Genomic DNA, 288358 nt, shown 5'->3' on the forward strand with positions numbered 1-288358 from the left:
GGGGTCTATATGGCTGAAAATACCCAAAAGTGGCACCATTATAAAAACTGCACCCCTCATGGTACTCAAAACCACATTCAAGAAGTTTATTAACCCTTCAAGTGCTTCACAGCAGCAGAAGCAACATGGAAGGAAAAAATGAACATTTAACTTTTTAGTCACAAAAATTATCTTTTAGCAACAATTTTTTATTTTCCCAATGGTAAAAGGAGAAACTGAACCACGAAAGTTGTTGTGTAATTTGTCCTGAGTACGCTGATACCTCATATGTGGGGGTAAACCACTGTTTGGGCGCACGGCAGGGCTTGGAAGGGAAGGAGCGCCATTTGACTTTTTGAATGAAAAATTGGCTCCACTCTTTAGCAGACACCATGTCACGTTTGGAGAGCCCCCGTGTGCCTAAAAATTGGAGCTCCCCCACAAGTGACCCCATCTTGGAAACTAGATGCCCCAAGAAACTTATCTAGATGCATAGTGAGCACTTTGATCCCCCAGGTGCTTCACAAATTGATCCGTAAAAATGAAAAAGTCCTTTTTTTTTCACAAAAAAATTCTTTTAGCCTCAATTTTTTCATTTTCACATGGGCAACAGGATAAAATGGATCCTAAAATTTGTTGGGCAATTTCTCCTGAGTACACCGATACCTCACATGTGGGGGTAAACCACTGTTTGGGCACATGGTAAGGCTCGGAAGGGAAGGAGCACCATTTGAGTTTTTGAATGAAAAATTATCTCCATCGTTAGCGGACACCATGTCGCGCTTGGAGAGCCCCTGTGTGCCTAAACATTGGCGCTCCCCCACAAATGACGCCATTTTGGAAACTAGACCCCCCAAGGAACTTATCTAGATGCCTAGTGAGCAATTTAAACCCTCAGGTGCTTCACAAATTGATCTGTAAAAATGAAAAAGTACTTTTTTTCACAAAAAAATTATTTTCGCCTCCATTTTTTCATTTTTACATGGGCAATAGGACAAAATGGATCATAAAATTTGTTGGGCAATTTCTCCCGAGTACGCCGATACCTCATATGTGGGGGTAAACCACTGTTTGGGCACACGGCAGGGCTCGGAAGGGAAGGCGCGCCATTTGACTTTTTGAATGGAAAATTAGCTCCAATTGTTAGCGGACACCATGTCGCGTTTGGAGAGCCCCTGTGTGCCTAAACATTGGAGCACCCCCACAAGTGACCCCATTTTGGAAACTAGACCCCCCAAGGAACTTATCTAGATGCATATTGAGCACTTTAAACCCCCAGGTGCTTCACAGAAGTTTATAACGCAGAGCCATGAAAATAAAAAATAATTTTTCTTCCCTCAAAAATGATTTTTAGCCTGGAATTTCCTATTTTGCCAAGGGTAATAGGAGAAATTGGACCCCAAATGTTGTTGTCCAGTTTGTCCTGAGTACGCTGATACCCCATATATGGGGGTAAACCACTGTTTGGGCGCACGGCAGGGCTCGGAAGGGAAGGCATGCCATTTGGCTTTTTAAATGGAAAATTAGCTCCAATCATTAGCGGACACCATGTCACGTTTGGAGAGCCCCTGTGTGCCTAAACATTGGAGATCCCCCAGAAATGACCCCATTTTGGAAACTAGACCCCCAAAGGAACTAATCTAGATGTGTGGTGAGGACTTTGAACCCCCAAGTGCTTCACAGAAGTTTATAACGCAGAGCCATGAAAATAAAATAAAAAAATTATTTTCTCAAAATTGATCTTTTAGCCTGCAATTTTTTATTTTCCCAAGGGTAACAGGAGAAATTTGACCCCAAAAGTTGTTGTCCAGTTTCTCCTGAGTACGCTGATACCCCATATGTGGGGGTAAACCACTGTTTGGGCACATGCTGGGGCTCAGAAGTGAAGTAGTGACGTTTTGAAATGCAGACTTTGATGGAATGCTCTGTGGGCGTCACGTTGCGTTTGCAGAGCCCCTGATGTGGCTAAACAGTAGAAACCCCCCATAAGTGACCCCATTTTGGAAACTAGACCCCAAAAGGAACTTATCTAGATGTGTGGTGAGCACTTTGAACCCCCAAGTGCTTCACAGAACTTTATAATGCAGAGCCGTGAAAATAATAAATACGTTTTCTTTCCTCAAAAATAATTATTTAGCCCAGAATTTTTTAATTTTCCCAAGGGTAACAGGAGAAATTTGACCCCAATATTTGTTGTCCAGTTTCTCCTGAGTACGGTGATACCCCATATGTGGGGGGTAACTACTGTTTGGGCACATGCCGGGGCTCGGAATTGAAGTAGTGACGTTTTGAAATGCAGACTTTGATGGAATGCTCTGCGGGCGTCACGTTGCGTTTGCAGAGCCCCTGATGTGGCTAAACAGTAGAAACCCCCCACAAGTGACCCCACTTTGGAAACTAGACCCCGAAAGGAACTTATCTAGATGTGTGGTGAGCACTTTGAACCCCCAAGTGCTTCACAGAAGTTTATAATGCAGAGCCGTGAAAATAATAAATACGTTTTCTTTCCTCAAAAATAATTATTTAGACCAGAATTTTTTAATTTTCCCAAGGGTAACAGGAGAAATTTGACCCCAATATTTGTTGTCCAGTTTCTCCTGAGTACGGTGATACCCCATATGTGGGGGTAAACTACTGTTTGGGCACATGCCGGGGCTCGGAATTGAAGTAGTGACGTTTTGAAATGCAGACTTTGATGGAATGCTCTGTGGGCGTCACGTTGCGTTTGCAGAGCCCCTGGTGTGCCTAAACAGTAGAAACCCCCCACAAGTGACCCCATTTTAGAAACTAGACCCCCCAAGGAACTTATCTAGATATGTGGTGAGCACTTTGAACCCCCAAGTGCTTCACAGACGTTTACAACGCAGAGCCGTGAAAATAAAAAATCATTTTTCTTTCCTTAAAAATGATGTTTTAGCAAGCATTTTTTTATTTTCACAAGGGTAACAGGAGAAATTGGACCCCAATAATTGTTGAGCAGTTTATCCTGAGTATGCTGGTACCCCATATGTGGGGGTAAACCTCTGTTTGGGCACACGTCGGGGCTCGGAATTGAGGGAGCACCATTTGACTTTTTGAATACGAGATTGGCTGGAATCAATGGTGGCGCCATGTTGCGTTTGGAGACCCCTGATGTGCCTAAACAGTGGAAACCCCTCAATTCTACCTCCAACACTAACCCCCCCACACCCCTAACCCTAATCCCAACTGTAGCCATAACCCTAATCACAACCCTAACCACAACCCTAATTCCAACCCTAACCCTAAGGCTATGTGCCCACGTTGCGGATTCGTGTGAGATTTTTCAGCATCATTTTTGAAAAATCCGCGTGTAAAAGGCACTGCGTTTTACCTGCGGATTTTCCGCGGATTTCCAGTGTTTTTTGTGTGGATTTCACCTGCGGATTCCTACTGAGGAATAGGTGTAAAACGCTGCGGAATCCGCACAAAGAATTGACATGCTGCGGAAAATACAACGCAGCGTTTCCGCGCGGTATTTTCCGCACCATGGGCACATCGGATTTGGTTTTCCATAGGTTTACATGGTACTGTAAACCTGATGGAACACTGCTGCGAATCCGCAGCGGCCAATCTGCTGCGGATCCGCAGCCAAATCCGCACCGTGTGCACATAGCCTAATTCTAAAGGTATGTGCACATACTGCGGAAAACGCTGCGGATCCGCAGCAGTTTCCCATGAGTTTACAGTTCAATGTAAACCTATGGGAAACAAAAATTGCTGTACAAATGCTGCAGAAAAACTGCACGGAAACGCAGCGGTTTACATTCCGCAGCATGTCACTTCTTTGTGCAGATTCCGCAGCGGTTTTACAACTGCTCAAATAGAAAATCACAGTTGTAAAACCGCAGTGAAATGCGCAGAAAAAACGCGGTAAATCCGCCATAAATCCGCAGCGGTTTAGCACTGAGGATTTATCAAATCCGCTGCGGAAAAATCCGCAGAGGACCAGAATACGTGTGCACATACAGAAACCCTAACCCTAGCCCTACCCCTACCCCTAGCCCTAACCCTAGCCCTAACCCTAGCCCTAACCCTAACCCTAGCCCTACCCCTAGCCCTAACCCTAACCCTAACCCTACCCCTAACCCTATTCTAACATTAGTGGAAAAAAAAAATTCTTTATTTTTTTATTGTCCCTACCTATGGGGGTGACAAAGGGGGGGGGGGGGTCATTTATTATTTTTTTTATTTTGATCACTGAGATATAATCTATCTCAGTGATCAAAATGCACTTTGGAACAAATCTGCCGGCCGGCAGATTCGGCGGGCGCAATGCGCATGCGCCCGCCATTTTGGAAGATGGCGGCACCCAGGGAGAAGACGGACGGACCCCAGCAGGATCGGTAAGTATGATGGGGTGGGGGGGAACACGGGGGGGGATCGGAGCATGGGGGGGTGGACCGGAGCACGGGAGGGGTGGAACGGAGCTCGGGGGGGGTGGAACGGAGCACGGGGTGGTGGAACGGAGCACGGAGGGGTGGAACGGAGCACGGGGCGGTAGATCGGAGTGCAGGGGGGGTGATTGGAGCATGGGGGGTGATTGGAGCACGGGGGGGGCGGACAAGAGCACGGGGGGAGCGGAGCACAGGACGGAGGGGAGCCGGAGCAGTGTACCGGACAGATCGGAGGGCTGGGGGGGCGATCGGTGGGGTGGGGTGGGGGCACATTAGTGTTTCCAGCCATGGCCGATGATATTGCAGCATCGGCCATGGCTGGATTGTAATATTTCACCAGTTATAATAGGTGATATATTACAAATCGCTCTGATTGGCAGTTTCACTTTCAACAGCCAATCAGAGCGATCGTAGCCACGAGGGGGTGAAGCCACCCCCCTGGGCTAAACTACCACTCCCCCTGTCCCTGCAGATCGGGTGAAATGGGAGTTAACCCTTTCACCCAATCTGCAGGGACGCGATCTTTCCATGACGCCACATAGGCGTCACAGGTCGGATTGGCACCGACTTTCATGACGCCTACGTGGCGTCAAAGGTCGGGAAGGGGTTAAAATGAGAGATGGGTGGACACCTTGATGTTTGGGTCTGGCTGGTTCGGCCAAACAGTTACCAAGTACCAGGTACCAGAACAGAACCTGCATCCCATTCACTTGAATGGGGGGCCTGAACATCCACCTGCACCTGTCGCTGATTGTTCGCGGCCGGTCACGTAGTATATAGCACAGCCGTGTAGTATATAGCACAGTCACATAGTATATAACAGCCCACATAGTATATTGCACAGCCACGTAGTATATAGCACAGCCACGTAGTATATAGCACAGCCCACATAGCATATAACACAGCCACGCAGTATATAACAGCCCACGCATGCAGTATATAACTCAGGCCACATAGTGTATAACACAGCCCACGTAGTGTATAAGACAGCCCACATAGTGTATAACATAGCCCACGTAGTGTATAACATAGCCCACATAGTGTATAGCACAGCCACGTAGTATATTGCACAGCCCACATAGTATATTGCCCAGCCCATGTAGTATATTGCCCAGCCTTCATAGTATATTGCACAGCCACATAGTATATTGCACAGCCCATGTAGTATATTGCACAGCCCATGTAATATATTGCCCAGCCCACATAGTATATTGCCCAGCCCACGTAGTATATTGCACAGCCCACGTAGTATATTGCCCAGCCCACGTAGTATATTGCCCAGCCCACGTAGCATATTGCACAGCCCACGTAGTATATTGCTCAGCCCACGTAGTATATTGCACAGACCACGTAGTATATTGCACAGCCCACGTAGTATATTGCACAGCCCATGTAATATATTGCCCAGCCCATGTAGTATATTGCACAGCCCACATAATATATTGCCCAGCCCACGTAGTATATTGCACAGCCACGTAGCATATTGCACAGCCCGCATAGTATATTGCCCAGCCCGCGTAGTATATTGCACAGCCCACGTAGTACATTGCACATGCGGGCCAGTCCATAGCTTCAATGTCTTCATCTTGCATGAACTGCTGACACACTCCAGCCACATGAGGTCTGGCATTGTCCTGCATTAGGAGGAACCCAGGGCCAACCATACCAGCATATGGTCTCACAAGGGGTCTGAGGATCTCATCTTGGTATCTAATGACAGTCAGGCTACCTCTGGCGAGCACATGGAGGGCTGTGCTGCCCTCCAAAGAAATGCCACCTCACACCATTACTGACCCACTGCCAAACTGACAATGCTGAAGGATGTTGCAGGAAGCAGATCGCTCTCCATGGTGTCTCCAGACTCTGTCACGTCTGTCACATGTGCTCAGTGTGAAACTGCTTTCATCTGTGAACAGCACAGGGCGCCAGTGGCGAATTTGCCAATCCTGGTGTTCTGTGGCAAATGCCAAGCATCCTTCATAGTGTTGGGCTGTGAGCACAACCGCCATCTGTGGACGTTGGGCACTCAGACCATCCTCATGGAGTCGGTTTCTAACGGTTTGTGCAGACACATGCACATTTGTGGCCTGCTGTTGATCATTTTGCAGGACTCTGGCAGTGCTCCTCCTGTTCCTCCTTGCAAAAAGGCTGAGGTAGCGGTCCTGCTCCTGGGTTATTGCCCTCCTACGGACCCCTCCATGTCTCCTGGTGTACTGGCCTATCTCCTGGTAGCACCTCCAGCCTCTGGACACTACACTGAAAGACACAGCAAACCTTCTTGCCACAGCTCGCATTGATGTGCCATCCTGGATGAGTTGCACTACCTGAGCCACTTGTGTGGGTTGTAGAGTCCGTCTCATGCTACCATGAGTGTGAAAGCACAACCAACATTCAAAAGTGACCAAAACATCAGCCAGAAAGCATTGGTACTGAGATGTGGTCTGTGGTCCCCACCTGCTGAACCACCACTTTATTGAATGTGTCTTGATAATTGCCATATGCAAATTGCCTCTTCTGAGAAAAAAAGGACTTAAACTCTATAGCGCCACCTGTTGGAAGTAGCGATCATACAAGTCACAATCAACCCTTTAAACGAGTCGTGCAATATGACTTAGCATAAAAGCCAAATCAAAATCTCAATTCGCAGACACGGTGTTTCGGGCTGTTGGCCCTCGTCAGTGCGAAGCATGAGAACTAATTTGGCTAGGTGAGAGGCTCTGGACTGGGGTCTAAGGGGTATCGTTTCTCCTTATGGAGAGTGACATACCATTTCTGGCTTGTCAAGGTAAGGAGGCTTATTCGCCGTGCAATGCTCCTCTGGGATAATTGATAATTTGCAAAAATTTCCATCTGTTGTCTATTCCATTTGCAGAACAGCATGTGAAATTGATTGTCAAACAGTGTTGCTGCCTAAGTGGACAGTTTGATTTCACATAAGTATGATTTGCCTGGAGTTATATTCTGTTGTTTAAGTGTTCCCTTTATTTTTTTGAGCAGTGTATAATGCACACACCATAGTCTTCCATATTAATATAATACACAGCCCATATCTTCATAAAATATAATGCACCTCCCATAATCCTCCAAATTCCTCCAAATAGTATAATGTACTTCCATGCATAATGCACAGTTCATAGTTATTCATGTAGCATAATGCACAGCTCATAGTCATCCATATAGTATAATGCACAGCCCATAGTCATCCATGTAGTATAATGCACAGCCCATGGTCATACATGTAGTATAATGCACAGCTAATAGTCATACATCTAGTATAATTCACAGCCCATAGTCACACATGTATTTTATTGCACAGCCCACAGTCATCCATGAAATATAATGTGGCGCCCTGAGGGTTCAGTCGCCACAGAGGTACTGCACCTCAGCCAGAGATGTGGTACTCTGCTCATGGGTAAGGAGGGGACACTACCCAATACCCACACACTAGCACCCAACACTAGAACTCTCCGGGCCAGGGAGGGACTAGGTAGAAGGTGTGGATGGAGAGTGTGGCAGTTGTGAGGAGTTGTCATGGAACCAAGAAGGAGGAGTTAGTGATTTAGTGAGTGGGAGTTTGAGCTGGGGACTTAAGGAGTGAGGAGCTCATCCCAGCACCAGAGGACACAGAGAGAAGTTCCAGAGAGTGAAAGAGGAACAAGGGGTGCTAGGGGCATGGGTAATGAGAAATCCAAGCCAACTGTAGTTGGATGCAGTGACCTGGTCGCAGTAGGGGACTGGCCCTAGACTAGTGTAGAAACTAAGGACTCAGCTAGCAAACTGGAGGTTGTGGTAATTGTATGTGCCACAGCCACAACTATACACATTTGCCAAAATGGGAGCCACATAGGATCAAGGGTGTTATGAAGGCAATCCAGTGACACAGTGTGCCAGCAATCAGAGCACATACAGTGATCTGACAATAACCCAAAAACAATAGAACGAGCTCTGAGACGTGGAATCTCTGTAGACCGCAATACCTGAACCTATCCTAAACACAACTAAAGGCAGCTGTGGATTGCGCCTGTCACTACCTATGCAACTCGGCACAGCCTGAGGAGCTGACTAGCCTGAAGATAGAAAAACAAGCCTGACTTGCCTCAGAGAAATACCCCAAAGGAAAAGGCAGCCCCCCACATATAATGACTGTTAGCAAGATGAAAAGACAAACGTAGGGATGAAATAGATTCAGCAAAGTGAGGCCCGATATTCTAGATAGAGCGAGGATAGCAAAGAGAACTTTGCAGTCTACAAAAAACCCTAAAGCAAAAAAACACGCAAAGGGGGCAAAAAGACCCACCGTGCCGAACTAACGGCACGGCGGTGCACCCTTTGCGTCTCAGAGCTTCCAGCAAAAACGAATAGACAAGCTGGACAGAAAAAGTAGCAAAAAAAACAAAGAAGCACTTATCTAAGCAGAGCAGCAGGCCACAGGAAAGATCCAGAAGCTCAGGTCCAACACTGGAACATTGACAAGGAGCAAGGAAGACAGAATCAGGTGGAGTTAAATAACAAAGCAGCCAACGAGCTCACCAGAACACCTGAGGGAGGAAGCTCAGAAGCTGCAGTACCACTTGTGACCACAGGAGTGAATTCAGCCACAGAATTCACAACAGTACCCCCCCCTTGAGGAGGGGTCACCGAACCCTCACCAGAGCCCCCAGGCCGACCAGGATGAGCCACATGAAAGGCACGAACAAGATCTGGAGCATGGACATCAGAGGCAAAAACCCAGGAATTATCTTCCTGAGCATAACCCTTCCATTTAACCAGATACTGGAGTTTCCGTCTAGGAACACGAGAATCCAAAATTTTCTCCACAATATACTCCAATTCCCCCTCCACCAAAACCGGGGCAGGAGGCTCAACAGATGGAACCATAGGTGCCACGTATCTCCGCAACAACGACCTATGGAATACATTATGTATGGAAAAGGAGTCTGGGAGGGTCAGACGAAAAGACACAGGATTGAGAATCTCAGAAATCCTATACGGACCAATGAAACGAGGTTTAAATTTAGGAGAGGAAACCTTCATAGGAATATGACGAGAAGATAACCAAACCAGATCCCCAACACGAAGTCGGGGACCCACACGGCGTCTGCGATTAGCGAAAAGTTGAGCCTTCTCCTGGGACAAGGTCAAATTGTCCACTACCTGAGTCCAGATCTGCTGCAACCTGTCCACCACAGAATCCACACCAGGACAGTCCGAAGACCCAACCTGTCCTGAAGAGAAACGAGGATGGAACCCAGAATTGCAGAAAAATGGAGAGACCAAGGTAGCCGAGCTGGCCCGATTATTAAGGGCGAACTCAGCCAACGGCAAAAAGGACACCCAATCATCCTGGTCTGCAGAAACAAAACATCTCAGATATGTCTCCAAGGTCTGATTGGTTCGTTCGGTCTGGCCATTAGTCTGAGGATGGAAAGCCGAGGAAAAAGACAGGTCAATGCCCATCCTACCACAAAAGGCTCGCCAAAACCTCGAAACAAACTGGGAACCTCTGTCAGAAACAATATTCTCAGGAATGCCATGCAAACGAACCACATGCTGGAAGAACAAAGTCACCAAATCAGAGGAGAAAGGCAATTTAACCAAGGGCACCAGATGGACCATTTTAGAAAAGCGATCACAGACCACCCAAATGACTGACATCTTTTGAGAAACGGGAAGGTCAGAAATGAAATCCATCGAAATATGTGTCCAAGGCCTCTTTGGGACTGGCAAGGGCAAAAGCAACCCACTGGCACGTGAACAGCAGGGCTTAGCCCTAGCACAAATCCCACAGGACTGCACAAAAGTACGTACATCCCGTGACAGAGATGGCCACCAGAAGGATCTAGCCACTAACTTTCTGGTACCAAATATTCCAGGATGACCAGCCAACACCGAACAATGAAGTTCAGAGATAACTTTAGTAGTCCACCTATCAGGGACGAACAGTTTCTCCGCCGGACAACGATCAGGTTTATTCGCCTGAAATTTTTGCAACACTCGCCGCAAATCAGGGGAGATGGCAGACACAATGACTCCTTCCTTGAGGATACTCGCCGGCTCAGATGAACCCGGAGAGTCGGGCACAAAACTCCTAGACAGAGCATCCGCCTTCACATTTTTAGAGCCCGGAAGGTACAAAATCACAAAATCGAAGCAGGCAAAAAATAACGACCAACGGGCCTGTCTAGGATTCAAGCGCTTGGCAGACTCGAGATAAGTAAGGTTCTTATGATCAGTCAATACCACCACGCGATGCTTAGCTCCTTCAAGCCAATGACGCCATTCCTCGAATGCCCACTTCATGGCCAGCAACTCTCGGTTGCCCACATCATAATTACGCTCAGCAGCCAAAAACTTCCTGGAAAAGAAAGCACATGGTTTCAACACTGAGCAACCAGAACCTCTCTGTGACAAAACCGCCCCTGCTCCAATCTCAGAAGCATCAACCTCGACCTGGAACGGAAGAGAAACATCTGGTTGACACAACACAGGGGCAGAACAAAAACGATGCTTCAACTCCTGAAAAGCTTCCACAGCAGCAGAAGACCAATTAACCAAATCAGCACCCTTCTTGGTCAAATCGGTCAATAGTTTGGCAATGCTAGAAAAATTACAGATGAAGCGACGATAAAAATTAGCAAAGCCCAGGAATTTTTGCAGACTTTTCAGAGATGTCGGCTGAGTCCAATCCTGGATGGCTGGACCTTAACCGGATCCATCTCGATAGTAGAAGGGGAAAAGATGAACCCCAAAAATGAAACTTTCTGCACACCGAAGAGACACTTTGATCCCTTCACAAACAAAGAATTAGCACGCAGGACCTGGAAAACCATTCTGACCTGCTTCACATGAGAGTCCCAATCATCTGAGAAGATCAAAATGTCATCCAAGTAAACAATCAGGAATTTATCCAGATACTCACGGAAGATGTCATGCATAAAAGACTGAAACACAGATGGAGCATTGGCAAGTCCGAACGGCATCACTAGATACTCAAAATGACCCTCGGGCGTATTAAATGCAGTTTTCCATTCATCTCCTTGCCTGATTCTCACCAGATTATACGCACCACGAAGATCTATCTTAGTGAACCAACTAGCCCCCTTAATCCGAGCAAACAAGTCGGATAACAATGGCAAGGGATACTGAAATTTAACAGTGATCTTATTAAGAAGGCGGTAATCAATACATGGTCTCAGCGAACCATCCTTCTTGGCTACAAAAAAGAACCCTGCTCCCAGTGGTGATGACGATGGGCGAATATGTCCCTTCTCCAGGAATTCCTTCACATAACTGCGCATAGCGGCGTGTTCAGGCACGGATAAATTAAATAATCGACCTTTAGGGAATTTACTACCAGGAATCAAATTGATAGCACAATCACAATCCCTATGCGGAGGTAGGGCATCCGACTTGGGCTCTTCAAATACATCCTGATAATCAGACAAGAACTCTGGGACCTCAGAAGGAGTGGATGACGAAATAGACAAAAATGGAACATCACCATGTACCCCCTGACAACCCCAGCTGGATACCGACATAGAGTTCCAATCCAATACTGGATTATGGGTTTGCAGCCATGGCAACCCCAACACGACCACATCATGCAGATTATGTAGCACCAGAAAGCGAATAACTTCCTGATGTGCAGGAGCCATGCACATGGTCAGCTGGGTCCAGTACTGAGGTTTATTCTTGGCCAAAGGTGTAGCATCAATTCCTCTCAACGGAATAGGACACCGCAAAGGCTCCAAGAAAAACCCACAACGTTTAGCATAATCCAAATCCATCAGATTCAGGGCAGCGCCTGAATCCACAAACGCCATGACAGAATACGATGACAAAGAGCATATCAAGGTAATGGACAGAAGGAATTTGGATTGTACAGTACCAATGACGGCAGACCTATGGAACCGCTTAGTGCGCTTAGGACAATCAGAAATAGCATGAGTGGAATCACCACAGTAGAAACACAGACCATTCAGACGTCTGTGTTCTTGCCGTTCAACTCTGGTCATAGTCCTATCGCACTGCATAGGCTCAGGTTTAATCTTAGACAATACCGCCAAATGGTGCACAGATTTACGCTCGCGCAAGCGTCGACCGATCTGAATGGCCAAAGACATAGACTCATTCAAACCAGCAGGCATAGGAAAACCCACCATGACATCCTTAAGAGCCTCAGAGAGACCCTTTCTGAACAAAGCTGCCAGCGCAGATTCATTCCACAGAGTGAGTACTGACCACTTCCTAAATTTCTGACAATATACTTCTATATCATCCTGACCCTGGCACAAAGCCAGCAAATTTTTCTCAGCCTGATCCACTGAATTAGGCTCATCGTAAAGCAATCAGAGCGCCAGGAAAAACGCATTGACATTACTCAATGCAGGGTCTCCTGGCGCAAGAGAAAATGCCCAGTCCTGAGGGTCGCCGCGCAAAAAAGAAATAATAATCAAAACCTGTTGAATAGGATTACCAGAAGAATGAGGTTTCAAGGCCAGAAATAGCTTACAATTATTTTTGAAATTAAGAAACTTAGTTCTATCACCAAAAAACAAATCAGGAATAGGAATTCTTGGTTCTAACATAGATTTCTGATCAATAGTATCTTGAATCCTTTGTACATTTGTAACGAGATTATCCATTGAAGAGCACAGACCCTGAATATCCATGTCCACACCTGTGTCCTGAAACACCCAAATGTCTAGGGGGAAAAAAAGACTGAACACAGAGCTGAGAAAAAAAATGATGTCAGAACTTCTTTTTTTCCCTCTATTGAGAATCATTAGGGTGGCTCCTTGTACTGTTATGTAGGCAATCCAGTGACACAGTGTGCTAGCAATCAGAGCACATACAGTGATCTGACAATAACCCAAAAACAATAGAACGAGCTCTGAGACGTGGAATCTCTGTAGACTGCAATACCTGAACCTATCCTAAACACAACTAAAGGCAGCTGTGGATTGCGCCTGTCACTACCTATGCAACTCGGCACAGCCTGAGGAGCTGACTAGCCTGAAGATAGAAAAACAAGCCTGACTTGCCTCAGAGAAATACCCCAAAGGAAAAGGCAGCCCCCCACATATAATGACTGTTAGCAAGATGAAAAGACAAACGTAGGGATGAAATAGATTCAGCAAAGTGAGGCCCGATATTCTAGATAGAGCGAGGATAGCAAAGAGAACTTTGCAGTCTACAAAAAACCCTAAAGCAAAAAAACACGCAAAGGGGGCAAAAAGACCCACCGTGCCGAACTAACGGCACGGCGGTGCACCCTTTGCGTCTCAGAGCTTCCAGCAAAAACGAATAGACAAGCTGGACAGAAAAAGTAGCAAAAAAAACAAAGAAGCACTTATCTAAGCAGAGCAGCAGGCCACAGGAAAGATCCAGAAGCTCAGGTCCAACACTGGAACATTGACAAGGAGCAAGGAAGACAGAATCAGGTGGAGTTAAATAACAAAGCAGCCAACGAGCTCACCAGAACACCTGAGGGAGGAAGCTCAGAAGCTGCAGTACCACTTGTGACCACAGGAGTGAATTCAGCCACAGAATTCACAACACAAGGGGACCTGGAGGATGTTGCCTGACAGAATCCGAGGCTGCAGGCTCGGAACACTGTGTGTGAAGGCGCAGGGCAGGAGAGGCGGGAGCCAGCGCAGAGAGACGGCCAAGGAAGGAAAATAAGAAGGGGGTTCTGGTAAAGTGCACCCCAAACTACCTGAGAGCTTGCTGGACCACTGACCCGGAGGACACAGCACCCGGCTGGGGAACATCATCTGGAAAGTGTGAGTAAAGTGTGGAAACTGCACCCTGCTGTGTCCTCTGAATTATTACTGCATCACCCGCCCTGCATCACAACATTCACCATCATTGACTTTAACATTATAATTGCCCTGGAGCCCAGCTCTACCCATGGAGAGCTATAACTATTCTGCTGCATCACCATCAGCCCCAGCGGTCCCCTTAAGCAGCGTTGGCCACTCATTGTCAAACACCACGGGAGGCATCACGAACAATCCCCTTAAAAACTTTATTTCCCCTTTATTTCATCATTTTCATTGGATGCCTAGGGCTACAGACCGGGTCACTGTTGCCAAGACAACCCCCTGAAGAACCATCGAACCCTGCCTGAGTACCCCACGGCTCTAGCGGGCGCTCCATATAATGTGCAACCTATAGTCATCCTTGTAGTATAACGCACAGCTCATAGTCATACATGTAGTATAATGCACAGCCCATAGTCACTCATGTAGTATAATGCACAGCGCATAGTCAAACATGTAGTATAATGCACAGCCCATAGTCATCCATGTTGTATAATGCCCAGCCCATAGTCATCCATGTAGTATGATGCACAACACATAGTCATCCATGAAATATAATGTGCAACCCATAGTCATCCATGTAGTATAACGCACAGCTCATAGCCATACATGTAGTATAATGCACAAGCCATAGTCATTCATGTAGTATAATGCACAGCCCCTAGTCATCCATGCAGTATAATGTACAACCATAGTCATCCATGTAGTATAATGTACAACCCAGGATCCAGCTAAATTATTGCTGACATCGGCGGGCCCCTCACCCGCCGTACCCAATCGCAGCAGCGACTCTGCTAGTTACACTCCTGTTCCCAACGATGGCTATTTTTTTCTCAATATATATGGTGACCGACATGAGCATCACCCGCCCACAATAGTAATCCAAAAATATATGGCTTTGTCTCTAATTGAAATAACAAATGATATACTGATCATTAAAATGCGTACCATGTTAGCACAGGACAGATGACGCTGTTTCGGCAATACTCCGGCCTCCGGATTTAATGAATAAGTCCAATCATACCTCCTGATAACTGGCCACTCTATGTCTTTATACAATAAGAACATACATTTGCAATTTGCTGATTTTTGATGAACGCGGTTGATTGCTAATTAGTAAATGCCTTTGAGCAGAATGACCGATGGTAATTCAAATCATTAGATAGCAAATTAATAAAGTCAAAAGGACAGAAAGTTTTTTTTTAATTAATAGCAACTAATTATCTTAATTATCTGTTTCAATGGAGGAAACACCTTTAAAAGGCAGGAAGAAAATGTACTGTATTTTTTTTAATTGACCTGGTCTCCTTTGCAAAAATAATTTAATTTTGCAAGGTTAGTAGACAGCAATGAACTTGTATTAAATGGGTGGTCCGAAACTAAATCTTATTTTAGTCCTAAACGAATATTTCATATCATAATCTAATATATAAAAAGTCCATATTGCTCCCTCTCTACTCTAACTGATTTCTTTTTTTTACTACTTCCTGTGTGATTACGCTTTATTTGAGAATCCCAATACTGTCATTGCGCATTTTAAGGAGAGAATGACAGAGCGAACATCAGCACAGCCCCCTGCAAGTGATATTAGAGATGACAGGTGGTGCTCATAAAGTTCTATGGAGAGGAGATACACAGACAGATAGGTTGTCAAAAACACTTGCTTGGACTTCCAGTTCTGGCACCATTATGCAGTGATGCTGCTTATCGGTACATCTTACTACTGCAAAAATCCCTTGCACTCAGCTTCTGATAGTGAGAACTCTGCAGTGCAGCGCCACTAAAAATGGGACAGCGGTACAAGAATAAAGGCAGTGAAGATTGGGGTTGCAACAACCCGATATGGAAGAAACTTTCCCAGCAATCACAAGGAACAACTCACTGGTAACATCAGAGGATGATGGTATGGAGACAAGTCAGGATGACCATAAACATGAGCTTTGGATTGATTACAAACAGTCATAGAGGTGGCCTGGTAAATTACACCTGACATTCAGAAAGCACTGGTCTCAATGGTCAATAAACTGATGGCACAAATGCAGGCTGATATCAGTTGACATGAGTAGTGGTTAGATCTGGTGGAAAACTAAATTATAAGTGATAAAAGAAGAGATAAAGAGATGCCTGCAAGAAGTACTTAATGAGAACGAGAGGCTGGGAGAAAAAGCCGAGGACCTTGAAAATATGTCAATGAGAAATAAGTTTCGGGAGTGCCAGAGTCAGGGTTCCCCCCAAAGATCTCATCAAGTTCTGCCAGTAAAATCTTTCTGCACCCTGAGGCCTCAAAGGTTCATGTAAAATGAAGAAAGTCTACAGCACTATTTGAGTCTAGACCTTTGTGCATCAAAAAATCACCAAGAAATTTACTGACCCTGTAACACCCAGTCCGGTGCCTGTACCTTCGCGGGGTCCCCGTCGGGACTCCTGCTCTGTGCCGGCTCTACGCTGTCCTGACAGGGCCTCTGTTTCTCCTTCCTCCTCTGCTTCCTGGCATGCAGTCAGCAGGTCCTTGGGCTGTGTGCTTAGGTCGAGTGCGCTCGCTCCCGGTCTCTTAAAGAGAACACGTGCATTTTCCAAAAAGTGCTTCTGACCAATGGCATGTTAATGATCACTATTTCTAGCCCCTCCATCATAGGGAGGGTGCCGGAGCAGCAAGTATCCTAACTTCCGCTTTCTGCTAGCATGTGCTTCTGTTTCTGAAGTTCTCTGCCAGTGCTCCGCTTACACTGTTTGTCTCCACAGACTATCTGCTACCCGTTACCTAGCTTTCCTGGATGATCTCCAGTCTGCCTACTCCAATTCCATCTTGTCCCGCCATTCAGTTACCAGAACCTCTGGACAACGTCAGTACCACTGGACCCAGCTTCTACCCGTACCCCCTGGTACCCACCGGTTAGCTCTACGTTACCCGCTAACCCTGCTTGTCCGTCTGTCCCGCTGTTATGATCTGGTGGCCTAGGAGCAGCATGAGACGGACTCTGGAGAAGGTGGTCCCTGTACTGACCGCAAACCCTGAACCTAGCAGCGCAAATAGAAGTAGCCGTGGGGGGTACCTAACACTCCATAGACCCCTCGGCACAGCCTAAGATCTAACTACCCCTAAAGACAGAAACAGGAAACCTATCTTGCCTCAGAGAAAATCCGAGACAAAGCAAAGTCTATATATTGACTGCAGGTCACATAGACGATACCACTATAAATCATATACTGTATCTAATAAAGCATAAGTGGAAAAAATAAATTTAAAAAATGCAAGACAGCATTGAGGGTGGCAGGACTTATTGTCCCTCCTTTTTAGCACTCTATCTCCATGCACAAGAAAGTCCCCTGAAGATTCTGCTTGGATGAAACGCGTCGGGACGGACTATACAGGGAGAGTGCAGGGCATGTTTGGACAGGGGTAGTTGTGGACTGCCCTTGTAAGGGCAGGAGCTTTGGGGATAATCTATCGATAGCCCCATAGGGACTGACATAGGGACTGTCGTCTCCATTACTTTTCCGGACTTTCTTCTGACCAGAAAATTATCCGGTGCTCCTGGGCCCTCATCTTGGAACCGGTGAGATTGTTCCTTTTTATATTACTTATAGCCATCAGTGGCACTGTCTATATGCGACTATTGATGGTTTTTATTGCTTGTTCATGTAACTAGCCTGACGTTGTGTGCTGTTTGACGTTATTTTACTCCAGCTCCATATGTCAATTTCTAGTTCTTATGATATCTCCAATATGCTGTGGAGGATATCATTCTGTCCTTTCTGGGGATAATCAGTCTCTGTGGTTACCATACCTATTGCCTGAGACTCTGCCCCAGAATTTGTATTCACTTGGGTGTTTGGTTTAAGTTTGTTTGTGTGTAACTTTAGTCATAATAAAAGTTACGTTTTATTTTTTCCACTTATGCTTTATTAGACTCAGAGAAAATCCCCAAAGGATAGATAGCCCCCCACAAATATTGACTGTGAGAGGAGAGGGAAATAACATACGCAGATATGAAATCAGATTTTAGCATAGGAGGCTATACTAGCTAAAAAAGAAAGAATAGAACAGAGTACTATGCGGTCAGTATAAAAACACTAGAAAATATCCACCGCAGAAAATACGGATCACCACATCTGACTAAAGACATGGGGGGTATATCTGCATCTCCAGAGAAATAGCTAGGCTGCAAAAAATCCTTCACAGGCTAAGCTGGACAAGACAAAAACATGAAAATGCACAGAACTTTAAGGTCCACAGAAGGTGGACAGCAAAAACAAAGCCAGGACTTATCTTTGCAGAAAAGCACAGCAAACTGGAGAGACCAGCAGGGAAGTGAATCCTTCCAGAACAATGGACAACTGGCACTGACTAAAGGATCCTGCAAAGCTATATACCCCAGTCAGTTTTGCAATTAGTAGATACACCTGTCCACTCCTGCAGTCCAGGCACAACTGCATTACCCTCTACAACCACCGGAGGGAGCCCAAAAGCTGAATTCACAACATCCCGCTGGGTCAGCTACCACGAGTCCAGGGTCTAACTGGAGGTAGCACCCCGTGTCCTCCATACTCCCCATTCTGACCCTGTTCGAGGGGTCTTACCACGTGTGTCTGGGGCTCATGTAGTCACGCCCCCTTCGGAGCACCCCAGACTGTGGTTCCAAGGTTCAACCCCAATACTGTGCAGGATGCTTGGCATTTGCCACAGAACATCAGGATTAGCAAATTTACCACTAGCACCCTGTGCTCTTCACAGATGAAAGCAAGTTCACACTGAGCACGTGACAGACGTGACAGAGTCTGGAGACACCGTGGAGAGTGATCTGCTTCCTGCAACATCCTTGAGCATGACCAGTTTGGCAGTGGGTCAGTAATGGTGTGGGGTGGCATTTCATTGGAGGGCAGCACAGCCCTCCATGTGCTCGCCAGAGGTAGCCTGACTGCCATTAGGTACAGAGATGAGATCCTCAGACCCCTTGTGAGATCATATACTGGTGCGGTTGGCCCTGGGTTCCTCCTAATGCAGGATAATGCCAGACCTCATGTGGCTGGAGTGTTTCAGCAGTTCCTGCAAGATGAAGGCATTGAAGCTATGGACTGGTCCGCCTGTTCCCCAGACCTGAATCCAATCAAACACATCTGAGACATCATGTCTTGCTCCATCCACCAACGTCATGTTGCATTAGACTGTCCAGGAGTTGGCAGATGCTTTAGTCCAGGTCTGGGAGGATATCCCTCAGGAGACCTTCCACCACCTCATCAGGAGCATGCCCAGGCATTTTAGGGAGGTCATACAGGCATGTGGAGGCCACACACAAAGCTGAGCATCATTTCCTTGTTTTGAGGCATTTCCACTGAAGCTGGGTCAGCCAGTAACTTCATTTTCCACTTTGATTTTGAGCATCATTCCAACTCCAGACCTTCGTGGGATATTATTTCTGATTTACATTGATAATTTTTAGGTTTTATTGTTCTCAACACATTCCACTTTGTAATGAATAAAGATTTACAACTGGAAAATTTCATTCAGTGATATCTAGGATGTGGGATTTTAGTGTTCCCTTTATTTTTTTGAGCAGTGTATATATACGGGGAAAAGCAAAAGGGTAACAATAATTTGAATTTTTGAATTTCAAGCTCCATATCTAATTATCGGCTTTTGCATTGAACTTGAGACTGCTATCATTTTAAAGACAATCATCTTGGATATTTCATACTTAAATTTGACTTGCAACTATTTAACATATGATTAGTTATGCAGATTCTTATCATGTCACTGTATTGTTACTGGTTTTACTCCTAAAGATCTAAATTTTAAATTTTCTTATTTTGTTAGTATTTTGTAAATCTACCTTTAGCTTTCAACATTGCCTGAATATTTCTGGACATGCGCTCGATCAGATTCAAACATTTGTCTACTGAAATTTGATCTCAGGTCTCTTGGTGCAAAGTTTGGTCGACTTGGTCGACTAACTTGGGTATGTATACAATTTTTTCTTCAATTCTGCCCACAAGTGTTGATTGGGTTCAGGTCTGGTTACTGTGGAAGCCAATCTACAACCTCTGCTTCATTATCATTGGACCATTTATTCAACAATCTCAATGTATGCTTCGTATTGTTGTCCTATTGGAACACTATGTCATACTTTTCATACCCATAGTATTTGAGTGTACAAAGTAGTTCATCTTGTAGGATACTCACATTGAGACCACCATAGATCCTAGTGAAGTATCCAATGCTTTTGGCTGTGAAACAACCCCATACCATCCGGCTGTCTTCACCAAACTTGACATTTCCTTCAATTTCTCATTAGCCCTTTTATCCCTTGTTACTTTCAGACCTATTTGCACATATCAGAGCCTAGTCTATTGACTTTCGTATCATCACTCCTAACCACCCATTTCAAATCTCTAAATGTCCACTTTTTGTACTGGCTTGCAAACTTGAACCAACACTTCTTATGACAATAACTAGATGGTGGTCCAATTCTAACGCATCGGGTATTCTAGAATATGTATGTAGTTTATTTATGAAGATTTTAGAATAATACAATGAATACACAGAATTCGGCTGGCCGGGCGCGACCAATTAGCAAAGCGTGGTTCAAATCCCGTGCCAATTCGCTGCCGGAGTGTGTCTGTCGCTGATTGTTCGTGGCCGGCCACGTAGTATATAGCACAGCCACGTAGCATATAGCAGCCCACATAGTATATAATACAGCCACATAGTATATAACTCGGCTCACATAGTATATAACAGCCCACGTAGTAAATAACACAGCCCACATAGTATATTGCACAGCCACGTAGTATATTGCGCAGCCATGTAGTATATTGCACAGCCATGTAGTATATTGCACAGCTATGTAGTATATTGCACAGCCCACGTAGTATATTGCACAGCCACGTAGTATATTGCACAGCCATGTAGTATATTGCACAGCCCATGTAGTATATAGCACAGCCACGTAGTATATAGCACAGCCACGTAGTATATAGCACAGCCACGTAGTATATTGCACAGTCACGTAGTATGTAGCACAGCCCACATAGTATATTGCACAGCCCACATAGTATATTGCACAGCCCACATAGTATATTGCACAGCCACGTAGTATATTGCACAGCCGCAAAGTATATTGCACAGCCATGTAATATATTGCACAGCCCACATAGTATATAGCACAGAGCCACGTAGTATATAGCACAGCCACGGAGTATATTGTACAGCCCACGCAGTATATTTCACAGCCACGTAGTATATTGCACAGCCCATGTACAGTTGTGGCCAAAAGTATTGACACCCCTGCAATTCTGTCAGATAATACTCAGTTTCTTCCTGAACATGATTGCAATCACAAATTCTTTGGTATTATTATCTTCATTTAATTTGTCTTAAATGAAAAAACACAAAAGAGAATGAAGCAAAAAGCAAAACATTGATCATTTCACACAAAACTCCAAAAATGGGCCAGACAAAAGTATTGGCACCCTCAGCCTAATACTTGGTTGCACAACCTTTAACCAAAATAACTGCGACCAACCGCTTCCGGTAACCATCAATGAGTTTCTTATAATGCTCTGCTGGAATTTTAGACCATTCTTCTTTGGCAAACTGCTCCAGGTCCCTGATATTTGAAGGGTGCCTTCACCAAACTGCCATTTTTAGATCTCTCCACAGGTGTTCTATGGGATTCAGGTCTGGACTCATTGCTGGCCACCTTAAAAGTCTCCAGTGCTTTCTCTCAAACCATTTTCTAGTGCTTTTTGAAGTGTGTTTTGGGTCATTGTCCTGCTGGAAGACCCATGACCTCTTAGGGAGACCCAGCTTTCTCACACTGGGCCCTACATTATGCTGCAAAATTTGTTGGTAGTCTTCAGACTTCATAATGCCATGCACACGGTCAAGCAGTCCAGTGCCAGAGGCAGCAAAGCAACCCCAAAACATCAGGGAACCTCCGCCATGTTTGACTGTAGGAACACACGTTCTTTTCTTTGAATGCCTCTTTTTTTCTCCTGTAAACTCTATGTTTATGCCTTTGCCCAAAAAGCTCTACTTTTGTCTCATCTGACCAGAGAACATTCTTCCAAAACGTTTTAGGCTTTTTCAGGTAAGTGTTGGCAAACTCAAGCCTAGATTTTTTATGTCTCAGGGTAAGAAGTGGCGTCTTCCTGGGTCTCCTACCATACAGTCCCTTTTCATTCAGACGCCGACGGATAGAACGGGTTGACACTGTTGTACCCTCGGACTGCAGGGCAGCTTGAACTTGTTTGGATGTTAGTCGAGGTTCTTTATCCAACAACTGCACAACCTTGCGATGAAATCTCTTGTCAATTTTTCTATACCATCCACATCTAGGGAGGTTAGCCACAGTGCCATGGGCTTTAAACTTCTTGATGACACTGCGCACGGTAGACACAAGAACATTCAGGTCTTTGGAGATGGACTTGTAGCCTTGAGGTTGCTCATGCTTCCTCACAACTTGGTTTCTCAAGTCCTCAGACAGTTCTTTGGTCTTCTTTCTTTTCTCCATGCTCAATGTGGTACACACAAGGACACAGGACAGAGGTTGAGTCAACTTTAATTCATGTCAATTGGCTGCAAGTGTGATTTAGTTATTGCCAACACCTGTTACTTGCCACAGGTAAGTTATAGGTGCTGTTAATTACACAAATTATAGACGCATCACATGATTTTTCGAACAGTGCCAATACTTTTGTCCACCCCCTTTTTATGTTTGGTGTGGAATTATATCCAATTTGGCTTTAAGACAATTTTTTGTGTGTTTTTTTTCATTTAAGACAAATTAAATGAAGATAATAATAACAAAGAATTTGTGTTTGCAATCATTTTCAGGAAGAAACTGAGTATTATCTGACAGAATTGCAGGGGTGTCAATACTTTTGGCCACAACCGTAGTATATAACAGCCCACACAGTATATAACACAGCCCACGTAGTGTATAACACAGCCACGTAGTATATTGCACAGCCACGTAGTATGTAGCACAGCCACGTAGTATATTGCACAGCCCACATATTATATTGCACAGCCCACGTAGTATATCGCACAGCCAAATAGTATATTGCACAGCCACGTAGTATATTGCACAGCCAAGTAGTATATTGCACAGCCATGTAGTATATAGCACAGCCACGTAGTATATTGCACAACCCACGCAGTATATTACACAGCCCACATAGTATATAGCACAGCGACGTAGTATATAACACAGCTCATGCAGTATATAACACAGCCACCTAGTCCCACATAATATATAGCACAGCCAAGTAGTATATAGCACAGCCACATAGTATATTACACAGCCCACATAGCATATAGCACAGCCACGTAGTATATTGCACAGCCACGTAGTATATTGCACAGTCCACATAGTATATAGCACAGCCCACGTAGTATATAGCACAGCCACCTAGTATATTACACAGCCCACGTAGTATATACCACAGCCACGTAGTATATTGCACAGCTGATGCAGTATATAACACAGCCCATGCAGTATATTTACATAGCATAGCCCACGCAGTGTATTACAGCCACGTAATATATTACACGGCCCACGTAGTATATTGCACAGCCGACGTAGTATATAGCACAGTGACGTAGTTTATAACACAGCCCATGTGGTATATAACACAGCCCACGTAGTCCCACGTAGTATATAGCACAGCCAAGTAGTATATTGCACAGCCACGAAGTATATTGCACTGCCACGTAGTATATTGCACAGCCACGTAGTATATTGCACAGTCCACATGGTATATTTCACAGTCCATGTAGTATATTGCACAGCCCACGTAGTATATTGCACAGCCGACGCAGTATACTGCAGAGCCGACGCAGTATGTAACACAGCCCACGCAGCATATAGCACAGGCCACACAGTATATTACACAGCCTCGTAGTATATTACACAGCCCACGTAGTATGTAGCACAGCCACGTATTATATTGCACAGCTGACGTACTATATAACACAGCCAATGCAGTATATAGCACAGCCCACGCAGTATATAGCAATGTGGGCACCATATCCCTGTTAAAAAAAAAGTATTAAAATAAAAATAGTTATATACTCACCCTCCGACGGCCCCCGGATCCATCCCAGGCCTTTCCCGCTCATCGCGCGACGCTCCGGTCCCAAGCAGCAATAACACATGATGATGTAGCGGTCTTGCGTGTCTGCTACGTCATCTCTGGTCATTGCCGCAATGCATTATTGTGACTAGAGCGGTGCGCGACGAGAGGGAAAGGCCTGGGCTGGATCCGGGGGCCATCGGAGGGTGAGTATATAATGATTTTTTTTTTTCATGATTTTTAACATTGGGCATAGGCAGCATTAATAGTAAAAAATAACCCCAAAAGTGTACCATGCCTAGGTTTCGGCAGCTTATGTATATACATCCGAAGAACGAAAAAAAGCTATAGCCTTAAAAATATCAACATTTAATTCCAATCATTTAAAATCAACAAAGTTTAGCAAAAAAAATGACACAAAATATAAAATTTGTGAGGACACAATGTGCAAACTATGGTCGGACCAGCCTGTGCAGTAATGGCGCCACGGGTTATACGGTAAGTAAACAAACGTATAAATATACGAAGAATCAATGTAAAATACACAGTAAGGAAAGGGAGTAAAAAGCCCTATGTGGGTGGTCAAAAAGACCTAAGGTATCAAAAACTCTGGCAGTTAGATATAAAAATGTGCATAACCTAAGTAGGAATGGATGACAAGTAAGGTGGAAGTGCTGTGTTATCCGTAGTACAGTCATGGCCAAAAGTTTTGAGAATGACACCAAAATAATATTTTCACATGATCTGCTGCCCTCTGGTTTTTATTAGTGTTTGTCTGATGTTTATATCACATACAGAAATATAATTGCAATCATATTATGAGTACCAATAGGTTATATTGACAGTTAGAATGAGTTCATGCAGCAAGTCAATATTTGCAGTGTTGACCCTTCTTCTTCAAGACCTCTGCAATTCTCCCTGGCATGCTCTCAATCAACTTCTGGACCAAATCCTGACTGATAGCAGTCCATTCTTGCATAATCAATGCTTGCATTTTGCCAGAATTTGTTGGTTTTTGTTTGTCCACCAGTCTCTTGATGATTGACCACAAGTTCTGGGATTAAGATCTGGGGAGTTTCCAGGCCATGGACCCAAAATATCTATGTTTTGTTCCATGAGCCATTTAGTTATCACCTTTGCTTTATGGCAAGGTGCTCCATCATGCTGGAAAAGGCATTGTTGGGCGCCAAACTGCTCTTGTACGGTTGGGAGAAGTTGCTCTTGGAGGACATTCTGGTACCATTCTTTATTCATGGCTGTGTTTTTAGGCAAGACTGTGAGTGAGCCGATTCCCTTGGCTGAGAAGCAACCCCACACATGAATGGTTTCAGGATGCTTTACAGTTGGCATGAGACAAGACTGGTGGTATCGCTCACCTCTTCTTCTCCGAATAAGCTGTTTTCCAGATGTCCCAAACAATCAAAAAGGGGATTCATCAGAGAAAATGACTTTGCCCCAGTCCTCAGCAGTCCACTCCCTGTACCTTTTGCAGAATATCAGTCGGTCCCTGATGTTTTTTCTGGAGAGAAGTGGCTTCTTAGCTGCCCTCCTTGAAACCAGGTCTTGCTCAAAGAGTCTCACAGTGCGTGCAGAAGCACTCACACCAGCCTGCTGCCATTCTTGAGCAAGCTTGGCACTGCTGGTAGTCCGATCCCGCAGCTGAAACAGTTTTAAGATACGGTCCTGGTGCTTGCTGGTCTTTCTTGGGCGCCCTGGAGCCTTTTTGACAACAATGGAAGCTCTCTCCTTGAAGTTCTTGATGATGCGATAGATTGTTGACTGAGGTGCAATCTTTGTAGCTGCGATACTCTTCCCTGTTAGGCCATTTTTGTGCAGTGCAATGATGGCTGCACGTGTTTCTTTAGAGATAACCATGGTTAACTGAAGAGAAACAATGATACCAAGCACCAGCCTCCTTTTAAAGTGTCCAGTGATGTCATTCTTACTTAATCATGACTGATTGATCGCCAGCCCTGTCCTCAACACCCACACCTGTGTTAATGGATCAATCACTAAAACGATGTTAGCTGCTCCTTTTAAGGCAGGACTGCAATGATGTTGAAATGTGTTTTGGGGGTTAAAGTTCATTTTCTGGGCAAATATTGACTTTGCAAGTACAGTAATTGCTGTTAAGCTGATCACTCTGACATTCAGGAGTACATGCAAATTGCCATTAGAAAAAATGATGCAGTAAACTTTGGAAAAATTAATATTCGTCTCATTCTCAAAATTTTTGTCCATGACTGTAGTAAGGTGTCTGAATGCGAGTGCAGCCTAATAAGGAAACAATGGATTAAGTTAACCCAAGTAAATTAAAGCAGCCATAAATAACCCAGTAAATATAATGCCACTGGGCATTATATTTATTGGGTTATTTATGGCTGCAAAACTCAAAAAAACACAACATGAAGAGCAGACTCACCACAACCTTGTCAAATGACAAATGCACTCGCAGGGTGCAGCAGGCCCCCTATAATAAATGCTAAAGCAGCACAGGTGCAAGCTACTGATGAGTAGTGTTGAGCATTCCGATACCGCAAGTATCGGGTATCGGCCAATATTTGCGGTATCGGAATTCCGATACCGAGATCCGATATTTTTGTGATATCGGGTATCGGTATCGAATCAATAGGGATGTGTAAAATAAAGAATTAAAATAAAAAATATTGATATGCTCACCTCTCCGGCGGCCCCTGGACTTCACGCTGCTATCCGGGAGGCTTCTTTGTTTAAAAAGCGCGCCTTTCGGACCTGTGAATGACGTCCCGGCTTCTGATTGGTCGCGTGCCGCCCATGTGACCGGCACGCGACCAATCAGAGGCCGCGACGTCATTCGCAGGTCCTCAATTCCTAGAATTAGCAGTTTTGTGAATGAGAATGACGTCGCGGCTTCTGATTGGCCGCGTGCCGGTCACATGGGCGGCACGCGACCAATCAGAAGCCGGGACGTCATTCACAGGTCCGAAAGGCGCGCTTTTTAAACAAAGAAGCCTCCCGGATAGCAGCGTGAAGTCCAGGGGCCGCCGGAGAGGTGAGCATATCAATATTTTTTATTTTAATTCTTTATTTTACACATCCCTATGGATCCCAGGGCCTGAAGGAGAGTTTCCTCTCCTTCAGACCCTGGGAACCATGAGAATACCTTCCGATACTTGATGTCCCATTGACTTGTATTGGTATCGGATATCGGTATCGGCGATATCCGATATTTTTCGGGTATCGGCCGATACTATCCGATACCGATACTTTCAAGTATCGGACGGTATCGCTCAACACTACTGATGAGAGCAACAACCCACTCGCCCAAACATTAGAGGGGTTGGCTGCCTAGTAGCAAAAATGCACACAGGTAAGGCTTGCATAAGACACTATTCACACAGATAAATGTGATGCACAGTGTCTGGACAAACTATTGATTACGCCCATAGTATTAGCAGGTGGGCCGTCCAGCACTAAATATATACATGCAACACACAGGGAACAACATAAAGGGGCCCTTGCCACACCCTGCAAAAAGATTATAAAAAGTGCAAAAAAGCTAAAAAATTAAATAACATATATAATACATTAGATGAGGTATTAGTTACAATTTTGGCCAAAATGGATAAGCTTGCAACCCAACGTCAAGGGTCCTCATCAACTTGCAAGTCCTACTCTAATATCAAAAACAGCTAACATAGAAAAACTAAAAAAACACAACATGAAGAGCAGACTCACCAAAACCTTGTCAAATGACAAATGCACTCGCAGGGTGCAGCAGGCTCCTGATAAATGCTAAAGCAGTACAGGTGCAAGCTACTGAAGAGAAAAAATAACAAAATAAAAAAAATGCGGCTAATGAAATTAGACCGCAGCCAGCTCACCGATCCTTGCAGGTGCTTGGAACTTCATCTGGGACCAAGACGAGTGGTAATTGCAGCTGAAGAAAGGAAATGTTCCAGCTCCATAAAATGTCAATGCTTTATTTTTCCATTAAAATCTTAGTACAAAATATCCTTGCATAAATCTGAATGCTGAAGTGTCACAATGAGAGCGACGCGTTTCGATTTGGTCTGATCTTAATCCATGCTTAGTTTAGTGTGAATTCTGACATTTACTATATAGTAATCCTGGACCAATCAAATTGCTGCTTTTTTTTTTTTTTTACTGATTACTTCTGCAGGTCCTGGACATAATTATGTCAATGCAATATAAATGAACTTATCTAAATAATAAAACAAACCAAACTACCAAATTAAATACAAACACAATAAGGCTGTGTGCACACGTAGGAAACGTGGCGCAGAATTTTCTGCACCAAATCTGCATCGTGTGCACATACCCCAAGAGCTAAGAAAAAACCAATAAACAATAAATAAGTTTTAAGCATAGGGATACATGATTTAGTTTTTTCTGTTGAGGCCAAAAGGGTATCTCGTTTGTAGATTATAAATCCAAAAAGCTTCTCTAGTGAGAAGCTGTCTTTTTACATCCCCTCCCCTTTGGGAAGGTTTTATCTGTTCAATACCCTGTACTGTCATCATAGAATAATCACCTGAATGACAAGTTACAAAATGCTTGGCAACAGCTGAAACATTACGGCTAGTTGTGTTATTACTGGTTAGGTCCCTGAGATGTTCCGATATTGTAATTTTAAGTTTCCTCGTTGTGCATCCTATATAAGAGATTTTACAAGAAGTGCAGTCTATTTTAGAAACAACATTATTTGTGTGACAGTTTATAAATTCATTTATTTGATATGTTTTCGTTCCCTCTGTGTTTTGGAAAGTATTATTAGTTTTCGCATTGCGGCATGTGCTGCAAGCAGCAGTGCCGCATTTGTAAAAACCCCTACATTGTAGCCATGTTTTAGATACACGTTGATAAGCAAAGGAGTTTGGGGAAAGGGAGCTACCAATAGATGGTGCTCTTCTGGCCACTATATTTAATCCGTCTTTTAGGATATCTGCAAGGCTATCGTCTTCCCGTAAAATGGGTAATCTATTTAAAACTATATTTTTGATTTCATTAAATTGGCTACTGTATTGGAAACAGACATATGGTTCATTTTTTCTGTTCTTTTTTGCCTTTTTACTATCTGCACTGGGTACGAGCAAGCTATCTCTGGATTTATTATTAACTATTTGATGCGCTCTGTCTAGAGTCCATTTAGGATATTTTTGTTTTTGTAATTTATTTCTCAAGTTATTGAATTCGTCACTTCTTTCCTTCATGTTGCTACAGTTTCTTTTCAGCCTTGTGTATTCACCTACCGGAATGGATTTAATGGTGTGTTTGGGGTGACTGCTTTTCGCATGTAGTACTGTGTTTCCACTTAAAGGTTTCAGATGTGTTTTGCTTCCTATGACTTGATTGATAGTCCCCACCAAATCCAAATCCAGAAAAGAAATTCGATTGCTGTCCCATTTATAGGTAAATTTAATACAGTATTCATTTTTATTAATGAATTCTATGAAGTTTGGTACGGCAGATACACTGCCCCCCCCCCCCAAATAGTTAGGGTGTCATCTATGTATCTGCCGTACCAGACAAGAGACTCGATAAAGGGATTGTTCACATTATAGATGTATTTACACTCCCAATCTGCCATTGTGAGATTGGCTGAAGAGGGGGAGTATTTAGCCCCCATTGGAACTCCTGTCTTTTGTTTATAGACCACGCCATCAAAAGAAAAAATGTTGTGCCTTAGAAGGAAAAAAGTGACTTGTAAAACAAAATTTGTAAGATCCTGAGTACAAGAACTGTGATATTCCAGATGGAATTGAAGCGCCTCCATTGCTAATGTGTGTGGTATACATGTATATAGTGATATAACATCACAGCTCAGCCATGAGTAGTTGTTATGCCATATTTTATTTGAGAAGGTTTTTAACACTTCTCTCGAATCTTTAATATAGCCTGGCAATTTCACCACTAGCGGCTGCAAAATGGAGTCTACCCACTCACATAAATGCTCACTCATTGAGCCTATGCCAGATACAATGGGTCTCATTGCTGGTATACCTTCACTTTTGTGTACTTTTGGCAGACCATACAATGTGGGCATTTTCGGATGCGACACATATATATAGTCTGCCTGTTTTTTATTGAGGACACCAAGCTCTAAGCCCTCGTTCACAATGATGTTGATTTCTTCATTATATTTTTTAGTAGGATTTCCTTTTAGTTTTTCATATGTGTCATTATCATTCAGTAAATCTAATATTTTGTCCCTATAATCTTCCTTATTAATGACTACTATCGTGCCCCCCTTGTCACTTATTTTGATGACAATGTTTCTCATTTCTTGTAATTCTGCAAGGGCTTTTTTTGAGTGAATGAATGAAAGATTATTTTGTTTTTTATTTTTTGTCATTTTGGTTTTGTCATCTTTTAATAATTTTAAATCTTTCTCAATCATTTCTGGGAATTTGTCCATACATTCCACCCTGGATTGAATAGGGTAGAAATAGGGATTTTTAGTACTGAATGATATAGACTGATTAACTTTAATATTATTTTTAATATCAGGTGTAGATAGACTTTGTAAGCAAGTGAGCGCAAGTTGTTCTTTAAAGTCCATGCTCTCATATTCATTTATTATGTGGTCTTCATTTTATGTGATTGTCTCTTCATTATTCGTAACAAAATGTTTTTTCACTGTTAAGTTGCGGACAAATTTATTCACATCCAATATAGTCATGAACAGGTTAAATTCAGTGTCTGGAACAAAATTTAATCCCAAGGATAAGACGACATCTAGTTGATCTTTTGATAGTTCTTGTGATGACAAATTAATAACATTATTTTCCGTTATTGCTTCCGTTTTCCCTTGTATCTGGTGGAAATTCTTGGCGTTTTTCTTATGTTTTCTTCCACCTCGTCTCTTCTGTTTTTTGATGGTCTATATGATCTTTGTCTGTTTTCCCACGTATTGCTTTCCAGGGAAATGTCCGATGTACTGGGGTTGGTGTCTGATGATTCAGCATCTGACGAAGTGAAGTTTACCTGCGGTTTGATGATCGTTTTTTTATGAGCTGAGCTGGTTTTCAGTATAGATCTGGGGAGATTTATAGATTTTATCCCACTGGCCCCAATCATATACTTTGTCTGAGGCATAGTCATTTAGATCTCTTTCAAACTTTCGTTTTTTTCGTGCCATAATCTCAGTTTCCAGTGTACCGATATTTTGTTTCATTTTTGTTAATGCTGGTTCAAACTGGGATAAGTTTTTATATTTGTCAATAGAGATGTTCAATTCTTCTATATTTTTTTGAGTTTCACTCCACTTTAGTTCGTCATATTTTATAAGCAATTTCATTAGGTTCAGGGAACAATTAGTTAACACCTGATTCCACTCTTTTTTTAAATCATCAGAATAGATCAGAGTGGATATTTTTTTAATCCTTAATCCCTGTGGGACCATGTCTTTAGCCAAGTAATTTTGCAATGTGGTATTGCTCCACCAGATTTTCATTTCTTGTATAGATAGTTTTTCCAGCTCTATCAACTGCGAGGAAAAATCAGGGTTTTCCGCTGTAAGGCCGGCCTCACACTAGCGAGTTTTATGGACGTAAGAGAGGTGCAGAAAATACGGATTGCATACGGTACAATGCTTCTCTACGCCCCTGCTCCTATCAGCCGTATTTTACTGATCCTTATTATATGGTCTTCTACGGCCGTAGAAAATCGCAGCATGCTGCGTTTGTCACCATATTGCAAAAAAATCCGCCAATGAAAGTCTACGGGGGCCAGAAAAATACGGATTACACACGGACCAGCAGTGTAACTTGCGAGAAATACGCAGCGGTGTTAGAGAGAAAAGCCGGCAATTCAGCACAGGTGTACAGTAAAATCACACTGACAGCTTACAATAGAATATGTAGAATAAATGTGTACACATAGAATAGGTATATATATACATATATATATATATATATATATGTCAATGAGACACATATATCCAACCCCTAGTTTTACCAGTGTGAGGAGTGGCCTAATAAATAAAACCTTTTGCTCCCCCTAGTGGCCGGAGTGTGAAGTGTAATGTGTGCTGGTGATACCTGATCAGAAGAACTCCTTTAGTGCCATCAGACGTACCATCACTCCCCTTAGTGGCAGAGCAACGTTACTGCAACGACCAGGTCTCTGGGAAGCTGCATATGTATATATATTATTTAATACAGCGCTAAATAGCTTTAAAGCCGGTAATTCAATTGCCGGCTTTTCCTATCTCCTTCCTAAACCTGACATGATATGAGACATGGTTTACATACAGTAAACCATGTCATATCCCCATATTTTTTTGCATATTCCACACTACTAATGTTAGTAGTGTGTATGTGCAAAATTTGGGTGCTCTAGCTATTAAATTTAAGGGTTAAATGGCGGAAAAAATTGGCGTGGGCTCCCGCACAATTTTCTCCGCCAGAGTAGTAAAGCCAGTGACTGAGGGCAGATATTAATAGCCTGGAGAGGGTCCATGGTTATTGGCCCCCCTGGCTAAAAACATCTGCCCTCAGCCACCCCAGAAAAGGCACATCTGGAAGATGCACCTATTCTGGCACTTGGCCACTCTCTTCCCACTCCCGTGTAGCGGTGGGATATGGGGTAATGAAGGGTTAATGTCACCTTGCTATTGTAAGGTGACATCATGCCAGATTAATAATGGAGAGGCGTCAATTATGACACCTATCCATTATTAATCCAATTGTATGAAATGGTTAAAAACACACACACATTATTAAAAATTATTTTAATGAAATAAACACACAGGTTGTTTTAATATTTTATTGCTCTCTCAATCCACCTGAAGACCCTCGCTCTGTAACAAAGGAAAAATAATAAACCAACAATATACATACCTTCCGATGATCTGTAACGTCCCACGATGTAAAACCATCTGAAGGGGTTAAAATATTTTACAAGCAGGAGCTCTGCTATAATGCAGCTGTGCTCGTGCCTGTAAAACCCCGGGGAATGAAGGTAATGTAGGTCAATGACCTGTAGTTACCTTCAGTCCCAGTGATGCGCCCTCTGCTGGTTGTCCTCATATGAACTCGAGCCTGGGAGCTTTCCAGGTAGCACGAGATTTGTTCAGTACTCGAAGAAACTGTTATATTTTCCCATAATGGATGCGGACAATATCTCCGATGAGACACTTCGAGCGCAAGACGGGCCTCTACAAGGTCGTGCTGATGCAGGTAATTTTTTCATTGACTGCAATACTAATGACGAACTTGAGGTGATTAGTACTAAATCTTTGGAATATAAAATACAATCGCTGGCTGAGAAAGAAATAAGAATGTTCTGGACTATTGAATCTCTTAAGTCTTACATTGATTGCAATAGAGTACCTCGAGGACTGAGAATTTTTAAAGAACCTTCTCAATTCCAAGATGATTTGGTTTTTAAAAGTGAATGGGAGGCTATCCATCTTGAATGCTTTCAGAAGTTACTGAGATTTGTGACTGCTAAAAACGAACGAGAGTATGCTGCGGTATGCGTCCAGTTGGAAAAAGCTAAATTGGAACTTTCTTCACGGCATAATGAAAATCAAATCAAATATTTTTAAAAAAATTGGACAGAAAATTGATAGTAACACAGATTGAAACAAAACAGAAGAAAAAAGAAAACTTTGTGAGGGATAATCAGGATTTTGATACTGGAAGAATTTTTACATGGAAACAAGCCACCAAAAAACAGACATTTTATTCAAAAAAACCGTAATCAAAGTTTTTTTTGGAAAGAAACGGATTAATGATGGGTGGTTTACAGATTCGGACTCTAGTGCAGCTGAGGATTGTGCAGAATCAGATGTTTCTATTCCTGGTGTATCAACAGTCCCTTTAGGCATCCCAAGACAAGACGAGGGGGCAGGTGTTCCAAATCCAGGAAAGAAGCGCAAACAGGTCTCATGGAGACATTAGGTGACTCTGGTGATACAACTGTTATAAATTTGTCACGTAAAATGTTGACTTCAGACCATGTTTCTTTACTCTCAAAAGGTTTGAATTATTGCATTCCCGCAGCATTTGATTTAACTGAGTTCAAAATTGATTTGTTTAAGAGTGTCAGAAAATTACATTTATATAAAACATTCATTGATAAAAATGCAGATCCCATACATGCGGAGACAAGAAATCTGATCTCCATTGGAACGTTGGGCTTTATGGCATATCCTCCTGATGATATTTCTCTTAACGATGATGTGCAATTACTTCTCGATATTTCCAGCTCAAATGAATGCTTGTTACAACCGCAGGACACTATTAGTTCTGGTCGTGAGATCAAGTTTTGTTCCCCCATCCACCCCAGGTAATGTCATAGATTTGTTCCAAGAGCTAGTAGTTAACCCCTTCATGACCCAGCCTATTTTGACCTTAAAGACCTTGCCATTTTTTGCAATTCTGACCAGTGTCCCTTTATGAGGTAATAACTCAGGAACGCTTCAACGGATCCTAGCGATTCTGAGATTGTTTTCTCATGACATATTGAACTTCATGATAGTGGTAAATTTAGGTCGATAATTTTTGCGTTTATGTGTGAAAAAATTGGAAATTTGGCGAAAATTTTGAAAATTTCGCAATTTTCAAATTTTGAATTTTTATTCTGATAAACCAGAGAGATATGTGACACAAAATAGTTAATAAATAACATTTCCCACATGTCTACTTTACATCAGCACAATTTTGGAAACAATTTTTTTTTTTGCTAGGAAGTTATAAGGGTTAAAAGTTGATCAGTGATTTCTCATTTTTACAACAAAATTTACAAAACCATTTTTTTTAGGGACCACCTCACATTTGATGTCAGTTTGAGGGGTCTATATGGCTGAATATACCCAAAAGTGACACCATTCTAAAAACTGCACCCCTCAAGGTGCGCAAAACCACATTCAAGAAGTTTATTTACCCTTGAGGTGTTTCACAGCAGCAGAAGCAACATAGAAGGAAAAAATGAACATTTCACTTTTTAGTCACAAAAATGATCTTTTAGCAACAATTTTTTTATTTTCCCAAGGGTAAAAGGAGAAACTGGACCACAAAACTTGTTGTCCAATTTGTCCTGAGTACGCTGATACCCCATATGTGGGGGGGAACCACTGTTTGGGCGCATGGCAAGGCTCGGAAGGGAAGGAGCGCCATTTGACTTTTTGAATGAAAAATTAGCTCCAATCTTTAGTGGACACCATGTCGCGTCTGGAGAGCCTCTGTGTGCCTAAACATTGGAGCACCCCCACAAGTGACCCCATTTTGGAAACTAGACCCCCCAAGGAACTTATCTAGATGCATAGTGAGCATTTTGTACCCCCAGGTGCTTCACAAATTGATCTGTAAAAATGAAAAAGTACTTTTTTTTAACAAAAATTTTCTTTTAGCCTCAATTTTTTTCATTTTCACATGGGCAACAGGATAACGTGGATCATAAAATGTGTTCAGCAATTTCTCCTGAGTACACTGATACCTCATATGTGGGGGTAAACCACTGTTTGGGCGCACGGCAGAGCTCAGAAGGGAAGGAGCATCATTTGACTTTTTGAATGAAAAATTAGCTCCAATCTTTAGTGGACACCATGTCGCGTCTGGAGAGCCTCTGTGTGCCTAAACATTGGAGCACCCCCACAAGTGACCCCATTTTGGAAACTAGACCCCCCAAGGAACTTATCTAGATGCATAGTGAGCATTTTGTACCCCCAAGTGCTTCACAAATTGATCCATAAAAATGAAAAAGTACTTTTTTTCACAAAATTTTTCTTTTAGCCTCAATTTTTTTCATTTTCACATGGGCAATAGGATAAAGTGGTTCCTAAAATGTGTTGAGTAATTTCTCCTGAGTACACTGATACCTCATATGTGGGGGTAAAACACTGTTTGGGCGCACGGCAGAGCTCAGAAGGGAAGGAGCGCCATTTGACTTTTTGACATACATTGTGTACATCAGGTTGGTGTGTGTGTTGTAGTGTACGTCAGGTTGGTGTGTGTGGTGTATACTGCACCACACACACCAACCTGATGTACACCACACCACACACCAACCTGACATACACTACAACACACACACCAACCTGACGTAGGGTCAGGTTGGCGAGTGTGGAGTAGTGTACATCAGGTTGGTGTGTAGTGTACGTCAGGTTGGTGTGTGTGTGTGGTGTATACTACACCACACACACCAACCTGACGTATACTTCACCACGCACTAACCTGACATACATTACAACACACACACCAAACTGACGTAGGGTTAGGTTGGCAAGTGTGGAGCAGTGTACATCAGGATGTGGTGTAGTGTACGTCAGGTTGGTGTGTGTGGTGTATACTACACCACACACACCAACCTGACGTACACCACACCACACACCAACCGGACATACACTACAACACACACACACACCAACTTGACGTAGGGTCAGGTTGGCGAGTGTGGAGTAGTGTACATCAGGTTGGTGGGTAGTGTACATGTGGTGTAGTGTATGTCTGGTTGGTGTGTGTGTGGTGTATACTACACCACACACACACCAACCTGACGTACACTACACCACACACCAACCTGACATATATTACAACACACACACCAACCTGACGTAGGGTCAGGTTGGCGAGTGTGGAGTAGTGAACATCAGGTTGGTGGGTAGTGTACATGTGGTGTAGTGTACGTCAGGTTGGTGTGTTGTGTGTATACTACACCACACACACCAGCCTGACATACACTACAACACACACACACCAACCTGACGTAGGGTCAGGTTGGCGAGTGTGGAGTAGTGCACATCAGGTTGGTGGGTAGTGTACATGTGGTGTAGTGTACGTCCGGTTGGTGTGTGTGGTGTATATTACACCACACACACCATCCTGACGTACACCACACCACACACCAACCTGACATACACTAGACCACACATACCAACCTGACGTAGGGTCAGGTTGGTGTATGTGGTGTAGTGTATATCAGGTTGGTGTGTGGTGTAGTGTACGTCAGGTTGGTGTGTGTGGTGTATTGTGTATATCAGGCTGGTGTGGGTGAGTGCTGTAGTCGAATATCAGGATGTGGCTAGTCCACGGATGTGTGATGAATTCTGAAGCATTCATCCAACCACAGTCCAGGTTTGTCAGGACTAGGGTTGAGCGAAACGGGTCGTTTATTTTCAAAAGTCGCCGACTTTTGGCAAAGTCGGGTTTCATGAAACCCGATCCGACCCCTGTGCGGGGTCGGCCATGCGGTACGCGACTTTCGCGCCAAAGTCGCGTTTCAATGACGCGAAAAGCGCCATTTCTCAGCCAATGAAGGTAAACGCAGAGTGTGGGCAGCGTAATGACATAGGTCCTGGTCCCCACCATCTTAGAGAAGGGCATTGCAGTGATTGGCTTGCTGTCTGCGGCGTCACAGGGGCTATAAAGGGGCGTTCCCGCCGACCGCCATGTTACTGCTGCTGATCTGAGCTTAGGGAGAGGTTGCTGCCGCTTCGTCAGAAGCAGGGATAGCGTTAGGCAGGGTCTATTAACCACCAAACCGCTTGTGCTGTAGCGATTTCCACTGCCCAACAACACCTTCGGTGTGCAGGGACAGTGGAAGCTACATTTTTTTTTTTTTTCCCCCTCAGCGCTGTAGCTCATTGGGCTGCCCTAGAAGGCTCCCTGATAGCTGCATTGCTGTGTGTACGCCGCTGTGCAAACCAACTGCTTTTTTCAAAGCACAAATCCTCTTGTTCCTTCCTTTCTGCACAGCTATCTTTTTTGTTTGTCCACACTTTTTATTTAATCTGTGCATCAGTCCACTCCTTATTGCTGCCTGCCATACCTGGCTGAGATTACTGCAGGGAGATAGTAATTGTTGGACACTCCCTGTTTTTTTTTTTTTTTTTTTGTGGGAGATTAAGATTGACATTTCTGCTAGAGTGCCATCCCTGTGTGTGCCATCTCTCACTCAGTGGGCCATAGAAAGCCTATTTATTTTTTTGCTTGATTTGGGTTATAAAATCTACCTGAAAAAATCACTACATCAATTAGTGGGAGAAAAATATTGGCCTCAGGGCTTGTGTGCCACTCTTGACTCCTGTGTGTGCCATCTCTCAGTCAGTGGGCCATAGAAAGCCTATTTATTTTTTTGCTTGATTTGGGTTCTAAAATCTACCTGAAAAAATCACTACATTAATCAGTGGGAGAAAAATATTGGCCTCAGGGCTTGTGTGCCACTCCTGACTCCTGTGTGCATCATCACTCACTCAGTGGGCCATAGAAAGCCCATTTTTTTTTTTTTTTTTGCTTTATTTGGGTTCTAAATTCTACCTGAAAAAATCAATCAATCAATCAGTGGGAGATTAATATTGGCCTTTGGGCTTGTGTGCCAGTCCTAAGCGTGCCATCTCTCTCTCTCAGATAGTGGGCCATAGAAAGCCTATTTATAATTTTTTTTATTAGGTTTATAAATTTTCCCTGGAACAAAAAAAAAAAAAGTGGGAGATTAATATTGACCTCTGGGCTTGTGTGCCAGTCCTGAGCGTGCCATCTCTCTCACAAATAGTGGGCCATAGAAAGCCTATTTATTTATTTTTTTTTGGTTTTATAAATTCTCCCTGAAAAAAAAAAGGGAGATTAATATTGGCCTTTGGGCTTGTGTGCCAGTCCTAAGCGTGCCATCTCTCTCTCTCAGATAGTGGGCCATAGAAAGCCTATTTATTATTTTTTTTATTGGGTTTATAAATTTTCCCTGGAACAAAAAAAAAAAGTGGGAGATTAATATTGGCCTCTGGGCTTGTGTGCCAGTCCTGAGCGTGCCATCTCTCTCACAAATAGTGGGCCATAGAAAGCCTATTTATTTATTTTTTTTTGGTTTTATAAATTCTCCCTGAAAAAAAAAAAGGGAGATTAATATTGGCCTTTGGGCTTGTGTGCCAGTCCTAAGCGTGCCATCTCTCTCTCTCAGATAGTGGGCCATAGAAAGCCTATTTATTATTTTTTTTATTGGGTTTATAAATTTTCCCTGAAAAAAAATAAAAAGTGGGAGATTAATATTGGCCTCTGGGCTTGTGTGCCAGTCCTGAGCGTGCCATCTCTCTCACAAATAGTGGGCCATAGAAAGCCTATTTATGTTTTTGGTTGATTTGGGTTCTAAATTCTACCTGAAAAAATCAATAAATCAATCAGTGGGAGATAAATATTGGCCTATGGGCTTGTGTGCCACTCCTGACTCCTGTGTGCGTCATCTCTCACTCAGTGGGCCATAGAAAGCCTTTTTTTGTTTTATTTGTTTTCTAAATTCTCCCTGAAAAAATCATTTTATTTTATTTGGTTTCTAAATTCTTCCTGAAAAAATCATTTTATTCTATTATTTTTTTTTCCTAAAGTCTCCCTGAAAAAAAAACAAAAACAAATCAGTGGGAGATTAATATTGCCCTTTCTGCTTGTGTGCCAGTCTTGACTCCTGGGTGTGCCATCTCTCTCTCTCCAATTGTGGGCCATAGAAAGCCTATTTATTTTTTTAGCTTGATTTGGGTTCCAAAATCTACCTGAAAAAATCACTACATCAATCAGTGGGAGATAAATATTGGCCTCAGGGCTTGTGTGCCACTCCTGACTCCTGTATGCGTCATCTCTCACTCAGTGGGCCATAGAGAGCCTTTTTTTGTTTTATTTGTTTTCTAAATTCTCCCTGAAAAAATCATTTTATTTTATTTGGTTTCTAAATTCTTCCTGAAAAAATCATTTTATTCTATTATTTTTTTTTCCTAAAGTCTCCCTGAAAAAAAAAACAAAAAACAAATCAGTGGGAGATTAATATTGCCCTTTCTGCTTGTGTGCCAGTCTTGACTCCTGGGTGTGCCATCTCTCTCTCTCTCCAATTGTGGGCCATAGAAAGCCTATTATTTTTTTAGCTTGATTTGGGTTCCAAAATCTACCTGAAAAAATCACTACATCAATCAGTGGGAGATAAATATTGGCCTCTGGGCTTGTGTGCCACTCCTGACTCCTGTGTGCGTCATCTCTCACTCAGTGGGCCATAGAAAGCCTTTTTTTGTTTTATTTGTTTTCTAAATTCTCCCTGAAAAAATCATTTTATTTTATTTGGTTTCTAAATTCTTCCTGAAAAAATCATTTTATTCTATTATTTTTTTTTCCTAAAGTCTCCCTGAAAAAAAAACAAAAAACAAATCAGTGGGAGATTAATATTGCCCTTTCTGCTTGTGTGCCAGTCTTGACTCCTGGGTGTGCCATCTCTCTCTCTCTCTCTCCAATTGTGGGCCATAGAAAGCCTATTATTTTTTTAGCTTGATTTGGGTTCCAAAATCTACCTGAAAAAATCACTACATCAATCAGTGGGAGATAAATATTGGCCTCTGGGCTTGTGTGCCACTCCTGACTCCTGTGTGCGTCATCTCTCACTCAGTGGGCCATAGAAAGCCTTTTTTTGTTTTATTTGTTTTCTAAATTCTCCCTGAAAAAATCATTTTATTTTATTTGGTTTCTAAATTCTTCCTGAAAAAATCATTTTATTCTATTTTTTTTTTCCTAAAGTCTCCCTGAAAAAACAAACAAAAACAAATCAGTGGGAGATTAATATTTACATTTGTGCTTCGGTGACAGTCCTGCGTGTGTGGCATCTCTCTCATTTGTTGCCACCAACAGAGTGTGTAACATTGTGCCTGATTTTCGTTGTGGTCTCACTCACCTGTAAAGGGGTAGCTAAATCATTCTGAAGTTATAGCTCACCGTGTAAGTTGTGTGACAGCAACAAATACCGTTAGTTTGTTTACGTTTTTAAAACAATGAGGAAGTCTGGTGGAAGAGGTCGTGGCCGGGGGCGTTCATTGTCAGCTGGTAATGAGGGTAGTGGTAGTGGTGGAGCATCAGCTGGTCGTGGGAAAAAAAATATTGCACCTAAGTCTGGAGCTGTGGAGCCAGGTTCGTCGTCTGGCTACACAAGGCCTCGAACGCTCCCTTTTCTGGGAGTAGGAAAACCGCTTTTAAAGCCGGAGCAGCAAGAGCAAGTTTTGGCTTATCTTGCTGACTCAGCCTCTAGCTCTTTTGCCTCCTCTCGTGAAACTGGAAAATGTCAAAGCAGCGCGTCGTTAGTGGATGTTCACGGTCAGGGACAAGGCGCTTCCTTGTCCTCTTCAGCAAAAACAACAACAGAGAAGAATGCAGCAGGCGACACAACGGATTACTCCATGGAGCTCTTTACACATACCGTCCCTGGCTTAGAAAGTGAAGCAGTTAACAGTCCATGCCCATTACAAGTTGAATCTGACATGGAGTGCACTGATGCACAGCCACAGCCAGACTACTATGCTGGTCCTTTGACTCAGACCACAACATTGCCCTCGCAGGGTAATGATCAAGAATCAGACCCTGATGAGACTATGTTGCCCCATCACGAACGCTATACCACCGACCGACACGGTGACACAGACGAAGTTGCACACGAGCTACATGAAGAGGTAATAGATGACCCAGTTCTTGACCCCGATTGGCAGCCATTGGGGGAACAGGGTGCAGGCGGCAGCAGTTCTGAAGCGGAGGAGGAGGGGCCGCAGCAGGCATCAACATCGCAACAGGTTCCATCTGCCGGGCCCGTATCTTGCCCAAAACGCGTGGCAAAGCCAAAACCTGTTGGAGGACAGCGTGGCCATCCGGTTAAAGCTCAGTCTGCAATGCCTGAAAAGGTATCCGATGCTAGAAAGAGTGCAGTCTGGCATTTTTTTAAACAACATCCAATTGATCAGCGCAAAGTCATCTGTCAAAAATGTTCAACTAACTTAAGCAGAGGACAGAATCTGAAAAGTCTCAATACAAGTTGCATGCATAGACATTTAACCACCATGCATTTGCAAGCCTGGACTAACTACCAAACATCCCTTAAGGTTGTAGCACCCTCGGCCAATGAAGCTAGTCAGCAACGCAACATCCCTTTCGGCAGTGTAGGGCCACCATTTTCCGCACTACCTGCAGTATCTGTGCAGGTTTCTTTGCCAGGCCAAAGCAGTCAGGGTCAGGGAATCACCAGTTTCGTAGTAGGAAACACTGCATCGGCCGCACCGGCGGCAACAATACCATCTCCCACCGTCTCTCAGTCTGCCATGTCCACCGGCACCCCCGCTAGTTCCACGATCTCCAGCTCTCCAGTCCAGCTCACCCTACATGAGACTATGGTTAGAAAAAGGAAGTACTTAGCCTCGCATCCGCGTACACAGGGTTTGAACGCCCACATAGCTAGACTAATCTCGTTAGAGATGATGCCCTACCGGTTAGTTGAAAGCGAAGCTTTCAAAGCCCTGATGGACTACGCTGTACCACGCTACGAGCTACCCAGTCGACACTTTTTTTCCAGAAAAGCCATCCCAGCCCTCCACCAGCATGTTAAAGAGCGCATCGTCCATGCACTCAGGCAATCTGTGAGCACAAAGGTGCACCTGACAACAGATGCATGGACCAGTAGGCATGGCCAGGGACGTTACGTGTCCATCACGGCACACTGGGTGAATGTTGTGGATGCAGGGTCCACAGGGGACAGCAAGTTTGGGACAGTTCTGCCTAGCCCACGGTCTAGGAAACATTTGGCTGTAGCCGTTCGCACCCCCTCCTCCTCCTCTTCGTCCTCCTGCAGAAGCGAGAGCTCGTCCACAGACCGCAGTCGCACAACCACTCCATCCGCAGCTGCCACTGTTGCACACCAGGTCTCCCATTATTGGGCAGCTACTGGCAAACGTCAGCAGGCTGTATTGGCTATGAAGTGTTTGGGCAACAACAGACACACCGCGGAAGTTCTGTCCGAGTTCTTGCAGAAAGAAACGCAGTCGTGGCTGGGCACTGTAGATCTTGAGGCAGGCAAGGTAGTGAGTGATAATGGAAGGAATTTCATGGCTGCCATCTCCCTTTCCCAACTGAAACACATTCCTTGCCTGGCTCACACCTTAAACCTGGTGGTGCAGTGCTTCCTGAAAAGTTATCCGGGGTTATCCGACCTGCTCCTCAAAGTGTGTGGACTTTGCTCACATATCCGCCGTTCGCCCGTACACTCCAGCCGTATGCAGACCTATCAGCGTTCTTTGAACCTTCCCCAGCATCGCCTAATCATAGACGTTGCAACAAGGTGGAACTCAACACTGCACATGCTTCAGAGACTGTGCGAACAGAGGCGGGCTGTTATGTTTTTGTGGGAGGATACACATACACGGGCAGGCAGTAGGATGGCAGACATGGAGTTGTCAGGTGTGCAGTGGTCGAAGATTCAAGACATGTGTCAAGTCCTTCAGTGTTTTGAGGAATGCACACGGCTGGTTAGTGCAGACAACGCCATAATAAGCATGAGCATCCCCCTAATGCGTCTGCTGATGCAAAGTTTGACGCACATAAAGGATCAGGCGTCTGCAGCTGAGGAAGAGGAAAGCCTTGATGACAGTCAGCCATTGTCTGGCCAGGGCAGTGTACAGGACGAGTTAGCGGGTGAAGAGGAGGAGGAGGACGAGGAGGATGATGGGGATGATTATATTTTTAATGAGGAAGCTTTTCCGGGGCCACTGGAAATTGGTGGCGCGGCAAGGCCGGGTTCTGGTTTTTGGAGGGACACAAGTGACGTGGATTTGCCTGAAACTGCCCCTCAACCAAGCACAACCGCAGATTTGAGAACTGGAACTTTGGCCCACATGGCGGATTATGCCTTACGTATCCTCAAAAGGGACACACGCATAACTAAAATGATGAATGATGACGATTACTGGTTGGCCTGCCTCCTTGATCCTCGCTATAAAGGCAAATTGCAAAATATAATGCCACATGAGAACTTGGAACTAATATTAGCAACCAAACAATCAACTCTTGTTGACCGTTTGCTTCTGGCATTCCCTGCACACAGCGCCCGTGATCGTTCTCACACGAGCTGCAGGGGCCAGCAGACCAGAGGAGTTAGAGGGGCAGAAATCAGAAGTGGCGTTGGCCAGAGGGGTTTTCTGACCAGGTTGTGGAGTGACCGCAGACAGGACAGGTACTGCAGCATCAATTCAAAGTGACAGGAGACAACATTTGTCCAGTATGGTTACAAACTATTTTTCATCCCTTATCGATGTTCTCCCTCAACCGTCATTCCCATTTGATTACTGGGCACCAAAATTAGACACCTGGCCAGAATTGGCAGAATATGCATTGCAGGAGTTTGCTTGCCCGGCAGCTAGTGTCCTATCAGAAAGAGTATTCAGTGCTGCAGGTTCAATACTAACAGAAAAAAGGACTCGTCTGGCTACCCAAAATGTAGATGATCTAACCTTCATTAAAATGAACCACAACTGGATTTCGAAATCTTTTGCCCCACCTTGCCCGGCTGACACCTAGCTTTCCTATGAAAAGGTCTTGCCTGTGGACTATTCTGAATGCCTTTTCCAATCTCGTAATTTTCTGCACCTGATTGTCCAGCATACGACATGTTTACACCTCACTAAATGGCCAAACTCCCCACACGGGGCCGTGGTATCGACACTTGGTGACAGCACCCGTGAGAGTGCAGTTTGTCTGAAGAGGTGGGTGTGCCCGCGTTTGGTCGACGGCACTGCCACTGGGTCCCTCCTAGTACAATAAAGTGTCTCTGGCGGTGGTGGTGCGCACCCAACGTCAGACACACCGTTGTAATATGAGGGGCCCTGGGCCTGTACCGCCGGCCACAAGACAGTTCCCCCCCCCAGCTCAAACAGTGCTCTACCACTTGCAAAATTATCTAACAGCTCCACCAATGTTTAGTCTATGCGCTGACATCCTTCAATGCCTGCCACTGACAATACCATTGTATTGACATTTTTGTTATGTTAGGCCTTCGAAGCCTGTCTGCGGTCACTCCTTCCACTATGCCTCCACTGACCACACCACTGCTGCCCGTGTACCCCTGGAACCAATTTAAAATTGCCTACAGCCAGCCCAATTTTTTTATTTTAGGCCTTCGATGCCTGTCTGCGGTCACTCCTTCCACTAGGCCTCCACTGACCACACCACTGCTGCCCGTGTACCCCTGGAACCAATTTAAAATTGCCTACAGCCATGTGTTATTATTTTAGGCCTTCGATGCCTGTCTGCGGTCACTCCTTCCATTAGGCCTCCACTGACCACACCACTGCTGCCCATGTACCCCTGGAACCAATTTAAAATTGCCTACAGCCATGTGTTATTATTTTAGGCCTTCGATGCCTGTCTGCGGTCACTCCTTCCACTAGGCCTCCACTGACCACACCACTGCTGCCCGTGTACCCCTGGAACCAATTTAAAATTGCCTACAGCCATGTGTTATTATTTTAGGCCTTCGATGCCTGTCTGCGGTCACTCCTTCCACTAGGCCTCCACTGACCACACCACTGCTGCCCGTGTACCCCTGGAACCAATTTAAAATTGCCTACAGCCATGTGTTATTATTTTAGGCCTTCGAAGCCTGTCTGCGGTCACTCCTTCCACTAGGCCTCCACTGACCACACCACTGCTGCCCGTGTACCCCTGGAACCAATTTAAAATTGCCTACAGCCAGCCCAATTTTTTTATTTTAGGCCTTCGATGCCTGTCTGCGGTCACTCCTTCCACTAGGCCTCCACTGACCACACCACTGCTGCCCGTGTACCCCTGGAACCAATTTAAAATTGCCTACAGCCAGCCCAATTTTTTTATTTTAGGCCTTCGATGCCTGTCTGCGGTCACTCCTTCCACTAGGCCTCCACTGACCACACCACTGCTGCCCGTGTACCCCTGGAACCAATTTAAAATTGCCGACAGCCATGTGTTATTATTTTAGGCCTTCGATGCCTGTCTGCGGTCACTCCTTCCACTAGGCCTCCACTGACCACACCACTGCTGCCCGTGTACCCCTGGAACCAATTTAAAATTGCCTACAGCCATGTGTTATTATTTTAGGCCTTCGATGCCTGTCTGCGGTCACTCCTTCCACTAGGCCTCCACTGACCACACCACTGCTGCCCGTGTACCCCTGGAACCAATTTAAAATTGCCTACAGCCATGTGTTATTATTTTAGGCCTTCGATGCCTGTCTGCGGTCACTCCTTCCACTAGGCCTCCACTGACCACACCACTGCTGCCCGTGTACCCCTGGAACCAATTTAAAATTGCCTACAGCCATGTGTTATTATTTTAGGCCTTCGAAGCCTGTCTGCGGTCACTCCTTCCACTAGGCCTCCACTGACCACACCACTGCTGCCCGTGTACCCCTGGAACCAATTTAAAATTGCCTACAGCCAGCCCAATTTTTTTATTTTAGGCCTTCGATGCCTGTCTGCGGTCACTCCTTCCACTAGGCCTCCACTGACCACACCACTGCTGCCCGTGTACCCCTGGAACCAATTTAAAATTGCCAACAGCCATGTGTTATTATTTTAGGCCTTCGATGCCTGTCTGCGGTCACTCCTTCCACTAGGCCTCCACTGACCACACCACTGCTGCCCGTGTACCCCTGGAACCAATTTAAAATTGCCTACAGCCATGTGTTATTATTTTAGGCCTTCGATGCCTGTCTGCAGTCACTCCTTCCACTAGGCCTCCACTGACCACACCACTGCTGCCCGTGTACCCCTGGAACCAATTTAAAATTGCCTACAGCCATGTGTTATTATTTTAGGCCTTCGATGCCTGTCTGCGGTCACTCCTTACAATATGCCTCCACTGACCACACCACTGCTGCCCGTGTACCCCTGGAACCAATTTAAAATTGCCAACAGCAATGTGTTATTATGTTAGGCCTTCGATGCCTGTTTGCGGTCACTCCTTCCAATAGTTCTCCACTGACCAGACCAATGCTGGCCGTGTACCCCTGGAACCCAGCTGAAAGTGCATGTAGCCTCCTTTTTTTCTTTGTTTTATATTTAGAAAGCCCAGATGAACTACGCTGTGCAACGGTTCAAGCTACCCAGTCGACATTTCTTTTGCGAGAAAAACCATCCCAGCCCTCCACCGGCATGAAAAAGTCTGCATTGTCATAGCACTCAGGCAATCAAACAGTAGAAAGGTGCACCTGACAAGAGACGCATGGACCAGTAGGCATGTCCACAAAAAGTTACGTGTCCATTACGGCGCACTGGGTTAATGTGTTGGATGCATGGTCCACAGGGGACAGCCTACAAAGTCTGTCTGCAGTCCCTAATTCCAATTTTTCTCCGCTGACCACACCACTGCTGCCCGTGTACCCCTGGAACCAATTTTACAGTGTCTACAGCCTAATTTTGTTATGTTAGGCCTACTACGCCTGTCTGCGGTCCCTCCTTCCAATACTCGTCCACTGACCATACCACTGCTGCCCGTGGACCCCTGGAACCTATTTTTAATTGCATAGAGCATCCTTTTTTTAATAGTAGGCGTACAAAGTCTGTCTGCGGTCCACTATTGAAATTGTCCTCCACTGCCCAGAGCACTGCTGCTTGTGTACCCCTGTAACTTTTTTAAGCTGCAGTGAGCCACATTTTTGGGTTAAGTCCTACTACCTGTGTCTGTCTGCGCCACTCAATTCAGCTGTGTTCCTTTGAAAAAAGCTGAGCGTCAATAGTCTTGTTTTCAGCCTCTAGGAATTTTAAAACTGCATTGGGGGTACAACTTTGGTAGGGCCTACTAACGGTGTCTGCCTCCCCAAGGTGTGCCCCAGGTTTCCTCGCCATTGCTTCGATCTTAATGCTCTCGTTTAGTAGTTGTTGGAAACTACACTGCATTAGGCCTACAAATTGGGTATGGGGTGTAGAGAGATGGTGTGTTCCACTCCAAGGTGTTCTCCAGGTTACCTTTCCTGAGCTCCGATCTTCCGGCTCTCGTTTAGTAGTTGTTGGAAACTACACTGCATTAGGCCTACAAATTGGGTATGGGGTGTAGAGAGATGGTGTGTTCCACTCCAAGGTGTTCTCCAGGTTGCCTTTCCTGAGCTTCGATCTTCATGCTCTCGTTTAGTAGTTGTTGGAAACTACACTGCATTAGGCCTACAAATTGGGTATGGGGTGTAGAGAGATGGTGTGTTCCACTCCAAGGTGTTCTCCAGGTTGCCTTTCCTGAGCTTCGATCTTCCGGCTCTCGTTAAGTAGTTCTTGGAAACTACACTGCATTAGGCCTACAAATTGGGTATGGGGTGTAGAGAGATGGTGTGTTCCACTCCAAGGTGTTCTCCAGGTTGCCTTTCCTGAGCTTCGATCTTCCGGCTCTCGTTTAGTAGTTGTTGGAAACTACGCTGCATTAGGCCTACAAATTGGGTATGGGGTGTAGAGAGATTGTGTGTTCCACTCCAAGGTGTTCTCCAGGTTACCTTTCCTGAGCTCCGATCTTCCGGCTCTCGTTTAGTAGTTGTTGGAAACTACACTGCATTAGGCCTACAAATTGGGTATGGGGTGTAGAGAGATGGTGTGTTCCACTCCAAGGTGTTCTCGAGGTTGCCTTTCCTGAGCTTCGATCTTCCGGCTCTCGTTTAGTAGTTGTTGGAAACTACGCTGCATTAGGCCTACAAATTGGGTATGGGGTGTAGAGAGATGGTGTGTTCCACTCCAAGGTGTTCTCCAGGTTACCTTTCCTGAGCTCCGATCTTCCGGCTCTCGTTTAGTAGTTGTTGGAAACTACACTGCATTAGGCCTACAAATTGGGTATGGGGTGTAGAGAGATGGTGTGTTCCACTCCAAGGTGTTCTCCAGGTTGCCTTTCCTGAGCTTCGATCTTCCGGCTCTCGTTTAGTAGTTGTTGGAAACTACGCTGCATTAGGCCTACAAATTGGGTATGGGGTGTAGAGAGATGGTGTGTTCCACTCCAAGGTGTTCTCCAGGTTACCTTTCCTGAGCTCCGATCTTCCGGCTCTTGTTTAGTAGTTGTTGGAAACTACACTGCATTAGGCCTACAAATTGGGTATGGGGTGTAGAGAGATGGTGTGTTCCACTCCAAGGTGTTCTCCAGGTTGCCTTTCCTGAGCTTCGATCTTCATGCTCTCGTTTAGTAGTTGTTGGAAACTACACTGCATTAGGCCTACAAATTGGGTATGGGGTGTAGAGAGATGGTGTGTTCCACTCCAAGGTGTTCTCCAGGTTGCCTGTCCTGAGCTTCGATCTTCCGGCTCTCGCTTAGTAGTTGTTGGAAACTACGCTGCATTGGGCCTACAAATTGGGTATGGGGTGTAGAGAGATGGTGTGTTCCACTCCAAGGTGTTCCCCAGGTTTCCTCGCCAATGCTTCGATCTTCATGCTCTCGTTTAGTAGTTGTTGGAAACTACACTGCATTAGGCCTACAAATTGGGTATGGGGTGTAGAGAGATGGTGTGTTCCACTCCAAGGTGTTCTCCAGGTTGCCTTTCCTGAGCTTCGATCTTCATGCTCTCGTTTAGTAGTTGTTGGAAACTACACTGCATTAGGCCTACAAATTGGGTATGGGGTGTAGAGAGATGGTGTGTTCCACTCGAAGGTGTTCTCCAGGTTGCCTTTCCTGAGCTTCGATCTTCCGGCTCTCGTTTAGTAGTTGTTGGAAACTACGCTGCATTAGGCCTACAAATTGGGTATGGGGTGTAGAGAGATGGTGTGTTCCACTCCAAGGTGTTCCCCAGGTTTCCTCGCCAATGCTTCGATCTTCATGCTCTCGTTTAGTAGTTGTTGGAAACTACACTGCATTAGGCCTACAAATTGGGTATGGGGTGTAGAGTGATGGTGTGTTCCACTCCAAGGTGTTCTCCAGGTTGCCTTTCCTGAGCTTCGATCTTCCGGCTCTCGTTTAGTAGTTGTTGGAAACTACGCTGCATTAGGCCTACAAATTGGGTATGGGGTGTAGAGAGATGGTGTGTTACACTCCAAGGTGTTCTCCAGGTTGCCTTTCCTGAGCTTCGATCTTCATGCTCTCGTTTAGTAGTTGTTGGAAACTACACTGCATTAGGCCTACAAATTGGGTATGGGGTGTAGAGAGATGGTGTGTTCCACTCCAAGGTGTTCTCCAGGTTGCCTTTCCTGAGCTTCGATCTTCCGGCTCTCGTTAAGTAGTTCTTGGAAACTACACTGCATTAGGCCTACAAATTGGGTATGGGGTGTAGAGAGATGGTGTGTTCCACTCCAAGGTGTTCTCCAGGTTGCCTTTCCTGAGCTTCGATCTTCCGGCTCTCGTTTAGTAGTTGTTGGAAACTACGCTGCATTAGGCCTACAAATTGGGTATGGGGTGTAGAGAGATTGTGTGTTCCACTCCAAGGTGTTCTCCAGGTTACCTTTCCTGAGCTCCGATCTTCCGGCTCTCGTTTAGTAGTTGTTGGAAACTACACTGCATTAGGCCTACAAATTGGGTATGGGGTGTAGAGAGATGGTGTGTTCCACTCCAAGGTGTTCTCGAGGTTGCCTTTCCTGAGCTTCGATCTTCCGGCTCTCGTTTAGTAGTTGTTGGAAACTACGCTGCATTAGGCCTACAAATTGGGTATGGGGTGTAGAGAGATGGTGTGTTCCACTCCAAGGTGTTCTCCAGGTTACCTTTCCTGAGCTCCGATCTTCCGGCTCTCGTTTAGTAGTTGTTGGAAACTACACTGCATTAGGCCTACAAATTGGGTATGGGGTGTAGAGAGATGGTGTGTTCCACTCCAAGGTGTTCTCCAGGTTACCTTTCCTGAGCTCCGATCTTCCGGCTCTTGTTTAGTAGTTGTTGTAAACTACACTGCATTAGGCCTACAAATTGGGTATGGGGTGTAGAGAGATGGTGTGTTCCACTCCAAGGTGTTCTCCAGGTTGCCTTTCCTGAGCTTCGATCTTCATGCTCTCGTTTAGTAGTTGTTGGAAACTACACTGCATTAGGCCTACAAATTGGGTATGGGGTGTAGAGAGATGGTGTGTTCCACTCCAAGGTGTTCTCCAGGTTGCCTTTCCTGAGCTTCGATCTTCCGGCTCTCGCTTAGTAGTTGTTGGAAACTACGCTGCATTGGGCCTACAAATTGGGTATGGGGTGTAGAGAGATGGTGTGTTCCACTCCAAGGTGTTCCCCAGGTTTCCTCGCCAATGCTTCGATCTTCATGCTCTCGTTTAGTAGTTGTTGGAAACTACACTGCATTAGGCCTACAAATTGGGTATGGGGTGTAGAGAGATGGTGTGTTCCACTCCAAGGTGTTCTCCAGGTTGCCTTTCCTGAGCTTCGATCTTCATGCTCTCGTTTAGTAGTTGTTGGAAACTACACTGCATTAGGCCTACAAATTGGGTATGGGGTGTAGAGAGATGGTGTGTTCCACTCGAAGGTGTTCTCCAGGTTGCCTTTCCTGAGCTTCGATCTTCCGGCTCTCGTTTAGTAGTTGTTGGAAACTACGCTGCATTAGGCCTACAAATTGGGTATGGGGTGTAGAGAGATGGTGTGTTCCACTCCAAGGTGTTCCCCAGGTTTCCTCGCCAATGCTTCGATCTTCATGCTCTCGTTTAGTAGTTGTTGGAAACTACACTGCATTAGGCCTACAAATTGGGTATGGGGTGTAGAGTGATGGTGTGTTCCACTCCAAGGTGTTCTCCAGGTTGCCTTTCCTGAGCTTCGATCTTCCGGCTCTCGTTTAGTAGTTGTTGGAAACTACGCTGCATTAGGCCTACAAATTGGGTATGGGGTGTAGAGAGATGGTGTGTTACACTCCAAGGTGTTCTCCAGGTTGCCTTTCCTGAACTTCTATCTTCAGGCTCTCATTAAATTGTGGTTAAACGGAACAACTGCATTTGGCGTACTAGTTGGTTTGGGGCCTACTATCGGTGTCTGCCACTCCTTGCTGTTCTCCTGGTTTCCTGTCCTGACATTCCATTTTCAGGCTCTCATTAAGTAGTTGTTAATGTTAGACTGCATTTGGCCTACTAGTTGGGTTGGGGCCTACTATCGGTGTCTGCCACTCCTTGCTGTTCTCCTCCACTGAACAAAGCTGTGCCGCCTGTTTACTACGGTTGCCAATTTTGAACTGCATTTCGACTACTTACTGATTTGGGCCTACTCTCTGTGTCAGCCTCTCATTCCAGTTGTCCTCCACTGCAATGCCCCCTGGTTAGTCCTGTGTTACCAATTTTGAACTGCATTTAGCTCACTTTATTCTTTGGGCCTATATCTGTGTTTCCTCCTCATCCTGCCCATTGCCAAGCCAGTGATAGATGAGTCTGCTGGTACATTGACCCATAACGCAAAATTCCCCGTGCACGCTACACAGCAAGATTGTGACCCTGCTGAAAGTCAGGTTCCTCTTCCCGCATACCATACCACCTTACACGGGGACAAAGAGGAAGGTGCAGATGAAAGTGCAGGTTCCTTCATCAGGTGGGGGGAGGAATACTAGTTGGCGACGTCACTGGCACAGGGCCTCTCATAGTACGCAAAAGTGTTGCTGCCGGTGGGAGGCGCCCCCGCCATGCAAACACACCGCTGTACTTTGAGGGGCCCTGTGCCAGTGCCAATGCCAACGAGTGGGCCCCCCCTGCTTGCTCAGGATCACAGCACTTGCAAAGTTGAAATACTTACCTCTCCCTGCTCCACTGCCGTGACGTGGTCCAGATTTACTGGGCCCACTAATTACTTGAACCAGCCCTACCCCCCACAACTTTAGCCAAATGACCCCCAATTTCAAATGCCTTCCAATTATTATAAGGTAAATTACGATTGACAAGCTTCTTTAACAAGAATGGATGTTTTTGCCATTAAAATGGGCAGTGTAGGTGTTTTCCTGGCCTCCACTCACTGCCGACTATGCTCCCCCATTGACTTGCATTGGGTTTCGTGTTTCGGGCGATACCCGACTTTTCGCGATAATCGGCCGATTCCACTCGACTCGACTTCTAAGATAGTTGGGTTTCGCGAAACACGGCTCGACTCTAAAAAGGTCAAGGTCGCTCAACCCTAGTCAGGACACGTTTCACATTGGAAACGAGTTTCCCTTCTTATCCCCCTTTTATAACATACCCAGCACCTTTTTCTTTTTTGCCCCTCACCGGGAAAATGTTGCCCTGGTACCATACGGGAACCTTGAGTTCCAGCAGTGCTGGGGCCCGCTCCTTCCTCGTCTCCAAACATCAGGGCCTTTATCACCGCCTCCTGGAACTGAAGGAAGGTGTTGTTGGTCTGACCTGCACATCGTGATAGCACGTATGCGTTATACAATGCCATTTGTACGATGTGCACAGCCAGTTTTTTATACCACACCTTCGTCTTCCGCATGGCACTATAGGGCTGGAGGACTTGATCAGAAAGATCAACTCCCCCCATGTGTTTGTTGTACCCCAGCGCACAGTCCGGTTTGTGGACCTGTGCTGTGGTACCTCGAACGGTGGTGGCCGTGGTGCCGAGACCATGGATTGTTGTCAAGAAAAAGACATCCCTTTTCTCTTTGAACTTGACCACAAGCATGTTGCCACTACATTGGGCCCGGCTCTCACCCTTTGGGAGAACCTGCTCAATTAGTGACAAAGGGAGACCCCTCTGGTTTCTGCGCACGGTACCTGCTATGACCTGGTGGTAAGGACAATAATGGACCTGGTGGTTAAGAGCATACGGAATGACCTGATAGATACTAATAATACAGGACAAGCTCTGAGACGTGGGAACTCTGCTGACCGCAATCCCTAATCCTATCACACACACTAGAAATAGCCGTGGATTGCTCCTAACGCTCCCTATGCAACTCGTCACAGCCTAAGGAACTAGCTAGCCCTAAAGATAGGAAAATAAAGCCTACCTTGCCTCAGAGAAATTCCCCAAAGGAAAAGGCAGCCCCCCACATATAATGACTGTGAGTTAAGATGAAAATTACAAACACAGAGATGAAATAGATTTAGCAAAGTGAGGCCCGACTTACTGAACAGACAGAGGATAGGAAAGGTAACTTTGCGGTCAGCACAAAAACTACAAAAAGACCACGCAGAGGGCGCAAAAAGACCCTCCGCACCGACTCACAGTGCGGAGGCGCTCCCTCTGCGTCCCAGAGCTTCCAGCAAGCAAGACAAAAATCAAAATAGCAAGCTGGACAGAAAAATAGCAAACAGAGAAAAACAAGCAGAAACTTAGCTTCTGCTGGGAAGACAGGTCACAAGAACGATCCAGGAGCGAACTAGACCAATACTGGAACATTGACAGGTGGCATGGAGCAAAGATCTAAGTGGAGTAAATAGAGCAGCCAGCTAACGAATTAACCTCGTCACCTGTGGAAGGAAACTCAGAAGCCGCGGCCCCACTCACAACCACCAGAGGAAGCCCATGGACAGAACCAGCCGAAGTACCATTCATGACCACAGGAGGGAGCTTGACAACAGAATTCACAACAGTACCCCCCCTTGAGGAGGGGTCACCGAACCCTCACCAGAGCCCCCAGGCCGACCAGGACGAGCCAAATGTAAGGCACGAACCAGATCGGAAGCATGAACATCAGAGGCAAAGACCCAGGAATTATCTTCCTGACCACAACCCTTCCACTTGACCAGGTACTGGAGTTTCCGTCTCGAAATACGAGAATCCAAAATCTTCTCCACCACATACTCCAACTCCCCCTCAACCAACACCGGGGCAGGAGGATCAACGGATGGAACCACAGGCGCCACGTATCTCCGCAACAACGACCTATGGAATACATTATGGATGGCAAAAGAAGCTGGAAGGGTCAAACGAAATGACACAGGATTGAGAACCTCAGAAATCTTATACGGACCAATGAAACGAGGCTTAAACTTAGGAGATGAAACCTTCATAGGAACATAACGAGACGACAACAAAACCAAATCCCCAACACGAAGTCGGGGACCCACACAGCGCCGGCGGTTAGCGAAACGTTGAGCCTTCTCCTGGGACAATGTCAAATTGTCCACCACATGAGTCCAAATTTGCTGCAACCTATCCACCACAGTATCTACACCAGGACAGTCCGAAGACTCAACCTGCCCTGAAGAGAAACGAGGATGGAAACCAGAATTGCAGAAAAACGGCAAAACCAAAGTAGCCGAGCTGGCTCGATTATTAAGGGCGAACTCAGCCAAAGGCAAAAAGGACACCCAATCATCCTGATCAGCAGAAACAAAGCATCTCAGATATGTTTCCAAAGTCTGATTAGTTCGTTCGGTTTGGCCATTTGTCTGAGGATGGAAAGCCGAGGAAAAAGACAAATCAATGCCCATCCTAGCACAAAAGGATCGCCAAAACCTCGAAACAAACTGGGAACCTCTGTCCGAAATGATGTTCTCCGGAATGCCATGTAAACGAACAACATGCTGGAAAAACAATGGCACCCAATCAGAGGAGGAAGGCAATTTAGACAAGGGTACCAAATGGTCCATCTTAGAGAAGCGATCACAAACCACCCAAATGACCGACATCTTTTGAGAGACAGGGAGATCCAAAATAAAATCCAAAGAAATATGCGTCCAGGGCCTCTTCGGGACCGGTAAGGGCAAAAGCAACCCACTGGCACGAGAACAGCAGGGCTTAGCCCGAGCACAAGTCCCACAGGACTGCACAAAAGAACGCACATCCCACGACAAAGATGGCCACCAAAAGGATCTAGCCACCAAATCTCTGGTACCAAAGATTCCAGGATGACCAGCCAACACCGAACAATGAACCTCAGAGTTAACTCTACTAGTCCATTTACCAGGGACAAACAGTTTCTCCGCTGGGCAACGGTCAGGTCTATCAGCCTGAAATTTTTGCAGCACCCGCCGCAAATCAGGGGAGATGGCAGACAAAATTACCCCCTCTTTGAGAATACCCGCCGGCTCAGGAACACCCGGAGAGTCGGGCACAAAACTCCTTGACAGGGCATCAGCCTTCACATTCTTAGAGCCCGGAAGGTACGAAACCACAAAATCAAAACCGGAGAAAAATAGCGACCAACGAGCCTGTCTAGGATTCAACCGTTTGGCAGACTCGAGATAAGTCAAATTCTTGTGATCCGTCAAGACCACCACGCGATGCTTGGCTCCTTCAAGCCAATGACGCCACTCCTCGAATGCCCACTTCATGGCCAACAACTCTCGATTGCCAACATCATAATTGCGCTCAGCAGGCGAAAACTTTCTAGAAAAGAAGGCACATGGTTTCATCACCGAGCCATCAGAACTTCTTTGCGACAAAACAGCCCCTGCTCCAATCTCAGAAGCATCAACCTCGACCTGAAACGGGAGTGAAACATCTGGCTGGCACAACACAGGGGCAGAAGAAAAACGATGCTTCAATTCCTGAAAAGCTTCCACAGCCGCAGAAGACCAATTGACTAGGGTTGAGCGAAACGGGTCGAAATTGTTCAAAAGTCGCCGACTTTTGGCAAGGTCGGGTTTCATGAAACCCGACCCGACCCCAGTGGGGGGTCGGCCATGAAGTCGGCGATCTTTTGAATCTGGAATCGGAATTCCGATCCCGATTCCCGATATGTTTAAGATATCGGGAATTGGTATCGGAATTCAGATTAAAGTGTAAAATATAGAATTAAAATAAAAAATATTGCAATACTTACCCTCTGACGCGCCCTGGTACTAACCGGCAGCCTTCCTCCTTCGAATCCGCGCTTCTAGGACCTTGCCGTGACGTCGCGGTGACGTCGCGGCTTGTGATTGGCCGCGCGGCCGCCCATGTGACCGCTCGCGCGGCCAATCACAAGCCGCGACGTCGTCCGCGACGTCGCCGAAGGTCCTGGAAGGGCTGATTCTTAGGAAGGAAGGCTGTCGGAAGGAAGCAAGGCGCTTCCGAGGGTGAGTATATACCTAATAGGAATATACTCACCCTCGGAAGCGCCCTGCTTCCTTCCGACAGCCTTCCTTCCTAAGAATCAGCCCGTCCAGGACCTTCGGTGACGTCCGGGTGACGTCGCGGCTTGTGATTGGCCGCGCGAGCGGTCACATGGGCGGCCGCGCGGCCAATCACAAGCCGCGACGTCACCGCGACGTCACGGCAAGGTCCTAGAAGCGCGGATTCGAAGGAGGAAGGCTGCCGGTTAGTACCAGGGCGCGTCAGAGGGTAAGTATTGCAATATTTTTTATTTTAATTCTATATTTTACACTTAAATATGGATCCCAGGGGCTGAAGGAGAGTTTCCGCTCCTTCAGACCCTGGGAACCATGGAAACCCAATGCACTGCATTGGGTTTCGAGTTTCGGCCGACCCCGACCCCGACTTTTTTATAGGATCGGCCGATTTCACTCGACCCGACTTTTCCAAAAGTCGGGTTTCGTGAAACCCGACCCGATCCTATAAAAGTGAAGGTCGCTCAACCCTACAATTGACCACATCAGCACCCTTCTTGGTCAAATCAGTCAACGGTTTAGCAACACTAGAAAAATTACTGATGAAGCGACGATAAAAATTAGCAAAGCCCAGGAACTTTTGCAGACTCTTCACAGATGTCGGCTGAGTCCAATCATAAATGGCCTGGACTTTAACAGGGTCCATCTCGATAGTAGAGGGGGAAAAAATGAAACCCAAAAATGAAACCTTCTGAACTCTAAAGAGACACTTTGACCCCTTCACAAACAAAGAATTAGCACGAAGGACCTGGAACACCATTCTGACCTGCTTCACGTGAGACTCCCAATCATCCGAGAAGACCAAAATATCATCCAAATATACAATCAGGAATTTATCCAGGTACTCTCGGAAGATGTCATGCATAAAGGACTGAAATACTGATGGAGCATTGGAAAGCCCGAATGGCATAACCAGGTACTCAAAATGGCCCTCGGGCGTATTAAATGCTGTTTTCCATTCATCGCCCTGTTTAATACGCACAAGATTATACGCACCACGAAGATCTATCTTGGTGAACCAACTAGCCCCCTTAATCCAAGCAAATAAATCAGACAGCAGCAGCAAAGGGTACTGAAATTTGACTGTGATCTTATTAAGAAGGCGGTAATCAATACAAGGTCTCAAAGAACCATCCTTCTTGGCCACAAAAAAGAACCCTGCTCCCAAAGGTGACGACGACGGGCGAATATGACCCTTCTCCAAGGATTCCTTTATATAACTCCGCATAGCGGCGTGTTCTGGCACAGATAAATTGAACAGTCGGCCCTTAGGAAACTTACTACCAGGAATCAAATTGATAGCACAATCACAATCCCTATGAGGAGGTAGGGCACTGGATTTGGGCTCATCAAATACATCCCGGTAATCCGACAAAAACTCCGGGACTTCAGAAGGGGTGAATGACGAAATAGACAAAAATGGAACATCACCATGTACCTCCTTACAACCCCAGCTGGACACAGACATAGATTTCCAATCCAATACTGGATTATGGACCTGTAGCCATGGCAACCCCAAAACGACCACATCATGCAGATTATGCAACACCAAAAAGCGAATATCCTCCTGATGTGCAGGAGCCATGCACATGGTCAATTGGGTCCAGTACTGAGGCTTATTCTTGGCCAAAGGCGTAGCATCAATTCCTCTCAATGGAATAGGATACTGCAAGGGCTCCAAGAAAAAAACACAGCGCCTAGCAAACTCCAAGTCCATCAAATTCAGGGCAGCGCCTGAATCCACAAATGCCATAACAAAATAGGATGACAAAGAACAAATCAGAGTAATGGACAAAAGAAATTTAGACTGTACCGTACCAATGGTGGCAGACCTAACAAAACGCTTAGTGCGATTAGGACAATCGGAGATAGCATGAGTGGAATCACCACAGTAAAAACACAGCCCATTCCGACGTCTGTGCTCTTGCCGTTCAGCTCTGGTCAAAGTCCTATCACATTGCATAGGCTCAGGTCTATGCTCAGATAATACCGCCAAATGGTGCACAGCCTTACGCTCACGCAAGCGTCGATCGATCTGAATGGCCTAGGACATAGACTCATTCAGACCAGCAGGCATGGGAAATCCCACCATGACATCCTTAAGGGCTTCAGAGAGACCCTTTCTGAAAATTGCTGCCAGGGCACATTCATTCCACTGAGTGAGTACAGACCACTTCCTAAACTTGTGACAATATATCTCTACCTCATCCTGACCCTGACACAGAGCCAGCAAGATTTTCTCTGCCTGATCCACTGAGTTTGGTTCATCATAAAGCAATCCAAGCGCCAGAAATAACGCATCAACATCACGCAATGCCAGATCTCCTGGCGCAAGGGAAAATGCCCAGTCTTGAGGGTCGCCACGTAACAAAGAGATAATGATTTTCACTTGTTGAACAGGGTCACCTGAGGAGCGAGGTTTCAAAGCAAGAAACAATTTACAATTATTTTTGAAATTCAGAAACTTAGATCTATCCCCAAAAAACAAATCAGGAATTGGAATCCTAGGCTCTAACATCGGATTCTGAACCACAAAATCTTGAATGTTTTGTACCCTTGCAGTGAGATTATCCATATAAGAGGACAGACCTTGAATGTCCATATCTACACCTGTATCCTGAACCATCCAGAGGTAAAGGGGAAAAGAGAGACAAAACACACTGCAAAGAAAAAAAAATGGTCTCAGAACTTCTCTTATCCCTCTATTGAGATGCATTAATACTTTGGGCCACCTGTACTGTTATGACCTGGTGGTAAGGACAATAATGGACCTGGTGGTTAAGAGCACATGGAATGACCTGATAGATACTAATAATACAGGACAAGCTCTGAGACGTGGGAACTCTGCTGACCGCAATCCCTAATCCTATCACACACTAGAAATAGCCGTGGATTGCTCCTAACGCTCCCTATGCAACTCGTCACAGCCTAAGGAACTAGCTGGCCCTAAAGATAGAAAAATAAAGCCTACCTTGCCTCAGAGAAATTCCCCAAAGGAAAAGGCAGCCCCCCACATATAATGACTGTGAGTTAAGATGAAAATTACAAACACAGAGATGAAATATATTTAGCAAAGTGAGGCCCGACTTACTGAACAGACAGAGGATAGGAAAGGTAACTTTGCGGTCAGCACAAAAACTACAAAAAGACCACGCAGAGGGCGCAAAAAGACCCTCCGCACCGACTCACAGTGCGGAGGCGCTCCCTCTGCGTCCCAGAGCTTCCAGCAAGCAAGACAAAAATCATAATAGCAAGCTGGACAGAAAAATAGCAAACAGAGAAAAACAAGCAGGAACTTAGCTTCTGCTGGGAAGACAGGTCACAAGAACGATCCTGGAGCGAACTAGACCAATACTGGAACATTGACAGGTGGCATGGAGCAAAGATCTAAGTGGAGTAAATAGAGCAGCCAGCTAACGAATTAACCTCGTCACCTGTGGAAGGAAACTCAGAAGCCGCAGCCCCACTCACAACCACCAGAGGAAGCCCATGGACAGAAACAGCCGAAGTACCATTCATGACCACAGGAGGGAGCTTGACAACAGAATTCACAACAGGTACAGAGAGCAGCATGTGCAGCAGAGAGAGCAGCAGATACAGCGGACTGCATCTTGTGAGTACGTGAAAGCGGACTATGCTGTGACTGGAGAGGTGCGCCCTGACGCTCGTGCAAAGACATTGACCCATGTAAAGACAGTGACCCATGTAGAGACAGTGGCCCCTAGCACCCACGGCATTAGTGCAGAGCCCCTGATTCCTGTTGGGAGACCCAATAATAGACTGAGCATTGTTCTCCCGAGATAGGCTGCACTGTTGAGGCAGAAGACTCAGAGCACAGGGGACCCCGTTTGCCTAGCCTCCCCTCTGCTCACCACAGTAACCCCTCAAACCCCTGGTTTGCGGGTTCCCAGAGACTACACAGCTCATGGATAACAGAGTGACGACAAGTGCCACTGTTTCCTGGCGCCTACGTTGGAGAAGACGACCCTACAAGCAAGTCCTCATCAGACTGATAAGTGTTTTTCCCAAAAACTTCCGTTAACTTCTGTTATACTGCTTCCCATATATTTTGCACCGTTATTTTTGCAGTTTATATTCTACTGTTTTCTCCCTGCAAGGAGAATATCGCCCCTGTTAATAAACCCCCCTCAACAGTTGGTCTGTCTGTTCCATGGTGACATAGCCTACCCTGCACTCTATTACACTTGGCATAATCGGCAGGATGTCACATGGTAGCACGGAAAGGGCAGATCAAACAGTTGGGGAAGCTCCCAGGTCTAGCATTTCCCTGGGAGCCATGTTAAATAATTTGCCAAAGTTCACTGGGAGCAATGTGATGCTGTGGAGCTGGACAGAGCGTAGACAAAGTGCTGCGCATACTGGAGGAGACGCACGTGGACCCCACTGACATAGCGGAACTTTGCATGCGACTGTTTCACCGGGTACAAAGAGAGGTGGAGACCGTGACCCAATTCATGAATGCCCTATAAGAGCTCCACACTGCTATTAGATGGAAAGACGGTGTAGGTGTAGGGCCAGTTGATGTGGTGCTTAGGGATCAGCTGTTGACGGGACTGCGTGACGCAATGATGAAACAGGCACTGCAAGAGCGCATGCGGGTGAAGCCAGACATGACCTTCTCTGAAGTTGGCAGCGAGGCATATGTGCGAGAACAAGAGCAGGGAGTGACAGGGCCAGTGGGGAGGGTACAGAGCGGGGCGGTAACCACCACTGCAGACAATATCCCTCAATGGGTGGAGGACCTGAGAATGGAGATTAAGCAGGTCCGTGAAAAAATGGCGGCCTCAAGAAAAACTTTGGCAGTAGGGTCCGGCCCTTTGGTGCGAGGCGGAGAAGCTGCCCCCCGAAAGGAGGGTGAAGCTACCAGGAGGAGAAGCCCTCTTACATGCTACACCTGTGGAGAGCCTGGCCACATCGCCCGGTGGTGTCTCCGCCGGAGCCGACCGTCCCCGCGCCCTCCTTTAAACTAGGTGGCTCCGAGCTTGAGGGACGTCGCTCGGAGTGTGGAGAGCAGAAGTAAAAGTCCCCCCAGCCTTGTTTCCACGTGCCCTCTGGTCTGGGCAGAAATCAATGGAAGAGCGGTGCGGTACCTGGTGGCCTCAGACTCACAAGTGATCACCATGCCTGAGGGATATTTCCGCCGTCACTTCACGGAGGCGCTACGGCCCGAATGGGGCCCTGTGATCAAACTCATGGTGGCCAATCACTTGCCCATCCCGGTCGCAGGGGTGGTATGGATGAACATAGAGGTCTGCGGTAAAGATGTCGGGAGAAGAGGAGTAGTATTGGTGGATGGAGAAGTAGCTAAAGACCATACCGTGACCTTTGGCATGAATGTGTGGCATGAGTCCCCGAAACATTTCCTACAACAATGGTGCGACCAAACACCCCAGAAAAGGGTTTTTCAAAAGCTGATATGGACAGCCAAGGTCCGGGAAGCATACAGCTGTGGAAAGGAACTCGGCAAAGTCATCATCCCCGCCTCTGTCAATCGAGTGTTGCCCCCTGGACAGATGGTCCTTCCCATGCCTATATGAACTGGTATCCCGCTGGAAGGGGTGGAAGTCCAGATTGAGCCCAGCAGAGTCGACCAGCTGCCGTCAGGAATATTGGTAGCGCGGTCCCTGGCTACCGTGCGGGACGGTACTGTCCTTGTGCGCTGCATGAATTTGGGGGAGATAGATGCAACTTTACCCCCAAGGAGTGAAGTCGCCCAAGTCCTGGGCCTTAAAGATGAGCTGGTCCCATCGGAAACAGTGCAGCTGACCACTAGGCCAGAAGATCCATGGCTGGTGACCGTCAAAGCGGAGGCAGCTCCTGACCCCAGACTGCTGCAAGAAGGGCGACAGATATTGGAACGCATGAGGGCGGAGCTCTCAGAACTTACCCCACAGCAGGTACCTAAGGTGGAAGCCTTATTGGGGAAATATCAGGAGGTGTTCGCCAGAGACGAAGATGACTTTGGACGTACTACAGCCATCACTCACGAGATACCCACCGGGGATGCGGCCCCAATCCGGGAATGGTACCGCCAAATACCCCCACAGATGTACCAGAAGGTGAAGGGAATGCTGTCACATATGTTGAAGAAGGGAGTCATACGTGAGAGTCAGAGACCGTGGGCTGCCCCTATTGTCTTGGTGAGGAAGAAGGACGGGTCCTTGCAGTTCTGTGTGGACTATCGCCGGCTCAACGCTTGCACTGTGAGGGACTCATACCCACTGCCCAGGATAGAGGAGTCCCTGTCAGCACTGGGGAATACCAGGTATTTCTCCACATTAGACTTGGCCAGCGGCTACTAGCAGGTGCCCATGTCCGAGCAAGACCGAGCCAAGATGACTTTCATCCTTCCGATGGGACTGTATGCGTTCAACCGGATGCCAACGCCCCTGGAACATTTCAGCGACTCATGGAGAGATGTCTGGGAGACTCGAACTTTGAAGCCACTTTGTTTTACTTGGATGATATCATCGTCTTTGTCCCCACCCTTGAGGAGCATCTGCAGAGACTGGGGCAAGTTCTGAGTCGGCTACAGAAGTACGGCTTTTAAGTGAAACCCCAGAAATGTCACCTCTTCCGGACTGAGATTGAATACTTGGGGCACATTGTCTCCGCTGAGGGGGTGAGACCTTCCAAGGAGAAGATCGCTGCGGTACAAGAGTGGCCAACTCCAAAAACTGTGAAGGATGTGCGTGCGTTCCTGGGACTCACAGGATACTTCAGACGCTTTGTAAAAGACTTTGCTCACCTTGCTAATCCACTCTAGGAGTTGTTGAGGGGACTGCCCTCCTGCGCCAAAAACAGGAACATACAGTGGGGGAAGCATCAGGAAGAGGCATTCTTGGCTGTGAAGAAGGCTTTGACAGAGGCCCCTGTGCTGGCCTACGCTGACTTCACGCAGTAATTCATCTTGCACACTGATGGGAGCCTGCAGGGCCTCGGGGCAGTACTATCGCAGATGCAGGACGGAAAAGAGCGCGTCATCGCGTACGCCAGTCGGTCTTTGCATGACTCTGAAAGGAATCCCAAAAACTACAGTTCGTTTAAGCTGGAGTTGTTGGCGCTGGTGTGGGCAATGACTGAGAAGTTCGCGGAATATCTGGCTGGCTCAGAAGTTCATGTACGCACCGGTAACAATCCGCTGGCCCATCTCGAGACTGCCAGATTAGGGGCCCTAGAACAACGTTGGGTAGCCCGAATGGCCAAGTTTTGATACAGAATTTCGTATAAAAGAGGCGCTGAGAATGTTCATGCAGATGCCCTCTCTCAAGTGAACTATCGCAAACCAACACCCAGCCAGGATGAAGAACTGGAGGATGTGGAAGTTCCAGGCTTCAGAGAGACTGCAAGGTTGATGGCAGCGGCGCGGGAAATTGAACAGGAAGAGGCCTGTGTGAATTTGTTGGAGCAGCCCCGCGATGAGTGGGTCCGAGTGCAGTAAGAAGATCAGGAACTAGCTCAGTTGAGGCGGTGGGTCGTGTCTGAACAAATACCCAATCATAATGATAGGAGGTCCATGTCATCTATAGTGCTGAAGATGTGACGCCAGTGGGAGAGGCTCCAGTTGCGGGATGGTATCCTGTACCGGAAGGTATTCCTGCAAATAGAACTCAGTCCTGTATGGCAAACGGTTATTCCCTCATCTCTAATAGATCAGGTGGCTAAGGAGGCGCATGAGAAAGGAGCACACTTTGGGCCAGAAACATTTTCTAGTGGTTGCAGTGCCTATTTTGTCATCCCCACCTGAGGAACATTGTGGAGAAAGTATGCCAGCAATGCAGGAGTTGTGAGCTGGTCAAACCACCAGAACAATGAGCTCCCACAGAGACGGTGAGGTCTTCTGGCCCCATGGACCTCCTGGCCATAGATTACTTGACAATCAGACCAGCGCACCAAGGCTATGAGCATTGTTTAGTGATCACAGACCACTTTACTAAATTTGCCGTAGTGACACCCACATGGGACCAAACTGCCGAATGTGCTGCTCGCACAATCTGCAAGCACTTCATACAGGTGTACGGGTGTCCTTAGCGCATCCATTCTGATCAGGGGGCCTGCTTCCTCAGGAGAGTGATGGAGGAGTTGCATAAGTTGTACAAGATCAATATGTCACAGACCACTCCTTACCATCCGAAGGGGAACGGGGCTTGTGAAAGATTTAACCCCTTCCCGACCCATGACGCCACGTAGGCGTCATGAAAGTCGGTGCCAATCCGACCCATGATGCCTATGTGGCGTCATGGCGGGAAAGCTTCCCTGTGGGTCCGGTGACGGGGTCATTCAAATGTCACCGTACCCGCAGGTGCAGGGGGACCTGTACTTCACCCCGGGGGGGTGGCTTTGCCCCCCCGGGTCTACGATCGCTCCTGGTTAACCCCCTCCGGCTCTGATTGGAGCTAGCGTCCATGTGACGCTAGCACTCCAATCAGAGCTGGAGGGGCGGAGAAAAACAGTGTCTGCCTCGCTCCTCAGCTTCATCCGATCTGTGGAGGCTGAGGAGCGAGGTGCCCGACTGCTCACCTGCCCCCCCAGACACTGCGATCGCCGCCGCAGCCACCGCACACCTCTTCAGAGCGCCGCCGCTGCCGCTACCGCCGCCTCCCCCACTGCTACCGCCAGTACCACCGCTGCTGCTGAGGACAGGTACCTCCCCTCTCCTGTCCTCCACTCCCCCCAACCTCCGCTCCCTCCCCCCTGCCCCCCTGATCACTCCCCTGCCCCCCTTTATCACCCCTCTGCCCCCCTTTATCACCTGCTGCTGCTCTACTTTCTTTTCTCCTATCGCCCCTGCATCTGTCAGCCCCTCCTCCCCTGGTGATCACCCTCTTTAGTGATCAACACTAATCACCCCCTGCCCCCCTGATCACCCCCTACCCCCCCCGATCACCCCCTGCCCCCCCCCTGTCCACCTGATCACCCCTCTGCCCCCCTTTATCACCTGCTGCTGCTCTACTTTCTTTTCTCCTATCGCCCCCTGCATCTGTCAGCCCCTCCTCCCCTGGTGATCACCCTCTTCAGTGATCACCACTAATCACCCCCTGATCACCCTCTACCCCCCCGATCACCCCCTGCCCCCCCTGTCCACCTGATCACCCCTCTGCCCCCCTTTATCACCTGCTGCTGCTGCTGTGCTTTCTTCTCTCCTACCGCCCATGCGTCTGTCGGCCCCTCCTCCCCTGGTGATCACCCTCTTCAGTGATCACCGCTAATCACCCCCTGCCCCCCCTGATCACTCCCTACCCCCCCGATCACCCCCTGCCCCCCCCCTTTCTACCTGATCACCCCTCTGCCCCCCTTTATCACCTGCTGCTGTGTTTTCTTCTCTCCTACCGCCCCTGCGTCTGTCAGCCCCTCCTCCCCTGGTGATCACCCTCTTCATTGATCACCACTAACCACCCCCTGCCCTCCCCTGATCACCCCCTACCCCCCCTGATCACCCCCTGCCCCCCTGATCACCTGCTGCTGCCAGCTTCATCTCCATCTGATGTTGCATCTCCTCAGCCCTCTCCTGTCCCCCCGCGCCTGACAGCCCCCCGCGCCTGACAGCCCCCACGCGTCTGACAGCCCCCCGCGCCTGACAGCCCCCACGCGCCTGACAGCCCCCCACGCCTGACAGCCCCCACGCGCCTGACAGCCCCCACGCGCGTCTGACAGCTCACCGCACCTGATAGCCTCCTCCTGCAGAAGTTTCACCAAACACTCGCACATACACACGCACACGCAACACTATAATAAAGTTTAGATTTTTTTTTACACACACACGCACACACACCACACACACAATGTCCCGCTCATCCCAGTCATCAAGGCTGTACTCAGCTGAGGAGGCATATTCCTTTCTTGCCTCCGAAGCTGATAGTGAGGGAGAGGACCCCACTTTTCTGTATTCCTCCCACTCTTCTTCCTCTAGTGACACCGACTCGCCACCCCCAAGATGTCGCAGGTCGAGAAATCGTCCGCAGCCTAGGGGAGGAGAGCCGGAGCCTAGGGGAGAAGACACACAGCCAAGGGTAAGTAACCCCCAACCTAGTGCTAGTGACGCCCAACCTAGCACTAGTGCCCCCGTCTGGACCCCCGTCCCTGAAAATTTTGCTCCACGGATTCCTGATTTCATTCCCCAATCAGGAATCCAATTCGAGACTGCCAACCTCAGGGAAATAGACTTTTTCAAAGTCTTTTTCTTGGAGTCAATCGTCAGTCTCATGGTGGAGCAAACAAATTTGTATGCCCTGGAATTTTTTGCCCAAAACCCAAGTTCATCATTTACTACTTGGAATCCCGTTGACTCCGTAGAAATGATGAAATATTGGGGACTGGTCCTTCACATGGGAATTGTGAAGAAACCAGAAATTCGCCAATACTGGAGTACTGATATTTTATATCAAACTCCAATATATGGCATGGTTATGAATCGCAAACGTTTTGAGGCGATTCATAAATTTCTCCACTTTAGGGACAATACGGACATCCTTCCCCGCGATGACCCGAATTTTGATAGACTGTTCAAAATTCGGCCGGTCATCGAACACTTCAGCAACAAGTTTGCTGAAGTGTACATTCCCCAAAGGGAAATTTGTGTGGATGAATCCCTCATCCACTTCAAAGGGAGGCTTCAGTTCCGTCAGTACCTGCCCAGCAGGAGGGCGAGGTACGGGATAAAACTCTACAAGATCTGTGAGAGTACCTCAGGGTACACTCTCAGCTTTAGGGTTTATCAAGGAAAGGACAGCAGTATCCAGCCCCCAGAATGTCCACCTGCTCTGGGGGTAAGTGGGAAAATAGTGTGGGATTTGGTCCACCCACTGCTTGATAAAGGTTACCATCTGTACGTTGATAACTTTTATACAAGCATCCCACTCTTTCAATCCCTCTCTGCAAGAGCTACCGTCGCTTGCGGTACCGTGCACAGAAACAAGAAGGGTCTCCCTTTGTCTCTAATTGAGCAGGTTCTCCCAAAGGGTGAGAGCCGGGCCCAATATAGTGGCAACATGCTTGCGGTCAAGTTCAAAGACAAAAGGGACGTCTTTTTCTTGACCACAACCCATGGTCCCAGCACCACGGCCACCACCGTTCGAGGTACCCCAGCACAGGTCCACAAACCGGACTGTGCCCTGGGGTACAACAAACACATGGGGGGAGTTGATCTTTCTGATCAAGTCCTCCAGCCCTATAGTGCCATGCGGAAGACGAAGGTGTGGTATAAAAAACTGGCTGTGCACATCGTACAAATGGCACTGTATAACGCATACATGCTATCACGATGTGCAGGCCAGACCAACAACACCTTCCTTCAGTTCCAGGAGGCGGTGATAAAGGCCCTGATTGGAGGCGTGGAAGGAGCGGGCCCCAGCACCCCTGGAACTCAAGGTTCCCTATGGTACCAGGGCAACATTTTCCCTGTGAGGGGAGAGCAAAAAAAAGGTGCCGGGTGTGCTATAAAAGGGGGATAAGAAGGGAAACTCGTTTCCAATGTGAAACGTGTCCCGACAAACCTGGACTGTGTTTGAATGAATGCTTCAGAATACATCACACGTTCGTGGACTAGCCACATCCTGATATTCCACTACAGAACTCACCCACACCAGGCTGATATACACAACACCACACACACACACCAACCTGACGTACACTACACCACACCCCAACCTGACATACACTACACCACACACACCAACCTGACGTAGTGTGTCAGGTTGGTGTGTGTGGCGTAGTGTACATCAGGTTGGTGTGTGGTGTGGTATAGTGTACGTCAGGTTGGTGTGTGTGGTGTACACTACATCACACACACACCTACCTGACGTACACTACACCACACCCCAACCTGACATACACTACACCACACACCAACCTGACGTAGTGTGTCAGGTTGGTGTGTGTGGCGTAGTGTACATCAGGTTGGTGTGTGGTGTGGTATAGTGTACGTCAGGTTGGTGTGTGTGTGGTGTACACTACATCACACACACACCTACCTGACGTACACTACACCACACCCCAACCTGACATACACTACACAACCCAACCTGACGTAGTGTGTCAGGTTAGTGTGTATGGCGTAGCGTATGTCAGGTTGGTATGTAGTGTGGCATAGTGTACGTCAGGTTGGTGTGTGTGTGTGGTGAATACAACACCACACACACCAACCTGACATACACTACATACCTTCCATACACAACATGGTGTCCGCTAACGATTGGAGCTAATTTTTCAGTCAAAAAGTGAAATGGCGCACCTTCCCTTCCGAGCTTTGCCGTGCGCCCAAACAGTGGTTTACCCCCACATGTGAGGTATTGGTGTACTCAGGAGATATTGCCCAACAAACATTATCATCCATTTTACCCTGATGCCCATGTGAAATTGAAAAACATTAAGGCTAAAATAAAATTTTTGTGAAAAAAAGTACTTTTTCATTTTTATGGATGAATTTGTGAAGCACCTAGGGGGTTCAAAGTGCTCAATATGCATCTAGATAAGTTCCTTGGGTGGTCTAGTTTCCAAAATGGGGTCATATGTGGGGGAGCTCCAATGTTTAGGCACACAGGGGCTCTCCAAACGCGACATGGTGTCCGCTAAAGATTGGAGCTAATTTTTCATTCAAAAAGTCAAATGGCGCTCCTTCCCTTCTGAGCCTTGCCGTGCGCCCAAACAGTGGTATACCCCCACATGTGAGGTATCGGTGTACTCAGGAGATATTGCCCAACAAATTTTAGCATCCATTTTACCCTGATGCCCATGTGAAATTAAAAAAAATTGAGGCTAAAATAAAATTTTTGTGAAAAAAAAGTACTTTTTCATTTTTATGGATCAATTTGTGAAGCATCTGGGGGTTCAAAGTGCTCAATATGCATCTAGATAAGTTCCTTGGGTGGTCTAGTTTCCAAAATGGGGTCATATGTGGGGGAGCTCCAATGTTTAGGCACACAAGGGCTCTCCAAACGTGACATGGTGTCCGCTAAAGATTGAAGCTAATTTTTCATTCAAAAAGTCAAATGGCGCTCCTTCCCTTCTGAGCCTTGCCGTGCGCCCAAACAGTGGTTTACCCCCACATGTGAGGTATCGGTGTACTCAGGAGATATTGCCCAACAAACTTTAGCATCCATTTTACCCTGATGCCCATGTGAAATTGAAAAAAATTGAGGCTAAAATAAAATTTTTGTGAAAAAAAAGTACTTTTTCAATTTTACAGATCAATTTGTGAAGCACCTGAGGGTTTAAAGTGCTCATTAGGCATCTAGATAAGTTCCTTGGGGGGTCTAATTTCCAAAATGGGGTCACTTGTGGGGGAGCTCCAATGTTTAGGCACACAGCGGCTCTCCAAACGCGACATGGTGTCCGCTAACAATTGGAGCTAATTTTCCATTCAAAAAGTCAAATGGCGCGCCTTCCCTTCCGAGCCCTGCCGTGTGCCCAAACAGTGGTTTACCCCCACATATGAGGTATCGGCGTACTCGGGAGAAATTGCCCAACAAATTTTAGGATCCATTTTATCCTATTGCCCATGTGAAAATGAAAAAATTGAGGCGAAAAAAATTTATTTGTGAAAAAAAAGTACTTTTTCATTTTTACAGATCAATTTGTGAAGCACCTGAGGGTTTAAAGTGCTCACTAGGCATCTAGATAAGTTCCTTGGGGGGTTTAGTTTCCAAAGTGGGGTCACTTGTGGGGGAGCTCCAATGTTTAGGCACACAGGGGCTCTCCAAACGCGACATGGTGTCCGCTAACGATGGAGATAATTTTTCATTCAAAAAGTCAAATGGTGCTCCTTCCCTTCCGAGCCTTACCATGTGCCCAAACAGTGGTTTACCCCCACATGTGAGGTATCGGTGTACTCAGGAGAAATTGCCCAACAAATTTTAAGATCCATTTTATCCTGTTGCCCATGTGAAAATGAAAAAATTGAGGCTAAAAATTTTTTTGTAAAAAAAAAGTACTTTTTCATTTTTACGGATCAATTTGTGAAGCACCTGGGGGTTCAAAGTGCTCACTATGCATCTAGATAAGTTCCTTGGGGCGTCTAGTTTCCAAAATGGGGTCACTTGTTGGGGAGCTCCAATTTTTAGGCACACGGGGGCTCTCCAAACGTGACATGGTGTCCGCTAAAGAGTGGAGCCAATTTTTCATTCAAAAAGTAAAATGGCGCTCCTTCCCTTCCAAGCCCTGCCGTGTGCCCAAACAGTGGTTTACCCCCACATATGAGGTATCAGCGTACTCAGGACAAATTGGACAACAACTCTCGTGGTTCCGTTTCTCCTTTTACCATTGGGAAAATAAAATTGTTGCTAAAAGATATTTTTTGTGACTAAAAAGTTAAGTGTTCATTTTTTCCTTCCATGTTGCTTCTGCTGCTGTGAAGTACCTGAAGGGTTAATAAACTTCTTGAATGTGGTTTTGAGTACCTTGAGGGGTGCATTTTTTAGAATGGTGTCACTTTTGGGTATTTTCAGCCATATAGACCCCTCAAACTGACTTCAAATGTGAGGTGGTCCCTAAAAAAAATGATTTTGTTAATTTCGTTGTAAAAATAAGAAATCGCTGGTCAAATTTTAACCCTTATAACTTCCTAGCAAAAAAAAATTTTGTTTCCAAAATTGTGCTGATGTAAAGTATACATGTGGCAAATGTTATTTATTAACTATTTTGTGTCACAAAACTCTCTGGTTTAACAGAATAAAAATTCAAAATGTAAAAATTGCGAAATTTTCAAAATTTTCACCAAATTTCCGTTTTTATCACAAATAAACGCAGAATTTATTGACCTAAATTTACCACTAACATGAAGCACAATATGTCACGAAAAAAAAATCTCAGAACCGCTAGGATCCGTTGAAGCGTTCCTGAGTTATTACCTCATAAAGGGACACTGGTCAGAATTGCAAAAAACGGCAAGGTCTTTGAGGTCAAAATAGGCTGGGTCATGAAGGGGTTAACCGCACTCTGATTCAAATGTTGAGGACACTGGAAGAGGACCAGAAGGCGAGGTGGATGGAGTCCGTCCCTGAATTGGTGTGGGCATATACCAATCGGAAACACAGCACCACCGGATTCACTCCCTACTCTTTGTTCTTCGGCCAACCCGGGAAGGGGCTGGCAGAGCTGGAGCTGGAGCCTGAGGAGGACTACCCACGGAGAGGGGTGTACTCCTGGGTTCAAGAATACTGTCGTCGGCTGCAGAGCATTCAACGGCTAGTGCAGAACCATCTACAACAATTGGAACACCCCCAGGTAGCTCCTCAAAGTGGGACAGCCCTACGGCCTGGAGATTGAGGCTTAGTGAGGGATAAGCGTCCACAAAACAAATTGGGATACCGGTGGGAGAAGAGGCCGTACCAAGTGAAGTGGCAGCTCGGCAACAGGAGTCCCGTGTATGAGGTTCAGCCCAAAACAGAAGAGGGGACCCCAACCTGCACACTGCACAGGAATATGTTGCGTCCATGTTTGTCTCGAGATCCTGAATCAGTTCAATTGGCCCCAGCGCCCTCACCAGCTGCGCCAGTGATCAATGTTGATGTGGAAAATGAGGAAGACTCCCAATTTCTCCCAGTGAACCCGGAAACAGAGCTGGTGCCTGGAATTACCAACATATCAGAGGAGACCTCGACCCCCACTCCTCCTACAGCAGTTGACATCACCGCCCCTGCTGATTTGAGACGCTCTGAACAATCAACGGCTGGTGTACACCCCCCCCTCCTTCGCTACAATCAGGATGAGTTCATCTGGCAGCAGATTGTGCAAGGACTGAACGATTGCCAACACGAACTTGGGGAACTCTCACCCGTGTATTAGCGAGGAAAAAGAGAGGGGGAATGTAAGGGGGTTACCTTCTCTTCTCCGTGCCTGGAACCACTTAGTTGTGCAGCAGGTTTCCCTGGGGGCAGACTCAGAGGCTGGAACAGGAAGGAAGCCGGGCTGAGAGAGAAAAGAGGCGCGCTTTCCAGGGGAAGTGCAGCGTGCACAGCAGGGAGAGAAGAGTGTGCAGCAGAGAGAGCAGCATGTGCAGCAGAGAGAGCAGCGGATACAGTAGACAGAACAGCACGCAGCTGCACTCTGGGAAGGAGAGAGAGAGAGCTCCCGGTCGGAGGACTGAGACAGGAAGATTGTCCAGAAAGACTGCATCTTATGAGTACGTGAAAGCGGACTCTGCTGTGACTGGAGAATTGCGCCCTGACACTCGTGCAAAGACATTGACCCGTGCAAAGACAGTGACCCGTGCAGAGACAGTGGCCCCTAGCACCCACGGCATTAGTGCAGAGCCCCTGATTCCTGTTGGGAGACCCAATAATAGACTGAGCATCGTACTCCCAAGATAGGCTGCACTGTTGAGGCAGAAGACTCAGAGCACAGGGGACCCCGTTTGCCTAGCCTCCTCTCTGCTCACCACAGTAACCCCTCAAACCCAAGGTTGCGGGTTCCCAGAGACTACACAGCTCACGGATAACAGAGGGATGACAAGTGCCGCTGTTTCCCGGCGCCTACGTTGGAGAAGACGACCCTACAAGCAAGTCCTCATCAGACTGATAAGTGTTTTTCCCAAGAACTTCCATTTACTTCTGTTATACTGCTTCCCATATATTTTGCACCGTTATTTCTGCAGTTTATATTCTTCTGTTTTCTTTCTGCTAGGAGAATATCGCCACTGTTAATGAACCCTACTCACCAGTTGGTCTGTCTATTCCATGGTGACATAGTTTACCCTGCTCTCTATTACATTTAGTTAATTGCAATGGGGGTTGACTGGGACATATTGTCTACATGAACAGGTCTGCTTGACATTTGATTATAGTTGCTATGTATTATCTGTTATTATCTATCCTCATGAGTGATTGTTATATGCTATTTTGTGATCCTGCCATAGCTTACTATTAACTGTTATTTGTCTACTATTGGTTCAACACACGGTTGTAAAATCTGATAGTTAATCTTTAACTTTGAGGGGCACGGGTGGATTGCCATGATGTTTACGTGTTTTTAATTGTTTTTATTGTTTGTGGATTTGTGTGTCCTAGTGTTCAAATAAAGCTATATATTTGTTTTCTTTGTCTGAGTAATGACACAGGTATGCACACCCCTCATGTGTTTCTTTTTTCTCGCTTTTTGTTCATGTTGTATTTCCAGGCACGGTGTGGCACCCTGGTATATATTTTGAGATGTATGCTATTTAATGGAGGTGCACCCTAATGCTCTTTTGGTATATTGATTGCTCCTGCCTTCTGTGACCCGCTCCTCTGCCACTGCTGCTCCCACCCCATCCACAGCCACAGGGGACATATATATGTACATATGGACTATAAGACGCACACCCCACTTTCGTCCAAAATTCTGGAGGAAAAAAGTGTGTATTGTAGAAAAAGTATACATTTTTTACCTGAAGATTTTTCTCATCTCATTGAAGTCCATGAAGAAAATCCACAAGTAAAACGCATATTTATGGCTAGAAACAGGGCTGGACTGGCCATCGGGCAGTTATTATTATTATTATTATTATTATTATTATTATTATTATTGTTATAGTGCCATTTATTCCATGGCGCTTTACATGTAAGGAGGGGTATACATAATAAAAACAAGTACAATAATCTTAAACAATACAAGTCATAACTGGTACAAGAGGAGAGAGGACCCTGCCCGCGAATGTTCACAATCTACAAGGGATGGGTGAGAATACAGTAGGTGAGGGTAGAGCTGGTCATGCAGCGGTTTGGTCGATCTGTGGTTACTGCAGGTTATAGGCTTGTTGGAAGAGGTAGGTCTTCAGGCTCTTTTTGAAAGTTTCGATGGTAGACGAGAGTCTGATGTGCTGTGGTAGAGGGTTTCAGATTAGGGGTGACACGGGAGAGAAATCTTGTATACGATTGTAGGAAGAGGAGATAAGAGGGGAGTAGAGAAGGAGATCTTGTGTGGATCGGAGCTTGCGTGTAGGTAAGTACCGGGAGACGAGGTCACAGATGTATTGAGGTGACAGGTTGTGGATGGCTTTGTACGTCATGGTTAGAGATTTGTACTGGAGTCTCTGGGCAATGGGGAGCCAGTGAAGGGATTGACAGAGGGGAGAAGCTGGGGAATAGTGGGGGGACAGGTGGATTAGTCAGGCAGCAGAGTTTAGAATAGAATGGAGGGGTGCGAGAGTGTTCGAGGGGAGGCCACAGAGCAGGAGGTTGCAGTAGTCAAGGCGAGAGATGATGAGGGCATGGACGAGGGTTTTTGCAGATTCTTGGTTGAGGAATGAACGGATTTATGAAATATTTTTGAGTTGAAGTCGGCAGGAAGTGGAAAGGGCTTGGATATGTGGTTTGAAGGAGAAATCAGCGTCAAGGATTACCCCGAGGCAGCGAGCTTGTGGGACTGGGGAGAGTGGGCAGCCATTTACTGTAATGATAGATTCGTTGGAGGGGTCACTTGAGATGGGGGAAAGATGATGAATTCTGTTTTGTCCATGTTAAGTTTCCAAAATCTAGCGGAGAAGAAGGATGAAATAGTGGACAGTAGGGTTGAGCGACCTTTACTTTTATAGGATCGGGTTGGGTTTCACGAAACCCAACTTTTTCAAAAGTCGGGTCGAGTGAAATCGGCCGATCCTATAAAGGGGTCGGGGTCGGCCGAAACCTGAAACCCAATGCAGTGCATTGGGTTTCCATGGTTCCCAGGGTCTGAAGGAGCGGAAACTCTCCTTCAGGCCCTGCGATCCATATTTTAGTGTAAAATAAAGAATTAAAATAAAAAATATCGCAATACTTACCCTCTGACGCGCCCTGGTACTAACCGGGAACCTTCCTTCCTTAGAATCAGCCTTCCAGGACCTTGCGGTGACGTCGCGGTGACGTCGCGGCTTGTGATTGGCCGCGCGGCCGCCCATGTGACCGCTCGCGCGACCAATCACAAGCCGCGACGTCACCGCGACGTCACCGAAGGTCCTGGAAGGGCTGATTCTTAGGAAGGAAGGCTGCCGGAAAGAAGCAGGGCGCGTCCGAGGGTGAGTATATACCTAATAGGAATGAAGGCTGATTCTAAGGAAGGAAGGTTCCCGGTTAGTACCAGGGCGCGTCAGAGGGTAAGTATTGCGATATTTTTTATTTTAATTCTTTATTTTACACTTAAATCTGAATTCCGATACCAATTCCCGATATCTTAAACATATCGGGAATCGGTATCGGAATTCCGATTCTAGATTCAAAAGATCGCCGACTTCATGGCCGACCCCACACAGGGGTCGGGTCGGGTTTCATGAAACCTGACCTTGCCAAAAGTCGGCGACTTTTGAATATTTTCGACCCGTTTCGCTCAACCCTAGTGGACAGACGTTGAGGGATTCTGGTTAGTAGGGAGGTGATATCTGGTCCAGAGAGGTAGAAATGTGTGTCATCAGCATAGAGATGATACTGAAAGCCATGAGATTCTATGAGCTGTCCCAGGCCAAAAGTGTAAATGGAGAAGAGCAGGGGCCCAAGGACTGAACCTTGTGGGACTCCGACAGATAGGGGGCGAGGTGAGGAGGTGGTGTGTGAGTGGGAGACACTGAATGTACGGTCTGTTAGGTATGATGAGATCCACGATAGGGCCAAGTCTGTGATGCCAAGGGATGAGAGGGTCTGTAATAATAGGGAATGGTCCACTGTGTCAAAGGCAGCCGACAGGTCCAGGAGGAGGAGGACAGAGTAGTGTCGCTTGCTCTTGGCGGTTAAGAGGTCATTGGTGACCTTAGTTAGGGCAGTTTCAGTGGAGTGGTGTGACCAGAAGCCAGATTGTAAGCGGTCAAAGAGGGAGCAAGAAGAGAGATGGAAGGACAGTTCAAGGTAGACGTGTTGATCCAGTAGCTTGGAGGCATAGAGGAGAAGTGATATAGGGTGATAGCTAGATACAGAGGATGGGTCAAGAGAGGGCTTTTTGAGGATAGGTGTGATGGAGGCATGTTTAAAGCTTGAGGGGAAAACACCAGTTGTTAGTGATAGGTTGAAGAGATGGGTTAGGGTTGGGATGAAGACTGTGGTGAGGTTTGGGATAAAGTGGGATGGGATCGGGTCAAGTGCACAGGTGGTGAGATGTGATCTTGAGAGTGGAGTGGAGAGACAATCATCTGTAATGGTGGAGAAGTTGGTTTTGGAGGTGGAGGGCTGGGAAGTCGGGAGGAAGGTCTCTGATGTTATCAATCTTCTGCTTGAAAAATGAGGCAAAGTCTTCAGCTGAGATGAGTGGGGAGGGAGGAGGTGCTGGGGGATGGAGGAGAGAATTGAAGGTGTTGAATAACTGTTTAGGGTTGTGAGACGGAGGATATGAGAGATGAGAAGTAGGTTTGTTTAGCTGTGGCGAGTGTGGTCTTGAAAATAGTGAGGGACTGTTTGAATGCGATGAGGTGCTCGTTGGAGTGGGATCTTTTCCATCTGCGCTCAGCAGCCCTGGAAGCTCGCCTCAGTTCTTTGGTCAGGCTGGTGTGCCAGGGCTGTCTGTTGATTTTGTGAGCTTTGGTATGTGTAAGTGGGGCAGCAGATTCCAAAGCTACAGCTATTGTGGTGTTATATAGAGCAGCAGCATCATCCTCATTGTGTAACATAGTAACATAGTTAGTAAGGCCGAAAAAAGACATTTGTCCATCCAGTTCAGCCTATATTCCATCATAATAAATCCCCAGATCTACGTCCTTCTACAGAACCTAATTGTATGATACAATATTGTTCTGCTCCAGGAAGACATCCAGGCCTCTCTTGAACCCCTCGACTGAGTTCGCCATCACCACCTCCTCAGGCAAGCAATTCCAGATTCTCACTGCCCTAACAGTAAAGAATCCTCTTCTATGTTGGTGGAAAAACCTTCTCTCCTCCAGACGCAAAGAATGCCCCCTTGTGCCCGTCACCTTCCTTGGTATAAACAGATCCTCAGCGAGATATTTGTATTGTCCCCTTATATACTTATACATGGTTATTAGATCGCCCCTCAGTCGTCTTTTTTCTAGACTAAATAATCCTAATTTCGCTAATCTATCTGGGTATTGTAGTTCTCCCATCCCCTTTATTAATTTTGTTGCCCTCCTTTGTACTCTCTCTAGTTCCATTATATCCTTCCTGAGCACCGGTGCCCAAAACTGGACACAGTACTCCATGTGCGGTCTAACTAGGGATTTGTACAGAGGCAGTATAATGCTCTCATCATGTGTATCCAGACCTCTTTTAATGCACCCCATGATCCTGTTTGCCTTGGCAGCTGCTGCCTGGCACTGGCTGCTCCAGGTAAGTTTATCATTAACTAGGATCCCCAAGTCCTTCTCCCTGTCAGATTTACCCAGTGGTTTCCCGTTCAGTGTGTAATGGTGATATTGATTCCTTCTTCCCATGTGTATAACCTTACATTTATCATTGTTAAACCTCATCTGCCACCTTTCAGCCCAAGTTTCCAACTTATCCAGATCCATCTGTAGCAGAATACTATCTTCTCTTGTATTAACTGCTTTACATAGTTTTGTATCATCTGCAAATATCGATATTTTACTGTGTAAACCTTCTACCAGATCATTAATGAATATGTTGAAGAGAACAGGTTCCAATACCGACCCCTGCGGTACCCCACTGGTCACAGCGACCCAGTTAGAGACTATACCATTTATAACCACCCTCTCCTTTCTATTACTAAGCCAGTTACTAACCCATTTACACACATTTTCCCCCAGACCAAGCATTCTCATTTTGTGTACCAACCTCTTGTGCGGCACGGTATCAAACGCTTTGGAAAAATCGAGATATACCACGTCCAATGACTCACCGTGGTCCAGCCTATAGCTTACCTCTTCATAAAAACTGATTAGATTGGTTTGACAGGAGCGATTTCTCATAAACCCATGCTGATATGGAGTTAAACAGTTATTCTCATTGAGATAATCCAGAATAACATCCCTCAGAAACCCTTCAAATATTTTACCAACAATAGAGGTTAGACTTACTGGCCTATAATTTCCAGGTTCACTTTTAGAGCCCTTTTTGAATATTGGCACCACATTTGCTATGCGCCAATCCTGCGGAACAGACCCTGTCGCTATAGAGTCCCTAAAAATAAGAAATAATGGTTTATCTATTACATTACTTAGTTCTCTAAGTACTCATGGGTGTATGCCATCTGGACCCGGAGATTTATCTATTTTAATCTTATTTAGCCGGTTTCGCACCTCTTCTTGGGTTAGATTGGTGACCCTTAATATAGGGTTTTCATTGTTTCTTGGGATTTCACCTAGCATTTCATTTTCCACCGTGAATACCGTGGAGAAGAAGGTGTTTAATATGTTAGCTTTTTATCTTATAAAAATATATCTAATATGTTATCTAATATGTTAGATATAAGGAACTTATATCTGTGAAAGGGAGGAGGGATTCAGAGAATGAGTGTAGGTCAAGGTGTTTAAGATTTCTGCGAGGTTGTGAAAGTTTGTGGGGTGGGGATTGTAGACATGGAGTGGAGAGGGAAGAGAATGTGAGAAGGTTGTGGTCAGAGAGAGGAAGAGGTGAGTTAGAGAGGTTAGATAGGGAGCAGAAGCAGGTGAAGATGAGGTCCAGTGTGTGGCCATCTTTGTGGGTGGCTGTAGAAGACCATTGAGTGAGGCCGAAGGAGGAAGTGAAAGATAGAAGTTTAGTGGCAGCTGAGAGGGAAGTGTCAATGGGAATGTTGAAGTCGCCCATGATGATAGTAGGGATGTCCGCCTAAAGGAAATGAAGTAGCCAGGTGGTGAAGTGGTCAAAGAAGGTGGTGGCTGGCCCTGGGGGGCGGTAGATGACAGCCAGTTGGAGGTTGGAGGGGGAGTAGATGCGCACCTCAAAGGAAGGGAGGGTAACAGAAGGGTGGCAGTGGGATTGGGGTGAAGGAGCAGGTATCTGACACGAGAAAACCAACTCCTCCGCCATGTTTGCTGCTGGGGCGAGGGATGTGAGAAAGGTGGAAGCCACCATACGAAAGTGCAGCCGGAGAGGCAGTTCTGGCAAATGCCAGAAGGGCTGGTGCCAGTAGTGGGCCGCTGCGCGCCGACTCACCCTTCCACCCAGCGCCGCCGCTGCCGCATTCAACTATACAGTTGAATGCAATGATGGAGGAGAGAGCGTCACCTGACCCTCCCTCTCCCATCATTCTCCGTTCTGCCTCTGACACTGCGGGTGCACGCGCACTCACTGTGTCCCAGGCAATGCAGTGGCATCCGCCGAGACAGGAGCAGGGAGCACCGCAAGCACGAGGGGAGGTGAGGAGTGTTTTTTTTACTGGACTGTGGGGCCATTCTAGGGGGGAGGAGAGATGTGGGCTCTGCTGTATACTACTGTGTGGGCAGTGCTGTATACTACTATGTGGGCAGTGCTGTATACTACTATGTTGGCTCTGCTGTATACTACTGTGTGGGCTGTGCTGTATACTGCTATGTGGGCTGTGCTATACACTACTATGTGGCTCTGCTGTATACTACTATGTGGGCTGTACTATACACTACTATGTGGGCTCTGCTGTATGCTACTATGTGGGCTGTGCTGTATACTACTGTGTGGGCTCTGCTGTGTACTACTGTGTGGGCTCTGCTGTGTACTACTGTGTGGGCTCTGCTATATAGTACTGTGTGGGCTGTGCTGTATACTACTGTGTGGGCTCTGCTATATACTACTATGTGGGCTGTGCTATATACTACTATGTGGGCTGTGCTATATACTACTATGTGGGCTGTGCTATACACTACTATGTGGGCTGTGCTGTATACTACTGTGTGGGCTGTGCTGTATACTACTATGTGGGCAATGCTGTATACTACTATGTGGGCAGTGCTGTATACTACTATGTGGGCAGTGCTATACACTACTATGAGGGCTGTGCTATATACTACTATGTGGGCTCTGCTGTATACTACTATGTGGGCAGTACTGTATACTGTTGTGAATTCTGTGGCTGAGTTCACTTCTGTGGTCACAAGTGGTATTGCAGTCTCTGGGCTTCCTCCCTCAGGTGTTTTGGTGAGCTCGTTGGCTGCCTTGCTATTTAGCTCCACCTGAGTCTGTCTTCCTTGCTCCTTGTCAATGTTCCAGTGTTGGATCTGAGCTACTGCATCTTTCCTTGGGCCTGCTGCTCTGCTAGATAAGTGCTTCTAGTTTGTTTTCTGTTTTTTTCTGTCCAGCTTGCTATTAACTTTTGCTGGAAGCTCTGAGAAGCAAAGGGGTGCACCGCCGTGCTGTTAGTTCGGCACGGTGGGTCTTTTTGCCCCTTTGCATGGTTTTCGTTTTAGGGTTTTTTGTAGACTGCATAGTTCTCTTTGCTATCCTCGCTCTGTCTAGAATATCGGGCCTCACTTTGCTGAATCTATTTCATTCCTACGTTTGTCTTTTCATCTTGCTAACAGTCATTATATGTGGGGGGCTGCCTATTCCTTTGGGGTATTTCTCTGAGGTAAGTCAGGCTTGTATTTCTATCTTCAGGCTAGTCAGCTCCTCAGGCAGTGCCGAGTTGCATAGGTAGTGATAGGCGCAATCCACTGCTGCTTATAGTTGTGTGAGGATAGATCAGGTACTGCAGTCTACAGAGATTCCACGTCTCAGAGCTCGTCCTATTGTTTTTGGTTATTGCCAGATCTCTGTATGTGCGCTGATTACTGCACGCTGTGTTGCCTGATTGCCAGCCATAACAGTACAAGGAGCCACACCAATGATTCCCAATAGAGGGAAAAAAGAAATCCTGACATCATTTTTTTTTCTTAGCTCTGTCTTCAGTCTTTTTTTTCCCCTAGACATTAGAGTGCTTCAGGACACAGCTGTGGACATGGATATTCAGGCTCTGTGCTCTTCAATGGATAATCTCGTTGTAAATGTACAAAAGATTCAAGATACTATTGATCAGAAATCGATGTTAGAACCAAGAATTCCGATTCCTGATTTGTTTTTTGGTGACAGAACTAAGTTCCTGAGCTTCAGAAATAATTGTAAGCTATTTTTGGCCTTGAAACCTCATTCTTCTGGTAATCCTATTCAACAGGTTTTGATTATTATTTCTTTTTTGCGCGGCGACCCACAGGACTGGGTGTTTTCTCTTGCACCAGGAGATTCTGCATTGAGTAATGTTGATGCATTTTTCCAGGCGCTGGGATTGCTTTACGATGAGCCTAATTCAGTGGATCAGGCTGAGAAAAATCTGCTGGCTTTATGCCAGGGTCAGGATGATGTAGAAGTATATTGTCAGAAATTTAGGAAGTGGTCAGTACTCACTCTGTGGAATGAATCTGCACTAGCGGCTTTGTTCAGAAAGGGTCTCTCTGAAGCTCTTAAGGATGTAATGGTGGGATTTCCTATGCCTGCTGGTTTGAATGAGTCTATGTCCTTGGCCATTCAGATCGGTCGTCGCTTGCGCGAGCGTAAATCTGTGCACCATTTGGCGGTATTGTCTGAGAGTAAACCTAAGCCTATGCAGTGCGACAGGACTATGACTAAAGTAGAACGGCAAGAACACAGACATCTGAACAGACTGTGTTTCTATTGTGGTGATTCTACTCATGCTATTTCTAATTGTCCTAAACGCACTAGGCGGTTCGATAGCTCTGCCGTTATTGGTACTGTACAGTCCAAATTCCTTTTGTCCATTACCTTAATGTGCTCTTTGTCATCGTATTCTGTCATGGCGTTTGTGGATTCAGGCGCTGCCCTGAATCTGATGGATTTGGATTATGCTAAACGTTGTGGATTTTTCTTGGAGCCTTTGCGGTGTCCTATTCCGTTGAGAGGAATTGATGCTACACCTTTGGCTAAGAATAAGCCTCAGTACTGGGCCCAGCTGACCATGTGCATGGCTCCTGCACATCAGGAAGTTATTCGCTTTCTGGTACTGCATAATTTGCATGATGTGGTCGTGTTGGGGTTGCCATGGCTACAAACCCATAATCCAGTATTGGATTGGAACTCTATGTCGGTAACCAGCTGGGGTTGTCAGGGAGTACATGGTGATGTTCCATTTTTGTCTATTTCGTCATCCATTCCTTCTGACATCCCAGAGTTCTTGTCGGACTTTCAGGATGTATTTGAAGAGTCCAAGTCTGATGCCCTACCTCCGCATAGGAATTGTGATTGTGCTATCGATTTGATTCCTGGTAGTAAATTCCCTAAGGGTCGTTTATTTAATTTGTCCGTACCTGAACACACCGCTATGCGCAGTTATGTGAAGGAGTCCCTGGAGAAGGGACATATTCGCCCATCGTCGTCACCATTGGGAGCAGGGTTCTTTTTTGTAGCCAAGAAGGATGGTTCGCTAAGACCGTGTATTGATTACCGCCTTCTTAATAAGATCACTGTTAAGTTTCAGTATCCCTTGCCATTGATTTCTGACTTGTTTGCTCGGATTAAGGGGGCTAGTTGGTTTACTAAGATTGATCTTCGTGGTGCGTATAATCTGGTGAGAATCAGGCAGGGAGATGAATGGAAAACGGCATTTAATACGCCCGAGGGTCATTTTGAGTATCTGGTGATGCCGTTCGGACTTGCCAATGCTCCATCTGTTTTTCAGTCTTTTATGCATGACATTTTCCGTGAGTATCTGGATAAATTCTTGATTGTTTACTTGGATGACATTTTGATCTTCTCAGATGATTGGGAGTCTCATGTGAAGCAAGTCAGAATGGTTTTCCAGGTACTGCGTGCTAATTCCTTGTTCGTGAAGGGATCAAAGTGTCTCTTCGGTGTACAGAAAGTTTCATTTTTGGGGTTCATCTTTTCCCCTTCTACTATCGAGATGGATCCGGTTAAGGTTCAGGCCATCCAGGATTGGACTCAGCCGACATCTCTAAAAAGTCTGCAGAAATTCCTGGGCTTTGCTAATTTTTATCGTCGCTTCATCTGTAATTTTTCTAGCATTGCCAGACCATTGACTGATTTGACCAAGAAGGGTGCTGATTTGGTTAATTGGTCTTCTGCTGCCATGGAAGCTTTTCAGGAGTTGAAGCGTCATTTTTGCTGTGCCCCTGTGTTGTGTCAACCTGATGTTTCTCTTCCGTTCCAGGTCGAGGTTGATGCTTCTGAGATTGGTGCAGGGGCGGTTTTGTCACAGAGAGGTTCTGGTTGCTCAGTGTTCAAACCATGTGCTTTCTTTTCCAGGAAATTTGCTGCTGCTGAGCGTAATTATGATGTGGGCAACCGAGAGTTGCTGGCCATGAAGTGGGTATTCGAGGAGTGGCGTCATTGGCTTGAGGGTGCTAAGCATCGCGTGGTGGTTTTGACTGATCATGAGAACCTTACTTATCTTGAGTCTGCCAAGCGCTTGAATCCTAGACAGGCCCGTTGGTCGTTATTTTTTGCTCGTTTTGATTTTGTGATTTCATACCCTCCGGGCTCTAAAAATGTGAAGGCGGATGCTCTGTCTAGGAGTTTTGTGCCCGACTCTCCGGGGTTATCTGAGCCGGCGAGTATCCTCAAGGAAGGAGTCATTGTGTCTGCCATCTCGCCTGATTTGCGGAGAGTGTTGCAGAAATTTCAGGCTAATAAACCTGATCGTTGTCCGGCCGAGAAACTGTTCGTCCCTGATAGGTGGACTAGTAAAGTTATCTCTGAACTTCATTGTTCGGTGCTGGCCGGTCATCCAGGAATCTTTGGTACCAGGGAGTTGGTTGCTAGATCCTTCTGGTGGCCGTCTCTGTCACGGGATGTGCGTGCTTTTGTGCAGTCCTGTGGAATTTGTGCTAGGGCTAAGCCCTGCTGTTCACGTGCCAGTGGGTTGCTTTTGCCCTTGCCGGTCCCGAAGAGGCCTTGGACACATATTTCGATGGATTTCATTTCTGACCTTCCCGTTTCTCAAAAAATGTCGGTCATTTGGGTGGTCTGTGATCGCTTTTCTAAAATGGTCCATCTGGTGCCCTTGGTTAAATTGCCTTCCTCCTCTGATTTGGTGCCTTTGTTCTTCCAGCATGTGGTTCGTTTACATGGCATTCCTGAGAATATTGTTTCTGACAGAGGTTCCCAGTTTGTCTCCAGGTTCTGGCGAGCCTTTTGTGGTAGGATGGGCATTGACCTATCTTTCTCCTCGGCCTTCCATCCTCAGACTAATGGCCAGACCGAACGAACCAATCAGACCTTGGAAACATATCTGAGATGTTTTGTTTCCGCTGACCAGGATGATTGGGTGTCATTTTTGCCGTTGGCTGAGTTCGCCCTTAATAATCGGGCCAGCTCGGCTACCTTGGTCTCTCCATTTTTCTGCAATTCTGGGTTCCATCCTCGTTTCTCTTCAGGACAGGTTGAGTCTTCGGACTGTCCTGGTGTGGATTCTGTGGTGGACAGGTTGCAGCAGATCTGGACTCAGGTAGTGGACAATTTGACCTTGTCCCAGGAGAAGGCTCAGCTTTTCGCTAATCGCAGACGCCGTGTGGGACCCCGACTTCGTGTTGGGGATCTGGTTTGGTTATCTTCTCGTCATATTCCTATGAAGGTTTCCTCTCCTAAATTTAAACCTCGTTTTATTGGTCCGTATAGGATTTCTGAGATTCTCAATCCGGTGTCTTTTCGTCTGACCCTCCCAGACTCCTTTTCCATACATAATGTATTCCATAGGTCGTTGTTGAGGAGATACGTGGCACCTATGGTTCCATCTGTGGAGCCTCCTGCCCCTGTTTTGGTAGAGGGGGAATTGGAGTATATTGTGGAGAAGATTTTGGATTCTCGTGTCTCTAGACGGAAACTCCAGTATCTGGTCAAATGGAAGGGTTATGCTCAGGAAGATAATTCCTGGGTTTTTGCCTCTGATGTCCATGCCCCAGATCTTGTTCGTGCCTTTCATGTGGCTCATCCTGGTCGGCCTGGGGGTTCTGGTGAGGGTTCGGTGACCCCTCCTCAAGGGGGGGGTACTGTTGTGAATTCTGTGGCTGAGTTCACTTCTGTGGTCACAAGTGGTATTGCAGTCTCTGGGCTTCCTCCCTCAGGTGTTTTGGTGAGCTCGTTGGCTGCCTTGCTATTTAGCTCCACCTGAGTCTGTCTTCCTTGCTCCTTGTCAATGTTCCAGTGTTGGATCTGAGCTACTGCATCTTTCCTTGGGCCTGCTGCTCTGCTAGATAAGTGCTTCTAGTTTGTTTTCTGTTTTTTTCTGTCCAGCTTGCTATTAACTTTTGCTGGAAGCTCTGAGAAGCAAAGGGGTGCACCGCCGTGCTGTTAGTTCGGCACGGTGGGTCTTTTTGCCCCTTTGTGTGGTTTTCGTTTTAGGGTTTTTTGTAGACTGCATAGTTCTCTTTGCTATCCTCGCTCTGTCTAGAATATCGGGCCTCACTTTGCTGAATCTATTTCATTCCTACGTTTGTCTTTTCATCTTGCTAACAGTCATTATATGTGGGGGGCTGCCTATTCCTTTGGGGTATTTCTCTGAGGTAAGTCAGGCTTGTATTTCTATCTTCAGGCTAGTCAGCTCCTCAGGCAGTGCCGAGTTGCATAGGTAGTGATAGGCGCAATCCACTGCTGCTTATAGTTGTGTGAGGATTAGTGTTGAGCATTCCGATACCGCAAGTATCGGGTATCGGCCGATACTTGCGGTATCGGAATTCCGATACCGAGATCCGATATTTTTGTGATATCGGGTATCGGTATCGGAAGTGTAAAATAAAGAATTAAAATAAAAAATATTGTTATATTCACCTCTCCGGCGGCCCCTGGACATCTGCGCGAGGAACCGGCGTCCGGCACGGCTTCTTTCTTCAAAATGCGCGCCTTTAGGACCTGTGGTATGACGTCCCGGCTTCTGATTGGTCGCGTGCCGCCCATGTGACCGCCACGCGACCAATCAGAAGCCGCGACGTCATTCCTCAGCTAAAGTCCTAGAATGAGCGCCTTTTAGGACCTGAGGAATGACGTCGCGGCTTCTGATTGGTCGCGTGGCGGTCACATGGGCGGCACGCGACCAATCAGAAGCCGGGACGTCATTCCACAGGTCCTAAAGGCGCGCATTTTGAAGAAAGAAGCCGTGCCGGATGCCGGATCCTCCCGCTGATGTCCAGGGGCCGCCGGAGAGGTGAATATAACAATATTTTTTATTTTAATTCTTTATTTTACACTTTAATATGGATCCCAGGGCCTGAAGGAGAGTTTCCTCTCCTTCAGACCCTGGGATCCATGAGGATACATTCCGATACTTGATGTCCCATTGACTTGTATTGGTATCGGATATCGGTATCGGCGATATCCGATATTTTTCGGGTATCGGCCGATACTATCCGATACCGATACTTTCAAGTATCGGACGGTATCGCTCAACACTAGTGAGGATAGATCAGGTACTGCAGTCTACAGAGATTCCACGTCTCAGAGCTCGTCCTATTGTTTTTGGTTATTGCCAGATCTCTGTATGTGCGCTGATTACTGCACGCTGTGTTGCCTGATTGCCAGCCATAACAGTATACTACTATGTGGGCAGTACTGTATACTACTATGTTGGCTGTGCTGTATACTGCTACATGGGCTGTGCTGTATACTGCTACGTGGGCTGTGTTATCTGCTTTGCGGGTTGTGCTATATACTATGGGGGGGTTTATTATATTCTATGGGGGAGGCCGTGTTATATACTATGTGGCTGTTATATACTACTGTGGGAGTATATTATATTCTCTGTGGGAGACTGTGTTATACTATGGGAGGCTGCATTATATTCTATGGGGGCTACATTATATATTATGGGGAGGTGGGCTGTATTATATTCTATGGAGTGGCTGCATTATACTCTGGGGTGGTTGCATTATACTCTGAAGTGGCTGCATTATATTCTGTAGGGTGGTGGCTGCATTATACTATATGTGGGCTGCATTATACTGTATCGAGGATTATGGGGAATACGTTATACTATATGAAGAACTATGAGGTGCATTATACTATGGGAAGTGAATTGTACTACATGGATGACTATGGCGGTGCATTATACTATATGGAGCACTATGAGGAGTGTATTATGCTATATGGAGGACTATGAGGAGTGTAATATACTAAGGAGGAATGAGCAGTGTATTTTAATATATGGAGGACTATAGGGAGTGTATTATACTTTATGGAGGACTGTGGTGCACATTATAATATATGGAGGACTATGGCGTGTATTTTACTAAACAAGTAAAATGCTGCATATTCAGATTGTGTTTGCTGGAACAAAAATCATTGTTCTCAGCAGCACATCGCCGGTGTAAACTGTAGATGTGCTGCTGATAACATGATACTGTATGGTGATCTGTAAGTGATCTATTAGTGATCGTTCTGTCCCATCATTATTCCTCAGCTGGTGGAAAGAGGCCAGGAAACAAGCGTTGAACAAATTCAGTATTTTTGATCAAACTCATTTAGCGACCTGAACTCAGCGCTTGGAAATACAACCGAAATGCTTTTGTGTGATGTGCAATATGTTAGCATTTGGGGCCCCATTTTAAACTTTGCCTTGGTGTAGGGCCCCACTTTGCCTAAAACCGGCCCTGCCTACAAGTGGACAAAGATATTATACAGTCACCATGTGACAAGTGGGCCTGTGTAACTTCAAATACCAGGGCAGAATTTTAATCCCAGTCCGGCCCTGGCTAGAAATACTGACATACTGTGGATTTAAGAAACACACCGTGGGTCCAGTTTACGCTGTGTAACAAAAAAAGCACAGTGGGCATGAGATTTCTGCAGATATCTTCCACTTTGATGGAACTGTAGGACACTGTGGTTTTTTTTGTGCAGCGAAAATATGCAGTGGAAAAAATGGAGCAAATACTCATGCTGGGAATGAAACCTAATAGTTTTAAGACTGCAGTAGTCATTAAAAGTTTCATCTTCTCGGAGAAACCACATGTTTTATCAATCATGATTTGTTATATCAATTGTTTTTGTTTGGTTTATTGCAAACAGCTGAAAGTTTGCACATTTTTCTAATAAACCTAATTTGCAATGAGGGGTTGAATAATTTCAGTTTCAACTCTGTGTTGTATCTCACAACTCTCTGCCCACACAGATGTCAAGAGTAAGAGGACTTTAAACTTGCTTTATTCTTTGTTCTCAGGGGAGATTTAAAGGGGTCTGGCATTACATTTTCCTCTATTGTCTATTAAAATACACATGAAGACTCTGCCAAGGTGACCATACATATTTATGGTAGAAACAAGTGAAGAGGTGTGCAGCCTATCTCACGAGCATGACCATCTTGGGTGAGGGTCCTGCTAATTCCTTCAGAGGAACTGATGAACCAAATCTAAGAAACCAAGGCTGCTGTTCACTTCACTAGACCAAAGCTCGGAATGGAAAGTTGGTTTATAAGACCAACTGGGGACAGATATTGATGTGGATACGTTCACTGTAGTAGTGAGGTGTAACAGGAAAGATATATATCTTGGTACCGTGTTAGCCAGTAGATTTTAGAATTTAGAATTTAGAACCACTTGAGGACATTCAATTCTAACTATTTTTCTAGTGATGTGTAATACATACTGGAAATTTGTATATTTTATGTCTGCAAACATCTATACTCAAGCTCAGCCCTGGGATAAGCTGCACTATATGAACCACAATTTCCATCTCCCTCCTCCACTTGGACTCATCTCCTGGGTTTCCCACAGGAAAAGGCTTCAGATTCTGTATCCTTTCTCTATATTGGAGACTGTTCCTACGTTACCTGCACAGCGGCACCTGCTCACCTCGGAGCCTGGATGCTAACATTACTCTCATATGTCAGTTAACCATTTCAGGTCCTCCAAGGGCCATATTGTATTTTGAGCAAATACTAGATGTAAAATCAAAACTAAACTGTATTTAATGTGTTACTGAGCTTAAGAATGGAAAACACAAGTTAATAATTAACTTCATAGTATGTGAAGAATGACTGATCTGTGACAATTCATTCAGCAAAATGTGACCCCAGGTTTTAGAAATGCCACTCAGATGTTATAGTAGAGTTATCAAGTATAATCAAAGCCAGACTGACGTACAGAAAAGATTGCTAGGGAACAGAGATAAGATGAACCGCTTGTATATTGTTTTTTGCAGCAGACAATTTGACAGGACATGTACAACCACTTTATTGCTTCCAGTGCATCGTTTATTGTCTACCGCTACTATGCAGACCTATTGTCTCTATGGTTCTGTGACTCAACCTCCATGACAGATAGATCTTTATTTCCAAAGTTTCGCTTTTTTAAAAAAAATTGCTGCAATTGGCTGCAAAGGGGGTCTTGGGGTACACATATATTTTTTTTCAATGGGAAAATCCACCTAATATTATAGTATGTTCTGAAAAATAATTTTTGGGTGACTTTTCGTATTGATTTTCAAACAGAAACTCAGCTACAGAAAACAGAATTATTCTAATCTCATCCACATGTTGCTTTTGTTTTTTTAAAAATGTAAATAGAAAAATTGAATAAACTCACCCCATATGACAGCTACAGACGATGGGAGGATGGGATTCTTGCACAGGAGGCTGGGATGTGCTTAGACCAGTAAACTACCTGCAGAGGTCAGTATCCTTTTTTTTTTTCAAACACACTGCTAATTTCCAATAAAATATATGGCAAGGTATGATTTTTTGCCGCTACATACTTTCCTTACCCTTACTATAGCAGCATTGTGGAAGAGAATTCATAAAATCCCATCCACATCCAAATTGACTGACATGCTGGCATTAAAATCCGCAGCGCATTGATTTATTGAGATACTGATTTGGCTTTTTTCCTAAGGGTACCGTCACACACTGCCATTTCGATCGCTACAACGGTACGATTCGTGACGTTCCTGCGATATCGTTACGATATCGCTGTGTCTGACACGCAGCAGCGATCAGGGATCCTGCTGAGAATCGTACGTCGTAGCAGATCGTTTAGAACTTTCTTTCGTCGCTGGATCTCCCGCTGGCATCGCTAGATCGGTGTGTGTGACACCGATCTAGCGATGCGATCTAGCGATGCGATCTAGCGATGCGTTCGCTTGTAACCAGGGTAAACATCGGGTTACTAAGCGCAGGGCCGCGCTTAGTAACCCGATGTTTACCCTGGTTACAAGCGTAAAACTAAAAAAAAACAAACAGCACATACTTACATTCTGGTGTCCGTCAGGTCCCTTGCCGTCTGCTTCCCGCACTCAGTGACTGCCGGCCGTAAAGTGAAAGCAGAGCACAGCGGTGACGTCACCGCTGTGCTGTGCTTTCACTTTCACTTTACGGCCGGCAGTCACTGAGTGCGGGAAGCAGACGGCAAGGGACCTGACGGACACCAGAATGTAAGTATGTGCTGTTTGTTTTTTTTTACGCTGGTAACCAGGGTAAACATCGGGTTACTAAGCGCGGTCCTGCGCTTAGTAACCCGATGTTTACCCTGGTTACCCGGGTACCTCGGCATCGTTGGTCGCTGGAGAGCTGTCTGTGTGACAGCTCCCCAGCGACCACACTACGATTTACCTACGATCACGGCCAGGTCATATCGCTGGTCGTGATCGTAGGTAAAACGTATAGTGTGACGGTACCCTAAGTCATATTGGATGACTCGTTTAAAGGGTTGATTGTGACTTGTAGGATCGCTACTTCCAACAGGTGGCGCTATAGAGTTTAAGTCCTCTTTTCCTCAGAAGAGGCTAATTGAATATTGATTTATTTAGAGATTTTTGCTGCAGATTTCATCCTTGGAATCACAAGGATGAAATGAATGGCAAATCACCAGCATTTCCACAATGACATTGACAGTGTTTTGTTCTTCAATAAGCCTTATGTGTATTTCCCATTTAACTTTTAGATTGTGGTTTATTTTTTTTCCAAAATGCATGAAATTTGAAAAAATCATGGAATGTTTTACTTGCCTCAAAAAATGTTAGTAAGCCAATGCCAGATCAGGCGTGTTCCACTTTGTAGAAAGCTTTTTCTATGAATTTCTCCATCTCCTCCATTGCTGAGGTCAGCGTACAATGCACATCACTCGGATGATATCCGAGTGATGTACGTTAGCTCACTCGCACCCATAGGCTTATACAGGTCCGAGTGAGCCGAGACTCGGCCGAGTGTCTGTAACAATCTCAGCATGCTGCGATTTCACTTGCACACTGAAAGCAGCCGAGAGAAGATACGGTGAAGACAGCTGCCCCATAGATGAATACTGGTCCAAGTGCAATGCCATTTTTTATGGCATAGCTCTCGTCCGTATTCAACGGTAGTGTGACTCCGGCCTTAAGTTATCTATATGTACTATAACTTGTTCCTGAGTACCTCTGTTTTATGATTTAATACAAGCTACACAATGTTAATGTCTCAGGTTCCCTCAGTAGAAGGCAATCTGCAGAGCGTAAAATAACCTGTTACCTCCATCTAGAGGAGCACGGTGAAGTCACATCACAGCTTGTGGCCTTATCGGTTCATTCTCCCTGTGACAGGCGAAGGTTAGGACTATCTGTCCCTTACTCTGCTCCAATCATGGATTTACATCAGCGCACAGCAAGAACAGTCTTTAGAGACTTGGGAGAATTGCTGCTTATTGAATCAAGTTCAGCGGATCTCAAGAGCATCTGACATCCTGTCCATATATCATTTCCTTTACAAGACTTTGAGGTTGAAATATTACAGGTCTGTGCATTTGTCCCATGGTTTATGGCAGAATTAGAGATAACACACAGGATTGTCCAGCAAAGATGAACATTTAATGCTGTGTTACCGGATATTAGGCTTAACTCCTTAACAACTGAGACATTTTTGGGATTAGGGACTAGTGGATTTTTTTTCATTTTTATCTTTGCACATTCCAGTGACACAACCTTTTATTTTTTTATGCCACTCAGTTATTTGATGCCGTGTTTTTGCAAAGTGAGTCATATTTTTTTACGGATCATTTTAGGGTAAATGCTGTATATGTTAGTATTTTATTTATGCTAATTTTTAATTATTTATGAGAAATAAACCAAAGAGGATTTATTTTTCTTTCTTTTTTATTTGAAACAGAATTCATCATTAAAATTAGTAGAGAGAAAACCTATAAGGGAAGGCATCACTGAGCAATCACAGCCGCCCTCCTGCTGGTGATCGCTCCCTATGTGATCACCATCACCATTTGTTCGTAGCGATGCAGAAGACGGAATAAGACCACGTGTTGAGGGGTTAAAAAGGATAACTTTTAGATATATATATTTTTTCATATAAATAGCCAAATATGTGCACTGATTCATCTCTTAAAGCAGTCAGTGCATTGTTTTTTTGAGCTGCATAGCATAGACTTTGTGCTTGATTCACAAATGTGTTTTCTCTAGTTTTATGGCATAAAACACATTGAAATGTCACATTTTTTTTGTGCAACTCGAAGCTGTGTCAAAAATTGGGAAACCCTTTGTATTTTTACTCCAATCTTATTTGGCTCTGCCAAAGTGTTACACTACAACTACAGTTGAGCGACTTTTACTTTTTTAGGATCGAGTTGGGTTTCGAGAAACCCAACTTTGTCAAAAGTTGGGTCGGGTGAAATCGGCCGATTATTGTGAAAAGTCGGGGGCCGACCGAAACACGAAACCCAATGCAAGTCAATGGAGAATCAAAGTCGGCAGTGAGTGGAGGACAGGAAAACACCTACAGTGCCCATTTTAATGCCAAAAACATCAATTCTTATTACTTAAGCTTGTCAATCTTAATTTACTTTATAATAATAGTTAGGCATTGAAAACAGGGGGTCATTTGGCTAAGGTTGTGGGGGGGTAGGGCTGGCCCAAGCTGGCTGGCAGAGTACGTCATGGCGGTGGAGCAGGGAGAGGTAAGTATATAAACTTTGCAAGTGCTGTGATCCTGAGCAAGCAGGGGGGCCCACTCGTTGGCACTGGCACAGTGCCCCTCATAGTACGGCGGTGTGTTTGACGGCGGGTGGCGCCTCCTACTGCCAGAGACACTTTTGCGTACTATGAGGGGCCCTGTGCCAGTGATGTCGCCAACGAGTATTCCCCCCCACCTGATGAAGGAACCTGCACTTTCATCTGCACCTTCCTCTTTGTCTCCGTGTAAGGTGGTATAGTATGCGGGAAGGGGAACCAGACTTTCAGCAGGGTCAGATTCTGGCTGTGTAGAATGCAAGGGGAATGTAGTGGTCTGGGTCAATGTACCAGCAGACTCATCTAGCAGTGGCTGGTAGAGTTGAGCGACCTTGACCTTTTTAGAGTCGAGCCGGGTTTTGCGAAACCCGACTATGTCCAAAGTCGGGTCGAGTGAAATCGGCCGATTATGACGTAAAGTCGGGATCGACCGAAACACGAAACCCAATGCAAGTCAATGGGGCAGCATAGTCGGCAGTGAGTGGGGGCCAGGAAAACACCTAGAGTGCCCATTTTAATGTCAAAACCATCCATTCTTCTTAATGAAGCTTGTCAAGCGTAATTTACCTTAAAATAATTGGAAGGCATTTGAAATTGGGGGTCATTTGGCTAAAGTTGTGGGGGGTAGGGCTGGTTCAAGTAATTAGTGGGCCCAGTAAATCTGGACCACGTCACGGCAGTGGAGCAGGGAGAGGTAAGTATTTCAACTTTGCAAGTGCTGTGATCCTGAGCAAGCAGGGGGGGCCCACTCGTTGGCATTGGCACTGGCACAGGGCCCCTCAAAGTACAGCGGTGTGTTTGCACGGCGGGGGCGCCTCCCACCGGCAGCAACACTTTTGCGTACTATGAGAGGCCCTGTGCCAGTGACGTCGCCAACTAGTATTCCTCCCCCCACCTGATGAAGGAACCTGCACTTTCATCTGCACCTTCCTCTTTGTCCCCGTGTAAGGTGGTATGGTATGCGGGAAGAGCAACCTGACTTTCAGCAGGGTCACAATGTTGTTGTGTAGCGTGCACGGGGAATGTTGCGTTATGGGTCAATGTACCAGCAGACTCATCTATCACTGGCTGGGCAATGGGCACGATGAAGTGGAAACACAGATATAGGCCCAAAGAAGAAAGTGGGCTAAATGCAGTTCAAAATTGGTAACACAGGAATAACCAGGGGGCATTGCAGTGGAGGACAACTGGAATGAGAGGCTGACACAGAGAGTAGGGCCAAATCAGTAAGTAGTCGAAATGCAGTTCAAAATTGGCAACCGTAGTAAACAGGCGGCACAGCTTTGTTCAGTGGAGGAGAACAGCAAGGAGTGGCAGACACCGATAGTAGGCCCCAACCCAACTAGTAGGCCAAATGCAGTCTAACATTAACAACTACTTAACGAGAGGCTGAAAATGGAATTTCAGGACAGGAAACCAGGAGAACAGCAAGGAGTGGCAGACACCGATAGTAGGCCCCAAACCAACTAGTACGCCAAATGCAGTTGTTCCATTTAACCACAATTTAATGAGAGCCTGAAGATAGAAGCTCAGGAAAGGCAACCTGGGGAACACCTTGGAGTGTAACACACCATCTCTCTCCACCCCATACCCATTTTGTAGGCCTAATGCTGTGTACTTTTCTACAACTACTAAACGAGAGTCGGAAGACCGAAGCAATGGCAAGGAAACCTGGGGAACACCTTGGAGTGTAACACACCATCTCTCTCCACCCGATACCCATTTTGTAGGCCTAATGCAGTGTAGTTTTCTACAACTACTAAACGAGAGTCGGAAGATCGAAGCAATGGCGAGGAAACCTGGAGAACACCTTGGAGTGTAACACACCATCTCTCTCCACCCCATTCCCCATTTTTTAGGCCTAATGCAGCCTACTTTCCGACACCTACTAAACGAGAGCATGAAGATCGAAGCTCAGGAAAGGCAACCTGGGGAACACCTTGGAGTGTAACAACAACCTCTCTCTACACCACGGAAGGGCTGATTCTTAGGAAGGAAGGCTGTTGTAAATAAGCATTGCGCGCCCGAGGGTGATTATATTCTTATTCGGTATCTACTCACCCTCGGACGCGCCATGCTTCTTGATTTGTAATTAATGTTTATTTGCAATGTGCTTTTGACTTACTCAATTATTTTTTTAATTATTGATTTTATTAAATTAATAGTTTAACATCTTATTGGAAATAATTTAAAGGAGACGCGACAGGACAACACTCGGTGGATGCCATATCTGTGTTAACAACTCCAAAAAAACCTTTCAGTTAACTTCTTGCAGGAGAAAGTAATTGTAGCTGGTGGACCTTTTAGTACAGTTCCAGATTTTTGTTGTGTGTTTGTTTTTAATGTTAAAATGTCTGCATTTGAGATCTCAACACGATCTTATTTTTTATAATCAAAATAATTATTTTTTTATTTTAAGATGTTGGTTCAAGGGGTACACGGGCAGCAGTAGACAGGTCAGTGGAGGCCTAGTGGAAGGAGGGACCGCAGATGCGCCACTGTTTCACCCATACACAATTTGTAGGCCTAATGCAGCGTAGTTTCCAACAGCTAGTAAACGAGAGCCGGAAGATCGAAGCTCAGGAAAGGCAACCTGGGGAACACCTTGGAGTGTAACAACAACCTCTCTCTACACCACGGAAGGGCTGATTCTTAGGAAGGAAGGCTGTTGTAAATAAGCATTGCGCGCCCGAGGGTGATTATATTCTTATTCGGTATCTACTCACCCTCGGACGCGCCATGCTTCTTGATTTGTAATTAATGTTTATTTGCAATGTGCTTTTGACTTACTCAATTATTTTTTTAATTATTGATTTTATTAAATTAATAGTTTAACATCTTATTGGAAATAATTTAAAGGAGACGCGACAGGACAACACTCGGTGGATGCCATATCTGTGTTAACAACTCCAAAAAAACCTTTCAGTTAACTTCTTGCAGGAGAAAGTAATTGTAGCTGGTGGACCTTTTAGTACAGTTCCAGATTTTTGTTGTGTGTTTGTTTTTAATGTTAAAATGTCTGCATTTGAGATCTCAACACGATCTTATTTTTTATAATCAAAATAATTATTTTTTTATTTTAAGATGTTGGTTCAAGGGGTACACGGGCAGCAGTAGACAGGTCAGTGGAGGCCTAGTGGAAGGAGGGACCGCAGATGCGCCACTGTTTCACCCATACACAATTTGTAGGCCTAATGCAGCGTAGTTTCCAACAGCTAGTAAACGAGAGCCGGAAGATCGAAGCTCAGGAAAGGCAACCTGGGGAACACCTTGGAGTGTAACAACAACCTCTCTCTACACCACGGAAGGGCTGATTCTTAGGAAGGAAGGCTGTTGTAAATAAGCATTGCGCGCCCGAGGGTGATTATATTCTTATTCGGTATCTACTCACCCTCGGACGCGCCATGCTTCTTGATTTGTAATTAATGTTTATTTGCAATGTGCTTTTGACTTACTCAATTATTTTTTTAATTATTGATTTTATTAAATTAATAGTTTAACATCTTATTGGAAATAATTTAAAGGAGACGCGACAGGACAACACTCGGTGGATGCCATATCTGTGTTAACAACTCCAAAAAAACCTTTCAGTTAACTTCTTGCAGGAGAAAGTAATTGTAGCTGGTGGACCTTTTAGTACAGTTCCAGATTTTTGTTGTGTGTTTGTTTTTAATGTTAAAATGTCTGCATTTGAGATCTCAACACGATCTTATTTTTTATAATCAAAATAATTATTTTTTTATTTTAAGATGTTGGTTCAAGGGGTACACGGGCAGCAGTAGACAGGTCAGTGGAGGCCTAGTGGAAGGAGGGACCGCAGATGCGCCACTGTTTCACCCATACACAATTTGTAGGCCTAATGCAGCGTAGTTTCCAACAGCTAGTAAACGAGAGCCGGAAGATCGAAGCTCAGGAAAGGCAACCTGGGGAACACCTTGGAGTGTAACAACAACCTCTCTCTACACCACGGAAGGGCTGATTCTTAGGAAGGAAGGCTGTTGTAAATAAGCATTGCGCGCCCGAGGGTGATTATATTCTTATTCGGTATCTACTCACCCTCGGACGCGCCATGCTTCTTGATTTGTAATTAATGTTTATTTGCAATGTGCTTTTGACTTACTCAATTATTTTTTTAATTATTGATTTTATTAAATTAATAGTTTAACATCTTATTGGAAATAATTTAAAGGAGACGCGACAGGACAACACTCGGTGGATGCCATATCTGTGTTAACAACTCCAAAAAAACCTTTCAGTTAACTTCTTGCAGGAGAAAGTAATTGTAGCTGGTGGACCTTTTTAGTACAGTTCCAGATTTTTGTTGTGTGTTTGTTTTTAATGTTAAAATGTCTGCATTTGAGATCTCAACACGATCTTATTTTTTATAATCAAATTAATTTTTTAAATATTTTATTAGGTTGGTTCAAGGGGTACACGGGCCGCAGTAGACAGGTCAGTGGAGGCCTAGTGGAAGGAGTGACCGCAGACAGGCATCGAAGGCCTAAAATAATAACACATGGCTGTAGGCAATTTTAAATTGGTTCCAGGGTTACACGGGCAGCAGTGGTGTGGTCAGTGGAGGCCTAGTGGAAGGAGTGACCGCAGACAGGCATCGAAGGCCTAAAATATTAACACATGGCTGTAGGCAATTTTAAATTGGTTCCAGGGGTACTTGGGCAGCAGTGCCCTGGTCAGTGTAGTAGTAGTTGAAAGAATGTACCGCAGACAGGCATCGAAGGCCTAAAATAAAAAAATTGGGCTGGCTGTAGGCAATTTTAAATTGTTTCCAGGGTTACACGGGCAGCAGTGGTGTGGTCAGTGGAGGCCTAGTGGAAGGAGTGACCGCAGACAGGCATCGAAGGCCTAAAATAATAACACATGGCTGTAGGCAATTTTAAATTGGTTCCAGGGTTACACGGGCAGCAGTGGTGTGGTCAGTGGAGGCCTAGTGGAAGGAGTGACCGCAGACAGGCATCGAAGGCCTAAAATAATAACACATGGCTGTAGGCAATTTTAAATTGGTTCCAGGGTTACACGGGCAGCAGTGGTGTGGTCAGTGGAGGCCTAGTGGAAGGAGTGACCGCAGACAGGCATCGAAGGCCTAAAATATTAACACATGGCTGTAGGCAATTTTAAATTGGTTCCAGGGGTACTTGGGCAGCAGTGCCCTGGTCAGTGTAGTAGTAGTTGAAAGAATGTACCGCAGACAGGCATCGAAGGCCTAAAATAAAAAAATTGGGCTGGCTGTAGGCAATTTTAAATTGGTTCCAGGGTTACACGGGCAGCAGTGGTGTGGTCAGTGGAGGCCTAGTGGAAGGAGTGACCGCAGACAGGCATCGAAGGCCTAAAATAATAACACATGGCTGTAGGCAATTTTAAATTGGTTCCAGGGTTACACGGGCAGCAGTGGTGTGGTCAGTGGAGGCCTAGTGGAAGGAGTGACCGCAGACAGGCATCGACGGCCTAAAATAATCACACATGGCTGTAGGCAATTTTAAATTGGTTCCAGGGGTACACGGGCAGCAGTGGTGTGGTCAGTGGAGGCCTAGTGGAAGGAGTGACCGCAGACAGGCATCGAAGGCCTAAAATAATAACACATGGCTGTAGGCAATTTTAAATTGGTTCCAGGGTTACACGGGCAGCAGTGGTGTGGTCAGTGGAGGCCTAGTGGAAGGAGTGACCGCAGACAGGCATCGAAGGCCTAAAATATTAACACATGGCTGTAGGCAATTTTAAATTGGTTCCAGGGGTACTTGGGCAGCAGTGCCCTGGTCAGTGTAGTAGTAGTTGAAAGAATGTACCGCAGACAGGCATCGAAGGCCTAAAATAAAAAAATTGGGCTGGCTGTAGGCAATTTTAAATTGGTTCCAGGGTTACACGGGCAGCAGTGGTGTGGTCAGTGGAGGCCTAGTGGAAGGAGTGACCGCAGACAGGCATCGAAGGCCTAAAATAATAACACATGGCTGTAGGCAATTTTAAATTGGTTCCAGGGGTACTTGGGCAGCAGTGCCCTGGTCAGTGTAGTAGTAGTTGAAAGAATGTACCGCAGACAGGCATCGAAGGCCTAAAATAAAAAAATTGGGCTGGCTGTAGGCAATTTTAAATTGGTTCCAGGGTTACACGGGCAGCAGTGGTGTGGTCAGTGGAGGCCTAGTGGAAGGAGTGACCGCAGACAGGCATCGACGGCCTAAAATAATCACACATGGCTGTAGGCAATTTTAAATTGGTTCCAGGGGTACACGGGCAGCAGTGGTCTGGTCAGTGGAAGTCTAGTGGAAGGAGTGACCGCAGACAGGCTTCGAAGGCCTAACATAACAAAAATGTCAAAACAATGGTATTGTCAGTGCCAGTCATTGAAGGATGTCAGCGCCTAGACTACACATTGGTGAAGCTGTGAGAGATAATTTTGCTAGTGGTAGAGCACTGTTTGAGCTGGGGGGGGGGGGAACTGGCTTGTGGCCGGCGGTACAGGCACAGGGCCCCTCATATTACAACGGTGAGTCTGACGTTGGGTGCGCACCACCACCGCCAGAGACACTTTATTGTACTATGAGGGACCCAGTGGCAGTGCCGTCGACCAAAAGCGGGCTCACCCACCTCTTCAGACAAACAGCACTCTCAAGGGTCCAAGCGCAAAGTGGCGATAGCACGACCCCGTGTGGGGAGTTTGGCCATTTCGTGAGGTGGAAACATGTCGTATGCTGGACAATCAGGTGAAGAAAATTACGAGATTGGAAAAGTCATTCAGAATAGTCCACAGGCAAGACCTTTTCATAGGAAAGCTAGGTGTCAGCCGGGCAGGGTGGGGCAAAAGATTTTGAAATCCAGTTGTGGTTCATTTTAATGAAGGTTAGATCATCTACATTTTGGGTAGACAGACGAGTCCTTTTTTCTGTTAGTATTGAACCTGCAGCACTGAATACTCTTTCTGATAGGACACTAGCTGCCGGGCAAGCAAGCTCCTGCAATGCATATTCTGCCAATTCTGGCCAGGTGTCTAATTTGGATGCCCAGTAATCAAATGGGAATGACGGTTGAGGGAGAACGTCGATAAGGGATGAAAAATAGTTTGTAACCATACTGGACAAATGTTGTCTCCTGTCACTTTGAATTGATGCTGCAGTACCTGTCCTGTCTGCGGTCCTAGAAAAATCACTCCACAACCTGGTCAGAAAACCCCTCTGGCCAACGCCACTTCTGATTTCTGCCCCTCTAACACCTCTGGTCTGCTGGCCCCTGGAGCTCGTGTGAGAACGATCACGGGCGCTGTGTGCAGGGAATGCCAGAAGCAAACGGTCAACAAGAGTTGATTGTTTTGTTGCTAATATTAGTTCCAAGTTCTCATGTGGCATAATATTTTGCAATTTGCCTTTATAGCGAGGATCAAGGAGGCAGGCCAACCAGTAATCGTCATCGTTCATCATTTTTGTAATGCGTGTGTCCCTTTTGAGGATACGCAAGGCATAATCCGCCATGTGGGCCAAAGTTCCCGTTGTCAAATCTGCGGTTGTGCTTGGTTGAGGGGCAGTTGCAGGCAAATCTACGTCACTTGTGTCCCTCAAAAAACCAGAACCCGGCCTTGCCACGCCACCAATTTCCCGTGCCCCCGGGAAAGCTTCCTCATTAAAAATATACTCATCCCCATCATCCTCCTCATCCTCCACCTCCTCTTCGCCCGGTACCTCGTCATGTACACTGCCCTGACCAGACAATCGCTGACTGTCATCAAGGCTTTCCTCTTCCTCTGGTGCAGACGCCTGATCCTTTATGTGCGTCAAACTTTGCATCAGCAGACGCATTAGGGGGATGCTCATGCTTATTATGGCGTTGTCTGCACTAACCAGCCGTGTGCATTCCTCAAAACACTGAAGGACTTGACACATGTCTTGAATCTTCGACCACTGCACACCTGACAACTCCATGTCTGCCATCCTACTGCCTGCCCGTGTATGTGTATCCTCCCACAAAAACATAACAGCCCGCCTCTGTTCGCACAGTCTCTGAAGCATGTGCAGTGTTGAGTTCCACCTTGTTGCAACGTCTATGATTAGGCGATGCTGGGGAAGGTTCAAAGAACGCTGATAGGTCTGCATACGGCTGGAGTGTACAGGCGAACGGCGGATATGTGCGCAAAGTCCACGCACTTTGAGGAGCAGGTCGGATAACCCCGGATAACTTTTCAGGAAGCACTGCACCACCAGGTTTAAGGTGTGAGCCAGGCAAGGAATGTGTTTCAGTTGGGAAAGGGAGATGGCAGCCATGAAATTCCTTCCGTTATCACTCACTACCTTGCCTGCCTCAAGATCTACAGTGCCCAGCCACGACTGCGTTTCTTGCTGCAAGAACTCGGACAGAACTTCCGCGGTGTGTCTATTGTCGCCCAAACACTTCATAGCCAATACAGCCTGCTGACGTATGCCAGTAGCTGCCCCATAATGGGAGACCTGGTGTGCAACAGTGGCAGGTGCGGATGGAGTGTTTGTGCGACTGCGGTCTGTGGACGAGCTCTTGCTTCTGCAGGAGGACGAGGAGGAGGAGGAGGAGGAGGGGGTGCGAACGGCTACAGACAACTGTTTACTAGACCGTGGGCTAGGCAGAACTGTCCCAAACTTGCTGTCCCCTGTGGACCCTGAATCCACCACATTTACCCAGTGTGCCGTGATGGACACGTAACGTCCCTGGCCATGCCTACTGGTCCATGCATCTGTTGTCAGGTGCACCTTTGTGCTCACAGATTGCCTGAGTGCATGGACGATGCGCTCTTTAACATGCTGGTGGAGGGCTGGGATGGCTTTTCTGGAAAAAAAGTGTCGACTGGGTAGCTCGTAGCGTGGTACAGCGTAGTCCATCAGGTCTTTGAAAGCTTCGCTTTCAACTAACCGGTAGGGCATCATCTCTAACGAGATTAGTCTAGCTATGTGGGCGTTCAAACCCTGTGTACGCGGATGCGAGGCTAAGTACTTCCTTTTTCTAACCATAGTCTCATGTAGGGTGAGCTGGACTGGAGAGATGGAGATCGTGGAACTAGCGGGGGTGCCGGTGGACATGGCAGACTGAGAGACGGTGGGAGATGGTATTGTTGCCGCCGGTGCCCTAGATGCAGTGTTTCCTACTACGAAACTGGTGATTCCCTGACCCTGACTGCTTTGGCCTGGCAAAGATACCTGCACAGATACAGCAGGTGGTGCGCTAAATGGTGGTCCTACACTGCCGGAAGGGATGTTGCGTTGATGACTAGCTTCATTGGCCGAGGGTGCAACAACCTTAAGGGACGTTTGGTAGTTAGTCCAAGCTTTCAAATGCATGGTGGTTAAATGTCTATGCATGCAACTAGTATTGAGACTTTTCAGATTCTGACCTCTGCTTAAGGAAGTAGAACATTTTTGACAGATGACTTTGCGCTGATCAATTGGATGTTGTTTAAAAAAATGCCAGACTGCACTCTTTCTAGCATCGGATACCTTTTCAGGCATTGCAGACTGAGCTTTAACCGGATGGCCACGCTGTCCTCCACCAGGTTTTGGCTTTGCCACGCGTTTTGGGCAAGATACGGGCCCGGCAGATGGAACCTGTGGCGATGTTGATGCCTGCTGCGGCCCCTCCTCCTCCTCTGCTTCAGAACTGCTGCCGCCTGCACCCTGTTCCCCCAATGGCTGCCAATCGGGGTCAAGAACTGGGTCATCTAATAACTCTTCTTGTACCTCCTGCGCAACTTCGTCTGTGTCACCGTGTCGTTCGGTGGTATAGCGTTCGTGATGGGGCAACATAGTCTCATCAGGGTCTGATTCTTGATCAGCACCCTGCGAGGGCAATGTTGTGGTCTGAGTCAAAGGACCAGCATAGTAGTCTGGCTGTGGCTGTGCGTCACTGCACTCCATGTCAGATTCAATTTGTAATGGGCATGGACTGTTAACTGCTTCACTTTCTAAGCCAGGGACGGTATGTGTAAAGAGCTCCATGGAGTAACCCGTTGTGTCGCCTGCTGCATTCTTCTCTGTTGTTGTTTTTGCTGAAGAGGACAAGGAAGTGACTTGTCCCTGACCGTGAACATCCACTAACGACGCGCTGCTTTTACTTTTACCAGTTTCACGAGAGGAGGCAAAAGAGCTAGAGGCTGAGTCAGCAAGATAAGCCAAAACTTGCTCTTGCTGCTCCGGCTTTAAAAGCGGTTTTCCTAATCCCAGAAAAGGGAGCGTTCGAGGCCTTGTGTAGCCGGACGACGAACCTGGCTCCACAGCTCCAGACTTAGGTGCAATATTTTTTTCCCCACGACCACCTGATGCTCCACCACTACCACTACCCTCATTACCAGCTGACAATGAACGCCCCCGGCCACGACCTCTTCCACTAGACTTCCTCATTGTTTTAAAAACGTAACCAAACTAACGTTATTTGTTGCAGTCACACAACTTACACGGTGAGCTATAACTTCAGTATGATTTAGCTACCCCTTTACAGGTTGGTGAGACCACCGCGAAAATCAGGCACAATGTTACACACTCTTTTTTTGGTGGCTGCAAATTAGAGAGATGCCCCACACGCAGGACTGTCACTGAAGCACAAATGTTAATATTAATGTCACACTATTATTTGTTTTTTATTTTTATTTTTTTCAGGAACACTTTAGAAACCCCCCCAAAAAAAAAAGAAATTTGATTTTTGCAGGGAGAATTTAGAAAACAAATGTAACAAACTATATGCTTTCTATGGGCCACTGAGTGAGAGATGACGCACACAGGAATCAGGAGTGGCACACAAGCCCAGAGGCCAATATTTTTCTACCAATGATTGATGGAGTTATTTTCTCTGGTAGATTTTGGAACCCAAATCAAGGAAAAAAAATATAGGCTTTCTATGGACCACAATTGGAGAGAGAGAGAGAGAGAGAGAGAGAGAGAGAGATGGCACACCCAGGAGTCAAGACTGGCACACAAGCAGAAAGGCCAATATTAATCTCCCACTGTTTTTTTTTTTTTTTTTTTTTTTGTCAGGGAGACTTTAGAAAAAAAAATAATAAAAAAAATATGATTTTATCAGGAAGAATTTAGAAACCAAATAAAATAAAATGATTTTTTCAGGGAGAATTTATAAAACAAATAAAAACAAAAATAGGCGTTCTATGGCCCACTGACTGAGAGATGACGCACACAGGAATCAGGAGTGGCACACAAGCCCAGAGGCCAATATTTTTCTACCAATGATTGATGTAGTTATTTTCTCTGGTAGATTTTGGAACCCAAATCAAGGAAAAAAAATATAGGCTTTCTATGGACCACAATTGGAGAGAGAGAGAGAGAGAGAGAGAGAGAGAGAGAGAGAGATGGCACACCCAGGAGTCAAGACTGGCACACAAGCAGAAAGGCCAATATTAATCTCCCACTGTTTTTTTTGGTTGTTTTTTTTTTTTTTTTTCAGGGAGACTTTAGAAAAAAAAATAATAAAAAAAATATGATTTTATCAGGAAGAATTTAGAAACCAAATAAAATAAAATGATTTTTTCAGGGAGAATTTAGAAAACAAATAAAACCAAAAATAGGCGTTCTATGGCCCACTGACTGAGAGATGACGCACCCAGGAGTCAAGACTGGCACACAAGCAGAAAGGCCAATATTAATCTCCCACTGTTTTTTTTTTTTTTTTTTTTTTTTTCAGGGAGACTTTAGAAAAAAAAATAATAAAAAAAATATGATTTTATCAGGAAGAATTTAGAAACCAAATAAAATAAAATGATTTTTTCAGGGAGAATTTACAAAACAAATAAAAACAAAAATAGGCGTTCTATGGCCCACTGACTGAGAGATGACGCACCCAGGAGTCAAGACTGGCACACAAGCAGAAAGGCCAATATTAATCTCCCACTGTTTTTTTTTTTTTTTTTTCAGGGAGACTTTAGAAAAAAAAATAATAAAAAAAATATGATTTTATCAGGAAGAATTTAGAAACCAAATAAAATAAAATGATTTTTTCAGGGAGAATTTATAAAACAAATAAAAACAAAAATAGGCGTTCTATGGCCCACTGACTGAGAGATGACGCACACAGGAATCAGAAGTGGCACACAAGCCCAGAGGCCAATATTTTTCTACCAATGATTGATGTAGTTATTTTCTCTGGTAGATTTTGGAACCCAAATCAAGGAAAAAAAATATAGGCTTTCTATGGACCACAATTGGAGAGAGAGAGAGAGAGAGAGAGAGAGAGAGAGAGAGAGATGGCACACCCAGGAGTCAAGACTGGCACACAAGCAGAAAGGCCAATATTAATCTCCCACTGTTTTTTTTGGTTGTTTTTTTTTTTTTTTTTCAGGGAGACTTTAGAAAAAAAAATAATAAAAAAAATATGATTTTATCAGGAAGAATTTAGAAACCAAATAAAATAAAATGATTTTTTCAGGGAGAATTTAGAAAACAAATAAAACCAAAAATAGGCGTTCTATGGCCCACTGACTGAGAGATGACGCACCCAGGAGTCAAGACTGGCACACAAGCAGAAAGGCCAATATTAATCTCCCACTGTTTTTTTTTTTTTTTTTTTTTTTTTCAGGGAGACTTTAGAAAAAAAAATAATAAAAAAAATATGATTTTATCAGGAAGAATTTAGAAACCAAATAAAATAAAATGATTTTTTCAGGGAGAATTTAGAAAACAAATAAAACCAAAAATAGGCGTTCTATGGCCCACTGACTAAGAGAGAGAGAGAGAGATGGAACGCTTAGTACTGGCACACAAGCCCAAAGGGCAATATTAATCTCCCTTTTTTTTTCCAGGGAGAATTTCTAAAACCCCCCCCAAAAAAAAAATAGGCTTTCTATGGCCCACTATTTGTGAGAGAGATGGGACGCTCAGGACTGGCACAGATGGCACGCTCAGGACTGGCACAGAAGCCCAGAGGCCAATATTAATCTCCCTTTTTTTCTGGGAGAATTTATAAAACCAAAAAAAAAATTAAATAGGCTTTCTATGGCCCACTATTTGTGAGAGAGATGGCACGCTCAGGACTGGCACAGATGGCACGCTCACAACTGGCACACAAGCCCAGAGGCCAATATTAATCTCCCTTTTTTCAGGGAAAATTTATAAAACCAAAAAAAAAATTAAATAGGCTTTCTATGGCCCACTATTTGTGAGAGAGATGGGACGCTCAGGACTGGCACAGATGGCACGCTCAGGACTGGCACAGAAGCCCAGAGGCCAATATTAATCTCCCTTTTTTTCTGGGAGAATTTATAAAACCAAAAAAAAAATTAAATAGGCTTTCTATGGCCCACTATTTGTGAGAGAGATGGGACGCTCAGGACTGGCACAGATGGCACGCTCAGGACTGGCACAGAAGCCCAGAGGCCAATATTAATCTCCCTTTTTTTCTGGGAGAATTTATAAAACCAAAAAAATATTTAAATAGGCTTTCTATGGCCCACTATTTGTGAGAGAGATGGCACGCTCAGGACTGGCACAGATGGCACGCTCACAACTGGCACACAAGCCCAGAGGCCAATATTAATCTCCCTTTTTTCAGGGAGAATTTATAAAACCCCAAAAAAAATAAAATAGGCTTTCTATGGCCCACTATTTGTGAGAGAGATGGCACACTCAGGACTGGCACACAAGCCCAAAGGCCAATATTAATCTCCCACTGTATTTTTATCAGGGAGAATTTATACACCCCACAAAAAAAAATACAGAAAAATGAAAAGGCTTTCTATGGCCCACTATGTGAGAGAGATGGCACACACAGGGATGGCACTCTAGCAGAAATGCCAAATTGCCAATCTTAATCTCCCACCAAAAAAAAAAAAAAAAAAAAACAGGGAATGTCCTACAATTACTATCTCCCTGCCTGCAGTAATCTCAGCCAGGTATGGCAGGCAGCTACTATCTCCCTGCCTGCAGTAATCTCAGCCAGGTATGGCAGGCAGCAATAAGGAGTGGACTGATGCACAAATGAAATAAAAAGTGTGGACAAACAAAAAAGATAGCTGTGCAGAAAGGAAGGAACAAGAGGATTTGTGCTTTGAAAAAAGCAGTTGGTTTGCACAGCGGCGTACACACAGCAATGCAGCTATCAGGGAGCCTTCTAGGGCAGCCCAATGAGCTACAGCGCTGAGGGGAAAAAAAAAAACTTCCACTGTCCCTGCACACCGAGGGTGGTGTTGGACAGTGCAAATCGCTGCAGCACAAGCGGTTTTGTGGTTAATGGACCCTGCCTAACGCTATCCCTGCTTCTGACAAAGCGGCAGCAACCTCTCCCTAAGCTCAGATCAGCAGCAGTAAGATGGCGGTCGGCGGGAACGCCTCTTTATAGCCCCTGTGACGTCGCAGACAGCAAGCCAATCACTGCAATGCCCTTCTCTAAGATGGTGGGGACCAGGACCTATGTCATCACGCTGCCCACACTCTGCGTTTACCTTCATTGGCTGAGAAATGGCGCTTTTCGCGTCATTGAAACGCGACTTTGGCGCGAAAGTCGCGTACCGCATGGCCGACCACGCACAGGGGTCGGATCGGGTTTCATGAAACCCCGACTTAGCCAAAAGTCGGCGACTTTTGAAAATGTTCGACCCGTTTCGCTCAACCCTAGTGGCTGGGCAATGGGCAGGATGAGGAGGAAACACAGATATAGGCCCAAATAATAAAGTAGGCTAAATGCAGTTTAAAATTGGTAACAGGACTAAACAGGCGGCATAGCATTGTTCAGTGGAGGACAACTGTAATGAGTGGGGCAGACACAGTTAGTAGGCCCACAATAAAATAGTAGGCTAAATGCAGTTTAAAATTGGTAAAAGGATTAAACAGGCGGCATAGCTTTGTCCAGTGGAGGACAACTGTAATGAGTGGCGCAGACACAGTTAGTATTCCCAAAATAAAAAAGTTGGCTAAATACAGTTCAAAATTGGTCACAGGACTAAACAGGCAGCATAGCTTTATTCAGTGGAGGACAACTGTAATGAGTGGTGCAGACACGGTTAGTGGGCCCAAATACAAAAGTAGGCTAAAAGCAGTTAAAAATTGGTAACAGGACTAAACAGGTGGCATAGCTAGGTACTGGGGTTGGCTTCTCTGCTGAGTAGCAGACAGTGGTAGTAGGCGCAAAGTATTAACTGGTCTAAATGGAGGCCAGGGCCCCTGTATATTTTAACTATCATCTATCATTTCAACAAATTTGTATTGGCAGTGCCATTGAAGGATTTAACAGCACAGACTACACAGTGGTGGAGCAGGGAGAGGTAAGTATTGCAAGTGGTAGAGCACTGTTCGAGCTGGGGGGGAACACTCTCTCGTGGGCGGTGGTACTGGCACAGGGCCCCTCATATTACGACGGTGTGTCTGACATTGGTTGTGCACCACCACCGTCAGAGACACTTCATTGTACTATGAGGGACCCTGTGCCAGTGTCGTCGCCCAAGAGTGGGTGCACCCACGTGTCCAGGCAAACGGCACTCGCATGGGTGCTTGCGCCAGGTGGTGACCACGGCCCTGTGGGGGGAGTCAGCCCATTTAGGGAGGTATAAAAATGGCCTATGGTGGACATTCAGCAGCTGAAAATGGCAGAATTGGAGAAGTCAGTAAGAGGAGGCCAAAAGCAAGACATTTTTCAGGCAAGCTACGTGTCAGCAGGAGAAGGTGGGGCAAAATAATTTGAAATCTATGACTGGTTCATTTTAATGAAGGTTAGATCATCAACATTCTGGGCAGCCAGACGTGTCCTTTTTTCGGTCAGTATTGAACCAGCAGCACTGAAGATTCTTTCTGACAGCACAGTAGAAGCAGGGCAAGCGAGCTCCTGTAATGCATATTCTGCCAATTCAGGCCAGGTGTGTATTTTAGATGCCCATCGATAAGGGAGGAAAAGTAGTTTGTAACCATACAGAACAAATGCTGTCCCCTGTCACTTTGAATCGATGCAGCAGTACCTGTCGTGTCAGCGGTCATTGCTAAATCACTCCACAACCTGGTCATAAAATCCCTCTGTCCAACGCCACTTCGGATTTCTGCACCTCTAACACCTCTGCCAGGTTGCCCCTACAGCTCATGTGAGAACCATCACCGCCGCTGTGTGCTGGGAATGCCTGAACAAAACGGTCTACAAGAGTTGCTTGTTTGGTAGCCAATATTTGCTCATGGGTCTCATGTGGCATGATATTTTGTAATTTTGGATCCATGAGGCAGGCCAACCAGTAATTGTCATCGGTCATCATTTTGATAATGCGGGGGTCCCTTTTTAGGATACGCAAGGCATACTCAGCCATGTAGGCCAATGTTCCAGGTGTCAATTCACTGCTTGTGCTGGGTTAAGGAGCACTTTCTTGCAAATCAACATCACTTGTGTCCCACAAAAACCCTGTACCTGACCTTGCAAAGCCACCAGTTTCTATTGCCCCCTGTGAAGCATCCTCCTCCCATAAATATTCATCCTCCTCCTCTACATCCGCCACCTTGTCCAGGAGAGTTCCCTGAGCAGACAATGGCTGACTGTCATCAAGGCTTCCTTCCTCCTCGGCTGCAGACGCCAGCTCCTTAATGTGCGTCAAACTTTGCATCAGCAGACGCATTAGTGGGATGTTCATGCTTATGATAGTGTCCTCTGCACTTACCAGCCATATGCATTCCTCAAAACACTGAAGGACTTGACAGAGGTCTTGGAGCTTTGACCACTGCACACCAGACAACTCCATGTCTGCCATCCAACTGCCTGCCCATGTATGTGTATCCTCCCACAAATTAATTACAGCACGCCTCTGTTCGCACAGCCTCTGAACCATGTGCAGTGTGTTGTTCCACCTTGTTGCAACGTCGATTATTAGGTGGTGCTGTGGAAGATTCAGCGATTGCTGATGGTTCAGCATACGACTGCAGTGTATGGGCGACCGGCGGATGTGCGAGCAAAGTCTTTGCACTTTCAGGAGCAGGGCTGGTAACTCCGGATAATTTTTGAGGAAGCACTGCACCCCCAGGTTCAAGGTGTGAGCCAGGCAAGGTACGTGTTTAACTTCTGAAAGGGCTATGGCAGCCATAAAATTCCTTCCGTTATCACTGACTACCTTCCCTGCCTCAAGATGTACACTGCCCAGCCATGGCTGAGTTTGTTGCTGCAAGTACTTGGCCAGTACTTCTGCGGTGTGTCTGTTGTCGCCCAAACACTTCATTTTTAACACAGCCTGCTGACGCTTACCAATAGCTGTTCGATAATGGGACACCTCGTGTGCAACATTGGAAGCTGCGAATCGAGTGTTCATGCGACTGCGCTATGTGGACAAGCTTTCACTTGTGGAGGAGGAGGAGGAGGAGGGGTGGTGAACGCCTACAGCCAACTGTTTCCTAGTCCGTGGGCTAGGCAGAACTGTCCCATTATGGCTGTCCCCTGTGGACCCTGCATCCACCACATTAACCCAGTGTGCCATGATGGACATGTAATGTCCTTGACCATGCCTACTGGTCCATGCGTCTGTTGTGAGGTGCACCTTTCTACTGATAGATTGCCTGAGTGCATGGACAATGCGGTCTTTTACATGCTGGTGGAGGGCTGGGATGGCTTTTCTCGCAAAGAAGTGTCGACTGGGTAGGTCATAGCATGGTACTGCGTAGGCCATCAGGGCTTTGAACACTTTGCTTTCAACCAACCGGTAGGGCATCATGTCTAACAAGATTAGTCTAGCAATGTGGGCGTTCAAACCCTGTGTACGTGGATGAGAGGATGAGTACTTTCTTTTCCTAACGAGAGTCTCTTGTAGGGTGAGCTGGACTAGAGAGGTGCACATGGTGGAACTAGTGGTGGTGGTGGTGGACATGGTGGATTGAGAGAGGGTTGGTGATGGTATTCTCGATGTTGGCCTACATACAGTGTTTCCTACCAATAACCTTGTGATTCCCTGACTGCTTTGGCCTTGCGACGATACCTCCACATTTGCTGCTGGTGGTGTCCTAAAACTGTTTTTGTTTTTGACAAACGTTTTTGGCCTGATACGGGCCTGCCAGATGACAGCTGTTGCGATGTAGATGGCTGCTGCGGATCATCCTCCTCCGCTTCTGAGCTACTGGCAGTGGCACCGTCTTCCCCCAATGGCTGCCAATCTGGGTCAACAACTGGGTCATCTATCACCTCCTCTTCAATGTCATGTGCACCTTCCTCTGTGTCACTGTGTAAGGTGCTATAGCGTTCGGGACGGGGCACCATAGTCTCATCAGGGTCAGATTCTGGCTCAGTATACTGCGAAGGCAATGTAGTGATCTGAGTCAATGGAATAGCATTATAATCTAGCTGTGGCTGTGCATCAGTGCACTCCATGTCCGATTCATCTTGTAATGGGCAGTTAACAATTTCCCGTTCTAACCCAGGCACGGCATGTGTAAAGAGCTCCATGGAGTAACCTGTAGTGTCACCTGACGCATCCTTCACTTTTGGTTTGGGTGAAGGACACAAGGAAACGTCTTGTTCCTGCCCGGGAGCATCCACTGACGACTCGCTGCTTTTATATTTGGAACTTTCTGAAGAGGAGGCGAAAGAGCTAGAGGCTGAGTCAGCAAGGAAAGCCAAAACTTTTTCCTGCTGCTCCGGCTTTAAAAGCCATTTTCCTACTCCCAGATAAGGGAGCCTTCGAGGCCTTGTGTAGCCAGATGATGACGCTGGCTCAACACCTCCAGCCTTAGGTGCTATTGTGCTTTTGCCACTACCAACCACCGCCCACGGCCTCTTCCACCTGACTTCCTCATTTTTTGGAAATTCTAACCAAAATAACAACCGTTATATGGTACTGTAAAACAAGGTAGAAGGTGTATATAAACGTGTTGAGATTTTAAATCTCCCTTTTATTTTTGAGAGACTGAACAAAAAATCAGGCCCTGTGCAAAAAACAACACAATGTAAGTGGCTGGCTGATATACGACAAACTAACAGGACAGAAGTATATCCACTTTGTGAGAATTTGAATCTCCCCTGTTTTTGGGAGACTGAACCACAACTTAGGCCCAGTGTGTTAAGAGTCGAGTTCCCGCCGCTGCACAGGGGGAATCTCGAACCATGTCTGCTGCGGTCTCCCATTCTGCATCGGCCGCAGTGGAGCTTGCTCAGCGGAGACATCGGGCCCAGCGTCTCACTGAATTTGATACTGTGCAAAGGGTTACTGCTGCCTCTCCAAGCCCTACTATTGTACCCTGCACTGGTCTGTGGCGAGCAGGATTTTCTGGGACTATGTCCTGCTTTGCACACACTGAGCATGCCCAGGGTTAGATCTCTCAGTGGAGATCAAGGGTCACATGCTCTGGTACTGCAGCAACTTCCATTGGTCCTCCAGGAAAGTCCTGTACCTGATCAAATTCTGTGGCAGCCTTCCATTGGTCCTTCTGGGAAGGTCCTGTAGGTGCTACAGCTATAAAAGGTTCTCATGACCGCACGGCCATGCGCTAGTATCAAATATGTACGAGCTCAGCGCCAGTGTGGTTGTGTGTGTGGTCAGGGACCCGGCTGAAATAAGCCCCTAGAATGCTGGCACCTCCGGCGAGGAGTTTTGTGTATGTAGTCAGCGACCCGGCTAAAATAAGCCCCTAGAATGCTGGCACCTCCAGCGAGGAGTTTATGTCTGACTTCAGGGCTGGCTAATAGCCATTAGAATTCTGGCTAAACTGGAGAGGAGCTGCTTGTTGGTTGGACTGCATGACCACTGTCGGCTCTACACAGTAGCTGTGTCCCCTGTGAGCTAAACAGGGCACAGCGTTCTCTTTACTACGGGCTCTGTGAAGTAACAGAGTTCGTTTGTACTAATTTGCTTCGCCGCCTTGCTTCGTGGCAGGTTTTTTCCTGCATGGTGGATCCCGGGTTGCGAACGCACTTATCTAATAAATATATTCGGTGCGTTCCGCCAACCCTAACACAGTGTATATAACAATGCAATCTAAGTGGCAGAAAGTGGCTGGCTGATATACGACAAGCTAACAGGACAGAAGTATATCCACTTTGTTAGAATTTGAATCTCCCTCTTTTTTTTGGGAGACTGAACCACAACTTAGGCCCAGTGTATATAACAACACAATGTAAGTGGCAGAAAGTGGCTGGCTGATATACCACAAACTAACAGGATTGAAATATATCCACTTTGTGATAATTTGAATCTCACTTTTTTTGGGGGGAGACTAAACCAAACATCAGGCCCTGTGCATAAAACAACACAATGTAAGTGGCAGAAAGTGGCTTGCCGATATACCACAAACCAACAGGACTGCAGTATATCCACTTTGTGATAATTTGAATCTCACTTATTTTTGGGGGAGACTAAACCAAACCTCAGGCCCTGTGCATAAAACAACACAATGTAAGTGGCAGAAAGTGGCTGGAAGATATATGAAAAAATACAAGGACTGTAGTACAATTTCAATCTCCCTACAATGATCTCAGGACAAGTATGGCAGCAATAAAAAGGACTGTTGCACACAAAAGTTTGGACAAATAAACAAGATAACTGTGCAGAAAGTAGCAACAGGATTTTTGCTTTTAAAAAAGCAGTTGGTATGCACAGCGGCGTACACACAGCAATGCAGCTATCAGGGGGCCTTATAAGGCAGCCTAATAAGCTACAGAGCTGATGCACAAAAATATAGCCTCCACTGTCCCTGCAAACAAATGGTGGTGTTGGACAGTGGAAATCGCTACAGCACAAGCAGTTTCGGGGCTTAATCTTCCCTCCCTAACTATATTCCTTCTTCTGATGAAGCTGCGGCAACCTCTCCCTATGCTACGATCGGCAGAAGTAAGATGGCGGTCGGCATGCACGCCCCTTTATAGCCCCTGTGATGCCACAGAAAGCAAGCCAATCACTGTCATGCCCTTCTCTAAGATGGTGGGGACCGAGACCTATGTCATCACGCTGCCCACACTCTGCGTCCTGAAAAATGGCGCTGAAAGGGTCATACGAAACGCGACTTTGGCGCGAAGATCGCCGACCTCATGGCCGATCCCACACTAGGATCGGGTCGGGTTTCATGAAACCCGACTTTGCTGAAAGTCGGCGATTTTTTTATTTGTCCGATCCATTTCGCTCAACCCTAATTACAAACTTTGTTTAAATATCTTTGTAATCTGTTTTTGTGTGTGATCCATCAGCACCAGTGATAGGCAAACACTAAAACTCTCGGGTGCTCATCTCAATCAAACTGTAATGCTTGGGTGTTCATCTCGAGTAACGAGTATAATAGAAATCAATAGGAAACTAGCAGTTTTCCAGCAGACTGTACCACAAATCTAACAAACGGGCAATCCCCACATGTATTCAAGCTGTCTACTGTTCGCAAATCATGCAGCTGCGTCGACATAAACTAAATCTCTGAATACGCCAAAATACTCGGAGACCACCCGAGCATGCTCTGAGAAACTCGAGTAACGAGCATAATCGCTCATCACTCTTAATAAGATATTGTAGCCTCCACTGCCAGGCACGCTTCTGCGCCAGATCGGCCGGCTAAGAACTGACAACTGCCTGGGTCTCACGGAGCACCGTGACCGGCAATCCACATGGCCTGGCAGGATTACTGTAGCATATCGGACTGCTGGACTGTGCTGCTGCCGTGTCACGCAGAATGCAGTCCGGCAGTCAGATGTACTACAGCGATTCCGCCAGGTCATGCGGATAGCTGGACTGCGCTTTGTGTTACCCAGCAACTGTGAGGCTTGGTAACCTTAAGACAACCTTTAAAGGAGACTTTAAAGTTACTAAAGTTCCCAGTTGCTGTAACACCTAGAGGTGGTGAACTTTGGTAACCTTAATACACAGCCTCCAGGTATCCCGGCAGCTGGCAACTCCAGTAACCTTAAAGTCTACCTTAAGGTCTCCCTTAAGGTTTCCAGGCTTCACAGATGTCAAGGTTACCGGAGTTCACAGCCACCACGTCTCCTGGCAGCTTTGAGGCCAGAAAAACTTTAGGGAGACTTTAAATTTATTATATTTCCCAGCTGCTCGAATATCAGGAGGTTGTAAACTCTGATAACCTTAGTTCACAATCTGGGAACTTCAGTAACCTTAAAGTTTCCAAGGTGTGTGCACTCATTGCCTTTTTATTGCATCTTGATTGTATTTTTTACCTGCATTTTTGTACAACAATGAATTCTGTTTAAAGCTAGTTGAATAAATAAAAAAAATCGCTCCACAACAGCCAGCAGTGTCTGTGACAGGCAGTGACGTCAGTAAGGTTACTACCGGTCACAGATTCTGTTTACCGCGCTGTCACACAGTGTTTGTGACCAGCAGTAACCTTACTGACGTCATTGCTCATCACAGTAGCCGGCTCTCGCGCTACCCTGAAAATAGGCAGCGACTGCTGCAGCATATCTGCAGGTGCATATACACGTACAGTGGGAAAAATAAGTATTTGATCCCTTCCTGATTTTGTAAGTTTGCCCATTGACACAGATATGAACAGTATATAATTTTAAGGGTTTGTTAATTGTAACATTGAGAGATAGGATATCAAAAATAAAATCCAGAAAATCACATTGTATAAATTATATAAATTTATTTGCATTTTGTAGTGAGAAATGAAAATTTGTTCCCGCATCAACCATTAACACTAGGACTACTGGTATAGTCATTTTGACTACTTACTTGCAGTAGTTCTAGTCAGGGTTCACGAGTCCAGAAGTCCTAGTGTTAAGCTTTCTGGCTCTTACAGACCAGTTAGACGCTCTTAATCAACTCGTTACCTGCATTAAATACAGCTGTCTTACATAGTCACCTTTATAAAAGACTCCTGTCCACAGACTTAATCAGCTGGAATGGGCTATAAAACTATAAGTAAGACGCTTGGTGAGAAGGAGACAACTGTTGGTGCAATAGTAAGAAAATGGAAGAAATACAAAATGACTGTCAATCGACATCGAACTGGGGCAGCATGCAAAATCTCACCTCATGGGGTATCCTTGATCATGAGGAAGGTGAGTGATCAACCTAAAACTGCACAGGTAAACTTATTAATTATCTCAAGGCAACTGGAACCACAGTCATCAAGAAAACCATTGGTAACACATTACGCTGTAAATTGAAGGCACATGTGCAGGCCCATCTGAAGTTTGCCAATGAACACATAGATGATTCTGTGAATGATTGGGAGAAGGTGCTATGGTCAGATGAGACAAAAATTGAAGTCTTTGGCATTAACTCAACTCGACGTGTTTGGAGGAAGAGAAATGCTGCCTATGACCCAAAGAACACCATCCCCACTGACAAGCATGGAGGAAGCAACATTATGTTTTGGGGGTGTTTCTCTGCTAAGGGCACAGGGCTATTTCACCGCATCAATGGGAGAATGGATGGAGCCATGTACAGTAAAATCCTGAGTGACAACCTCCTTCCCTCTGCCAGGACATTAAAAATGTGTCGTGGCTGGGTCTTCCAGCAAGACAATGACCCAAAACATACAGTCAAGGCAACAAAGAAGTGGTTCAAAAAGAAGCACATTAATGTCATGGAGTGGCCTAGCCAGTCTCCGGACCTTAATCTCATAGAAAACTTATGGAGGGAGTTGAAGCTCTGAGTTGCCAAGTGACAGCCTTAAAATCTTAATGACTTAGAGATGATCTGCAAAGAGGAGTGGACCAAAATTCCTCCTCATCATCAACTTCAAAAAACATCTGACTCATGTGCTTGCCAACAAGAGTTTTGCCACCAAGTATTAAGTTTTGTTTGCCAGAGGGAACAAATACTTATTTCTCAATGCAAAATGAAAATAAATTTATATAATTTATACAATGTGATTTTCTGGATTTTATTTTTGATATCCTATCTCTCAATGTTAAAATTAACCTACCATTAAAATTGTATACTGTTCATGTCTGTGTCAGTGGGCAAACTTACAAAATCAGAAAGGGATCAAATACTTATTTTTCGTACTGTACGTGTACAAGTACTTTTTTCCCCTACTGTATAGTGGACATGGGATTTTCTAATGTTTTCAACAAATTGACACAACCTGTTTCTTTAGAAATCTATTAAGATTTCAATGGACTTTGAGGGGCCTATATATTGGAAACACCACAAAAGTGATACAATTTTAAAAACTGCACCCCTCAAGAACTTCAAAACTGTCAAATGTTTTAATCATTCATGTGCTTCACAGAAATTAATGCAGAGTGGAATGAAGAAAAAATAAATTTTGCATCTAAAATGTTGTTTATCCCCATTTTTTTCACTTTTTCAAGAGGTAACACCAAAAAGTGGACCCCGCAGTTTGTTACCCATATTTTTACCAGTGCGGCTATACCCCACATGTAGTCAAAAAGTTCTGGTTGGACAAGCTGGTTGGAACACAAATTTGGCTGAAAGATTGTGAGCACCATGTCACATTTTCAGTGCCTTTGAGGTGCCTAAACAGCAGAAATCCCCCTCAAATTTCCCCATATAGGAAACCACACACCTCAAAGATTTTATCCAAGCGCATAGTGAGTATTTTAAACCCACAGGTACTACACAAAATTTGATAAAATTAGGTCATTATATTGAATATGTCATCATATCATCATCACTCTTTGTGTAACTTTTGATAAAAAAAATCTAAGTCATAGCCTAACCCTAACCTAAAGCCTGCCCCTAACTCCAATGGAAAAGAATGAAAGAAATAAAAATGATAAAATAAAAAAATATATATTTTTAATCTGACTAAAGGGATAACATGGGGGTGAGATTAAGTGGGTGCACACTGTGAGGCACAGCCCAAGTAATGCCATATTTACTAATTAATTTGCTTTTGATCACTGTGATTGGGTCTATCACAGTAATCAAAAGTCAGGAACAAACAGGAAAAATTCCTGCGGTTGCTTGGGTGACCAGAAAAATGCCCACAGGAAAAATGCCCACAGGAAAATTGCCCACAGGAAAATTGCCCACAGGAAAAACGCCAACAGGAAAATTGCCCACATGGAAAATTGCCCACACGGAAATTTGCCCACGTGGAAAATTGCCCACACGGAAAATTGCCCACACGGAAAATTGCCCACACGGAAAATTGCCCACATGGAAAATTGCCCACATGGAAAATTGCCCGCACAGAAGATTGCCCACACGGAAAATTGCCCACACAGAAAATTGCCAATTTCAGCATCACAAAGTTTCAGATCTATGAAATTTGAGGTGAAAGGTGAGGATGTTCACATGATGTGTAATCAACGTGTGATTTACAGCTGACCTAGTGCAAAACTGCAAACCTTTCTTTGTGGGCAATTTTCTGCGTGGGCAATTTTCCGTGTAGGGAATTTTCCGTGTGGGGAATTTTCCGTGTGAGCAATTTTCCGTGTAGGGAATTTTCCGTGTGGGCAATTTTCCGTGTGGGCAATTTTCCATGTGGGGAATTTTCCGTGTGGGGAATTTTCCGTGTGGGGAATTCTCTGTGTGGGCATTTTTCCTGTGGGCATTTTTCCTGTGGGCAATTTTCCTGTGGGCAATTTTCCTGTGGGCATTTTTCAGGGAACTGGTTGCTTGATGCCGACCAGCAGACTATTGAAGGTGCACTGCGCAAACACCTCCCATTTTGCATTGGGAGGCAATGACTGATCCAGTACTAAGATACTGTGGGGGGATATGTAAACCTCTGCTTGTACACGCTAGATCATGTCAAAGTGGAGAGAAATCAGTTTTACACCTGATCTCCCTTTTTTATGTGATCACCATTATTAGTTTAACCCCTTCATGACAGAAGTTTTTTCCAGTTTTGCGTTTTCGTTTTTCGCTCCCCTTCTTCCCAAAGCCAAAACATTTTTATTTTTCTATCAATATGGCAATGTAAGGGCTTATTTTTTGTGGGACGAGTTTTACTTTTGAATAACATAATTGGTTTTAGCATGTCATGTACTCGAAAACAGGAAACAGAAACCAAGTGCGGTGGCATTGCAAAAAAGTGCAATCCCACACTTATTTATTGTTTGGCTTTTTTGCTAGGTTCACTATATGCTAAAACTGACCTGCCATTATCATTATGAGTACATAATGACACCAAACAGGTCTGGGTTTTTTTTTGTCTAAGTGGTGAAAAAAAATTCCAACATTTAAAAAAAAAAAAATAATGGTGCTATTTTCCGATACCCGTAGCGTCTCCATTTTTCGTGATCTGGGGTTTGGTCAAGGCTTATTTTTTGCGCGCTGAGCTAACATTTTTAATGATACCAAGTTTATGCAGATACATTTTTTTGATTGCCCGTTATTGCATATTAATGCAATGTCGCAGTGACCAAAAAATTGTAATTCTGGCGTTTCAATTTTTTCCCCGCTAAGCGATTTAGCGATCGGGTTAATCCTTTTTTTATTTATAGATCGGGCGATTCTGAATGCGGCAATTCCAAATATGTGTATGTTTGATTTTATTTTTATTGTTTTATTTTGAATGGGGCGAAAGGGGGGTGATTTGAACTTTTATGTTTTTGTTTTTTTCATATTTTTTAAAACTTTTTTTTAACTTTTGGCCACATAGAGGAGATGCTCAGATCGCCCCTATGTAGCTCTATTACAGCATTGCTATGAGCGCTGACCACAGGGTGGCGCTCACAGCAATCTGGCATCAACAACCATAGAGGTCTTCCGGAGACCTCTGGTTATCATGCCGACGCACTGCTGACCCCTGATCATGTGACGGGGTCAGCAGTGTGCATATTTCTGGCCCGATGGTCGGAAGCGCTTGTTAAATGCCGCTGTCAGAGTTTGACAGCGGCATTTAACTAGTTAAAGTAACTGACATGTCATGGCTTTGAGGTGGGCTCACCACCGGTGATGGTGCTGGAATATGAGAAGTGAAATGTGTCTTTGTTGTATTCTCTGCAGCCGAGTCCTGGCTGGAAGAAGTTGTGTCGGTCTGAGCCAGATGGCAGGACGTGAAAAGTGGACAATTCCATCAGAAAGATCGTCAGCTGTAAGTAACCAACTATAACTGTGCAGTAATCAGTTATATGTTTTATAAGACTGGTATTTACCACTGACCATATGGTGGTAATATCCATGTTGGTCTTTATATAGAGGTTATTTTCAATAACTGCGCAGTCATCTTCTACATCCACTTAGGGTTGAGCGAAACGGATCGTTCATTTTTAAAAGTCGCCGACTTTTGGCAAAGTCGGGTTACATGAAACCCGACCCGACCCCTGCGTGGGGTCGGCCATGCGGTACGCGGCCTTCGCGCCAAAGTCGCATTTCAATGACGCAAAAAGCGCCATTTCTCAGCCAATGAAGGTGGACGCAGAGTGTGGGCAGCGTGATGACATAGGTCCTGGTCCCCACCATCTTAGAGAAGGGCATTGCAGTGATTGGCTTGCTGTCTGCGGCGTCACAGGGGCTATAAAGAGGCGTTCCCGCCGACCGCCATCTTGCTGCTGCTGATCTGAGCCTAGGGAGAGGTTGCTGCCGCTTCGTCAGAAGCAGGGATAGCATTAGGCAGGGTACATTAACCACCAAACCACTTGTACTGTAGCGATTTCCACTGTCCAACACCACCTTTTGTTTGCAGGGACAGTGGAAGCTACATTTTTTTTTCCTCAGCGCTGTAGCTCACTGGGCTGCCCTAGAAGGCTCCCTGATAGCTGCATTGCTGTGTGTACGCCGCTGTGCAAACCAACTGCTTTTTTCAAAGCACAAATCCTCTTGTTCCTTCCTTTCTGCACAGCTATCTTGTTTGTTTGTCGACACTTTTTATTTAATTTGTGCATCAGTCCACTCCTTCTTATTGCTGCCTGCTATACCTGGCTGAGATTACTGCAGGGAGATAGTAATTGTAGGACAGTCCCTGTTTTTTTTTTTTAGTTTTTTTTTTCTCCCTAAAAAAATAAGTTGTGGGAGATTAAGATTGGCATTTCTGCTAGAGTGCCATCCCTGTGTGTGCCATCTCTCTCACATAGTGGGCCATAGAAAGCCGTTTTATTTTTCTGTTTTTTTTTGTGGGGTTTATAAATTCTCCTTGAAAAAAAAAAACAGTGGGAGATTAATATTGGCCTTTGGGCTTGTGTGCCAGTCCTGAGTGTGCCATCTCTCTCTCAAATAGTGGGCCATAGAAAGCCTATTAATTTTTTTTTTTTTGGTTTCTAAATTTTCCCTGAAAAAATAAAAAAAAATCAGTGGGAGATTAATATTGCCCTTTCTGCTTGTGTGCCAGTCTTGACTCCTGGGTGTGCCATCTCTCTCTCTCAAATAGTCGGCCATAGAAAGCCTATTTTTTTTTTATTGGGTTTCTAAATTCTCCCTGAAAAAATAAAAAAAAATCAGTGGGAGATTGATATTGCCCTTTCTGCTTGTGTGCCACTCCTGACTCCTGGGTGTGCCATCTCTCTCTCAAATAGTGGGCCATAGAAAGCCTATTTTTTTTTATTGGGTTTCTAAATTCTCCCTGAAAAAATCATTTTTTTTTTATTTGGTTTCTAAATTCTTCCTGAAAAAATAATTTTTTTAAATTTTGTTTCTAAATTCTCCCTGAAAAAATAAAAAAAAATCAGTGGGAGATTAATATTGCCCTTTCTGCTTGTGTGCCAGTCTTGACTCCTGGGTGTGCCATCTCTCTCTCTCAAAAAGTCGGCCATAGAAAGCCTATTTTTTTTTTATTGGGTTTCTAAATTCTCCCTGAAAAAATAAAAAAAAATCAGTGGGAGATTGATATTGCCCTTTCTGCTTGTGTGCCACTCCTGACTCCTGGGTGTGCCATCTCTCTCTCAAATAGTGGGCCATAGAAAGCCTATTTTTTTTTATTGGGTTTCTAAATTCTCCCTGAAAAAATAAAAAAAAAACAGTGGGAGATTAATATTACCCTTTCTGCTTGTGTGCCAGTCTTGACTCCTGGGTGTGCCATCTCTCTCTCTCAAATAGTGGGCCATAGAAAGCCTATTTTTTTTTAATTGGTTTCTAAATTCTCCCTGTAAAAATCAAAAATAAAAGTGGGAGATCAATATTGACATTTGTGCTTGAGTGACAGTCCTGCGTGTGTGGCATCTCTCTCATTTGGTGCCACCGAAAACAGAGTGTGTAACATTGTGCCTGATTTTCCTTGCAGTCTCATCCACCTGTAAAGGGATATCTAAATCATACTGAAGTTTTAGCTCACCGTGAAAGTTGTTTGACAGCAACAAATACCGTTACTTTGGTTACGTTTTTAAAACAATGAGGAAGTCTGGTGGAAGAGGTCGTGGCCGTGGGCGTTCATTGTCAGCTGGTAATGATGGTAGTGGTAGTGGAGCATCAGGTGGTCGTGGGAAAAAAAATATTGCACCTAAGTCTGGAGCTGTGGAGCCAGGTTCGTCGTCTGGCTACAGAAGGCCTCGAACGCTCCCTTTTCTGGGAGTAGGAAAACCGCTTTTAAAGCCGGAGCAGCAAGAGCAAGTTTTGGCTTACCTTGCAGACTCAGCCTCTAGCTCTTTTGCCTCCTCTTTTGAAACTGGTAAATGTAAAAGCAGCGCGTCGTTAGTGGATGTTCACGGTCAGGGACAAGTCGCTTCCTTGTCCTCTTCAGCAAAAACAACAACAGAAAAGATGCAGCAGGCGACACAACGGGTTACTCCATGGAGCTCTTTACACATACCGTCCCTGGCTTAGAAAGTGAAGCAGTTAACAGGCCATGCCCATTACAAGTTGAATCTGACATGGAGTGCACTGATGCACAGCCACAGCCAGACTACTATGCTGGTCCTTTGACTCAGACCACAACATTGCCCTCGCAGGGTACTGATCCAGAATCAGACCCTGATGAGACTATGTTGCCCCGTCACGAACTCTCTACCACTGACTTACACGGTGACACAGACGAAGTTGTGCACGAGCTAGAAGAGGAGGTTATAGATGACCCAGTTGTTGACCCCGATTGGCAGCCATTGGGGGAACAGGGTGCAGGCGGCAGTAGTTCTGAAGCGGAGGAGGAGGGGCCGCAGCAGGCATCAACATCGCAACAGGTTCCATCTGCCGGGCCCGTAGATGGGACAAAACGCGTGGCAAAGCCAAAAACTGTTGGAGGACAGCGTGGCCATCCGGTTAAAGCTCAGTCTGCAATGCCTGAAAAGGGATCCGAGGCTCGAAAGAGTGCAGTCTGCCATTTTTTTAAACAACATCCAATTGATCTGCACAAAGTCATCTGTCAAAAATGTTCAACTACCTTAAGCAGAGGTCAGAATCTGAAAAGTCTCAATACAAGTTGCATGCATAGACATTTAACCACCATGCATTTGCAAGCCTGGACTAACTACCAAACGTCCCTTAAGGTTGTAGCACCCTTGGCCAATGAAGCTAGTCACCAACGCTACATCCCTGCCGTCACTGTAAGGCCACCATTTTCCGCACCACCTGCAGTATCTGTGCAGGTTTCTTTGCCAGGCCAAAGCAGTCAGGGTCAGGGAATCACCAGTTTCGTAGTAGGAAACACTGCATCTAGGGCACAGGTGGAAACAATACCGTCTCCAACCGTCTCTCAGTCTGCCATGTCCACCGGCACACCCGCTAGTTCCACGATCTCCAGCTCTCCAGTCCAGCTCACCCTACATGAGACTCTGGTTAGAAAAAGGAAGTACTTATCCTCGAATCCGCGTACACAGGGCTTGAACGCCCACATAGCTAGACTAATCTCATTAGAGATGATGCCCTACCGGTTAGTTGAAAGTGAAGCTTTCAAAGCCCTGATGGACTACGCTGTACCATGCTACGAGCTACCCAGTCGACACTTCTTTTCGAGAAAAGCCATCCCAGCCCTCCACCAGCATGTTAAAGAGCACATCGTCCATGCACTCAGGCAATCTGTGAGTACAAAGGTGCACCTGACAACAGATGCATGGACCAGTAGGCATGGCCAGGGATGTTACGTGTCCATCACGGCACACTGGGTGAATGTGGTGGATGCAGGGTCCACAGGGGACAGCAATTTCGGGACAGTTCTGCCTAGCCCACAGTCTAGGAAACAGTTGGCTGTAGGTGTTCGCACCCCCTCCTCCTCCTCCTTCTCTTCGTCCTTCTGCAGAAGCGAGAGCTCGTCCACAGACCGCAGTCGCCAAACCACTCCATCCGCAGCTGGCACTGTTGCACACCAGTTGTCCCATTATGGGGCAGCTACTGGCAAGCGTCAGCAGGCTGTATTGGCTATGAAGTGTTTGGGCGACAACAGACACACCGCGGAAGTTCTGTCCGAGTTCTTGCAGAGAGAAACGCAGTCGTGGCTGCGCACAGTAGATCTTGAGGCAGGCAAGGTAGTGAGTGATAACGGAAGGAATTTCATGGCTGCCATCTCCCTTTCCCAACTGAAACACATTCCTTGCCTGGCTCACATCTTAAACCTGGTGGTGCAGTGCTTCCTGAAAAGTTATCCGGGGTTTTCCGACCTGCTCCTCAAAGTGCGCGGACTTTGCTCACATATCCGCCGTTCGCCCGTACACTCCAGCCGTATGCAGACCTATCAGCGGTCTTTGAACCTTCCCCAGCATCGCCTAATCATAGACGTTGCAACAAGGTGGAACTCAACACTGCACATGCTTCAGAGACTGTGCGAACAGAGGCGGGCTGTTATGTTTTTGTGGGAGGATACACATACACGGGCAGGCAGTAGGATGGCAGACATGGAGTTGTCAGGTGTGCAGTGGTCGAAGATACAAGAAATGTGTCAAGTCCTTCAGTGTTTTGAGGAATGCACACGGCTGGTTAGTGCAGACAACGCCATAATAAGCATGAGCATACCCCTAATGCGTCTGCTGATGCAACGTTTGACGCACATAAAGGAGCAGGCATCTGCAGCCGAGGAAGAGGAAAGCCTTGACGACAGTCAGCCATTGTCTGGTCAGGGCAGTGTACAGGACGAGGTAGTGGACAAACAGGAGGAGGAGCACGAGGAGGAAGATGGGGATGAGTATTTTTTTAATGAGGAAGCTTCTCCGGGGCCACTGGAAATTGGTGGTGTGGCAAGGCCGGGTTCTGGGTTTCTGAGGGACACAAGTGACGTAGATTTGCCTGAAACTGCCCCTCAACCAAGCACAACCGCAGATGTGACAACTGGAACTTTGGCACACAAGGCGGATTATGCCTTACGTATCCTCAAAAGGGACACACGCATTACGAAAATGATGAACGATGACGATTACTGGTTGGCCTGCCTCCTTGATCCTCGCTATAAAGGCAAATTGCAAAATATTATGCCACATGACAGCTTGGAACTAATATTAGCAACCAAACAATCAACTCTTGTTGACCGTTTGCTTCAAGCATTCCCAGCACACAGCGCCCGTGATCGTTCTCACACGAGCAGCAGGGGGCAGCAGACCAGAAGTGTTAGAGGTGCAGAAATCCGAAGTGGCGTTGGACAGAGGGGTTTTCTGACCAGGTTGTGGAGTGATTTTGCTATGACCGCAGACAGGACAGGTACTGCTGCATCAATTCAAAGTGACAGGAGACAACATTTGTCCAGTATGGTTACTAACTATTTTTCATCCCTTATCGATGTTCTACCTCAACCGTCATTCCCATTTGATTACTGGGCATCCAAATTAGACACCTGGCCAGAATTGGCAGAATATGCATTGCAGGAGCTTGCTTGCCCGGCAGCTAGTGTCCTATCAGAAAAAGTATTCAGTGCTGCAGGTTCAATATTAACCGAAAAAAGGACTCGTCTGGCTACCCCAAATGTAGATGATCTAACCTTCATTAAAATGAACCACAACTGGATTTCGAATTCTTTTGCCCCACCTTGCCCGGCCGACACCTAGCTTTCCTATGAAAAGGTATTGCCTGTGGACTACTCTGAATGACTTTACCAATCTCGTAATTTGCAGCAGCTGATTGTCCAGCATACGACATGTTTACACCTCCCTAAATGGCCAAACTCCCCACACGGGGCCGTGGTATCGCCACTTGGCGCAAGCACCCGTGAGAGTGCTGTTTGTCTGAAGAGGTGGGTGTGCCCGCTTTTGGTCTACGGCACTGCCACTGGGTCCCTCATAGTACAATAAAGTGTCTCTGGCGGTGGTGGTGCGCACCCAACGTCAGACACACTGTTGTAACATGAGGGGCCCTGGGCATGTACCGCCGGCCACAAGAGAGTTCCCCCACCCCCAGCTCAAACATTGCTCTACCACTTGCACAATTATCTCTCACAGTTCCACCTATGTTTAGTCTATGCGCTGACATCCGTAAATTCCTGCCACTGACAATACCATTGTGTTGACATGTATGATGGTACTTAACATAGTCAGGGGCAGTGTCCTATATTTACCCAAGTAAATACTTTGTGCCAAATTACTAGGTCTGAAACTACGCAGAGGAGCCCACCCCTGTACCCAATGATTGCACCCTTTTGGTTTTTCTTTTTGTTGTAATGCGAGACATTAACATGTATTTATTTTTTGGGACTACTAACTGGCAGACACTCATTACAATCGGCCGCCGCTGACAACACCAATGGTGCCCACTGCCTGTGTACCCCTGCAAGAGAATTCAAAGTGCCTACAGCCCAATTTTATTATGTTAGGCCTTCGAAGCCTGTCTGCGGTCCCTCCTTCCACTAGGCCTCCACTGACCTGTCTACTGCTGCCCGTGTTCCCCTGGAACCAATTTTAAAGTGCCTACAGCCCAATTTTATTATGTTAGGCCTTCGAAGCCTGTCTGCGGTCCCTCCTTCCACTAGGCCTCCACTGACCTGTCTACTGCTGCCCGTGTACCCCTGGAACCAATTTTAAAGTGCCTACAGCCCAATTTTATTATGTTAGGCCTTCGAAGCCTGTCTGCGGTCCCTCCTTCCACTAGGCCTCCACTGACCTGTCTACTGCTGCCCGTGTACCCCTGGAACCAATGTTAAAGTGCCTACAGCCCTAATTCATTATGTTAGGCCTTCGAAGCCTGTCTGCGGTCCCTCCTTCCACTAGGCCTCCACTGACCTGTCTACTGCTGCCCGTGTTCCCCTGGAACCAATTTTAAAGTGCCTACAGCCCAATTTTATTATGTTAGGCCTTCGAAGCCTGTCTGCGGTCCCTCCTTCCACTAGGCCTCCACTGACCTGTCTACTGCTGCCCGTGTACCCCTGGAACCAATGTTAAAGTGCCTACAGCCCTAATTTATTATGTTAGGCCTTCGAAGCCTGTCTGCGGTCCCTCCTTCCACTAGTCCTCCTCTGATCTGTCTACTGCTGCCCGTGTTCCCCTGGAACCAATTTTAAAGTGCCTACAGCCATATTTTATTATGTTAGGCCTACTATGCCTGTCTGCGGGCCCTCCTTCCACTAGGCCTCCACTGACCTGTCTACTGCTGCCCGTGTACCCCTGGAACCAATTTTAAAGTGCCTACAGCCCAATTTTATTATGTTAGGCCTTCGAAGCCTGTCTGCGGTCCCTCCTTCCACTAGGCCTCCACTGACCTGTCTACTGCTGCCCGTGTACCCCTGGAACCAATGTTAAAGTGCCTACAGCCCTAATTCATTATGTTAGGCCTTCGAAGCCTGTCTGCGGTGCCTCCTTCCACTAGGCCTCCACTGACCTGTCTACTGCTGCCCGTGTTCCCCTGGAACCAATTTTAATGTGCCTACAGCCCAATTTTATTATGTTAGGCCTTCGAAGCCTGTCTGCGGTCCCTCCTTCCACTAGGCCTCCACTGACCTGTCTACTGCTGCCCGTGTACGCCTGGAACCAATGTTAAAGTGCCTACAGCCCTAATTTATTATGTTAGGCCTTCGAAGCCTGTCTGTGGTCCCTCCTTCCACTAGGCCTCCACTGACCTGTCTACTGCTGCCCGTGTTCCCCTGGAACCAATTTTAAAGTGCCTACAGCCCAATTTTATTATGTTAGGCCTTCGAAGCCTGTCTGCGGTCCCTCCTTCCACTAGGCCTCCACTGACCTGTCTACTGCTGCCCGTGTACCCCTGGAACCAATGTTAAAGTGCCTACAGCCCTAATTTATTATGTTAGGCCTTTGAAGCCTGTCTGCGGTCCCTCCTTCCACTAGTCCTCCACTGACCTGTCTACTGCTGCCCGTGTTCCCCTGGAACCAATTTTAAAGTGCCTACAGCCATATTTTATTATGTTAGGCCTGCTATGCCTGTCTGCGGGCCCTCCTTCCACTAGGCCTCCACTGACCTGTCTACTGCTGCCCGTGTACCTCTGGAACCAATTTTAAAGTGCCTACAGCCCAATTTTATTATGTTAGGCCTTCGAAGCCTGTCTGCGGTCACTCCTTCCACTAGGCCTCCACTGACCTGTCTACTGCTGCCCGTGTACCCCTGGAACCAATGTTAAAGTGCCTACAGCACAATTTTATTATGTTAGGCCTTCGAAGCCTGTCTGCGGTCCCTCCTTCCAACAGTTCTCCACTGACCAGACCAATGCTGGCCGTGTACCCCTGGAACCCAGCTGAAAGTGCATGGAGCCTCCTTTTTTTCTTTGTTTTATATTTAGAAAGCCCAGATGAACTACGCTGTACCACGGTTCAAGCTACCCAGTCGACATTTCTTTTGCGAGAAAAGCCATCCCAGCCCTCCACCGGCATGAAAAAGTCTGCATTGTCATAGCACTCAGGCAATCAAACAGTAGAAAGGTGCACCTGACAAGAGACGCATGGACCAGTAGGCATGTCCACAAAAAGTTACGTGTCCATTACGGCGCACTGGGTTAATGTGTTGGATGCATGGTCCACAGGGGACAGCCTACAAAGTCTGTCTGCAGTCCCTAATTCAAATTGTCCTCTGCTGACCACACCACTGCTGCACGTGTACCCCTGGAACCAATTTTAAAGTGCCTACAACCTAATTTTGTTATGTTAGGCCTACTACGCCTGTCTGCGGTCCCTCCTTCCAATACTCGTAAACTGACCACACCACTGCTGCCTGTGGACCCCTGGAGCCTATTTTTAATTGCATAGAGCATCCTTTTTTTAATAATAGGCGTACAAAGTCTGTCTGCGGTCCACTATTGAAATTGTCCTCCACTGACCAGAGCAATGCTGCCTGTGTACCCCTGTAACCTTTTTTAAACTGCAGTGAGCCACATTTTTGGTTTAAGGCCTACTACCTGTGTCTGTCTGTGCCACTCAATACAGCTGTCCTCCTCTGAAAAAAGCAGAACGTCAATAGTCTTGTTTTCAGCCTCTAGGAATTTGAAAACTGCATTGGGGCTACTACTTTGGTAGGGCCTACTAACGGTGTCTTCCGCTCCAAGGTGTGCCCCAGGTTTCCTCTCCATTGCTTGGGTCTTCCGACTCTCGTTTAGTAGTTGTTGAAAACTACACTGCATTAGGCCTACAAACTGGGTATGGGGTGTAGAGAGACGGTGTGTTCCACTCCAAGGTGTTCCCCAGGTTTCCTCTCCATTGCTGCGGTCTTCCAACTCTCGTTTAGTAGTTGTTGAAAACTACACTGCATTAGGCCTACAAATTGGGTATGGGGTGTAGAGACGGTGTGTTACACTCCAAGGTGTTCCCCAGGTTTCCTCTCCATTGCTTGGGTCTTCCGACTCTCGTTTAGTAGTTGTTGAAAACTACACTGCATTAGGCCTACAAATTGGGTATGGGGTGTAGAGAGACAGTGTGTTACACTCCAAGGTGTTCCCCAGGTTTCGTCCACATTGCTTCGATCTTCCGACTCTCGTTTAGTACTTGTTGAAAACTACACTGCATTAGGCCTACAAATTGGGTATGGGGTGTAGAGACGGTGTGTTCCACTCCAAGGTGTTCCCCAGGTTTCCTCTCCATTGCTTCGGTCTTCCGACTCTCGTTTAGTAGTTGTTGAAAACTACACTGCATTAGGCCTACAAATTGGGTATGGGGTGTAGAGACGGTGTGTTCCACTCCAAGGTGTTCCCCAGGTTTCCTCTCCATTGCTTGGGACTTCCGACTCTCGTTTAGTAGTTGTTGAAAACTACACTGCATTAGGCCTACAAATTGGGTATGGGGAGTAGAGACGGTGTGTTCCACTCCAAGGTGTTCCCCAGGTTTCGTCCACATTGCTTCGATCTTCCGACTCTCGTTCAGTACTTGTTGAAAACTACACTGCATTAGGCCTACAAATTGGGTATGGGGTGTAGAGAGACGGTGTGTTACACTCCAAGGTGTTCCCCAGGTTTCGTCCACATTGCTTCGATCTTCCGACTCTCGTTTAGTAGTTGTTGAAAACTACACTGCATTAGGCCTACAAATTGGGTATGGGGTGTAGAGACGGTGTGTTACACTCCAAGGTGTTCCCCAGGTTTCCTCTCCATTGCTTCGATCTTCCGACTCTCGTTTAGTAGTTGTTGAAAACTACACTGCATTAGGCCTACAAATTGGGTATGGGGTGTAGAGACGGTGTGTTCCACTCCAAGGTGTTCCCCAGGTTTCCTCTCCATTGCTTCGATCTTCCGACTCTCGTTTAGTAGTTGTTGAAAACTACACTGCATTAGGCCTACAAATTGGGTATGGGGTGTAGAAACGGTGTGTTCCACTCCAAGGTGTTACCCAGGTTTCCTCTCCATTGCTTGGGTCTTCCGACTCTCGTTTAGTAGTTGTTGAAAACTACACTGCATTAGGCCTACAAATTGGGTATGGGGTGTAGAGAGACGGTGTGTTACACTCCAAGGTGTTACCCAGGTTTCCTCTCCATTGCTTCGGTCTTCCGACTCTCGTTTAGTAGTTGTTGAAAACTACACTGCATTAGGCCTACAAATTGGGTATGGGGTGTAGAGAGACGGTGTGTTACACTCCAAGGTGTTCCCCAGGTTTCCTCTCCATTGCTTAGGTCTTCCGACTCTCGTTTAGTAGTTGTTGAAAACTACACTGCATTAGGCCTACAAATTGGGTATGGGGTATAGAGACGATGTGTTACACTCCAAGGTGTTCCCCAGGTTTCCTCTCCATTGCTTCGATCTTCCGACTCTCGTTTAGTAGTTGTTGAAAACTACACTGCATTAGGCCTACAAATTGGGTATGGGGTGTAGAGACTGTGTGTTCCACTCCAAGGTGTTCCCCAGGTTTCCTCTCCATTGCTTCGATCTTCCGACTCTCGTTTAGTAGTTGTTGAAAACTACACTGCATTCGGCCTACAAATTGGGTATGGGGTGTAGAGAGACGGTGTGTTACACTCCAAGGTGTTCCCCAGGTTTCGTCCACATTGCTTCGATCTTCCGACTCTCGTTTAGTAGTTGTTGAAAACCACACTGCATTAGGCCTACAAATTGGGTATGGGGTGTAGAGACGGTGTGTTCCACTCCAAGGTGTTCCCCAGGTTTCCTCTCCATTGCTTCGGTCTTCCGACTCTCGTTTAGTAGTTATTGAAAACTACACTGCATTAGGCCTACAAATTGGGTATGGGGTGTAGAGACGGTGTGTTACACTCCAAGGTGTTCCCCAGGTTTCCTCTCCATTGCTTGGGTCTTCCGACTCTCGTTTAGTAGTTGTTGAAAACTACACTGCATTAGGCCTACAATTTGGGTATGGGGTGTAGAGACGGTGTGTTCCACTCCAAGGTGTTCCCCAGGTTTCGTCCACATTGCTTCGATCTTCCGACTCTCGTTTAGTAGTTGTTGAAAACTACACTGCATTAGGCCTACAAATTGGGTATGGCGTGTAGAGACTGTGTGTTCCACTCCAAGGTGTTCCCCAGGTTTCCTCTCCATTGCTTCGATCTTCCGACTCTCGTTTAGTAGTTGTTGAAAACTACACTGCATTAGGCCTACAAATTGGGTATGGGGTGTAGAGACGGTGTGTTCCACTCCAAGGTATTCCCCAGGTTTCGTCCACATTGCTTCGATCTTCCGACTCGTTTAGTAGTTGTTGAAAACTACACTGCATTAGGCCTACAAATTGGGTATGGGGTGTAGAGACTGTGTGTTCCACTCCAAGGTGTTCCCCAGGTTTCCTCTCCATTGCTTCGATCTTCCGACTCTCGTTTAGTAGTTGTTGAAAACTACACTGCATTAGGCCTACAAATTGGGTATGGGTGTAGAGACGGTGTGTTCCACTCCAAGGTGTTCCCCAGGTTTCCTCTCCATTGCTTGGGTCTTCCGACTCTCGTTTAGTAGTTATTGAAAACTACATTGCATTAGGCCTACAAATTGGGTATGGGGTGTAGAGAGACGGTGTTTTACACTCCAAGGTGTTCCCCAGGTTTCCTCTCCATTGCTTCGGTCTTCCGACTCTCGTTTAGTAGTTGTTGAAAACTACACTGCATTAGGCCTACAAATTGGGTATGGGGTGTAGAGACGGTGTGTTCCACTCCAAGGTGTTCCCCAGGTCTCCTCTCCATTGCTTCGATCTTCCGACTCTCGTTTAGTAGTTGTTGAAAACTACACTGCATTAGGCCTACAAATTGGGTATGGGGTGTAGAGACGGTGTGTTCCACTCCAAGGTGTTCCCCAGGTTTCCTCTCCATTGCTTGGGTCTTCCGACTCTCGTTTAGTAGTTGTTGAAAACTACACTGCATTAGGCCTACAAATTGGGTATGGGGTGTAGAGAGACGGTGTTTTACACTCCAAGGTGTTCCCCAGGTTTCCTCTCCATTGCTTCGATCTTCCGACTCTCGTTTAGTAGTTGTTGAAAACTACACTGCATTAGGCCTACAAATTGGGTATGGGGTGTAGAGACGGTGTGTTCCACTCCAAGGTGTTCCCCAGGTTTCCTCTCCATTGCTTCGATCTTCCGACTCTCGTTTAGTAGTTGTTGAAAACTACACTGCATTCGGCCTACAAGTTGGGTCTGGGTTGTAGAGACGGTGTCTTCTGTTCCAAGGTGCTCTCCAGGTTTCCTCTCCATTGCTTCAACCTTAAAGCTCTTGTTTAGTAGTTGTTGAAAACAACACTGCATTCGGCCTACAAGTTGGGTCTGGGGTGTAGAGACGGTGTCTTCCACTCCAAGGTGTTCCCCAGGTTTCCTCTCCATTGCTTCGGTCTTCCGACTCTCGTTTAGTGGTTGTTGAAAACTACACTGCATTAGGCCTACTAGTTGGGTTGGGGCCTTCTATCTGTGTCTGCTGCTCCTTGCTGTTCTCCTACAGTGAACAAAGCTGTGCCGCCTGTTTACTATTCTTGCCAATTTTGAACTGCATTTAGACTACTTACAGATTTGGGCCTACTCTCTGTGTCAGCCTCTCATTCCAGTTGTCCTCCACTGAACAAAACAATGCCCCCTGGTTAGTCCTGTTACCAATTTTGAACTGCATTTAGCCCACTTTATTCTGTGGGCCCATATCTGTTTCCCCCTCATCCTGCCCATTGCCCAGCCAGTGATAGATGAGTCTGCTGGTACATTGACCCATAATGCAACAATCCCCGTGCAAGCTACACTGCAAGATTGTGACCCTGCTGAAAGTCAGGTCCCCCTTCCTGCATACCATACCACCTTACACAGGGACAAAGAGGAAGGTGCAGATGAAGGTGCAGGTTCCTTCATCAGGTGGGGGGAGGAATACTCGTTGGCGAGGTCACTGGCACAGGGCCCCTCATAGTACGCAAAAGTGTTGCTGCCGGTGGGAGGCGCCCCCGCCGTGCAAACACACCGCTGTACTTTGAGGGGCCCTGGGCCAGTGCCAATGCCAACGAGTGGGCCCCCCCTGCTTGCTCAGGATCACATCACTTGCAAAGTTGAAATACTTACCTCTCCCTGCTCCACTGCCGTGACGTGGTCCAGATTTACTTTGCACACTAATTACTTGAACCAGCCCTACCCCCCAAAACTTTAGCCAAATGACCCCCAATTTCAAATGCCTTCCAATTATTATAAGCTAAATTACGATTGACAAGCTTCTGTAACAAGAATGGATGTTTTTGCCATTAAAATGGGCAGTGTCGGTGTTTTCCTGGCCTCCACTCACTGCCGACTATGCTCCCCCATTGACTTGCATTGGGTTTCGTGTTTTGGTCGATCCCCGACTTTTCGCGATAATCGGCCGATTCCACTCTACTCGACTTTTGAGATAGTCGGGTTTCGCGAAACACGGCTCGACTCTAAAAAGGTCAAGGTCGCTCAACTCTACATCCACTATTAGGGTGTGTCACCAAGTTGTAATCAGGGTTACCTGGTTTGGGGCCCACTCAGAAGTTTGGCCCCCTGAATCAAAACCCTTCCTACGCCTCTGAGTAGGAGTGACTGAAAAATGCAAAAGTGGTGCACATGTTTCTATTTTGCTTTTTCCTCTGATTGTTGCATTCTTGGTTTTGACTTTCAAGCAATGATGTACAACACTCGTAAATACTCAACGTGTGAACGTGGCCTTAGGCATCATGCCTTTTGTTGAACAGATATGTTTTTCACGAACTCTACTCTAAAGAATAGTAGAGTCTACTACACTATTCCAGATTCCAGAACATGGCCTAAGTTCAATAATCATCGTAGAGGTTATAACTCAGGATAGTAGTGTAATGTATGTACAGGGAGTCTAAACCAGCTGAATTGTGAGTGATACTCTCGAGTTTAATACTCTTTCCATCTCTACAAGCATACTTACTGAGCTGGTCCCTGATGCTGTAAGGTCATGTAATTTGATCAAAGAGTTTTATGATCCATGTTGGCCTGCAAATTTGTTTATTTATCTCTCCATTTATTATCTCCTGCTGTCTTAACTTAGTTGATTCATTGCTAACGAGTCAAATTAGTGATAGATCTAAGAGCATAGCTTCCATATATTCAGACATAGCTTTCGGGAAGCATTCATGCACATTTATTCTAAGTACATTTTTTCAAAGTACCCTACTGTTAATCATGGCAGACAAAGCAAGAGACAGGTAAGACATTTAGAGAAACCTATTTCAGGTACATTTGGATTGCATCAAATATGCACCATATGCATTTATATAATTTATATCCTGGCTGCTGCATTCACTCACATTCACCGTCCTTGTACTAAATCTTTACACACCATCTTTATCATCCCCTCTGCCCTCTCCTCTCCAATGTACAGCATGCATGCTCTTTTCACAATGTTACATTGCAGAGATCCATTCAGTCCCACCATACAACACAAGGGATGTTCTCACAAATTACTTAACCATCTGCTTACTTTTTCTATCCTCCTTCTCCTAGTCGCAGGTGATCTCTCCCAACCCCGGCTGTTCATGTTATAGTAAGTCGAACCCCTCATCTACTATACTCAGAAACCCCTCGTCTCATTAATATTCCCTGTATGCCTCCTGTCTCTTTTAACTGTGCCCTTTGGAATTCTCGCTCAGTGTGTAATAAACTCTTCTTCATCCATGACTTAGTCCTTTCTGATTATCTTAAACTTCTGGCTCTTACTGAAACCTGGATCCAGCAGTCAGACACCACCGCTGCTGCTGCTCTCTCATATGGTGGACTCTCATACTCATATTGTCTCTCATTACCCAAGATCAGACAATAGAACAGAAGGAGGCGTTGGTCTGCTCCTATCACCCAAATGTACCTTTCAAGTTATCCCCCAAGTACCCTCACTTATTTTCCTTTCTTTTGAGGTATACACTGTCAAACTTTACCTCCCCTTCTCCATCCGAGTGACAGTTGTGTATCATCCTTCGGGTCCCTCCTGTCTGTTCCTGGATTACTTTGCCACCTGGTTTCCACATTTTCTCTCTTCTGGCATCCCCACCCTCATCATGTGAGACTTTAACATCCCCATTGGTTTCCCCCATCCCCATTTGCAACTCACCTTTTATCTCTAACCTTCTCCTTCGGCCTTTCACAGCTTACTAACTCTCCTGTGCATAAGGACAGAAACTCCCTAGACCTGGTCTTATCCCGCCTCTGCTCAGTGCATGATTTTACCAACTCCTCTTTCCCACTCTCTGACCACAACTTTTTTCATTCTCAGTCAAGAACTGTTATCCTGCTCAGGACACCCCCAATTTCCACACTTATAGAAATATATGTCCCATTACCACCCAGAAACTTATGAAGAAGTTGCAGTCATCATTGGCCCCAAACTCCTCTCTCTCATGCCCTGCATGAAACTGCACCTCCTATCCAAAGAACTACTAGGCACAATCCACGACAACCCTGGAGCCGAATATCTGTAGAGAACATCCAATCTGCCCAAAGATTTCATCCATTACAAGTTTTTGCTTAAAACATACGATTCTGCCCTTCACCTCTCCAAAACAAACATGTAAAAAATACAATTTCTATTGTCACTTTGAAAACATTGATTAAAGCACCACTTCAGCAGTTTTTAATTTATTTCACCCTAAAGTGGTGCCACTAATCTAAGCTCCCTGCCCTTAGCATTATACTCACGAGCCGCTGTCTTCAGCTGTAGTCGGCGACACTCTGGTCCTGATCTGCCATCTTGTGACTGCAACTTCTGACTGACCAGAAGTCAGAGGTAACGGTCACAAGTGATCAGTGTAAGTCTACGGGAGCCTCGCTCTGCCTCTCATAGACTTACATTGCGTTGTGACTTCCGGCACACCCAGCAAACACTGGAGCGATCCGGCAGGTCCCAAACTGCAAAAGACGCCCGGAGCAGCGTCCAGATCAAATGAAGACGGCGGCTAGTAAGTATAAGACTAAGGGAAGGGAACTTAGATTAGTGACACAACTTGAGGGGTAGCTGCAGGATACAGAAAAATGTATCTGGAAGTAAGGGTGCTTATGGATTATTGTAGCAGCTGCTATCCTCTGAAGCCCCAATAGCTACACCCTGACCAAGCAGGAAAGAGACAGCTTTGTGTACAGATAGTTAGCTGGGTTTAGGTCACTCAATGACAAAGCAACTGAGCAAAACACATGCTGCAGTGGGGATATGGCTGTGTGGACCAGACTAGGCAATTGGGTCAGCATGTATTGATCATCCTGGGCATCCTTTTTGGTTAATTTTGAGGATTTTATTATTTATTTGGCACTAGTCATCTTATTGTGTTATATCGTTTTGCATCAATGAATTTTTATAATTTATTGTTGATGAATTAATTACATAATATTATTTCTCTGAGATATATTTTTTACTCAGCTTTATATATGTTACATTATTTTATATATATATATATATATATATATATATATATATATATATATATATATATATATATATATATTATTTTTGGAACAATCATGCATACATTATCTAATTCATTACCATTAATTTCTAATTATTAGTCATTCATTTAATCATGTTACCCCATGCATTAAATACATATATTTGTCTGTTCACCCCTCCAATTGTTTTTATAATTGTCTTTTTGTCTTTAAGGGGAGCAAAAGTTCATTTTAATCTGTAGATCTTGTAATAGTAATGATTTCCACAGTTCAATGTGTTCATAAATAACGTTCCTGTGCTGCGATAATCTTATAAATGTGCCCCTGCTGTGTGCTGTGTAATGGTTGTGTCTGCACGGTCAGACACAGCCATTACACAGTATACAGCAGGGCCACATTTATAAGATTATTATTACAATATCTACTGATTAAAATGAACTTTTTTTGTGGGAAAGACCCTTTAATCTTTTATTAATGTGTAGTCACAGTATACTTAGATAAAGGCATTTTTTGCGATTGCGTTTATTTTCTTTGCTTTTTCTTGACAATATTTTAATTTTTGAGTTACTATCTAGTCTAGCCTGTATCTACTATATAATTGTCTAAGGGTCACTTCCGTCTTTCTGTCTGTCTGTCTGTCTTTCTGTCACGGCTATTCATTAGTCGCGGCCTCTGTCTGTCATGGAAATCCAAGTCGCTGATTGGTCGTGGCAAAACGCCCACTACCATTGCCACGACCAATCAGCGACGGGCGAGGTCCGGCGGCAACATGGCCGCTCCTTCCTCCCCGCAGTCAGTGCCCGCTCCATACTCCCCTCCAGTCAGCACTCACACAGGGTTAATGGACCGGGTTATGCCGTGGTGTAACGCACTCCATTAACGCTGCTATTAACCATGTGTGACCAACTTTTTTACTATTAATGCTGCCTATGAAGCATCAATAGTAAAAAGATCTAATGTTAAAAATAATTAAAAAAATAAAAAATATTTATATACTCACCGCCCGTCGGCCCCTCGGATCCAGAACAGGCCTTTCCCGCTCCTTGCAACGCTCCGGTGACCGCTCCATGCATTGCGATCTCGCGAGATGATGACGTAGCGGTCTCGCGAGACCGCTACGTCATCATCTCGTGAGATCGCAATGCACTCTTGGAACCGGAGGCCAACGGAAGGTGAGTATATAACTATTTTTTATTTTAATTATTTTTTTAACAGGGATATGATGCCCACATTGCTATATACTATGTGGGCTGTGCAATATACTACGCAGGCTGGGAAATGTACTATGTGGGCTATGCAATGTACTATGTGGGCTGTGCAATATCCTACGCATGCTGGGCAATATACTACATGGGCTGACCCTCTTCAATATGATTTCTGCTCTTTACACTCTGCTGAAACTGCCCTCACTAAAGTCTCTAGTGATCTACTAACAGCTAAATCTATTGGTCACTACTCCATCCTAATTCTCTTGGATCTCTCTGCAGCATTCCACAATGTGGATCATCAGCTCCTCCTCAATATGCTCTGCTCCATCGACCTTAAGGACACCATTCTCTCCTGGTTCTCCTCCTATCCCTCTGACCGCTCCTTCACTGTCTCTTTTGCTGACTCCTCCTCTTCTCATTTTCCCCTTACTGTTGGGGTTCCTCAAGGATCAGTTCTAAGCCCCCTCCACTTCCCCTTTTATACTGCCCATATTGGACAAACAATCAGTAGATTTGGTTTCATCTCTGTGCTGATGACACCCAATGATACATCCCTATTCCTGACATCACACCTGCATTATTGCAAAATGTTGGCAGATATGCAACAGATACAGACTTATTTGTGTGCAGGAGGAGTTTACACTTTTCTGACAGTAGATGGCGATGCTGTTACTGTTATATGCTTAGTTGAATGTAATGCATATACTTGTTGTACTTTGGTTTCACTTTCTCTCTGGTAAAAGGTCCTTTCAGACTTCCTGTTATGCTGTATTAAGAAGCTAATGCATGTACCTCATGCTCTCTGAAGATAAAACTTGAATTACTCTATATATTCTACTCTTACAAGTTTCTTCTGTGACCAAACTATGCAACAGGTTATGGGCCCAGCATAGAAGACAAAAAGGACTTGGTGAATGCAAAAGAATACTTCAGAGCAATTCTCTCCAAACAAGTAAGACAAATAAGTTAAAGATGAGAAACAGTTCAGAGCTGAGACTTAGGGTACCGTCACACAGTGGCATTTTGATCGCTACGACGGCACGATTTGTGACGTTCCAGCGATATATCCGTGACGTTCCAGCGATCTCGCTGTGTCTGACACGCTCCTGCGATCAGGGACCCCGCTGAGAATCGTACGTCATAGCAGATCGTTTGAAACTTTCTTTCGTCGTCTAGTGTCCCGCTGTGGTGGCATGATCGCATGGTGTAACAAAGGTGTGCACGATATTGTATACGATGTGCGCATAGTAACCAATGGCTTCTACATTGCACATACGTCATGAAATTATCGCTCCAGCGTCGTACATTGCAAAGTGTGACAGCAGTCTACGACGCTGGAGCAATATTGTTACGATGCTGGAGCGTCACGGATCGTGCCGTCGTAGCGATCAAAATGCCACTGTGTGACGGTACCCTAACAGTAGCTTAGCTGAACAATGAGAACTATCAGTTATGGAAGTTCAAAGTGGAGATATTATTGTCTAAAGATGATTTATGGGAGGTAATCACTACAGACAGACCCAATGATAATTATCACACATGTGATAAGAAAAACAGACAAGCAAAAGCTACTATCAACTTATTAGTGGAGGATGATCAGTTAATCCACATAAGGAAAGAGAATACAGCAAAGGGAATGTGGGAAGCATTGAGAAAGCTACATGAAAGATCCAGCATAACTCACAAACTATTCCTGATAAGAAAACTTTACAAGATTAGATTAAGTGCAAAGAAAGATATGCAAGAGCATATAAACTCCCTGATGGAGGTGGTAGCAAAGCTGAGATCAGTAGGTGAAGACATTAAGGAAAGCCATATAGCAGCAATATTATTGTGCAGTTTACCAGATTCATACTCTGATAAATGCACTAGAGACAAGACCTAAAGCAGACATTACACTAGAGTTTGTAACGACCAGACTTATAGATGAATATCATAGAAGGAAAGAGCAAACAAATGATTCCACTGAAATAGATAGTGAAAATGCTCTTAAAGCGACAGACAAGAAGTCCCATAATACAGAGACAAGAGAATATTTCAGATGTAAAATTTTGGGAAATTTAAAGAAAGACTGTACTACATGGAAAGCAGAACAACAGAAATTACACCAAAAGGAGAATAAACAGAAAGTAAAAAGCACAATTTCTAACCCACATGCAGATCACTGGAATGGCACATTTAAAGCAGGGGTGGGGAACCTCAGACCCCAGGGCCATTTACAGCCCTCGATGACCTTTTGTCAGGCCCTGGACAGATTCGCAGGGACCAAATTCTTGAACAAGGAGCTGAATTTTGATTGCCATTGCGATCCATCTGTGCCTATTAACTAGTTAAATGCCGCTGTCAAGCTCTGGCCGGAAATGCGTGCATCGTTGACCCCCACCACATTATCGGGGGTCATCGGCGCACCAGCATAACAACCAGAGGTCTCTTTGAGACCTCTATGGTTGTTGATGCCGGATTGCTATGAGTGCCACCCTGTGGTCGGTGCTCATATAAATGCAGTAATTCTGCTACATAGGGGCGAACCGAGCATCGCCTCTCTGTAGCACAGCCGATCAAGTTGTGGCAGCTTTTTGCCGCTCATGAAGGCTATTGAAGCATGCCAAAATTAAAAAAAAATGTTTTTAAAAATATGAAAAAAAATGAAAAACATATAAAAGTTTAAATCAACCCCCTTTCGCCCTATTCAAAATGAAACAATAAAAAAACAAACCTACACATACTGTATTTTTTATCACTGCATTCAGAATCACCCGATCTATCAATAAAAAAAGGATTAACCTGATCGCTAAATGGCGTAGCGATAAAAGAATGTCAAAACGCAAGAATTATGTTTTTTTGGTCACCGTGACATTGCAATAACAGGCGATCAAAGGAACATATCTACACCAAAATAAAAATAAGCCCTCACCCAACCCCAGATCACGTAAAATAGAGATGCTACGGGTATCGGAAAATGGCTTCTTTTTTTTAAGCAAAGGTTGCAATTTTTTTCACCACTTAGATGAAAAAGAACCTAGATATATTTGGTGTCTATGAACTCATAATGACCTGAAGAATCATAATGGCAGGTCATTTTTAGCATTTAGTGACCCTATCAAAAAAGCCAAACAAAAAACAAGTGTGAGATTATACTTTTTTTTGCAATTTACCGCAATTTTTTTTCCCATTTTCGAGTACATGACATGCTAAAACCAATGGTGTCGTTCAAAAGTACAACTCTTTCCGCAAAAAATATGGCCTAACAAATAAAAAAGTTATGGCTCTGGGAAGAAGGGGAGCGAAAAATGAAAACGCAAAATGGAAAAAAGCTGGGGTCATGAAGGGGTTAAGACAGAATGGAATAGAACATCAAAAGACTGTTCCATACACAACTGAACATAACGGGTAGCAGAAAGAAAAAACAGAACTCTGACTGAAATGATAAGATCATAACACCTTCATAGAACACATACCCATATCATCTATTATTAGCTATGGGGGTAAAGTTACCATATTTAACATGGGTTATAACATGGACAATATTGGGGTAATCGCAATTCATTAATATACGAACCGCAGCAAGAAGCGATCAAACACCCAAAAATTACAAAAATGAAAAAACGTTATTAAATATTTACAGGATATAGAGCATAGGGAAACAGGATTCATACCATGTTGCACATGCAAGAAACGCAGGGGTGCACATCCATGGGTAACAAATATAAGTATCAATTAGATTGATATCACAGCCCATGTAATACTGGCAATGTGAATTGTGAATATAGTTATATAACATCATATCGAAAGTCCAACCCTATTAGACACAAGCCCAGGCGTAAATTTATACAATACAATTCATCCATAACAAATTCATAGATTTGAATACATAATTACCTGAGAAGGTTAGGGAATCAAATACCCACTGAGTACACCCACCCCGACGTGCGTTTCGGCATGTATACGGCGCGGAGCTGCTTAAGTACAAGGTGTATGGTGCAGAGCCGCATGTGTACAAGGTTTACGGAGTGGAGCCACGTAGCGTGGCCGCGTTTGTACAAGGTGTACGGAGCACAGCCGCATGTGCACTGAGTGGAGCCGGGTGTGCGAGGTGTACGGAGCGGAGCTGTGTGTGCACAAGGCATACAAAGTGGAAACGTGTGTGTATGAGGTGTGCGGTGAGGAGCAAATTTCATACCTCCCAACCGTCCTAGATCCAGCGGGACAGTCCCGATTTTGAGAGTCTGCCCCTCTGTCCCGGCCGGGAGCTTACTTTTCCCGCGGACGCAGGAGTACACGGTGGAGCACTTTAAAACTCGCACGTGATGTTCCTCCAGAAGTGACGTGCTGGAAGCTGACTGGAAATGAGGTAATCTCGTGAGGAGATTGTGATGGAACCATGGAGGCACTTCAGGGAATGATTCAGATCCATCACCGTGTCCTCCGACAGTGGGATCGCCTTGGAATCGGGGATGCCGGACATGTGAGCGGATCATGATATGTCCTGCATCGGGAGGCTCAGGTGAGCATTATCTTTTTCTTTTCTTTTTTTGTGGCTACAAAACCCCTGATGAACCCCCGTTACATCTATATGGGGGGTAAACGCGTCGGACATTGGTCGGGGAGACTGCTGTCTTTTGCTTGATGTGCTATCTGGATTCATCTAACGATGCTGCATACCCACCACAAACCTGTAGATGAGTATTAATGCTCTTATTTGTGGCTGTCATATGAAGGGGATCATTGTGTCCTGATATACTGTTTATTGCTCTTTTGGGGGCTTCAGGCTAGTGGGCTTTGATGGACTTGTCATTTTGAAATATGTACTGAAACAGCAACAGTACTATGAGCTACTTTTTGTACATGTCCTAAGCACTGTCTTAATATGATGAATCTGTAAGATCTATCAAGCATTTTTTTTTTTTTTTTTTGGGCTGTAGGAGTTAAGATCTGGCTTCTTGATTGTATTATTTTATTGCTAATCTGAAGTTTCTGGTGTTATCATTTTATATGGTTGACCTTTTGCTTATCGTGTGACCATCTTTATACACTCTAGTATTTTGGCAACCTAAATTGTTATACTCCTTAACCCAGAAAACCATATTTATTTATTCTGGACAATATTGGTATTACTTCATTCAACCTGTTTTTTGGAATCTCTTGCAGGCATACACTGCTACATGTATAGCTGCCTGTGATACAAAACACATGCGTATTTACGCAATAGCAAAGATTCGTTGCATATATTTTTTCTTTATATCATTTTTTCTATATTTTTGTAATTTGCTTTAGGTATTCTTTCTTTTTTTGGGTGTTTGGGTTAGTTTTGGGACATTTTCTTTATCCTATCCCTATTTAGGGACTCTTTAGAGATTCTAGGGTCAGTCGACGCGGAGTGGGGGCGCCTACCGCTTCACATTAGGGTGCCTACCCCCACTGCCAGGTAGGATTTTTCCCATAGGGATTTTCTAGGGTTTTTCCTAGGGTTCCTTATTTAGGGTCTTCTAGGGACTCCCTAGGGTAATCGACGTTGAGTGGGGGCGCCTACCGCAGTAACTTAGGGTGCCAACCTCCACTGCCAGGTAGGACTCAGTGTAGTTACACCCTAGGACCTTACAGGTACATAATTATATGTCTTCTTTATTATTTTTTATAGTTTATGGAAAGAGTATTTTTTAGTGTTAATTAATAAAAGTTATATTTTAGGTATCCTTGTTTGCTTTAGGTCTTTTTGAGTTTTTCTAGGATTCCGAATATATTTTTTGTTAGGTCTTTTTTTTTTTTTTTTCATTACAATGGGAGCCAAGCTGCTGTAGTATCTTTATAGAATCTTTCTTTCTCTCTCTCTGTTTCTTTCTCTCTTTCTCTCTCTGTTCTTTCTTTCCCTCTCTAATCTTTCTTTCTTTCTCTCTCTCTGTTCTTTCTTTCCCTCTCTAATCATTCTTTCTTTCTCTCTCTGTTCTTTCTTTCTCTGTTCTTTCTTTCTGTGATCTTTTTTTCTTTCTCTGTTCTTTCTCTCTCTCTCCTTTCTTTCTCTCTGTTCTTCCTTTCTCTCTCTGTTCTTTCTTTCCCCTCTTTCTTTCTCTCTCTGTTCTTACTTTCTCATTTCTTTCTCTCTGTTCTTCCTTTCCCTATAACAACTATAGTCCTTTTGCTATCAGGTCAGATTAAAATTGAGGATCTGAAAGGCCAGTGGTACCCCCCTACCTTTTTCTGTTCATTGGTTATAGGGCACTTCCTTCACTGTGGTACCCCTTTGTTTTTGTTTGACTAATTTGGCTTTTTACAATTTTACCTAATAAAGGATACGTTTTAATATGCACCTTTCTATACAGATAATCTATTTTGTGGATTGTTCAATTCCTGATTTATATGCTAATTAAGGGATATTATTACTGCAGTGATGTATTTATTTTATTTTTTGAGGATACTGTTTTAAATAGGGGAGGCGGTCCTGTTAATGTGCAGAGCAACACTGTCACTTTTTTTCTTCATCTGGTGTAGTTTAGACTTTGGGATAAAATTAAGTAATGTGTTCTGGAAGTGGTGCTCTAGAGAACTTTGTTATTTCCTGCAGAGATGAGCCCTCGCTGGAAGACGTGATGGCGGTCTGTGCTGGATGAAGATTAAAAGCGAAGATGAAGGATTTCACCTAGAGATGTCACTGGTGAGTTAGTGTATTACATGTACACGCACACTATACGCTACATACTATATACAGCGGTCCGGTGTATAATGTCACCGGTGATCACTGTATTACCTGCACACTGACATTGTATACAGAGCTCCTGTGTATAATGTCACTGGTGATCACTGTATTACCTGTACACTGGCACTATATACAGAGCTCCTGTGTATAATGTCACTGGTGGTCACTGTATTACCTGCACACTGACATTGTTTACAGAGCTCCTGTGTATAATGTCACCGGTGATCACTATATTACCTGTACACTGACACTATATAAGGAGCTCCTGTGTACGTCACTGGTGTTCACTGTATCACCTGTACACTATACACTATATACAGAGCTTCTGTGTATAATGTCATGGTGATCACTATATTACCTGTACACTGACACTATATACAGAGCTCCTGTGTACGTCACTGGTGATCACTGTATTACCTGTACACTATACACTATATACAGAGCTCCTGTGTATAATGTCACTGGTGATCACTGTATTACCTGTACACTGACACTATAGACAGAGCTCCTGTGTATAATGTCATCAGTGATCACTGTATGACCTGTAAACGGACACTGCATTTTAAGTACAGATCTCATGTGTATAATAGCACTTAAGGTGATATTAATATTGTGTTTTCTTTGTTAATGATCATTATTGTAGTATTCAGTCACTATGTGGTGGTAATATGTTGTCCGGCTATGGGGTGGCGTTATTTGTTCCTTGTATGTGGTGGAAATATGTGGTCTGGTCATGGTGTGGTGGTATTTGTTCCTTGTATGTGGTTTTATAGGTCTCTATGTGGTGTTAATATGTTGTCTGGACATGGTGTGGTGGTATTTGTTCCTTTGTATGTGGTATTATAGGTCACTCTGTGGTCGTAATATATGGTTTGGTCATGGTGCAATAATATTTGTCCCCTATATGTGATATTATTGATCATTTTAAAAATTGAAAAATAAAAATATACCTAAATTTTATTGGATATTTTAACAAATGTTTAATACGTTAGAGTAGAGCTGGGCCATAAGAGTCTGCCTTGTTGTGGTGGAGGCTTAAAAAATCTTTCCTATTTCCTAAATATATTCCTATTTAAAAGTGTATGTATTGTACATGTGCGTCAGGTTAGGCTTGTAAAGAGTAAACCAGATTTATTTGTACTGATTTTACGACGGGGGGGCGCCATTTTGCAGTTTGTCTCAGGCAGCAGAGAGGCTAGGTTCACCCCTGGCTCCATGGTTCAGCACCACTCTACATCTCCTCCCTGGTCTCCGTCTACCACCCTACCCGTGCTCTCCGTTTTGTTAATGATCTAAGGTTAACATCCTCAATAATCTGAACCGCCAACTCCCATCTCCAAAACTTCTCGCATGCTGCACCAATGATCTGGAATGCACAACACAGGATAATTTCATTAATTCCCAATACCCACAGTTTTAAGCATACCCTAAAAATGCATTTCTTCAGACTGGCCTACCACCTTAACACATTTATCTAACTATTCTTGTGTTGCCCATTCAGCATTTTGTTCATAACCAGGACCCTTGAATCATCTGTTGTTATGCATTTAGTAACCCTCTGTGTCTGTACTTTTACATATTCTGGTTGGTAACCGGTTCATGCAGCTTTACATGAACACCCGATTTATTAAAATATGGCTGGTCAGAACAATGAAAGCAATTGTTACCATCCACCTTTCATATCTCCCCTATTTCCTCATAGATTGTAAGCTTGTGAGTAGGGTCCCCATTCCTTTTGGTATCTGATGTTTTATGTGATTATGTTTATTCTGAAAGGTATTTTATTGTCTATAAAAGTCCCCTTTAAAATGTAAAGTGCTGCGGAATATGTTGGTGTTATAGAAATAAAATTATTATTATTATTACCATTATTATTATTATAATACAGGTTGAAAGTCAGAATCAGTTAGGGCTCTCTCACACTTGAGATGAAATCGGATGAACGCAATCCGATAATATCCGGTTAAAAAAAATAAACAACCTTATTCCTCACCTCTCCAAAGAGAAGATAATCTATTTGTCGCTTGCCAAGTCTACCTCTGCTAAATCTAGTTGCCAGGCTGACGGCTGACATGATGCGAGCGTTCAGCCTGGCAGCCAGCAGAGACACTGAGCTGCGCGTGATATCGCAGCATCAGTGCCTCGTGGTGTCATGAAAAAGATGAGCGGAATTCATAGCCAGTGAACTCCATTCATCCAACTGACATCACCACTAGTGTGTGAACTTTCTCACACCCAAGAGGTGATGCCAGTGAGGTGAACGGAGTTCAGTGGCTATGAACTCCGCTCACCTATTTCATGTCACCGTGAGGCACTAATGCTGTGCTAACACTCACAGCTCACTGTATCTGCTGGCTGCCAGGCTGAACGCTCGCATCATGTCAGCCGTCAGCCTGGCAACTAGATTTAGCAGAACGAGACTCGTCAAGGGACAAATGGGTTATCGTCTCATCAGAGTAGTGAGGAATATGGTTGTTTATTTTTTTCACTCTTCTACAGGGTCATGGGCTTTGGAGGATTATCTTCATGTCCAGCAGGTACAGGATATCTTTGTTTATTATTTTTGGTCTTTTACAGGGGCCATGGATTTCAGTAGATTAGGTGTCAAGGTGAGTATATATTTAGTTTTTTTATTTCAAATAAGGTGTCAGTGTCTTTATTTCAATTAACGTACTTTATTTGGTGTGTTTTTGTTTACAATATGACTATGGAGTTAGTAATGGGGCGTCTTATAGACACCACTTCATTACTAACTCCTGGGCTTGATGTCAGCTGCCAATACAAAGGTGACATCAACCCCAATACTGCTACCTCACTTGCCATCACACCAGGGCAAGTGGGAAGAACGGAGGCTAAGCGACAGAATTGGCGCATCGTCTGGATGCGCCATTTCTTGTGGTGGCTGAGAGCTGATGTTTTTAGTCTCGGAGGGTGCTAATATACATAGCTCATTTGCAGGCTAATAATATCAGCCTGCAGCTGCCTGCCTAGCCTTTTCTGTGTATTAATTATAGAGGGGCCCCACATAATTTGATTTGTGAGGTCACCCATTTTAATAACCGGCAATGAGACTGTTTATCCTCTGTTGATCTGTCTATAAGAAGAAGCTAATGTTAAAATCACATTGCATACGGATCACATACGCATGTCATATGGATGCGAGGTGAGAAGAATCGCATTGTACTCACAAGACACTTGCATGACACACGTCTTACTTTTCTGGATCAACATCGGATTGATTTTTGAAATGTTAGTGTGACTCTAGCCTTTAAGAGAACCTATCACCTACAAAAATGCTATTTAGCTGCAGACATATTGGAAATCGCCAGGTACATAGCAGTAAAATCATATTAGGCTGGTGTACCTAAAGTGCAGCTCAAGGAAGAAAATAAAGTTTGTGTCCAGTCATCAAGACTGTGCAGGGACAGTGAACAGTCATCACTCACTACACAGTGACCGCACTGTTATCACTCCTCTGCATCTTCACTGCTTTGCACACAGACACTGCAGATTCTGACATACACTAATGGTCACTGTACACTGAGCGCTGACTGATCACCGCACTTGTACTACACCAATGACTGGAAGAGAGCGGATGCAGGGAGAATATAACTTCATTTTCCCTCTGTAGCTGCGCTCCCAATAAACCAGTATAACATGATTATAATGCTTTTCTCCTGCAGATTACCACTATGTCTGCTGGTAAATATCTTGTTTTGCAGGTGAGAGGTTTCCTTTAAAAATAAGTAATATAATGAGGGTCAGTTCTTTAGAAAAATGGCCTCTTGAATGTAGAATCAGTGTGAGTAAAAAGTTACCAGCTGCACATAGTCTGACAAAACAACGACTGTAGACAATACAGTATAATGCAGAGTTAAAAAGTCCTAAAAATAAAATTGAACAACTAATCTCAGCGCAGGGCTATGGCTACATTCTCCCATATGCACTTGCGTGGGCTGCAAATGTCAGTCTTGTTCTCAAGGTTTAAGTGTCTAGCCAGTTTTAAATCCTCTGTACAGCCAAAACTAGACATGTTTTAATTCCTGGTAAATCCTCAAGGTGAGGGTTGCCTATAAAAGAGATTGATGTGAGTGTTTCCAGTATCCTGACGTTGTACTGGAGCGCACAGGAGTGAAGGTAATGGAGCAATTAGGATTTTACTTTCTGTGGGACATAATGTCAGCCGAGAATCAATCACTAGAGGGGGACACATTTATCTTTTATGAGTGTCAGGTAATGAGTCTGTTTATCGTCTATTGATCTGTCTAGAAGACAATAATTCAATGCTAAAGAGTTTCTCCTATTCAGGAAAGTTTCTAGGTGTAATAATATATGCAATCCAAGGGGTATTTCCAGAAAATGTAACAAAAGGGAAAAACAGAACAACTAGGCTTCAAACAGAGCTAACAATCTGCATTGTTGTTTTGCGAAAATAAGCTTCTCCCGCAGTGCTTCCCTGCTGGGATCCCTAGTGATCAGCAGTAAAATGCCAGGGAATCTTACAGCAAGAGATACATTCCCCTGCAGCACTTCCACAGGAGAGATGAAGCATTACAAGCTGCCCATTGAATGTGATGGGTTGTTGGTGTAATGCACAGATGCGCTGGGTCCTCCAGAGATAGCTGGCTCATTGATGGTGACCTTCCCCTTTTAACTGAGAATTCTCTAAAGGGATATTTGACAATGGGGGTTTTACGCAAGACTTAACCTTTCTTTTAACCACCAAAAATAAGGACGATTTTTATTTGTAGGGTAATTTAATCAATAGTTCCCTGGAAAAGAAGACTATAGCGCTCTTGGATGTGCCTAGGATCATCTGAGGGTCTGTAAATGGGGAGGGATGACGTGAGATACCCTGGAGGGCTGCCTGAATGAGCCTTTTCCCTCTCAGCTCTGGGAATCATTAGGTCTGTATGGGTTTTGTCATTTCGTGACACAAGGAAAAATGAAAGAAGGTTTGCATTCATTGCCTTCAAGCAGAGAATGAGCAAGGCATGAAAACAAGAGTTGCATAGCTTTTCAGTATGTAATAACGGAGCTTTATGTTTAGGCTGTGTTCACACGCAGGTTTATAACCACGTCAGCCCTGCAGTCATTTCAATATTTACATGATTAATCTTTCGGGGAAACATATATTTCACCGGAAAAGTGGTGTGGCCATTGGGGTAAGTTCCCACAAATGTCTACAAAATCGTTCAGAGTTTCACCTAGAAAAGCTTCTTTCTCACTTCTCATTCGTGTGCAGCAGATATTAGTGATTTCCAGGACCATTTACAGTTCCTTATGTTACAGAATGGCAATGTAAAAATCAGATGACATACTGGGGCTTTGTACGGCATCTGAATATTTGTGTGCACCCAAACACTTGAATGAGTCCCCTCCGATTCTTGGAGAAACTACTGTAGTGCATCATCCAATTTCTTTCACACGTAGGTTCAGTGAATTAGGCTGGGTTCACATTACATTATAGGCAGTCCATTAGACGGAGTACGTTACACCGCGGCATAACATGGTGTAATGCAGTCCGTTAACGCCACCATTAAGCCATATGTCGGACGCATCGCTAGCGAACGGCCACAATGGGCATACGCTAGCGATGTGCCATCATTGAGTGACGGACCCTGGGACGCGGGCTGCAGCGTTTCTAGGTCCATCGCCGCTAGCGCAATCACATTTCGGCACTTGCGCTAACGCAGCCCGTTTAACGCATGTGTTGAACGGGCTGCTGTAACGCAATGTGAACTTAGCCTTAGTGAAAAAATCACTCATCTGCACTGCCTTATTGAATAACATTGGTCCTAGTATGGTCCACAGCGGCACGGGGCTGTTAAAAGCTGCAGAGTGACCACTGCGTGTGAACGCAGCCTAAGCGGTTTCTAACGTCTAATTAAAAGATAGGCAAAGATCTAAAAAGTCATCAATTACACCAACGTAGAACTAGTGCAATGTAAAATAACTAATTTTGATACATCTATAGCTGCTCTAAGATGTTGTTTGCTTTGATGAAGGCACATCCATAGGGGTCTGACCATCCAAGAGGCACGGACCCACTTTATCCTCATATGTCACCCTGGTAGCATCAGTTTTTTTTCTCATTCCTATTTTTCACTGAAGAAAGTATTACATTGTTTGAACTTTTTTATCCACTTTTATTTATTTTTTTATTTATTAACTTTGAGCAATGTATCAGTTCTAAGTGGATGACACTTATACCCATCTCTGCAGTACAAAGTATTTCTTCTCTGCGTCATCTGTTTTGCACAGACCCACATAGTCTTTCACGACGCATGAGAATAGGATGTGCACGGAGTCTCCCGGACAGGAGACATAGACGCGTTTCTAAAACAGATGTGCATGTGGGTGACTGAAACCCTACGGGTTCGTGTGTTGCCAAGAAAGAAGCAGACAGCACACAGATGTGTCACACGGAGGTGTGAATGCAGCCTTATCCTGGAGGAACACAATCTAAGCACACAAGCCTTGTAGACCAACAGCTCTTGTTTTTGTGTCAGCTGGCAGAATCCAGAGACAATAACCCATTATTGTCTGTGTCATGGATTATACCTCTCTGGCTTGCATACAAAAATGAAAAATGGAAGAGAATATTTCATTTAACATCTCTCTTCGGATATGACAAACCCTTTCTTGTTAGAAGGATCCACCATAAACAAAATAAGTCCCACTGCTGAGACCTCCAGTGATCAGCGCTAATCTGGCAGCAAGTGTTCAATTCCTTTGTAGCACAAGGGAAATGAAACTTTATATGCTGTCAATTAAAGTTCATGGTCCTCAGAGCAAGATATGTCCCTCTCTGCTCTGGGTGATTGATGGAGGTAGTAAACTTCTCACTATTAACTCCCAATGTGGACATCACGGGGCCCAATTTTAACAACCGTTTGAACCTGGTTTTAAAGGCAGGAAAGCAACAAGGTATTGTTTCTTCTACAGAACTTACGAAAACTGTTGAAGGAAAGAGCGCAAATAGTGTCTTATCTGAGAAGGTTAAAAGGTTAATCCATAGGATTGCACTCACCAGGTGCAGCTGAGTTGAAGCATTAAAAGGATTCGCTGCAGCAGATCCAGGAGTCCAGGAAGGACCAGCTGTTAGAAACAGATTGGGATAATTGTGGTAAATTTTGAAACTGCCGAATCACTAGAATTCCAGAATTATTAGTAAATGTGGCTTTATTATTCTACACGTTTCAGAGATCAAGACTCCTTCATCAGAAAACACCACAGGAACATCTGTAGTGTTTCCTGATGAAGGAGTCTTAAACTCTGAAAAGTGTTGAATAATAAAGCCACATGTACTAATAATTCTGGAATTCTAGTGATTCGGCAGTGCCAAAATTTACCACAATTACCCCTATCTGTATTCTACAGAACTTCGTTTTACTTACATTTTAATTTTAAAGGGAACCTGTCGATCGATTCATGCTGCCCAAACCACCTGCAGCGTGAATGAGATCCTGGCTGCCCAACTGCACGCACGTGGGTTTCACCATAGCATTTTAGAGAAAAGATGGTTTAGAAGATCCAGATCCAGGTGATTGACATATGTCTCAATGTGTATACACATGGAAGAGACCTGCCAATCACCTGGAACAATGCGGGGAGCTGCCAGCCTGGGCTGGACTAGTCTCCTCTTTCCATATGGTCCTTTGTATACGTTCCATGGATCTTCAAATTATGCTCTTTCTGAAATGCCAGATTGTTTCATACCAAAACATACCTGTTTGCAATGTTGCAGCTAAGATCTGATTCATACTGCCCGTCGTTTGGGCAGCATGAATCAGGTGACCGGTCCCCTTTAATGCTGCATGCAGGCCATTGTTGTATGCGTGTATATGCCACCATGATACTGTGGGTGTAGCTCTGTTCTGATGTTAAGTATCCAAAATTATTCAGTGGGAGGTAAAGCTTTTACTCCTATATTCCACAGGATGGAGAAGTTATTTCTATACGTGCTGGTTCTGTGCTGGAAGATAGTCCCTTGCACTACATGTGAGATGTCGAACATTACCATTGTGCTGGAGAAGGAGGAATGTAGTGCCTGCATCTCTGTAAATACCACCTGGTGCTCGGGATATTGCAGCACGAAGGTGAGCAAGATGAGTCTACAATACTGTATTAGAAACCCTTCTAAGTAGGTGCATTAGGTGCTGTTCACACTGGAATCATTGTAAAAGAGAATCTGTCAGCAGGATTTTATCCCCAAACTATTTATATGAGCATGTAGCTCTTTCAAACACAAATCCAACAATACCTTTACATGGACAGTCCGTTCCCCCATTACTGAGAAATCAGTGGTTGAATTGATATGCAAATTAGGCTGAAATGCTATGGTAGATCTAAAGCCTATGTCACTTCAGTCAAACAGGAGGAGGGGTCGTTGAGCAGGGAATAGAGCTGAAGTCTCATTTGCTTAGAAAGCCATCAGTCAAGTAGGAGGAGGCAGTGATGGGCGGTGAATAGAGCTGGAGTGACAGAGGCTTTAGATCTACAAATAGCTCTGAAGCCTAATTTAGAAATCAATTCAAACTCTGATTTCTCAGTAATGGACTTATGAAATAGCCATTTAAAGGTATTACTGGACTTGCCTTTGAAAGAGCTACATGTTCATCTAAACGAGGTGTGAATTCCTGCCCAGAGATTGCCTTTAATGGAGTATTCATACAATCCAAAGTTGTTGTTCAGTATTGCTAAAATTAATATGTTCAATAAGCCCATTGAAGAGAACTTACTCCCCCGCCAAAAAAGTGTCCCAGTGTCAGTCTGTGTAGATGACTGACTGGTTACATCCTCCAGTAGCTCTCTTGCACTTTGTAAAGCAGATCTTTCTCCCTGTGCAGACGTAAAGTACTTGGTTTTATGGTCTTAGTGCTTAGGGCTGACACGTGCAGTGTGGTCCAGACAGACCCTCAGTAGGTGCCACTTGGCTATGTACAATGCCAAACATATGCAGAAAAAAATCCACTTGAGTTGCCAATAACGATACTTATTAGAGGAAGGCACTAGGCAAATATTTGAGTTCATTTGGTTAATTATCACTGCTATGTGCGCTCCTCTTGATTCCACATGGGGATAGGAGGAACGTCAGCAGCAAACAAGAGGAGGGGACAAGCCAAAAACTTCAGGGAAATGTAGTCACAAAATAACTCGTTGCTTGGTCGCTCCATTTCCTTTCCATGACCCTTGGATTCTTTCCCCACATCTTCATTTGCTATCATTAGAGAGCCTATGATCAATGACAAAGGAACACCGCCTAAACTCTCCCTACACAGATGAATAATTACTAGAGATGACCGGAACTAATGAGATTCAAATTGGCCAAATTATAGAGATTTTACAAGAGAATTCAAATTGCAGGGAATTTATTCTCCTTGAATTGAGGTCTGGAGAGCCCACAAGGCATAATAATCTTAAGATGTAGAAAAAATAACAACTACTTTTCACCCCACACCTGTTGTTTGCTTTCCAACCTTTTGATGTTTGCCACGTGTTTTTATCACCTCTGCGTGCTGCATCTTCTCAGTAGCCCAGAACATCTATCCACAACTAGGCCTGGGGCCACCATGCACATTGTGGTGAGGTCTTCAAGGCATGTTCCACGACCTTGCAATGTGCTCTCTAGGCCGTGGCTATGCTTGGGAAGACTTTGCGCGTATTCAGATTTGCCACTCCTTTGTCATGGTCGGAAGTCCTGTCTCTGTGAGTAGATGCAGCATGCGGTGGCAGTAGGAAGATGTGGACGTGGCCAGAGAGATGAGATGAGTTGGGGGGTTTTAAGCATTTGCCAGCTCTCTATGGCCCAGCAAAACGGCCACCAGCCAAGCTGTCTATTGTCTGTTTGCTGAATCATAAAAATTCAGATGCTGCTTGATAGGTAACAACCTCTGGTACTCCCACCGACCTTGAGATTAATACCAGGTACTACATCATAATTCTATAATATTAGTATACCACTTGTTCCTATTACAGTGGTAAGTGTATTGAATTTGGTGCCCACTCCCAAACTCAAAATTAAATACACAACATCCTTAGGACAGTAGACGCCATAGGATAAAGGGGTGAAGCTAAAATTATTTTAAAAAAAATAATTTTTATTAGATCAACTAATATGATAAAATCCCTAAGTAAAATTGGTAAAATTGCTACCACTGTTGATTTCTTCACTCCAAGCTGGTTGGCTATTGTAGATTCAGTCTTCCCAGCCTGGTGCAGGGCTACAATTTTGTTTCTGGTGTCCTTTGACAGCTCTTTGGTCTTCACCATAGTGGAGTTTGGAGTCAGACTGTTTGAGGGTGTGCACAGGTGTCTTTTTATACTGATAACAAGTTTAAACAGGTGCCATTATTACAGGTAATGAGTGGAGGAAAGAGGAGACTCTTAAAGAAGAAGTTACAGGTCTGTGAGAGCCAGAAATCTTGATTGTTTGTTTCTGACCAAATACTTATTTTCCACCATAATATGCAAAAAAAATGTTAAAAAAACAGACAATGTGATTTTCTGGATTTTTTTGTCTCAGTTTGTCTCCCATAGTTGAGGTCTACCTTTTTAAGTGGTGGAACTTGCACTATTGCTGACTGACTAAATACTTTTTTGCCCCACTGTATGTCCGCTTCATTTTCCGAATCAATGGGGGTTCCAGTTGTCACCCCCCCCCGCCAATTAAAAACTGATGCAATCTATGATGCACCCCTGTAAAATAAAACATCCAGTCCAGCTGGGTGGGCTCCCCATAATGGCAGCATAGGTTGTCTGTATGGTACAGAAACCATTACATGGATTATATAGTGAGTTTAGCACACATTTATGAAGCAAGGCTAGATCTCTTACATGTGTACATGATTTTCAAACCACACAGCATAAATCATAAGGTAGAACAATATTTATTTTCTGCAGTTTCTTCAGGAATAAAAAGGAAATTATGAGCATATCAGCAGCATTTTTTTAAAAAATGATAATATTATAAAAGTCCTTTCCTTCACTCTATTTCCTCAGAAATGGCATGTGTTCGCTCCGCTGGTCTTCCTCCACTTACCGTTACTAGGGAGCGTTCCTTACAAGCTTTTTACACATATAATTGAGCTCATGAGGATTGAGTACAAGGCTAAAAATGAAAGGGAAAACCATGCCAGAATACATGTAACTCCGTCACTGCTGTGCTTGCTGTTCTCCTTTAAAGCTGTCTTAAAGGGATATGGTACTTAAGAAAAGAAATGAAGCTGAATGGATTTCATATTGCATATAACGACCCTTTGTGATATGGCCAGCGTAATATTTCTGTGCTGGGACAACTGACCATATTTTTCTAACCCTTATAATTGGAATAGACACCATTGAACTCTCCTCCACTAGGTGAAGCCTATAATCAATGTTATCATTTACCTAGAGCTAGTTGTCAGCTGCAGCCCCTGACTATAGACAGCCATAAGGAAACGCTGCATGCTAAAGGAAACATTTATCAGATAGAAAAGATTGTATCCTCCTATACAGTATTAATAAAATCAAGTCACTAGGGGGCGCTCACTGCATTCAAATTTTAAAGGGATTGATCCACAAAAAATATTTATTACCATAGTCGATGTCTATGGGACTGAAGAAGATAGTATAGCAGTTGGCTGTCTCCATCAGTTCTATAGAAATTGAACAATGTGAGATCACTACTTTATTCAGTCTCCTTGGGACCCCCGTTCTAGTGATCAATAGGGATCCCAGCAGTGGGGCCAACAGATCAGACATTTATACCTTTCATGAGAATAGGTGAAAAATGATTTTCAATGCACAGGCTCTTTAAATTAAATCTGTCAGGAGGATTGTACAAGCAGTTAAACTCATGAAATCCATACTTTGATAGTAGAAATCCGTTTTGTAGTTAATGAGGAATCTTGTGATGAAATCGTATGCAAATGAGCTGCGAGGGTTGTGAGGGAGACATTGCACTTGCAGCTCTCCTGTCCTTTCTCCCTCATTTCTCATTAACTACAAAAACGGATTTCTAGAATCAAAGTATGGATTTAATTTGTGTTAAAGAACTTACATAATCCTCATGACGGGTGTACAGTTCTTATGACGGGTGTACAGTTCTTATGACGGGTGTACAGTCCTTATGACGGGTGTACAATCCTTATGACGGGTGTACAGTCCTTATGACGGGTGTACAGTCCTTATGACGGGTGTACAATCCTTATGACGGGTGTACAGTCCTTATGACGGGTGTACAGTCCTTATGACGGGTATACAATCCTTATGACGGGTGTACAGTCCTTATGACAGTTGTAAAGTCCTTATGTCGGGTGTACAGTCCTTATGACGGGTGTACAGTCCTTATGATGGGGGTACAATCCTTATGACGGGTGTACAGTCCTTATGACAGTTGTAAAGTCCTTATGTCGGGTGTACAGTCCTTATGACGGGTGTACAGTCCTTATGACGGGTGTACAGACCTTATGACGGGTGTACAGTCCTTATGACAGTTGTAAAGTCCTTATGACGGGTGTACAGTCCTTATGACGGGTGTACAGTCCTTATGATGGGTGTACAATCCTTATGACGGGTGTACAGTCCTTATGACAGTTGTAAAGTCCTTATGACGGGTGTACAGTCCTTATGACGGGTGTACAGTCCTTATGACGGGTGTACAGTCCTTATGACAGTTGTAAAGTCCTTATGATGGGTGTACAGTCCTTATGACGGGTGTATGGTCCTTATGACGAGTGTACAGTCCTTATGACGGGTGTACAGTCCTTATGACGGGTGTACAGTCCTTATGACAGGTGTACAGTCCTTATGACAGTTGTAAAGTCCTTATGACGGGTGTACAGTCCTTATGACGGGTGTACAGTCCTTATGTAGGGTGTACAGTCCTTATGACGGGTGTACAGTCCTTATGACGGGTGTACAGTCCTTATGACAGGTGTACAGTCCTTATGACAGGTGTACAGTCCTTATGACGGGTGTACAGTCCTTATGACGGGTGTACAGTCCTTATGACGGGTGTACAGACCTTATGACGGGTGTACAGTCCTTATGACAGTTGTAAAGTCCTTATGTAGGGTGTACAGTCCTTATGACGGGTGTACAGTCCTTATGTCGGGTGTACAGTCCTTATGTTGGGTGTACAGTCCTTATGATGGGTGTACAGTCCTTATGACGGGTGTACAGTCCTTATGACGGGTGTACAGTTCTTATGACGGGTGTACGGTCCTTATGACGGGTGTACAGTACTTATGACGGGTGTACAGTCCTTATGACAGTTGTAAAGTCCTTATGACAGGTGTACAGACCTTATGACGGGTGTACAGTCCTTATGACGGGTGCACAGTCCTTATGTCGGGTGTACAGTCCTTATGTCGGGTGTACAGTCCTTATGACGGGTGTACAGTCCTTATGACGGGTGTACAGTCCTTATGACGGGGGTACAATCCTTATGATGGGTGTACAGTCCTTATGACAGTTGTAAAGTCCTTATGTCGGGTGTACAGTCCTTATGACGGGTGTACAGTCCTTATGACGGGTGTACAGACCTTATGATGGGTGTACAGTCCTTATGACAGTTGTAAAGTCCTTATGACGGGTGTACAGTCCTTATGACGGGTGTACAGTCCTTATGACGGGTGTACAATCCTTATGACGGGTGTACAGTCCTTATGACAGTTGTAAAGTCCTTATGACGGGTGTACAGTCCTTATGACGGATGTACAGTCCTTATGACAGTTGTAAAGTCCTTATGACGGGTGTACAGTCCTTATGACGGGTGTACAGTCCTTATGACAGGTGTACAGTCCTTATGAGGGGTGTACAGTCCTTATGACGGGTGTACGGTCCTTATGACGAGTGTACAGTCCTTATGACGGGTGTACAGTCCTTATGACGGGTGTACAGTCCTTATGACAGGTGTACAGTCCTTATGACAGGTGTACAGTCCTTATGACGGGTGTACAGTCCTTATGACGGGTGTACAGTCCTTATGACGGGTGTACAGTCCTTATGACGGGTGTACAGTCCTTATGACGGGTGTACAGACCTTATGACGGGTGTACAGTCCTTATGACAGTTGTAAAGTCCTTATGTAGGGTGTACAGTCCTTATGACGGGTGTACAGTCCTTATGACGGGTGTACAGTCCTTATTACGGGTGTACAGTCCTTATGACAGTTGTAAAGTCCTTATGTAGGGTGTACAGTCCTTATGACAGGTGTACAGTCCTTATGACGGGTGTACAGTCCTTATGACAAGAGTACAGTCTTTATGACGGGTGTACAGTCCTTATGACAAGAGTACAGTCTTTATGACAGTTGTAAAGTCCTTATGACGGGTGTACAGTCCTTATGACGGGTGTACAGTCCTTATGACGGGTGTACAGTCCTTATGATGGGTGTACAGTCCTTATGACGGGTGTACTGTCCTTATGACGGGTGTACAGTCCTTATGACGGGTGTACAGTTCTTATGACGGGTGTACAGTCCTTATGACGGGTGTACAGTCCTTATGACGGGTGTACAGTCCTTATGACGGGTGTACAGTTCTTATGACGGGTGTACAGTCCTTATGACGGGTGTACAGTCCTTATGACGGGTGTACAGTTCTTATGACGGGTGTACAGTCCTTATGACGGGTGTACAGTCCTTATTACGGGTGTACAGTCCTTATGACGGGTGTACAGTCCTTATGACGGGTGTACAGTCCTTATGACGGGTGTACAGTCCTTATGACGGGTGTACAGTAATCATGACAGGTTCTCGATAAATTGTTTTCAGTACAGTAGCTCCCCCTTGTGGTGGTCTCATGCAGCCAGAATTGTATTAATTACCCTACGACTTTGGATGGCATGCAGAGAAATGCTACTTTGGTGGAGACTTCAGTAGTGTTTTGATCCGTGTACCAATGTATCTGTTGGACCTTGTAATTTGTGTATACGTCAATGGTAACCTGCTTTTAATTTGCAAAAATGCAACCAATAAAATAGATTTATTTAAACTTCTTATATATTTATGCTGTTTAAATATGTATATAATATGTAATGTTTTCTCATTGTAGGATCCTAATTTAAGGTACTCCCACAAGTCTGAAAAACAAGGAGTCTGCACATACACAGACATTGCTTATGAAACGGTGAAAATCCCCGGCTGCCCCGAGAACGTAGATCCTTTCTACACTTATCCGGTGGCAGTCGATTGCCATTGTGGGCGATGTGATTCTGAAACTACTGACTGTACAGTGAGAGGTTTAGGTCCTACCTACTGTTCCATCAGACAAGACTGACAGATGAAGCTGATACCTTTATCATGTGCAATGAGCAAGTGCAAAATATTGTGTCCATTCTAAAGAGCAATTCCATCTAAAATTGAGAAAAAAAAAACGGTATATTTGAGTCCCTGAAGAATCTTCTTCTGTTTAGTTGTTTAAAGTGAAGCGTTGGCGAAAATGTCAAAAATTGGGTTTCGTTTAGACCAAAGTCTTGAAAAGCCTGCAGATCAGTGGGATATCAGGACAGAAGGGCTCAGCTAAGTGCTGTGTTCCCTGACTTCAGCAATTCAGTAATCTTTGCACAGATCCTTAGACCATCTATGATCCATACATTACTTTGGCCAAGTTCAAACATCTGCACACCAGGCTGTCAGGAGACTTCCGGTCAGTTTGGGCATTGTTGTCCGTACGTAGACCACATAATATGGTCATGTGAAAAGCTAAAGACAGCTAAAGAGGCACAGTGCCCAGCTCGGTGCTTCTTCATTTCAGCAACCAGTGGAGATTGTAGGACCCGAGCCACCACACTAGGACTACTGGACTCGTGAACCCTGACTAGAACTACTGCAAGTAAGTAGTCAAAATGACTATACCAGTAGTCCTAGTGTTAAAGACTTCTCACATTGTGCTATGACATGTCAGAAGTATCTTCTAATGTTAGCAACCTTTATCATTTCCGTTATCAGTTGTATCCATTTTTCAACATTGGCATGAAACATACTACGAACATTCTCTGTGGCATCTTTTTCAGTTTTTTACCAGCCCATCTGCTTTTTGGGAATTTTTTTTTGTTTGATCCATAATTTACAGTTACTTTGAAATGTATGTATTGTCCCTATATTGAAGCAATATATAATATGCAAATGACCCGGCCTTTCCAATGTCTCATTAGGCAGCATGGTCCCTCACTGGTTAGCACTTTTGGGCTCAAATCCCACCAAGGACAACATCTGCAAGGAGTTTGCATGTTCTCCCTGGGTTTGCGTGGGTTTCCTCTAGGTTCTCCGGTGTCCTCCTACACTCCAAACACTGATAGGGAACCAAGATTGTGAGTCCCAATGGGGAGAGTGATGATAATGTCTTTGCCGCGGAAAATTATGGCGCTATGTAGTTGAGGAAAATTAACAAATAATATTAATGGATTTACGAATTTCACTGTTAGTTATGAGTTAGGCCCCCATTCCCTCAAAGTCTTCCTGCTCCTCACAACTCACATTATATGGGATTTATTGACATTTCCTCCATGATCAGTCCAATAACAGCCTCAGTTTTCAAGGGAATAAACCCTCAAGCGACAGAATATCTGAGAGAACAGTTCAAAGACATATTTATAAGATATTATAGGTGGAATTGCACTTTATATCTATGAGAAAGCAGCATGCTAATGTATTAAGATATGTATAAATGTATGGAAAGCAACTTTCCGCAGCACCTAGGGCAATATGAGCAGGATATAAATTGCTGTTTTTAGCTTGTGTTGTTTTTATGTTTCTACTTAATGAACATAAATGTCCTGCCAGGAGCTGTCTTAATGTAGACGTAGATTTAATCTGTACTTCAGAATTTTAAGTTCATAAATATCTTTTACCTGAAGTCGAAGGAGACGTTTTGTTATTTCGCTCCATCAGAGCAAACGGAGGTAGATGAAAGGTGATTAATATATTACTAACTATGGCAAAAGAAGAAGGAGGACATGAAGTTGGCTGGATAACCCCACTACATCCCCATCCAAAAGTGAACTGCCATAAGTATTTCTGATGAGCCAGAATAGCAGATGACTGAAAACATCTGATTTGCCTAATATTACACATGTTGCCTGACTAGTTAGACCATTCATAGAAGTGCAAAGAATGCAAGTTGCATCTTCTGAAAGCATTGGAAAAGCAGCAATTGTAACAGACATTATGTGGATTACTCAGAAGAAGAGGAGATATAGAGGAATGTATGACTGCGGGATCAGACTACACAGACTTGGTTGTCTGTTTCCAAGGAAATGTATAGATATGAATAAAGAATCAGAAATATCTAATGAAAACATTGCAGATTTTCGTCATGACTCATTTTTTCATGCATTTGGACAATTAAAAAATTTGGTTTTGAAGATAAAGGCATTTAAATTGGACTTGTCACTCAAAAATATTGAGTTGTAAAAAATCTAAGCTCTGCTGATTCTGCTGCTCTTTTCCATTTTGTGCTGTGTCGCTCCTTTGCAGAGATATTCACATTTGATACTTTTGGAGCGCAGTATGTGAAATCTCTTCTTGTATTGCAACTGGACGTTTCTTCAAAGTCTTTATTTCTCTTAACATGGGCAGCACATTAGCTAAAGGGCTAGCACTGTTGCTTTGCAGTGCTGGGGTCCTGGGTTCAAATCCCTCCAAGGAAAAAATCTGCAAGGAGTTTGTAGGTTCTCCTCATGTTTGTGTTTGCGCTGTTTTCTCTCACACTACAAAGACATACTGATAGGGAATGTAGATAGTGAGCCCCAATGGGAACAGTGATGATGTATGTAAAGAGTTGTGGTATTTAATAGTGCTATATAAGTAAATAAAATAAATACATAAAAAATGTGCTTTCACTGTTCCCTCCTAGTTGCTGAGCAACATCTGACACTGATAGATTGGCTGCTGAGCTTTAATTGGCAACATCTGGGAAAGAGGAGTTAAAACTTATGCCCCCATACAATACTCTTAAGAAACACTCAGGTGGTTTGCACGCAGAAATTTCACATACTGTGCTCCCAAAGCAATAACTTTAATATCTCTGCAAATGAATAAAATGGAAAACAGTGGCAGCCATGTATACTTTTCTCTGAAATGCTCTGGCATTTCAGAGAAAATGCACTTTAAAAACCTGATTAGTCCAACTCCGCCCCGGCTACCTTCTCCCAGCGCTGCAGAAGGTGACAGGTCTATCACTGTGTGCACAGAGCCAGATTAGTTTAGTCTTCTTACAATTATAGAACAAACATAGTTGTAAGGGACCTCAAGGGTCAAAGTGTCCAAGCCCCTGCTCAATGCAGGATTCACTAAACATGTCTGTCCAGCCTCTGTTTACAGCTGCTGGGTGAGACAAGAAGCAGAACGGATCCATTCCCTGCAGCTCCGCTTCCATTTTCTCCTGCAGGCAGCAGAGCTGCAGGGATTGCTCCCTGCTTGTTGCACATGCGGGCAATCTGGCCAGGAGCCCCACAGAGCCGGATAAACTGGTCAGAAAGCCCTCAATATTAGCCGCTCTGCAGGCAGGGCCGGTTTTAGGCAAAGTGGGGTCCTAGGCAAAGTTTAAAATGGGGCCCCAAATGCTAACATATTGCACATCACACAGAAGCATTTTGGTTGTAGTTACATGCGTTGAGTTCAGGCAGCTAACTGAGTGATCGACAATACTGAAATCATTCAACGCTTGTTTCCCAGCCTCTTTACACCAACTGTGAAAGAATGATGGGGACAGAACAATCACTAATAGATCACCATACAGTATCATGTTATCAGCAGCACATCTACAGTTTACACCGGCGATGTGCTGCTGAGAACAATGATTTCTGTTCTGGCATAAGCAATAGTGATGAGCGAACGTGCTCGCCACTGCTCGTTACTCGCCCGAGCATCACTATGCTTGGTGTACTCGGCGAGCAGCGATCATTTCCGGGATTATTTGTCGGTAACTGGTGTCTCCACCCAGCATTTTTGGCGGACTTTAGAGACCCAATCATGGTGCAGGGATTGTCTGCCAGGCCATGAAAAACAGCAGCCATCTTCGTTGTGGTCGTGCAGAGTTTGGCTTGGCCGCAAAGCATCATCCCGAGTATAAGAGACTTGGCGCCGCCCTGCTCGCTGCATTCTGTTCCTGTTTCAGCGAGAGTAGGGAGAGCTGCTGCCGAGATAGGGTCAGAATCGTGTTTTTTAGAGTTAGTGTAGGTCTGTACCTCTCACATCCACAACTCCTCAGAAACCAAAAGTCCTTTTTAGGGCTAATTCATGGGTCCCGATATTGCAGCGCTAGGTAGGGACGGCATGGCATATCCACATCAGAGTGCAGCGCCCCAGAGACCTGGTCGTTGCAGTATGACGCTCTGCCACTAAGGGGAGTGATGGTACGTCTGATGGCACTAAAGGAGTTCTCCTGACCAGGTGTCACTAGAACACTTTACACTTCACACTCCGGCCACTAGGGGGAGCAAAAGGCTTTATATATTGGGCCACTCCTCACACTGGTAAAACTAGGGGTCGGGGAGGAAGTTAGTTAGAAGCTGACTGGGTTGGATTCAGGCAACATCCCATGGCAGGGGGTGTTGCAGGGAGAAGACACAGGGGGGTCCCTGTCAGGCGTGGGAACCTGGCAGGTGCCTAGCGAACAGAACAGAATGTAACGGAACCGCACCTGCACACCCCGCGGCGGTATCCAAGAGAGAGACACGAAGGGAAGGATATTGTGGAACAGTATAAACGAAATCAAGCACAAAGGAGTACCAGTAGGAGTCGTGCCGTGAGACCGAGGCAACATCCTACTGAGGCGCGTAGCCGGTGGCCGGAACACCGCGGGAGTAACTGACTCTAGGCCTTACTTCGAACTCCGCAGGACAGTTAATTATAGGTTGGCTGTCTCACCTAAACACCTACGAAGACATAGGGGGCAACAGTGGGAGAGGGGCGTCTCTAGGGTCCCGGAAGACCTCCAGGTGCGTCCTAGCCATAACATATCTGGGGGACGTTGAACTAGAAATATCTGGAACCAAAGAGAGAGAGAGCTGTAGAGAACGAACGAACGAGAACAGCAGTTATGAGGACTATTCCGAATGCTCAGCAGGGTAGGACTGCAACACACAGGCGCTAGTCGTAGGCAACAATTTCCATCTGCGAGGGAAACTCTGGATGTGCCCATCAGACCGGCCGATCTCAGATAGCCCTGTTAAGCGTGCTCTGGATTGAGGACCCTGAAGTCTTCAGTAAAGAGGTAAAGAGACTGCAACCCTGTGTCCTCGTTATTGACTGCACCCTACACCATTACCATCTACCTTACTGGGAAGCCCTGGGGACATATTTCACCTGTGGGAAGGTATACCATCCAGCTGCCATTCCATCACCCCAGAGGACCCCACAGCAGCGTCGGTCACCCTGACGGAACACCACAGGTGGCGTCACGAACCCCTGACAGACTGCACCACCTTTATTGGACGCCCCTTAGCAGGGTCGCGGACCGGGTCTAGCCACCGTGACAGCCTCAGAACCGAAACAGAGAGGCACGGTACCGAGAACTCGTGGCCCTGTGTCTGGGGGCGCTCCAAGTGCAAGGCCTGCAGGCACTGTATGTGCGTCCATTGCTCCCACTGCATCCTTCCCAGAGTTCCATAACTGCCTGCTGCTGCAGCTTTTTTACTATATAACAATTTTTTTTTTCAAAGAATTCACCCCCCAAAAAATAAATATACAGTCTGTTCTGTCAAACTGAGGCCTGTTGAAAAATCCTAGTTTGTCAGGCATACGTAGCATAGTTGTGTGTGCTACCCTTGTGCCACTTTTTTGGGGGGTTTTAAATTCACTGAAAAAGGCCTCATATATCTCTGCTCCAACTTTGGGCATTGTAGGCCGGTGTACTTATTTTTTGGCTGTCTGATACTCAAATTCTATACTGAACTATTTTGCATATCAAACAAAAAAAAGCCACGTATTTGCAAGTGCGGTATTTCCGTGACAGCCGTCATATATCTGCGTGCTCCGAGTTTGGTCATTGTAGGCCGGTGTACTTATTTTTTGGCTGTCTGCTACTCAGTATCTATACAGCACTATTTTGCATAAATTAACTTCACAAAAAAAACTAACAATTGAATACAGTCTGTTAGGTCAGGCTGAGGCCTGCCTGATGTTTTGGTTTGAAAAATCGTACATTTGCAGGCATACTGATCAGATATTATTTCGCTACTAATAAAGCCATTTGTGTTGAGCATTTGAAATAGTGCAGTAGTCCACTTAAAATTGTTAAGGCAAGAGGCAAGGGACGGGGAAGTGGACGTGATGCTGATGGTGCATCCAGATGACGAGGCCGTGGCCAAGGTGAAAGTGGGCAACAACAAAGACCCACATCTTCTCACTCGACCTTCCTGTCCCAGTTTCTAGGGGACCACAGCACACAACTATTGAAGCCAGAGCAGTGTGAAACGGTTGTTGGTTGGATAGCGGATAATGCTTCCAGTCACTTAGTCAAGTCAGAGTAGCCGTGAGTGTGGCCAGGACATTCCTTACCCTGATCGTCCATCCTCCCACCATGCTGAGTGCCCTGAGACAATTGATCCCACACTTGGACACTGAAGAGCTGTTCAGTTTTCCATTTCAAGAATCAGAACTCTTTGCCGGTCATCTTGAAGTGGGGAAAGATGAGATGGCATGTAGAGCTGCCCAAAGCTTTGACAAGCCCCGGCCACATGAAGGCGATGGTGGGAAAGTGTCACAAGAGGTGGACGATGATGACACACAATTGCCAGAAAGTCAGGAGGAGGAGCAGGGTGCGGATGTGGAAGATGAAGTGGTGGATGACATAGTGACTGACCCAACCTGGTAGGAGGACATGCATAGCGAGGTGAGCAGCACAAATGGGGAAGGAGGTATATCCCCCCACAAGAGAGGCAGGAAGAAGCAGTGTGATGCCCGCAGACAGAAGGCGTACATCCGTTCCTAGTAACACCAACAGGAGGGAAGTTTCCATTCCAACTGCTAGATCTTCCCGAGTCTGGTTATTTTTTAAAGACTCTGCCGATGACCCCAAACAGGCCATTTGCAGCACCTGCCATGCCCGCATCAGCAGGGGTAGCAAAACAACCAGCCTGACCACCACCAGCATTATCAGTCACATGCAAACAAAGCACCCGACTTTGTGGGCCGAACGCCAGGCTCCAGGACCACTGCCTGCTGGTCACACCACTGCTTCTTCCACTGTTTGGATGAACATATACCATACAGGACAACGTAAATAAAGGGGTGCCACAGAGACCAGAACCCATGTAGGCGTCTCAAATGTGCACCAAAAGGACACTCCCAAACATAATATAAAGCATTAGAAAAAATTGGAGCAAAAAAAGTCCAAAAGTAATCAAAGTATCAATTTATTGAAAAATAATATACAACATGTAAATAGACTAGGATCAGGTAATAACAAAGGACAGTGATATCCTGACAAAAGATGTTAAGTATTTAACATGGGTAAAAGTGCTCAAGTGCAACAAGAGAGAGACCGGAAGGTTCAAAGTAAAAGATAGGAACAAGTTTCCAAATGGCTACATTAGTCTGCATGCTATGCCATTGTATAGGACTGGGTCCAAAACTTGAATCATTGCTAATCATTGCACAATACTAATGTGTCAGGATCAGTGTCCACACCGCCACCACTTCTTCCACTGTTTTGCATAGAAGCCAATCCCCAGTACACCATGCATGTGAAGATGCTTCTAGTCCTGCACCTGTTGTGGCCCACAGTCAAGCAGCACCACCAGCAAGCCCGTCCACATCCTTGTCCCATCACAGCGCTTTTGTTTATTATAACCCAGTCTTTGGAACGCAAGCAGAAATACCAAGCCAACGCCCTACAGGCCACAGTCCTCAATTCTAATATTTCTCTTCTGCTTGAGCTAGAAATGCTGCCTTTTAGACTTGTTGAGATGGAAGCTTTCCGCAACCTGATGGTGGCAGCCGTCCCAAGGTACTCGGTCCTCAGTCGCCACTATTTCTCCCGATGTGCCGTACCGTACACCAGCATGTGTCCCACAACATTACCCTTTCCCTCAACAATGCTGTTACAGGGAAAGTCCACCTAACCACGGATGCGTGGACAAGTGCTTGTGGGCAGGGACGGTACATCTCAATGACATCACACTGGGTTAACATAGTGGAAGTTGGGACCCAGTCGGACTTTGGGATGGAACACATCCTCCCCACGCCGAGGATGCTGGCCCTACATCAATCAGGGTTGCCCCCACAGTCTACAGCTCCTGCACCACCTCCTCCTCCTCTTCTTCATCCTCCATCTCTGAAATCAACACATTAGTCAGAAGCTGGAAGCACTGCAGCGCTGCCTCAGCCAAGTGGCAACAGGCTGTGCTGAAGCTAATCTGCATAGGTGACAAACCCCACAATGCAGAAGAGTTGTGGACAGCGATGAAAGAGCAGTCAGATGTTTGGATGACACCGCTGAACCTACAGCCATGGTCGTGTGTGACAATGGCCGTAACCTGGTGGCGGCTCTGAGGCAAGGTGAGCTCACACACGTACCTTGCTTGGCCCATGAGCTTAACCTCATGGTTCAACATTTTCTGAAAAGCTACCGGAGCTGCCGGATCTGCTAGTGAAAGTACGCCATCTGTCTGCCCATTTTAGAAAGTCAGCTACAGCTTCAGCAGCGTTTTCAGCTTCCAGCTCACCCACTATTGTGTGATGATGTCCCCACGCACTGGAACTCTACGCTGCATATGTTAGAAAGGATTTGTGAGCAGAAGAGGGCCGTTGTTGACTATCAACATCAACAAGGCTGTCGAATTTCAGGTCAGACTCCATACATAAGACCTCAGGAGTAGACATGGATGTCAGACATATGTAACATTCTCCAAAACTTTGAGGACTGCACCAAGATGGTAAGCGGCGATGACGCTATAATTAGCATCACCATCCCGCTTCTCAGCATTCTGAAAACCTTTCTGCTCACAATCAAAGAGGATGCATTGCAGGCAGAGCACGAGGACATGGAGCAAGGAAACATGCAGGGGTTTACACTCAGCCTAGTCTCATGTCTTCTCAACGTGGATTGGTAGGCAATGATGAGGAGAAGGAGGAGAAAAACAGGAGCTACTTTCATGCGCTATAACACATCTGTATTTGCTTCTGTTCAGCGGGGATGGCCTGAGGACAGGGAGGAGGATGAGGAGGAAGACAGCATGGTCAGTCGTCCTGTTGGTGAGGACATGGAAGTCTTGCTTGTTAGCAGTCTGGCACGCATGGCTGACTTTATGTTGCGCTTCATTTCATGTGACCCTTGGATTATCAAAATTTTGGGTGACACTCATTACTGGTTGGTGACACTTCTAGACCCTCGCTACAAGGAGAACTTTCCATCTCTTCTGCCTGAGGCAGAGAGATGTGCTAAAATGTCGCAGTACCAGAGGACCCTTGTAGCGGAATTACTTAGAAAATTCCCATGTGAGAACACTGCAGCAGACGTCAGAGTTTGTTGTACAGCCAAAGAGTCCAAGCGAGAGAGACAGAAGTGCAATCCAGCTCAGGCAGGGGAACAATGGCCAAGTTCTGAGACAGTTTTATCAGACCCTCCCATCGTGGTGGCAGAGAGGCAAGGGGTGCTGTCACAAGAAGTGCAATGTTTGGGAATATGGTGAGGGAGTACCTTGCAGCTCGTACAAACGTCCTTAGTGATTCCTCTGTGCCTTTTAATCATTGGGGATCCAAGGTGGAAACTTGGCATGAACTGGCTCTCTACGCCTTGGAGCTTCTGGCCTGCCCTGCTGCTAGTGTTCTGTCGGAGCGGGTTTTTAGCGCTGCTGGTGGAATTATCACAGATAAGTGCGTCTGCTTGTCAACTGAAAATGCTGACAGGCTGCCTCTTATAAAAAATAAACAAGGCCTTGATTGGGAAAAACTTCTGTACACCGCCAAGTGAAACCAGTGAAACATAACTTCAAATACATTCTCTCTTTTGGGTAGGTGTATTCTCATGCACCTCTTCACAACCACACATGGGTATATGAGTCACCTGCCAGGGCCGTGGGGTGTTGTGAATTCTGTTGTCGGGTTCTCTCCTGTGGTCATGAATGGTACTTCAGCTGGTTCTGTCCATGGACTTCCTCTGGTGGGTGTTTCTGAGTTTCCTTCCACAGGTGACGAGGTTAATTCGTTAGCTGGCTGCTCTATTTAGCTCCACTTGGATCTTTGCTCCATGCCACCTGTCAATGTTCCAGTATTGGTCCAGTTCACTTCTGGATCGTTCTTGTGACCTGTCTTCCCAGCAGAAGTTAAGTTCCTGCTTGTTTTTCTTTGGTTTGCTATTTTTCTGTCCAGCTTGCTATTTTTATTGTTGTCTTGCTTGCTGGAAGCTCTGGGACGCAGAGGGAGCGCCTCCGCACCGTGAGTCGGTGCGGAGGGTCTTTTTGCGCCCTCTGCGTGGTCTTTTTGTAGGTTTTTGTGCTGACCGCAAAGCAACCTTTCCTATCCTCAGTCTGTTCAGTAAGTCGGGCCTCACTTTGCTAAATCTATTTCATCTCTGTGTTTGTATTTTAATCTTACTCACAGTCACTATATGTGGGGGGCTGCCTTTTCCTTTGGGGAATTTCTCTGAGGCAAGGTAGGCTTTATTTTTCTATACTCAGGGCTAGCTAGTTCCTTAGGCTGTGCCGAGTTGCATAGGGAGCGTTAGGAGCAATCCACGGCTATTTCTAGTGTGTGTGATAGGATTAGGGATTGCGGTCAGCAGAGTTCCCACGTCCCAGAGCTCGTCCTTATTATCAGTAACTATCAGGTCATTCCGTGCGCTCTTAACCACCAGGTCCATTATTGTCCTGACCACCAGGTCATAACAGTACAGGTGGCCCAAAGTACTAATGCATCTCAATAGAGGGATAAGAGAAGTTCTGAGACCATTTTTTTTCTTTGCAGTGTGTTTTGTCTCTCTTTTCCCCTTTACCTCTGGGTGGTTCAGGACACAGGTGTAAACATGGACATTCAAGGTCTGTCCTCTTGGATGGATAATCTTACTACAAGAGTACAAAACATTCAAGATTTTGTCGTTCAGAATCCGATGTCAGAGCCTAGGATTCCAATTCCTGATTTGTTTTTTGGTGATAGATCTAAGTTCTTGAATTTCAAAAATAATTGTAAATTGTTTCTTGCCTTGAAACCTCGCTCCTCAGGTGACCCTGTTCAACAAGTAAAGATCATTATTTCTCTGTTACGTGGTGACCCTCAAGACTGGGCATTTTCCCTTGCGCCAGGAGATCCGGCATTGCGTGATGTTGATGCGTTTTTCCTGGCGCTTGGATTGCTTTATGACGAACCTAATTCAGTGGATCAGGCAGAGAAAATCTTGCTAGCTCTGTGTCAGGGTCAGGATGAAGCGGAGATATATTGTCAGAAGTTTAGAAAGTGGTCTGTGCTCACTCAGTGGAATGAATGTGCCCTGGCAGCAATCTTCAGAAAGAGTCTCTCTGAAGCCCTTAAGGATGTCATGGTGGGATTTCCCATACCTGCTGGTCTGAATGAGTCTATGTCTTTGGCCATTCAGATCGATCGACGCTTGCGTGAGCGTAAAGCTGTGCACCATTTGGCAGTACTATCTGAGCATGGGCCTGAGCCTATGCAATGTGATAGGACCTTGACCAGGTCTGAACGGCAAGAACACAGACGTCGGAATGGGCTATGTTTTTACTGTGGTGATTCCACTCATGCTATCTCCGATTGTCCTAAGCGCACTAAGCGGTTCGCTAGGTCTGCCACCATTGGTACAGTACAGTCTAAATTTCTATTGTCCGTTACTCTGATTTGCTCTTTGTCATCCTATTCTGTTATGGCATTTGTGGATTCAGGTGCTGCCCTGAATTTGATGGACTTGGAGTATGCTAGGCGCTGTGGTTTTTGCTTGGAGCCCTTGCAGTATCCTATTCCATTGAGAGGAATTGATGCTACGCCTTTGGCCAAGAATAAGTCTCAGTACTGGACCCAATTGACCATGTACATGGCTCCTGCACATCAGGAGGATATCCGCTTTCTGGTGTTGCATAATCTGCATGATGTGGTCGTTTTGGGGTTGCCATGGCTACAGGTTCATAATCCAGTATTGGACTGGAAATCTATGTCTGTGTCCAGCTGGGGTTGCCAGGGGGTACATGGTGATGTTCCATTTTTGTCTATTTCGTCTTCCACTCCTTCTGAAGTTCCAGAGTTTTTGTCGGATTACCGGGATGTATTTGATGAGCCCAAAGCCAGTGCCCTACCTCCTCATAGGGATTGCGATTGTGCAATTAATTTGATTCCTGGTAGTAAGTTTCCTAAGGGCCGATTGTTCAATTTATCTGTGCCAGAACACGCCGCTATGCGGAGTTATATAAAGGAGTCCTTGGAGAAAGGCCATATTCACCCGTTGTCATCACCGTTAGGAGCAGGGTTCTTTTTTGTGGCCAAGAAGGATGGTTCTTTGAGACCTTGTATTGATTACCGCCTTCTTAATAAAATTACAGTCAAATTTCAGTATCCTTTGCCTTTGCTGTCTGATTTGTTTGCTCGTATTAAAGGGACTCTGTCACCTGAATTTGGCGGGACTGGTTTTGGGTCATATGAGCGGAGTTTTCGGGTGTTTGATTCACCCTTTCCTTACCCGCTGGCTGCATGCTGGCTGCAATATTGGATTAAAGTTCATTCTCTGTCCTCCATAGTACACGCCTGCGCAAAGCAATCTTGCCTTGTGCAGGCGTGTACTATGGAGGACAGAGAATGAACTTCAATCCAATATTGCAGCCAGCATGCAGCCAGCGGGTAAGGAAAGGGTGAATCAAACACCCAAAAACTCCGCCCATATGACCCAAAACCAGTCCCGCCAAATTCAGGTGACAGGTTCCCTTTAAAGGGGCTAGTTGGTTCACCAAGATAAATCTTCGAGGGGCGTATAATCTTGTGCGTATTAAACAAGGCGATGAATGGAAAACAGCATTTAATACGCCCGAGGGCCATTTTGAGTACCTGGTTATTCCATTCGGGCTTTCCAATGCTCCATCAGTATTTCAGTCCTTTATGCATGACATCTTCCGAGAGTACCTAGATAAATTCCTGATTGTGTATTTGGATGATATTTTCGTCTTTTCGGATGATTGGGAGTCTCATGTGAAGCAGGTCAGAATGGTGTTCCAGGTCCTTCGTGTGAATTCCTTGTTTGTGAAGGGGTCAAAGTGTCTCTTTGGAGTTCAGAAGGTTTAATTTTTGGGGTTCATTTTTTCCCCTTCTACTATCGAGATGGACCCTGTTAAAGTCCAGGCCATTTACGATTGGACTCAGCCGACATCTGTAAAGAGCTTGCAAAAGTTCCTGGGCTTTGCTAATTTTTATCGGCGCTTCATCGCTAATTTTTCTAGTGTTGCTAAACCGTTGACTGATTTGACCAAGAAGGGTGCTGATGTGGTCAATTGGTCTTCTGCAGCTGTAGAGGCTTTTCAGGAGTTGAAGCGTCGTATTTCTTCTGCCCCTGTGTTGTGCCAGCCAGATGTTTCGCTCCCGTTTCAGGTTGAGGTTGATGCTTCTGAGATTGGAGCAGGGGCTGTTTTGTCACAAAGAAGTTCTGATGGCTCGGTGATGAAGACATGTGCTTTCTTTTCTAGAATGTTTTCGCCTGCTGAGCGTAATTATGATGTTGGTAATCGAGAGTTGTTGGCCATGAAGTGGGCATTCAAGGAGTGGCGTCATTGGCTTGAAGGAGCCAAGCATCGCGTGGTAGTCTTGACAGATCACAAGAATTTGACTTATCTTGAGTCTGCCAAACGGTTGAATCCGAGACAGGCTCGATGGTCGTTATTTTTCTCCCGTTTTGATTTTGTGGTTTTGTACTTCCGGGCTCTAAGAATGTGAAGGCTGATGCCCTGTCAAGGAGTTTTGTGCCTGACTCTCCGGGTGTTCCTGAGCCGGCGGGTATTCTCAAAGAGGGGGTAATTTTGTCTGCCATCTCCCCTGATTTGCGGCGGGTGCTGCAAAAATTTCAGGTGGATAGACCTGACCGTTGCCCAGCGGAGAAACTGTTTGTCCCTGATAGATGGACTAGTAGAGTTATCTCTGAGATTCATTGTTCAGTGTTGGCTGGGCATCCTGGAATCTTTGGTACCAGAGATTTGGTGGCTAGATCCTTTTGGTGGCCGTCTTTGTCACGGGATGTGCGTTCTTTTGTGCAGTCCTGTGGGACTTGTGCTCGGGCTAAGCCCTGCTGTTCTCGTGCCAGTGGGTTGCTTTTGCCCTTGCCGGTCCCGAAGAGGCCCTGGATGCATATTTCTATGGATTTTATTTCGGATCTCCCCGTCTCTCAAAAGATGTCAGTCATTTGGGTGGTTTGTGATCGCTTTTCTAAGATGGTCCATTTGGTACCTTTGTCTAAATTGCCTTCCTCCTCTGATTTGGTGCCATTATTTTTCCAGCATGTGGTTCGTTTACATGGTATCCCAGAGAACATCGTTTCTGACAGAGGTTCCCAGTTTGTTTCGAGGTTTTGGCGATCCTTTTGTGCTAGGATGGGCATTGATTTGTCTTTTTCCTCGGCTTTCCATCCTCAGACAAATGGCCAAACCGAACGAACTAATCAAACTTTGGAAACATATCTGAGATGCTTTGTTTCTGCTGATCAGGATGATTGGGTGTCCTTTTTGCCGTTGGCTGAGTTCGCCCTTAATAATCGGGCCAGCTCGGCTACTTTGGTTTCGCCGCTTATCTGCAATTCTGGTTTCCATCCTCGTTTCTCTTCAGGGCAGGTTGAGTCTTCGGACTGTCCTGGTGTAGATACTGTGGTGGATAGGTTGCAGCAGATTTGGACTCATGTGGTGGACAATTTGACATTGTCCCAGGAGAAGGCTCAACGTTTCGCTAACCGCCGGCGCTGTGTGGGTCCCCGACTTCGTGTTGGGGATTTGTTTTGGTTGTCATCTCGTTATGTTCCTATGAAGGTTTCCTCTCCTAAGTTTAAGCCTCGTTTCATTGGTCCGTATAAGATTTCTGAGGTTATCAATCCTGTGTCATTTCGTTTGGCCCTTCCTACTTCTTTTGCCATCCATAATGTGTTCCATAGGTCGTTGTTGCGGAGATACGTGGCGACTGTGGTTCCATCCGTTGATCCTCCTGCCCCGGTGTTGGTTGAGGGGGAGTTGGAGTATGTGGTGGAGAATATTTTGGATTCTCATATTTCGAGACGGAAACTCCAGTACCTGGTCAAGTGGAAGGGTTATGGTCAGGAAGATAATTCCTGGGTTTTTGCCTCTGATGTTCATGCTGCCGATCTGGTTCGTGCCTTTCATTTGGCTCATCCTGGTCGGCCTGGGGGCTCTGGTGAGGGTTCGGTGACCCCTCCTCAAGGGGGGGGTATTGTTGTGAATTCTGTTGTTGGGCTCCTGTTGTGAATTCTGTGGTCAAGCTCCCTCCTGTGGTCATGAGTGGTACTTCGGCTGGTTCTGTCTATGAGCTTCCTCTGGTAGATGTGAGTGGGGCTGTGGTTTCTGAGTTTCCTTCCTCAGGTGACGAGGTTAAGTCGTTAGGTGCTGCTCTATTTAACTCCACATAGTTCTTTGTTCCTGGCCTCCAGTCAATGTTCCAGTATTGGTCTTGCTTTCTCCTGGATCGTTCTTGTGGCCTGTCTGCCCTGCATAAGCTAAGTTTTGCTTGTGTTACTTCTGTTTCCTATATTTTCTGTCCAGCTTGCTATATTGGTTTTTCTTGCTTGCTGGAAGCTCTGAGACGCAGAGGGAGCACCTCCGTACCGTTAGTCGGTGCGGAGGGTCTTTTTGCCCCCTCTGCGTGGTTGTTTGTAGGTTTTTGTGTTGACCGCAAAGCTATCTTTCCTATTCTCGGTCTATTCAGTAAGTCGGGCCTCACTTTGCTAAAATCTATTTCATCTCTGTGTTTGTATTTTCATCTTAACTCACAATCATTATATGTGGGGGGCTGCCTTTTCCTTTGGGGAATTTCTCTGAGGCAAGGTAGGCTTATTTTTCTGTCTTCAGGGCTAGCTAGTTTCTCAGGCTGTGCCGAGTTGCATAGGGAGCGTTAGGCACAATCCAAGGCTACCTCTAGTGTGGTATGATAGGATTAGGGATTGCGGTCAGCAGAGTTCCCACGTCTCAGAGCTCGTCCTATGTTAGTAACTATCAGGTCACTTTGTGTGCTCTTAACCACTAGGTCCATTGTGGTTCTGAATCACCTGTTCATAACAGTACTGGAGGCCCTCCTGTGGTGCTTTTGCCCTTGCCAGTCCCGAAGAGGCCTTGGACACATATCTCTATCGATTTTATTTCGGATCTCCCCGTCTCTCAAAAAATGTCGGTCATTTGGGTTGTTTGTGATCGCTTCTCTAAGATGGTCCATTTGGTACCCTTGTCTAAATTGCCTTCCTCCTCTGATTTGGTGCCATTGTTCTTCCAGCATGTGGTTCGTTTACATGGCATTCCGGAGAACATCGTTTCTGACAGAGGTTCCCAGTTTGTTTCGAGGTTTTGGCGATCCTTTTGTGCTAGGATGGGCATTGATTTGTCTTTTTCCTCGGCTTTCCATCCTCAGACAAATGGCCAGACTGAACGAACCAATCAGACCTTGGAAACATATCTGAGATGTTTTGTTTCTGCCGATCAGGATGATTGGGTGTCCTTTTTGCCTTTGGCTGAGTTCGCCCTTAATAATCGGGCCAGCTCGGCTACTTTGGTTTCGCCGTTTTTCTGCAATTCTGGTTTCCATCCTCGTTTCTCTTCAGGGCAGGTTGAGTCTTCTGACTGTCCTGGTGTGGATACTGTGGTGGATAGGTTGCAGCAGATTTGGACTCATGTGGTGGACAATTTGACATTGTCTCAGGAGAAGGCTCAACGTTTCGCTAACCGCAGGCGCTGTGTGGGTCCCCGACTTCGTGTTGGGGATTTGGTTTGGTTGTCATCTCGTTATATTCCTATGAAAGTTTCCTCTCCTAAGTTTAAGCCTTGTTTCATTGGTCCGTATAGGATTTCTGAGGTTCTTAATCCTGTGTCTTTTCGTTTGACCCTTCCAGCTTCTTTTTCCATCCATAACGTATTCCATAGGTCATTGTTGCGGAGATACGTGGCACCTGTGGTTCCATTCGTTGATCCTCCTGCCCCGGTTTTGGTTGAGGGGGAGTTGGAGTATATAGTGGAGAAGATTTTGGATTCTCGTATTTCGAGACGGAAACTCCAGTACCTGGTTAAGTGGAAGGGTTATGGTCAGGAAGATAATTCCTGGGTCTTTGCCTCTGATGTTCATGCTGCCGATCTGGTTCATGCCTTTCATTTGGCTCATCCTGGTCAGCCTGGGGGCTCTGGTGAGGCTTCGGTGACCCCTCCTCAAGGGGGGGGGGGTACTGTTGTGAATTCTGTGGTCAAGCTCCCTCCTGTGGTCATGAGTGGTACTTCGGCTGGTTCTGTCTATGAGCTTCCTCTGGTAGATGTGAGTGGGGCTGTGGTTTCTGAGTTTCCTTCCTCAGGTGACGAGGTTAAGTCGTTAGGTGCTGCTCTATTTAACTCCACATAGTTCTTTGTTCCTGGCCTCCAGTCAATGTTCCAGTATTGGTCTTGCTTTCTCCTGGATCGTTCTTGTGGCCTGTCTGCCCTGCATAAGCTAAGTTTTGCTTGTGTTACTTTTGTTTCCTATATTTTCTGTCCAGCTTGCTATATTGGTTTTTCTTGCTTGCTGGAAGCTCTGAGACGCAGAGGGAGCACCTCCGTACCGTTAGTTGGTGCGGAGGGTCTTTTTGCCCCCTCTGCGTGGTTGTTTGTAGGTTTTTGTGTTGACCGCAAAGCTATCTTTCCTATCCTCGGTCTATTCAGTAAGTCGGGCCTCACTTTGCTAAAATCTATTTCATCTCTGTGTTTGTATTTTCATCTTAACTCACAGTCATTATATGTGGGGGGCTGCCTTTTCCTTTGGGGAATTTCTCTGAGGCAAGGTAGGCTTATTTTTCTGTCTTCAGGGCTAGCTAGTTTCTCAGGCTGTGCCGAGTTGCATAGGGAGCGTTAGGCGCAATCCACGGCTACCTCTAGTGTGGTATGATAGGATTAGGGATTGCGGTCAGCAGAGTTCCCACGTCTCAGAGCTCGTCCTATGTTCGTAACTATCAGGTCACTTTGTGTGCTCTTAACCACTAGGTCCATTGTGGTTCTGAATCACCTGTTCATAACAGGCTCCCTCCTGTGGTCATGAATGGTACTTCGGCTGGTTGTGTCCATGGACTTCCTCTGCTGGGTGTTTCTGAGTTTCCTTCCACAGGTGACGAGGTTAATTCGTTAGCTGGCTGCTCTATTTAGCTCCACTTTGATCTTTGCTCCATGCCACCTGTCAATGTTCCAGTATTGGTCTAGTTCACTCCTGGATCGTTCTTGTGACCTGTCTTCCCAGCAGAAGTTAAGTTCCTGCTTGTTTTTCTTTGGTTTGCTATTTTTCTGTCCAGCTTGCTATTTTTATTGTTGTCTTGCTTGCTGGAAGCTCTGGGACGCAGAGGGAGCGCCTCCGCACCGTGAGTCGGTGCGGAGGGTCTTTTTGCACCCTCTGCGTGGTCTTTTTGTAGGTTTTTGTGCTGACCGCAAAGCAACCTTTGCTATCCTCAGTCTGTTCAGTAAGTCGGGCCTCACTTTGCTAAATCTATTTCATCTCTGTGTTTGTATTTTCATCTTACTCACAGTCATTATATGTGGGGGGCTGCCTTTTCCTTTGGGGAATTTCTCTGAGGCAAGGTAGGCTTTATTTTTCTATCTTCAGGGCTAGCTAGTTCCTTAGGCTGTGCCGAGTTGCATAGGGAGCGTTAGGAGCAATCCACGGCTATTTCTAGTGTGTGTGATAAAATTAGGGATTGCGGTCAGCAGAGTTCCCATGTCCCTGAGCTCGTCCTTATTATCAGTAACTATCAGGTCATTCTGTGTGCTCTTAACCACCAGGTCCATTATTGTCCTGACCACCAGGTCATAACAGTGGAGTACCCGGTAACGGGTCCGGTGTTCACAGGGGGATGTCATAGTGGCGACCAGGTCCGTGGCCCTGATCGCCCATTTAAAAGGGGACAGTCTTTAAAGGGGATTTGGTGAATAAAGTTTATGTTCGTGACGCCACCTGTGGTATTCGGTCAGTGGGGACCAGCGCTGCTTTAAGGGGTCCTCTGGGGTGATGTTATGGCAGCTAGATGGTATACCTTCCCACAGGTGAAGTATATCCCCTGGGCTCCCGGTGTGTACATGGAATATGGTGGAAGGTGCAGTAAAGAACGAGGACACAGGTTTGCAGTCTCTTTACCTTGTTTACTGAAGACTTCAGGCAGCCACAGTCCAGGTCACCAGATCACAGGGTAGGCAGGGTCCAGCCGACTTGGAGGCAAGTTGGGAGTCCCCTTATCCAGGTGAAGATTAAAGCCTTTCTCTAGCGCGGTGGTGTTGTAGTTCCTTACTCCCTATGGCTTCAGATAAGGTCCTCACAGATGTTCTCTCTGTCCGCCATATTGGATGGGACATAACCCATATGACTGGTGACTTGAGCCTTTTTACAGGGACTCTAGCACGCCCTGGGCTCTATAGATGTCACTGTGCCTCCTGGGTATTAAGGCGGACAGGTAACTTGCAGTTCAGCTGTCCTGCCGGTCTCTGAAGTAAGTCTTGGAGTCACTTACAACCTCGGTGTCTGCGCCTCAAAAGGAGGCAGCCTGCTCGTGACTGGTCTCCCACTGGTGTTCCTCTCCAGTGCTTCGCTCTCCTACATGCTCACTGCAATATATTCGGCTTTCGTATAATCTCTTCCCAGGAGCTGCAGCACTGTGGCTACACAGCTCCGTACACCTTCTTCTGCCTCAGACTGCTCCAGTCTGCTTCCTGGCACAAACTGACTAACCTTCCCTTCAAACTACCATATATATGGGGAGTCACCTAGTAAATAGGGTCAAAAGCTCCCCCTGGTGGCCTGGAGTGTGAACGTCTTGCATGCTTGTGTTTACCTGGTGACAGTTATCCTTCCTTGCCTCCAAACGCAACATCACCTTCCCTGTGAGGAAAGCAATGCTACTGTGATAACCAGGACCCTGGGGCGCCACATATACGCTTCCATATTTGGTCTGTTTGTTGTTGTCCTCCTTCCGTATCCTCATCCTCATCATCCAGAACCACTAGATGACCAGGGTGAACGTGCTCTGTACTGTTATAGGCCGGTGATTTTTGGGCACGGAGCTGTGAAGGCATTATTTTATTTTGTAAAAACAGGACCCCCACATTGGGAAATTGGGCATTACATTACATTGGGCCTACTTCTTAAGTCTGTCTCCTGCAATGTGTCCTTTAACTGCCACTGGATGACCAGGGTGCACATGCTCAGTACTCTTATATGGTGGTGAATTTTGGGCAAGGGGCCTGCGATGGCACTAGTCTATTTTAAAAAAAGGTACCTCCATTGGGGAATTGTTTGGCAGCTCATGCACTGCATTACAAGTTTAAGAGACACACACCACTACATTGGGACTAATTCTTAACTCTGTCTCCTGCAATGTGTCCTTTAACTGTCACTAGATCACCAGGGTGAACATGCTCAGTATGGTGCCTTTTGGCCAAGGGTCTGTGATGGCACACTTATTTTTTAAAAAAGGACAACACATTGGGGAATTGTGCATGACATAACTTTGGGCCTACTTCTTAACTCTGTCTCCTGCACTCTGTCCTCTTCCTGCCAGTAGATCACCAGGGTGAACGTGCTCTGTAGGGGCATTTTGGCCAAGGAAGCTGTCATGGCACTCTTTTATTTAAAAGAAAAAAAAGGATTTTATATTGGGGAATTGGGCAAGACATTACTTTGGGCCTACTTCTTAACTCGGTCTACTGCAATGTGTCCTGTACCTGCCACTAGATCATCAGGGTGAACATGGTCTGTACTGTTATAGGCCAGTGAATTTTGGGCAAGTGGGCTGTTATGACACTATATTTTTAAGTCCAATAAGTACACCACAGGGTGAACGTGCTGTATACTGTGCATTTTGGGAAAGAGGGCTGTGATGGCACTATTTTAATCAGTCCAAAAAGGACACCACATTGGGGAATTGAGCATGGCATTCCATTGGACCTACTTTTTAACTCTGTCTTCTGCAATGTCTCCTGTTTATCTGCCAATAGATGACCAGGGTGAAGTGCTTTGCACTGTTGTAGGCCGGCGAAGTTTGGTCAAGGGGGCTGTGATGGCACTAGTCTATTTTTATAAAAAGGTACCCCACATTGATGAAACCACATCCTTGTTGGCAAACACTTCATAACATTTGTGTACCTTAAAGGTCTCACTTGAAAAGCTCCTTTTTGTGTTGCCTGGTTGCTAACATTGGTCACAATACACTTCATATAAATTTGATAAAGCAATGCTGTTACTTTGCCTCAGTAGTTAAAAAAAAATATAACCTTGTCTACTATATTAGTTTCTCTCCTTGCGAGCCATAAATTTGTCTGCTTAAAATGTACAAATGGACAATATACAAATGGTGATTTGTAAACAAGATTGAACTACTGTAAACCAAATGCATTCAGACAATCACATAGCTGCATTTCTTGTAAAAGATTTAGAGATGTGAAAGACAATGCTCATAGTGACACAATCTTGATGAATGTTTGTTTATTCAATTCACAAACAGTTCTAAGCCTCTATATGTTTGCTGTTTGTTATTGTAAAACATTAAGGTTTACTGAAACTATGCCGGTGGTGGTTTGATCTATTGTGAAGTGGATTTTCTTGGGCCCATCCAGTATGTGGGTTCCAAGGCCTAATGGGGTGCGTATGACTGACTATGTAGCAGGGCTCGTCTTCCTGCCAATGTATGAAATAAAGGAGTATGGAGCACAAAATGCATATTGTGAAGTGGATTTTCCTGGGCCCATCCAGTATGTGGGTTCCAAGGCCTAATAGGTTGCATATGACTGACTATGCAGCATGGCTCACCTTCCTGCCAATGTATAAAACAAAGGAGTATGGAGCACAAAATGCATATTGTGAAGTGGATTTTCCTGGGCCCATCCAGTATGTGGGTTCCAAGGCCTAATGGGGTGCCTATGACTGACTATGCAGCAGGGCTCACCTTCCTGCCAATGTATAAAACAAAGGAGTATGGAGCACAAAATGCATATTGTGAAGTGGATTTTCATGGGCCCATCCAATATGTGGGTTCCAAGGCCTAATAGGATGCATATGACTATGCATCAGGGCTCGCCTTCCTGCCAATGTATAAAACAAAGGAGTTTGGAGCGCAAAATGCATATTGTGAAATGGATTTTCATGGGCCCATACAGTATGTGGGTTCCAAGGGTAAGGGGGGCATATGAATTGGTAGGAGGGCAGGCCTTGCATTCAATGCAACGTTTTTTCAGGAGGCTCTCCTGGACATCTTATGAAAGGAGTATTGTGGTGCGTAGTTACTCTTGGCAACCCATCCACTCACAGCATAGGCTACAACAGCTTAGGAGACCCACTGTTTCATAATGGCCATTTAAAGGAAACCTGTCACCCCCAAAATGGAAGTTGATCTAAGCCCACCGGCATCAGGGGCTTAACTACAGCATTCTGGAATGCCCACGTAGTATATATCACAGCCCATGTAGTATATAGCACAGGCACGTAGTATAAAGCACATCCAGTTAGCATATAACACAGCCCACGTAGTATATAGCACAGGGAGAAGAATAAGGACCATCTGGCCTGGCGAGAATTTAGCCACTGAGCTGTTTGTAAGCACACCAAATATTTTGTGGTCGGTGAAGACTTGGAGGTGAAAGCATGCCCCTTCCAGGAGGTGTCTCCACTCAGAGAAAGCCAACTTCATAGCTAGCAACTCCCTGTCCCCGATGGAATAATTCCTCTCTGCTGATGTGAAGGTCTTGGACAAAAAGAATCAGGGATGCTTCCGACCTTGAGCATCCTTTTGGAAGAGGACTGCACCAGCAGCAACAGATGAGGCATCCACCTCCATTATGAACGGTTTATCTACATCGGGGCGATGTAGGATGGGAGCGCTAGCAAAATGAGATTTTATAGAGAGGAAGGCCTTGGAGACTTCCTCCGACCATAATTTGGGATTTGCTCCCTTCTTGGTGAGGGCTACCAAGGGAGCTACCAAAGTCGAGAAATGCGGAATGAACTGACGGTAATAATTAATGAACCCATTAAAACACTGCACTGCTTTGAGAGAATGAGGTTACTGCCAGTCCATCTCAGCCTATAGTTTGGCAGGATCCATAGCCAATCCCTGGGCGGAGATGATATAACCAAGGAAAGGTAAGGACTCCTGCTCAAACACACATTTCTCCAACTTGGCATAAAGAAAATTTGCTCGAAAGAGGTCGAAGACCTTGCAAACCTCTCTCTGGTGGGAGTCAATATCTGGAGAGTAGATGAGTATATCATCTAGATAGACTACGAATGAGGTGGAGAGTAGGGTTGACCTAAATAGATCGGTCATTTTCATAAGTCGCTGACTTTTGGCAAAGTCGGGTTTCATGAAACCTGACCCGATCCCTGTGTGGGGTCGGCCACGCAGTCGGTGACCTTCGTGCCAAAGTCGCGTTTCATATGACGCGTTCAGCGCCAATTCTCAGCCAATGAAGGAGGACGCAGAGTGTGGGCAGCGTGATGACATAGTTCTCGGTCCCCACCATCTTAGAGAAGGGCATGGCAGTGATTGGCTTGCTTTCTGCGGCGTCACAGGGGCTATAAAGGGGCGTGCACGCCGACCGCCATCTTTCTGCTGCTGATCTGAGCATAGGGAGAGGTTGCTGCCGCTTCATCAGAAGCAGGGATAGCGTTAGCCAGGGAATATAAACCCCCAAACCTCTTGTGCTGTAGCGATTTCCATTGTCCAACACTACCTTTTCCTTGCAGGGACAGTGGAGGCTAGATTTCTGTGCATCAGCTCTGTAGCTTATTGGGCTGCCCTAGAAGGCTCCCTGATAGCTGCATTGCTGTTTGTACGCCGCTGTGCAAACCAACTGCTTTTTTCAAAGCACAGATCCTGTTGCTCCTTCCTTTCTGCACAGCTATCTTGTTTGTTTGTCCACACTTTTGTGTGCAGCAGTCCTTTTTATTGCTGCCTGCCATACTTTTCTGAGATTACTGTAGGGAGATAGTAATTGCAGTACAGTCCCTTTTTTATATATATATATATATATATATATATATATATATATATATATATATATACATATATATATATATATATCTTCAAGCCACTTTCTGCCCCTGAAACTGTGTAGTGTGAAACAGTGGGCCTGTATTTTTCTGCACTGTCCCACACCTAAAAAGGGAGATTTATATTGCCAATCAGTGCATCTGTGCCAGTCCAGTCTGTGTTAGCTGTCAGTCATTCTCTGCCACAGAAACTATACTGTAAAACAGTGGGCCAGATTTATTCACTAGTCTTCCATATAAAAACAAAAAGGGGAGATTAATATTGGCAAATCTGTGCATCTGTGCCAGTCCAGTCTGTGGTATCTGTCAGTCATTTTCTGCCACAGAAACTATACTGTAAAACAGTGGGCCAGATTTATTCACTAGTCTCCCATAAAAAAATAAAGGGAGATTAATATTGGCAAATCTGTGCATCTGTGCCAGTCCAGTCTGTGGTATCTGTCAGTCATTTTCTGCCACAGAAACTATACTGTAAAACAAAGGGCCAGATTTATTCACTAGTCTCCCATAAAAATAAGAAGGGGAGATTAATATTGGCAAATCTGTGCATCTGTGCCAGTCCAGTCTGTGTTATCTGTCAGCCACTGTCTGACACTGAAGCTGTGTACTGTAATACAGTGGGCCTGATTTTCCCAGCAGTCTCACACACCTATAAAGGGAGATTTAAATTCACAACTAGTTTGCGTCCACCTTGTAACTGGTTTTACATTACCAAATACCGTTTGTTAGTTTGGTTACATATTTACAAGAATGAGGAAGTCTGGTGGAAAAGGTTGTGGCCGTGGGCGGTCATTGCCAGCTGGTAATGATGGTAGTGGTGGTGGAGCATCAGGTGGTCGTGGGAAAAGCAATATAGCACCTAAGTCTCGAGTTTTTCAGCCACCATCATCATCTGGCTACACAAGGCCTCAAACGCTCCCTTTTCTGGAGTAGGAAAACCGCTTTTAAAGCCGGAGCAGCAGGAACAAGTTTTGGCTTTCCTTGCTGACTCTGCCTCTAGCTCTTTTGCCTCCTCTTCGGAAAGTGCAAAATGTATAAGCAGCGCGTCGTCAGTGGATGTTCCCGGTCATGGACAAGTCGCTTCCTTGTGTTCTTCACCCAGGACAACAGAGAAGGATGCGTCAGGTGACACAACGGGTTACTCCATGGAGCTCTTTACACATACCGTGCCTGGGTTAGAAAGGGAAATTGTTAACAGGCCATGCCCATTGCAAGATGAATCGGACATGGAGTGCACAGATGCACAGCCACAGCCAGATTATTATGCTGTTCCTTTGACTCAAATCACAACATTGCCCTCGCAGTGTACTGATCCAGAATCTGACCCTGATGAGACTATGGAGCCCCATCACGAACGCTATAGCATCGGCTTACACGGTGACACAGAGGAAGGTGCACAGGACATAGAAGAGGAGGTCATAGATGACCCAGTTGTTGACCCCGATTGGCAGCCATTGGGGGAACAGGGTGCAGCCGGCAGTAGCTCTGAACCGGAGGAGGAGGAGCCGCAGCAGGCATCAACATCGCAACAGGTTGCATCTGGCAGGCCTGTATCTGGCCAAAAACGTGTGGCAAAACCAAAAACAGTTGTAGGACAGCGTGGCCATCCGGATAAAGTAGCTCAGTGTGCAATGCCTAAAAAGGTATCCGATAGTAGGAAGAGTGCAGTCTGGCATTTTTTTAACCAAGATCCAAATGATCAGTGCAAAGTCATCTGTAAGAAATGCTCAAGGACCTTCAGCAGAGGTCAGAATGTTAAAAATCTAAATACAAGTTGCATGCGTAGACATTTAACCACCATGCACTTGCAAGCCTGGACTAACTACCAAACGTCCTTTAACTTTGTTGCACCCTCTCACAATGAAGCTAGTCAGCAACGCTACATCCCTTCCATCACTGTAAGCCCACCGTTTACCACACCACCTGGAGCTAATGTGGAGGTTTTGTCGCAAGGCCGAAGCAGTCAGGGAATCACCAGGTTCTTGGTAGGAAACACTGTATGTAGGCCAACAGCAAGAATACCATCACCAACCCTCTCTCAGTCTGCCATGTCCACCGGCAACCCCGCTAGTTCCACCATATGCAGCTCTCCAGTCCAGCTCACCCTACAAGAGACTCTCGTTAGAAAAAGGAAGTACTCATCCTTTCATCCGCGTACACAGGGTTTGAATTCCCACATTGCTAGACTAATCTCGTTAGAGATGATGCCCTACCGGTTGGTTGAAAGCAGTACCATGCTATGACCTACCCAGTCGACGCTTCTTTGTGAGAAAAGCCATCCCAGCCCTCTACCAGCATGTCAAATGTCATTGTCCATACACTCAGGCAATCAGTCAGTAGAAAGGTGCACCTCACAACAGATGCATGGACGAGTAGGCATGGCCAGGGACGTTACGTGTCCATCACGGCGCACTGGGTTAATGTGGTGGATGCTGGGTCCACAGGGGACAGCCATAAAGGGACAGTTCTGCCTAGCCCACGATCTAGGAAACAGTTGGCAGTAGGCGTTCGACACCCCTCCTCCTCCTCCAGAAGCGAAAGCTTGTCCACAGAGCGCAGTCGCCTGACCACTCCATCCACAGCTGCCAGTGTTGCACACGAGGTGTCACATTATGGAACAGCTAGTGGTAAGCGTCAGCAGGCTGTGTTGGAAATGAAGTGTTTGGGTGACAACAGACACACCGCGGAAGTATTGGCCGAGTACTTGTGGCAAGAAACTCAGTCATGGCTGGGCAGTGTATCTTGAGGCAGGCAAGGTAGTCAGTGATAACGGAAGGAATTTTATGGCTGCCATAGCTATTTCAGAACTGAAACACATACCTTGCCTGGCTCACACCTTGAACCTGGTGGTGCAGTGCTTCCTGAAAAATTATCCGGGGTTACCAGCCCTGCTCCTGAAGGTGCGAAGACTTTGCTCGCACATCCGCCGGTCGTCCGTACACTCCAGCCGTATGCTGAAACATCAGTGATCGCTGAAGCTTCCCCAGCACCGCCTAATAATCGACGTTGCAACAAGGTGGAACTCCACACTGCACATGCTTCAGAGGCTGTGAGAACAGAGGCGTGCTGTAATGTATTTGTGGGAGGATACACATACACGGGCAGGCAGTTGGATGGCAGACATGGAGTTGTCTGGTGTGCAGTGGTCGAAGCTACAAGACCTCTGTCAAGTCCTGCAGTGTTTTGAGGAATGCACACGGCTGGCAAGTGCAGATGACGCCATCATAAGCATGAGCATCCCACTAATGCGTCTGCTGATGCAAAGTTTGACGCACATTAAGGAGCAGGCGTCTGCGGCCGAGGAGGAGGGAAGCCTTGATGACAGTCAGCCATTGTCTGCTCAGGGAACTCTCCTGGACGAGGTGGCGGATGAAGAGGAGAAGGAGGAGGATGAGTATTTTTTGGATGAGGAAGCTTCTCAGGGGGCAATAGAAACTGGTGGCATTGCAAGGCCAGGTTCAGGGTTTTTGAGGGAGACAAGTAAAGTTGATTTGCCCAAAAGTGCTCCTCAACCCAGCACAAGCAGTGAATTGACAACTGGAACATTGGCCCACATGGCGGATTATGCCTTGCGTATCCTAAAAAGGGACCCCCGCATTATAAAAATGATTACCGAGGACGATTACTGGTTGGCCTGCCTCCTGGATCCACGCTATAAGGGGAAACTGCAAAATATCATGCCACATGAGAACCTTGAACAAATATTGGCAACCAAACAAGCAACTCTTGTTGACCGTTTGATTCAGGCATTCCCAGCACACAGCGCCGGTGATGGTTCTCACACGAGCTGCAGGGGGCAACAGGGCAGAGGTGTTAGAGGTGCGCAAATCAGAAGTGGCATTGGACAGAGGGGTTTTCTGACCAGGTTGTGGAGTGATTTCGCAATGACCCTAGACAGGACAGGTACTGCAGCATCGATTCAAAGTGACAGGAGACAAAATTTGTCCAGTATGGTTACTAACTATTTTTCCTCCCTTATCGATGTTCTCCCTCACCCGTCATTCCCATTTGATTACTGGGCATTCAAAATAGACACCTGGCCTGAATTGTCCGAATATGCATTGCAGGAGCTAGCTAGCCCAGTGCTATCAGAAATAGTATTCAGTGCTGCTGGTTCAATACTGACCGAAAAAAGGACTCGTCTGGCTACCCAAAATGTTGATGATCTAACCATCATTAAAATGAACCACTCATGGATTTCTAATTATTTTGCCCCACCTTTCCCGGCTGACATCTAGCTTTCCTTTAAAAAGGTCTTGCTTTTGGACTGGTCTTAGTGACTGTTCCAATCTCTTAATTTGCAGCTGCTGTATGTCCAGCATATGACATGTTTACACCTCCCTAAATGGGCTGACTCCCCTCACGGGGCCATGGTCTCGCCACTTGGCGCAAGCACCCGTGAGAGTGCCGTTTGTCAGAAGAGGTGAGTGTGCCCACTTTTGGTCAACGGCACTGGCACTGGGTCCCTCATAGTACAATGAAGTGTCTCTGGCGGTGGTGGTGCGCACCCAACGTCAGACACACCGTTGTAACATGAGGGGCCTTGGGCCAGTACCGCCGGGCACGAGAGTGTGTACCCCCAGCTCAAACTGTGCTCTACCACTTGCAAAATTATCTCTCACTGCTCCACCGCTGTTTAGTCTATGCAGTGAAATACTTCAATGCCTGGCACTCACAGTACCAATTTGTTGACATGTATAATGCTAGTTAAAATATTCAGTGGCCCTGTCCTACATTTACATCAGTAAATACTTTGCGCCAAATAACAATGTCTGAAAGTCAGCAGAGGAGCCCACCCCTGTACCTAAGTATGCCACCCTTTTCTTTTGGTTTGGTTTTTTTGCGAGACATTAACATCTATGTATTATTTTGGAGTACTAACTGTGTCAGACACTCCTTCCAATTGTCCTCCGCTGACCACACCAATGCTGCCTGTGTACCCTTGCAAGATAAATGAAACTGCATTGAGCCTAATTTTTTTCTTTTAGGCCTACTAAGTCTGTCTGCGGTCCCTCCTACCAATTGTCCTCCGCTGACCACACCAATGCTGCCTGTGTACCCCTGCAAGATAATTGAAACGGCATAGAGCCTATTTTTTTATTTTAGGCCTACTAAGTCTGTCTGCGGTACCTCCTTCCAATTGTCCTCCGCTGACCACACCAATGCTGCCTGTGTACCCCTGGAACCTATTTAAAAGTGCATAGAGCCTGCTTTTTTTATTTTAGGCCTACTAAGTCTGTCTGCGGTCCCTCCTTCCAATAGTCCTCTGCTGACCACACCAATGCTGCCTGTGTACCCCTGGAACCTATTTAAAAGTGCATAGAGCCTACGTTTTTTATTTTAGGCCTACTAAGTCTGTCTGCGGTCCCTCCTTCCAATTGTCCTCCACTGACCACACCAATGCTGCCTGTGTACCCCTGGAACCTATTTGAAAGTGCATAGAGCCTACTTTTTTATTTTAGGCCTACTAAGTCTGTCTGCGGTCCCTCCTTCCAATAGTCCTCCGCTGACCACACCAATGCTGCCTGTGTACCCCTGGAACCTAATTAAAAGTGCATAGAGCCTACATTTTTTATTTTAGGCCTACTAAGTCTGTCTGTGGTCCCTAATTCCAATAGTCCTCCGCTGACCACACCAATGCTGCCTGTGTACCCCTGGAACCTATTTAAAAGTGCATAGAGCCTAATTTTTTTATTTAAAGGCCTACTAAGTCTGTCTGCGGTCCCTCCTTCCAATAGTCCTCTGCTGACCACACCAATGCTGCCTGTGTACCCCTGGAACCTATTTAAAAGTGCATAGAGCCTGCTTTTTTTTTATTTTAGGCCTACTAAGTCTGTCTGCGGTCCCTCCTTCCAATAGTCCTCCGCTGACCACACCAATGCTGCCTGTGTACCCCTGGAACCTATTTAAAAGTGCATAGAGCCTACGTTTTTTAATTTAGGCCTACTAAGTCTGTCTGCGGTCCCTCCTTCCAATTGTCCTCCACTGACCACACCAATGCTGCCTGTGTACCCCTGGAACCTTTTTAAAAGTGCATAGAGCCTGCTTTTTTTATTTCAGGCCTACTAAGTCTGTCTGTGGTCCCTCCTTGCAATAGTCCTCCGCTGACCACACCAATGCTGCCTGTGTACCCCTGGAACCTATTTGAAAGTGCATAGAGCCTACTTTTTTGTTTTAGGCCTACTAAGTCTGTCTGCGGTCCCTCCTTCCAATAGTCCTCTGCTGACCACACCAATGCTGCCTGTGTACCCCTGGAACCTATTTAAAAGTGCATAGAGCCTGCTTTTTTTTATTTTAGGCCTACTAAGTCTGTCTGCGGTCCCTCCTTCCAATAGTCCTCCGCTGACCACACCAATGCTGCCTGTGTACCCCTGGAACCTATTTAAAAGTGCATAAAGCCTACTTTTTTTATTTTAGGCCTACTAAGTCTGTCTGCGGTCCCTCCTTCCAATTGTCCTCCACTGACCACACCAATGCTGACCGTGTACCCATGTAACCTTTTTTAAACCGGCATCGAGCCAACCCTGTGGTGTAAGGCCTACTAGCAGTGTCTGTCTGCGCCACTCAATACAGCTGTCCTCTTAAAAAAAATTACCTGCAATTGTCAGGTTTTCAGCCTATTAGAATTTTAAAACTGCGGTGGGGCTGCTAGTTTGGTTGGGGCCTACTAACAGTGTCTGCCGCTCCAAGGTGTTCTCCAGGTTGCCTTTCCTGACCTTCTATCTTCAGGCTCTTGTTAAATAGTTGTTAAATGGAACAAATGCAGTGGGGCTACTAGTTTGGTTGGGGCCTACTAACGGTGTCTGCCGCTCCTTGCTGTTCTCCTGGTTTCCTGTCCTGAACTTCGATCTTCAGGCTCTCATTAAGTAGTTGTTAATATAACACTGCATTTGGCCTACTAGTTTGGTTGGGGCCTACTAATGGTGTCTGCCGCTCCTTGCTGTTCTCCTGGTTTCCTGTCCTGAGCTTCGATCTTCAGGCTCTCATTAAGTAGTTGTTAATATAACACTGCATTTGGCCTACTAGTTTAGTTGGGGCCTACTAACGGTGTCTGCCGCTCCTTGCTGCTCTCCTCCACTGAACAAAGCAGTGCCGCCTGTTTACTACTGTTACCAATCTTGAACTGCATTTAGACTACTTACTGACTTGGGCCTACTCACTGTGTCAGCCTCTCATTATAGTTGTCCTCCACTGAACAAAGCAATGCCGCCTGGTTAGTCCTGTTACCAATTTTGAAATGCATTTAGCCCACTTTATTATTTGGGCCTATATCTGTGTTTCCTCCTAATCTTTCCCATTGCCCAGCCAGTGCTAGATCACTCTGCTGGTACATTGACCCAGACCGCTACATTCCCCTTGCACGCTACACAGCCAGATTCTGACCCTGCTGAAAGTGAGGTTCCCCTTCCCGCATACTATACCACCTTACACGGGGACAAAGAGGAAGGTGCAGATGAAAGTGCTGGTTCCTTCATCAGGTGGGGGGAGTAATGTCACTGGCACAGGGCCCCTTATAGTACGCAAAAGTGTCGCTGCCGGTGGGAGGCGCCCCCGCCGTGCAAACACACCGCCGTATTTTGAGGGGCCCTGTGCCATTGCCAATGCTAACGAGTGGGCCCCCCCTTCTTGCTCAGGATCACAGCACTTGCAAAGTTGAAATACTTACCTCTCCCTGCTCCACTGCCGTGGTCCACGTTTCCTGGGCCCACTAAATACTTGACCCAGCCATACCCCCCACAACTTTAGCCAAATGACCCCCAATGTCCAATGCCTAACTATTATTATAAGGTAAATTAAGATTGACAAACTTCAGTACCAAGAATGGATGTTTTTGCCATTAAAATGGGCACTGTAGGTGTTTTCCTGGCCTCCATTCACTGCCGACTATGCTTCCCCATTGACTTGCATTGGGTTTCGTGTTTCGGTCGATCCCCAACTTTTCGCGATAATCAGCCGATTTCACTCGACTCGACTTTTGAGATAGTCGGGTTTCGCGAAACCCGACTTGACCCTAAAAAAGTAAAAGTCGCTCAACCCTAGTGGAGAGCTTATCCCAGAAGTTGTCATTCACAAAGTCTTGGAAAACGACTGGGACATTACAGAGCCAAAAGGGCATCACTAGATATTCATAATGCCCATCCCTGGTATTAAAGGCTGTCTTCCATTCGTCCCCCTCACGGATGCGAATCAGGTTATAAGCACCCTGCAGATCTAATTTGGTAAATACCCTTGCTCCCCGTAACCTATCGAAGAGCTCAGATATCATAGGCAACGGGTACTTATTCTTGACGGTGATGTCGTTAAAACCCCTGTAATCTATGCATGGATGTAGATCTCCATTCTTTTTCTGCACGAAGAAGAACCCCGTCCCTGCACGTGACACTGACTTCATAATGAACCCTCTTGCCAAATTCCCCTGGATGTATTGGGACATAGCCTCCGTCGCCGGGAGAGAGAGGGGATAGACCCGTCCCCGAGAAGGTTCAGCTCCAGGCATGAGGTCAATAGGACAGTCATACGGGCGGTGAGGCGGAAAGGTCTCCGCAGCCTTCATAGAGAACCCATCTGCATAGGACCACTAACACTTGGGAAGGGAAGTAAGATCTGTGGGTTTCTCTGTAGTGGAAACCTGAATGGACTCCCTCACACATCTGACCTTACAAGATTCACTCCAACCCAATATCCTCCCTGTGGTTCACTCAATATGTGGGGAGTGGAAACGGAGCCAAGGTATTCCTAGCAGAATCTCATCTATTCCCTCTGGAATGACTAGAAGGGAGATAATCTCCTGATGGGAAGGCTTTTATTTTCTAGGGGTTTATGGCCACTCGTCTGATGACTCCACGATATCTCTGTTTCATTCAACCTTGAAAAGTGGCCACTTGAAGGTGTGGGTGAAACCAGAGTTAATACATAGTGTTAGTCATATTTATCTGGTCTTATATAGTGAATAAGACAGATGCCAAAACTGGGATACCTGTACATGTACAGTGTGCTGATAACTGCAGTATTGAGGATGCCCATGCAGTGTAGGTAACCTCCCAGGGGTTCTCTGTCTTGGTGTTGCTTCTCTGATATTCCAGACGGATGATGTTTAAAAGCCTCTTGGTGATTATCTAACTCTACTGCATGTAGTTAATCTTCATATATACGTAATCACTATATTTATTTAATCCTTATATGTACTGTATGTTAACACATATAAAAAGTGTACGCACTCACACTATTCAATCATACTATTCCTTGAATTTTGTAGTTTGCAATGAAATTGCCTTGCATTGCAAGTATTAGCCATTTTTAAAGCCGTATCTGAACCTTAGTGTTAAAAACATGTCAAATAAAATTGCCAAATTCTCCTGTAAATAATTGTGCAAAGAGGGAACCATCATACCATTAAAAAATACAAGTGAATTTTCCTGGGCCCATCCAGTATGTGGGTTCCAAGGCCTAATGGGGTGCATATGACAGACTATGCAGCTGGGCTCACCTTCCTGCCAATGTATAAAACAAAGGAGTATAGAGCACAAAATGCATATTGTGAAATGGATTTTCATGGGCCCATACAGTATGTGGGTTCCAAGAGTAAGGGGGCATATGAATTGGTAGCAGGGCAGGCCTTGCATTCAATGCAACATTTTTTCAGGAGGCCATCCTGGACATCTTATGAAAGGAGTATTGTGGTGCGTCATAATTCTTGGCAGCCCATCCACTCACAGCATAGGCTACAACAGCTTAGGAGACCCACTGTTTCATAATGGCCATTTAAAGGGAACCTGTCACCCCCAAAATGGAAGTTGATCTAAGCCCACCGGCATCAGGGGGATTATCTATAACATTCTGGAATGCCCACGTAGTATATAACACAACCCATGTAGTATATAGCACAGCCACGTAGTATATAGCACATACACTTAGTATATAACACAGCCCACGAAGTATATAACCCAGGCCACGTAGCATATAGCACAGCCACTTAGTGTATAACATAGCCCACGTAGAATATAGCACAGCCCACGTACTATATAACACAGCCCACGTAGTATATAGCACAGCCACAAAGTATATAACACAGCTCACGTAGTATATAACACAGCCAACGTAGTATACAACACAGCCACTTAGTATATAACACAGCCACTTAGTATATAACATAGCCCACATAGTATATAGCACAGCCACTTAGTATATAACACAGCCCACATAGTATATAACATGGCCCACGTAATATACAGCACAGCCACTTAGTATATAGCACAGCTCATGTACTAGTATACAGCACAGCCAGCATCTTACCCCCCCCCCGAGAATGGCCCCACAGTCCAGTACTCACAGTTATGGAAAAAAAACCACACTCCTCACCTCTCCTCGTGCCCGCGCTGCTCCTAGCTCCTGCCTCGGCGGCTGCCACTGCACTGCTTAGCACACAGTGAGTGCACGATGACACATCATCGCATCATCGCGCACCCGCCGTGTCAGCGGCAGAGCTGGGAATGATGGGAGAGGGAGTGTCATCTGACGGCCCTGCCTGCAGGGGCCCCCTGGAGCCTCCGGACCCTGGTGCAACTGCACAGTTTGAACCGGCGGCATGTCCGACCATGGGTTAGGGTTAGGTTTTGGCCTAGAGTTGGGATTAGGATTGGGATTAGGGTTAGGTTTAGGTTTGTGGTTAGGGTTATGGTTAGGGTTGGGATTAGGGGTGTGTTTTGGGTTAGTGTTGGAGTTGGAATTGGGGGTTTTCCACTGTTTAGGCACATCAGGGGCTCTGCAAACGCGACATGGCATCTGATCTCAATTCCAGCCAATTCTGCATTGAAAAAGTCAAACGGTGCTACTTCCCTTCCGAGCTCTGCCATGCGCCCAAACAGTGGTTTACCCCTACATATGGGATATCAGCGTACTCAGGACTAATTGCACAACAACTTTTGAGGTCCAATCTCTACTGCTACCCTTGGGAAAATAAAAAAAATTGGGGACTAAAAGATCATGTTTGTGGAAAAAATATGATTTTTTTTTATTTTCACGCCGGGGCGCCATAAACTTTAGGGAAACACCTGGGGGTTCAAAGTTCTCACCACACATCTAGATACATTCCATAGGGGGTGTAGTTTCCAAAATGGGGTTACTTGTCGGAGGTTTCCACTAGGCACATCAGGAGCTGTTCAAATGTGACATGGCGCCCGCAGACCATTCCATCAAAGTCTGCATCCTAAAACTTCACTACTTCCCTTCCGAGCCCCGACATGTGCCCATAGGGTAGTTTTCTCCCACGTATGGAGTATCAGCATACTTATGACAAATTGAACAATAATTTTTGGGTCCAATTTCTCCTGTTACCATTGGGAAAATAAAAAAATTGGATCTGAAGTAATTTTTTTGTGAGGAAAAAGTTAAATGTTCATTTTTTTTAGGATTCCAAAAATTCCTGTGAAGCAACTGAAGGGTTACTAAACGTCTTCAATGTGGTTTAGCTCACCTTGAGGGGTGCAGTTTTTAGAATGGTGTCACTTTTGGGTATTTTCTATCATGTAGACCCCTCAAAGTGATTTGAAATGAGATGTGGTCCCTAAAAAAAAATGGTGTTGTAAAAATGAGAAATCTCTAGTCAAATTTTAACCCTTATAACTACCCAACAAAAAAAACTTGGTTACAAAATTGTGCTGCTGTAAAGTAGACATATGGGAAATGTTACTTAGTAAGTACTTTTTGTGATATATCTGTGTGATTTAAGGGCATGAACATTCAAAGTTGGAAAATTGTGAAATTTTCAAAAATTTTGCCAAAATTCCTTTTTTTTCACAAATAAACGCAGGTAATATCAAAGAAAATTTAGCACTGTCATGAAGAACAATATGTCATGAGAAAACAATGTCTGAATCACCGGGATCCATTGACGTGTTACAGTGATCAGAAATGTAAAAATTGGCCTGGTAATTAACATGCAAACCACCCTTGGGGGTAAAGGGGTTAAATCCATGCTTTACCCATTTTTTTTATAACTGTACACAGGCAGCAATTACATATGAAACATATAGATAATTAAAGGGGAATTTCCAAATGAAATAATGTTAACATAACACATTACTAATATACATGGCTTCAACATATTTCACAGTACACAAGAGTAAGTGCAAAACACATACATTGCCAGACAACAAACATGAGGCATCACTTGACATGCAAAAAAGGGTTACATAGGTCCCAAGTGGAGGAGGGGCAAACGAGGGTCTTTGTCATCTCCTTACAGGCACACTCACATCAGTCGCTGGCCGGCAACCATTTTAACATGAGGGCAACAGATCTGTAAGAAGAGGATGCCATGTGAGAGTGCAGATAGGTAAGGGGATTTTTGTTTCTTCTGTAAAAGTTGCGGCCAAGACAAGAGATGTGGGGGCAGCCAAGCCAAGGGACAGTGGGGTCAGCTAAGCCAATGGACAGTAGGGCCAGACAGCCAAGGGGGCCAGCCAAGGCAATGAACAGTGGAGCCAGCCAGGCCAAGGGACAGGGGGGCCAGCCAAGCCAAGTGACATAGGGAGCCAGCCAAGCCAAGGGACATAGGGGCAAGCTATGCCAAGGGACATAGGGTACAAGGATGGATCACAGTATTAAATAAAGAGGGCCATGATGAGTGACTAAATTACTGGCAAGTGTGGGAAAATAAGTATTTGATCCCCTACCAACCTTTAAGAGTTCTGGCTCCTACAGACCAGTTAGACACTCCTAATCAACTAGTTACCTGCATTAATGACAGCTGTCTTACATAGTCACCTATATAAAAGATTCCTGTCCACAGACTCAATTAATCAGTCAGACTTTGACCTCTACAACATGGGCAAGGCCAAAGAGCTTTATAAGGATGTCAGAGACAAGATGATATACCTGAACAAAGCTGGAAAGGCTACAAAATCATAAGAAAGACGCTGGGTGAGAAGGAGACAACTGTTGGTGCAATAGTAAGAAAATGGAAGAAATACAAAATGACTGTCAATCATCATCAATCTGGGGCACTATGCAAAATCTCATCTCATGGGGTATTCCTGATCATGAGAAAGGTGAGAGATCAGCCAAAAACTACACGGGGGAAACTTGTTAAAGGGACACTGTCACCTGAATTTGGAGGGAACAATCTTCAGCCATGGAGGCGGGGTTTTCGGGTGTTTGATACACCCTTTCCTTACTCGCTGGCTGCATGCTGGCTGCAATATTGGATTGAAGTTCAATCTCTGTCCTCCGTAGTACATGCCTGCACAAGGCACGATTGCCTTGTGCAGGCATGTACTACGGAGGACAGAGATTGAACTTCAATCCAATATTGCAGCCAGCGGGTAAGGAAAGGGTGTATCAAACACCCGAAAACCCCGCCTCCATGGCTGAAGATTGTTCCCTCCAAATTCAGGTGACAGTGTCCCTTTAATGATCTCAAGGTAGCTGGGACCACAGTCACCAATAAAACCATTGCTAACACATTAAGCCGTAATGGTTTAAAATCCTGCAGAGCCCGCAAGGTCCCCCTGCTCAAGAAGGCACATGTGCAAACCCATCTGAAGTTTGCTAATGAACACCTGTATGGTTCTTTGAGTGATTGGGAGAAAGTGCTGTGGTCAGATGAGACAAAAATTGAGGTCCTTGGCATTAACTCAACTCGCCATGGTTGGAGGAAGAAAAATGCTGCTTATGACCAAAAGAACACTGTCCCCACTGTCAAGCATGGAGGTGGAAATATTATGTTTTGGGGGTGTTTCTCTGCTAAGGGCACAGGACTACTTCACCACATCAGTGGGAGTATGGATGGAGCCATGTACTGTAAAATCACGAGTGACAATCTCCTTCCCTCCGCCAGGACATTAAAAATGGGTCGTCGCTGGGTCTTCCAGCAAGACAATAACCCAAATCATACAGCCTAGGCAATAAAGGAATGGCTCAAAAAGAAGTACATTTAGGTCATGGAGTGGCCTAACCAGTCTCCAGACCTTAATCCCATAGAAAATTTATGGAGGGAGTTGAAACTCTGAGTTACGAAGCGACAGCCTCAAAATTTTAATGATTTAGAGATGATCTGCAAAGAGGAGTGGACTGAAATTCCTCCTGACATGTGCACCATCCTCATCATCAACTACAAAAAGCGTCTGACTGCTGTGCTTGCCAACATGGGTTTTGCCACCAAGTATTAAGTGTTGTTTGCCAGGGGAATCAAATACTTATTTCTCATTGCAAAATGCAAAGAAATTTATAGAATTTATACAATATGATTTTCTGTATTTTATTTTTGATATTCTATCTCTCAATGTTAAAATTAACCTACCATTAAAATTAAAGACTGTTTATGTCTGTCAGTGGTCAAACTTACAAAATCAGCAAGGGATCAAATTATTTCCTTCACTGTAGAAGGTGGGGTGATTGAAAGGTGCTTACAATAAAGCCACAAGTCTAAAGTCCAGTGGAGGATTTGTATTCCTCTTTATGTGGCTTAGCTTTTAATTTTACTATTGGAAAACTACCAAAATCCAAAATATCCGAGGCTCCAAAAACTTCTCATATTGATAAAATATAACTTTCGTTCGGTTTTAAAAATGAGGTAGATGGAAAAAGCGAAGTTTCAGCCATAGTAGACCTTTTTCATGACAAAAGTACAAGTTTTTAAAAATCAGCCATGGTTTCGTATATTTTGGATTTTGATGCTGCTTTGGATCTTGTGGAGGGTTGTTGCGAGTGTTCAGAGAGTGGCTTTTGGTGCAAGAGAAATGACACTGGTCTCTGACATAGAACTACTTTATCCCAAACTACAAAAGACAATACAAAGAGGAATCTTATCATATATATATATGTCAGGCCACTAAGGGAAGGAACAAAGTATGAGAAACGGGTGTGAAAACAGGAGAGGAAAGAGAGAAAGAGGTGGAAAATGAAACAATGCTACGAGCAGATAAAACGTGGTAAGGAAAAGAAAAGAAAATATAAGAAAAGTGACTAAAAGGAAACAAAAATAAAATAGAAATAAAAGTTAACAAAGAAAAAGAAAAGAAAAAATAAAATTAATAAAAATAACAAAATTACAATAAAGGGAAAATTAAAGATAAAGGAGGAAAAAAAATGAAAAATGGACAATAAGGAATAAAAAATAAAACATTAATAAATAAATAACAATAAAAAATAATAATAGAAAAAGCCAGATATGCTCCAGATTCCTAAATACATAGGACGATGAGATTCCGGATATAACATGCATCAAGAAGAGTTTGCTTTTTTCTTGAACTAATATATACTTTGATCTCTGCTACATTCACATAATACTGATCCTGCAGATGAGTGCAATGTCCTATATATTAATATATTTTACTGTATTGCAGTCATCTATTGTTAATTGTACGATACAATACCTGCAACATGGTTTTAAAATGATTATTTACAGATGTTTGTAACATTATTCAGATTTGTATCTCATTGCTGTATGTTTGTAACGTTTATTATACAGAATTCTGTAAGAAACGAGTTAAAAAAAAAAAATAATTCTGCATAAAGATATTCTCATAAGAAATACCAAGTCTCATTTTTATTTTCCTAAATATTCAGGGGTTTATCAATCTTTTGAACTATCCGACAGCGCTGTAGTTGTTCAATAATTAAATGTTTCATCAAATATACAAAGAGAGCGCACAGTGCATATATATATATATATATATATATATATATATATATATATATATATATGTACACATCAGCAAAAGTTTGGTTCGCATCCTCCAAATTTGATATCTATCCATCTATAAAGAAGAAATCCATCTTTCTATCTATCTAGGTGACATCATAATAAGACTGATGTCACAAGTGATGTGATGACATCCTCACATTCTATATTCCAGTGTTACAGCCTACGGAAATCACTGCCTTACAGACTCCCAAGGGTGAGGTAGCCCCTTTTGTTTTTCGTGGCAAGCGAAGCAAAAAGTGATTACAAAATGGATAAAGAGAGAAGAAGAGCCCAAAGAGATCGGGTTCTGAGAGAGAGGAGAGGAATAAATGAAGAGCAGGTACCATTGTTCGCTCTAGGGCGAAAAGACTTTACTCTACCGGACATGGACACTGACGCCTCAGAAATGGCGTCCAAACGTCAAACTCTGGACAAAATGAGAAAGACCAAAAGACATGAAATCCTTAAAGAGAAAAGGAAAATGGAGACCCTCATGGAGTCTCACTCTGCAGCCTCCGCTGAGCTTCAGAGGGACATTATAATCTCCTTGAAAAAAATTGGAGATCTGGTCCCTGAAATACGGAGGAGGAACAAAGATGCCATCCTCAATAAGCGGAGAAACATCAGCGCAGAGTTAGAGCTGGAAGAGGTTCTCCAAGATTCACCGAGGGATGTCACATCCTCCAGATCTGAACGTCTGGAGACACCAAACCTACAAAGAGCCGCATCCCAGAAGAGGATCATTATAAATGGGAATGATGCGTTACAGAGGTCCAGGACATCAGCTGAGAACATCTACATCCCAGAGAACAAACAGCTGAGTGATTCTCCACCAAACACACCACTGGATAAAGAGGAACCAGGTAAGATGGAAACTCCTCTGTATAGTAAGACTGGGGTGAGGGGGATTATACTCCTAATATTATGTTCTGGCCTCAGTTATCAAAAGTGCAGAAAAACTGTCCTTGTTGTCCATAGCAACCAATCACAATGCAGCTTTCATTGTTCTATAGAATGTTAAGAAATGGAATCTGTGCTGTGATTCGTTGCTATGGGCAACAGGAGTTTTTTTTGTTATTGGACTGTTATGATTAATGAGAGCACAAATATTAGACATTTCCTGCTCATTTACATAATTCAGTTTACAATTATAATATACTAGATGGCAGCCCGATTCTAAAGAATCGGGAGTCTAGAATCCATATATACTTTATTTATTCAAATGTAAGAATAATACAATTAATAAATAATAGTAAGAAAGAACAAAAAATGGCTGCACTCACCAGCTCTTGACAATTCTTGTTATTTAAGGTAGTTACACAGGATCCATGAACATGCTTATGAGGGGAGGGATGAAAGACATCAGACGATCACTGAGGAGTTGGAAGGTGTATCGTGGTCAGAGTTTATTAATATGGAGGTGCAAGCGGTTTTTTTGCGCCATTCACGGCGTGCACCAGCTGCATTTGGTAATGGTTTGTTTGTTGCCTTAGAAGAGTCAGGTGTGAAGCATGTCTTATAAGCAGACTTAACAGTGTGCAGGCGACGGCGTTTATCATTTGGAGTGTAAGTAGGACAGTGTTTGCGCTTACGTGCAGATTTACCAACGGTTAAAGGAGCTTCAAGCTGCACACATTCTATGAATGGAGACAAAGAAGCTGTATTGTGGGCAGAATCTATGACTGAGGACGTGGAAATATTATGTTTGCAACGTTGAGAGCGTGCAGCAACAGCTTTATTACTTAATCGATTAGTTTTGTCCTCAAAAGACTCATTAGTAATGCGTTTATTGCAAGCAGCATTAACAGTGTCCAGGCGCTTATGTCTCTCCTCTGTAGTCTCGTTAGCACGCTGTTTGTGCTTACGTGCGGCATCGGCGGCTTTTCGCTCAGCGTCATTGGTATACTTATTATCAGACCTGATGTTACATGCGCCATCAGCAGCTTTGGGCTCTGTGTCATTAGTATACTTAACAGTGTCCAGGCGCTTGCATCTCTCCTCTGTACTCTTGTTAGCACGCTGTTTGCGCTTACGTGCGGCATCGGCGGCTTTTCGCTCTGCATCATTACCATACTTTATATCAGACCTGATCTTACGTGCGCCATCAGCAGCTTTGGACTCTGTGTCATTAGTATACTTAACAGTATCCAGGCGCTTGCATCTATCCTCTGTACTCTTGTTAACACGCTGTTTGCGCTTACGTGCGGCATCGACGGCTTTTCGCTCTGCATCATTACCATACTTTATATCAGACCTGATCTTACGTGCGCCATCATAAGCTTTGGACTCTGTGTCATTAGTATACTTAACAGTGTCCATGCGCTTGCATCTATCCTCTGTACTCTTGTTAGCACGCTGTTTGCGCTTACGTGCGGCATCGGCGTCTTTTTGCTCTGCATTATTAGTATACTTTCTATCAGACCTAATCTTACGTGCGCCATCACCAGCTTTGGGCTCTGTGTCATTAGTATCCTTACTATTAGAGCTCATGTTGGCTAAGCTAAACAGCTTTAAGCGTGGTGGTGGCAAACAACAGGTTAATAAGAGGCAGTGTCAGGTAGTAGGAAAATAGCCAGTTAATAATAGGCATTAGTTCTTTGCAGGAATGCAGATATTAATAAATAGGCAGTTTATATTGCAGAGAAATTGCTGGGCAATAATGGACAATGTCCTTATGTGGCAAATAATAGAGCAATATACCCAATGTGGCAAAGAAGAGGTTAATAAACGGCAGTCTCTCAGTATAACAGTCAGTGAATAATAGGCAGTATATGGAGAAAACACCAAACAAAAGTTCAAAATTGGTGTGAAAATGTCACTGAACCACTTCACAACTAAATATATATAGTTTTGGTAAATGGTATTATCATTTTTTTGACGAAATTCGGCAGGAGCTTGAAGAGCAACGTCACTGGGCCCGCCTCCACGCAGTAGAAACTTGCTGTGAGGTAAAAATTCAAAAATCACACCAAAATGGCGGGCGGAGTGTGTCATAGTACGGCACGTTTCTGATTGGTCGCTCGCAGCAGGCGGCAACCAATCAGACACTGGACACCGTTGACGTCACCTATCTCCGGACATTAGCTCCGGACATTAGCTCCGGACATTAGCTCCGGACATTAGCTCCGGACATTATCTCCGCACATTAGCTCCGGACATTAGCTCCGGACATTAGCTCCGGACAAAGCCACGGAAGTTGGCACAAATTGCAGGAAGTAGTATTCTAGGCAATTAATCTCCGGACATTAGCTCCGGACATTAGCTCCGGACATTAGCTCCGAACAAAGCCACGGAAGTTGGCACAAATTGCAGGAAGTAGTATTCTAGGCAATTATATATTAGACTAGATGGCAGCCCGATTCTAAAGAATCGGGAGTCTAGAATCCATATATACTATATTTATTCAAATGTAAGAATAATACAATTAATAAATAATAGTAAGAAAGAACAAAAAATGGCTGCACTCACCAGCTCTTGACAATTCTTGTTATTTAAGGTACAGTTACACAGGATCCATGAACATGCTTATGAGGGGAGGGATGAAAGACATCAGACGACAACTTTGCGTGTTGTGGGCAGTGTCAGGTAGTAGGAAAATAGCCAGTTAATAATAGGCAATAGTTCTTTGCAGGAATGCAGATATTAATAAATAGGCAGTTTATATTGCAGAGAAATTGCTGGGCAATAATGGACAATGTCCTTATGTGGCAAATAATAGAGCAATATACCCAATGTGGCAAAGAAGAGGTTAATAAACGGCAGTCTCTCAGTATAACAGTCAGTGAATAATAGGCAGTATATGGAGAAAACACCAAACAAAAGTTCAAAATTGGTGTGAAAATGTCACTGAACCACTTCACAACTAAATATATATAGTTTTGGTAAATGGTATTATCATTTTTTTGACGAAATTCGGCAGGAGCTTGAAGAGCAACGTCACTGGGCCCGCCTCCACGCAGTAGAAACTTGCTGTGAGGTAAAAATTCAAAAATCACACCAAAATGGCGGGCGGAGTGTGTCATAGTACGGCACGTTTCTGATTGGTCGCTCGCAGCAGGCGGCAACCAATCAGACACTGGACACTGTTGACGTCACTTATCTCCGGACATTAGCTCCGGACATTAGCTCCGGACATTAGCTCCGGACAAAGCCACGGAAGTTGGCACAAATTGCAGGAAGTAGTATTCTAGGCAATTATATATTAGATGCTCTGGAGCTATTTTTGTTAACTCCTTCTTGACAGGGTAATATTCTTTTTTTCCCTCCATCTTTCGAAAGCCCATAACTTTTTTTTTTATTTTTCTGCCAATGTAGCAGTATGTGGACTTGTTTGTTTTATTGGGCTGAGCTGTAGTTTTGCAGGACACTATTCCCGGAAAACGGAAAAAAGTTCAAAAACTGATAAAATTGTGGAAAAAAGTGATTCTTCCATTTTTTATTACTGTGTTCATTCATTTGTGGTGGAAATTACCTCACAAAATGTTTCTCCACTTCAGTTCCAACTATGATAATGCTGAACATGCAGAGGGGATTTTAACAGATAATAAGGAATTATATTTATAAAGTTGTTCGTGTCCCCATTTTCTAAGACATTGTAACTTTTTGATATTGATTACAAGATGGAGCTGTGTGATTTTTTGCGTGGCAAGCTGTAGTTATTATTGATACCTTTCCTGGGTAGACAGAACATTGTGATATCTTTTTATTGCAATTGGTTAGGTGCATACAGCCCCTCAAAAAATGCAAAAAAAATCAGGTGGCATGCTATCTAAGACAGCATCTGCCTGGTACGGCACAGGCTCAGCTCCTGAACCAGCTCCATAACTTTACTGCACAACATGACAATCATTTCCAGTATGTACTCGCAATGGGGTTAATAATCTTGTATCATCTCAGCAGATGGAAGCCTTATGATACCTTGTGACGTAGCAGCCATGCCAGCAGAAGACCCGAGTGAAGCTGGAATCTGTATTTCACCCATGACAGAAATGGTCAACACTCCAAATACTATTGACCTTGCCAGCCTTAAATTTCAGACATTTCTTTCAGAGGGAGGCTACGGAAAAGTAAGTGTGAATTTATCCTCCTCCATGTTCAACCAATGTATCCTGCACAGATACACAGGAAGGATGTACATATTCATTACAGGATATTCATATGAAATGATAATTGGGATAAGCTAGTGAAATATTACACAATAATGGATGGGAGTTTGGTCTGATCTGCTGTGATTTTTCTACAGGTCATCTTGGTAGCAGATATGGTCAATGAAGGACTGCAGGCCATTAAGATCATGGACAAAAGTTCTTGTAGGGAGGACATTTTCTCAACAGAGCTAGAAGTCATGAGAATGGCTGCCGGATGCCCCTACCTAATGTCTATGCGGGCGTATATGGAGACACCAATCGATTATGGAATATCCATGGACTATATGGCTGGAGGAGACCTGTTTGACCACATGAAAGATTCAAAGTTGTTTAACACAGAGACAACAAGGTAAATGACTTGTACTAAATGTTAATAATCCACTGCTCGCACATTGTAGTCCATGAACAATGGACTATGACAACAGAAAAAAATAATAATGCAGAGGACACGTGTGTGATCTCCTCATGTTCTCTGTATGATTGTGTGTGTAACCACTGATCCACCCTTTACTTTCTACTCCACAGACTCTTTGCGGCAGAGATGGTGTGCGGACTCCAATATCTGCATGAACACGGCGTCATACATAGGTAATCATTTCATCTCCATAAATCTGTCACCTGTAACTCTCGCTTGTCTCCTTACATATCTATTGTAGAAAGTTCTTGTCATGAATTATCCTCACAATCAGTGTCTGCTCCTTCTCCCTGCAGTGACCTGAAGCCAGATAACATCCTCATCCAAGACACCGGACACATCAAAATCTCAGACTTTGGATTATCAGCCATAAATGTGTTTGAGAATGACATAGTGAATAGGTTTATTGGCACTAAGGGTTACATAGCGCCTGAGGTAAGGAACATCTCTGTGTGATTGATGGTAGGACTGAGGGATAATCTGATCCCAATGTATCCTGCTCATACGAAATCACAGTCCGGTCCTCATAGTCTCTGTGTGTAAATCCCCTATCCAGTATATTCAGCTCCTCTCCAATCTTGTGTTTCCACAGATAATGAACCGTCAAGGATACAACCATCTGGCAGACTCATTTTCCTTCGGCGTCATCTTATATATGATGAGTGTAGGTCACCGGCCATTCTATAGCGAAGGCTCAATGGACGATTACCACGAGTCTGTGTGTGAGCAAATCCTTTATTTTCCACCAGGGATCTGCATTAATACCATTGATATCCTAAAAGGGGTGAGTAAGATGAGATGGAGATAGAAGATAAGACGTGGATAGTCCATAAACATTCAAATATCAATTAAATATATTGGGGGCCCCCTGAGGAAGGAAGTTGTACATCCAAAACGCGCGTCGGGGAGGGCGGGAGATTACATGTGTCGCTGCTGTGCCATTACTTATGTGATTACAGATGCTGCCACTGTGCATCATGGTTTTTGGCTATTACTGCTTGTAACTATGTGACTCTGTCCAGGGTTCTCATGTGTTCTCCCACCGCCGCTTTGTAATGGTATGATCTGTCACTTTTTAGCCATGTTTTCTGCCATTTTGATCTTGTGTATTTAATTAATAAATATCTTTGCAATATATTTAATTGATATTTGGACTTTATTGCACTGAATAGTGTTTGTGGTGTTTCCCAGTTGGATTTCAGTGTGTCCATACGTGTCCTGAGATGTACTATGGGTCATATGCGCACTAGTGATATTGAATGGGAATATGCTGCAGCCCCATAGTTTTTTGTGTTTTTCTGCTTATTAGTCCATAGACATTGTGTAATAACTTATCACTAATAATATATAATCTAATGACTAATACTTTCTTTCATTTTCTAGCTTCTCTGCAGAACTCCATCTGCCCGATTTGCCATTACATCATCTATCAGATCACACCCATTCTTCTGCTACATAGACTGGAGCGATGTGGAGTGCGGCAGATCCGAGCCACCATTCCCATATTACTATGTAAGTACAACGCATACAGACATCCATAATGTTATCACTACCCAGTAACACACTTACCCACTATACCCCTTATTGTTATATACCCCAGTACACTGTATATACTGAATGTGAGGAGCTGATTCTCAGACTTGTGTATTTCTCTTCTTACAGCAGGACTATTAGGCTGATAACAATCAGCCCCATTCCAGTAACATCAGGAATGAAGATTTACATTTATCGGATGAGACAACTAAACTGGACTTTCTTATTTACCGGACTGTGACAAACCTACTGAGCTTCCACCACATAACATCCACGTAGATTTGAGCACCAAACATCCAGGGATTTATTCCGATCGCCATATTTGGGGTCAGGAAGGAATTTTTTTCCCTTGATATGAGGATTAGCTAAGAACGAGTCCTCAGGGTTATTTTTCGCCTTCCTCTGGATCAACATAGCAAGTAATTAAAGACTGATATTGAAAGACTTCTTTCAGCCATACTTGCTATGTCACCATCTGGACAACTCATCTACAATGTGGTGGTAAAGAGAAGAATACAGGATATTTAGAGAAAGAAGCCAGCGGCTGCTCCTTCAGTTACCGGATACAGAGAGAAAGAAGGAAGCTGCTGCTCCTTCACTTACCGGTTATGGACTGAAAAAGGGAAGCGGCTGCTCCTTCACCTACCGGTTATGGACTGAAAAAGGGAAGCGGCTGCTCCTTCACCTACCGGTTATGGACTGAAAAAGGGAAGCGACTGCTCCTTCACATGCTGGATATTTACAGACAGTAGGCAGCGGCTGCTCCTACACTTATAGAAAATGTACAGAGAGAAAGAAGCCACTGCTCCTTATCTTAGTAGGCCATGTACAGACAGAAGGAAGTGGCTGCTCCTTCACCTACTTGGCCATGTACAGACAGAAGGAAGCGGATGCTCCTTCACCTACCGGTTATGGACTGAAAAAGGGAAGCGGCTGCTCCTTCACATGCCGGATATTTACAGACAGTAGGCAGCGGCTGCTCCTACACTTATAGAAAATGTACAGAGAGAAGGAAGCGGCTGCTCCTTATCTTAGTAGGCCATGTACAGACAGAAGGAAGCGGCGGCTCCTTCACCTACTTGGCCATGTACAGACAGAAGGAAGCGGATGCTCCTTCACCTACCGGTTATGGACTGAAAAAGGGAAGCGGATGCTCCTTCACCTACCGCTTATGGACTGAAAAAGGGAAGCGGCTGCTCCTTCACCTACTTGGCCATGTACAGACAGAAGGAAGCGGATGCTCCTACACCTACCGGTTATGGACTGAAAAAGGGAAGCGGCTGCTCCTTCACCTACCGGTTATGGACTGAAAACGGGAAGCGGCTTCTCCTTCACATGCCGGATATGGACAGACAGTAGGCAGCGGCTGCTCCTACACTTATAGAAAATGTACAGAGAGAAGGAAGCGGCTGCTCCTTATCTTAGAAGGCCATGTACAGACAGAAGGAAGTGGCGGCTCCTTCACCTACTTGGCCATATACAGACAGAAGGTAGCGGCTGATCCTTCACCTACCGGTTACGGACTGAAAAAGGGAAGCGGCTGCTCCTTCACATGCCGGATATTTACAGACAGTAGGCAGCGGCTGCTCCTACACTTATAGAAAATGTACAGAGAGAAGGAAGCGGCTGCTCCTTATCTTAGTAGGCCATGTACAGACAGAAGGAAGCAGCTGCTCCTTCACCTACTTGGCCATGTACAGACAGAAGGCAGCGGCTGCTCCTTCACCTACTAGACCATGGACAGACAGAAGGAAGCGGCTGCTCCTTCACCTTCCTGCCCATTGTCAGACAGAAGGCCAAATGGTTGATCGCAATGCTGTAGGAATCCAGGAAAACTCCAACTACACAGATCACACGTCATACATTCCTGCTCTTCTCCTCTGTCATGTGTGATCCAGACCTGGATGTCCGAAATCAGCACAACTGTAAACCAAGGCCCGAGGAGCGGAATCATCATCATCTGCTCCTTTCCAGTTCCAGAGAAAGTGACTGTAACTACACACTTTATTTTATCATCAATGCAAATTAGTGAAAACTTGATTGCACAAATACATTTGTAAAACATCTATGTTGCTTTTGGTTAGATTCTTCTCATATACAGAACTGCTTTTTCTTATATCTATTAATATCATCATCAAGACCTGGACAAGGTATTTTGGTGCTTAGGCAGATGAAAACAATGGCTCCCTGCCCCCTCCCCCCCCCCCCCCCGAGACAAGGAATGGGTTAGAAACTATAATAACAGGACTCCTAATTAATGATGATCAAATATACTCGTTACTCGAGATTTCCCGAGAACGCTCGGGTGTCCTCCGAGTATTTTTTAGCGCTCGGAGATTTAGTTTTTGCCGCAGCTGAATGATTTCCATCTGTTAGCCAGCATAAGTACATGTGGGGATTCCCTAGCAACCAGGCAACCCCCACATGTACTTATGCTGGCTAACAGATGTAAATCATTCAGCTGCGGCAATAAAAACTAAATTTCCGAGCTCTAAAAAATACTGGGAGGACACCCGAGCATGCTCAGGAAATCTTGAGTAACAAGTATATTCGCTCATCACTACTCCTAGCGCTGCGGCTCTCCCCTCCAATCAGTCCGGTAACAATCTCTGATGACCATGTAAGACAGGTAATTGGATGCTGCGACACAGAGGCACAGAGCAAGGTTAATAGGGGAAAACAATTGCTAATTTAATTGTTACAGGGATAACCTCCTTGCAGGGAGCAACAGGGAATAATTCAGGTGAATATCGAGGAATACAGAGGAGAAGAACAACTCAAGGTGGCAGTTTATATATCTATCAACTTCACTTGGTGTGACTCTGGTGCCTGTCTCTTATCCTGGGTTGGGGGGCTTGCTGCCGCCTGAGGCCGGGGCTGACTTCTTCCAGCTTCCCCGCCTATCAAGTCGGTCTCACTTCTGGCTGCAGTGGGCAGTCACCGGTCTCACCAGCTAAGCCCCTAGTCCATTAGGCTGCTGCGCAGCCAAGAGCAGTCCACGGCAATCCTCCACTTGGTGTATACTGCATCGCACACTAGACAAAGTCTAAGGATCCTTGCTGCACCCGACCTTTATTGCTGCCGAATGACCTATCCTTTCTCGTGGCTCAGCATCGGTCCTCACTGACACCCCTCTCTGGTGAGAAGCCCCCTTTTTTTCCCATGCAAACTATCTTATAATCCGCTGGCTCACCACTCCCCCTCTATACTGCTCCATCCTCAATCTTCTTCCCCTCTGCAACAGTAGGCTCGGCCCCAGCAGTTCCGGAGCCAGTGCCTTGTCAGCATCCACAGCCCAGTCTTCTCCTCTACACCACTTCCATTAATTATTACCTATTTCACCAAAATACATAGTAACATAGTTATTAAGACTATGGACTTTAAGTCCATCTAATTCAACCCATAGCCTAACCTAACATGCCCTAACATGTTGATCCAGAGGAAGGCAAAAAACCCACGTGGCAAATAGTAAGCTCCACAGTAGGGAAAAAAATTCCTTCCCGACTCCACATACGGCAATCAGACTAGTTCCCTGGATCAACGCCCTATCAAGGAATCTAGTATATATATCCTGTAACATTATACTTTTCAAGAAAGGCATCCAGTCCCCTCTTAAATGTAAGTAATGAATCACTGATTACAACATCATACAGCAGAGAGTTCCATAGTCTCACTGCTCTTACAGTAAAGAATCCGCATCTGTTATTATGCTTAAACCTCCTTTCCTCCAGACGTAGAGGATGCCCCCTTGTCCCTGTCTTAGGTCTATGATTAAAAAGATCATCAGAAAGGTCTTTGTACTGTCCCCTCATATATTTATACATTAAAATAAGATCACCCCTTAGTCTTCGTTTTTCCAAACTAAATAGCCCCAAGTGTAATAACCTATCTTGGTATTTCAGACCCCCCAGTCCTCTAATAACCTTGATCGCTCTTCTCTGCACCCGCTCTAGTTCAGCTATGTCTTTCTTATACACCGGAGACCAGAACTGTGCACAGTATTCTAAGTGTGGTCAAACTAGTGAGTTGTATAGAGGTAAAATTATGTTCTCCTCATGAGCATCTATGCCTCTTTAAATGCATCCCATTATTTTATTTGCCTTTGTAGCAGCTGCCTGACACTGGCCACTGAACAGGAGTTTGTCATCCACCCATACTCCCAGGTCATTTTCATTGACGGTTTTGCCCCAAGTTTTAGAATTAAGCACATAGTTATACATCTTATTACTTCTACCCAAGTGCATGACCTTACATTTATCCCCATTAAAGCTCATTTGCCATTTATCAGCCCAAGCTTCTAGTTTACATAAATCATCCTGTAATATAAAATTGTCCTCCTCTGTATTGATTACCCTGCAGCGTTTAGTGTCATCTGCAAATATTGAAATTCTGCTCTGTATGCCCCCTCTAAATATACCAGCAAAAGTAAAAAAAAGTGTGGTGTACTTTAGGGTGAGGCATAATAGGGACCACAATTTCAATGTCTTTGAAGAATAATTCATTATTTGTGGGCCATTTACCAAATACAAGGGACAAATAGTGCATTGAATCCAAAAACGAAAGAAAAAAGTACTCACCAAGCCCGCTGCTGTAACAAATAATAAAAGACTGACACTTCCAATTCTGAAAACAGGTGTGTACAGGTGCGAGCTAAGAGCAGCCATCTCTATACCTGGCAAACAAATACAGTTGCATTCTGTAGTGCTAAAGCATGTAAATATGAAATACTAGATGGTGGCCCGATTCTAACGCATTGGGTATTCTAGAACATAGTATATAGCACAGCCCACGCAGTATATAGCACAGCCTACACAGTATATAACACAGCCCACTAAGTATATAACACAGCCCACGTAGTATAGTGCACAGGACACGTAGTATATAAAACAGCCACGTAGTATATAGCACAGCCACGTAGTAAATAGCACAGCCACGTAGTATATGGCACAGCCACATAGTATATAGCACAGCCCACGTAGTGTAGAGCACAGCCCACGTAGTGTAGAGCACATCGACGTAGTATATATCACTGCCCACGCAGTGTGTAACACAGCCCTCATAGTATATAACACAGCCACCTAGTATATAGCACAGCCACGTAGTATATGGCACAGCCACGTAGTATATAGCACAGCCCACGTAGTGTAGAGCACAGCGACGTAGTATATAACACCGCCCACACAGTATATAACACAGCCCTCGTAGTACATAACACAGCCCACGTAGTATATAGCAATGTGGGCACCATATCCCTGGTAAAAAATGAATTAAAAAAAAATTGTTATATACACACCTTCCGGCGGCCCACTGATCCAGCCCAGGCCTTTAGCGATGCTCCTCGCGACGCTCCATTCCCAGTAATGCCTTGCGGCAATAACTCGTGATGATGTAGCGGTCTCGCGAGACCGCTACGTGATCACGGGTCGTTGCCGCAATACATTCTTGGGATCGGAGCATCGTGAGAAGCGAGAAAGGCTGCCGCGGACGCTGGAAGGTGAGAATATAATGATTTTTTTTATAATTATCACTTTTAACATTAGATTTTTTTTACTATTGCTGCTGCATAGGCAGCATCAATAGTAAAAAGTTGGTTACACAGGGTTAATGGCAGCGTTAACGGACTGCGTTACACCGTGTTATGCCGCGGTGTAATGCAGCCATTTAACGGACTGCTAAAACACTATATGGGCGCTGACTGGAGGGGAGTAGGGAGGGGCAAATTCACGGCCGGACTGTGCCTGTCGCTAATTGGTCATGCCCAGCCAGCCGCGACTAGGGTTGAGCGAAACGGGTCGTTCATTTTCAAAAGTCGCCGACTTTTGGCAAAGTCGAGTTTCATGAAACCCGACCCGACCCCTGTGTGGGGTCGGCCATGCGGTACGCGACTTTCGCGCCAAAGTCGCGTTTCAATGACGCGAAAAGCGCCATTTCTCAGCCAATGAAGGTGAACGCAGAGTGTGGGCAGCGTGATAACATAGGTCCTGGTCTCCACCATCTTAGAGAAGGGCATTGCAGTGATTGGTTTGCTGTCTGCGGCGTCACAGGGGCTATAAAGGGGAGTTCCCGCCGACCGCCATGTTACTGCTGCTGATCTGAGCCTAGGGAGAGGTTGCTGCCGCTTCTTCAGAAGCAGGGATAGCGTTAGGCAGGGTCCATTAACCACAAAACCGCTTGTGCTGTAGCGATTTCCACTGCCCAACACCACCTTCGGTTTGCAGGGACAGTGGAGGCTACATTTTTTTTTTTTCCTCAGCGCTGTAGCTCATTGGGCTGCCCTAGAAGGCTCCCTGATAGTTGCATTGCTGTGTGTACGCTGCTGTGCAAACCAACTGCTTTTTTCAAAGCAAAAATCCTCTTGTTCCTTCCTTTCTGCACAGCTATCTTTTTTGTTTGTCCACACTTTTTATTTAATTTGTGCATCAGTCCACTCCTTATTGCTGCCTGCCATACCTGGCTGAGATTACTGCAGGGAGATAGTAATTGTGGGACAGTCCCTTTTTTTTTTTTTTTTTGTGGGAGATTAAGATTGGCATTTCTGCTAGAGTGCCATCCCTGTGTATGTCATCTCTCACTCAGTGGGCCATAGAAAGCCTATATTTTTTTTTTTTTGCTTGATTTGGGTACTAAAATCTACCTGAAAAAATCACATCAATCATTGGGAGAAAAATATTGGCCTCTGGGCTTGTGTGCCACTCCTGACTCCTGTGGGTGCCATCTCTCACTCAGTGGGCCATAGAAAGCCTATTTTTTTTTTTGCTTGATTTGGGTTCTAAAATCTACCTGAAAAAAATCACATCAATCAGTGGGAGAAAAATATTGGCCTCTGGGCTTGTGTGCCACTCCTGACTCCTGTGGGTGCCATCTCTCACTCAGTGGGCCATAGAAAGCCTATATTTTTTTTTTTTGCTTGATTTGGGTTCTAAAATCTACCTGAAAAAAAATCACATCAATCAGTGGGAGAAAAATATTGGCCTCTGGGCTTGTGTGCCACTCCTGACTCCTGTGGGTGCCATCTCTCACTCAGTGGGCCACTTGGTTTCTAAATTGTCCCTGAAAAATCATTTTATTTGGTTTCTAAATTCTTCCTGAATAAATCATTTTATTTAATTTTTTTTCTAAAGTCTCCTTAAAAAAAAAAAAAAAAAAGTGGGAGATTAATATTGACATTTTTGCTTGAGTGACAGTCCTGCGTGTGTGGCATCTCTCTGATTTTGTGCCACAGAAAACAGAGTGTGTAACATTGTGCCTCATTTTCCTTGCGGTTTCACCAACCTGTAAAGCGATATCGAAATCATACTGAAGTTATAGCTCACCGTGTAAGTTGTTTGACAGCAACAAATAAAGTTACTTTGGTTAAGTTTGTAAAACAATGAGGAAGTCTGGTGGAAGAGGTCGTGGCCGTGGGCGTTCATTGTCAGCTGGTAATGATGGTAGTGGTAGTGGAGCATCAGGTGGTCGTGGGAAAAAAATTATTCCACCTAAGTCTGGAGCTGTGGAGCCAGGTTCATCGTCTGGCTACACAAGGCCTCGAACACTCCCTTTTCTGGGAGTTGGAAAACCGCTTTTAAAGCCGGAGCAGCAACAGCAAGTTTTGGCTTACCTTGCTGACTCAGCCTCTAGCTCTTTTGCCTCCTCTTCTGAAACTGGCAAATCTAAAAGCAGTGCGTCGTTAGTGGATGTTCACGGTCAGGGACAAGTCGCTTCCTTGTCCTCTTCAGCAAAAACAACAACAGAGAAGGATGCAGCAGGCGACACAACAGGTTACTCCATGGAGCTCTTTACACATACCGTCCCTGGCTTAGAAAGTGAAACAGTTAACAGGCCATGCCCATTACAAGTAGATTCTGACATGGAGTGCACTGATGCACAGCCACAGCCAGACTACTATGCTGGTCCTTTGACTCAGACCACAACATTGCCCTCTCAGAGTAATGATCCAGAATCAGACCCTGATGAAACTATGTTGCCCCGTCACGAACGCTATACCGCCGACCTACACGGTGACACAGACGAAGTTGCACACGAGCTAGAAGAGGAGGTTATAGATGACCCAGTTGTCGACCCCGATTGGCAGCCATTGGGGGAACAGGGTGCAGGCGGCAGTAGTTCTGAAGCGGAGGAGGAGGGGCCGCAGCAGGCATCAACATCGCAACAGGTTCCATCTGCCGGGCCCGTATCTTGCCCAAAACGCGTGGCAAAGCAAAAAAATGTTGGAGGACAGCGTGTCCATCCGGTTAAAGCTCAGTCAGCAATTCCTGAAAAGGGATCCGATGCTAGGAAGAGTGCAGTCTGGCATTTTTTTAAACAACATCCAATTGATCAGCGCAGTCATCTGTCAAAAATGTTCAACTAGCTTAAGCAGAGGTCAGAATCTGAAAAGTCTCAATACAAGTTGCATGCATAGACATTTAACCACCATGCATTTGCAAGCCTGGACTAACTACCAAACGTCCCTTAAGGTTGTAGGACACTCGGCCAATGAAGCTAGTCAGCAACGCAACATCCCTTCCGTCACTGTAAGGCCACCATTTTCTTCACCACCGGCAGTATCTGTGCAGGTTTCTTTGCCAGCCCAAAGCAGTCAGGGTCAGGGAATCACCAGTTTCGTTGGAGTTAATACTGCATCTAGGGCACCGGCGGAAACAATACCGTCTCCAACCGTCTCTCAGTCTGCCATGTCCACCGGCACACCCGCTAGTTCCACGATCTCCAGCTCTCCAGTCCAGCTCACACTACATGAGACTCTAGTTAGAAAAAGGAAGTACTTATCCTCGCATCCGCGTACACAGGGTTTGAACGCCCACATAGCTAGACTAATCTCGTTAGAGATGATGCCCTACCGGTTAGTTGAAAGCGAAGCTTTCAAAGCCCTGATGGAGTACGCTGAACCACGCTACGAGCTACCCAGTCGACACTTTTTTTTCCAGAAAAGCCATCCCAGCCCTGCACCAGCATGTTAAACAGTTCATCGTCCATGCACTCAGGCAATCTGTGAGTACAAAGGTGCACCTGACTACAGATGCATGGACCAGTAGGCATGGCCAGGGAAGTTACGTGTCCATCACGGCACACTGGGTGAATGTGGTGGATGCAGGGTCCACAGGGGACATCAATTTCGGGACAGTTGTGCCTAGCCCACGGTCTAGGAAACAGTTGGCTGTAGGCGTTCGCACCCCCTCCTCCTCCTCCTCGTCCTCCTGCAGAAGCGAGAGCTCTTCCACAGACCACAGTCGTGAAACCACTCCATCGTCAGCTGTCACTGTTGCACACCTGTTGTCCCATTATGGGGCAGCTACTGGCAAGCGTCAGCAGGCTGTATTGGCTATGAAGTGTTTGGGCGACAACAGACACACCGCGGAAGTTCTGTCCGAGTTCTTGCAGCAAGAAACACAGTCGTGGCTGGGCACAGTAGATCTTGAGGCAGGCAAGGTAGTGAGTGATAATGGAAGGAATTTCATGGCTGCCATCTCCCTTTCCCAACTGAAACACATTCCTTGCCTGGCTCACACCTTAAACCTGGTGGTGCAGTGCTTATTGAAAACTTATCCTGGTTTCTCAGACCTGCTCCTCAAAGTGCGTGGACTTTGCGCACATATCCGCCGTTCGCCTGTACACTCCAGCCGTATGCAGACCTATCAGCGGTCTTTGAACCTTCCCCAGCATCGCCTAATCATAGACGTTGCAACAAGGTGGAACTCAACACTTCACATGCTTCAGAGACTGTGCGAACAGAGGCGGGCTGTTATGTTTTTTGTGGGAGGATACACATACACGGGCAGGCAGTAGGATGGCAGACATGGAGTTGTCGGGTGTGCAGTGGTCGAAGATACAAGACATGTGTCAAGTCCTTCAGTGTTTTGAGGAATGCACACGGCTGGTTAGTGCAGACAACGCCATAATAAGCATGAGCATCCCACTAATGCGTCTGCTGATGCAAAGTTTGACGCACATTAAGGATCAGGCGTCTGCACCAGAGGAAGAGGAAAGCCTTGATGACAGTCAGCCATTGTCTGGCCAGGGCAGTGTACAGGACGAGGTAGCGGGCGAAGAGGAGGTGGAGGACGAGGAGGATGATGGGGATGAGTATATTTTTAATGAGGAAGCTTTCCCGGGGGCACTAGAAATTGGTGGCGTGGCAAGGCCGGGTTCTGGTTTTTTGAGGGACACAAGTGACGTCGATTTGCCTGCAACTGCCCCTCAACCAACCACAACCGCAGATTTGACAACTAGAACTTTGGCCCACATGGCGGATTATGCCTTGCGTATCCTCAAAAGGGACACACGCATTACAAAAATGATGAACGATGACGATTACTGGTTGGCCTGCCTCCTTGATCCTCGCTATAAAGGCAAATTGCAAAATATTATGCCACATGAGAACTTGGAACTAATATTAGCAACAAAACAATCAACTCTTGTTGACCGTTTGCTTCAGGCATTCCCAGCACACAGCGCCCGTGATCGTTCTCACACGAGCTCCAGGGGCCAGCAGACCAGGAGTGCTAGGGGTGCACACATCAGAAGGTGCGTTGGACAGAGGGGTTTTCTGACCAGGTTGTGGAGTGATTTTGCTATGACCGCAGACAGGACAGGTACTGCTGCATCAATTCAAAGTGACAGGAGACAACATTTGTCCAGTATGGTTACAAACTATTTTTCATCCCTTATCGATGTTCTCCCTCAACCGTCATTCCCATTTGATTACTGGGCATCCAAATTACACACCTGGCCAGAATTGGCTGAATATGCATTGCAGGAGCTTGCTTGCCCGGCTGCTAGTGTCCTATCTGAAAGAGTATTCAGTGCTGCTGGTTCAATATTAACCGAAAAATGGACTCGTCTGGCTGCACAAAATGTTGATGATCTAACATTCATTAAAACGAACCACAACTGGATTTTAATTCTTTTGCCCCACCTTGCCCGGGCGACACCTAGCTTTCCTCTGAAAAGCTCTTGCCTGTGGACTACTGTGAATTACTTATCAAATGTCTTAATTTGCAGCAGCTGATTGTCCAGCATACGACATGTTAACACCTCCCTAAATGGCCAAACTCCCCACACGGGGCCGTGGTATCGCCACTTGGCGCAAGCACCCGTGAGAGTGCTGTTTGTCTGAAGAGGTGGGTGTGCCCGCTTTTGCTTGACAGCACTGGCACTGGGTCCCTCATAGTACAATAAAGTGTCTCTGGCGGTGGTGGTGCGCACCCAACGTCAGACACACCGTTGTAATATGAGGGGCCCTGGGCCTGTACCGCCGGCCACAAGAGAGTTCACCCACCCCCAGGTCAAACATTGCTCTGCCACTTCCACAATTATCTCTCACACTTCCACCAATGTTTAGACTATGCGCTGACATCCTTCCATTCCTGACACTGACAATACCATTGTGTTGACATGTATGATGGTACTTCACATAGTCAGGGGCAGTGTCCTCTATTTACCCAAGTAAATACTTTGCGCCAAATTAGTAGGTCAGAAACTACGTAGAGGATCCCACCCCTGTACCTAATGATTGCACCCTTTAGTGTTTCCGTTGTGTTTTAAATGCGAGACATTCACATTTCTGTATTGCTTTTGACTACTAACTGGCAGACACTCATTACAATCTGACTACACTGACCAGACCACTGCTGCCCGTGTACCCCTGGAACCAATTTCTAATTGCCTAAAGCAAGGCCAATTTTTTTGTGTTAGGCCTTTGATGCCTGTCTGCGGTCACTCCTTCCACTAGACCTCCACTGACCAGACCACTGCTGCCCGTGTAACCCATGGAACCAATTTCAAATTGCCTACAGCAAGGCCAATTTTTTTATGTTAGGCCTTTGAGGCCTGTCTGCGGTCACTCCTTCCACTAGACCTCCACTGACCAGACCACTGCTGCCCGTGTACCCCTGGAACCAATTTCTTATTGCCTAAAGCAAGGCCAATTTTTTGGTGTTAGGCCTTTGATGCCTGTCTGCGGTCACTCCTTCCACTAGACCTCCACTGACCAGACCACTGCTGCCCGTGTATGCCGATGGGCGGGGGTTTATGATGCGCTTCCGGCACATGTATGTTAAATGCTGCTGTCAGAGATTGACAACAGCATTTAAGATGTTAACAGCCATGGGTGGATCGGAGAAAAGTTGCAGGCTCATTGCCGCATCAAACAGGGGGAGGCAACCTTGGACGAGCCTATACATTTTTACCTTGTCCCAGTATGGGACATCTATGTTTCCTGATCTCATACTTTGCAATGCATTTAAATTGCAGGGCATCAGATCAGCGTCTTGCGGGCAGGGAGGAGGCATTTCAGCTCCTACTCTCAAAGAGCTTAAAGGCCAAGGCCATAGTCCCTGGGTGACCTTGCAGCCATCTTTCATCCCGGGGTCACCATGGAGACCGTCGGCACAAAGCAATGGCAAACGCATTGTGATCATGGGAGCAGAGAGGGAGCTACCACCCTCTGCGATGCCCATTGTTGTCACTGTCACTATTGACAGCAGCATCGGAGGGGCTAAACGCCCACGATCAATGCTAGCAGGGCGTCACCTCTCATATTGAGTTGACACCCACATTTGATCGTGACGGTGCTTGGTGTGAGCTCATGTGATCCCACAGCACTGTACATATATGGCGCATGTTGGGAAGGGGTTAAGAAAGAAGTGTGTAAAGACAGAAGACACAACCTTCAAAGAAATCAAGCATTTTGGAAATTAAGAAAAGTAAACACTGAATCAGAAGGCAAACATTTTAATAAAGTTCACAATACTAATAACAATACCACACACAATACAATACAACCACTCACCGATTCATCAAACCTACATACTAAAGATGACCTGCTAATAGTTGTTATCACATTTTACTGTCTTTATAAGTATAACAGCAGCTCTAGAATGTAGTCTTTATGTTGTTTTTTATCTATTTTGAAACACTACTGCTTTTGACAGAACAAACTTGACATTTCAGTCTGTCTTAAAATATTGTGCACAGGGCAACAAGCTCAGAGTACAAAACCAGCACTAAAACTACATATAAATTATGCAAAAGGAATCAATGAAGAAAGTAATGCAATAAAAGGAACAAATAATGTCATGTCAAATGCATACAGGTTGCTGGGGAGAGGATGTATGCCTACAAAAAAGTGCTGAGTGATTGCCCACTGTCCTTAAAATCTGATGATACCTATGGTGCTAATTACAATCAGTTCCTTCTATAAAATCTTACAATGGCTTTAAAATATAAAACATTAAGTAGCAATGAAGAAAGTGTTTAAGTAGGAAAGATGGATATGCTTCTTAGACCAGCTAATTTTCCTTACTGCTCAGTTCACAGATCTGGGGGTATGACCTAGAATAATGGCCCAACAGACGGAACTTGCTAACATTTCACCTGAGAAGAGCTGACAAGTGTCCATTCAGTTTTTTTTTTATATAAGACAGTAAAGGCATAACAATCATTTCCAAACCATGAAATCTTTGAGATCTCTTAGAGTAACAATTAGAAAAAAAATATAATGTGACTCATTAGAAACACATATATAAGACACTTTATAAGCGTGCCCCGAGGAACACTCCGGTATAAAACATCAGAAAATATAAAAATAAGTATTTTGCTTATAAAAAAGAAAATACTGGAGAGATATCAAATGCAGACATTTTAACATTAAAAACAAACACATACAACAAAAATCTGGTACAGTACAAAAATTGGCCACCAGCTACAAAAACTTTCTCCTGCAAGTAGTTTTTTTCAATTGAAAACACAGATATGGCATCCACCGAGTGTTGTCCTGTCGTGTCTTCTTTATATTATTGCCAAGAAGCTGCAAAACAATGAAAATAATAAAATCATTATTTACCAAAAAAATAGAGTAAGTCAAAACCACATTACAAATAAACATTCATTACAAATAAAGAAGCAGGGCGCGTCCGAGGGTGAGTATATACCTAATAAGAATATAATCACCCTCGGACGCGCCCTGCTTCTTTCCGACAGCCTTCCTTCCTAAGAATCAGCCCTTCCAGGACCTTCGGTGACGTCAGCGGTGACGTCGCGGCTTGTGATTGGTCGCGTGAGCGGTCACATGGGCGGCTGCGCGGCCAATCACAAGCCGCGACGTCACCGCGACGTCACCGCATGGTCCTGGAAGGCTGATTCTAAGGAAGGAAGGTTCCCGATTAGTACCAGGGCGCGTCAGAGGGTAAGTATTGCGATATTTTTTATTTTAATTCTTTATTTTACACTAAAATATGGATCGCAGGGCCTGAAGGAGAGTTTCCGCTCCTTCAGACCCTGGGAACCATGGAAACCCAATGCACTGCATTGGGTTTCAGGTTTCGGCCGACCCCGACTTTTTTATAGGATCGGCCGATTTCACTCGACCCGACTTTTGAAAAAGTCGGGTTTCGTGAAACCCGACCCGATCCTATAAAAGTAAAGGTCGCTCAACCCTAGCCGCAACCAATCAGCGATGTCAGATTTACGCGACAGACAGACAAACAGACCTTAGATGATTATATAGATAGGTGAATAGCATTATTGCTCTAGATAGGTAGAGAGGATTCACATTAGGTACGTTCCCTGCAAACCAGAGATCGCCTTGGTGATGGCTTCTGGGCATGCGTGATTTGCCCAAATTATGTGGTAAGCATCTCCATTTCTTATTATTTTCTAGAGCAGCATTCCTATTAATATTTAATATATATCATATTTACACGCTTTAACTCTACAGAGTAGAACTTTGTTTGTTATGTACACTCAGATTATACCTGTACACCAGAGTTTTCTGAATTGGAAGTGCCAGTCAGTATTTTGTTATTGGTTTAAATTAAGGTCATGTGACAAATGCAGCTCAGCAACAAGCTGCTGGTGGTTCTAGTGCCATATTCCTGTGCGGGAGTTACCGGCAGAGCAAGGAGCTGATTACAGTTCCTCTCCTCCTGTCCTTTGCAGCGCTCACATCGTCTTAAAGACACAAGTACAATTCAGTGCAGCGAAAGAGCAACTGGCGGTGGGAGGTGTTAGTGACTCAGTGACACTGCCCACCTTTGTGCCTATGCCCCGGCAGTCAGTATGCCTGCGATGGGAGGAAGGTGGCGGTGGGAGAAACCCAGACTTTCAGCAATGTCAACAGCCGTTAAGCCGTTAACAGCCTGCTCTTCACAGACGCCGGGTAGTGACGTCAACGCTCATCATCGTCGCAGGGTCTCACTGCTCTCAAACTCAGCGAGACCCAGCTTCTCTTATGGGAGTTGTCACTACCTAACGCCTGTGAATAACAGGAACTTTACTGCTACTCACAAGCGCTGGAGACAGATTCGAGGACCGTGGACTACATTGGACCTGCGTGGCAACATTTCAGGTAAATTGGAGAACGAGGGAGTGTCTGTTTTCTATATTTCTATCTTTTTATGTTTTTTAGCTATTCTTCCCTGGACTACTTTGGATTCATTGGATTACTTTGGACCTGCATGGATTTTTATTTAATAAATTGGTGAACGAGGGATGGTGGTGTTGAGTCTTTATTCATATAGAATGTTTTTTTCTCTTTTTTTTATTTATATTTTTTACCAGGTATCTAATGTGGGTGTTTTATAGACACATCTCCATTATTATCTACAGGGGTTGATGGCAGCTGTGTGGTTTTACAAATCATTGCTGTTAACAACCCCAATTACCATTACCCGATTGCCACCACAGGGAGAGGTGGGCAAAGCGCCAGAATTGGTGCATCTAATGTGATGCCCCATGTCTGAGGTGGCTGCAGGCTTTTATTTTTAGGCTGGGAAGGGCCCAATGACTATGAACCTTTTCAGCCTTATAATATATGCCACCAGCTGTCTGCTTTACCTTGGCTGATTATCTAAAAAAGTTGGGAACCCAAGTCATTTTTTAAAATTCTTTATTTATTAAAACCAGGCTAAAAACACCTGCATAAATGAACTTTACGTATTTAACACGTTATAAGATCTGATGACATGATGCAGTCAGCAAATCACAGTAATGCCAGAAGCCAACATGGTTATGGCATTATTATGTATGTCAGGCAATCCCCGCATATTTATTGTCCATTACAGCCGAGAAACATGGGGGACGGGAACTCGAGCATGGTGTTCGAGCACCCATGATGCTAGATAAAGAGCGTACCTGAGCACCCCGATGTTTGATCGAGTATCGCAATGTGGTGAACACACTCACTCATCACTACATACAACCCGTATATTGGCTGCAGAACAGGAGATTAGGACAAGAGTTGGGCTCTACCCATGTGCTGCAATAGAGGTACAGCACATCTTACCCAGTGGTTGCATGGGAAGAGGCATTCTATGCATTTTGTGGTCCCAATGATCTGGGGAGAGACAGACAATCACACTACCAATTGCTATTTCTAAACTGTAAAGAGATTAACTGGAATATAAATTGGTATACATGCAATGTGTAAGCGCATGTTCACACCGGCCACTAAACAGACCATAACTAAGATAGAAACAACATGCACAAATACCCTGCAGTAAATAAATAGCAATAGTGCATGAAAATAACACAGAGTACTTAGGTAACATAATTTTGATTTTTAAAATGTAGCAGCCATCCTAACACATTAAGTTGACCCTATTGAGGTCGATCCTACCCTCTAGTATTAAGACCATAACGAATATCATTTAATGCAAATGTGAATAATGTCCAAGCAGGACCAAGACCCCAACTAACGGACTCCTACCCATGGGGAGCTATAGAAAAGTAATGTCCAGCTCAAAGAAAAAGGGAATTTTTGATCACAATTATGATCTTAGTACTAGGGATGAACGAACGTGCTCAGTGATAGTCGGTTATCACTCAAGTATCACGGAGCTCGGATTTGCTTGTTAATGGGCGAGTGCTTGATGTATAATTTATATCCCCGCATCTTTGGCGCCTGTTATGCAGCCAATAAGCATGCGGGGATTGCCTGTGAGTCACTGTAATGCCATAGTCTTCTTGGTTGTGGCATTACTGTGATTGGCTGGCCGTGTGACAACATCAGGGGTATTATAAGTACAGGCGCTGCCTGGCTCGGCACAGTGACGCCATTGCACAGCTCTGTGACACTTTGTACTGGGTGGACAGAGTGCTTGTCTAGGCCTGTGTGTGCACAGTATAACGAATCAGAGGTCCGTAGTGCTGATACTGGTCCCGAAGCTGAGCCATCATACTGACAACCTTCTAAGGGCTAAGCGTTTGCAGAACATACAATCTGCATTTAGCCTAGGGAGGGAGAGAGAGTCGCAGGAGCAGGAACGGTTACAGAATACAGTCTGTAGATAGGGATCTATGCAGTCGGTTGGCGAATATGTAACTGCAGTTTTTTTTTGTTTTTTTTTTGTGACTCCTGGAAAAATGTAATGTGTTTTCATTCAAATTGTAGTTATAGGGGGGGCGTGGCCTAGCAGGCGATGTGAACAGACGTGCAACAGAGCTCTCCCGCTTCATTATCTCTGTATTAACCCCTTAGAGGCGCCGCCGAGCGCAAATCATACTCTCAGGAGTGCACATAGTCTCGGGGAGCGAGGTGTGACCCGAAGGAACGGAATCTTATCTGAGGATGACACGCAGGAGACAGAAGGAGCTGACAGCTGCGGGAAGCTCACAGGCCCAAGATGGCGCTGAGACTGCAGAGGAGGCGGCGAGGGCAAGCGCTGCTTATCAGAGGAAGATGGATGTGATTGCTAAGTTGGAGCGATTTGCCAGGTCAGAGGAGGCTGTAAATCTACAGTCAGAGGCTGGAAGTGTGGAGTCTGGAGCAGCTGGTGCCCCCGGAGATCAGCAGGAAGGAGGGGCTCAGCTACAGTGCAGTGGGTCAGACCAGGGATCTCCTACAAGGGCCGCAGGAGCTGTTCTGCCTGCACAGTCTGACATGCCAGAAATGGAGGAGCCGACTCTGAAGGACATATTTTCAGTGGTGATGTACTGTAAGTCTGCCCTGGGGGCTCTAAACCTACGAGCGGATGAATTAAAGGGAGAGATGGTCGCTTTAAACTCTGCTATGCGTAAAGTTGAAAAGAGAGTGGAAGAGGTGGAAGAAAGGGTTGGGAGTGCAGAAGATCGGATTGGTGAATTGTTAAACAGGGAAAAAAAGTATATTCAACGTATTGCTGATCTGGAGTTTAAGACTGATGACCTTGAAAACCGATCCCGCAGGAACAACCTAAGGATTGTGGGGGTCCCAGAAAAGGCGGAAGGGAGCAACCCCACGGCTTATATTGAGGCATGGCTAAAAAACGCTGTGGGTGGAGATGGCCTTACTAAGATGTTTGCCGTTGAAAGAGCGCACCGTGTGCCCACCAGACCCCTCCCCCCCGGCTCGGCCCCAAGAGTTATCTTGGCTAAAATTCTGAACTATCAGGACCGAGACATTTTGTTGAGGAAAGCCAGGAATTGTGATGAGCTGACCATTGATGGTAATCGGGTCTCCCTTTATCCGGATTACTCTGCGGCGGTCCAAAAGCTTCGGATGAAGTTTGGAGAGGTCAAGAGGAGGTTGCGAGACTTAGATGTCCGTTATTCAATGATTTACCCAGCAAAATTAAGGGTGGTGGCTCTGGATCGGGTGCATTTTTTCCAAAATCCAGAGGAGGCGTCACAATGGCTGGATCTCAATACTAAGCATGTCAAAACGGGGCAGACCCGCTGAAACTGATTTAAGTGCTACTGAGGCAATTGTTAACCCTTCACTGTTATGTTTGGTTTGATAGTTAACTGGTACTTATACTGTGACTTTATGGTATATTGATATCATCAGGTTGTGTTCGGCGGCGCAACGAAATTTGCATTTTGGCTATGGTGGGCGGGGGAGCTGAAGGAACGCAGAGTTTTTATCGTTAGGCTGTGAAACAGCGTTCCCAGATCTCAAATTGAGAGGGAGAGTTTATTTTGATATTCTAAGAGTAGAGAGGAGTTGGGTGGGCTTAAAGAGAGGGGAGAGATAGAGAGTTATTTCAGTTGGGAATTGGGGATGGGGGGGGGAGGAGGGAGGGGGTGGGAGTTGGGGTTGAGACCTTAGGGAGCTTGAACTCATTCATTGTTTCTATAAGCTATAATGGGTGGGGAGGTTAAAATCCTAAGTTGGAATGTTAGGGGCCTTGCAAATGCTACTAAAAGAACAGCTATTTTCCAATATGTACTGAAACAGAGGCCTTCAGTGATATGTCTGCAGGAAACTCACCTAGTGAAGGAAAAGGTTGCTATTCTACAGAAGAGATGGGTGAGAAAGGCGTATCACTCAACGTTCTCAAATTATGCCAGAGGTGTGTCAATTTTGATACACGTTAGTGTTCCGTTTGAAGAGATTGAGGTAACCACCGATAAAGACGGCCAATTTGTGTTTTTAGTATGCAAGATATTTAACAGGTTAATTTGTATTGTGTCAATTTATATTCCACCACCATATTCCAAGAAAAAGATACAGGAGATTCTGGAAATTACGGGTAGGTGGGATGGGGTGCCCCTCCTTATAGTGGGGGATGTGAACAATATATCTAATGATCACTGGGACAAGGGTAGACATGCAGAGTTGAGAAGTGAAGGGAACTCTACTCCTTTTGGAAATTATCTAAGAGAAATAGGATGGATAGATTTGTGGCGGGTGCGTAATCCTAGGACATATGCCTACTCATGTTATTCAGCAACATACGGATCTTTATCTCGCATTGATGTGGCTTTGGGAAATGGGGGGGTGAATAATCTAATACATGAGGTGGAGTATAGGCCTAGAGTAATATCGGACCATAGCCCAGTACTGGTCTCTGTACAAATGACTGGGAAGAGTGGTCTGACGGGGTTGGGATGGAAATTTCACCCCTCCTGGCTACAGTATTTGGATATGGAACAGGTGGGAACTGAACTCGGGGAGTTTTTCAGGATAAATGAAGGGAGTGCGGGGAATCTTGTAGTGTGGGACACCATGAAGGCATACCTGAGAGGAATTTTATTCCGGGACATCTCGAGACATAAAACTAAGTCTAAAATTCAAGACAATGCAGTGATGGAGGAACTGAGGGTGGCGGAAGAGACACTGGCCTCTCAGAATTCAAGAGAAGCACAACTTCGTATGAGGGCGGCTCAGGTAGCGGTCGATGAACTCCATATGCGTAGGGCAGATAGGTTGAGAGCCTTTCAAAAGGAAACATTTTATTCTGAGGGAGAGAAGGTAGGACATTTGCTCTCGGTGGTGGTTTCTGCGCAGCGGGATTCTTCACATGTATACTCCATAAGAACAGAGGAAGGTAAAACGGTTACTCAGGGGGGGGGAAATTTTAGACGTTTTTCGGAGATTTTATAGTAAATTATATTCCTCTAGGGTGGATAAAAGTCCTGAGGAAATGAATAGATATCTGAAAGAGGTTGACTTACCCAGACTAGGTAGAGAGGAAAGGGAGTGGATGGATAGACCGCTTGGGGAGGAAGAATTGAAGGCGGCTTTGGCGAATATGGCGGGGGGCAAGGCTCCGGGGACGGACGGTATCCCAGTAGAGGTTTATAAAATTCTTAATGCAGAGTTAATGCCCAAATTGGAGCGAGTGTTCTCTGAGTCGTTGGAGAGGGGAGTGCTGCCCCCATCAATGAGAGAGGCCATCGTGGTGGTTATTCCTAAAGCTGATAAAGATCCTCAACAGCCGGAGTCGTATAGACCAATTTCACTTCTAACGGCTGACATAAAGATTTTGGCGAAGGCCCTGGCGAACAGGCTGACCCAAGTGATCGATAAATTGATTCACCCAGACCAGTCTGGCTTTATGCCCAATAAATCCACGGCAATTAACTTGAGAAGGCTATTTTTAAATATGCAAATTCCTGCAGACAATGCCGGAAAAAGAGTTGTGGTGTCTTTAGATGCCCACAAGGCCTTTGATTGTGTGGAGTGGAGTTACTTGTGGTCGGTACTGGATCGCCTGGGGTTTGGTCCAAAATTCATCTCCTGGGTTAAGTTGCTGTACTCGTTCCCAATGGCAAAAATTAGAGTTAATAATAATTTGTCAGAGAGTTTCCCGCTGTTTAGGGGTACCAGACAGGGGTGTCCGCTGTCCCCGTTGCTCTTCGCTCTGGCCGTGGAGCCGTTAGCGGCTAAAATAAGAGGTGCTCAGGAGGTTAGAGGTTACATCTATGGTAGGAGGGAAGACAAAATTGCATTATATGCTGACGATATTTTGTTGTTCCTGGAGGATTCTGAAAGGTCCCTGTGCAATGCGGTTGCTTTGATTGAGGAGTTTGGTCGGTTTTCGGGTCTCACAATAAACTGGGATAAGTCTTGTATGTTGTTGATTGAGGGGGACAGTATGGGCAGTGGAGAGAGGGCGATAACCACAAAATTAAAGATTGTTCAAAAATTCAAATATTTGGGTATTCAGATTGCTCTTCCTCTAACTACCTTTGAGGAACTGAATTTAAGTCCATTAATGCAGAAAATTCGTACCAAGATTGCGGCATGGAACAAATTACATTTATCGGTGGTTGGTAGGGTGAACCTCTTAAAGATGATTGTAATGCCACAGTTGTTGTACGTGCTACATAACTCTCCCATTTGGATTACACAATGCAGATTCCGTAAGATTAGGTCTTTGTTTGGGGAATTAATATGGGGAGGAAAGAGTCCTAGGTTTAAACAGGAGATACTTCAGAGGGCCAAAACAGAGGGGGGTCTTGCACTTCCTAATCCATGGCTATACTTCTTAGCAGCACAGTGTCAACATCTCAAAGGATGGGGGGAGGAGGCAGGGAGTGTGCAAATACCTAATAGCTTGAGGTTCTTACTACAGGCAGACGTTTTGAGTGACAGTTTGGAGGGAGGACAATTCAAAAAAATGGGTTCACATGGGTGCACTATCAAATTAATTCACAGAGTATGGGAAAAAGTCAAACTCATTAGGGAAGTGAGTGGGTTCACCAGATTCTCGCCTATTTGGGACAACATTTATCTACCGGAATTTAGGCAGAGGGAGGGTTTTCACTTTTGGTCTGCAGCAGGTATTAAATGGCTGGGGCAGCTGATAAGTCAGGGCAGACTTAAAACATTTGAGGAGTTGCAGGAAGAATTTCAGTTGCCACGGTCTGAATTGTTCCAGTATAATCGTATCTCTCATGCTTATCAGGCACAGAATAAAAGGGGAGCCATAGTGGTACAGATTGATCTCATGATCGACTATATCCTTAAGAATAGCTGCACGAAGGGGGCGATTTCAGAAATATATGGGTTTCTACTTTTTTCTTTCCTGGAAAAATATCCCATCCGAGCCAAAGGGAAATGGGAAGCTGAATTGGGAATAATTGACAATGATAGATGGGAGTCGGTCCTAGAATATGTGCCCAAGATATCAATGAGTGAACCAGGCAGGCTATCACAGTTATTCGTAATCCATAGGGCCTATAGAACCCCTGACAGGTTGTTCAAGGCTGGGCTTAGGCAGAACTCGGACTGCCCTCGGTGCTCACAATCCCAGGCGGGGATATTGCATATGATGTGGCAGTGCCCTAGACTGTCCTCCTTCTGGATAGTTGTTTTAAATCGTATTGAACTGGTGTATGGATGTTCTGTCCCTAGGGTTCCACTGACTTGCATATTGGGATATGTGGAGGAAATTGTTACGGACAACATGTTTAAAATAGCTATTGCACGATTGTTATTCATTGCTAGGAAATTGATCGCCAAATTTTGGATTAGAGAGGAACCTCCAACAAGAAGAGACTTTCTTAAGCAAGCGGAGCATATACTTACTTTGGAGAAAAGTATCTACACCAAAAGGAATAAGCTGGACATCTTCCACAAGCTGTGGCAACCGTGGATGGACTTGAATTAGGATGATAAATGAGAATATAGGGAACCTAGTATTCAATGGAAATATAACGGATGTTTATTCAAATGGTTGTATGATGATGGGAAGTGGGGTGGCTCTGGCTGAGGTCTCGGGTTGGGCAGGGTGGGGGGGCTCTGGGTCGGGGGGGAAAAAGTTATCTGTAAATGTTTAATGAAACATTGCCATGAGAAATATTCTGATTGTTTATTCTTTGCGGATAATAAAAATCTATCTGATAAAAAAAAAATTGTAGTTATAGATTCAACGACTCATCCATACAGTTTAACCTGGCTATTGATTCATTATGGTGGTATGTTAAACGTACAAAAAACATTCAAAAATAGTTCAGGATTAAATTACTCATCTCCAAAGTATTCTGTACTTTGTTTCATTACATTCCTTACCCATACACTGTTTCGAGTTCTGGGGTACATTTTTGTGATATACCGTATATACTCGTGTATAAGCCGAACGTTTCAGCACATTTTTTGTGCTGAAAACGCCCCCATTGGCTTATACACGAGTCATTGTCCAGAAAGCTAGTGGGGGATGGGGAGCGGCGGAGCAGCGGCAGGAGGCGGCTCACAGAAGACATCATACTGACCCTCCTGGCGCCATCGCTGCATCTCCGTCACTGAATCTCCGTCCAGGCCACAGTAACTCTTCCTGTGCTGAGTGTGTGACACCCCAGGGTCCTGGTTGTTACAGTGGCATTGCTTTCCCCATAGTGGGACACAGTGTAAAAATAAGAATGAATTAAAAAACATTTTTTTTAAATAATTGTAAAAATATTTTAAAAAATAAAAAATAATAATAAAAAAGTAAATATTTATAATATGAATAAATAAATATTTGAGTGAAACAAAAAACAAAAAAAAAATAAAAGTACAAATATTTGGTATCCCTGCATCCGTAACGACCCGCCCTATAAAACTGCCCCACTAGTTAAACCCTTTACTGAACACTTTAAAAAAGTAGAATAACACGTGATCAAAAAGACAGATATAAATAATCATGGCACCCCTGAAAATGTCATCTTGTCCAGCAAAAAACAGGCTGCCATATAGCTCCATCAGCGGAAAAATAAAAAAGTTATAGCTCTCAGAATAAAGTGATCCAAAAATAATTTTTTATATAAAATAGTTTTTATTTTACAAAAGCAGCAAAACATAAAAAATTATATAAGGTATCGCTATCATCGTACTGACCCGAAGAATAAAACTGCTTTATCAATTTTACCAGACGCAGAACGGTATAAACGACTCCCCCCCACCCCCCCAAAAAAAATGTATGAATTGCTGTTTTTTTTTCATTCTGCCTCCCAAAAATCTGAATAAAAGGCGATCAAAAAATGTCATGTGCCCGAAAATGATACCAATAAAAACATCAACTTGTCGCGCAAAAAACAAGACCTCACATGACTCTGTGGGCCAAAATATGGAAGAATTATAGCTCTCAAAATATGATGATGCAAAAACTATTTTTTGCTTTAAAAAGCTTCTTTGAGTGTGTGACAGCTGCTAAACATAAAAACCCGCTACAAAAAACAGCTATAAATAGTAAATCAAACCCCCCTTTATAACTCCCTTAGTTAGGAAAAAATAATAAAATAAAAAAAGTATTTATTTCCATTTTCCCATTAGGGTTAGGGCAGGGGCGGTTACAGACAGCTTGGGGCCCATGTGCAGGAAAAGTGTCTGGGCCCCCCTCCTTTTAAGGCAACAAAGATATATATATACTGTATATATATATATATATATATATATATATATACCGGTATATATACATACACATGTATATACATATATACACACACTAAGGGACTGTGCTATACATAAGTGAGTACACTGTATACTAAGGGACTGTGTTTAACATAATAATCGATAATAACGTCTTCCTTCACCTCCCAATCCTAAATCCATTACAAATCCCCTTTCCTCCCATCCCAATCCCCCACACCCCTCATTGTCCTCCTCCCCCCGCATCCCATTATTTCCCTCTCCCACACTCCCATGATTGCCCTCTTCACCACCTCCATTATTGCTTTCTCCCCACCACCCCATTATTGCCCATTCACCACCACCATCATTTCTTCCTCCCTCACCACCCCTATCATTGCCCTCTCCGTCAACCCAATCATTGCCTTCCGCCCCATCACCCCCGTCATTGCCCTCTCCTCCACCTACACATGCACAGACACACACAGCACCATTCACCACTCTGCATATACACACACTCACTCACTTTTCCTTTGCGCACGGTATCCTGAAGCCCCACCATCAACGGCAGCTTCCTGTCTCGCACAGCCACGGCGCTCAATGATGATGTCATTCAGCCGCTGCTGTGTGAGACAAGAAGCAGAACGGATCCATTCCCTGCAGCTCCGCTTCCATTTTCTCCTGCAGGCAGCAGAGCTGCAGGGATTGCTCCCTGCTCGTTGCACATGCGGGCAATCTGGCCAGGAGCCCCACAGAGCCGGATAAACTGGTCAGAAAACCCTCAATATTAGCCGCTCTGCAGGCAGGGCCGGTTTTAGGCAAAGTGGGGTCCTAGGCAAAGTTTAAAATGGGGCCCCAAATGCTAACATATTGCACATCACACAGAAGCATTTTGGTTGTAGTTACATGCGTTGAGTTCAGGCAGCTAAATGAGTGATCGACAATACTGAAATCATTCAACGCTTGTTTCCCAGCCTCGTTACACCAACTGAGAAAGAATGATGGGGACAGAACAATCACTAATAGATCACCATACAGTATCATGTTATCAGCAGCACATCTACAGTTTACACCGGCGATGTGCTGCTGAGAACAATGATTTCTGTTCTGGCACAAACAATAGTGATGAGCGAACGTGCTCGCCACTGCTCGTTACTCGCCCGAGTATCACTATGCTCGGTGTACTCGGCGAGCAGCGATCATTTCCGGGATTTTTCAGTGGTAACTGGTGTCTCCACCCACCGTTTTTGGCGGACTTTTTGATACCCAATCACGGTGCAGGGATTGTCTGCCAGGACATGAAATGCAGCAGCCATCTTCGTTGTGGTCTTGCAGAGTTTGGCTTGGCCGCACAGCATCATCCCGAGTATAAGAGACCTGGTGCCGTCCTGCTCGCCGCATTCTGTTCCTGTTTAGCGAGAGTAGGGAGAGCTGCTGCCGAGATAGGGTCAGAATCGTGTTTTTTAGAGTTACTGTAGGTCTGTACCTCTAACATCCACAACTCCTCAGAAACCAAAAGTCCTTTTTAGGGCTAATTCGTGGGTCCCAATATTGCAGCGCTAGGTAGGGATCGCATGGCATATCCACATCAGTGCAAGGCCTGCAGGCACTGTATGTGCGTCCATTGCTCCCACTGCATCCTTCCCAGAGTTCCATAACTGCCTGCTGCTGCTGCAGCTTTTTTAGTATATAACAATTTTTTTTTTCAAAAAATTCACCCCCCAAAAAAAACATACAGTCTGTTCTGTCAAATTGAGGCCTGTTGAAAAATCCTAGTTTGTCAGGCATACATAGCATAGTTGTGTGTGCTACCCTTGTTCCACTTTTTGGGGGGGTTTTAAATTCACTGAAAAAGGCATCATATATCTGCGTGCTCCAACTGTGGGCATTGTCGGCCGGTGTACTTATTTTTTGGCTGTCTGATACTCAAATTCTATACAGCACTATTTGGCATATCAAACAAAAAAAAAGCCACATATTTGCAAGTGCGGTATTCCGTGACAGCCATCATATATATCTGCGTGCTCCGAGTTTGGTCATTGTAGGCCGGTGTACTTATTTTTTGGCTGTCTTATACTCAAATTCTATTCAGCACTATTTAGCATTAGCAAAAAATCAAAGGCCACAGATTTGCCAGTGTGGTATTTCTGTGAGAGCCCTCATATATCTCTGCTCCAAGTTTGGGCATTGTAGGCCGGTGTACTTAGTTTTTGGCAATCTTATACTCAAATTCTATTCAGCACTATTTAGCATAAAAAAATTCAAAGGCCACAGATTTGCCAGTGTGGTATTTCTGTGAGAGCCGTCGTATATCTCTGCTCCAAGTTTGGGCATTGTAGGCCGGTGTACTTAGTTTTACGCTGTCTGATACTCAAATTCTATACAGCGCTATTTAGCATAAAATAAATTCTAAGGCCATAGATTTGCCAGTGTGGTATTTCTGAGAGAGCCTCATATATCTCTGCTCCAAGTTTGGGCATTGTAGGCCGGTGTACTTAGTTTTACGCTGTCTGATAACAGGTGATTCAAAACCACAATGGACCTAGTGGTTAAGAGCACACAAAGTGACCTGATAGTTACTAACATAGGACGAGCTCTGAGACGTGGGAACTCTGCTGACCGCAATCCCTAATCCTATCATACCACACTAGAGGTAGCCGTGGATTGCGCCTAACGCTCCCTATGCAACTCGGCACAGCCTGAGAAACTAGCTAGGCCTGAAGATAGAAAAATAAGCCTACCTTGCCTCAGAGAAATTCCCCAAAGGAAAAGGCAGCCCCCCACATATAATGACTGTGAGTTAAGATGAAAATACAAACACAGAGATGAAATAGACTTTAGCAAAGCGAGGCCCGACTTACTGAATAGACCAAGGATAGGAAAGATAGCTTTGCGGTCAACACAAAAACCTACAAACAACCACGCAGAGGGGCAAAAAGACCCTCCGCACCGACTAACGGTTCGGAGGTGCTCCCTCTGCGTCTCAGAGCTTCCAGCAAGCAAGAAAAACCAATATAGCAAGCTGGACAGAAAATATAGCAAACAAAAGTAACACAAGCAAAACTTAGCTTATGCAGGGCAGACAGGCCACAAGAACGATCCAGGAGAAAGCAAGACCAATACTGGAACATTGACTGGAGGCCAGGAACAAAGAACTAGGTGGAGTTAAATAGAGCAGCACCTAACGACTTAACCTCGTCACCTGAGGAAGGAAACTCAGAAGCCACAGCCCCACTCACATCCACCAGAGGAAGCTCATAGACAGAACCAGCCGAAGTACCACTCATGACCACAGGAGGGAGCTTGACCACAGAATTCACAACACTGATACTCAAATTCTATACAGCCCTATTTAGTGAAAAGAAAAACACAGGCCATAGGTTTGCCAGTGTGGTGTTTCTGTGAGAGCCCTCATATATCTGTACTCCGAGTTTGGTCATTGTAGGCTGGTGTACTTATTTTTTGCCCGTCTGATACTCAAATTCTATACAGCACTGTTTAGCATAAAATAAATTCAAAGGCCACAGATTTGCCAGTGAGGTATTTTTGTGAGATCCCTCATATATCTCTGCTCCAAGATTGGGCATTGTGGGCCAGTGTACTTATTTTTTGGCTGTCTGATATTCAAATTCTATACCGCACTATTTTGCATATCAAACCAAAAAAAAGCCACATATTTGCAAGAGCGGTATTTCCGTGACAGCCGTCATATATCTGCGTGCTCCGAGTTTGGTCATTGTAGGCCGGTGTACTTATTTTTTGGCTGTCTTATACTCAAATTCTATACAGCACTATTTAGCATTAACAAAAATTCAAAGGCCACAGATTTGCCAGTGTGGTATTTCTGTGAGAGCCCTCATATATCTCTGCTTCAAGTTTGGTCATTGTAGGCCGGTGTACTTATTTTTTGGCTGTCTGATGCTCAAATTCTATACAGCACTATTTAGCATAAACAAATTCAAAGGCCACAGATTTGCCAGTGTGGTATTTCTGTGAGAGCCCTGTTATATCTCTGCTCCAAGTTTGGGTATTGTAGGCCGGTGTACTTATTTTTTGGCTGTCTGATACTCAGTATCTATACAGCACTATTTTGCATAAATTATCTTCACAAAAAAACCTAACAATTGAATACAGTCTGTTAGGTCAGGCTGAGGCCTGACTGATGTTTTGGTTTGAAAAATCGTACATTTGCAGGCATACTGATCAGATATTATTTCCCTACTAATAAAGCCATTTGTGTTGATCATTTGAAATAGTGCAGTCGTCCATTTAAAATGGTAAAGGCAAGAGGCAAGGGACAGGGAAGTGGACGTGATGCTGATGGTGCATCCAGACGACGAGGCCGTGGCCAAGGTGAAAGTGGGCAACAACAAAGACCCACATCTTCTCACTCGACCTTCCTGTCCCAGTTTCTAGGGGACCGCAGCACACCACTATTGAAGCCAGAGCAGTGTGAAACGGTTGTTGGTTGGATAGCGGATAATGCTTCCAGTCACTTAGTCAAGTCTGAGTAGCCGTGAGTGTGGCCAGGACATTCATCACCCTGATCTTCCTTCCTCCCACCATGCTGAGTGCCCTGAGGCAACTGATCCCACACTTGGACACTGAAGAGCTGTTCAGTTTTCCATTTCAAGAATTAGAACTCTCTGCCGGTCATCTTGAAGTGGGGAAAGATGAGATGGCATGTAGAACTGCCCAAAGCTTTGATCAGCCCCGGCCACATGAAGGCGATGGTGGGAAAGTGTCACAAGAGGTGAACGATGATGACACACAATTGCCAGAAAGTCAGGAGGAGGAGCAGGGTGCGGATGTGGAAGATGAGGTGGTGGATGACATAGTGACTGACCCAACCTGGTAGGAGGACATGCATAGCGAGGCCAGCAGCACAAATGGGGAAGGAGGTATATCGCCCCACAAGAAAGGCAGGAAGAAGCAGTGTGGTGCCCACAGATAGAAGGCGTACATCCGTTCCTAGTAACAACAAGAGGAGGGAAGATGCCATTCCAATTGTTAGATCTTCCCGAGTCTGGTTATTTTTTAACGACTCTGCCGATAACCCCAAACAGGCCATTTTCAGCCCCTGCCATGCCCACATCAGCAGGGGTAGCAAAACAACCAGCCTGATCACCACCAGCAATATCAGTCACATGCAAGCAAAGCACCCGACTTTGTGGGCCGAACGCCAGGCTCCAGGACTACTGCCTTCTGGTCACACCACTGCTTCTTCCACTGTTTTGCATAGAAGCCAATCCCCAGTACACCGTGCATGTGAAGATGCTTCTAGCCCTGCACCTGTTGTGGCCCACAGTCAAGCAGCACCACCAGCAAGTCCGTCCACGTCCTTGTCCCATCACAGCGTTCAGTTGTCTATAACCCAGTCTTTGGAACGCAAGCGGAAATACCCAGCCAACGCCCCACAGGCCACAGTCCTCAATTTTAAAATTTCTCTTCGGCTTGTGCTAGAAATGTTGCCTTTTAGGCTTGTTGAGATGGAAGCTTTCCGCAACCTGATCGCGGCAGCCGTCCCAAGGTACTCGGTCCTCAGTCGCCACTATTTCTCCCAATGTGCCGTACCGTACACCAGCATGTGTCCCACAACATTACCCTTTCCCTCAACAATGCTGTTACAGGGAAAGTCCACCTAACCACGGACGTGTGGACAAGTGCTTGTGGGCAGGGACAGTACATCTCAATGACGGCACACTGGGTTAACATTGCTGAAAGAGCAGTCAGATGTTTGGATGACACCGCTGAACCGCCATTGTTGTGTGTGACAATGGCCGTACCCTGGTGGTGGCTCTGAGGGAAGGTGAGCTCACACACGTACCTTGCTTGGCCCATGAGCTTAACCCCGTGGTTCAATGTTTTCTGAAAAGCTACCCGGAGTTGTCGGATCTGCTAGTGAAAGTACGCCGTCTGTCTGCCCATTTTAGAAAGTCAGCTACAGCTTCAGCCGCCCTGGCCGTGCTTCAGCAGCGTTTTCAGCTTCCAGCTCACCCACTATTGTGTGATTATGTCCCCATGCGCTGGAACTCTACGCTGCATATGTTGGAAAGGATTTGTGAGCAGAAGAGGGTCGTTGTTGACTACCAACATCAACAAGGCTGTCGAATTTCAGGTCAGACTCCACACATAAGACCTCAGGAGTAGACATGGATGTCAGACATATGTAACATCCGCCAAAACTTTGAGGACTGCACCAAGATGGTAAGCGGCGATGACGCCATAATTAGCGTCACCATCCCGCTTCTCAGCATTCTGAAAACCTCTCTGCTCACAATCAAAAAGGATGCATTGCAGGCAGAGCATGAGGACATGGAGCAAGGAAACATACAGGGGGATTACACTCAGCCCAGTCTCATGTCTTCTCAACGTGGATTGGTAGGCAATGATGAGGAGTAGGAGGAGGAAAACAGGAGCTACTTTAATGCGCTATAGACGGTAGTACAAACACATCTGCATTAGCTTCTCTTCAGTGGGGAAGGCCTGAGGACAGGGAGGAGGAGAATGAGGATGAGGAGGAGGAAGACAGCATGGTCAGTCGTCCTGTTGGTGAGGACATGGAAGTCTTGCCTGTTAGCAGTCTGGCATGCATGGCTGACTTTATGTTGTGCTGCATTTCATGTGACCCTCGGATTATCAAAATTTTGGGTGACACTCATTACTGGTTTGTGACACTTCTAGACCCACGCTACAAGGAGAACTTTCAATCTCTTCTGCCTGAGGCAGAGAGGTGTGCTAAAATGTTGCAGTACCAGAGGACCCTTGTAGCGGAATTACTTAGAAAATTCCCATGTGAGAACGCTGGCAGCAGATGTCAAAGTTTGTTGTACAGCCAAGGAGTCCAAGTGAGAGAGACAGAAGTGCAATCCAGCTCAGGCAGGGGAACAATGGCCAAGTTCTGAGACAGTTTTCTCAGACCCTCCCATCGTGGCGGCACAGAGGCAAGGGGTGCTGTCACAAGAAGTGCAATGTTTGGGAAGATGGTGAGGGAGTACCTTGCAGATCATACAAACGTCCTCCGTGATTCCTCTGTGCCTTTTAATTATTGGGTATCTAAGGTGGAAACTTGGCATGAACTTGCTCTCTACGCCTTGGAGCTTCTGGCCTGCCCTGCTGCTACCATTCTGTCAAAGCGGCTTTTTAGTGCCACTGGTGGAATTATCACAGATAAGCGCGTCTGCCTGTCAACTAAAAATGCTGACAGGCTGCCTCTTATAAAAAATGAACAAGGCCTGGATTGGGAAAAACTTCTGTACACCACCACGTGAAACCAGCGAAACATAACTTCAAATACATTCTCTCTTTTGGGTAGGTGTATTCTCATGCACCTCTTCACAACCACACATGGGTATATGAGTCACCTGCCAGGACTGTGGGGTACCTGGTAATGGGCCCGGTGTTCACAGAAGGATGTGATAGTGGCGACCCGGTCCGTGACCCTGGGCGCCCATTTAAAAGGGGACAGTCTTTAAAGGGTATTTGGTGAATAAAGTTTATGTTCGTGATGCCACCTGTGGTATTCGGTTAGTGGGGACCGACGCTGCTTTAAAGGGTCCTCTGGGGTGATGTTATGGCAGCTAGATGGTATACCTTCCCACAGGTGAAGTATATCCCCAGGGCTCCTGGTGTGTAGATGGAAGATAGTGGAAGGTGCAGTAAAGAACGAGGACACCAGTTTGCAGTCTTTTTACCTTGTTTACTGAAGACTTCAGGCAGCCACAGTCCGGCCAGCTTGGAGGCAAGTTGGGAGTCCCCTTATCCAGGTGAAGATTAAAGCCTTTCTCTAGCGCAGTGGTGTTGTAGTTCCTTACTCCCTATGGCTTCAGATAAGGTTCTCACAGATGTTCTCTCTGTCCCTCATATTGGATGGGACATAACCCGTATGACTGGTGACTTGAGCCTTTTTACAGAGACTCTAACACGCCCAGGGCTCTATAGATGTCACTGTGCCTCCTGGGTATTAAGGTGGACAGGTAACTTGCAGTTCAGCTGACCTGCCGGTCTCTGATGCAAGTCTTGGAGTCCCTTACAACCTCAGTGTCTGCACCTCAAAAGGAGGCAGCCTGCTCATGACTGGTCTCCCACTGGTGTTCCTCTCCAGTGCTTCGCTCTCCTACGTGCTCACTGCAATATATTCGGCTTTCGTATAATCTCTTCCCAGGAGCTGCAGCTCTGTGGCTACACAGCTCCGTACATCTTCTTCTGCCTCAGACTGCTCCAGTCTGCTTCCTGGCACAAACTGACTAACTTTCCCTTCAAACTACCATATATATGGGGAGTCACCTAGTAAATGGGATCAAAAGCTCCCCCTGGTGGCCTGGAGTGTGAACATGTTGCACGCTTGTGTTTACCTGGTGACAGTTATCCTTCCTTGCCTCTAAACGCAACATCACCTTCCCCGTGAGCAAAGCAATGCTACTGTGATGACCAGGACCCTGGGGCGCCACATGTACGCTTCCACATTTGGTCTGTTTGTTGTTATCCTCCTCCTTATCCTCATCATCCAGAACCACTAGATGACCAGGGTGAACGTGCTCTGTACTATTATAGGCCGGTGATTTTTGGGCACGGGGGCTGTGAAGGCATTATTTTATTTTGTAAAAACAGGACCCCCACATTGGGAAATTGGGCATTATATTACATTGGGCCTACTTCTTAAGTCTGTCTCCTGCAATGTGTCCTTTTACTGCCACTAGATGACCAGGGTGCACGTGCTCAGTACTGTTATAGGGCGGTGAATTTTGGGCAAGGGGCCTGCGATGGCACTAGTCTATTTTTAAAAAAGGTACCTCCATTGGGGAATTGTTTGGCAGCTCATGCACTGCATTACAAGTTTAAGAGACAGACACCACTACATTGGGACTAATTCTTAACTCTGTCTCCTGCAATGTGTCCTTTAACTGCCACTAGATCACCAGGGTGAACGTGCTCAGTATGGTGCCTTTTGGCCAAAGGGGCTGTGATGGCACACTTTTATTTTTTTAAAAAGGACAACACATTGGGGAATTGTGCATGACAACTTTGGGCCTACTTCTTAAGTCTGTCTCCTGCAATCTGTCCTTCCTGCCAGTAGATCACCAGGATGAACGTGCTCTGTAGGGGCATTTTGGCCAAGGGGGCTGTCATGGCACTCTTTTATTTAAAAGAAAAAAAAGGATTTTATATTGGGGAATTGGGCAAGACATTACTTTGGGCCTACTTCTTAACTCGGTCTACTGCAATGTGTCCTGTACCTGCCACTAGATCATCAGGGTGAACGTGGTCTGTACTGTTATAGACCAGTGAATTTTAGGCAAGTGGACAGTGATGACACTATATTTTTAAGTCCAAAAAGGACACCACATTGGGGAATAGGGCATGGCATTCCATTGGGCCTACTTCTTAATTCTGTCTCCTGCAATGTCTCTTGTTTAACTGCTACTAGATCATCAGGGTGAACGTGCTCTGTACTGTGCATTTTGGGCAAAGGGGCTGTGATGGCACTATTTTAATCAGCACAAAAAGGACACCACATTGGGGAATTGAGCATGGCATTCCACTGGGCCTATTTCTTAACTCTGTCTCCTGCAATGTCTCTTTTTTATCTGCCACTAGATCATCAGGGTGAACGTGCTCCTCTGTACTGTGCATTTTGGGCAAAGGGGCTGTGATGGCACTATTTTAATCAGTCCAAAAAGGACACCACATTGGGGAATTGAGCATGTCATTCCATTGGGCCTACTTCTTAACTCAGTCTCCTGCAATGTCTCTTGTTTATCTGCCACTAGATGACCATGGTGAACGTGCTTTGTACTGTTATAGGCCGGCGAAGTTTGGTCAAGGGGGCTGTGATGGCACTAGTCTATTTTTACAAAAAGGTACCGCACATTTCTGAAACCACATCCTTGTTGGCAAACACTTCATAACATTTGTGTACTTTAAAGATCTCACTAGAAAAGCTCCTTTTTGTGTTGCCTGGTTGTTAATATTGGTCACAATACACTTCATATAAATTTGATAAAGCAATGCTGTTACTTTGCCTCAGTAGTTCATTAAAAATATAACTTTGTCCACTATATTAGTTTCTCTTCTTGCGAGCCTTAAATTTGTCTGCCTAAAATGTACAAATGGACAATATACAAATGGCGATTTGTAAACAAGATTGAAATACTGTATACCAAATGCATTCAGACAATCACATAGCTGCATTTCTTTTAAAAGATTTAGAGAAGTGAAAGACAATGCTCATAGTGACACAATCTTGATGAATGTTTTTTTTATTCACTTCACAAACAGTTCTAAGCCTCTATATGTTTGCTGTTTGCCATTGTAAAACATTAAGGTTTACTGAAACTATGCCGGTGGTGGTTTGATCTATTGTGAAGTGGATTTTCCTGGGCCCATCCAGTATATGGGTTCCAAGGCCTAATGGGGTGCATATGACTGACTATGCAGCAGGGCTCACCTTCCTGCCAATGTATAAAACAAAGGAGTATGGAGCACAAAATGCATATTGTGAAGTGGATTGTCCTGGGCCCATCCAGTACGTGGGTTCCAAGGCCTAATGGGGTGCATATGACTGACTATGCAGCAGGGCTCACCTTCCTGCCAATGTATAAAACAAAGGAGTATGGAGCACAAAATGCATATTGTGAAGGGGATTTTCATGGGCCCATCCAATATGTGGGTTCCAAGGCCTAATAGGATGCATATGGCTATACATCAGGGCTCGCCTTCCTGCCAATGTATAAAACAAAGGAGTATGGAGCGCAAAATGCATATTGTAAAATTGATTTTCATGGGCCCATACACTATGTGGATTCCAAGGGTAAGGGGGGGGCATATGAATTGGTAGCAGGGCAGGCCTTGCATTCAATGCAACATTTTTTCAGGAGGCCCTCCTGAACATCTTATGAAAGGGGTATTGTGGTGCGTCGTAATTCTTGGCAGCCCATCCACTCACAGCATAGGCTACAACAGCTTAGGAGACCCACTGTTTTATAATGGCCATTTAAAGGAAACCTGTCACCCCCAAAATGGAAGTTGATCTAAGCCCACAGGCATCAGGGGCTTATCTACAGCATTTTGGAATGCCCACATAGTATATAACACAACCCATGTAGTATATAGCACAGGCACGTAGTATAAAGCACATCCAGTTAGCATATAACACAGCCCACGTAGTATATAGCACAGGGAGAAGAATAAGGACCATCTGGCCTGGCGAGAATTTAGCTGCTGAGCTGTTTGTAAGTACACCAAATTTTTGTGGTTGGTAAAGACTTGGAGGTGAAAGCGTGCCCCTTCCAGGAGGTGTCTCCACTCAGAGAAAGCCAACTTCATAGCTAGCAACTCCCTGTCCCCGATGGAATAATTCCTCTCTGCTGATGTGAAGGTCTTGGACAAAAAGAATCAGGGATGCTTCCGACCTTGAGCATCCATTTGGAAGAGGACTGCACCAGCAACAGATGAGGCATCCACCTCCATTATGAACGGCTTATCTACATCGGGGTGATGTAGGATGGGAGTACTAGCAAAATGAGATTTTATAGAGAGGAAGGCCTTGGAGACTTCCTCCGACCACAACTTTGGATTTGCTCCCTTCTTGGTGAGGGCTACCAAGGGAGCTACCAAAGTCGAGAAATGCGGAATGAACTGACGGTAATAATTAATGAACCCATTAAAATGCTGCACCGCTTTGAGAGAATGAGGTTACTGCCAGTCCATCACAGCCTGTAGTTTGGGAGGATCCATAGCCAATCCCTAGGCGGAGATTATATAACCAAGGAAAGGCAAGGACTCCTGCTCAAACACACATTTCTCCAACTTGGCATAAAGAGAATTTGCCCGAAAGAGGTCAAAGACCTTGCAAACCTCTCTCTGGTGGGAGTCAATATTTGGAGAGTAGATGAGTATATCATCCAGATAGACTACGACTGAGGTGGAAAGCTTATCCCAGAAGATGTCATTCACAAAGTCTTGGAAAATGACTGGGGCATTACAGAGCCCAAAGGGCATCACTAGATATTCATAATGCCCATCCCTAGTATTAAAAGCCGTCTTCCATTCGTCCCCAACACTGATGCGAATCAGGTTATAAGCACCCTGCAGATCTAATTTGGTAAATACCCTTGCTCCCCATAGCCTATCGAAGAGCTCAGATATCAGAGGCAACGGGTACTTATTCTTGACAGTGATGGCATTAAGACCCCTGTAATCTATGCATGGACGTAGTTCTCCTTTCTTCTTCTGCACGAAGAAGAACCCCATCCCTGCAGGTGACACTGACTTCCTAATGAACCCTCTTGCCAAATTCTCCTGGATGTATTGGGACATAGCCTCCATTGCCGGGAGAGAGAGGGGATAGACCCGTCCCCGAGAAGGTTCAGCTCCAGGCATGAGGTCAATAGGACAGTCATATGGGCTGTGAGGTGGAAGGGTCTCCGCAGCCTTCTTAGAGAACATGTCTGCATAGGACCAATAACACTTGGGAAGGGAAGTAAGATCTGTGGGTATCTCTGTAGTGGAAACCTGAATGGACTCCCTCACACATCTGCCCTTACAAGATTCACTCCAATCCAATATCTCCCTGTGGTTCACTCAATATGTGGGGAGTGGAAACAGAGCCAAAGTATTCCTAGCAGAATCTCGTCTATAACCTCGGGAATGACTAGAAAGGAGATAATCTCCTGATGGGAAGGTTATTTTCTAGGGGTTTATGGCCCCTCATCTGATGACTCCATGATATCTCTGTTTCATTCAACATTGAAAAGTGGCCACTTGAAGGTGTGGGTGAAACCAGAGTTAATACATAGTGTTATTCACTATATAATACCAGATAAACATGACTAAGACAGATGCCAAAACTGGGGTACCTGTACATGTACAGTGTGCTGATACCTGCATTATTGGGGATGCCCAATCTCCTAGGGGTTCTCTGTCTTGGTGTTGCTTCTCTGATATTCCACACGGATGATGTTTAAAAGCCTCTTGGTGATTATCTAACTATACTGTATGTAGTTAATCTTCATATATACGTAATCACTATATTTATTTAATCCCTATATGTACTGTATGTTACCACATATAAAAAGTGTACGCACTCACACTATTCAATCATACTATTCTTTGAATTTTGTAGTTTGCAATAAAATTGCCTTGCATTGCAAGTATTAGCCATTTTTAAAGCCGTATCTGAACCTTAGTGTTAAAATTATGTCAAATAAAATTGCCAAATTCTCCTGTAAATAATTGTGCAAAGAGGGAAACATCATACCATTAAAAAATACAAGTGAATTTTCCTGGGCCCATCCAGTATGTGGGTTCCAAGGCCTAATGGGGTGCATATGACTGATTATGCAGCAGGGCTCGCCTTCCTGCCAATGTATAAAACAAAGGAGTATGGAGCACAAAATGCATATTGTGAAATGGATTTTCATGGGCCCATACAGTATGTGGGTTCCAAGGGTAAGGGGGACATATGAATTGGTAGCAGGGCAGGCCTTGCATTCAATGCAACATTTTTTCAGGAGGCCCTCCTGGACATCTTATGAAAGGGGTATTGTGGTGCGTCTTAATTTTTGGCAGCCCATCCACTCACAGCATAGGCTACAACAACTTAGGAGACCCACTGTTTCATAATGGCCATTTAAAGGAAACCTGTCACCCCAAAATGGAAGTTGATCTAAGCCCACCGGCATCAGGGGCTTATCTACAGCATTCTGGAATGCCCATGTAGTATATAACACAACCCATGTAGTATATAGCACAGCCACGTAGTATATAGCACAGCCCACGTAGTATATAACACAGCCCAAGTAGCATATAGCGCAGCCACTTAATGTAAAACACAGCCCACGTAGAATATATACAATCTACAACAGAACAGGAGTGTACCCTCATTCAATATAAATATAGAAGAAGATAAACAATAATAGAGCCTAACAGTCTGAAAATGGTGATTTTCCAAAGTGGATATTTTATTAGACAAACCAGCTCTTAAAATAGTACAAAAACGGCTAAAAAAGCCCAAATATATAAATGCATGACGAAAAGGCAAGGGGGAAAGAACACATAAAAAACAGAGTCAGTCTGCCGAAGAAGGGTCCATCCCTATGTATATAGTATAGGTACTCAGAGTGGATTGTAATCAGAGATCCCATAATTGAAAAAAAGGGGACGGTTATACCGCGAGCCTGTATATATGTATATGCCCCAGCTGGTAACGCTGGAGTTGCTACACTCATCGGACATGACATACAAAATGCTTACCCATGTGGGCGAAAGATAGGGAGAGACCACGACAGACTGAGAAGTAGGGCCCCAAAAGCACAGCCCACGTACTATATAACAAAGCCCACATAGTATATAGCACAGCCACTTAGTATATAACACAGCCCACGTAGTATATAACACAGCCACTTAGTATATAACACAGCCACTTCTTATATAACATAGCCCACATAGTATATAGCACAGCCACTTAGTATATAACACAGCCCACATAGTATATAACATGGCCCACGTAGTATACAGCACAGCCACTTAGTATATAACACAGCCCATGTACTAGTATACAGCAACGCCCGCATCTTCCCCCCAAGACTGGCCCCACAGTCCAGTTCTCACAGTTATTGAAAAAAAACCACACTGCTCACCTCTCCTCGTGCCTGTGCTGCTCCTAGCTCCTGCCTTGGCGTCTGCCGCTGCACTGCTTAGCACACAGTGAGTGCGCTATGACACATCATCGCATCATCACGCACTCGCAGTGTTAGCGGCAGAGCGGGGAATGATGGGAGAGGGAGCATCATCTGACGCTCTCTTCTCCATCGTTGCTTTGAACTGTACCGGCAGATGTCGGTATAGTTCAATGCGGCGGCGGGGGTCAGCGCTGGTGACTGGTGGGCCCCTGCCTTACAGGGGCCCCATAGCGGCTGCGCAATGTGCCACTAGCTGGGGGCCCCTTGGGAAGCGGGGGCCCTAGGCAGCTTCCGGCCCTGCCTGCAGGGGCCCCCTGGAGCCTCCGGGCCCTGGTGCAACTGCACAGTTTGAACCGGCGGTATGTCCGACCATGGGTTAGGGTCAGGTTTTGGGCTAGAGATAGGATTACGGTTACGGTTGGGATTAGGATTGGGATTAGGGTTAGGTTTGTGGTTAGGGTTATGGTTAGGGTTGGGATTACGGTTAGGGGTGTGTTTTGGGTTTGGGTTGGAGTTGGAATTGGGGGGTTTTCCACTGTTTAGGCACCCCAGGGGCTCTGCAAACGCGACATGGCGTCTGATCTCAATTCCAGCCAATTCTGCATTGAAAAAGTCAAACGGTGCTAGTTCCCTTCCGAGCTCTGCCATGCGCCCAAACAGTGGTTTACCCCCACATATGGGATACTCAGGACTAATTGCACAACAACTTTTGAGGTCCAATCTCTACTGCTACACTTGGGAAAATAAAAAATAATTGGGGACTAAAAGATCATGTTTGTGGAAAAAATATGATTTTTTTATTTTCACTCCGGGGCGCCATAAACTTTAGGGAAACACCTGGGGGTTCAAAGTTCTCACCACACATCTAGATACGTTCCATAGAGGGTGTAGTTTCCAAAATGGGGTCACTTGTCGGAGGTTTCCACTAGGCACACTAGGAGCTTTTCAAATGTGACATGACGCCCGCAGACCATTCCATCAAAGTCTGCATCCTAAAACTTCACTACTTCCCTTCCAGGCCTCAACATGTGCCCATAGAGTAGTTTACTCCCACGTATGGGGTATCAGCATACTTAAGACAAATTGAACAATAATTTTTGGGTCCAATTTCTCCTGTTACCCTTGGGAAAATAAAAAAATTTGGATCTGAAGTATTTTGTCAAGAAAAGTTAAATGTTCATTTTTTTTAAATATTCCAAAAATTCCTGTGAAGCAACTGAAGGGTTAATAAACTTTTTCATTGTGGTTTTGCTCTCCTTGAGGGGTGCAGTTTTTAGAATGGTGTCACTTTTGGGTATTTTATATCATATAGACCCCTCAAAGTGACTTCAAATGTGATGTGGTCCCTAAAAAAAAATGGTGTTGTAAAAATGAGAAATCTCTGGTCAACTTTTAACCCTTATAACTCCCTAACAAAAAAAATGTGGTTCCAAAATTGTGCTGCTGTAAAGTAGACATGTGGAAAATGTTACTTAGTAAGTATTTTGTGTGACCTATCTGTGTGATTTAAGGGCATGAAAATTGAAAGTTGGAAAATTTCAAAATTTCCAAGATTTTTGCCAAATTTTAATTTTATTTCACAAATAAACGCAAGTTATATCAAAGAAAATTTACCACTGTCATGAAGAACAATATGTCATGAGAAAACAATGTCAGAATCACCGGGATCCGTTGACGTGGTACAGTGATCAGAATTGTAAAAATTGGCCTGGTAATTAACATGCAAACCACCCATGGGGGTAAAGGGGTTAAATCCACGTTTTACCCATTTTTTATTTATAACTGTACACAGGCAGCAATTACATATGAAACACATAGATAATTAAAGGGGAATTTCCACAATGAAATAATGTTAACATAACACATTACTAATATACATGGCTTCAACATATTTCACAGTACACAAGAGTAAGTGCAAAACACATACATTGCCAGACAACAAACATGAGGCATCACTTGACATGCAAAAAAAGGTTACATAGGTCCCATGTGGAGGAAGGGCAAACGAGGGTCTTCATCATCTCCTTACAGGCACACTCACATCAGTCGCTGGCCGGCAACCATTTTAACATGAGGCCAACAGATCTGTAAGAAGAGGATGCCATGTGGGAGTGCAGGTAAGGGGATTTTTGTTTCTTCTGTAAAAGCTGTAGCCAAGACAAGAGATGTGGGGGCAGCCAAGCCAAGGGACAGTGGGGCCAGCCAAGCCAAAGAACAGTGCGGTCAGCTAAGCCAATGGACAGTGGAGCCAGCCAGGCCAATGGACAGTGGAGCCAGACAGCCAAGGGGGCAAGCCAAGACAATGAACAGTGGAGCCAGCCAGGCCAAGGGACAGGGGGGCCAGCCAAGCCAAGGGACATAGGGACAAGCTATGCCAAGGGACATAGGGTACAAGGATGGGGCACAGTATTAAATAAAGGGGGCCATGATGAGTGACTAAATTACTGTATGGAGGCCAGAATAAGGAACATACATTATTACATTATATTGGCAAGTGTGGGACAATAAGTATTTGATCCCCTACCAACGTTTAAGAATTCTGGCTCCTACAGACCAGTTAGACACTCCTGATCAACTAGTTTCCTGCATTAAAGACAGCTGTCTTACATAGTCACCTATATAAAATATTCCTGTCCACAGACTCAATTAATCAGTCAGACTTTGACCTCTACAACATGGGCAAGGCCAAAGAGCTTTATAAGGATGTCAGAGACAAGATGATATACCTGAACAAAGCTGGAAGGGCTACAAAACCATAAGTAAGACGCTGGGTGAGAAGGAGACAACTGTTGGTGCAATAGTAAAAAAATGGAAGGAAATACAAAATGACTGTCAATCATCATCATCAATCTGGGGCACTATGCAAAATCTCACCTCATGGGGTATTTCTGATCAGGAGAAAGGTGAGAGAGCCTAAAACTACAAATGGGAAACTTGTTAATGATTTCAAGGTAGCTGGGACCACAGTCACCAATAAAACCATTGCTAACACATTACGTCGTAATGGTTTAAAATTCTGCAGTGCCCGCAAGGTCCCCCTGCTCAAGAAGGCACATGTGAAAACCCATCTGAAGTTTGCTAATGAACACCTGTATGGTTCTATGAGTGATTGGGTGAAAGTGCTGTGGTCAGATGAGACAAAAATTGAGGTCCTTGGCATTAACTCAACTCGCCATGGTTGGAGTAAGAGAAATGCTGCTTATGACCAAAAGAACACTGTCCCCACTGTCAAGCATGGAGGTGGAAACATTATGTTTTGGGGGTGTTTCTCTGCTAAGGGCACAGGACTACTTCACCGCATCAGTGGGAGTATGGATGGAGCCATGTACCGTAAAATCCTGAGTGACAACCTCCTTCCTCCGCCAGGACATTAAAAATGGGTTGTCGCTGGGTCTTCCAGCAAGACAATAATCCAAATCATACAGCCTAGGCAATAAAGGAGTTTCTCAAAAAGAAGTACATTAAGGGCAAGGAGTGGCCTAACTAGTCTCCCGACCTTAATCTCATTAAAAAATTATGGAGGGAGTTGAAACTCTGAGTTACCAAGCGACAGCCTCAAAATCTTAATGATTTAGAGATGATCTGCAAAGAGGAGTGGACCAAAATTCCTCCTGACATGTGCACCATCCTCATCATCAACTACAAAAAGCTGCTGTGCTTGCCAACATGGGTTTTGCCACCAAGTATTAAGTATTGTTTGCCAGAGGAATCAAATACTTATTTCTCATTGCAAAATGCAAATACATTTATAGAATTTATACAATATGATTTTCTGGATTTTATTTTTTATATTCTATCTCTCAATGTTAAAATTAACCTACCATTAAAATTATAGACTGTTCATGTCTTTGTCAGTGGGCAAACTTACAAAATGAGCAAGGGATCAAATTATTTCCTTCACTGTAGAAGGTGGGGTGATTGAAAGGTGCTTACAATAAAGCCACAAGTCTAAAGTCCAGTGGAGGATTTGTATTCCTCTTTATGTGGCTTAGCTTTTAATTTTACTGTTGGAAAACTACCAAAATCCAAAATATCCGAGGCACGAAAAACTTCTCATATTGATAAAATATAACTTTCATTCGGTTTTAAAAATAAGGTAGATGGAAAAAGCTAAGTTTCAGCCATAGTAGACCTTTTTCATGACAAAAGTACAAGTTTTTTAAAAATCAGCCATGGTCTCGTATATTTTGGATTTTGATGCTGCTTTGGATCTTGTGGGGGGTCGTTGCGAGTGTTCAGAGAGTGGCTTTTGGTGCAAGAGAAATGACACTGGTCTCTGACATAGAACTACTTTATCCCAAACTACAAAAGACAATACAAAGAGGAATCTTATCATATATATATGTCAGGCCACTAAGGGAAGGAACAAAGTATGAGAAACGGGTGTGAAAGCGGGAGAGGAAAGAGAGAAAGAGGTGGAAAATGAAACAATGCTACGACTTGAGCAGATAAAAAGTGTAAAGGAAGAAAAAAGAAAATATAAGAAAAGTGACTAAAAGGAAACAAAATAAAATAGAATTAAAAATTAACAAAGAAAATAAAAAATAAAATTAATAAAAATAAAATATGACAAAAAAGGGGAAAAAATAAAGATAAAGGAGGAAAAAAATGAAAAATGGACAATAAGGAATAAAAAATAAAACATTAATAAATAAATAACAATAAAAAATAATAATAGAAAAAGCCAGATGTGCTCCAGATTCCTAAATACATAGGACGATGAGATTCCGGATATAAAATGGATCAAGAAGAGTTTGCTCTTTTCTTGAACTAATATATGTTAGGGACTGGCGGAATGCACCAAGTACAAGATGAAATGAAACTAGGTGCGTTCGCAGTCCGAGGTCCATCGTGCAGGTAAAAACCCTGCTGCTAGTAAAGACGGACTATATGGCGGTACAATAAGAATACACACATGGATTAACTTCACCCTGTGTGAAGGAAGCGACCCTGTTGCGTCACAGGACCGTGGTACCGCACATAGAGCGCAAGCAAGGAGTCACTAATCTCAAACCCGAGACTGAGGATTTGAGCTCAGATGACCCCATGCGCTCGACACCGCAACTGGGGTGTCAGAGGAACAAAAATAATAATATAAAAGGCACAAGAGTGCGTGCGGTGCCGCACTGACGGACGCCACTAACCACCGAGGCTTGGGTCAGGAAAGCGCAGAGAAAGCGCACGGCGCCGTACTGGCGGACACAGCAACTGGTAGCTGTAATGTGTGTTAAGTGCTGTTGGATAAGTCAGGCGCTAGATAGCAAACATACACCTTCCGCGAACAGTCATCCAATAGGGAGGGTTATTTAAAGAGCGACTTTCACTCACAACACACACACATATTTACAAGACAATACTAGCGCATGGCCGTGCGGTCATGCGCAGTTTATATAGTTGCAGCACAGGAAGCTGCTACCGAAGTTTTGCCCTTTCAGGACCTTCCTGGAGGACCAATGGAATGTGCTGCAGTACCTGAGCATGTGGCCCTCGATCTCCAACGAGAGATCTTTCCCTGGGCATGCTCAGTGTGTGAAAATAAGGACTTAGTCCCAGAGAAGCCTGCTCGCCGCAGATCAGTGCAGGGTACAACAGGAGAGCCAGAAAAGGCAGTAGTAACCCTCAGCACAGAATCAGTCCCAGCAAGACGCTGGGAGCGACGCCTCCGCTGAGCAGACCCCACTGCGGCCGATGCAGAATGGGAGACCGCAGCAGACACGGATCGAGATTCCCCCTGTGCAGCAGAGGAAACTCGACTCCTAACAATATATACTTTGATCTCTGCTACATTCACATAATACTGATCCTGCAGATGAGTGCAATGTCCTATATATTAATATATTTTACTGTATTGCAGTCATCTATTGTTAATTGTACGATACAATACCTGCAACATGGTTTTAAAATGAATATTTACAGATGTTTGTAACATTATTCAGATTTGTATCTCATTGCTGTATGTTTGTAACGTTTATTATAAAGAATTCTTTAAGAAACGAGTTAAAAAAACAATAATAATTCTGCATAAAGATATTCTCATAAGAAAGACCAAGTCTCATTGTTATTTTCCTAAATATTCAGGGGTTTATCAATCTTTTGAACCATCCGACAGCGCTGTAGTTGTTCAATAATTAAATGTTTCATCAAATATACAAAGAGAGCGCACAGTGCATATATATATATATGTGTATATATATATATATATATGTACACATCAGTAAAAGTTTGGTTCGCATCCTCCAAATTTGATATCTATCCATCTATAAAGAAGAAATCCATCTTTCTATCTATCTAGGTGACATCATAATAAGACTGATGTCACAAGTGATGTGATGACATCATCACATTCTATATTCCAGTGTTACAGCCTACGGAAATCACTGCCTTACAGACTCCCAAGGGTGAGGTAGCCCCTTTTGTTTTTCGTGACGAACGAAGCAAAAATTGATTTCAAAATGGATAAAGAGAGAAGAAGAGCCCAAAGAGATCGGGTTCTGAGAGAGAGGAGAGGAATAAATGAAGAGCAGGTACCATTGTTCGCTCTAGGGCGAAAAGACTTTACTCTACTGAATATGGACACTGACGCCTCAGAAATGGCGTCCAAACGTCAAACTCTGGACAAAATGAGAAAGACCAAAAGACATGAAATCCTTACAGAGAAAAGGAAAATGGAGACCCTCATGGAGTCTCACTCTGCAGCCTCCGCTGAGCTTCAGAGGGCCATTATAATCTCCTTGAAAAAAATTGGAGATCTGGTCCCTGAAATACGGAGGAGGAACAAAGATGCCATCCTCAATAAGCGGAGAAACATCAGCGCAGAGTTAGAGCTGGAAGAGGTTCTCCAAGATACACCGAGGGATGTCACATCCTCCAGATCTGAACGTCTGGAGACACCAAACCTACAAAGAGCGGCATCCCAGAAGAGGATCATTATAAATGGGAATGATGCATTACAGGGGTCCAGGACATCAGCTGAGAACATCTCCATCCCAGAGAACAAACAGCTGAGTGATTCTCCACCAAACACACCACTGGATAAAGAGGAACCAGGTAAGATGGAAACTCCTCTGTATAATAAGACTGGGGTGAGGGGGATTATACTCCTAATATTATGTTCTGGCCTCAGTTATCAAAAGTGCAGAACAACTGTCCTTGTTGTCCATAGCAACCAATCACAATGTAGCTTTCATTGTTCTATAGAATGTTAAGAAATGGAATCTGTGCTGTGATTTGTTGCTATGGGCAACAGGAGTTTTTTTTGTTATTGGACTGTTATGATTAATGAGAGCACAAATATTAGACATTTCCTGCTCATTTACATAATTCAGTTTACAATTATAATATATGCTCTGGAGCTATTTTTGTTAACCCCTTCTTGACAGGGTAATATTCCGTTTTTCCCTCCATTTTTCTAAAGCCCATAACTTTTATTTTTCTGCCAATGTAGCAGTATGTGGACTTGTTTTTTTTTTACTGGGCTGAGCTGTAGTTTTGCAGGACACTATTCCTGGAAAACAGGGAAAAAAGTTCAAAAACTGATAAAATTGTGGAAAAAAGTGATTCTTCCGTTTTTTTTTTTACTGTGTTCATTCATTTGTGGTGGAAATTACCTCAGAAAATGTTTCTCCACTTCAGTTCCTACTATGATAATGCTGAACATGCAGAGGGGATTTTAACAGATAATAAGCAATTATATTTATAAAGTTGTTCGTGTCCCCATATTCTAAGACATTGTAACTTTTTGATATTGATTACAAGATGGAGCTGTGTGATTTTTTGCGTGGCAAGCTGTAGTTATTATTGATACCTTTCCTGGGTAGACAGAACATTGTGATATCTTTTTATTGCAATTGGTTAGGTGCATACAGCCCCTCAAAAAATGCAAAAATAAATCAGGCAGCATGCTATCTAAGACAGCATCTGCCTGGTACGGCACAGGCTCAGCTCCTGAACCCGCTCCATAACTTTACTGCACAACATGACAAGCATTTCCATTATGTGCTCGCAATGGGGTTAATAATCTTGTATCATCTCAGCAGATGGAAGCCTTATGATACCTTGTGACGTAGCAGCCATGCCAGCAGAAGACCCGAGTGAAGCTAGAATCTGTATTTCACCCATGACAGAAATGGTCAACACTCCAAATACTATTGACCTTGCCAGCCTTAAATTTCAGACATTTCTTTCAGAGGGAGGCTACGGAAAAGTAAGTGTGAATTTATCCTCCTCCATGTTCAACCAATGTATCCTGCACAGATACACAGGAAGGATGTACATATTCATTACAGGATATTCATATGAAATGATAATTGGCATAAGCTAGTGAAATATTACACAATAATGGATGGGAGTTTGGTCTGATCTGCTGTGATTTTTCTACAGGTCATCTTGGTAGCAGATATGGTCAATGAAGGACTGCAGGCCATTAAGATCATGGACAAAAGTTCTTGTAGGGAGGACATTTTCTCAACAGAGCTAGAAGTCATGAGAATGGCTGCCGGATGCCCCTACCTAATGTCTATGCGGGCGTATATGGAGACACCAATCGATTATGGAATATCCATGGACTATATGGCTGGAGGAGACCTGTTTGACCACATGAAAGATTCAAAGTTGTTTAACACAGAGACAACAAGGTAAATGACTTGTACTAAATGTTAATAATCCACTGCTCGCACATTGTAGTCCATGAACAATGGACTATGACAACAGAAAAAAATAATGACGTGCAGAGGACACGTGTGTGATCTCCTCATGTTCTCTCTATGATTGTGTGTGTAACCACTGATCCACCCTTTACTTTCTACTCCACAGACTCTTTGCGGCAGAGATGGTGTGCGGACTCCAATATCTGCATGAACACGGCGTCATACATAGGTAATCATTTCACCTCCATAAATCTGTCACCTGTGACTCTCGCTTGTCTCCTTACATATCTATTGTAGAAAGTTCTTGTCATGAATTATCCTCACAATCAGTGTCTGCTCCTTCTCCCTGCAGTGACCTGAAGCCAGAGAACATCCTCATCCAAGACACCGGACACATCAAAATCTCAGACTTTGGATTATCAGCCATTAATGTGTTTGAGAATGACATAGTGAATAGGTTTATTGGCACTAAGGGTTACATAGCGCCTGAGGTAAGGAACATCTCTGTGTGATTGATGGTAGGACTGAGGGATAATCTGATCCCAATGTATCCTGCTCATACGTAATCACAGACCGGTCCTCATAGTCTCTGTGTGTAAATCCCCTATCCAGTATATTCAGCTCCTCTCCAATCTTGTGTTTCCACAGATAATGAACCGTCAAGGATACAACCATCTGGCAGACTCATTTTCCTTCGGCGTCATCTTATATATGATGAGTGTAGGTGACCAGCCATTCTATAGCGAAGGCTCAATGGACGATTACCACGAGTCTGTGTGTGAGCAAATCCTTTATTTTCCACCAGGGATCTGCATTAATACCATTGATATCCTAAAAGGGGTGAGTAAGAAGAGATGGAGATAGAAGATAAGACGTGGACAGTCCATAAACATTCAAATATCAATTAAATATATTGGGGGCCCCCTGAGGAAGTTGTACATCCGAAACGCGCGTCGGGGAGGGCGGGAGATTACATGTGTCGCTGCTGTGCCATTACTTATGTGATTACAGATGCTGCCACTGTGCATCATGGTTTTTGGCTATTACTGCTTGTAACTATGTGACTCTGTTCAGGGTTCTCATGCGTTCTCCCACCGCCGCTTTGTAATGGTATGATCTGTTACTTTTTAGCCATGTTTTCTGCCATTTTGATCTTGTGTATTTAATTAATAAATATCTTTGCAATATATTTAATTGATATTTGGACTTTATTGCACTGAATAGTGTTTGTGGTGTTTCCCAGTTGGATTTCAGTGTGTCCATACGTGTCCTGAGATGTACTATGGGTCATATGCGCACTAGTGATATTGAAAGGGAATATGCTGCAGCCCCATAGTTTTTTGTGTTTTTCTGCTTATTAGTCCATAGACATTGTGTAATAACTTATCACTAATAATATATAATCTAATGACTAATACTTTCTTTCATTTTCTAGCTTCTCTGCAGAACTCCATCTGCCCGATTTGCCATTAAATCATCTATCAGATCACACCCATTCTTCTGCTACATAGACTGGAGCGATGTGGAGTGCGGCAGATCCGAGCCACCATTCCCATATTACTATGTAAGTACAACACATACAGACATCCATAATGTTATCACTACCCAGTAACACACTTACCCACTATACCCCTTATTGTTATATACCCCAGTACACTGTATATACTGAATGTGAGGAGCTGATTCTCAGACTTGTGTATTTCTCTTCTTACAGCAGGACTATTAGGCTGATAACAATCAGCCCCATTCCAGTAACATCAGGAATCAAGATTTACATTTATCGGATGAGACAACTAAACTGGACTTTCTTATTTACCGGACTGTGACAAACCTACTGAGCTTCCACCACATAACATCCACGTAGATTTGAGCACCAAACATCCAGGGATTTATTCCGATCGCCATATTTGGGGTCAGGAAGGAATTTTTTTCCCTTGATATGAGGATTAGCTAAGAACGAGTCCTCAGGGTTATTTTTCGCCTTCCTCTGGATCAACATAGCAAGTAATTAAAGACTGATATTGAAGGACTTCTTTCAGCCATACTTGCTATGTCACCATCTGGACGACTCATCTACAATGTGGTGGTAAAGAGAAGACTACAGGATATTTAGAGAAAGAAGCCAGCGGCTGCTCCTTCAGTTACCGGATACAGAGAGAAAGAAGGAAGCGGCTGCTCCTTCACCTACCGGTTATGGACTGAAAGAAGGAACCGGCTGCTCCTTCACCTACCGGTTATGGACTGAAAAAGGGAAGCGGCTGCTCCTTCACCTACCGGTTATGGACTGAAAGAAGGAAGCGGCTGCTCCTTCACCTACCGGTTATGGACTGAAAAAGGGAAGCGGCTGCTCCTTCACCTACCGGTTATGGACTGAAAAAGGGAAGCGGCTGCTCCTTCACATGCCGGATATTTACAGACAGTAGGCAGCGGCTGCTCCTACACTTATAGAAAATGTACAGAGAGAAGGAAGCGGCTGCTCCTTATCTTAGTAGGCCATGTACAGACAGAAGGAAGCGGCTGCTCCTTCACCTACTTGGCCATGTACAGACAGAAGGAAGCGGATGCTCCTTCACCTACCGGTTATGGACTGAAAAAGGGAAGCGGCTGCTCCTTCACATGCCGGATATTTACAGACAGTAGGCAGCGGCTGCTCCTACACTTATAGAAAATGTACAGAGAGAAGGAAGCGGCTGCTCCTTATCTTAGTAGGCCATGTACAGACAGAAGGAAGCGGCGGCTCCTTCACCTACTTGGCCATGTACAGACAGAAGGAAGCGGATGCTCCTTCACCTACCGGTTATGGACTGAAAAAGGGAAGCGGATGCTCCTTCACCTACCGGTTATGGACTGAAAAAGGGAAGTGGCTGCTCCTTCACATGCCGGATATTTACAGACAGAAGGCAGCGGCTGCTCCTATACTTATAGAAAATGTACAGAGAGAAGGAAGCGGCTGCTCCTTATCTTAGTAGGCCATGTACAGACAGAAGGAAGCGGCTGCTCCTTCACCTACTTGGCCATGTACAGACAGAAGGAAGCGGATGCTCCTTCACCTACCGGTTATGGACTGAAAAAGGGAAGCGGCTGCTCCTTCACCTACCGGTTATGGACTGAAAAAGGGAAGCGGCTGCTCCTTCACATGCCGGATATGGACAGACAGTAGGCAGTGGCTGCTCCTACACTTATAGAAAATGTACAGAGAGAAGGAAGCGGCTGCTCCTTATCTTAGAAGGCCATGTACAGACAGAAGGAAGTGGCGGCTCCTTCACCTACTTGGCCATGTACAGACAGAAGGCAGCGGCTGATCCTTCACCTACCGGTTACGGACTGAAAAAGGGAAGCGGCTGCTCCTTCACATGCCAGATATTTACAGACAGTAGGCAGCGGCTGCTCCTACACTTATAGAAAATGTACAGAGAGAAGGAAGCGGCTGCTCCTTATCTTAGTAGGCCATGTACAGACAGAAGGAAGCGGCTGCTCCTTCACCTACTTGGCCATGTACAGACAGAAGGAAGCTGATGTTCCTTCACCTACCGGTTATGGACTGAAAAAGGGAAGCGGCTGCTCCTTCACCTACCGGTTATGGACTGAAAAAGGGAAGCGGCTGCTCCTTCACATGCCGGATATGGACAGACAGTAGGCAGCGGCTGCTCCTACACTTATAGAAAATGTACAGAGAGAAGGAAGCGGCTGCTCCTTATCTTAGAAGGCCATGTACAGACAGAAGGAAGTGGCGGCTCCTTCACCTACTTGGCCATGTACAGACAGAAGGCAGCGGCTGCTCCTTCACCTACTAGACCATGGACAGACGGAAGGAAGCGGCTGCTCCTTCACCTTCCTGCCCATGGTCAGACAGAAGGCCAAATGGTTGATCGCGATGCTGTAGGAATCCAGGAAAACTCCAACTACACAGATCACACGTCACACATTCCTGCTCTTCTCCTCTGTCATGTGTGATCCAGACCTGGATGTCCGAAATCACCACAACTGTAAACCAAGGCCCGAGGAGCGGAATCATCATCATCTGCTCCTTTCCAGAGAAAGTGACTGTATCTACACACTTTCTTTTACCATCAATGCAAATTAGTGAAAACTTTATTGCACAAATACATGTGTAAAACATCTATGTTGCTTTTGGTTAGATTCTTCTCATATACAGAACTGCTTTTTGTTATATTTATTAATATCATCATCAAGACCTGGACAAGGTATTTTGGTGCTTAGGCAGCTAAAACCAATGGCTCCCCCGCCGAGAAAAGGAATGGGTTAGAAACTATAATAACAGGACTCCTAACTAGTGATGATCGAATATACTCGTTACTCGAGATTTCCTGAGAACAGCTGTCTGTGGATGGATACCATGCTTGGCATAGTTGGCTTTCCTTCATAGGATGCTGCCCTTCCCGTGGTTGTTCCTTCCCGGGGAAAGGCCTGGCTATTCACTGCTTGCGTCGAGAAACATGTGATGGTGTCTCCGCAGCTTCTTTACATGCATCTGCATATTTCCCATAAGGGATGGGGGCAGTGTTCTGGAATCACTGCGTTGAGAAACACGTGATGGTGTCTCCGCGGTGTTGGATGTTTTGGTCTCCCCGAGGCCGATCATCTGTGCCTTTATAGCCTTTTTACTAGGCACTGCTCCTAATAGCCCGATTCCTACTCCACACTGATGAGGGGCAAAAACCCCGAAACAGCTGTCTGTGGATGGATACCATGCTTGGCATAGGTGGCTTTCCTTCATAGGATGCTGCCCTTCCCGTGGTTGTTCCTTTCCGGGGAAAGGCCTGGCTATTCACTGCTTGCGTCGAGAAACACATGATGGTGTCTCCGCAGCTTCTTTACATGGACGAAAGCTATGTCTATAAGAGGGAGAAGGGACTCAGAGAGTGAGTGTAAATTGAGGTGTTTGAGATTTCTGCAAGGGTGAGTGAGTTTGAGGAGTGGAGGTTGCGCACTACGAGGGGAGAGGAAAGAAAATGTCAGTCGGTTGTGGTCAGACAGGGGGAGGGGTGAGTTAATGAGATTAGTAAGGGAACAGAGGTGAGTGAAGATGAGGTCCAATGTGTAACCATCTTTATGGGTGGCTGCGGATGACCATTGAGTGAGACCAAAGGAGGCAGTGAGCGATAAAAGTTTAGAGGTGGCTGAGGTGGAAGTGTCAATGGGGATATTGAAGTCACCCATGATGATAGTGGGGATGTCGGCTGAGAGGAAATTAAGTAGCCAGGTGGTGAAGTGGTCAAGAAAGGTGGAGATGGCTAGTTCTGGGGGGCGTTAGATGACAGCCAGCTGGAGGTTGGAGGGGGAGTAGATGCAGACAGAGTGCACCTCGAACGAGGGCAGAGTAGCGGAGGGTGGTAGTGGAATTGGGGTAAAGGAGCAGGTATCGGACAGGACCAAGCCAACTCCACCACATTTGTTGCTGGGGCGAGGGGTGCAAGAGAGATGGAATCCACCATTGGAAAGCGTGGCTGGAGAGGCTGAGTCAGAGGGGGTGAGCCAGGTTTCAGTAATGCCGAATAAGGAGAGTTTGTTATTGATAAAGAGGTCATGGATAAATGACAGTTTATTGCAGACAGAGCGTGCGTTCCATAGTGCTCCAGGTAGGGGGACCGAGGGAGTGGGGGCTGGATGAATGGGTATGAGGTTACTGTGGTTGCGAAGACGTGTAGAGGATCGCGGCAGGGGATTTGAAATGAGTCTGGGGATGTGTTGAGGAGGGCCGGGATTAGAGGATACTTCACCAGCAATGAGGCGCTGCGCGACAGAGCGTTAGAAGGTGGGAGCTGGATAGGACGCGGTGTGGCCGTGTGTGTCTGGAGAAAAAGGATTGTATGTTACATAGTTATTAAGGTTGAAGGAAGACTTTAAGTCCATCTAGTTCAACCCATAGCCTAACCTAACATGCCCTAACATGTTGATCCAGAGGAAGGCAAAAAAAAACCATGTGGCAAAGAGTAAGCTCCACCTTGGGGAAAAAAAATTCCTTCCCGACTCCACATACGGCAATCAGACTAGTTCCCTGGATCAATGCCCTATCAAGGAATCTAGTGTATATACCCTGTAACATTATACTTTTCCAAAAATGTATCCAGTCCCCTCTTAAATTTAAGTAATGAATCACTCATTACAACATCATATGGCAGAGAGTTCCATAGTCTCACTGCTCTTACAGTAAAGAATCCGCGTCTGTTATTATGCTTAAACCTTTTTTCCTCCAAACGTAGAGGATGCCCCCTTGTCCCTGTTTCAGGTCTATGATTAAAAAGATCATCAGAAAGGTCTTTGTACTGTCCCCTCATATATTTATACATTAACATAAGATCACTTCTTGGTCTTCGTTTTTCCAAACTAAATAGCCCCAAGTGTAATAACCTATCTTGGTATTGCCCCCCATTCCTCTAATAACCTTGGTTGCTCTTCTCTGCACCCGCTCCAGTTCAGCTATGTCTTTCTTATACACCGGAGACCAGAACTGTGCACAGTATTCTAAGTGTGGTCGAACTAGTGACTTGTATAGAGGTAAAATTATGTTCTCCTCATGAGCATCTATGCCTCTTTTAATGCATCCCATTATTTTATTTGCCTTTGTAGCAGCTGCCTGACACTGGCCACTGAATATGAGTTTGTCATCCACCCATACACCCAGGTCTTTTTCATTGCCGGTTTTGCCCAGAGTTTTAGAATTAAGCACATAATTATACACCTTATTACTTCTACCCAAGTGCATGACTTTACATTTATCCCCATTAAAGCTCATTTGCCATTTATCAGCCCAAGCTTCTAGTTTACATAAATCATCCTGTAATATAAAATTGTCCTCCTCTGTATTGATTACCCTGCAGAGTTTAGTGTCATCTGCAAATATTGAAATTCTACTCTGCATGCCCCCTACAAGGTCATTAATATGTTAAAAAGAAGAGGGCCCAATACTGACCCCTGTGGTACCCCACTGTTAACCGCTACCCAGTCCGAGTGTGTTCCATTAATAACCACCCTTTGTTTCCTATCCCTGAGCCAGCTCTCAACCCACTTACACATATTTTCCCCTATCTCCATTATTCTCATTTTATGTATCAACCTTTTGTGTGGCACCGTATCAAAAGCTTTTGAAAAGTCCATATACACTACATCTACTGGGTTCCTTTGGTCCAGTCCGGAACTTACCTCTTCATAGAAACTGATCAAATTAGTCTGACATGAACGGTCCCTAGTAAACCCGTGCTGATACTGGGTCATGAGGTTATTCCTCTTCAGATACTCCAGTATAGCATCCCTTAGAATGCCCTCCAGGATTTTACCCACAGTAGAGGTTAAGCTTACTGGCCTATAATTTCCGAGTTCAGTTTTTGTCCCCTTTTTGAATATTGGCACCACATTTGCTATACGCCAGTCCTGTGGTACAGACCCTGTTATTATGGAGTCTTTAAAGATTAAAAATAATGGTCTATTAATGACTGTACTTAATTCCTGCAGTACTCGAGGGTGTATCCCATCCGGGCCCGGAGATTTGTCAATTTTAGTGATTTTTAGACGCCGCCGCACTTCCTGCTGGGTTAAGCAGGTGATATTTAATGGGAAATTTTTATCAATAGTCATTTTGTCTGCCATGGGATTTTCTTGTGTAAATACTGATGAAAAAAGTCATTTAGCATATTGGCTTTTTCCTCATCCTCATCCACCATTTCACCCAGACTATTTTTAAGGGGGCCAACACTATAATTTTTTAGTTTCTTACTATTTATGTAGTTAAAGAATATTTTGGGATTATTTTTACTCTCTCTGGCAATGAGTCTCTCTGTCTCAATCTTTGCTGCCTTGATTTGCTTTTTACAGAATTTATTTTTTTGTATTTATTTAATGCCTCCTCACTACCTACTTCCTTTAATTCTCTAAATACTTTCTTTTTGTCACTTATTGCGCCCCTTACAGCTCTATTTAGCCATATTGGTTTCCTCCTATTCCTAGTATGTTTATTCCCATACGGTATATACTGTGCACAGGTCCTATCCAGGATGTTAATAAATGTCTCCCATTTTCTTTGTGTATTTTTGTGTCTCAGGATATCGTCCCAGTTAATTGCACCAAGATCCTCTTTCATCCGTTGGAAATTTGCCCTCCTGAAGTTTAGTGTCCTTTTAACCCCTCTATTACACATCTTTTTAAAGGATACATGAAAACTTATTTTGTGATCGCTACTACCCAAGTAACCTCCAACCCTTATATTTGATATGCGGTCTGGCCTGTTGGTTAATATTAGGTCTAGCAGTGCCACCCTTCTTGTTGGGTCCTGAACCAGTTGTGAAAGGTAATTGTTTCTCATAGTTGTCAAAAACCGATTACCTTTGCTGGAACTGCAGGTATCTGTTCCCCAATCTATTTCAGGGTAGTTGAAGTGCCCCATAATAATGACTTCTCCTTGAGTCGCAGCTTCATCTATTTGCTTTACGAGGATATTCTCCATTGCTTCAATTATTTTTGGAGATTTATAACAAACCCCTATCAGTAATTTATTATTTTTTCCCCCTCCCCTTATCTCCACCCACAGGGATTCTACATTTTCATTAAATTCACCTATATTATCACGCCGGATGGGTTTTAAGGACGATTTTACATATAGACACACCCCACCCCCTCGCTTATCTGTACGGTCATTTCTGAATAGACTATAGCCCTGCAAGTTAACAACCCAGTCATGGCTCTCATCCAGCCACGTTTCAGATATCCCCACCATGTCATAATTATGCTCCAACAACATTAGTTCTAATTCGTCCATTTTGTTGGCGAGGCTTCTGGCATTAGTATACATGCACTTGATGTTCCTCTCTGTACCTCTACTCTTTCTTAAATTATTAACTCTTCTAACCCCACCCCCCATGCCACCGCACCCCCAACTTCCTTATTTGTGCCCAGGTCTCTGTCTGCACTATCTTCCCCTCCTATAAATTGAATACCCTCCCCCCCAATCCCTAGTTTAAACAATCCTCCAACCTTCTAGCCATTTTCTCCCCCATCACAGCTGCACCTTCCCCATTGAGGTGCAGTCCATCCCTAGCATAGAGCCTGTAGCCAACTGAGAAGTCGGCCCAGTTCTGCAGGAACCCAAACCCCTCCTTCCTACACCAATTCTTGAGCCACTTATTAACCTCCCTAATCTCCCGTTGCCTCTCTGGCGTGGCATGTGGTACAGGCAGTATTTCGGAGAATACCACGTTGGAGGTCCTTGCTTTCAGCTTGCAGGCTAATTCCCTGAAATCATCTTTAAGGACCTTCCACCTACCTCTTACTTTGTCATTTGTGCCTATGTGCACCATGACCGCTGGGTCCTCACCAGCCCCTCCCAGTAATCTGTCCACCCGATCAGCGATGTGTCGGACTCGAGCGCCAGGTAGGCAGCACACCGTTCGACGATCCCTGTCTTTGTGACAGATTGCCCTATCTGTTCCCCTAATAATTGAGTCCCCCACTACCAGCACCTGTCTGGCCTGCCCTGCTCTCCTATTTCCCTCCTTACTGGAGCAGTCACTCCCCCGGCTTTCAGAGGACATGCCTGGCTGCAGCAGTGCTACCCCTGTACTGGCACCCCCCTCATCTGCCAACTTAGCAAACTTATTGGGGTGTTCCAGATCAGGACTAGCCTCCCTGACACTCTTCCCTCTACCCCGCTTCCTAACTGTCACCCAGCTTGCTACTTCATCGTCCTGCAGCTCCATCCCACCATCCCCCCCTCATCCATCCCATTGAGCGTCTGCTCCGTGAGCAGAAGACTCCTCTCCATATTGTCAATGGATCTCAGTGTTGCCAGCTGCACATTTAGAGTCAGAATCTGGGTTTCCAAATGCACAACGTGCTCACATCTCGCACAGCAGTATGCACCCTCGATCGGCTGCTCAAGGACTGCATACATGTGGCAAGATGTGCACTGGATGGCATTAACAATCGTGGAGCACATTTCCTAATGGGGATTGCACCAGACAGAAAAGTTAAATAATAAAAAAATAAATAAATACAAAGTATTAATACAAAACAGACAGAAATTCAGTAATTCCTCCCTTGGAAACTCCCTGAATCCAAAGTCACTGAATCACAAGTCACACTTACCGCCGTCCACACTTACGCTCAGGCCACACTCAGCTCGCTCACACTCGCTATGCTGAAGATTTATAGATTTTTTTTTCCTCTAGTTCCCCTCAACAGCAATCCACCTCGCTGTTCAAATGCACTTCCAAAAAGGACTTGAGCCCCCAACAGCTGCCCCTCATAAACCCTTAACTATGAGCCCCCACCCTAAGTTAACCCCTTATGAATATAGCTACTCCCAATTCAGCAACTCACACCAATTCACACAGGTATTTGTTAAAGGCTTTCCAAATACCTCTTCACTGAATCACAAGTCACACTTACCTGTTATGAACAGGTGCTTCAGAACCACAATGGACCTAGTGGTTAAGAGCACATAAAGTGACCTGATAGTTACTAACATAGGACGAGCTCTGAGACGTGGGAAGTCTGCTGACCGCAATCCCTAATCCTATCATACCACACTAGAGGTAGCCGTGGATTGCGCCTATCGCTCCCTATGCAACTCGGCACAGCCTGAGAAACTAGCTAGCCCTGAAGACAGAAAAATAAGCCTACCTTGCCTCAGAGAAATTCCCCAAAGGAAAAGGCAGCCCCCCACATATAATGACTGTGAGTTAAGATGAAAATACAAACACAGAGATGAAATAGATTTTAGCAAAGTGAGGCCCGACTTACTGAATAGACCGAGGATAGGAAAGATAGCTTTGCGGTCAACACAAAAACCTACAAACAACCACGCAAAGGGGGCAAAAAGACCCTCCGCACCGACTAACGGTACGGAGGTTATCCCTCTGCGTCTCAGAGCTTCCAGCAAGCAAGAAAAACCAATATAGCAAGCTGGACAGAAAATATAGGAAACAAAAGTAACACAAGCAAAACTTAGCTTATGCAGGGCAGACAGGCCACAAGAACGATCCAGGAGAAAGCAAGACCAATACTGGAACATTGACTGGAGGCCAGGAACAAAGAACTAGGTGGAGTTAAATAGAGCAGCACCTAACGACTTAACCTCGTCACCTGAGGAAGGAAACTCAGAAACCGCAGCCCCACTCACATCTACCAGAGGAAGCTCATAGACAGAACCAGCGGAAGTACCACTCATGACCACAGGAGGGAGCTTGATCACAGAATTCACAACACTTACCGCCGTCCACACTTACGCTCAGGCCACACTCAGCTCGCTCACACTCACTATGCTGAAGATTTATAGATTTTTTTTTCTCTAGTTCCCTTCAACAGCAATCCACCTTGCTGTTCAAATGCACTTCCAAAAAAGTATGTGGATGAACAGTTCTGTGGAGGAGGTGAGGTGGCTGGGGAGGATGGAGGAAGAAATAACTAGTCCCTTACTGGGTAGAAGGGATTACAGGAGATAGGAAGAAATAAAGTAGTATGGGGGTGAATGCTAAAAGAAACCAAAACATTATAGTAGTTTTCTATTCCTTTACCTTCCAGTCAATCCCAGTCCAATTCTAGTCTAATTCATAGGAATTAAAAATCTGTAATTTGAAAGGTGGAATTTGAAAGCTGGTCAGACACGTCTGGTCAGACTCATGGCTTTGAATTTATGTGCACCTAAGGGCTCGCACCTGAGAGGGGATGTGGGCGTGTGTGTCCAGAGCACATGTTCACAGATAAGCCAGGTCATAAAGATGGGGTGGGGTAGAATGACCACTCAGGTATGCAAGGGAGAAGCAAGAGGAATGAAGTACATATGGATAGAAAATAATGGGTAAGCAAAGAATACCAGATGGAGTATGCTGACATCCTCCTATATATCATTTGAACCCAAGTACAGCCCCTTTTGTATATTGCATAAGTCCCCCAAAGCCCCTTATATACCGTAAAAACCCCACAGCCTCCCTATATATACTGCATGAGCCCCACACAGCCTCCCTATATAAACTGCATGAGCCCCACACAGCCTTCCTATATATACTGCATGAGCCCCACACAGCCTCCATATATATATATATATATATATATATATATATTGCATGAGCCCCACACAGCCTCCCTTTACATACTGCATGAACACGACACAGCCTCCCTATATAAACTGCATGAACCCCACACAGCCTTCCTATATATACTGCATGAGCCCCACACAGCCTCCCTATATACTGTATATACATATATATACTGTATATATATTGCATGGGCCCCACACAGCCTCCCTTTATATACTGCATGAGCACCACACAGCCTCCCTATATACTGCATGAGCCCCACACAGCCTTCTTATATATAGTGCATGAGCGCCACACAACCTCCCCATACACTGCATGAGCCCCAAGCAGTCTCCCCATATACAGCATGAGCCCCACACAGCCTCACCATATACTGTATGGGCCCCACACTGCCTCTCCATATATACAGCATTAGCCCCACACAGCCTCACAATGTGCAGCATGAGGCCCCCATAGCCTCCCCTTGTTCAGCACGAGGCCCTCTGTTGTGAATTCTGTGGCTGAATTCACTCCTGTGGTCACAAGTGGTACTGCAGCTTCTGAGCTTCCTCCCTCAGGTGTTCTGGTGAGCTCGTTAACTGCTTCATTACTTAACTCCGCCTGATGCTGCTATCCTTGCTCCTTGTCAATGTTTCAGTGTTGGATCTGAGCTTCTCCTGATTGTTCCTGTGACCTGCTGCTCTGTATAGCTAAGTGCTTTTTGCTTTTTTGTTGCTTTTTTTCTGTCCAGCTTGTCTTTTGTTTTTGCTGGAAGCTCTGAGACGCAAAGGGTGTACCGCCGTGCCGTTAGTTCGGCACGGTGGTTTTTTTCTTTTACCCCCTTTGCGTGGTTTTGCTTTAGGGTTTTTTGTAGACTGCAAAGTTCGCTTTACTGTCCTCACTCTGTCCTAGAATATCGGGCCCCACTTTGCTGAATCTATTTCATCCCTACGTTTTGTCTTTTCATCTTACTCACAGTCATTATATGTGGGGGGCTGCCTTTTCCTTTGGGGAATTTCTCTGGGGCAAGTCAGGCCTATTTTTCTATCTTCAGGCTAGCTAGTTTCTTAGGCTGTGCCGAGTTGCCTAGGTAGTTGTTAGGCGCAATCCACAGCCGCTTTTAGTTGTGTTTAGGATAGGATCAGGTGTGCAGTCTACAGAGTTTCCACGTCTCAGAGCTCGTTCTTGTATTTTTGGGTATTTGTCAGATCACTGTGTGCGCTCTGATCGCTAAGCACACTGTGTTTCTGGATTGCCTTCATAACACCTGTCATTAGCAAACATAACAGTACAAGGAGCCCAACTAATGATTCTCAATAGAGGGAAAGAAAAAGTTCTGACATCATTTTTTTTTTTTTTTTCCTGCTCTGTGTTCACTTTTTTTTTTCCCCTAGACATTTGGGTGATTCTGGACACAGGTGTGGACATGGATATTCAGGGTCTGTGCTCTTCAATGGATAATCTCGTTATAAATGTACAAAAAATTCAAGATACTATTGATCAGAAATCTATGTTAGAACCAAGAATTCCTATTCCTGATTTGTTTTTTGGAGATAGAACTAAGTTTCTAAGTTTCAAAAATAATTGTAAGCTATTTCTGGCCTTGAAACCTCATTCTTCTGGTAATCCTATTCAACAGGTTTTGATTATTATTTCTTTTTTGCGCGGCGACCCTCAAGACTGGGCATTTTCTCTTGCGCCAGGAGACCCTGCATTGAGTAGTGTCGATGCGTTTTTCCTGGCGCTCGGATTGCTGTACGATGAGCCTAATTCAGTGGATCAGGCTGAGAAAAATTTGCTGGCTTTGTGCCAGGGTCAGGATGATATAGAAGTATATTGTCAGAAATTTAGGAAATGGTCAGTACTCACTCAGTGGAATGAATCTGCGCTGGCAGCTTTGTTCAGAAAGGGTCTCTCTGAGGCTCTTAATGACCGCCAATACGCCTTTTAACTGACCTGACATATAAGAGAATGGCCTCCCCATACAGATGACAATCCAGCATCTGTTGGTTGTACACTATAGCTGACAACTTGCTGTATCAGCCACGATCAGTATTTGCACCTTCTAAATCTGTTTAACCCCTTAGATGCTGCTGTCAATAGTGACTACATCATTATAAATGGTTAACAGAGTGTGGGGGCTTCTTCTTTATCCCAATTGGTGCCCTCAGATCATGATTTTGTTGTCCTGATGTTTGCGATGGCAATTCATGACCAAATAGCGGCCTTAGAGTCTGACGGCTGTTGTAACCTGTTCAAAAGTTAGGGCCATTTAGGTGGTAAAAATACACATTTTCATTTCTGTCATGTCACTTTGCATTAATTCCTGTAAAGCACCTGATGGGTTAATAAACTACCTGACAGCAGTTTTCAATATGTTTAGGGGTGCTGTTTTTAAAATGGTATCACGTTTGGGGGTTTCCCAATATATGGGACCCCTAAAGTCACTTCAAACATGGATAAGTCCCTAAAAAAATAAATGTGGTAAATTTCTTTGAAAAAATGAAAAATTGCTGCTACATTTTTAAACCTCCTAAAATGCTAACAAAATAAAATAACATTTTACAAATGGTGCTGATGTAAAGCCGACATGTGGGAAATGTTATTTATTAATGGTTTGCTGTGGTATGACTATCTGGATTAAAGGGATAATCATTCAAATTTAGAAAATTGCTAATTTTTTAACATTTTTCTCAAATTTTTTATATTTTTTATAAATAAACACAAAAAATGTTGAACTAAATTTACCATTATCATAAAGTATAATGTGTCACGAAAAAACAATCTCAAAATCACTGGGATTTGTTGAAGCGTTGCAGAGTTATTACCACATAAAGTGACACTGGTCAGATTTCAAAAATTTGGCTCGGTCACTAAGGGGTTAAGGATGTCATGGTGGGATTTCCTATGCCTGCTGGTTTGAATGAGTCTTTCTCTTTGGCCATTCAGATCGGTCGACGCTTGCGCGAGCGTAAATCTGTGCACCATTTGGCGGTACTGCCTGAGGTTAAACCTGAGCCTATGCAGTACGATAGGACTATGACTAGAGTTGAACGGCAGGAATACAGACGTCTGAATGGTCTGTGTTTCTACTGTGGTGATTCCACTCATGCTATTTCTGATTGTCCTAAGCGCACTAAGCGGTCCGCTAGGTCTGCCGTCATTGGTACTGTACAGTCCAAATTCCTTCTGTCCATTACCTTGATATGCTCTTTGTCGTCGTTTTCTGTCATGGCGTTTGTGGATTCAGGCGCTGCACTGAATCTGATGGATTTGGATTATGCTAAACGTTGTGGGTTTTTCTTGGAGCCTTTGCGGTGTCCTATTCCATTGAGAGGAATTGATGCTACACCTTTGGCCAAGAATAAACCTCAATACTGGGCCCAGCTGACCATGTGCATGGCTCCTGCACATCAGGAAGTTATTCGCTTTCTGGTGTTGCATAATCTGCATGATGTGGTCGTGTTGGGATTGCCATGGCTACAAACCCATAATCCAGTATTGGATTGGAATTCCATGTCGGTATCCAGCTGGGGTTGTCAGGGGGTACATGGTGATGTTCCATTTTTGTCGATTTCGTCATCCACCCCTTCTGAGGTCCCAGAGTTCTTGTCTGATTCTCAGGATGTATTTGAAGAGCCCAAGTCCGATGCTCTACCTCCGCATAGGGATTGTGATTGTGCTATCAATTTGATTCCTGGTAGTAAATTCCCTAAAGGTCGATTATTTAATTTATCCGTGCCCGAACACGCCGCTATGCGCAGTTATGTGAAGGAATCCCTGGAGAAGGGACATATTCGCCCATCGTCATCACCACTGGGAGCAGGGTTCTTCTTTGTAGCCAAGAAGGATGGTTCGCTGAGACCGTGTATTGATTACCGCCTTCTTAATAAGATCACTGTTAAATTTCAGTATCCCTTGCCATTGTTATCTGACTTGTTTGCTCGGATTAAGGGGGCTAGTTGGTTCACTAAGATAGATCTTCGTGGTGCGTATAATCTGGTGAGAATCAGGCAAGGAGATGAATGGAAAACTGCATTCAATACGCCCGAGGGTCATTTTGAGTATCTAGTGATGCCGTTCGGACTTGCCAATGCTCCATCTGTGTTTCAGTCTTTTATGCTTGACATCTTCCGTGAGTATCTGGATAAATTCCTGATTGTTTACTTGGATGACATTTTGATCTTCTCAGATGATTGGGAGTCTCATGTGAAGCAGGTCAGAATGGTTTTTCAGGTCCTGCGTGCTAACTCTTTGTTTGTGAAGGGATCAAAGTGTCTCTTCGGTGTGCAGAAAGTTTCATTTTTGGGGTTCATCTTTACCCCTTCTACTATCGAGATGGATCCAGTTAAGGTCCAAGCCATCCAGGATTGGATTCAGCCGACATCTCTGAAAAGTCTGCAAAAGTTCCTGGGCTTTGCTAATTTTTATCGTCGCTTCATCTGTAATTTTTCTAGCATTGCCAAACCATTGACCGATTTGACCAAGGAGGGTGCTGATTTGGTTAATTGGTCTTCTGCTGCTGTGGAAGCTTTTCAGGAGTTGAAGCGTCGTTTTTGTTCTGCCCCTGTGTTGTGTCAGCCAGATGTTTCTCTTCCGTTCCAGGTCGAGGTTGATGCTTCTGAGATTGGAGCAGGGGCGGTTTTGTCACAGAGAGGTTCTGATTGCTCAGTGATGAAACCATGTGCTTTCTTTTCCAGGAAGTTTTCGCCCGCTGAGCGTAATTATGATGTGGGCAATCGAGAGTTGCTGGCCATGAAGTGGGCATTCGAGGAGTGGCGTCATTGGCTTGAAGGAGCTAAGCATCGCGTGGTGGTATTGACTGATCATAAGAACTTGACTTATCTCGAGTCTGCCAAGCGCTTGAATCCTAGACAGGCCCGTTGGTCGTTATTTTTTGCCCGCTTCGACTTTGTGATTTCGTACCTTCCGGGCTCTAAAAATGTGAAGGCGGATGCTCTGTCTAGGAGTTTTGTGCCCGACTCTCCGGGTTTATCTGAGCCAGCGGGTATCCTCAAGGAAGGAGTCATTGTGTCTGCCATCTCCCCTGATTTGCGGCGGGTGCTGCAAAAATTTCAGGCGAATAAACCTGATCGTTGTCCAGCAGAGAAACTGTTCATCCCTGATACGTGGACTAATAAACTTATCTCTGAACTTCATTGTTCGGTGTTGGCTGGTCATCCTGGAATCTTTGGTACCAGAGAGTTAGTGGCTAGATCCTTCTGGTGGCCATCTCTGTCACGGGATGTACGTACTTTTGTGCAGTCCTGTGGGATTTGTGCTAGGGCTAAGCCCTGCTGTTCTCGTGCCAGTGGGTTGCTTTTGCCCTTGCCGGTCCCAAAGAGGCCTTGGACACATATTTCGATGGATTTCATTTCTGACCTTCCCGTTTCTCAAAAGATGTCAGTCATTTGGGTGGTCTGTGATCGCTTTTCTAAAATGGTCCATCTGGTGCCCTTGGCTAAATTGCCTTCCTCCTCTGATTTGGTACCTTTGTTCTTTCAGCATGTGGTTCGGTTGCATGGCATTCCTGAGAATATTGTTTCTGACAGAGGTTCCCAGTTTGTTTCAAGGTTTTGGCGAGCCTTTTGTGGTAGGATGGGCATTGACCTATCCTTTTCCTCGGCTTTCCATCCTCAGACTAATGGCCAGACCGAACGAACCAATCAGACCTTGGAAACATATCTGAGATGTTTTGTTTCTGCAGACCAGGATGATTGGGTGTCCTTTTTGCCGTTGGCTGAGTTCGCCCTTAATAATCGGGCCAGCTCGGCTACCTTGGTTTCTCCATTTTTTTGCAATTCTGGGTTCCATCCTCGTTTCTCTTCAGGACAGGTTGAGTCTTCGGACTGTCCTGGTGTGGATTCTGTGGTGGATAGGTTGCAGCAGATCTGGACTCAGGTAGTGGACAATTTGATCTTGTCCCAGGAGAAAGCTCAACTTTTCGCTAATCGCAGACGCCGTGTGGGTCCCCGACTTCGTGTTGGGGATCTGGTTTGGTTATCTTCTCGTCATATTCCTATGAAGGTTTCCTCTCCTAAATTTAAACCTCGTTTTATTGGTCCGTATAGGATTTCTGAGGTTCTCAATCCTGTGTCTTTTCGTTTGACCCTCCCAGACTCCTTTTCCATACATAATGTATTCCATAGGTCGTTGTTGCGGAGATACGTGGCACCTATGGTTCCATCTGTTGAGCCTCCTGCCCCGGTTTTGGTGGAGGGGGAATTGGAGTATATTGTGGAGAAGATTTTGGATTCTCGTGTTTCTAGACGGAAACTCCAGTATCTGGTTAAATGGAAGGGTTATGCTCAGGAAGATAATTCCTGGGTTTTTGCCTCTGATGTTCATGCTTCCGATCTTGTTCGTGCCTTTCATGCGGCTCATCCTGGTCGGCCTGGGGGCTCTGGTGAGGGTTCGGTGACCCCTCCTCAAGGGGGGGGTACTGTTGTGAATTCTGTGGCTGAATTCACTCCTGTGGTCACAAGTGGTACTGCAGCTTCTGAGCTTCCTCCCTCAGGTGTTCTGGTGAGCTCGTTAACTGCTTCATTACTTAACTCCGCCTGATGCTGCTATCCTTGCTCCTTGTCAATGTTTCAGTGTTGGATCTGAGCTTCTCCTGATTGTTCCTGTGACCTGCTGCTCTGTATAGCTAAGTGCTTTTTGCTTTTTTGTTGCTTTTTTTCTGTCCAGCTTGTCTTTTGTTTTTGCTGGAAGCTCTGAGACGCAAAGGGTGTACCCCCGTGCCGTTAGTTCGGCACGGTGGTTTTTTTTTTTTACCCCCTTTGCGTGGTTTTGCTTTAGGGTTTTTTGTAGACTGCAAAGTTCGCTTTACTGTCCTCGCTCTGTCCTAGAATATCGGGCCCCACTTTGCTGAATCTATTTCATCCCTACGTTTTGTCTTTTCATCTTACTCACAGTCATTATATGTGGGGGGCTGCCTTTTCCTTTGGGGAATTTCTCTGGGGCAAGTCAGGCCTATTTTTCTATCTTCAGGCTAGCTAGTTTCTTAGGCTGTGCCGAGTTGCCTAGGTAGTTGTTAGGCGCAATCCACAGCCGCTTTTAGTTGTGTTTAGGATAGGATCAGGTGTGCAGTCTACAGAGTTTCCACGTCTCAGAGCTCGTTCTTGTATTTTTGGGTATTTGTCAGATCACTGTGTGCGCTCTGATCGCTAAGCACACTGTGTTTCTGGATTGCCTTCATAACACCTGTCATTAGCAAACATAACAGCCCCCATAGCCTCCCCTTGTTCAGCACAAGGCCCCCATAGCCTCCCCTTGTTCATCACAAGGTCCCCATAGCCTCCCCTTGTGCAGCACAACACCCCAAACCCTCCCCATATCCACCCAAACATCCCATGCACATGAAAAAAAAATGAATACCACATACTCACCTCGGTCCCCTTCCCCGGCACTCTGCTTCTGTCTCCGGTGTGCTGATTCTCTGCAGCACACAGCGGATGTGATGACATTACATCATCGCATCAGCTGTTTCACACGCTGAGTAGTGGAGGAAGTGGCCGAAGGCCTCTCCTACACCAAAGAAGTCAGCGAGCGAGTGGGCATGGTGCAGCCCGTGGACCTCTGTTTTCCAGCCCCTCGGCTGTCTCGGTCCGCGGGCAGGACTGAGAAAGCCAAAGGGCCGAATGTGGTCCACGGGCCGCAATTTTCCCAGGTCTGCTCTACACTGTGACAGCCCTTCATATACAGTGGGGCAAAAAAGTATTTAGTCAGTCTGCAATAGTGCAAGTTCCACCACTTAAAAAGATGAGAGGCGTCTGTAATTTACATCATAGGTAGACCTCAACTATGGGAGACAAACTGAGGAAAAAAAATCCAGAAAATCACATTGTCTGTTTTTTTAACATTTTATTTGCATATTATGGTGGAAAATAAGTATTTGGTCAGAAACAAAATTTCATCTCAATACTTTGTAATATATCCTTTGTTGGCAATGACAGAGGTCAAACGTTTTCTGTAAGTCTTCACAAGGTTGCCACACACTGTTGTTGGTATGTTGGCCCATTCCTCCATGCAGATCTCCTCTAGAGCAGTGATGTTTTTGGCTTTTCGCTTGGCAACACGGACTTTCAACTCCCTCCAAAGGTTTTCTATAGGGTTGAGATCTGGAGACTGGCTAGGCCACTCCAGGACCTTGAAATGCTTCTTACGAAGCCACTCCTTCGTTGCCCTGGCGGTGTGCTTTGGATCATTGTCATGTTGAAAGACACAGCCACATTTCATCTTCAATGCCCTTGCTGATGGAAGGAGGTTTGCACTCAAAATCTCACGATACATGGCCCCATTCATTCTTTCATGTACCCGGAACAGTCGTCCTGGCCCCTTTGCAGAGAAACAGCCCCAAAGCATGATGTTTCCACCACCATGCTTTACAGTAGGTATGGTGTTTGATGGATGCAACTCAGTATTCTTTTTCCTCCAAACACGACAAGTTGTGTTTCTACCAAACAGTTCCAGTTTGGTTTCATCAGACCATAGGACATTCTCCCAAAACTCCTCTGGATCATCCAAATGCTCTCTAGCAAACTTCAGACGGGCCCGGACATCTACTGGCTTTAGCAGTGGGACACGTCTGGCACTGCAGGATCTGAGTCCATGGTGGCGTAGTGTGTTACTTATGGTAGGCCTTGTTACATTGGTCCCAGCTCTCTGCAGTTCATTCACTAGGTCCCCCCGCGTGGTTCTGGGATTTTTGCTCACCGTTCTTGTGATCATTCTGACCCCACAGGGTGGGATTTTGCGTGGAGCCCCAGATCGAGGGAGATTATCAGTGGTCTTGTATGTCTTCCATTTTCTAATTATTGCTCCCACTGTTGATTTCTTCACTCCAAGCTGGTTGGCTATTGCAGATTCAGTCTTCCCAGCCTGGTGCAGGGCTACAATTTTGTTTCTGGTGTCCTTTGACAGCTCTTTGGTCTTCACCATAATGGAGTTTGGAGTCAGACTGTTTGAGGGTCTGCACAGGTGTCTTTTTATACTGATAACAAGTTTAAACAGGTGCCATTACTACAGGTAATGAGTGGAGGAAAGAGGAGACTCTTGAAGAAGAAGTTACAGGTCTGTGAGAGCCAGAAATCTTGATTGTTTGTTTCTGACCAAATACTTATTTTCCACCATAATATGCAAATAAAATGTTAAAAAAACAGACAATGTGATTTTCTGGATTTTTTTTTCTCAGTTTGTCTCCCATAGTTGAGGTCTACCTATGATGTAAATTACAGACGCCTCTCATCTTTTTAAGTGGTGGAACTTGCACTATTGCTGACTGACTAAATACTTTTTTGCCCCACTGTATTTGTAAACAGCTATTAAGTCTCCTCTTAGCCTTCTTCTTTGCAAGCTAAACATTACCAGATCCTTTATGTTCTCGCAGGACATTCTTTGCAGTCTGCTCACCATCCTGGTAGCTCCTGTCTGAACTTGCTCCAATTTTTCAATGTCTTTTTTTAAATGTGGTGCCCAGAACTGGACACAGTATTCCAGATGAGACCTGACCAAGGAGTAGAGGGAGATAATTACTTCACATGATCTATACTTCTAGAGATGTGTTTGCCTTTTTTGCTGCTGCATCACATTGTTGACTCATGTGCAGTTTGGGACCTATTAGTATACCAAAGTCTTTTTCACACATGCTGTTGCTTAGTTCTTTTCCTCCCATTCTGTAGATGTAATTTTTGTTTTTCTTGCCCAGATGTAGAACCTTACATTTCTCCCTGTTAAATATCATTCTAATAGTCGCTGCCCATTTTTCAAGCTTATGTAGATGCTTCTGAATCCTTTCTCAGTTTTCTCTAGTGTTAGCTATCCCTCCTAACTTTGCAACACCTGAAAATTTGATTAGTTTAACTTTATTTCCCTTATCTAGATCCTTTATAAAAAAAAATGTTGAACATCAATGGGGCCAGGACAGGGCCTTGTGGTACTCTACTTAAAACACGCCAATTCGATCTGCAACCATTTATTACCACTCTTTGAGTACAATTACTGTAACCTTGTCAATTCCATACTTGTTTTTTTTCAATAAGGATAGTATGAGATACTTTATCAGCTTTGCTGAAGTTGAGATATACTATATATACTGCATTTCCCTGATCCATCCAGTCAGTGATTCCATCATACAAGGAAATTAGATTAGTCTGACATGACTTGTTTCCTGCAAACCCATGCTGGCTCTGGGTTATGGTTCCCAACCATAGTGTTTTAAAGAAAAATGTTATAGATAGCATAAATCATATGATGGGTTCCCTTTCATCCTCTTCTATTCATTTCTACAAAATAGATTTTTTTTAATAGAACAGAACTGTCTTTTCCCGAGAAAGAGGGACTGTCCCACTTGGGATGCATAGAAATCAAGTAGTACTTAATCAAGAATTGTAGAAAGTCTTAGCAATATGGAGTACCTACCAGTTTGGTATGTAATGATTTTCAGGAAAAAAAGAATAAGGTAGCACTATCTATGCCTAAATGATTGCATAGGTGAATAAAGATATGTAAAGATAATTTGGCTCCCCCGTATTTATAAACTGTAGCACCAAGAGAACATGTACAAACAAAATCAGACAGTGCAGAATAATAAACTACTTTACTTAAAGATTTGTCCAGCTATTTAAAATTGATGACTTATGTGCCACCCCATGAGTCTGGTTGCCACAGTGGCATCGCCTCTCTCACAGCGGGTGATGTTATGCCTGGAAGCAAGAAGGGGTCCCCTTATCAGGTAACTCCAGCATCCTACACTTTTCCTACTCCAGACGAGAAGGGTGAGCTCTAACACACGATTTCAGGGAAGCTGCCCTATAAGTTCTGATCTGGAGGCGGAGTTAGTTAGTCTGAGTCTGAAGAAGTGAGAGGAGGGAAGTCAAGGAGAACCTGGGGAGTGGAGCTGTAACGAAGCTCATGCCAGAGCTGAGCACTGACAAAGAAGACGCCAGAGTCCTTTGCTGTATGGGTGCTGTATGCCCCGACAGCCAAATCTGGAGGGCAGGGGACTGCAAGCTCCCTGGTCACATCAAACAGAGACCGGGGCTTGAATCAAGAGGCCGGGCTGCCAGTGAAAAGGCAGTGCCTGTGATAGGTTCATGCTGTCTGCCATACAGGTTAGAAGCCAAATAAGCAAGAAAACAGCCGCACTCTCTCGGGTTATAGCTTGCAAAGTGGTGTATTTATTCACATGTGTTTGACATTCAATTATATGTACACATACAGCAGGATAAGAAAAAAAGTGATGTTTCAACCCAATTCCAGGTGTTTCTCAAACTGCAAGTAAACATAAAATACAATTAGTGTTTATGTACATAGAGCATAATGCGTGAAATTAATATTTACAACTATATATACAACTGTAATCACTAATAAAAATTCCATGAGTCCCCTTAAGGTGAAGGATCTTTTTGAAGGTACAATAGATGCACTGCAAGTCCTTTCCCTGGTTTGCCAGTGGATATACACAGTATATGGATGGTTTTGTACCGCGAGATTTAGAACCAGAGACACAATAGTGGAGAGAATATGTGTGGTCAAAATGAATAATCTAGGTTGCCCAGTGGTGAACTAAATGCATAATGGTATATAGTGGATGAAGTGGATGAAAACCTAGTGCACTGACCTGAGCAGGGACGCTGCTTCCATTAGGCGATTTGAGCCCTTTGGCTCAGGCGGCAGAAGAGAGGGGGCGACAGATTCCGAACTGGATTTGCGCTGCTAGGTTTTTTTTTTTTTTGTTTTTTTTTTAAACTTCGGAGTCAAGTGGGGGAGCCGTGAACGCAGGGGAGAAGGATGGGGGAGCCGTGAACGCAGGGGAGAAGGATGGGGGAGCCATGCACACAGGGTTGGAGGATGGAGTATAAATATGGAGTATAAATACTAGGCCCTATGGGGGGGCACAGTGTGAGAGGACAGTGTGAAGAGGGGGCCGGTATAGAAAGGAGAGGTCAGTGTGAAGAGCATGTACCATAAGAGGGACAGTGTGGGGGTCATATTTTGTGCAGACAATATAGTGAGGGGCAATTTTTTATTCAGGAACATTATAATGACACTTGTATCTTTAAGGGCGTCTTGTGGAGACTTTCTGCAAAAGAGCGGAAAAGATGGAAGTCTGCAGAGACGGCTGTGGCTGAGAAAACTCATCATGGGGTCTGGACAAGATGAAGAAAAGAAGGAGAACGGCTCCAGAGGCGACGCCATCTATAAGGTACCTGGATGTAAATGTTATTTGTGATACTAACTAATTCTCATGTTTTTATTTATGTTCGGAGCATTAAAGGTTATGTCCAGGTTTGTGATGAGTCTGCAGTCATTCTTTGTGACTACAGACTTCTGACTTCTCACAGTGCGAACTGCATGCTGTCAGGATTCTCTCGTGCTGGTAATTTACATACACGCGGTCACGTGCTGACTAGACATGTGTAGCCTCCGTCATTGAAAATGAACTAAGCGAGGCCGGGCACGTCTAGGCGGATGTGGTCAGAAGTATACAAATCACATGCTTGTGCTGACATGACCGTCCACCAGCAAGGGAGAATCCTAGTAGTGTGCAGTGCATGCGTTGTGAGAATTCAGAAGCCTGCGATGTCAGGATTCAGCTCTGCAGGTTCCAGTAGTCGTCACATGGACACTTCACTCACATGCAACTTTCATACTTATGGTCCTGTCACATCGAGCTTCTCTTCTGCTTCTCTCAGTTTTTCACTGAACATTGAGAGCATTAGGGAGAGGAGCTCGTGGGTACATGACTAAGTGTGCAAATCGCATATGTCCTTGGTGGAGGGGGGGGACCAAAATGAATTCTTGTCCCTGGTGCCAGAAACCCTAGATACACCTCTGCTGGTATGCCACTGCGAGCGGCGATTACCGGGTCCGGTGGAGGGATGTGTGTGCACAGGCAGTGAGGCAGGGACTGTGGGGGGGGCACCATTTTTCCGTTCGCCTCAGGCAGCAGAGAGGATAGGTTCACCCCTGGACCTGAGCAGCTGATACTGTTTGAAAATTTGAAATTAGGTCCCAAAAAGGGCTGCGGGTAGAAAAGGGGGATAAGAGGGGGAATCCTTAGTAAGGAGAAATAAGGTCTGTGTGGTATGGAAGGAAATGTAGATTGTGGGCAAGTTACCAACCTCCTCTCGGTGTGGCGCTGGGGTATCCTGCTTCCTGGAAGTGTGTGGGCTAATCTGAGCGCTGTAGCTCCATTTATAATGCCTGCTGGCCATAAAGTGAGGCCATGTCAGGGCGAGATGTGGAGCGCAGAGTGCGAGCTGCACGGATTGTGTCTAGGCGTCAGATGTGATGCAATGGCTGGGTTGCCTACATAATGCTGCTCAAACTTATAAGAAAGGCCCAGAGTGTGTCGGGAGTCCACCTGGGTAAACTGCTCATGTGAAACCCCATAGGAAATATATATTGGAAAAAATAAAAAATTAAAAAAATTAAAAATAAAATAATAATAATAAACAATAAAAATGGAAAAATGGGAATAAATATACATAGACTGTGGGAAAAGAATGGAAATAAAATAATGGGTAATGAAAAAAACTGAATAAGCCGCAGTGTAGTCCATATTGGAATAGAAATATAGATTTATGTCTATAAAGGGGTACCAAAGCTAACTAGATGGGTATTTCCTGAAGGAACTACAGATAGTGCTTTGGAATGGTGCCCGGGCTGCCCCTGCAAGAATTTCACACTTGGCTGCCCCTCAAGTGCTGGTTTGGTGGGAAGGGCCCCTCAGGGTCCGATTTGGCGGGCGGGGCCCCTCAGGGGCCGATTTGGCGGGCGGGGCCCCTCTGGGGCCGATTTGGCGGGCGGGGCCCCTCTGGGGCTGATTTGGCGGGCGGGGTCACTCTGGGTCCGATTTGGTGGGCGGGTCCACTCTGGGTCCGATTTGGTGGGCGGGTCCACTCTGGGTCCGATTTGGTGGGCGGGGCCACTCGGCCTCCGATTTGGTGGGCGGGGGCCCTCGGCCTCCGATTTGGAGGTTGGGGCCCCTCGGCCTCCGATTTGGAGGTCGGGGCCCCTCGGCCTCCGATTTGGAGGTCGTGGCCCCTCGGCCTCCGATTTGGTGGTCGGGGCCCCTCGGCCTCCGATTTGGAGGTCGTGGCCCCTCGGCCTCCGATTTGGAGGTCGGGGCCCCTCAGCCTCCGATTTGGAGGTCGGGGCCTCTCAGCCTCCGATTTGGAGGTCGGGGCCCCTCGGCCTCCGATTTGGAGGTCGGGGCCCCTCTGCCTCCGATTTGGTGGTCGGGGCCCCTCGGCCTCCGATTTGGTGGTCGGGGCCCCTCGGCCTCCGATTTGGAGGTCGGGGCCCCTCGGCCTCCGATTTGGAGGTCGGGGCCCCTCGGCCTCCGATTTGGAGATCGGGGCCCCTCGGCCTCCGATTTGGTGGTCGGGGCCCCTCGGCCTCCGATTTGGAGGTCGTGGCCCCTCGGCCTCCGATTTGGTGGGCGGGGCCCCTCGGGGTCTTATTTGGTGGGCGGGGCCACTCGGCCTCTGATTTGGTGGGCTGGACACCTCAAGTAACAATTTGGTGGGTCGGTCACTTTAAGAGCTGATATTATCTGGCAAAACTGTGTCCTGGTGGGGTCATGTAGTGTTCGTAGGCGTTGGCATAGTAACTGGGTCTGACTTCGCATATCAATGAGCTAATCAGCCAGGTGGCAGTTGGCAGTTATTTTGAAATTGCCTCAGAAATCAGCCATTATACCGTATTGGAACAATTTCCCCATTGAAATGCACTGAGACGAAATTTTCAAACGCCAATTGCGCCAAAACTACAAATCCGATCGACATGAAAAATACTTAGCACACCTCTTGGGGACGCTGGCTTCGAAATGACACCTCACTGGAGTCTGTGCGTGCAGCGGTTCGGGCCGCATTAATTGCGGACTGAATAATAATAATAAGAAGAAGAAGTTGACTACGGTGGAATAACAATATAGTGCTTTTTACAAAGCACTATAATAATTTTGTAAAAAGAGAAGGGGAGTGCTAAACTTATGGAGCGAAATAAAATAAGAAAAAATAAGAAAAAATGATAAATGAAAAATAAGAGGAATTAAAACTAAAAATTTAAATTAAAAAGAAAAAGAAAAAAGAAAAAAAAAATAAAAATAGAAAAAATAAAAATAAAAAAATAAAATAAATAAATAAATAAAAAAATAAAATAAAAATAAAATAAAGTCAAATGAAATGAAATAAAATAAAAGTAAAAATAAAAACACAAAAACACAAACCTTTTTTTACTTTTATTTTATTTCATTTCACTTTATTTTATTTTTATTTTTTATTTATTTATTTATTTATTTTATTTTAATTTTTTATTTATTTTTTTTTCTATTTTTCTTTTTATTTTCTTTTTTCTTTTTCTTTTTAATTTTTATTTTTAATTCCTCTTATTTTTCATTTATCATTTTTTCTTATTTTTTCTTATTTTATTTTGCTCCATAAGTTTAGCACTCCCCTTCTCTTTTTACGAAATTATTAGCTATGGTACCCCTTTATAGACATAAATCTATATTTCTATTCCAATATGGACTACACTGACGCTTATTCAGTTTTTTTCATTAACCATTATTTTATTTCCATTCTTTTCCCACAGTCTATGTATATTTATTCCCATTTTTCCATTTTTATTGTTTATTATTATTATTATTATTATTATTTTATTTTTAATTTTTTTAATTTTTTATTTTTTCCAATATATATTTCCTATGGGGTTTCACATGAGCAGTTTACCCAGGTGGACTCCCGACACACTCTGGGCCTTTCTTATAAGTATGAGCAGCATTATGTAGGCAACCCAGCCATTGCATCACATCTGACGCCTAGACACAATCCGTGCAGCTCGCACTCTGCGCTCCACATCTCGCCCTGACATGGCCTCACTTTATGGCCAGCAGGCATTATAAATGGAGCTACAACGCTCAGATTAGCCCACACACTTCCAGGAAGCAGGATACCCCAGCGCCACACCGAGAGGAGGTTGGTAACTTGCCCACAATCTACATTTCCTTCCATACCACACAGACCTCATTTCTCCTTACTAAGGATTCCCCCTCTTATCCCCCTTTTCTACCCGCAGCCCTTTTTGGGACCTAATTTCAAATTTTCAAACAGTATCAGCTACTCAGGTCAGTGCACTAGGTTTTCATCCACTTCATCCACTATATACCATTATGCATTTAGTTCACCACTGGGCAACCTAGATTATTCATTTTGACCACACATATTCTCTCCACTATTGTGTCTCTGGCCCTAAATCTCGCGGTACAACACCATCCATATACTGTGTATATCCACTGGCAAACCAGGGAAAGGACTTGCAGTGCATCTATTGTACCTTCAAAAAGATCCTTCACCTTAAGGGGACTCATGGAATTTTTATTAGTGATTACAGTTGTATATATAGTTGTAAATATTAATTTCACGCATTATGCTCTATGTACATAAACACTAATTGTATTTTATGTTTACTTGCAGTTTGAGAAAGACCCGGAATTGGGTTGAAACGTCACTTTTTTTTCTTATCCTGCTGTATGTGTACATATAATTGAATGTCAAACACATGTGAATAAATACACCACTTTGCTTGCTATAACCCGAGAGAGTGCGGCTGTTTTCTCGCTTATTTGACGGGTATTGGGTTCTTCCCAAGTACAGCCTGCACCACCTGATTTGCTGAGTGTGCTCCATTCCCTTGAAAATACAGGTTAGAAGCAACAGGAGAGGAACTTGAGCAGAGCTTAGAGCAGCAAAGACCTAAGAGAACAGTGCAGTAGGAAGGCCTCCAACCCTACCTGGCAAGGTGGATCCTAAGTTGCTTCCAGGCTGCCTGGATCCCAATCATCAACTGTTACCCATGCCCCGGACTGTACCTTTAACTACCAAGTAAACGTAAACTACCATCCTTGTGTCCTCCAGTCATTTCCCGCACCCTCTGTCCTGCACCTCAACTTCCACAATCACTTATAAAACTGTACCTGTAGCCCTGGGGCCCCGCTCCACCTGTGGGGAGCAGAACCATCCCCGCTGCGTCAACATTGGCCCCAGTGGTCTCCTTAGGCAGCATCGGTCATCCATTGCTGAACACCACAGGTGGCGTCACGTTAAATCCTATAAACTTCCCCTCATCATTTTATTGCGCGTCCAGGGCCACGGACTGGGTCACTGCTGCAGTGACATCCCCCTGAAGAACTGCCCGAACTGGACCAAGTAGCCCACGGACCTAACGGGCATCGCACTTATCCTCAGGATTGGTCATCAATGTAAGATCTGTAGAGATTCGGCTCCCAGTACCCCAACCAATCACGTGTTATAAGAGCCAAAAAACATCTAAATGTAACAAAGGACTCGGGAAACGCCTATAATTAATTTCAGAAATATCAGCAAAAAAAAAAAAAGCAATCCTCTAAACTCGCCCCTTCACATAAACTATTCCTTAAAGGGAATCTGTCAGTGGGTTTTTAGCATATGATCTGAGAGCAGCATAATATACTGTAGGGCAAGAAAGTCTGATTCCAGTGATGTGTCACTTACTGGAAGGTTTGGTGTAGTTTTCAGAGAATACCTGTTTTGTCTAATGTAGATGCAGCAGAGCTATGACTTCTCAGCTATGTATAACCCCAACCCCCACACCCCTGACTGGCAGCTTCCCGTGTACACTCTGAATTGTTAGCAAGCTGCTCATCAGTGGTGGGGGCGGGGTTTCACGGGTTAGCCTGGCTAGCCTCCTGAGCTGGAGTCTGGAATTGATAATCTCCTGCTGATAAAACACTGTTTGTATTGAAACTACAGCACACAGCCCAATAAGTGACACATCCCCGGAATCAAGATCTCATGTCCTACAGTGTCATGTAAAAGTTTTGGCACCTCTGATCAAAATTGCTGTTGTTGTGAACAGTTAACCAAATTGAAGATGAAATCATCTCTAAAAGGCCTAAATGATGACACATTTTTATTTTAGGGAAAAAAATATAGATTTTTTAATCTTGTACATTTTAAAATTTACAAAAGGAAAATTGGCCAATGCAAAAGGTTGTGCACCCTGCATGGTTAGTACTTAGTAGCACCCCTTTTGAAAATATCACAACTTGTAAACACTTTTTGCAGCCAGCCAAGAGTCTTTCAATTCTTGTTTGAAGGATTTTCATTCATTCTTCATTGGAAAATTAATCTAGTTCTGTGAGATTCCCGGTGTTGTGAATTCTGTGGCTGAATTCACTTCTGTGGTCACAAGTGGTATTGCAGTCTCTGGGCTTCCTCCCTCAGGTGTTTTGGTGAGCTCGTTGGCTGCCTTGCTATTTAGCTCCACCTGAGTCTGTCTTCCTTGCTCCTTGTCAATGTTCCAGTGTTGGATCTGAGCTACTGCATCTTTCCTTGGGCCTGCTGCTCTGCTAGATAAGTGCTTCTAGTTTGTTTTCTGTTTTTTCTGTCCAGCTTGCTATTAACTTTTGCTGGAAGCTCTGAGAAGCAAAGGGGTGCACCGCCGTGCTGTTAGTTCGGCACGGTGGGTCTTTTTGCCCCTTTGCGTGGTTTTCGTTTTAGGGTTTTTTGTAGACTACATAGTTCTCTTTGCTATCCTCGCTCTGTCTAGAATATCGGGCCTCACTTTGCTGAATCTATTTCATTCCTACGTTTGTCTTTTCATCTTGCTAACAGTCATTATATGTGGGGGGCTGCCTATTCCTTTGGGGTATTTCTCTGAGGTAAGTCAGGCTTGTATTTCTATCTTCAGGCTAGTCAGCTCCTCAGGCAGTGCCGAGTTGCATAGGTAGTGATAGGCGCAATCCACTGCTGCTTATAGTTGTGTGAGGATAGATCAGGTACTGCAGTCTACAGAGATTCCACGTCTCAGAGCTCGTCCTATTGTTTTTGGTTATTGCCAGATCTCTGTATGTGCGCTGATTACTGCACACTGTGTTGCCTGATTGCCAGCCATAACAGTACAAGGAGCCACACCAATGATTCCCAATAGAGGGAAAAAAGAAATCCTGACAGCATTTTTTTTTCTTAGCTCTGTCTTCAGTCTTTTTTTTCCCCTAGACATTAGAGTGCTTCAGGACACAGCTGTGGACATGGATATTCAGGCTCTGTGCTCCTCAATGGATAATCTCGTTGTAAATATACAAAAGATTCAAGATACTATTGATCAGAAATCGATGCTAGAACCAAGAATTCCGATTCCTGATTTGTTTTTTGGTGACAGAACTAAGTTCCTGAGCTTCAGAAATAATTGTAAGCTATTTTTGGCCTTGAAACCTCATTCTTCTGGTAATCCTATTCAACAGGTTTTGATTATTATTTCTTTTTTGCGCGGCGACCCACAGGACTGGGCGTTTTCTCTTGCACCAGGAGATTCTGCATTGAGTAATGTTGATGCATTTTTCCAGGTGCTGGGATTGCTTTACGATGAGCCTAATTCAGTGGATCAGGCTGAGAAAAATCTGCTGGCTTTATGCCAGGGTCAGGATGATGTAGAAGTATATTGTCAGAAATTTAGGAAGTGGTCAGTACTCACTCTGTGGAATGAATCTGCACTAGCGGCTTTGTTCAGAAAGGGTCTCTCTGAAGCTCTTAAGGATGTAATGGTGGGATTTCCTATGCCTGCTGGTTTGAATGAGTCTATGTCCTTGGCCATTCAGATCGGTCGTCGCTTGCGCGAGCGTAAATCTGTGCACCATCTGGCGGTATTGTCTGAGAGTAAACCTGAGCCTATGCAGTGCGACAGGACTATGACTAAAGTAGAACGGCAAGAACACAGACGTCTGAACAGACTGTGTTTCTATTGTGGTGATTCTACTCATGCTATTTCTAATTGTCCTAAACGCACTAGGCGGTTCGATAGCTCTGCCGTTATTGGTACTGTACAGTCCAAATTCCTTTTGTCCATTACCTTAATGTGCTCTTTGTCATCGTATTCTGTCATGGCGTTTGTGGATTCAGGCGCTGCCCTGAATCTGATGGATTTGGATTATGCTAAACGTTGTGGATTTTTCTTGGAGCCTTTGCGGTGTCCTATTCCGTTGAGAGGAATTGATGCTACACCTTTGGCCAAGAATAAGCCTCAGTACTGGGCCCAGCTGACCATGTGCATTGCTCCTGCACATCAGGAAGTTATTCACTTTCTGGTACTGCATAATTTGCATGATGTGGTCGTGTTGGGGTTGCCATGGCTACAAACCCATAATCCAGTATTGGATTGGAACTCTATGTCGGTAACCAGCTGGGGTTGTCAGGGAGTACATGGTGATGTTCCATTTTTGTCTATTTCGTCATCCATTCCTTCTGACATCCCAGAGTTCTTGTCGGACTTTCAGGATGTATTTGAAGAGTCCAAGTCTGATGCCCTACCTCCGCATAGGAATTGTGATTGTGCTATCGATTTGATTCCTGGTAGTAAATTCCCTAAGGGTCGTTTATTTAATTTGTCCGTACCTGAACACACCGCTATGCGCAGTTATGTGAAGGAGTCCCTGGAGAAGGGACATATTCGCCCATCGTCGTCACCATTGGGAGCAGGGTTCTTTTTTTGTAGCCAAGAAGGATGGTTCGCTAAGACCGTGTATTGATTACCGCCTTCTTAATAAGATCACTGTTAAGTTTCAGTATCCCTTGCCATTGATTTCTGACTTGTTTGCTCGGATTAAGGGGGCTAGTTGGTTTACTAAGATTGATCTTCGTGGTGCGTATAATCTGGTGAGAATCAGGCAGGGAGATGAATGGAAAACGGCATTTAATACGCCCGAGGGTCATTTTGAGTATCTGGTGATGCCGTTCGGACTTGCCAATGCTCCATCTGTTTTTCAGTCTTTTATGCATGACATTTTCCGTGAGTATCTGGATAAATTCTTGATTGTTTACTTGGATGACATTTTGATCTTCTCAGATGATTGGGAGTCTCATGTGAAGCAAGTCAGAATGGTTTTCCAGGTACTGCGTGCTAATTCCTTGTTCGTGAAGGGATCAAAGTGTCTCTTCGGTGTGCAGAAAGTTTCATTTTTGGGGTTCATCTTTTCCCCTTCTACTATCGAGATGGATCCGGTTAAGGTTC

At 45.0% G+C, this 288358-nt stretch overlaps 1 protein-coding gene across 1 annotated transcript; it reads left to right on the forward strand.

Annotated features, from left to right (window-relative positions):
• Positions 1-153420: 153420 nt before the first annotated feature.
• FSHB (follicle stimulating hormone subunit beta) lies at positions 153421-160868 on the forward strand. The gene is made up of 2 exons (XM_069740529.1): positions 153421-153579; positions 160519-160868. Exons 1-2 carry the CDS (start codon positions 153421-153423, stop codon positions 160741-160743), a joined length of 384 nt encoding a protein of 127 aa, XP_069596630.1. The 3' UTR covers positions 160744-160868.
• Positions 160869-288358: the final 127490 nt, after the last annotated feature.

The sequence above is a fragment of the Ranitomeya imitator genome, chromosome 9 (genome assembly GCF_032444005.1).
Source record: "Ranitomeya imitator isolate aRanImi1 chromosome 9, aRanImi1.pri, whole genome shotgun sequence".
NCBI classification, from domain to species: Eukaryota; Metazoa; Chordata; class Amphibia; order Anura; family Dendrobatidae; genus Ranitomeya; species Ranitomeya imitator.

Coding starts and splice junctions, on each gene's coding strand:
- FSHB (XM_069740529.1), top strand. CDS start 153,421: ATGGAGAAGTTATTTCTATACGTGCTGGTTCTGTGCTGGAAGATAGTC. Junction 153,580..160,518: donor CGGGATATTGCAGCACGAAG/GTGAGCAAGATG, acceptor TTCTCATTGTAG/GATCCTAATTTAAGGTACTC.